The sequence below is a fragment of the Hemiscyllium ocellatum genome, chromosome 13, assembly GCF_020745735.1.
Source record: "Hemiscyllium ocellatum isolate sHemOce1 chromosome 13, sHemOce1.pat.X.cur, whole genome shotgun sequence".
In the NCBI taxonomy this organism is placed as follows: Eukaryota; Metazoa; Chordata; class Chondrichthyes; order Orectolobiformes; family Hemiscylliidae; genus Hemiscyllium; species Hemiscyllium ocellatum.
This window is the reverse complement of record NC_083413.1, coordinates 11815648-12086754: the sequence shown is the minus strand read 5'-3', so window position 1 is coordinate 12086754 and position 271107 is coordinate 11815648. Positions and strand designations below refer to the sequence as shown.

At 43.5% G+C, this 271107-nt stretch overlaps 3 protein-coding genes across 6 annotated transcripts; 2 read left to right on the top strand and 1 right to left on the bottom strand.

The window, feature by feature from the left end:
• Window positions 1-46951: 46951 nt before the first annotated feature.
• tmem145 (transmembrane protein 145) lies at window positions 46952-63876 on the top strand. Of its 2 annotated transcripts, XM_060834010.1 has the most exons (7): window positions 46952-47020; window positions 49798-50096; window positions 52560-52732; window positions 53752-53872; window positions 57812-58030; window positions 61809-61889; window positions 63740-63876. In XM_060834010.1, the coding sequence occupies exons 1-7, from the start codon at window positions 47005-47007 to the stop codon at window positions 63755-63757; spliced, it is 927 nt and encodes a 308-aa protein (XP_060689993.1). In that variant the 5' UTR covers window positions 46952-47004; the 3' UTR covers window positions 63758-63876. The 2 variants fall into 2 exon arrangements, with proteins under 2 accessions (XP_060689993.1, XP_060689994.1); XM_060834011.1 differs by lacking the exon at window positions 61809-61889.
• An 8202-nt stretch (window positions 63877-72078) lies between these two features.
• Window positions 72079-148674, top strand: hltf (helicase-like transcription factor). 3 transcript variants are annotated; one of them, XM_060834535.1, is made up of 25 exons: window positions 72079-72213; window positions 73932-74160; window positions 76523-76689; window positions 79176-79309; window positions 81963-82063; window positions 83262-83336; window positions 88101-88292; window positions 91375-91473; window positions 93434-93521; window positions 95703-95796; window positions 98314-98393; window positions 101860-101928; window positions 105228-105335; window positions 108815-108912; window positions 109056-109199; window positions 114285-114423; window positions 116271-116406; window positions 117547-117726; window positions 119258-119382; window positions 124019-124197; window positions 126103-126228; window positions 135750-135862; window positions 142118-142298; window positions 144588-144668; window positions 147936-148674. In XM_060834535.1, the coding sequence occupies exons 2-25, from the start codon at window positions 73933-73935 to the stop codon at window positions 148080-148082; spliced, it is 3084 nt and encodes a 1027-aa protein (XP_060690518.1). In that variant the 5' UTR covers window positions 72079-72213; window position 73932; the 3' UTR covers window positions 148083-148674. The 3 variants fall into 3 exon arrangements, with proteins under 3 accessions (XP_060690518.1, XP_060690517.1, XP_060690519.1); XM_060834534.1 differs by having other exon boundaries at window positions 81951-82063; window positions 147936-148673; XM_060834536.1 differs by lacking the exon at window positions 72079-72213 and adding an exon at window positions 72256-72380 and having other exon boundaries at window positions 81951-82063.
• A 14426-nt stretch (window positions 148675-163100) lies between these two features.
• Window positions 163101-252301, bottom strand: LOC132821424 (glycogenin-1-like). The gene is made up of 7 exons (XM_060834009.1): window positions 252138-252301; window positions 233118-233253; window positions 221576-221750; window positions 217978-218140; window positions 181917-182043; window positions 168920-169142; window positions 163101-163962 (listed from the first exon to the last, which is right to left on the bottom strand). The coding sequence occupies exons 1-7, from the start codon at window positions 252142-252144 to the stop codon at window positions 163798-163800; spliced, it is 996 nt and encodes a 331-aa protein (XP_060689992.1). The 5' UTR covers window positions 252145-252301; the 3' UTR covers window positions 163101-163797.
• Between the last annotated feature and the right edge of the window lie 18806 nt (window positions 252302-271107).

Genomic DNA, 271107 nt, shown 5'->3' with positions numbered 1-271107 from the left:
CTCTTGGGAGATAAGAGCACCATTCAGCTGGGCCATCATTCATTGCCCATCCCTAATTGCCCAGAGGGCAGTTAACAGTCAACCACATTGTTTTGGGTCTGGAGTCACATGTACGGGTGACAGATTTCCTTCCCTCAAGGATATTTGTGAATCAGATGGCGGTTCCTGACAATCAAACAACAGTTTTATGGTCATCATTAAAGTTTCACTTCCACATTATTGATTGATCCATCGTCACGTGTACCAGCATACAGTGAAAAGTTTTGTTTACCAGCTGTACAAACAGATCATAGGAAGCAAGGATGTACAGATCAAAAGACTCAGAAGAGGCATACAGATTACATTGCACAGAGAGAAAGTGAGGACTGTAGATGCTGGAAATCAAAGTCGAGAGTGTGGTGCTGGAAAAGCAAAGTAGGTCAGGCAGCATCTGAGGAGCAGGAGAATCAACTGTTGTGGTTCTGTTCGCCGAGCTGGAAGTTTTTGCTGCAAACGTTTCGTTCCCTGGCTAGGGAACATCATCAGTGCTGTTGGAGCCTCCTGTGAAGCGCTGCTTTGATGTTTCTTCCGGTATTTATATTGGTTTGTTCTTGCCGCTTCTGGGTGTCAGTTTCAGCTGCAGTGATTTGTATGTGGGGTCCAGGTCGATGTGTCTGTTGATGGATGTTCTTGCCGCTTCCGGGTGTCAGTTTCAGCTGTAGTAGTTTGTATATGGGGTCCAGGTCGATGTGTATGTTGATGGATGTTCTTGCCGTTTCCGGGTGTCAGTTTCAGCTGTAGTGGTTTGTTCCCTAGCCAGGGAACGAAACGTTTGCAGCAAAAACTTCCAGCTCGGCGAACAGAACCACAACAACGGATACCCGAGCTACAAATCTTCAATCAGATTTTAAGGAGAATCAACGTTTTGGGCATAATCCCTACATTGCGCAAGGCATGCGCTAGGCATGATCAGCATTACTTGAGGCTAGACAGTCCATTCATCGGTCTAGAAACAGCTGGGAAGAAGCTATTCCTTATCCTGCTGGTGCGTGTGTTCAGACTTATGTATCTTCTGCCTGAATGACAGAGGTTGTAGGAGTTTGTTACTGGGGTGCATTGGGTCTTTGATGATGTTGGCAGTCTTTCTGCAGCAGTGAGCCATGTAAGTGGAGTCCATGGATGGAAAATTGGCTTCTATGACATCTTCCATGTGCACACCACCTTCTGTAGTTTCTTGAATTCAGATTCTGCAATCTGCTATGAGCGGTATTTGAACCTGGACCCCACAACATTATCTGGAACTCTGGAATAGGAGTTTAGTGATAAAACCACAAACCATCATGTTGTTTTAGGTAGACAAAAATATTCACGGTCTACAACTGACTTATTTTTATGTGCTTTGGAAAATGAAATCAAATAATCTACTCGACCCACTTCTATCTTTCATGTTTTAATATGTATGGTAATTCTGAGAGATTCCGGTTGATGATCGTAGCAAACTGTTCACTATTATCTTCTTATTTCTCTTAATAATTTCTCAGTCCATCAACTGATCTGATGAAGCATGTACTACGTGAGTGTAGTTTTTTGTTTAATCTGTCCTTTCCTGAGACATTTGATGATGCCTTAATCAAATGGCTAATTTTTTTGAGTTTGTTTCTGTTGCACATGTTTGATAACAATTGGTCGGTTTAAGACCAGATGAAGTAGGAACAGGAGTCGAACATTTGGCCCATCAAAACTGCTCAACTATTCAATAGAGTTATGGTTGATCCAATGCCTCGCATCCCTTTCTCCTTAACCCTCTTCCCCTACTGATCAAGTGTCTATCTATCTCAAACTTAAGTATGCAGAAGAACTTGGTCTCCACAGCTCTCTGTAACAAAGAATTCTAAAGACTTTTTCACCCTAGAGAAGAAATTCTTTCTCATTTCAGCCTAATGTTGGTGCCCCTTAATTCTGAGACTATGCCTTCTGGTCCCATGAGGTGAAACATCCTGTCAACATTTACTCTGTCAAGGTCTTTAAAAATCCTATAGAGATGCATTATATTAATAGTTGGTACAGATTGGAAAAATAACTCGTAAGCAGAGGTGAAATGATTTATGAAAAGAGAACAGAAGAGGCAAAACCTTTTTAGGGAGAATCAATATGGGAAGATGCTACATCCAACTGGGCTGGTGGCTTCTTCATCAACCAAGTGGAAGCAAGCATTAAACCGAATCAATAAATTGCTATGGTGCAATAGTAGGCCAACTTCTTTCCTATGAACTGTTTCTGGGAGCTATTCCTCTCAGTATCCCTGTCATCAGGCATAAAAGCAATATGAGAGATCAACTGAGCCTACAAGATGTAGTAGCTTTCATGTTATTCCTCAGCGCTGGGGTTGGGATAATTTGGAAGATGGTCAATATTGTATAACACTTGATTCAATAAAACACATTAATAAATCTATTGAAGAATGTTTAGTTGATAAATTAATAAGATAAGCTTATTCCAGCTATTCAAGATCAGTGTCATGTGCTTTCCTCATGTAACACACAACTATGATTGTAGAGAAAATGAAAGTTAGATCATGCTCCAGTACTTAGAAATACATCATCTGACTGTTAGGTTAAAGTACAGAGTTCTGTTTCTCTTCGCTATTTGAAAAAACTCTTCTCACTGAATACTTATTGTATGTGTGACTGCTTTACTTTGTTTTTGGATTTAGGCAAATAAGACTACAGTTCTGTATCTGTCACAAGCAAGAAGAATCGCTGATAGTTTTGAGGATTTTTGTTGTTCATAAATTAATACTGGATAAGATTATTAAATTACACACCAAAGTCTTGGTAGTACAAGTCTTGAAGAAGTAAAAAAAGTAATGATTTCAAATATTTCTGAAATCAAATAGAATATTTTATGTTTTTCACCAGTCATGTTCCTTTTATAAATGGGCTAAATTGCTAGATTTTTCTTTTGTGAATTGTCAATCTCCTTATTGTTTTTATAAATCACTTTGCTCAGGCATATCTCCAAGGCAGGTGGGACCTGAATCTGGACTTTCTGTCCCAGCAACAAGGGCACTACCACAGTGTCACAAGAGCGTAATAGCTCCTCATTTGTTGATTAAAGGAGGCAAGTTCATTGGTTTGAAGTAATTACATAACCACTAATGACTGGGCTCTTTTGATTACCCTTTTGATTTGTACTTGGTTGCTGCACAATATTTATTTAAAACCAGTTAACATAAGGCTCATCATGGCTCAGGTTTGACTTTCAGTATTTCCAAGCTTATTGAGATAGTGAAAATAGCTTGCTCTTAAGCATTTTGATTGTGTGTGCATCTCTGGAAGAAGTATAAGGGCTAGAACTGAACTTGAGATATGACAATGATCTGAATGGACTCATCTACCATCTTCCAGTTTGGTGATCGGCATAGAGAGTCAGGAATTGTTGGCTAGCTATGAGAATATTGAGCTGCAAATGTGTTGCTGGAAAAGCGCAGCAGGTCAGGCAGCATCCAAGGAGCAGGAGAATCGATGTTTCGGGCATGAGCCCTTCTTCAGGAATTCCTGCTGAACGTCGATTCTCCTGCTCCTTGGATGCTGCCTGACCTGCTGCGCTTTTCCAGCAACACATTTTCAGCTCTGATCTCCAGCATCTGCAGTCCTCACTTTCTCCTATGTGAATATTGATCTTAGCTTAGAACTGGCTTTTGAATTACTGAAATTGCTGGAGAAACATAGTAGATCTGGCAGCATCAGTGGAGAGAAAAGAGAGTGAATACATCTGAAGAGGGATCACTGGACTCAATGTGAATTCTGATTTCTGCCAGACCTATTGTGTTTCTCCAGAAATTTCTGTTTTCCTTTCAGATTTCCAGCAGCCACAGTTCTTTGTTTTATGTTCGAATTTTTGTGCTGGTTGAAAATTGCTGAACAGCATTTATTTTACCTGGGAGAACAGTTTTGCTTTTAATTCCTCTATCTGTCAGTGGATTGAAGTTTTGGCCCTGTTTCAAGGTCTTGATGCGAGCTCATCATCAATTATTTGCTAATTTGTATGATTGTCCATATAAGAAATTTCATTTCACTGTGGTGGTCATACAGAAGCTAAGACAGCTGAAAAAAAAATGTGACAGGCAAAATGCTAGATGTATAGAAAAAATACCAAAAGAGAAGAATATAAATGTGACAAATCTGAAAGGGAGGTATGTTATTTTTGTGAATCGTCCAGTTTAGAGGTATCATTACAACAGGTTGGACTTGACCATTAGGGACGCTATCATTGTGCCACAAGAGCTCTTGACATGGTCAAATGTTGAAAGACTGAGAATTGCATGCCAACGATGACAATAATCTTCAGGCATTTCTAGACTTGGGGAAAGAAACAAGAGTCTCAGAAGGAGTTGAGGATGGTCCAGAACTCCGTAAAGGAGAAAAACGGAGGTACGGAAACAGACACCAAATTTTACTTGGGAGTCACAGTGAAAGATAAACCAATGTGAATAGTTAGAATTAGCTTTATTATCATGTGTGAAGTCATGTTGAGGTTGTATAGGACATTGGTGAGGCTTCTTCTGGAGTACTGTGTCCAGTTCTGGTTGTCCAGTTACAGAAAGGGTATTGTTAAGCTGGAGAGGGTTCGGAAGAGATTTGCCAGGATGTTGCCAAGCATGGAAGGTCTGAGCTATAAAGAAAGGCTGGATGGGTAGGGACATTTTTCATTGGAGCATAGGAGGTTGAGAGGTGACCTTAGAAGTTTATAAAATCATGAGAGATATAAATAGGACTAATGTTAGGTGTCTTTTTCCCTAGGATTGAGAATTTCAAGACTGAGGGCGGGGACATTTTTTAAGGTGAGGGGGAAAGCTTTTTAAAAAGACTAAGGGCAAGTTTTTACGCAGAGAGTGGTTTGCGTTGGAATGAACTTCCTGAGGAACTGGTGGATGTGGGGACAATTACAACATTTGAAAGGTATTTGGATAAATACAGGAAAAGGAAAGGTTTGGAGGGAAATGGGCAAGGAGCTGGCAGGTGGGATTAATTTAGTTTGGGATTATGTTCGGCATGGACTGGTTGGACCGAAGAATCTGCTTCTATTTTGAATGACTATGTACTCAACGTGAGTAAAGTGAGTAGTTTACACGTTGCCACTTACAGTGCCATCTTAGGTACCAATGTGCCTAAGTACAGATTCTTAAGTACACAATCTTAGGGGGAAGAAATTAGAAAAGCAAAGAAATAAAAAGTCCATCACTAAATTAGAAAAATAGAGAAATAAGAGTTCAGAATAACAGTCCTTCCAAACCAAACCACATTGGACCTCACCTCGAGGCTAGGAGTCTGAGTACATGCTGAGGCTAAGACACCACATTGGCTTTCACCCTGGACATCACCGTTACCGCCTGAGAATGGGAGGTGAAAGGAAAAAGAAAAAAAAATGCACAATAAGAAAGGGGATAAAAAAAAATGGATGGAGCAGATGAACCCCAGCTGAGGAATATACCTTTGTTGATAGGCATAATAAAAAAAGTTATATAATAAGATACACTATAGTTGAACAGCCTCAGTTCACTTGTGTCCTGATCTTTCTAATAATGTGCACCCTTGCTCTTAATAACATTATAAATATAGGCAGCATTCATTCATTAACCTGAAATTGTATTTATTTGAGTTTACTTTAAGTCACCCTTTAAACAATTACCTGTTTTATTGCAACTGCTTTGTTTTTGTTTCAGAAATGGGTATTTTTGACCAAATTTTGTTTTCTGTCTGAGAAAGGACAGATCAGCTACCATATCCGGTATCCCAAGGTAAGCATTAAATATAAAAAAGCCACAGAATTTCAATAGCTGAAAAATAAGATGGAATATCCTCAGGTGTCCTGACAAAAATAAAATTGAAAAATTAATAGCCCTGTTGATGGACAGTGCTGTGCATTGTCTAGACACCACTAATATTTGTTGTGGATATTTTGCATTAAGTAATATAATTGTTAGAAATCTTTCAAATTTCCCTTGATATATATTTTAAATTTAATTTTAAGAGTAGTGATCAACGGCTCCATTTCGGAATGGCAGGCAGTGGGGTACTGCAGGGATCAGTGCTGGGACTGAAGCTTTTTACAATATATATTAATGGTATAGAAGATGGTATTAGTAATAATATTAGCAAATTTGCTGATGATACTAAGCTGGGTGGCAGGGTGAAATGTATATTAAGGTGTTAGGAGGAAAGTATAGAGGAGATTCAGAGGTAGGTTCTTTATCAGGGAGGTGTGAATGCATGGAGTGTGTTGCCAGCAGTGGTGGTGGAAGCAGAGTCATTTGGGACATTTAAGCGACTATTGGACATGCACATGGACAGCACTGAATTGATGGGTGTGTGGGTTTGGTTATTTTAGATTAGGAATAATCCTCTGCACAACATTGTGGGCCGAAGGGCCTGTTCTGTGCTGTACATTTTTATGTTCTATGTTCTATGTGAGGAGGATGTTAGGAGATTACAGGGTGACCAAGACAGGTTAGGTGAGTGGTCAGATGCATGGCAGAGGCCGTTTAATGTGGATAAATGTATGGTTATCCACTTTGGTGGCAAGAACAGGAAGGCAGATTACTACCTAAATGGAATCAATTTAGGTAAAGGGGCAGTACAAAGAGATCTGGGTGTTCTTGTACACCAGTCAATGGAGGTAAGCATGCAGGTACAGCAGGTAGTGAAGAAGGCTAATAGCATGCTGGTCTTCATAACAAGAGGGATTGAATATAGAAGCATAGAGGTTCTTCTGCAGCTGTACAGGGCCCTGGTGAGACCACACCTGGAGTATTGTGTGCACTTCTGGTCTCCAAATTTGAGGAAAGACATTCTGGCTATTGAGGGAGTACAGCGTAGGTTCATGAGGTCAATTCCTGGAATGGCGGGACTACCTTACGCTGAAAGACTGGAGTGACTGGGCTGGTATACCCTTGAGTTTAGAAAACTGAGAGGGGATCTGATTGAGACATATAAGATTATTAAAGGATTGGACAATCTAGAGGCAGGAAACATGTTTCTGCTGATGGGTGAGTGCCGAACCAGAGGACACAGCTTAAAAATGCAGGGTAGACCATTTAGGACAGAGATGAGGAGAAACTTCTTCACCCAGAGAGTGGTGGCTGTGTGGAATGCTCTGCCCCAGAGGGCAGTCTCTGGATTCATTTAAGAAAGAGTTGGATAGAGCTCTCAAGGATAGTGGAATCAAGGGTTATGGAGATAAGGCAGGAACAGGATACTGATTAAGGATGATCAGCCATGATCATATTGAATGGTGGTGCAGGCTCGAAGGGCTGAATGGCCTACGCCTGCACCTACTGTCTATTGTTTAGTGATTGATGTGATGAAGTGAATTGTGTAACTGAATATGTCTCAGTGAGTTTCCCTTTTATTTGCTCCTCTCCTATGTTTGTGAGGAATCATTTGAATTATAGCCCAACACCATCCCTCTGTTCTTTAACTGGGAATATATCAGTGTGTAATTGTGCTCGATACCCTGAAATTGGGATCCAGATGGTAAGAGAATGATGCCAATTAAACAGATTGAGATAAAGGAGGAAACATCATCAACGATTTTTATTTATAAAACACCTTTAACATAAAATATTCTTCCTGTAGGTCGCAGAATGTTATAAAACACAATTGAACAGCAAACCACAAAAGGAGATACTATGCAGGTGACCAAAATTTTGATCAAGGATTAGTTTTATGGAACGTCTCAAAGGAAATAACAGAGTTGGGGGATAAAATGCAAAGCTTAGGAAGGCACAGCATCACTTGTGTAACAGTCCAGAATCTGGAATGTTTATGACATCAGGATTATAAAAATGCAGACATACAAAGGCTGTGAGGCTGCAGGAGATCATAGAGATAGGGAACTCTGAGGTCATGGTGGGAATTGAAAATAAGAATGAGAATTTTTAACATGGAGGCATTGGAGAACCCAATCTTTACGATTAATGCTTCGTAAGAAAACATATCAGGAAACATTCAAACCATGACATGTTGTAAGTGATGTTTGACCCAAGAAACCTTGTGAAGGTTGCACATCATAATGACAACATGTGGGCACTAGAAGCTAAAGGTGACAGCCAGTTGGTAGTAGATAGTTCGTACTAAAGACTGAAAAGGTAATGACAGCAGTGATCTCATCTATCTGAGTTCAAAGCTGAAGCTTATAACCAAGTCTAAAGTGCCACAATTTGGAGAATAAATACTTATTTACATAAGCTGACTCTTATTTACTATTGTTAATTTTTTTAAAAAATGATGGGGCATAGCCTACTGATTCAAAAATTAGTTTCAAAGATGTTGAAGCACAGCTCCAAGTTATTAAAGCGCTCCTGTTGTGAAATACTGAAGAAAACACATTTGAAAACACAGTGTCCAGACATTGGTTGATTCTGCCATCTTGCTTCTTGGCAATGGAGCAATAATTGAAACAAGCATGATGTCACAATGTTTGGCGCAATTGCCACCATTGACACAACCTTAAAAGCAACAAACAGGAAAAGGCAAGAGAAATTTTTAACAAAATCTTAAAATAAGAAAAAAAAAGTATTGTGCAAAGATATTTTTATTTTATCTTTTTATTTAGAGAGCAGAGTAAAGTTGGAAAGCAAACACCTGAGCATGGATTAGTATTCCTTGAACTTTATGTCAAACTTGTAGTTATTTAAAGAAAGGTATCAATCTTTACATTTTGAAAAAAATAAAGTGACAATGAAAAAGAGGCAGTCAGACTGCTTTTTGTAACGTGAAATAAATCATTAGGAACAGTAAAATCCTCTGGTATTTCTGATAATGACTGCAAAGATCCTGACAATTTTGGAGTCTAGAAGATCAACTAAATGTTTGAGTAAACTTTAAATTAGACAGGCTTTAGTTCATGTTATAGCAACAACAGCCAGGTGCAACAATCAACCAATTCATATCAGATTTAGGTGTAAAGGTACAGAATATGACTCACCAAAGCTAACCTAGCAGAAATACTGTTGGAGCTGGTCACTGAGTCTACACCAGTAAACCCTTAGGAAAAGAACTTCCAATTAGTATGTCATTGCTAGAGGAAGGACACAAATTCAAGCCAATTGTAGCCTGACAGTCTCACCCACAAATCTTACAGTGTTCACAGTTCAGCCACACATCTAGACCATGTATGAAATGTGATTGGTCTCACCAGCCAAGATGGTGTCCATCACTGTGTGATGTGTAAGTTCTGCTCTTTAAGAGGCTAACATGAGCAGGGAAAGTGATTGTCCATGGAAGCCCAAAGTTCAAAACAATACTCTGCAGCAGCACTGGAATAGTCAACCAAGGAACAATCTTCGAGGTCTGCAGATGCTGGAGATCAGAGCTGAAAATGTGTTGCTGGAAAAGCGCAGCAGGTCAGGCAGCATCCAAGGAACAGGAAATTCGACGTTTCCTGATGAAGGGCTTATGCCCGAAACGTCGAATTTCCTGTTCCTTGGATGCTGCCTGACCTGCTGCGCTTTTCCAGCAACACATTTTCAACCAAGGAACCATGGCATGCAAACATGTCAAAGTAGTCCAGGAGCTATCTGCATTGTCACAGCTTACAGACTTTAATCATATAACATGTGGCCAGTTTGATACACCACATGAAACAAATCCAAGACATCAATTGGAACATGCCCCTCAGTATTAATATCCCTCCATTTGAATGAAATGTAAAAATTGAATAGGTTATAAAACAGACATTACACTGTACCCAATCTTGTCTGTCATTCAAGGCTCAGGTTAAACTTCCCTTCTAACAGCCAGTTTGATCGGTCAAGCACAAGTCCTTTTATTTTTCTCTTCAATCCTGATCAAGTTTCTGCTTTAGAGAATAATTATTTTGGAATGGATATACGAGATAAGGTGGGAAACATACTTTAAAAAGGCATTTGAGTTTCTCAAAATATTTGCTTGCAGTACTATATAGGTTCAAACTGGTGTGTAGTGGCACAGACAGAAGGCATGAATAATCCCAAAGAAAATTGTATCCTATTTGATATTTTCATGTTTAAATTTTGTTTCTTTAAAAAAATATGAACAAGCTTATGGGCTGAGTGTGATCACAGGATTGCATCTGCAGCAGCTTATTGGATTCCGTATTCCACCATCTGCTGTGGTGTGATTTGAGCCCGGGTCACCAGAACATTACCTGGGTTTTCGAGTCCATGATAATACCACTAAGCCATTGCCTCCCCATGTGTGTATGCGAGTGTGACTGAAGTGTTGAGCATGCAGTGCTGGAAAAGCCCAGCAGGTCAGGCAGCATCTGAGGAGCAGGAGAATTCATGTTTTTGGGCATAAACCATTCATCCAGAAATGTGGCTGAAGTGACAAAGCAATCCTCCCATATCTTGAATGTTCTTTTAATAAACTTTAGCTTCACCTTAAAGCTTTTTCCTTTGGGTTTATTTCAAGGGTTAGAATCCAAAAACTAGGGTTTGGGAAACTTCCTTCAGCCACACCGACCCTTGGAAGAGCAACCCACCAAGACCCATTCCTCCCTTCACCTAATGCTACGGGCAATTTAACATAGCCAATTCACCGAACCTGCACATTTTTCAACTGTGGGAGGAAACCGGAGCACATCCACACAGACACGGGGAGAATGTGCAAACTCCACACAGACAGTTGCCTGAGGCGGGAATTGAACCTGGGTTTCTGGCACTGTGAGGCAGCAGTGCCAACTGCTGTGCCACCATGCTGCCTGGTAACAGCTTTGATAACATTATCAGATACTGTACATGTATATACCATCTTATCACCCTGATTTAAGTATGGGGTATTCCTGAAAATAGTAACTTCCAATATTTTCATCATATACATTTGCATGTTTTTATATACCTCCAGGCAAAACATATTGTGAATTTGCTATTTTACTATGACGAGGTGACCCAATGGCCCTCTGTGTATCAGAACAGCTCAAAGGTAGGTCTGCCAACAAAACTTGGCTGAATGAGTATTATGTAAATAATTATATGAATACTGATGAAATAGTTAATAATATGGAGTGTTTCAGGAATTAACCTTTTAGTAAAATGATCAAGTTTCAGTTGAAAGCACCTTACAACTAAGTCACAATATATGCTAGACCTGCTCAGTCAGAATGCAGTTGGATGCGTTTTTCCTCATCTGCCCTGTTGGAGCTGTTGGTGAGGGATGCTGCCTTCCATTGGTCATTCTAATTTAGTGAGTATGACAATACAGACTGTTCAGCTCTACATACAGTATTTTGGTGTTTCCGTTGTCATGGAATCCATGATTTAATCAATACTGCATACCATTTTAACAGAAAATATTACTATAGTTGTTTTAGCTAACCATTGTGGCCACAAACATTTAACAGCACTTTACCACACACCAAAAACATTAAGTAGTTGTACAAATGTTTTGTGAATGAGTATTATGACTGTGGCTAGAATTATTATTTACTTTTTATTTCCTGATCAAAAATGCAACAACCCTCGTGTCTACTGCATTGGACAGTATTGTCCTAGAATCTAATGTTTGCACCATACGTGTGTGCAGCTTTTTGAATTTTTTTTTGCTTAACTATTTTACTTTCACTACAGGTATTCCCATCAAGGCTTATATTACTAGCTCATTATAGCATATCAGTATGCAACTTCACATACTTCTTCTCATGCCCGTGAAACTTGCTCCATTCTTTGGTAAATTTGTTAGCATATTTGCCTATTACAGGCAATAGGTGAGCCTCCATTGCGTGGTTCCTTTTCAAGTCTTATCCAAAACAAGTTTGTTAGGAACACAATAAACCTTGATCATGTAGGGATTATTGGAGAGGAATCGTGAACTGATGTTTCCCCTCCATAGCTCAGGATGCTGAGGTCAATTCTAATATTTGAAATGTTGCTCCAATTAAAGCAGTGAACTCATTATATTCCAGAAATTGATCCTGAAATTTTCCTGTCTATGTGGCTCAGTTTACGTATAAGACACCACATTTAATCAGACAGCTGGAATAACATTGTTAGATTTACTAGGTTACTTTATATTTTGTATTTGGTATTGAATTAAGACCTAAAACAAAAATCTCTGGTAATGCACAATTAATTCTGGAAAGTATTTACTCAGGACTGCTGGAGCAAAGAAGCAGTGGCTGCCAATGGAAATAGTCAACTGTTGAACCTCACTCAAAGCTTTTTGTTGTCTGGCTGTCAGGTATGTATGGTATTTGTATCTGTACACTTGGTCTTAATATAATGATGGCGATACCCTGAGGGAACAAGCAACATTTTGTATTTTGTTTTCTTGAGGCTCAACAGATATATTTAGAAAGTTAGACAGCTAACAAAGGCACACTGTAGTTTCTAGAGATAACAGCAGTAGAAAAAATTATAGAAATAGAATCTATGTGGATTGAGATAAAGGGCCCATCTGATAGTGGAAGGGAAGTGGAGGGTTATATTGTGAATAATGGCAATGAGTAAAAAGAAATACTGAAGAATTTCAAACAATCCAAAATTTCTGCAAGCTATATACAGTTCATTTCTAACTTATATAATAAGTTCAAACCAGGAGAATTATTCTTATCTTTTAATGGGGAGTGAGTGAATGAAAGCGAAGAAGTAAACGTAGTGACCATAAAATACACTTTAAGATGATTGAGCAAATCATAGACATAACAAATATGAGATTGGAGAAGAGCTGAGAATAGAATTTGTGAAAATAAAATAGATGGCGACATGGTGGCCCAGTGGTTAGCACTGCTGCCTCACAGCACCAGGGACATGGGTTTGATCCCACCCTCGGGTGACTAACTATGTGGAGTTTGTGCATTCTCCCCATGTCTGTGTGGTTTCCTCTAGGTGCTGTGGTTTCCTCCTACTGTCTGGCAGAAAGCAGGGAGTGGGGATAAAAGGGTCCTCCTCAGGATGGCAGCTGGTGACAAGTGTTGGAACCACAACTTTTCACTTTATATGTTAATGATCTAGATGAAGGAACTGAGGGCATTCTGGCTAAGTTTGCAGACAATATAAGGATATATATTGAGGAGGCAGGAAGGCTGAAGAAGGATTTGGACAGGTTAGGAGAGTGGGCAAAGAAGTGGTAGATGGAATACAATGTGGGAAGGTGTGAGGTCAGAAGAAGCATAGAGGCATGCACTATTTTCCAAATGGGAAGAAAATTCACGTTTTCACATTATACTCCATTTGCCAACTTTGAAATAGTTAGATATAGTTCTTGGGGCTAAATGGATTAAAGGGTATAGGGAGAAAGCAGCAACAGGCTTCTGGGACGTATGATCAACCATAATCATAAAAAAATGATGGAGCAGGCTTGAAGGGCCAAATTTCATACTTCTGCTTTTATTTTCTTTATTCTTTGAGTTGAAATTTAATCATTTCATATCCATCAAGGTACTGAAAATGAAGAGTCTCTCTTTTGGTAAGGAACTGGTCTGGGTCTTGCTGGAGCTACTGCATTCAGTGCTCTTAGATTTGGAAAATATTTGTCAGCTGTACCAGGATGTACTGATTCTGATACAAAGCTAGTTTCTGTGAATCTCCACAAAAAAAGGTGCTTGGGTTCTTCCTACTGTTTTAAAAAAATCTTTGAATCTGTGTTGTCAGGGAATAGTGATATTATTTCTTGTTTATCTTAATTATTTTGTTAATAAACTTTTGTTTTATTATTAAGCACAAAATGTTGCAGTCTTTGTTTTCTATTTTAATAAATAATCACTTTTGTAAGGAAAGAAACTTAGGTTCTCTCCAGCCACATTCCTGTTGGGGTTCTGACTTAATCTTTTTCTTAACTCAAATCTGATTAAATTAATTCAGTTTGAAACATTGATTCATTTGATTTGGGGAAAAGACATGGATGTGGAAAGAATCCTTTTTCAAATTAACCTTTTTTTCATCAACCCAGGTGGTGGTTGAGGTGAGGTAAGTGCACAAGAACCAGGAGCAGATGTTAGGCTATTTAACCCCTCGAGCCTGCTCCAGCACTTGATACAATCCTGGCTGATCTCATATTGGTCTCAATTCCACTTCCCTGCCCACTCTCCATAACCCTTCAATCCATTAGGGTGAAGTGTATAAAGAAGAGGAGCCTGTTCATCCCTGCTCACCTCGGAGCTTAACAATTAGCAATATCACACCTGGAACTATAATATTATGGCGAATTGCCCCTGGGTTCTGCTCATAGGAACTGAAAATCCCTGATTCCATCAGGTTGGATCTGCGGATTTTGACAGAATCTAAAGGAGGGATAGCTGAGCTACAAAGGCATCCATTTAATAATTCATGAGAAAGGTTGCAATGCTAGAAGACTGGCGGATAGCTAATAATAATCTCTATTCAAGAGAAGGAGAGGCAGCCCTGAACATGTTCTATCAGTCGTGGGAAAAGTACTTGAATCCTCACTAAAGAAGAAAGTGGAAAACCGCTGGAAACCGAAAGCATAACAATGAATAGTCAGAATGTATTTCAAAAGGGAATGTCAGGCTTGACCAGGTGAATGTAATTATTTGAAAAGGTAGCAGTGCAGAAAAGAATAATCTGGTAGATGTATTTTATATGGGTTTTGAAAGGTCTCTGGTGAGGTTGCCATGTGGAACATAGAGTTAGGACACAAATAGCAGAATGGACAGCTAACCTGCTCCAAGAGCAAAAGCAAAGAGTAGCAGTGTAGAGTGAGACAGGTGGAAAATGTTGTCCCTAAAGATCAGTACTAGGACTGCAGTTCTTCACAATTTATGCAAGTGTTTTGATTTTTTTTAATGGAAGTCAACTGAGTGTCAATTTTGGGAGATTCATAAAAGGTTTCCCTCTGTGAATTCTAGTGAGTTTGCTCATGCATTTTTATGCTCCTTATCTCATTATGTATGCACCATGCCTCTATGGTGCCACTCTCACACTAATCTTTTCTCATCAGCACCAGAAATACACACCACTTATGGGACTCTGAGAATCCATCATGTTTAAACCCAGGCATGTGTAGATCAATGGCTGAAAACCAGAACTTCCCTTCACAATTGCAGTAAAGTTGTCATAGAGTCAGAGAGATGTACAGCATGGAAACTCTTAAAACTGAGACCTTAAAGTTTCTTGACTTTTAGTAACCTGCAGATTTCTATCCAAGCACTCCTGGTCCAGAAGTTGCATAAATTAAACTTAAGTAACTGTTTTCCTTGGCCTGCTGTGAATTTTTAAAACTTCTTCCTAGGAGAAAAGCTGTACATGCTTTTGATCTACTGAGGTCTTCTCTGAACTGCCCTAAAATCTTTCAATTTCTGGCTGCTTTAAACTCAGATCAATCTATCATTATTCTGAACTGGAAACAAGCCAAATGGCTTTCAATTGTTTATTCTACCTCAGCTCAGACAATGTTTTTTATAAAAGTTATCTCGGGAATGTGACTTGAAAGAAGTTCTGGGATTTACATATTAATAAATCAAAATCTGCAACCCATTCTAAAAGATTAAAGACTTAACAGCAATCTAGGTTTGTTCAATATATCGCATCAGCATATGTGACTATGATCTTTTGCTATAAATATGATCTTAATGCACTAGCTACCTGATGAAAGAGCAGCATTCCAAAAGCTTATACTTCCAAATTAACATGTTCGACTATAACCTGGTGTTATGTAATTTTTAAATTTATAAATGCAATAAACACCCACATGCTATTACTTTGAAATTCGAAATCTCACACATTTGACACTATGAACAGGAGGGTTATGAGGAAGGAGGCAGGAAGACCAAATAAATGCGGGTTTGTGTACTGAATACCATTTAAGCACCTAATTGGTGCTTGATCCTTAATGGTGAATGTTCTTAATGGTGATGGAGGAGGGTTAATTTCACCTGAAGTTACGCACCGTCAGACTTTGTGCCCAGAGCACTATGTTCTCATGCAGTATCACAGATCATAATCTATGGTTCAGTGTTACATTATTAGTCAAACTCATTTGCTGCCTCCAAAGTATCTTGATATACTCAGCTAACAGTTTAACTGCAGAATTTACAGTGTCCTGTATCTTTCCACTTGTGCAGCTGGTTGAAACAAATGGAATAAATTACACAGACTGCCAAAGAAGACTCAATGTTCGTTCAGCTAGGGAAAGATGGTGGTTTCTTGCAATCAGTAATTGTAAGGTATGAATAGTTTTCTATACTGTTTAATAAACACCAACAAGGCTATATCTAGCATATAAAACATTAATAATTTAGGTATTCTAACAAATTTTATGTAATCTCACAATATTAAAATGTCATCTTAACAGATATGATGGAAGAGAAACACACTTTGAAATCTGCATTAAAGCACTCCAGAATGCACTGAGAGTAATTTGTCAATTTTGTTGATAGGGAATTTGGAGGTAAAAATGTTGGAAAAATTGGGGAATGGTTGAGCAGAGGTCTTATAATAAGCCGAGGAGAAAGTGAGGACTGCAGATGCTGGAGATCAGAGCTGAAAATGTGTTGCTGGAAAAGCGCAGCAGGTCAGGCAGCATCCAAGGAGCAGGAGAATCAATGTTTCGGGCATGAGCCCTTCTTCATGAAGAAGGGCTCATGCCCGAAATGTTGATTCTCCTGCTCCTTGGATGCTGCCTGACCTGCTGCGCTTTTCCAGTAACACATTTTCAGCTCTTATAATAAGCCTAATACTTACTCCATTCTTACTTTCAAGTTACCTTTTTTAGTTTGTGTATAGTATTGCAGATTCTGATGCAAATATATCAAATTGCCAGTGTAGATACAAGCTGCAAAAACTTTCAAGCTAATGGTTCAAATGAAAACAGTGCTGTTGCCAGTAGTGGTTATATTTGGAAGAAAGTGACTTCTAGATTTTCTCAGAAGACAGCTATTATTGTCATCTCCATTTCTGATTTGAGAACAGAAATGAACAATGTAAACCATATAGCAATGTAAATTGAAAAAAGGACAACATTGCTGTGCTTGGAACTATTAGGTCGCCTGAGTGTAAGTGAAAACAGCCATGTTAGAACAGCACATGCACACATGAAGCCAACAAGCTTGTATGCAACACAGCTGAAGAAACATAAAAAGTCAAAATGACCATTCAAATCAATACAATGGAGGACAATTTTTTTTCTTGTTTAAAAATATGTAGAATAACCGGCACCAAAATGGTTCATGTTATTAATATAATCTGTGCTGACATTTATATGACATTCTTTTAATGCAAATTTTCTACAATGATGTTTAATGAATTTTAATGATTCACTGCATTACTCATTATTCTCTCATTTAACGACCATCAAAGGACATGAACTGAGTCCTGAAGGGTGACTGAGTTCTGGTCTTGGTAAACTATTGCAAATTGAACTTACAAATATATTCAGAAAGGAGAATAATGTGTTTATTTTCTGTGCATAGCAATTCCAGTATTGTGAATAAGGCACAAAATAACTTTTCCTATTGAACCTTCTCCCATAACAAATATGCCACCCCACATAGATGGATTAGTAGGCATCAGGCTATTAAAGTAGACTTATTCCCTGTAATTCAATACACCAAACATTTTGTTTCATGTGCCTGTAAATTCTGCAATTCAGTTTCTTTTTTAAACCTTCCCAACTAAACATAGTTAGTTTCGTCTTTAAATTCCAAATCTGAGGATTTAGTTGAGAAAGAGTGGGTTTCATTTCCAAACCCATGAGATTATTTCTGTCGTGGTCCTTTTCATTTTCTTTTGCTGAAAGGGCTACTTTTCAAATGGGTTAACAATGATGGGCAAATCCATCAAAATATAAAGCAATAAACATTTGTATTATATGTATATTTGTCTTTGTGAGTGCAAACATCATTAATGTGTAAGTTTTTGCCAAGGCTGTCCGATTCTGTGAGCTTTGTGATTGATATTGCAAAAATGTCTGATCTTCCTTTCTGCTGAAAGATGACCTTACAGTATCAGAAATATGACTGTTGAATCACACCTTGGGGCCCTTTCTGGAGTGAGATTGGGCCTGGGGTCTTCACTGATGAGACCATTGTCACTATTTCAAATGTAACGTTCCATCAGCTACTTATTTACTCAGTGTCCAGCTGGTGAAAATCTCAGGGCTTCTTTTTCTTCAGCCTACCTGCAGTAAAATATTGCTCTCATGCTGTTTGATATGTGCCTGATCTGTGTCATCACATTTGCATAATTTTACAGATCCACTAGAAATCACAAAGGAATACAAGGGGTCCACAAACCAGTTTGACAATCACTGTTTTAACCAATTTTTGGGAGCAAAGGCAGCAGGGTGCTTCATTGATATGTATTTCAGTGTGATGTAGGAAGAATGAATTACATTGTAAATACTGGTAATTTCAGAAGTGTAAAGGAATAAGTTCAAGTTATAAATAACAAGTACAAAAACTGATGTCGTCATTTTCTTTTCTGGCAATGATGTCTAATGTTTTTTAAAGAACCTTTTGCACATTTGATTGTAATTTAATGTTATTAAAAATCTGTTTTGGTATATGTTTTTTTCTTTCAATTCTCAGTTTGCCTCAGGTAACAATCCCACTTCTGAGTCAGAAATTAAGGGGTTCATGTTATACTGCAGTTTGAATATGTTCTCTAAACTAGTACTCCAATGCACCATTAAGATGCTGGGTCAGTGGAACTGCCGAGTTTTGTAAAAGACATGAGATGATAGCCTGCATTCCGGATTACGTTAAAGATCCTACGGCATTAATTCCAAAGTCTGGTCAATGATTCTTTCAGGAACAAAATTTTGCTTTTAGGAGATCAAACATGTGGGAGATCGAACCTAAATCTGCCTTTGTGATGTCTTACAGATCAAAGCTGCACATGAAGCAGTACAAAGTGTTTTAAGTCACTGTTTTCTCTTGCATTTATGCATGTCAGTAAATTATTAAAATTCCTATCTCTTTCCTAAAAAAACCCTGAAAATTTGTAGATTGGTTATTATTTCTACAATATCCATATCAATATTAGACATACTGTTAGGATTGTACAGTACACTTGAATGTTACAAATACTGTCAAGAGTGTGGTGCTGGAAAAGCACAGCAGGTCAGGCAGCAGCCGAGGAGCAAGAACATCGACGTTTCCTGAAACACCACTTTTACTGCTCCTCGGATGCTGCCTGACCTGCTGTGCTTTTCCAGCACCACATTTTCGACTCTAATCTCCAGCTTCTGCAGTCCTCACCTTCACCCTGTTACAAATACTGCCTGACTATAATCTTAAGCCATTGCTGTTTTATTGTTATATGACCTACTTGTGTAACACTCTGTATTTTAATTAGGGTGGAGGAATAACTATGGAATATAGAATTACTATGTCTAATGGGAAAAGTTTGTGGAGAAGACATTTTTCAGCCAATCAGATTGGTAAGGATGTTCAGTCGTCTTTTCAGTTTGTGAAGCGTTGATCGGAGTAAACTAAGTTGTTTCCTTTTCTTTTACAGGTATACTTGAAGTGCACATTCTTTCAGTCTTCTTATTCTTAATTACATTTGGAGTTTGCATTTATTTTGCTCGTAAGTAAATTGCTGTTAAAGACTGAGGTACCTCATGTAACCTTAAGGCTTTTTGAAGCTTTCAGCTTTATTTTTAATATGTAGGTCATTTGAAGAAACGGCGCCTGCTACATTCAAGTTTTCTGATGTTAATGGCCTCTGTAGGAGCAGAAGGTGAGATAGTAATATGTTGTGTCAGTATCGGTTATCACCCTAAATATGAGATCAATGATATGATATTTTAATAACTATTCAAATATCTACATACTGATTTTGTTTGCCATTGGTATTTAATCCTTTTTCCGTAATAAAAAGTGTATTTTTTCTGTCTTCACAACTTTTAGTAAAAGTTTAGATGTCTAGAATGTACTTTGATACTGGTAGAAGTATTAACCTACAACTGAGCCATTTTATTTTTGTTTATTTACTGACGGGATGTGGATGTCGCTGGCTAGGCAGCACTTATTGCCCATCCCTAATTGCCCAGAGGGCAGTTAAGAGTCAACCACGTTACTGAAAGTCTGAAGTCACATGTAGGCTAGACCAGGTGTGGATGACAAATATCCTTCCTTAAAGGGCATTAGTGAACAAGATGGGTTTTTCCAACAATCAACGTGGTTATCATTAGACCTTTAATTCCAGATTCCTTATTAAATTCAAATTCCTCCATCTGCCATGACTGGTTTTGGACCCAGGTCCCCAGAACATTTGCTGAGTTTCTGGGTTAATAGTCTAGCAATAATCCCACTAGACCATTGCCTCCCTGTATTTAATATTATTCTGATATAGCAAGTCTTTTAAAGAGGGACTTTGAAACAAATTAGTAAAGATTCTAAATTTGTATCTGAATTTTTAAAAATTCTTGGAAATAATTGTTTAAATGAAATTGTATAGCTTTGTGCAGGTGCTATATCAAGTCAAATAAATTAATTCATTACTGAGAATGGAGTAAATGGGATTTCTGGTATGTAGGGCCAAACAGCTTAATCTGTATTAAAACTGAAAGAACTGCAGATCCTATAAATCAGAAATTGCTGGAAAAGCTTAGAGAAATTAAGAGTTAATGTTTTCAGTCCAGTGACTCTTCCTCAGTGCTAGCTTAACCTAGATTTCTAGCTTAATCTGTATGCTTCTTTGATGTGTAACTAGGCACCTTCAATGAGTGGACTCATAAGAGATGTCAGCATAGAGTGCCAATGCCAGAGTACTACCATGTTAGACTCCATGGTGGTTTTTTGATTTCTTCCCCATTGTGCTGTCATAGAAAGCCGAGATCACATTGAGCAGCATTGGCAGGTAGAGAGGAGAAATGGAAAGCTCAGCCAGTTCAAAGGCCAAAAATCCTGTCCCTCTGCAGTTGATTATCTTCGACTGCAGCGAATATGACCGAGCCAGCCTGGCCATAGTGGGGATCCTGAGCCACAGCAGGCAGTGTTGAACATAGTTGACCACCAAGACCATCTTACAAGATGAAAGTTGCCATTTACGGAGCTCTTGGGATAAATATTGGTTCTCTAGCAAGAAATATATTTCCCATGAGTTCTCAAGGGCTTACATAAATTTACAGAGAAGCTTTGGCTGCAAAACAAAAATAACAAAGCAGAGCAACAGGAAACTCCTGGCAGCAAGAAAATTTCCAGCATGCCTTACATTGGTTTGGACATGACTGTAAGGATGCAAGTGAAGCAAATATTAGAGCTGAAAAAATCTGGCAGCCTCTTGGATCTTTGGCCATTGCCAAAACAGCTTGGTGAACAAATATGGTAAAGCTAATGAAGTGACATGTATTCTTTCCAGGATCTGGCTGCTGTGTACTAACCAACTAATGAATTTACCTCAGGTATCAAATTATGGCTTCTTTACACTGCTACCCAGTTGATCTTTTACTTCCCCATGGCGGTTTGTGTATTAGCAGGGAAGACTCTGCTTTCTGTCTGATTTCACGCATGTCTTCAAACTCTGCTAATGTACTCACTTATTGATTCTTTCTGTCATCACTTGCACAAACTTTATAATCTTACTTGCATGTTGTGGTTATTCTCCTTACACAAACCATAGGAGGACTCTGGTCTATAGGTTAGCTTTGTATTTGTTCAAACAATTTCAATCTTAGATTGGCTAGCGAGTTTTGAGAAGATTTGTAGCTGAACGGCATTAGATTGGCTGAACGGAATTCTCTCTAATATCCTGTCCTAGCTCTATTCCGCTTATATCTAATCTTTATTCAACATCAGTTTGATGTGAAAAGAGCATAAGAAATCAGAGCAGGAGTAGACCATCTGGCCTCTCAAGCCCGCTTCACCATTCAATATTATCATGGCTGATCTTGTTGTCGACTCAGCTCCATTCACCCACCCTCTCACCATAACCCTTAATTCCTTTACTGTTCAAACATCTATAAATCTTTGCCTTAAAAACATTCAATGAGGTAGCCTCAACTACTTCCTTGGGCAGGGAACTCCACAGATTCACAATCCTTTGGGTGAAGATGTTCCTCCTCAACTCAGTGCTAAATCTGCTCCCCTTTATTTTGAGGCTATGTCCTTAGTTCTAGTCATCTGCCAGTGGAAACAACCTCCCTGCTTTTATCTTATCTAATCCCTTCAAAATTTTATATGTTTCTATTTTATCTAATCCCTTCATAATTTTATATGTTTCTATAAAATCCCCCCATATTCTTCTAAATTCCATTGAGTATAGTTCCAGTTTACTCAATCTCTCCCATCAACCAACCCTCTCAATTCCGAAATCAATCTAGACAACCTTGCGCGCTCCCCGCCGAAGCCAGTATTTCCTTTCTCAAGTAATTATCAACCTTTATATGCCTATGTTGCCTACATTCTTGTACAATAAACAGAATTTTTTCATTCCAGGTCTTTCTCTTATCCTGTCGACAGGAATCTGTTAATACTCCAGTTTGCTCTCAAGGTTGATAAAGGCCTTAGGTTGTATAAGGTTCCTCTCCAGTCATTTCTGCTGAGGTGGACCCTTAAGGTATTCAAGGTTCATGTCTGCTAAATTGTGCCTTATAGTAATGGTCATCTTACTCCTGTTGGAACTCCCTTTCATAAAATCGTGTTTCCACCCCAGTTCCTCCTTTTTACGTGTTTATACATGTTCTGCTCTTTTTATGGACTCAACAGGACTCAACGCTCATGCTATTGTACAAACACTGAACATTAATGAAGGGGTATAGTTTGCAATTCAAGGATGTGTTAAAGGCTCTGGTGATATTGGCAGGACTACAGTTCTTAACAGAAGGTCATTAACTGTTAAGGTTATTAACTGTTGAGGTCAACTAACATGTAGTTCACCTGAGAATAACAGAGGATCGCTTTTATAATGTTGTAAGTCTAAGGAAGTTTCAATTGTTTATGGTTTGTGGGCATTTGAAGAAAGGGTTTTCTTTCGGTTGATGTGTTCATAGGATGTGGTTGTCCCTGCCTTTGTTGTGCATCCCTAATTGCTCTTGAAAAGGAGGTGATTAAATACATTCTTGAACCCATTCAGTCTGTGCAGTGTAGATACTCCGTCACAGGGAGTCTCAACATTTTGATCCAGAAACTGTGATGAACGCCATGTACAGTATTTCCAAGTCAGAATGGTTTGTGACTTGGACTGGAAGTCGCATATATTGGTGTTATCATGTGCCTACTCCTTTTGTATTTTAATGTGAAAGAGGCTGCATATTTGTCAAATGACCCTTGGTGATCTGTTGCAATGAATCTTGTATGCATGAATGCTACTGCATGTTGGTGATATAGACTTGTAAAATTGCTCCTGCATTTTAATGACATTTCTCCACACTGATTTCTATATGTTTCTGACACTTCCTACCTACTTAAAATTGGAGTTGTGCTTCTTACAAGTTATTCATTTCTTAACTCCTCCCACTGTACAAAACCAAGCAAGTTCAGCAATTATTCAGTTCGAATAATTAGCTTCATTCTCCACCTCCAAGTTCAACTGAATAGTCAGGGGACCAAAGGTCCTATAGTTTTGAAATGAATTAAAAATGTTATACTATCATGACAGCAGCAACACAGATGAATTACTTGGAGCATTTACCTACCCAAGAATATAAATGGATGTGTAGCCATGGAGCCAGAAGAATGAAAGCTCAGGATTGCAGAGGGAAGAGGGGGTACAATTCCAGGAGGTGCTGACCAAGTCAGCACTGTTACAGTGTAATTAGCTGTACGGTTTTATCAAAGATCACTCCGCACTGAGGGTTTAGCTCATCAGATCAGCAGTGATTGAGCTGTGACACCTGATTTACAAAAACTTCCCAAATCAACTAACCATATTCCATAATAAAAACAGGAAGTGCTGCAGGAACTCAGCAGGTCTGGCAGCATCTGTGGAAAGAGAGACAGAGTTAATGTTTCGAGTTCAATGTGACTTCTTCAGAACTATTAAAACTCTGAGTTCTGCTGTCTCCTGTTGCATTACTTCTTTAAGAACTGAGTATGTCAGTGTGCTCAAGAACCTGGTTTGACACCACATGTGCAGCAGCCATCAGGAGTGCTGGCAGCAGCATTTTGGGCAAAGGTTGTGAACGTGCAGTTATAGAGTAACTTTTGCAATTGTTAAATAAACCAGTTCTAAGATTTAAGTAAATTGAACCTAGACTACTTGCCAATCCAATTTCAGACTGGTAATAATGTGTCAAGGAAAACAACAGAGGGATGTAACATTTACTATGGCTAATGAAGGTCACCATTAATTTCAACGTTGTGTGACTAGCATTCAGAAGACACACAGTAATCTGCCACTTCTTTGGCTTTTGTGGAACTTAAACTTTCTTCTTCCTCCATAATGAGTGAATGAGACTGCAAGGTATGCTTAAGGACAGTTAACAAAATACCTGTGTATGTTTTGTGTGTTTCACTGCTGTTTTTATCCTGCATACATCATGAATCCTTGTCTTGACTGTTTCTGTGCTATACTACTCGATGCTTCCGTAGTTGAAGAAGAGATTTAGTTGGATGGCTACAACATTAGTTGCAACAAACTTAGAAGGCTTAGTACCAGTATAAATGGCTAACCATAATACAGTGGTATCAGTTTCGAGGAGAAGATCAAACTACTGCAGATGCTGGGATCTGGACTGAAAACAATAAATGCTGGAGATCCCAGTGGGTCAGGCAGCAGCCATGGAGAGCCAGCAAGCTAAGGTTATGAGTCTGGATGACGTCATATGAAGAGTCACCTGGACTCAAAACATTAGCTTGCTGTCTCTCCTTGGCTGCTGCGTGACCTGCCGTGATTGCCAGCATTTGGTGTTTTCAGATCAGTTTCAAGGTGCTCCTTTGGCTCTGGAGTTGTTCCTTTCTATAGTGGCACCTCCTTTGTGCATCCCAATGTGAAGGCATTGCTGTTGACAAGTGGCTGTTTCTGTACTGTTTCATGCATGGTACTGTGGAAGCTCAGCCACGCTACCTGGCTTCTTGTGAACGCCTGTCCAAGAACAGAGAACCACCACTTGATTAACACATTTCAACAGCACTGTTTTTATTCAAGACTGTCAGTATACAAATATACAAATAATCCTGGGAGAAAAGCCACTTTAGACCACGCCGGGTACTAAAGAATGGATTCTCTCACCGTTGATAGGGAAAGTTGTTACATTTATACATAACTTCTCATGCAATACAGAGTCCCGTGTCATTAAGCTATCGCAAAGTATATTAATCAAAGTATACTTAATTGTAAGCTTACACATCAAAAAATGCTCTAAATCTAACACACAGACACCAGCAGCCATCTGGTTAAGATATTAACACTATCTTTAAAGTCAGACATTAGCCCCCATTTTTCTTCTCTTGCTCTTCAAGGTAACAGTCAAATCTCAGAGATGCTCTTAAATGTAAACATTCAAACCTCATTACTGTGTTACAGCTAGACCGTGAGGCACCAGTACTCCTCTGATGGCTGCCCTTTGACCTATTGCTATGTACTTCATCATTCTCAAATCTGTGGGATTGGACATGTTTACCCAGCTTGTGCAGGGATTCTTACAAGTTGCTGTGTTAGCAATTTGTTTCGCTCAGCATGCCGGGCAATACAGCCAATGTGCTTCAGCCATTTTAGTTAACATTCTAAGCTCCATTTTCTATATGGTCACTATATCTATTTCCAACTTATCATTCCTCCCTTTTTATCATTTTATGATAACCCTCAGATATTAATACGTTGAAGTCGAGCAAACTCCTTTTCTGTTTCTACATCTACATTGCCATCAGTCAAAAGTGTAGGTGTCAATCCTTCCTCCTGTGTCCATATAGGGCTTGTCTCCTTTTTACATCGGCGTCGTGCAGGACAAATTTGACAACTTCTCTTAATGAGGGCCCAAGCGATTCGGATACTAATACAAATGCCAAGAATGATGGCCAGAATGGAGAGAATGTCCAGCCCAATAGACTTTAGCCATCCCACCGCTGCCACCAAAATGTGGAAGCTCAGCCACGCTACCTGGCTTCTTGTGAACGCCTGTCCAAGAACAGAGAACCACCACTTGATTAACACATTTCAACAGCACTGTTTTTATTCAAGACTGTCAGTATACGAATATACAAACAATCCTGGGAGAAAAGCCACTTTAGACCACGCCGGGTACTAAAGAGTGGATTCTCTCACCGTTGATAGGGAAAGTTGTTACATTTATACATAACTTCTCACGCAATACAGAGTCCTGTGTCATTAAGCTATCGCAAAGTATATTAATCAAAGTATACTTAATTGTAAGCTTACACATCAAAAAATGCTCTAAATCTAACACACAGACACCAGCAGCCATCTGGTTAAGATATTAACACTATCTTTAAAGTCAGACATTAGCCCCCATTTTTCTTCTCTTGCTCTTCAAGGTAACAGTCAAATCTCAGAGATGCTCTTAAATGTAAACATTCAAACCTCATTACTGTGTTACAGCTAGACCGTGAGGCACCAGTACTCCTCTGATGGCTGCCCTTTGACCTATTGCTATGTACTTCGTCATTCTCAGATCTGTGGGATTGGACATGTTTACCCAGCTTGTGCAGGGATTCTTACAAGTTGCTGTGTTAGCAATTTGTTTCGCTCAGCATGCCGGGCAATACAGCCAATGTGCTTCAGCCATTTTAGTTAACATTCTAAGCTCCATTTTCTATATGGTCACTATATCTATTTCCAACTTATCAGTACCTCAAACTAATGGATGTGAGCATGGAGCAATAAATGTCACTAGACTGTATTAGTCTTCCAACCTAGTTAAGTTAGCCTGTGACTGCATCCTTGCACTCAGACCTCAAAAGCCCCAATTGTAACAATGGGAAAACTCAACAAATAGACTCTTACTGGGTTTTACTTGTGTTACTGAGGTCTTCAGTATGAACACCCCCATATGCTCTTCAGTTCTCTGTGCAAACAACATTTTGCATCATATTGTAGCTGGAAAATGGCTGTCAATAACCTAGGTATTTCTGCCTATTTATTTTTAATTTGAAACATGTATAATGGAGAAATTTTATGTGGCAATTTTTTCACAGTCTGACCTGCTTTGCATATGGAACACATAACTGGTATTGTTATCAACCACACTGAAAATTCCCCTCTACGCTGCTATCAGTAACACTAATGTGAATTAATAACGATGTTTGTGGATAAATATGTGTATATCTAAGGGAAATTTTGGTACTATTGGTTTTTTCATTTCTTTTCAGTTCTAGGCCATTTTTTCCTTTCCATTCACTTGGGAATTTATGCATTGAATGGTGTAGGTTGTCAGTCAGTGAAAATAATTGGTAAGCACACAGTATTGATGAAAAATTGTTAATATTTCTGTTTAAAATATGACTCTTTATCAATGAGCTAAGAACCTATTTGATAAGCATTTCAATGGCATTTCATGACAATTCATTGACGCAGCATCAAAATTGCGACAAGATAATGTTAAAATCGTATTGCACAGTAATTAGCGCACAAATCCATGACACTTGTGTAATCTGTGTTTGTTTACTAATTTTTAGGACAACTCATTGTTTCAAATTCATTTTAAAATATGAATTTTAGGCAATATAAATATTAGGCAAATATCTAAGTTAAATAATAGTCGAGGAGCATGATACCAATACATTGTGTTTCTCTGCTGATAATGTTCTCAATTTCTTTGTGTGTGCGTGGGTTTCCTCCGGGTGTTGTGATTTCCTCCCACAGCCCAAAGATGTGCAGGTTAGGGGGAATTGGCCATGCTCAATTGCCCATTGTGTCCAGGGATGTACAGGCTAGGTGGATTAGCCATGGGAAAAGCAGGGTTACAAGTATAGGGTAGAGGGTGGATCTGAGTGGAATACGCTTCAGAGGGTTGGGGTGGACTCAATAGACTGAATGGCCTGCTCCCACACTGTAAAGATTTGATTCTATGCATGTACAATGTAACTTTCTTTAGTTCATTTTCTGTTCAATTCTGTAAATTATGTGTTTCTTTCTAATATAGTCCTACTGCTTTTTGCAAATTTGTTTAGGGAGATTGCTACTTGTGATTAGCTACTTACTACTTGTTCCAATGCTGCTTCTGATCAGCCATGGATTTACAATTACAAGGTGAAAATTATTCACATGTACTTTAGCAGAAGTGATGTGGCAAATTTATAATCATTTTTTAAAATATTAAGAATATAGATCTCATAGTGCAGTGACTAGCTTATTAGCATGAGGATTATCTTTTGCTATTGATGGATAGTTTTAAATTACACAAACATCTTCCACACCTCTCCCCAACACACAGATCCCAGTAGAGATAATAACATAAATACACATTGAACTAGATGAGTCACAAAGATGGTGTAAAGAACGTAATTCCAAAACTTGTATTGCTTCTTGAAAATAAAATCAAATGTAACTGTGATATTATGCATTTAAATAACTGATATGTACTGGATTTGACACTATCTGCCACAGACCTCTTTAGATTGAGCTAATTGTTGTTTTCAGTGATTAATAGGGTAGCAGATAGGCAGATGTCAGATTTTAGACTTTAGTGCCCTGAAGACAGTGAGGGCAGAATAAAGCAGTCTGGTGAACACACCCATTGTTCCGACTAAAACTTCTGATTTGGCCTGAGTAGGATTCATTGCAAAGTTAGACTGGTTGATTCTACTCATATGAAGAGGGAGAAACAGAATGAGTTAATTGAAAGCTGAAAATTGATTCAGATTCTTAAAGAGCATAGAGAATTGCTAAAACAGGAGATAATTGGGCTGCAAAGACAAATTCTTCTCCACTGGTCTTAAGGTGCAGATGAGTTATTTTGTTTAAGTAAACACGGGAATAGAATTGAAAAATAGAGAACTTAGGCTCAGATTTTATTGAATCTTGATGAGATTACACTTGGAGTTACTGTATGAAGTACAATATGCTTACCACATTGTAAAAAGGATACAGAGGCATTGGAGAAGCTGCGAATTATTGAACAAATATATCAAATTCTGGTGATACCAGAACTGCATGGTCTATCTATCAAAAAAGTCTGACTGGGTTGTCCTCCCTCTAAACAGAACAGAGAAGGCTGAGGGCCAACCTGATCGTGGTTTAATGTTATGAAAAGTTTTGTTAGATGCTGTTATCCCATGGAGACTGATAACTTTTAAAAGAAATTGCAATTTCCAGTTAGTAATTGAAAGAACACTGTAAGAGTTTTTGTTTTGAGTCGTTAACTGTTAGTGACTAAACACTATATTTGTACATCACTTATTCTTTACACCACAGAACAAAAACTCCCTGTTATATTTTTAAGATGGCTGGAAAAGTACAGTTCACAAGCATATTGTCCTAAAATCAGTCAAAAGTGATCCTTAGCTCCCAAGGGTTTACTTTTGTTCTTTTTCTTTCTCAGCCTGCTACTTTCTCACCCTAGAACCATCCCTCATGAGTATTTGGAGATCCTCCCACCAGTGTGAGTTAGACAGACTTCCAGCTTTATTTTAAATCCATACAGATTTGGCCTTTTCAGTCCAGGCAGGAGTTTCTACCTGTTCTTCTGCACAGGGAACCGTAGAGGCTCTAGCCTCTAGCTGCTCTGTCTCCTGGGCCCAGCCTGCATGTGATATTTTGTGCTATCTTAACAAAGCCTGGAATCTAACTTTTCCGTATCTTCCTCTGTGCCTTTTTCAACTCAAAGGATAGCACTATGGCAGTGTGAATCTCCTGGGCCTTATATCCAGGTAGCAATACTGATTAGCTATCCATGAGAGCCCACCCATATCATTTTGGAATTATTCAGACTGTTTAAAGCACAGTTGTGTACAATCCAACATCTCGCGCTTGGAGATTTGTAGTCTTTCTGCTGTGGATACACAGACCTGCTGCCATTGTGTCCTAGTGTGGAAGTGCTGGTGTTGGACTGGGGTAGATAAAGTTAAAAATCACATGATAGCACATTATAGTCCAACAGGTTTATTTGGAAGTGCATAACCTTTTGGAGCACTGCTCCTTTATCAGGTAGCTAGTGATGTAGGATCATAGGACACAGAACGTATAGCAAAAGATCATAGTGTCAACCACTGGTGCAATATAGTGAACAAGCCTAGATTGCTGTCAAGTCTTGTACTTTCAAATAAACCTGTTGGAGTATAACCTGCTGTCATGTGATTTTTAACATTATGTCCTCAAGCATACACTTTGACCTTTTTCACACTTTCAAAAAATATTTTTCTTTAATCTCAAACAGTCAAATCACACAAGTGTACTGATAGACAGACTTCAACCCCATTTATTTTACCCTAAATTGAAGACACAAAAACCAAAACATCTTTAAACCTCTCAAAAATCTCACAATTTTAACAGAGTAGATATAAAAGCATGTGTCCACTTGTGGGGAAGTGAAAAACTAGTATCCATAAATAAAGGATTTTCCCCAAGAAATCAATAAGGTATTTAAAAAAAAAACTTATTTACCCAGAGAGTCGTAATATTATAGAATTTACTACCAAAGAGAGTAGTTGAGATGAATGAAATAGATGGTTTCAAGGTAAACATAAGCAAGAAGATAGGAGGGTTGTGCCCGTATCATTAGATGAAAAAGGATGGGAGGGAGCTGAGTTGGTTATGGCAAAATAAAGTTTTTCAGTGTTATATATCCAGTGAAACAAGAACGAAGAACAATAGAGCACAGGAACAGGCCTTTTGGCCCTCCAAGCCTGTGCCAATACATTTTGCCTACTGAAGCAGAGTTTATCCTTTCTGGGCTAGTTCAGTTTTTTTTTATTCCATCATTTGTATGAAATTTTCTAGATGGCCATTTGTAGTACCTGTTAAGTGCGGGATGATTTCAGTAAGTTGATTCAACCACATCCTTTCGCACTTTTCTCATACCAGTATTGTACATTGTCCCTTTTATACATCTCCATTTTCCAAGTAACCTCAAATTCAAAATGATCAGTTCATCAATATTATAAACTTTTTTTTTGCGAATTTGTTCATTTTAATAATGGATTAACAGTCAAACGTAATTTACTTAGGACCCTACTCCCTGTTGCAGATATTTTACCCATACGTCCAGGTGAGATTTGGACTGAGATCCCAGTGTTGTACGTCAATGCACCATATAGTCTTATTATAAACCTGGTGTTAGGTGTAGCACCACAGACATTGGTCAATAGAACAGCAATTTTTTTTAAAAAGCTTTAGAACTACAGTAAAATAAAAACTGTGAACTTAGCCTTAAAGCTGACTTTTCTTTTGCGACCAGGACAAGAATTCATCACTCTAGTGCTGTCAGTGTTTGTCTGTTGGTGGTCACCTTTGCACTTATGTATTCCTGGTTCTTCATTAATGAGAAACATGTAAGTTGATAAAGAATATCAGTTTTGAAATTATTCTCTGTAAACTTAACAGAGTTTAATGCAATCAGATAAATTAATTTTGTTCACAATTTTGGGGAATTGTTAGTATGGTTCTGTTAGAACTTGCATTCAAACTGCAGTTTTAGACAACTTATTAAATTTGAATATTTATACAAAATTCAACCTTGTTTTGGAATTAAGCCAAAAAATAAGAGCCAATTAATTTTAAAATCATATTTATATTATATATTGTCAAAGATAACATTATTTTATTAATCCATAATTTAGATTTTATGTAAACAAATTATTATAGTGGAATAGTTTGGAGTGAGATGCTCTGAGAGTCCTTAACATTGACTGTGGATCTAATGCAGATTTACAGGAGCAGAACAAATATGGGCAGGGAAACATCAAAATGAGTAATCTTCACTTACAACTCTCAGCTTCTGCCTAATCTGGCCAAGTCTTGAAAGATGGATTAGTTCTGGGTCCTCTTTTGTTTGGCATTTATATAAATGATTTGGAAGAGAACATAGAAGGCATGGTTAGTAAGTTTATGGGTGACACCAAAATTGGTGGTGTAGTAGACAGTGAAAATGGTTTTCTTAGAATATGAAGGGATCTTGATCAAGTGGTTCAATGGGCTGAGAAATGGTAGATGGAGTTCAATCTGGATAAATGTGAAGTATTGCACTTTAGTACAACAAACAAAGGAAGAGCTTGTACAAATAATGATAGGGCCTTGGATAGTGTTACAGAACAAAGGGACTAGGGGTGCAGGTACAATAAATCTTTAAAGTTTACATAACATATAGACAGGGTAGTTAAAAAGGCATTTGACACACTTGCTTTCTTCGCTCAGCTCTTTGACTATAGGAGTTGAGACATTATGTTGAGGTTGTGCAGGACATTGGTGAGGCTTTTAGAATCGTAGAGTCATAGAAATTAGATTACTTACATTGTGGAAACAGGTCCTTCGGCCCAACAAGTCCACACCGACCCGTCGAAGCGCAACCCACCCATACCCCTACATTTACCCCTTACCTAACACTATGGGCAATTTAGCATGGCCAATTCACCTGGCCTGCGCATCTTTGTGACTGTGGGAGGAAACCGGAGCACCCGGAGGAAACCCACGCAGACACGGGGAGAATGTGCAAACTCCACACAGTCAGTCGCCTGAGTCGGGAATTGAACCCGGGTCTCTGGCGCTGTGAGGCAGCAGTGCTAACCACTGTGCCACCGTGCCGCCCATAATGTACAGCATGGAAACAGACCCTTCAGTCCAACCTGTCCATGCCGACCAGATATCCCAGCCCCATCAAGTCCCACTTGCCAGCACCTGCCCAGATCCCTCCAAACCCTTCCCACTCATATACCCATCCAAATGCCTCTTAAATGTTGCAATTGTACCAGCCTCCACCACTTCCTCTGGCAGCTCATCCCATACACGTACCACCCTCTGTGTGGAGAAGTTGCCCTGTAGGTCTCTTTTATATCTTTCCCCTCTCATCCTAAACCTATGCCTCTGGAATACTGTGTCCAGTTCTGGTCACCCAGTTATAGGAAGGATATTATCAAGCTGGAGAGGGTTCAGAGGAGACTTACCAGGATGTTGCTGGGTATGGAATGCTTAAGTCATAAAGAAAGGCTGGATAGGCTGGGACTTTTTTCATTGGAATTTAGGAGATTGAGAGATGACCTGATAGAAGTTTATAAAATTATGAGAGGTATAGAGTTGATAGTAGATGGGGAATTTCATGACTAGGAGGTGGTTTTTAAGCTGAGAGGAGAGAGATTTCAAAAAGATGAGGCAAATTCTTTTACACATGTGGAATGAACTTACTGAGGAAGTGGTGGATGCTAGTACAATTACATTTAAAAAATATTTGGATAGATATGTGAATAGGAAAGTCTTGGAGGTATATGGCCAGGAGTAGGCAGGTAGAACTAGTTTGGTTTGGAATTATGTTCAATACAGACTGGTTGGACTGAAGGGTCTATTTCATGCTCTGTGTATGACTCTGTGACTCTGTGACTCTATCTGCTATACTGGGCCAATGCAAGTTGATTAGGGAACCTGCAAAAGAGGAAATTCTGGGTCGAGAGTGTGGTGCTGGCCCTGGCCCTGCTACCAGACCAGGTCACCGCAGAGCCTCAGGTCTCGCCTCTGATGCAGATGTCCCTTTGCCGGCACTGCCATCTTGAAGAGTCCACTGGCAACGGGTGCTGCTATCCCTGATCATTGATGGGGGTTTGCAGTCGGCCCCAAATGGCGGGAGAAGAACGGTGGGAGAATGCACTTAACTGCTGATAGCCTCCTATCACCGGGGAACATCCTCGCTGCTGCTACTGCCACCTCTTATCACCAGAGAACATCCTCGCAGCTGCTACTACCACCTCCTATCACCGGGAGCATCCTCGCTGCTGCTATTGCCACCTCTTATCACCAGAGAACATCCTCGCAGCTGCTACTACCACCTCCTATCACCGGGAGCATCCTCGCTGCTGCTATTGCCACCTCCTATCACCGGGGAGCATCCTCGCTGCTGATACTGCCACCTCTTATCACCGGAGAACATCCTCGCTGCTGCTACTGCCATCTCCTATCACCAGAGAACATCCTCGCAGCTGCTACTACCACCTCCTATCACCGGGAGCATCCTCGCTGCTGCTATTGCCACCTCCTATCACCGGGGAGCATCCTCGCTGCTGCTACTGCCACCTCTTATCACCGGAGAACATCCTCGCTGCTGCTACTGCCATCTCCTATCACCAGGGAGCATCCTCGCTGCTGCTATTGCCACCTCCTATCACCGGGGAGCATCCTCGCTGCTGCTACTGCCACCTCCTATCACCGGGGAACATCCTCGCTGCTGCTACTGCCATCTCCTATCACCAGGGAGCATCCTCGCTGCTGCTATTGCCACCTCCTATCACCGGGGAGCATCCTCGCTGCTGCTACTGCCACCTCCTATCACCGGGGAACATCCTCGCTGCTGCTACTGCCATCTCCTATCACCAGGGAGCATCCTCGCTGCTGCTACTGCCACCTCCTATCACCGGGGAACATCCTCGCTGCTGCTACTGCCATCTCCTATCACCGGGGAGCATCCTCGCTGCTGCTACTGCCACCTCCTATCACCGGGGAACATCCTCGCTGCTGCTACTGCCCCCTCCAATCACCGGGGATCCTCACTGCTGCTACTGCCATCTCCTATCACCGGGGAACATCCTCGCTGCTGCTACTGCCCCCTCCAATCACCGGGGATCCTCACTGCTGCTACTGCCCCCTCCAATCACCGGGGATCCTCACTGCTGATACTGCCCCCTCCAATCACCGGGGAACATCCCCACTGCTGCTACTGCCCCCTCCAATCACCGGGGATCCTCACTGCTGCTACTGCCCCCTCCAATCACCGGGGAACATCCCCACTGCTGATACTGCCCCCTCCAATCACCGGGGAACATCCCCACTGCTGCTACTGCCCCCTCCAATCACCGGGGATCCTCACTGCTGCTACTGCCCCCTCCTATTGCCGGGAGTAGCCACGTCCGCCACTCGGTGTGCAGTCCATTGCCGCTGCCAAGCCAGTACTGCTGACCTATCCACCACAGAAAAGAAAATGAAAATGAAGCAAAGGAGAGACAGCAGAAGCAAAACTAAAGCAAAGAGGTAAAGCAGATGGGTCCGCTGGGTCCTGGACAATGGAACCCTGTTACTCTGCCGCCATCCTGCACTGGCAACCTATTCAATTATTTATTTCACATAAGATCAATAAATGTTTGAAGACACTGGATTTAGCAAAGACTATGGGCTCTGAAAACATTGTGGTTGCATAATGCAGAAGATGCAGGATCAGTTCATTCCAAAAAGGAAGAAAGATCCTAAGGGGAGGCAGGGGTGGCCGTGGCTGACGAGGGAAGTTAAGGACCATATAAAGACAAAAGGGAAAAGTATAACATAGCAAAGATGAGTGGGAAATTGGAGGACTGGGAAGCTTTTAAAGAACAACAGAGGATAACTAAAAAGGAAATAGGCAAAGAAAAAATAAGGTACGAAGGTAAACTGGCCAAAAATATAACGGAGAATAGTAAAGGCTTTTTTAGGTATGTGAAAAGAAAATAAATGGTTAAGAATAAAATTGGGCCCTTGAAGATAGAAACAGGTGAATTTATTACGGGGAACAAAGAAATGGCAGAAGAGTTGAATTGGTACTTTAGATCTGTCTTCACTGGGGAAGACACGAGCAATCTCCCAGATGTAACAGTGGCTGAAGGGAATTTATATTAGGCAGGAAATGGTGTTGGAGAGAATGTTAGGTCTGAAGGCAGATAAGTCCCCAGGACCTGATGTTCTGCATCCTAGGGTACGGAAGGAGGTGGCTCTAGAAATCGTGGAAGCATTGGTGATCATTTTCCAATGTTCTATAGATTCAGGAATCAGTTCCTGCGGATTGGAGGGTGGCTAATGTTGTCCCACTTTTTAACAAAGGAGGGAGAGAGAAAACAGAGAATTATAGACCAGTTAGTCTGACATCAGTGGCGGGAAAAATGCTGGAGTCAATGATAAAGGACGAAATTATGACACATCTGGATAGCAGTAACATGATAGGTCAGAGTCAGCATGGATTTATGAAGGGAAGATCATGCTTGACTAATCTTCTGGAATTTTTTGAGGATATAACTCTGAAGATGGACAAGGGAGATCCAGTGGATGTAGTGTACCTGGACTTTCAGAAGGCCTTTGATAAAGTCCCACATAGGAGGTTAGTAAGCAGAATTAGGGCACATGATATTAGGGGCAAAATACTGCGATGGATTGAAAATTGTTTGGCTGATAGGAAACAAAGAGTAGTGATAAATGGCTCCCTTTCGGAATGGCAGGCCTATCTGGTGTGCCTCAGGGATCAGTGCTGGGACCGCAGCTTTTTACAATGTACATTAATGATATAGATGAAGGTATTAAAAGTAATATTAGCAAATTTGCTGATGACACAAAGCTGTGTTGCAGGGTGAAATGTGAGGAGGATGTTAGGAGAATACAGGGTGACCTGGACAGGCTAAGTGAGTGGACGGATGCATGAAAGATGCAGTTTAATGTGGATAAATGTGTGGTTATCCACTTTGGTGGCAAGAACAGGAAGGCAGATTACTGCCTAAATGGAGTCAAGTTAGGTAAAGGGGCAGTACAAAGAGATCTGAGTGTTCTTGTACACCAATCAATGAAGGCAAGCATGCAGGTACAGCAGGTAGTGAAGAAAGCTAATAGCATGCTGGCCTTCATAACAAGAGGGATTGACTATAGAAGCAAAGAGGTCCTTCTGCAGCTGCACAGGGCCCTGGTGAGACCGCACTTGGAATATTGTACATAGTTTTGATCTCCAAATTTGAGGAAAGATATTCTGGCTATTGAGGGAGTGCAGCGTAGGTTCACGAGGTCAATTCCCAGAATGGCGGGACTATCTTACACTGAAAGACTGGAGCGACTGGTCTTGTATACCCTTGAGTTTAGAAGGCTGAGAGAGGATCTGATTGAGACGTATAAGATTATTAAAGGATTGGACACTCTGAAGGCTGGAAGCATGTTTCCACTGATAGGTGAGTGCCGAACCAGAGGACACAGTTTAAAAATAAGTGGTAGGTCACTTGGAACAGAGTTGAGGAGAAACTTCTTCACCCAGAGAGTGGTGGGTGTATGGAATGCTCTGCCCCAGAAGGCTGTGGAGGCCAAGTCTCTGGATACTTTAAAGAATGAGTTGGATAGAGCTCTTTAGGATAGTGAAATCAAGGTTATGGGGATAAGGCAGGAACAGGATACTGATTGAGGATGATCAGCCATGATCACAATGAATGGTGGTGCTGGCTTGAAGGGCAGAATGGCCTACTCCTGCACCTATTGTCTATTCTATTGTCTATTGTAGCACTAAGATGTGACAACAAATTAGCCAGCTCCAATCACACTCTGAGCATGACAATATCAAAGACAAAGCAACCTGTTTGTTTGGTGTTCCATTTAAATATTCAGTCACTTCAGTCTGCATGTACATGCAGCAGTTCACCAAGGCTACTTCAACACACCTTGTCATCTCTGCCGTTTAGAAGAATGAGCAGTGTGAGGGTACTGTGCCTTTGTTCAGTATTGTTTCCCTTGCCTCAGTTGTGATAGAATGCCTGCTTTGGAAGCAGTAGGTAAACAGCTTTGAGCTCCGTACATATGTTTAAAAATTAGTCAAAAGCATGGCTGGGCACACACAGACCCAGGAAGGCTTTCAGTTTAATTTTCAGTTAGGGAGAAGGCTTCTGCTGACTGCCGAACTAAAAGCTGGAATTCCCGGCTGCTGGAGCAAGGCTTCCCCTTACAAACCTAAAAGGGGGAGATTGTTTTGTTCTTGTGCTGTGGAGATAGCATGTGAGGAAAATCCATTTTGTTGAATTTGCTTTTGCCAAGGATGTGTTTATGGAATACTGCTATATTGAAACAGTTGATGATTAGTTGGTAAATAATATTTTATTAATTATTGCAACAGAGTTAAAGTTAGAGTCATAGCATGGAAGCAGACACCCCTTGGTCCAACTCATCCATGTCCACCAGGTTTTCCAAGGTAAACTAGTCCCATTTGCCTGCGTTTGGTTCCTATCCCTCGAAACCATTTCCTGTTCGTGTACCTGTGCAAATATCTTTTAACTGTTCCAACTGTACCTGCACTTCTTCTAGCAGTTAATTCCATATTCGCATCATCCTCTGTGTGAAAAAGGTGTTCCTCAGATCCCATTTAAATCTTTCCCCTCTCACCTTAAGATAATGCAAGTTAAATTGACCTGAAGATGTTGAGGATGCTGCAGAGGCAATGCTGTTAGAAGTGCTTAAGATTCACTGACCGGATTGCATCACAAACACTGTAGTTCTGGAAACAGCCAGTGCAATCAACATTGAGGCAACCCTCCTGCAAAGCCAACTGAGTTACTCAGAGGGATGACAGTCACCCATCCAAAATCATGTTGTGGGGAGAGCAGACCACTATAAAAAGGAACAGAGGGGCCATGTGCAAATGTTTCAAGGACTCCATTGAAGAACTTCCTCCCTATATATCAAATTGTCAATCGCCAGTGACAAGGGCACCCATAGATCATGTTGCCTGGAGATACATCTTTAGGATTGTTATAGGCACCTTTAAGATTGGGCAAAGAGCCAACATAAAAGAGACAAGGAGAATGATAGATCCAATCTCCCTGAGCAGCGACTACAACTATGCCAATTTATTTTTTTGTTTATATTTTAACTGAATTGTAAAAATAATGTGTTTTGCTCAAAGACTAGTAGTGGACCAATCAAATCACATCTGGAACATAGCACCTTACATTTGCCTTTAAGTAAAATAAAAAGTTAAGGTCTAGGCTATCTCCTTGATATATTTTGAGGGGCTTTGGTCTGATCCTTAACAGATATGTGGGAACACGACTACCCGTAAGTATACCTCCAAATCATGCACCATCCTGACTTGAAACTAAATTGGCATTTTTTTCAGTGTTACAGGAAATCTCTTCAAAACAGCACTGACAATAAATGGATGCTATATATACAACAGCTGTTCATAAAGGTCACCATTTTCCAAACATCAGTTAGGAATAAACACAGGCTTTGCCAGTGACCCCATATCCCACATTCAAATAAAACAAAAATGTGATTAATATTGTGTATTGGCCATCTACTTGGCCATGGAAATCATCACACGTACGTTCCAAACTACGATCTGGACATACATTTTCCACCACGGACCACAGAGCAGGTTCCTTGCTTAACATTCATCTCATAGCATTGATGCTAACTCCAGCAGCAAAACCTGAGAGAGTGAACTCAGCATAAATAAAGAAGGGAATGTCAAAATTATTGCACCTAACACTTCACTTTCCAAAGACATGGTGCATTACCTCAGAACTCTAGTGGGTAGATGGTTGCAGAATGATAATATCACTGGACTAGGAAGGCTGAAGCACAGGCTAAAATTCTGTGGATTTAGTTTTATATCCCACCATGGTTGATTGTGGAATTTAAATTCAATTAAGTAAATTTAAATACACTTGGTAGTACAAGCTTTGAGTATTGCTAAGAAAAGATACAATGGGCTGAATTTTAACCAGAAATCAGCAAAGCTTCAGTTTTAGTGAATTTCATAAAATGTTTTGCTCTGTGAGCCATAGCAAGTTTTCTCACATTATCGTCCCAAACTAACTTCATCACCAATGTTCCACGCCCTTACAACACCCACTTGTTTCATTCACCCACACACCACAAGCAGAATGTAGGCCACTCTGACGACTTACTGGGATTCCTGGCGCCACTATCATCTTTAGAGACCAGCTATAGAGCTGACCAAGTGCTGGAAGTCTGCTGCCCAGTACAGTTACTACCAATTGCCCTAGACATGTTGGTCATAGGGCGGTTGCTTTGCTGACAAGCACCTGGGATCCTGGTGGCTGGGTGTTGTGAGCATTCACTGTCCAAGTTGTGTATCTAAACATGTTGATGACTAGCGTCCAAGGTGGAGGGCTGGAAGAGCTAGAGGCTAACTGACGTAATCACTCTGACTTTCTTGTGAAGAATTGTCACCATCTAGTTTCTATTCAGTAAGTTGGAGAATAGGAAATTGCACATCAGTGACTGAGATGAAATAATAATGAGGATGTTGATGCATACTGAACATGCAAATAGGCTTTTCACTCCTCACTAGTAAAATTTTGTCTTGCCGTTCAACACATGGAAACGGGACATTTTGCTCTCGACTTTGAGAATCTCATAGGTGAAAGTGAGGACTTCAGATGCTGGAGATCAGAGTTAAGCTTAGAGTGGTGCTGGAAAAGCACAGCAGGTCAGGCAACATCCAAGGAGCAGGAAAATCGATGTTTCAGGCAAAAGCCCTTCATCAGGAATGCTTTTTTTAATAGATATTTTTATTGAAAATTTAAAATATTTTTACAAGTTTACAAATAAAAAAACCCAAGTATAAACATTGATGTACAATTAAATCTTAAATAAATAATAACCAAAATTTATCAAACAAAAAAAAAGATACCTAGAGCAAAAAAGACAAAACTCAACTAACTACTAATCTAACCTATAACTAACCAGAGTGTATAATTAAGTCTCTTAACATTATTCAAAGAAGAGAAAAAACCTCGACAATAACACAGAAATTGGGTTGTGAGATACTTGCTCGGAATGTATTAACATCAAATTGTATCAAACCCCGTATTCGTGCGGTATTCCTCTCCAAAGGGGTCCGGACCAGCCAGGTTTGCCATCTCAATTAAATAAAAGCCCTTGTTAGGATGGCTGAAATATCTGTATTTATGTAATTCAAGAAGAGCTGCCATATTTTATGGAATAATGCGGTCCCTTGGTGCTCATATTTGTAAGGAAGTCAAGGAGAATACATTCCATGATTAATCTGTGCCAATTCGAAAGTCCAGGGGGGCCCTCAGCCACCTAGTTTACCAAAATATTTTTCCTTGCACAGAAAGAATAGAAAATAATCTCTTCCCGTGCATATCCAGGGAGGGTAAGTTCGAAAAGCCCAAAAGGATAGATACAGGATCCACTCTAATTTCCGTTCCTAAGATTTCTGTCAGAGCACTTGCTACTTTAGTCCTATATCTAGAAATCTTATGACAGGTCCATAAGCACTGTGCAAGAGTGCCCACCTCTATTTTACATTTGGGATACATTGGAGATGCTCCTGCCTTAAATTTTGCCAATCGGTCCGGTGCTATATGGGTCCTATGAAGTATATTCAACTGATTGGCCTGGGTTCTGTTGCAGATGGTGATTCTTCTATCATTTTCCCAAATGTCATTCCATGTTTTTATAGAGATTTCCAGTCCCAAATCCTGATCCCATGTTTTAAGCAGATTGTTCATATCTCCCGATATTTCATCATGTAATAAATGATAAATAGTGCTGACGGAAGATACCCCCAATGGCCATAGCACTCTACGTTCTCTATCTGATTTATAAAGACTATCTAATAACGTAGTCTTCTTCTGTATATAATCTCGAATTTGGAAGTATCGAAAGAGGTCTCCATTAGGTAATTCAAATTTCTGACGCAGCTGTTCAAAAGACATCAGGACCCTTTCTTTAAGCAGATCCCCTAAACAGGAGATACCCCTGGATCTCCAGAATTTGAAAGTGACATCTGTAAGCCCCGGTTGAAATACCCATGCTCCCACTATCGGAGCATAGGGGGAAGTTTTATGTGAGTTGCCCTCATTTTGCTGCATTATATTCCAAGCTTTAATTGTGTTTAGTATTATAGGGTTTTTACATTGATTCGTAGTGATTTTCCTCTTGTCTGAAAATAAAAGGCTAATAAGTGGGCATTTTACTTGAGAAGCCTTGATGTTCAGCCAGATTGATTGCAGGTCAGACAAGACCCAATCGGCTGTGTAACTTAATAGGGAACTTAACTGATACTTCCTAAAATCTGGGAAATCCAATCCTCCCATTGCCTGTGGAAGCTGTAGCTTCTTCAGCTTAATGAGCAGCAGTCTATGATTCCAGATAAAGGAACCCAACCAGCCATGTAATTTACATAGTGCCACCCTCGGCAGCATCACCGGAAGCATTCACATAGGGTATAGGAGACGGGGCAGGACATTCATTTTAATTAGTGCTATTCTGCCTAACCAGGAAATTGGAAAGTCTTCCCATTGCTGGAGGTCCTGCCTTATCCATTCCAGTAAATGCACAAAGTTAGCCCTGTATAACTGACCAAATAGCTGAAAATGTGTTGCTGGTTAAAGCACAGCAGGTTAGGCAGCATCCAAGGAACAGGAAATTCGACGTTTCGGGCCAGAGCCCTTCATCAGGACCAAATACTGGGGTAATAAAATGCCTAAATATAAGAAACCCTCCTGGGACCACCGAAAGGGAAAGTGGGATGCATCCAATAAGTGGGTTATACTAGCAAGGCCACCCATTGGCATAGCCTCCAATTTTGAGAAATTAATTTTAAAGCTTGAAAATACACTAAATGTATTAATAACTTGGATTAAGTGAGGCACGGACATCAAAGGATTACTGGGAAATAGAAGAACATCATCTGCATAAAGGATAATTTTATGTTTATCTGTGCCAATCCTCGGGGCCGTTATATTAGGGTCAGCCTGTATAGCTTCTGCTTGTGGCTCAATTATTAGCGTAAATAGCAATGGCGAGAGAGGACATCCCTGAGGGCAGCCCCTATCCACACTGAAGCTATCTGAGCCTAATCCATTGGTAAACACAACTGCTTTGGGATCACTATACAGTGGTGAGACCCATTTGGTAAACACCTATCCAATGCCAAACCTTTCCAATGTGTAAAACAAAAATGACCAATGAACCCTAATGCGTCTAATGAGACTACTACTCCTGGTATCTTTCCCTGATGGCAGGCTTGAATCATATTCAAAACCCTTCTAATATTATTGGATGATCTACAGCCCTTAATAAACCCCGTCTGATCCTCCTTTATGATATGAGGCAATACCCTTTCTAGCCTCAATGCTAACGTTTTACAGAGGATTTTAAAATCTACATTTAGCAAGGATATTGGTCTGTATGACGCGCAATCTTCTGGGTCCTTTCCTTTTTTGAGGATGAGAGATATTCGCCTCTTTTAGCGAAAGCGGGAGACAGCCCTGACTGTATGAGTAGTTATAAATGTCCATAAGTCAACCAGCCAATATTCCTGTAAGTTCTTTATAGATCTCAGTTTGAAAGCCATCTGAGCAGGGCACCTTACCGCTCTGTAGTTGCCTGATTGCTTCAAGTGTTTCTTGGATTGTTAGGGGAACCTTCAAGACCGATATCTGTTCCGGAGTTAGGTCCGGAAAGGTCAGGTTTTTAAAAAAATGACTGCATCCCCCTAGTCTTCGCAATCCTGCGATTTATATAAATCAGAATAAAATTTTCTAAAGATTGCATTAATCCTTTTATGATCATGAGTCAGAATACCCGTACACTCCTTGATAGACGTGATAGTTTGAGGGGCCTTCTTTTTCTTTGCAAGAAATGCTAAGTATCTACCAGGTTTATCGCCAAATTCATATAACCTTTGTTTTGCAAATAATATTTCCCCCTTAGCCGTTTGGGTAAGCGTGGTGTTTAGAGCTGTCCTAAAGGCTGTAATCCTTTGTAATTTGATAATAGAAGGTCTGTCAGCGTATGCTGTTTCAGCTGCTTTTAAGCGAGCTTTGAGCAGACGCTGTTGTTCTCCCTTTACTTTTTTCTGGGTCGCTGAGTATGAGATGATCAAACCTCGTGCGTAAGCTTTGATGGTCTCCCACATCATTGATGGGTTGCTAGCCGTACCTGAATTAATTTCTAAAAAAGTTTTACATTCTTGAGAGAAGTACTTTACAAATTTACTATCTTTCATCAGAAAGGGGTTCATACATCAATGCCGGGGGGATGTCTAATTGTTCCTCACCTTGATTTCCATATATACAGCAGCGTGATCGGAAATTGCTATACTGCCTATTTTACAGGATGATATGGAATTTTTAAAAATCGAGCGGGGAAAAAACATATCGATTCTGGTATGGCATTTATGTCGATTGGAGTAAAAAGAAAAATCTCTGCCCTGTGGATGAAGGCACCTCCATACATCTACTAATCCTAATTCTTTGTTCAAATCCACCAATTGTCTAGATCTGGGAGATACTCCTGCAGTACTCTTGGGAATCCTATCTATTTCTGGATCCATAATACAATTAAAGTCTCCCCCTATAATTGTATGATGAGCACCGAGAGCCACCAATTTTGAGAAGGCTTCCATTATAAATTTAAAAGGATGTGCCGGGGGGGGCAATACAAATTTAAAATCCCATATTCCTCTCCATTTATAAGGGCTTTAATCAGAATATATCATCCAGATTCGTCTGTTATCTGGTTTAGGATTTTGAAAGAGAAATTCTTCCAAATAAGAATAACAACCCCCCTGCTTTTTGAGCTGAAAGAAGAAAAAAAGGCCTGATCAAATCCACCCTGTCGTAATTTCAAGTGTTCTTTATCCAATAAGTGTGTCTCCTGTAGGAGAGCTATATCAACCCTTTCTTTCTTGAGGTTTGATAATATTTTCTTCCTTTTGACTGGTGAATTACTCCCCTTGACATTCCAGGTGCACAACTTAACCGACTGATCAACCATGATCGTCCGGGCATGTCTGAGACCCCTCAGGAGGGGAAACCCTATCCAGAACATCCCAAGCATAGAGCATATAAAATTTACAAAAATAAAAGCTCTTTAATACACTCACATCAATATAATAAAACACTAATTCTAAATTTAAAAAATACAATGTATTTAAATGGAGATTTTCCCCCTTGTTCCCAGGGGATATCACTTCCTTTCCAACAGTCCATCATCTCCTCTCCCAACCAGTGCCCCACCCTTGACCCAGGCACCCCACGATATGATAAAGAAAATTCAAATATTCTACAGAGGTAGAGTTAACAGTGAGCACCCTATCCCTCCCCCCCCACCCACACCAACACCTGAATATATTTGGTAATATTAATACCATGTATAAACATATATAACTATAAAATTACAGCCTCAACAAGTAATAATTAAATATAATAATACAAAATAACAGGGGAAAATAACCCTGTTCCTAAAGACAGAAATAAAACAGGATAAGGTAATCACCTCCTCCCACCAACATTAACTAGACCCCCCCAGCCTATATATATATATAAAGGGGGGGGGAAGAAAATCGCTAAGCAGAGAACAAATAAATAAATCCCTCTCCGCACCCCCCGAAGATAATATTAAACAGTAAGGTAAAAAAAGGGATTAATATAAAAAAGGGGGATGTAAAAGGAGTGGGGGAAGAGCAAAACATCATCAATTAACTCTTACAATTTATCTAAGAGAGTCCAAAAATTCCTTGGCCTGTTCCTGCGATCCGAAGTTATACACCGATCCTTCATGGTTAAAGCGTAGCGTCGCTGGGTAGCGCAAGGAGTACTGAATATTTAAGTCCCTTAAAAACTTCTTCACTTCATCAAATGCCTTCCTCTTTTGGACCAGAGCTGGGGAAAAGTCCTGGAATAACATAATCTTGGATCCTTTATAAATCATGGTTTGGGAATCTTTCTCAAAATTTCTGGAAGCTTCTAAGAGTATCTGCCTCTCCTTGTAGCTCTGCAGCCGGAACAGGACCGGGCGGGGCGCTGGTTCGAGCCGGGCCCGCGTATTGTAACCCAGTAGGCCCATTCCACCCTTACCTGGCCTGATCCAGCCTCCAGATTTAAAAGCTGTGGAAGCCACTGCTCGAGAAACGTTGTAGGCTGGCCTTCCTCTTCCTGTTCAGGAAGGCCCAGCAAACGAATATTTTTTCGATGACCTCGATTCTCGAGGTCGTCAATATGATTTTCTAAGGTCCGGACTCACTGTTTGAGAGTCCGGACCCGATCCACAGCCAATTCTGCTGTAGTCTCAGAGGTCGCAGCCTTTAGCTCCGCCCCTCTGACTCGGCGCTCAATTTCCTTGATGTCTCAGTCATGCTTTTGTAGCGCGGCCGAGGGTGAGTCCCATCGGCTCCGGGACTCTTCGATGAAGGCGTCAATCTTCGCATCGCGTTTAGAGATTATTTCCGCGAGGCTTGCCACCGTAGGTAAGTCCCTCAGGGTGGCTGCGGATGCCTCTGCTGCAACTGGGGAGGGTGGGGGAGGGCTTCCTGCCTTCTGAGAACTGCGGGCTCCCTTCCCTTTAGTAATTTTTACTGGCGATTAACTTGTTTAAATTCAGTACTAAGCAACTAATTACATTAAGTAAAAACTATTTTGAATGATTTGGTGAGTGTGGTGGAGGTGGGTGACCCATTTTGCCCAAGTCTTGGGAGGAGCACTATGGACTCAGACTTGCTGGGTCGTCACCATCTTGGATCCCCCATCAGGAATGTCGATAAAGAGCTTTTGCCTAAAACGTCGTGGGAGAGGTGTTGTATTACTTCATGATAACTGAAATGTAAACTGTGTAAGCTTTGTTCAAATGATAAATACACATGCTGACTCTGCTAAAGGCATTACATGAGAAATAAACCAGACAATGTCTGCAAAGAAACGCCTACATGTTAATATAAAAGCGAAACATTTCATGAAATTCACTAAAACTGAAGCTTCGCCGATTTCTGGTTAAAATTCAGCCCATTGTATCCCCATAATATACATGTTTATATAAAACATGTGAATAGAAAAGCACTAGTGTTAGGAGACTTGATTGTTAGGAGAGGTGACAGGAGATTTTGTGGTCAGGATTGGGATTCCCAGGTATGTTGTCTCCCTGGTACCTGGATCCGGGACGTCTCTGATCAGGTGTATAAGATTCTGAAAGGGGAGGGCGAACAGCCAGAAATTGTGTTACATATTGGCACCAATGATATAGCCAGGAAAAGGATCGAGGATATAAAAAGTGATTTCAGGGAGTTAGGGTGGAAGCTGCAGAGCAGGATGAACAGCATAGCGTTCTCGGTTTACTACCGGTGCCACGAGATAGTGAGGCGAGGAACAGGGAGTGGGTGCAGCTTAACACGTGGCTGCGCAGCTGGTGTAGGAGGGAGGGCTTCAGATATGTAGATAATTGGGATGCCTTCTGGGGAGGGTGGGACCTGTACAGGAAGAATGGATTGCACCTGAACTGGAAGGAGACCAATGTCCTGGGTGAAAGGTTTGCTCGAATGGTTCAGGAGGGTTTAAACTAGTATGGCAGGGGGGTGGGAACCTGAGCTATATACCGGTGGTGAGAGTTGATGGAGATGAGGCAATAGCAAGAGGTAGCGCAGCCAGTGGAAAGGAATTTTCTGGGAAAGAACCAAGGGATCGCTTAAAGTGTGTTTGCTTTAATGCAAGGAGTATCAGGAATAAAAGTGATGAGCTTAGAGCATGGATCAGTACCTGGTGCGATGATGTTGTGGCCATAACAGAGACATGGGTTTCTCAGGGGCAGGAATGGTTGCTGGATGTTAGAACATTTAAAAAGAATAGGGAGCATGGAAAAAGATGAGGGGGTGTAGCACTGCTAATCAGAGAGGGTATCACAGTTCAAGGTTTGTGCGAAGATTTGTAGCTCGGGTGCTCGTTGTTGTGGTTCTGTTCCCCGAGCTGGAAGTTTTTGTTGCAAACGTTTCGTCCCCTGGCTAGGCAACATCATCAGTGCTCTGGAGCCTCCTGCGAAGCGCTTCTTTGATGTTTCTTCCGGTATTTATAGTGGTCTGTCCTTGCCGCTTCCGGGTGTCAGTTTCAGCTGTCCACTGTAGTGGTTGGTATATTGGGTCCAGGTCGATGTGTTTGTTGATGGAGTTTGTGGATGAATGCCATGCCTCTAGGAATTCCCTGGCTGTTCTCTGTCTGGCTTGCCCTATGATAGTAGTGTTTTCCCAGTCGAATTCATGTTGCTTGTTGTCTGCATGTGTGGCTACTAGGGATAGCTGGTCATGTCGTTTCGTGGCTAGTTGATGTTCATGTATGCGGATTGTTAGCTGTCTGCCTGTTTGTCCTATATAGTGTTTTGTGCAGTCCTTGCAAGGTATTTTGTAAACTACATTAGTTTTGCTCATGTTGGGTATCGGGTCCTTTGTTCTAGTGAGTTGTTATCTGAGCGTGGCTGTTGGTTTGTGTGCCGTTATGAGTCCTAAGGGTCGCAGTAGTCTGGCTGTCAGTTCTGAAACGCTCCTGATGTATGGTAGTGTGGCTAGTCCTTTTGGTTGTGGCATGTCCTCGTTCCGTGGTCTGTCTCTTAGGCATCTGTTGATAAAGTTGCGCGGGTATCCGTTTTTGGCGAATACCTTGTATAGGTGTTCCTCTTCCTCTTTTTGCAGTTCTGGTCTACTGCAGTGTGTTGTGGCTCTTTTGAATAGTGTCCTGATGCAGCTTCGTTTGTGTGTGTTGGGGTGGTTACTTTCATAGTTTAGGACTTGGTCTGTGTGTGTTGTTTTCCTGTGTACCCTTGTGGTGAATTCTCCGTTCGGACCCGATACCCAACATGAGCAAAACTAATGTAGTTTACAAAATACCATGCAAGGACTGCACAAAACACTATATAGGACAAACAGGAAGACAGCTAACAATCCGCATACATGAACATCAACTAGCCACGAAACGACACGACCAGCTAACCCTAGTAGCCACACACGCAGACAACAAGCAACATGAATTCGACTGGGAAAACACTACTATCATAGGGCAAGCCAGACAGAGAACAGCCAGGGAATTCCTAGAGGCATGGCATTCATCCACAAACTCCATCAACAAACACATCGACCTGTACCCAATATACCAACCACTACAGCGGACAGCTGAAACTGACACCCGGAAGCGGCAAGGACAGACTATTATAAATACCGGAAGAAACATCAAAGAAGCGCTTTGCAGGAGGCTCCAGAGCACTGATGATGTCGCCTAGCCAGGGGACGAAACGTTTGCAACAAAAACTTCCAGCTCGGCGAACAGAACCACAACAGGGTATCACAGTTACAGAAGTTGCCATTGTCGAGGAGGGTCTGCCTACTGAGTCAGTATGGGTGGAAATTAGGAACAGTAAGGGAGCAGTCACCTCATTAGGGGTTTACTTCAGGCCCCCCAGTAGCAGCAGGGAGATTGAAGAAAGCATAGGTCGGCAGATTTTGGAAAAGTGTGAATGTAGTAGGGTTGTTGTAATGGGTGACTTTAACTTTCCCAATATTGATTGGAACCTCCTTCGAGCAGATGGGTTGGAAGGAGCTGTTTTTGTAAGGTGTGTTCAGGAGGGTTTCCTAACTCAGTACGTTGACAGGCCGACGAGGGGAGAGGCCATTCTAGACTTGGTGCTCGGAAACGAGCCGGGGCAGATGTCAGATCTTGCGGTGGGAGAGCATTTTGGTGATAGTGACCACAACTGCCTCACATTCTACATAGCTATGGAGAAGGAGAGAAGCAGGCACAATGGGAGGATATTTAATTGGGGAAAAGGAAACTTTGATGCCATCAGACGTGAGTTGGGAAGCATGGACTGGGAGCAATTGTTGCATGGAAAGGGCACTATAGACATGTGGAGACTGTTTAGGGAACAGTTGTTGCGAGTGATGCATAAATGTGTTCCTCTGAGACAGGCAAGAAGGGGCAAGATAAAGGATCCTTGGATGACAAGAGCGGAGGAGCTTCTCATCAAAAGAAAGAAGGCAGCTTACGTAAGGTGGAGGAAGCAAGGGTCTTGCTCAGCTCTAGAGGAATACAGGCAGGTGAGGAAGGAGCTCAATAGTGGTCTGAGGAGAGCCAGGAGGGGGCACGAAAAAGGCTTGGCAGGAAGGATTAGGGAGAATCCAAAGGCATGTTACACGTATGTGAGGAATAAGAGAATGATCAATGAAAGAGTAGGGCCGATCAGGGATAGCATAGGGAACTTGTGTATACAGTCTGAGGAGGTAGGGGAATCCCTAAATGAGTTTTTTGCTTCTGTCTTTACTAAAGAAAAGGATCTTGTAGTGAATGAAACCATTGAGGAGCAGGTAAGCATGCTGGAACGAATAGAGATTGAGGAAGCTAATGTGCTGAAAATTTTGACAAACATTAAGATTGACAAGTCACCAGAGCCAAACCAGATTTGTCCTCGGCTGCTTTGGGAAGCAAGAAATGTGATTGCTTCACCGCTTGCGAAGATCTTTGCATCCTTGCTCTCCACCAGTGTCGTACCTGAGGAATGGAGGGAGGCAAGTGTAATTCCTCTCTTCAAGAAAGGAAATATGGAAATCCCCGGCAATTACAGACCAGTAAGTCTCACATCTGTCGTCTGCAAGGTGTTAGAAAGGATTCTGAGGGATAGGATTTATGACTATCTGGAAGAGCATGGCTTGATTAAATGCAGTCAGCACGGCTTTGTGAGGGGCAGGTCATGCCTCACAAATCTTATTGAGTTCTTTGAGGATGTTCCTACACAAGTTTATGAGGGTCGAGTGGTAGATGTGGTGTATATGGACTTCAACAAGGCATTTGATAAAGTTCCCCATGGTAGGCTCATTCAGAAGGTCAGGAGGAATGGGATACAGGGAAATTTAGCTATCTGGATACAGAATTGGCTGGTCCACAGAAGACAGTGAGTGATAGTGGAAGGAAAGTATTCTGCCTGGAAGTGAGTGGTGTTCCACAGGGCTCTGTTCTTGGGCCTCTACTCTATGTAATTTTTATTAATGACTTGGATGAGGAGATTGAAAGAGGGGTTAGCAAGTTTGCAGACGACACAAAGGTTGGAGGTGCTGTTGACCGTATAGAGGACTGTTGTAGGCTGCAGTGTGACATTGACAGAATGCAGAGATGGGCTGAGAGGTGGCAGATGGAGTTCAACCTGGATAAATGTGAAGTGATGCATTTTGGAAGGTCGAATTTGAAAATTGAGTGCAGGATTAAGGATAGGATTCTTGGCAGTGTGGAGGAACAGAGGGATCTTGGTGTGCAGGTATATAGGTCCCTTAAAATTGCCACCCAAGTGGACAGGGTTGTTAAGAAAGCATATGGTGTTTTGGCTTTCATTAACAGGGGAATTGAGTTTAAGAGCCGTGAGATCTTGTTGCAGCTCTATAAAACTTTGGTTAGATCGCTCTTGGAATACTGTGTCCAGTTCTGGTTGCCCTATTATAGGAAAGATGTGGATGCTTTAGAGAGGGTTCAGAGGAGGTTTACCAGGATGCTACCTGGAATGGAGGGCTTATCTTACGAAGAGAGGTTGACTGAGCTCGGACATTTTTCATTGGAAAAAAGAAGGAAGAGAGGGGACCTAATTGAGGTGTACAAGATAATGAGAGGCATAGATAGAGTTGATAGCCAGAGATTTTTTCCCAGGGCAGAAATTGTTAACATGGGGGGTCATAGTTTTATACTGTTTGGCAGAAAGTATAGGGGGGATGTCAGAGGCGGGTTCTTTACACAGAGAGTTGTGAGAGCATGGAATGCGTTGCCAGCAGCAGTTGTGGAAGCGAGGTCATTGGGGATATTTAAGAGACTGCTGGACATGCATATGGTCACAGAAATTTGAGAGTTCGTACATTACATGAGGATCAATGGTCGGCACAACATTGTGGGCTGAAGGGCCTGTTCTGTGCTGTACTGTTCTATGTTCTATGTTCTATATGTAGCTTTAACTTGGGCAAATGTGCCACACTGTGAGCTCAACAGACGATCCTAAATTGGTTGTCCGTGTAATTCTTCACACTCTCAGGGTTACTTTGAAAATTCTGTCCTCTGGAGTAGGTGGGGCTTGAGCCCAAGTAGTCTGTTACAAAGGTAGGGACACTGTGCCGTAGGACCCTTCCCTTGGTTAGTCATATCTGCAAGGGAATTGAACATAAGTTGGGATTAGTGTCAGGTGTATCAAATACTGCCTCAATTCCAAGTCAGAACATGCTTAGTGATGCTCCAGTCTTGATCTCCTCAGATACAGCCATGAGGAAATAATTTGCCGGACTCCCTTTGAGTTAGGACTGGCCTCTGAATACAGTTGCCACACTCCTATACTGTGTGGAATAACAGGTCAATAGGTGCAATCTTTAGGATTTCAGAGGATACAATTACTCCAAGAATTGCTTTCAATGGAAACACATGTCTCCACAAAATGGATGCCATGCCTTATACTTGGAGAGACCTGAGAATTCTTGTTTTCTGCTGGCAAATAATAAAAGAAAGCTGAAATGTATTGAACTTCAGCCCTCCTGCTGTGAAGCTGCATTGCTGGGTTCTTGCCACAGCAGGGCATCTATGTGTCGCAGTGAAAAATCCAACCTATTAGCAGAAGAGAGACTGATAGCCACTTAGAGTACTTAAGGCAAACTACTTCTTCTTGATCAGTATCTGTTACCACTTGGACCCCACCCTAGAAGAAACACACAGAAATGTGAGAATATGTGCGGGTCTGTTCCAATGTAATTTTGAGATTTTGTTTCTTCCCTTTCTCCAAAGCTGCCATCACAGATTGAAAAATTTAACCATTGATTTCTGAGTTATTGCAGTTTGAGAGCAAAAGGATTAGAATGGAAATTTATTTTCACATGTACTTTTACATGGGAAATACAGTGAAAAGTCCTGTATGTCGCCACACATTGGCACCAACATCAATGACATGTGTCATACATAATAACAGAAAAAAGTAAAATTAAGACAAAGTCCATCACGGTTCAATAGAATTGCAGCAATAATAAATTTTTAATAAAAGACAAATTTCTGTTTGAACATTTAAACTGCAGCTTATAGACCCAGGAAAGGTGCAGACTGTATTGGAGTCCTCTATTGGCTATGCTGTAACCACCTTGCAGCTTCTGACAGCATTTTGGTTTTTGCGTTCAACATACAAAATCGTACAACATCACCCTGAGAAATGGCCATTTTATCATCTCTTCTTTCCTGCATTCGCTTTATGGTGAGTCTGCCTGTTTGTCTCTTTGCAAGCAATGAAAAGGCTGGTAGTTTATTCATAAATGCAGTGTAGGAGAGCCCAGTGTCGTCATAGTTCGATTATTTACCAGTGGCAAACGATATGATGTCCTGACATTTTCCTGACACAAATTATATTATGGACGTGCTTTCAAGGTGGAGACAATGTTGGAGATTGAAGTTAGTTCTCTCTCTTTCTGTATGTGATTGTCAGAAGTCACCAGATTATATCCAACAGGCTTATTAGAAATCACAAGCTTGAAGCACTGCCTTTCCAAATGTTTGTGATTTCAATTAAACCTGTTGGACTAGAACCTGGAATCATGTGACTTCTGGCCTTGTCCACCCCAAACCAACACCAGCACCTCCACATCATGTAGGAAATTATATGAAGGCACATTTAATTATAGAAAAGAATACATTAAAAGATTACTCTGGGGAAACTGGAACTCTACTTCATGGAAAAGAGTAAGAAAGTTGATGGAGTTATTCAAAATCATGAGGAGTGTGGACAGAGTAGGTTGGGAGAAACTGTTTAATTTGGTGGGAAGTTAGAGAGCCAAAGGCCATCAATTTAAGGGGAATGACAAAAGAAAGAACTGCAACATAAGAAAAGCCATTTTAATGCATCAAGTGGTTTGGATCTGGAGTACACACTTGAGCGTGTGTTGGGGCAGATTCACCTGAGGCTTCAAAAAAGGAATTGAATAATTAATTGCAGAGAAAATGGTGCGTGGGAGCGGGAGAGAAAGGGTGAGGGGAATGGAACTTGGGGCATTCCTCTTCCAGGGAGCTGGTGTGGACACAATTGGCTGAATGGCCTCCCATTCAGTTGTGACCATTCTGTAATAAGTGCAAGTAGTCCATGTATTTTGTTCATATTGCTAAAGGTTTTTATGAGGGTTCATCATGATTTCTTTTCTATGTCTATTTATAAAGTATTTTTAATTATATTTGTTTGGACCTCTGTGAGTGCATTATCTCATTTATATTTTGCCTTGACAGGTTCTTTGCAGTGCCTATCAGTAGCCTTTTTGGACAATTTATGATTGTAAACTGGAAACGTGAACGTATTATGAACACAGTCTCACTATTTTTGAAATTCTATGTCTATATTGTTATGTTGGTAGGTATTCTTGATGCTTAGTAGAAATAATAAGTAACAATATCTGCTTAGAAATATAGGTTTGATTCAAAATATAGTAATTAATTAGGTAGAACAGACAATAGTAAAAACATTTAAAGATACAGATTCATATAGAAATGAATCATTAAAGTAGTCATGGTAGATAGCAGGCAAAATCTGAAACCTGGAAAGGGGCAACACACATATACAATTAATTCAGTTAATGAACTTAATCACTGAAAATAAGACTTGGAAAGAGGTATTTATTAACACACCTAGGCATGAAAAGAACATGTTAATTACAGGGAATTACTGGAACTATCCAATCGATAAGAGATGGCAAAGACCTTTATCAGATGACTATCATTATGTATAGGATCAGGCAACACTCAAAATCAGAAAAATGAAACATCTTCTTTACTGATATTTCTTTAATGAAGGATTCTTTTTTAAGGTTGAAAGGTTAAGGGTGAGGTGAAGGGAATATCCTCATAGGATTATGGAGCATCATAAGAAAATTGACTAGGTAACAGCTCACAAACATACCTTCACCAAATAATTAAGGAATAATGTTAAAGGCTACAGCATCACATCAGTGAGGGAGAAATCTATACAGAGGTTTACCCTCCTCATCTACAAAATAGAAAGAGTTGGAAAAATATGAAAGGAAGACATTTTCACTGAAATTTCAGAAATATTAGGAACCCTCCATCGTACTTCTCAAGAGTTATTTTCTCCCAGCAAAGGAAGTATTTTACTTGCTCAGAACTTTAAATATGTTGATGGAAGTTCTATTCCTGATGTTAAGTATTTTGAGATGTTCCGCGATATTGTTGAGTAATTATAAATCTCATCAAACTCGATTTTATTCAATTTGGTATAAGATCCTTTGATAATTTGACATAGTGGTGTACTTATCTAGTTAATGTGCTAATTTCTGTAAATAACGCTATAAAATAAGTAAATCATCTCAGGTTTTTCTGTTACAACTGAAACATTTGCTACTCTCTATATACTCCTTGGGTTTGGGGGTTGGTGAGCTCATTTGGCTGGACAGCTAGTTTGCGATGCAAAGTCATGCCAACTGTTCAATTCCCACATCAGCTTCAGCTCCCATCTTCTCAACCCTTCCCCTTGCCTGAGGCACAGTGACCCTGAAATTAAACCATTACCATCATCTCTCTCTGGTGAGACAGCAGGCCTATAGTCCTCTGTGACTATGGTGACTTTTATTTTACGTACCCCTGAAGTGGGGTGGTATATATTTTGGAGAGAGAAATTCCACACGTTTAAAATATCTGGCATGTTTTCAGCATAGCCAAGGCTAAATTGAAGAAAGAAAACATTCTACAGACCCAAAATTAAGTGCTTTGTGGAATTGACTAGCTTGAACTCAATAGACTAAAATTACAAGGGCAAAACTCCAAACCTAAATAAGAGGTATAAGCTGTAAATAACTTAATAAAAGTGCTTTTATCCACTGTTAGATGGAAACCAGAAGAAGAGAAGGCCCTTTGGTTAAGATTTCACCTTTAGAGGATGCAAGGTTTGTGAAGATTTGTAGTTCAGGTTGAGGTTTAGGGTGTAGGTTTGCTCACTGAGCTGTAGGTTTGATATCCAGACGTTTCATTACCTCGCTAGGTAACATCATCAGTGGCGACCTCCAAGTGAAGCGAAGCTGTTGTCTCCTGCTTTCTATTTATATCTTTAGCATTCATGCAGGAAGTACAGTTGTTCGCAGGTGGAACTCTCTTGAAGATGGGAAAGGAATGCCATCCGAGAGAGTTCCACCCGCGAGCAACTGTACTTCCTGCATGAATGTTAAAGATATAAATAGAAAGCAGGAGACAACAGCTTCGCTTCACTTGGAGGTCACCACTGATGATGTTACCTAGCCAGGTAATGAAACGTGTGGATATCAAACCTACAGCTCAGTGAGCAAACCTACACCCTAAACCTATAGAGAATGGTGATTAAAAACCTTTGATAGAACACCTGCCAGTAAAAGCTTTCTTAAAAAAGTATACAAAATGTTAGACTACTTATGCTGCACCATTTCATTGCTTTCACACTGTGAATTCCAATCCAATCCAAACAGTATCTCATATCTAAGCTTGTAAACAGAGATACCTTGTACCCTGATCATTGGCAATATCATGTGCCATATCCTGAAATTCACACAGCTTAACTGAAGATCAAATGGAGGAGGCATTTCATGTACTTTATCCACAAAAAATCAAGTATTTAGACAATTGCCAACTTACCACCTTTCTCCTCCCAAAGCCTGATTACTACCTACAAGGCACAAGGCAAGAGTGTGATGGAATACACCCCACTTGCCTGCATTAGTGCAACTTCAACAACATCTCGGACAAAGCAGCCCCATCCACCACTTTAAACGTTCACTCCTTCCACTAGTAATGCTTGAACTGTTATGTAGGTTCAGACTTAAATAGAATTAATAATGACACTGGCAATGTTATAATATCATAAAATTACTGAGCTAATTTTATTGAACTCTTTCAACATAACAAGGACATCAATAGCATATGAAGGAAGTATCAATTAAAAATGGAACTTATAAACTAATTTAATTCAATTCATTTATGTTCTCATTTAATAACCAGCCTCAGCATCCTTCAAATTCAGTCCTGTTTTACTTTATACACTTGGGCCAACTGCCCTCTTCCAACCACCTTTCTCTGCCTTTCTTAATACACAGAAAAACTGGCATTTCCCTTTAACTTGTTGCTTGAACTCAACTAGCTGACTAAAGGTTTGCATATACAATAATAATAATTATAATAATACAATATCCTAGTCCGTGTTCACACCTTGAGTGCTGGTTGTAAACCCAGAGGAAAAGACCTGACTTCTAATGTGTTAGCTACATCCACCTGTAGCAACAAAGAGAGGCACAGCTTTCTTATTTACCTTTGTAATGTGTTCAGAATCTGTGGCAAACAGGGATTGGTTACTTCTTCCAATGGTCAATTTTGAGAGTTATCTGACAAGAAGTCACTTCTCTTGGACAAATTCCCTAAGAATGGTTCCAAAATGCCCTTTTTGACTGTTACAAGGTCCCTCAAAAACTCCATATATTTGATAACCATTTCAGAAGGTGTCTTCTTTACACACTGTTTCCAAGGTCCTTGTACCACTCACCATAATTAAATCAGAAGTTTTGAAATTCACTTGATGAAATTCTTCCTGACAGAGTCTTGTTGATACTGGGTATTGGCCCATTGAATGATTCCTAACCCATTTCAATGACAGGTCGCATGACCATTTTATTGTCCTGTCTGTAGGAATGCAGCGCACAAAACACTTCATACTAATTTCCTGATAAGTGTTGGCGAATTGGCTTTTACTATTTTATTTCCAATCCTTTAACCTTTGTGCTCCAAAGATCCAGCTGACAAATGTAATTGTGCCTAATTTCATTGAAACGCATGGTGCCTTACATACAATTTACAACATCATGTGCATAACTGTGGTCATAACTCACAGCCAAACATGAACCTGTTGCATTGTAACTTCAGACCCTTCAGTCTGTTGTACACACTACTGATTAAGGGGCAACAGTGGGTACCACACTGGAAGATGCATAGCAACCCTTTGCCAAGACTCCTTAAAAAAACACCTACCTAGATCCCTACCACTTTAAAAGGTAGCAAGCACATAGGAACACTACAATTGCAAGTCCTCTCCAAGCTACACCATCCTAACTTGGAAATATATCACTGTGTTTTCATTGTTCCTTGATCTAAATCCTGGCTCTCTCTTCCTAACTACACCAGGTGAAATACAGCAGTTTATTAAGATGGCTCACCATCACCATGATGCCCACATTCATGAAAGGATTTTTTGAAAAAAAGTGACATGATTAATATTTGAACTTGTTTGGTCATAAGTGTAACACACCTTCTTGCTTTTCAGTTTCTGACCAGGCCATTCCAATCAAATTTAAGGTTTCCCTATCACATCGACACCTCGAGGATTGCACTTATGAGATATGCATCAGAATCCCAGGAAAACTTAGAGCAATTAGGACACCATATATACAAAAATATCAGTATGACAAGTTTCATTAATGGCAGTTCCACAGCTCCTAATGTTCCCAATTCCAGTGGAGCAAACATATGGGGACTGCAAGAGGTAAGGTAATAGCTATTGATTAAGTCTTATATTAGATTTTATGGAAGTTGGTCTTAGCATCTGTGATAGAATCTGACTCTGATGGGAAATATGTTTTTTTGTTTAGCTGTAACCCATATATGGAATATGGTAGATAGTTGCCAACCTTCCAAGATTGGCCTGGACTCTGTTGGACACAGTTAAGAGAAAATCATAGTCATGTGAAGAAAGATGCATTTTTGTCTTATTTTCTTTGAATAGTGTTCTTCACCAGTCAAAAAATACTGTAAGTTGGAAAGATGAGCAGTTTTGTCTGACCATTGAGCATCATCCATTTGGGTAATGAGTCTTTTTGCTTTCTAATTGGCTTAGAAGCTTGGCCAACACTAATGGCTGGAGCCTGGGAGCAAGTCATGTGATGAAATCTCTATATTTCATCACAACTGGCAGCCCTATATAGTAGTATTGAACCATAAAGAGCAAGGAATAAAATGATGCAAAGGCTGGGAGGACATGGAAAGAAAGAGCATAAGGAATACAAGTGACGCAGAGCTGACGGGGAGCAGTGGGAAAGATTGAAACCATCAGCACAAATAAAAGCAGTGCAGAGTATGCGAGAACATAGCAAGGGTGCAAGAGGAAAGAGCAAGCTTATAGTCTAATGGAAAAAGGCAGTGAAGATAAAAGCAGTGCAGAAACTCTGGGCACAGAGTGCAGAAGAATGGGAAAGAGCAAGACCAGCAGCAGAGATAAAAGTGGTGCAGAGTCTACGAGAAACAAGCGGGGAGCCAATGGGCACTGCTTCTTACATGAGGCACCAAATTGAAGTGTGACCAAATAGGCAGTTCTGCAGGAGGGTCACTGGACTTGAAACATTAACTCTTGCTTTCTTACTACTGATGCTGCCAGACCTATTGAGTTTCGCCAGCAATTTCTGTTTCTGTAGCAAGTAGGTGATTGGCTGAGTGAAAAGTGGGAGTGTGAGAGGTGGACCCATCCATTTAATACAATAGGGGAAGAGAGTGCAGTACAAAGAGAGACAGAGTTAGTTGCAAGTCTGCGGGGGGAAGAAGCCCAGAGATTGGGTGTGATGTTAGAAGAAAGTATTTATAGGAGTCTCAAGTACAGTTGACATAGATAGAGGATCCAAGAGCCACTGGTATGGCAGCAGTGAACATTTGCTGGTATCACAGGTACAAATCCATATGGAGCACCCTGTCCACTTCAGCACTGACCTGCAAGCAAGCAGGATGGTAGGCTTCTAGAATGGGCAAGCCTAGAGGAAAAAATCTTCGAGTAAAAAATGAGGTCTGCAGATGCTGGAGATCACAGCTGCAAATGTGTTGCTGGTCAAAGCACAGCAGGTTAGGCAGCATCTCAGGAATAGAGAATTCGACGTTTCGAGCATAAGCCCTTCATCAGGAATAAGAGAGAGAGCCAAGCAGGCTGAGATAAAAGGTAGGGAGGAGGGACTAGGGGGAGGGGCGATGGAGGTGGGATAGGTACTAGGGGGAGGGGCGATGGAGGTGGAATAGGTACTAGGGGGAGGGGCGATGGAGGTGGGATAGGTACTAGGGGGAGGGGCGATCGCCCCTCCCCCTAGTCCCTCCTCCCTACCTTTTATCTCAGCCTGCTTGGCTCTCTCTCTTATTCCTGATGAAGGGCTTATGCTCGAAACGTCGAATTCTCTATTCCTGAGATGCTGCCTAACCTGCTGTGCTTTGACCAGCAACACATTTGCAAGCCTAGAGGAAACAACATGTGTTAATCTGCAACTGTGCAGCAGAGCCAGATCTTGCCTCATATCGGTTATCGAGGAGAAAGGGCTTATGCCCGAAACGTCGGATTTCCTGTTCCTTGGATGCTGCCTGACCTGCTGCACTTTTCCAGCAACACATTTTCAGCTCATATCGGTTGTCCTCTCACTGGACAAAGATCGTGCCAAGAACGTGTAGTTGTTGGTGTACGATTCCCATCTCACATTAAAGATGCCATGCACATGTATCTTCCATCCCTTTAAAATGAAATTTGTGATTTGAAACAGTAGGACCCTCATGGACAATCTCAGAAGTGCCAGAAGTAAACATTAAACTTCTATCATGCCCTGGTGCTATGACATGGACATTGTTAACCTTAGTGAGACACAACGGGCAGATGAAGGTCAGCTCAAAGAACAAAGTGGCAGTCACAGCATCTTCTGGAAGAGTTAATCTGGGAAGAAGACCAACTCCATGGGATTGGTTTTTCCATAAAACAAACTAATCGACCATCTCAGTGAATCCCTCTGTGGGATAAACAAATGTGTCATGACCTTTAGGCCTAACCCTAGAAGCAAAGGATTGAGTCAAAGAGGACTTCTACTCCATCCTTGATTAGTTGATGTCCACTGTCCTGAGGGAGACAAGAGGATTCACTTTGGTGATTTCAATGGCAGTGTTGGGAGGCACACAAACCTATGGAAAGATGAGATTGGCAAGGAACATGCCCAAAATGTAGATAGTGAGGAATCTTTCTCCTGAAAAATGCCTAGAACATATCCTAGTTACATAAACACCCTATTTTGCATCTTTGTGCTGTCTTCTCATGTCAGCTGAATTGCTGACAGCTACAGGCAGATGACAAATGTTCTGTTCTGATTCCAGTCAACTTGTCCTTGAGTCTCTGAGAATTGGACACCATCCACTACTTCTGGCTTTACAATGTAGAAAGAATACTGATATTTGATATCTTGTCAGGTTTGCAGAAACTTCCACCGAGAACAAGATATCAACTGAGAGCTTGCAGTTTCTAAACTGCCAATTCTTTACTTGTTGACTTCTGGGTGTGTAGAAGTCTGGGTGGATTCGACTCAGGAACCATTAGCATATGGACTCATGGTCCTTCAAAGCTGGGGTTTCCCAGTAATTAAAGTATTAAACCTTATCTCATATCACTTCAAAAGCTTTGCTTAGCTGCTTCACCAAAGTCACTTGTTTTCCAATAAAAACAAGTTGGCTTTGTTTTCAAGAAAAACCATATTGTAAAATTCTTTCCAATCCAGAGAATGTCCAAATCATACAAGATCTTTGTTTCTTTATTCATATAAATATGTTTTATTATTAGCTTTAAACTTTCTGTTGCTGAAGGAAAGGTTGAATATGAAAAAACTGACCTCTAATTCTAAAATTGTCATGTTCTGGATGTGAGTGGTAACACCTTCAGGTTTTTAAAATCTAATCTTAAAGAAAACAGGAAATTGGGTAAATTGTCTATATGGCAATACAATATACATTTTATTTCATTCTACTTTGATGGATGGAGGGAGCAGTATATTTTTATACAAATTCAACTTTTTAAAATAAGTAGCCAACATGAAGGGCCATGACCCAAAGTTCAACCAGCAAGGTTGGAAAGTGTAATAGAAATGATGGGTCAATAAAAACGTAGAGATTGAGGCTACCAATCTGCAAATTGTAGAAGTAAGGAAAGACCAACAGGTGTAATAAATATTCCAGTTTTTATATCCTGAGAGAGATGAGTAAGAATCACAAATGGTGTGGAAAGTTTTGACTTTAACATGGTAAAGGGGAAAAGTTGAAGCGAAGGGGGGGCAAGTGTGTTTTATGTTGTTGTTGAAGATCAGGATAAATGACTATAATCATATCCTGTATACTCCTTTCAAATGGAGATGCAATTCTTTTGAAAACAATATTTGTTGCTTTTTGTTTTTCGTCAGAACCTTCTGTACCTTATTTACTTAGGAATGGCGTCTGACATGCATTTGTAGAATGATTGACCTTTTCTTGTTTCACTTATCTAGGATACAGATTTCACTAAAGGTCTGTTAGAAAGAACCCAAAGTCCGATTGATTCCAGATTTGGATTCATTAAGAAGCAAGAGGTACAAGACTGTAAATGCTACAACTGAAACATCAAGTTAAAATGAGAATTATTACTCTGTAGGGATGTTTCTACCCCAATAGCTCTAAAAGCTGCTCCCTTACCATTCCACATTTGGGCATCTTGATCTTGCTTGTAATGTCAGGTTGCTCAAATTAAGCTTTATTTTTATCTGACCTTGCAGATTGACAGTCACTTGTGTATTTCTCATTATTGTCCTTAGTTGGAGGTCAGAAAAACTGGCAGGGAAAGTTGGCTTTCTTCATATCTGTTTTAGACTCATAATTTTTTTTAACTTATTTAAATTACCATTGTGGGTTATGTAAACTGATTATTATAATCATGTAATTTTTATTCTACTATCTGTTGTCAGCTATTGCTGCTTTAATTCATAGTCTTATTTCATATACAGAAGGTCTTTAATTCAGCACAGACTGTTTAAGCATATTACACGCTGGAGGGAAGCCACCATTATTTTCATATGTGGCATCATGATTCCTTGTTCACATGTCAATTTTTATATGTGACCGTACATTATAAACTATGTGATCGATCTCTCCATTATGGAAATAAAGCACTATTTAAGCTCCAGTCTAGCTATAGATAATGGAAATTTTAAAACTAACTCCTAGGTGTGTGCAGCGAAGTACACATGTCGTGTAATGTTTGTATATTTAAAGGTTCAGATTTAAAACACTACTACTAGTGAGAAACCTTGTGCATGAAATTAGCACGAGGCTTCCTTGTGATGTCAGTGTGGTTTATTTTTTGAAAATTCATTTCTGGGATGAGGGTGTCGCTGGCTAGGCAGAGTGCAATTAAGGGTCAACCGCATTGCTGTGGGTGTGGAGTCACATGTAGACCAGAGCAGGTTAGGTTGGCAATTTTCTTCCCTTAAGAAGGGTAGTGAACCAGATGGTTTTTCCTGACAATCAACAATAGATTCATATTCATCTTTAGCCTACAAATTCCAGATTTATTTTATTGAATTCAAATTCCACTATGCGTAGGGGTTTGAACACAGATCCCCAGAACATTAGCTGGATCTTTGGATTAACAAGAACTTTGAAGAACAGAAACAGAAATTGTTGGAAAAGCTCAACATTTCTGGTCTGGTAACCCTTACTCAGAACTGGAGCCAAAACGTTAACTCTGATTTCTCTCCACAGATGCTGTCAGACCTGCTGAGCTTTTCCAGCAATTTCTGTTTTTGGATTAACAACTAATAATAATAATATCAATAGGCCATTGCATCCCATTGATATGTAAGATGAGGTTTGAGAAGCAGATACTGTTTTAGATTAGATTACTTGCAGTGTGGATTCCACACAATGTGGAAACAGGCCCTTTGGCCCAACAAGTGCACACCGACCCTATGGAGAGTAACCCACCAGATCCATTTCGCTCTGACTAATTCACCTAACACTACGGGCAATTTAGAATGGCTAATTCACCTGACCTGCACATCTTTGGACTGTGGGTGGAAACTGGAGCACCCAGAGGAAACCCACGCAGACACGGGGAGAATGTGCAAACTCCACACAGACAGTCGTCCGAGGCTGGAATCGAACCTGGGTCCTTGGTGCTGTGAGGCAGCAGTGCTAACCTGCAGGCACCATGCCGCCCTTCTTATGGTTAAGTAGATTTGCTAAAAGTCTGCAGCATTGCGAAAGGTTTGACAGAGGAAATGAAAACAACTCTTTCCATAGTTATGAAAAGTAGTAACAATTGAATTAAGATTATCACTTCAACTAGGGACGTAAAACATTAGTAGTTTGTTGTATAAAGTGTAACTATGTACTATCTGATCATTTTAAATTGATTCATTTTCATTTTCATTTTTTTATCAAGACAAACCAATGGATTTAGTGAAGATCTCCCAAGTTTGTCGATCTGCAAGAGAGCTACTTTTAAATGGATGCATCTTTTTGTTAAAAGTGAACATATACAATCCAGTAATGCAATATTGCTGTTGAAATTCTAGCTGTGTGAACCTGTAGCTTTATTTAGAACACGTATTACATATGTTCTAGATTGTCTACTTTAAGTCTCATTTGAAACATGTTTAATTACAGAAAATAAATTTTGCAGTTATCTTGGTGATATATATATGTTGTGTTGATAATTGAAATACTTGATTATAAAATAAATATAAATGGAGGTCCTTCTGAATCTGGACAATCTTTAGCATGAAAAACATATACATTCTGAATTGAGCTTTTCTGTTTGTACACAAGTTAATAGTTTTTAAACATTTTCTGAAAAAAGTTTTTGAAGCTTTTTATCTTGCACTCATCACGTCTGACATGCCAGAAACCAGTCTTAGAAAGAGAGCATTTATTCACATAGCATGAGAAAAGTATGCAAATTGATTGGATTTCTTTTAATAGGAAAAGAAATTTGTCAATATATTGCAAAATTTTCATTGAGGAGAGTATTATGGAGACTGACAACCCCTGCTGCATTCCTGATGGCAAATTGAGTAAATCCACTAGTTTAAGTTTATTTAGCTAACGAAGATTGATAGTTAACATTTCCTGCTGCATGTCTACACCTTCCATGATTCATCCAATTAACACTCTCTTTATATAAGTATAGAAATAACAACAAAGGCTTTTATGAAAATTGTATAAATTCATGTTACCTTTTGGTTTCTTATGTATCAGTCCTGATCAGTGCAAGACAAAAAGCTTTGACTTTGTGTCTCTTTTTAAAAATGCTTGAATTCTGTAAGCAATTATTGATAGGATGTTGTTTACTCGTGTGTAATGGTGCCACAGGCTAGCATTTATTGTCCATCACTAACAGGGATGATGCGGAGACACTGGGATGGACAAAATCAGAAATCTCAACACCAAGTTATAGTCCATCAGGTTTATTTTAAATCACAAACTTTCAGAGTGCTACTCCTTTGTCAGGTGGAATCAATAGGGAATTATGCCAGATGAAGTATGAATAAACAAATCAGGGACAGCCAAAAAGATTAAGGTCCAAATGTGGGTTGGCCGTTTCAGCTTCCCAACAATATTTTCAAATGATGAGGAATGTGTTTAAACACCAGCATCAGTGAATTTAGGCACCACACCAGATTTACAATTAAATCAAATCCTTCATTGGAATCAGAATTATTCTCTGAGCCATCATCTATTCTTTCCTTCTTTATAATAAGCTTCAGACTATCCAAATCATGTTTTCTGATCTTCTCTTCTCTTTGGAAATACAAGTTTTTAAAATTCCATTTCCCTTTTGTGATCAAGTGACCACAGGCGTAAAATTGGACACTCTACATTGACCACAGCTGGAGAAATCAGGCCTGACAGAAAATATGTCAAGCTAACTTAACTAGCAGGAAGCAGATATCAATCACAGAGAGTGGTGGAAACCAAGATCAAAGAGGTCGCAAAGGTTCAGGGGAACTAATATGACCACTCTCTGTGATTGATACCTGCTTCCTGCTAGTTAAGTTAGCTTGACATTTTCTGTCAGGCCTGATTTCTCCAGTTGTGGTCAAGGGTTGTGTTTTGGAGAAGCATCGATCAGACTTTCTGGCACCTTGACTTCCATCATTTTCTGTGTCTGCGACTGAAGTTTGGCTTTGAAGGTCCAACCCGGAATGGGACGATTGGGCGTGGCGTTTTGGCATGCCGTTTGGGCGCCAGCTGATTTGGCACCAGCCCATTTGGCGACGGACGTTTTGGCGCTAGGAAAAAAATGTTGATTGATTCATCATCATTTAATAAGTTTTAAAACTGTAACTTTATTGAAAAATAAAAACATTAAATCTGTTAATCACTAAAAACTGTAATGTAGCTTTATTTAGTTCATTTAGTAATTATAGTCATAGAATCATAGTCATAGAGATGTACAGCATGGAAACAGACCCTTCGGTCCAACCCGTCCATGCCGACCAGATATCCCAACCCAATCTAGTCCCAACTGCCAGCACCCGACCCATATCCCTCCAAACCCTTCCTATTCATATACCCATCCAAATGCCTCTTAAATGCTGCAATTGTACCAGCCTCCACCACTTCCTCTGGCAGCTCATTCCATACACGTATCACCCTCTGCGTGAAAAAGTTGCCCCTCAGGTCCCTTTTATGTCATTCCCCTCTCACCCTAAACCTATGCCCTCTAGTTCTGGACTCAATTATGAGCAAGGTTCCTCAAGTACTCGATAACATCCATGTTTTCAAATCTAAGAACAGTTTCATGTATTCTTCTATCTGCATCACTATATTTTTTAGTTTCTGTGGTGGCTCATGCCCAGTTCGTAACCCTTCATAATATGCATCTCTACCTTTCTGTACTTTACGCAGGCCATTTATTAATTTCCATATGGTGGGATGTTGCATGCTAAGTTCGTATTGTAATCGACGGTGGACTGCCTCCGCATGATTGTTTGTGCGGTCTTCCCTGTTTAATGTTCTCTGATGAAGGTTCCAAATCTCATGGAGAAATAGAGGAGTTTGTCTTCCATTTCCTCGTCTGTCCTGACAACCAACATATGTATCTTCAAACCAGTTGAGTAAATCTTGAAGTTCTTGCGGCAGATCGGTCACTAGAACATCCAGATATTCATCAATCTTGTTCAAAGGTACAAAGGCAAGGGCAATAATCATTCTAGTTTTTAACCAGAAATCAGGATCAGTGTTATACAAACTAGTGAACCCCAATCTAGCTAAATGTTTTTGCATATTTTGAGCTAAATGAAAAATACATCCTTTTATTTGAACATCAGGGAATATGTCCTTCATAGCACTGGGCGCAGCTTGTCCAAAATCGCAGACGATTGAAGTGGATTTCAAATTGGGTTCCATTTCTTTCAATAACTCGAACATTCTCACGTATGTGGTGCGTTGCTTGTTGGGCAAAAGAGCATACACTATAGGGTGAACACCTCCGTGTTTTTTTGCCAGAATTACATATCTGAGAAAAGAGGCTGGGAGTAATACTGAATGTGCCATTGGCAAACCACATATCAGATGTCACTAAGTGTTAGAGCCAGCTCTGTCTTCCGAAAATTAATATCCGGTTGGGACCTGGCCCACTATCACACAGTAATACATTTTCTTCCACACCTGGTTGAGGGATATATATTCTGTAGCATTCTGGCACAAATAATTGTTGCAAATCAGTTGGATTGGTGGGGGTGTTCATCACTGAATTACGCTTTCTGCATATTATTTTCCTCAAAGCAGACATATTAGGAATGACAGCTAGACTAGCTTGGAATATGTCTGTCAAACATTCATTAACAACTACAGTCGGTGACTCAAGAGTCTCCTCTGCTCTCTTTTTTTATTTTAGTTTTCACAAGTGCAAGCTCTAATTGTGCAGCAGAAGTTTCATGTGAATGGCTGTTCAGCTCCCTCACCACCTCTCCAGCTTTAGTATGGAGCGGTGCTTTGCCCCAATGTCTTTGCTCACAATGCCAAAAATTCATGTTGCTGTCAACTTTGCTTGTTTTGTCAAAGATGTAGAGGAATCCATTATGCGGAAATTTTTCTTTATCGAATTTTGTTAATACCTCCTCAGCCATCGTATGGATAAAATGATTAAAAAAAATAAAAAGGTGGCAAAAGAATGAAACACTTGTGGCAGCGCACCCGCAGTTAACTCAACTGAGGCCAAAGACTAACTGTAGTCTGAGCAAACAGCTAAAGGAGGAGAGAGCTAGTTTTCCTGTTTCCAAATATGGATGAGCTCAATTTATACAAAGGAATACAAAGGAAGTGCAAACAGCAACATACCTATTGGTCTTTTCGAGGCTGCAAGTTCAACTACTGTACACAAAACACTTAGTACAAAAAAATGCATGCAATTATACCTTCATATGTACAAGTAACATATTTATGTTGAAATTAAACTTATCTACACCATTCGATAAACCTGCGTGGTTATTCAACATAACAGATGGTTATATAATAGATATATTGTAAGTTTGTTACACTAAAGCTGTCCATACAGACAGATTTACAAATAAAGAAATGTTCTTAGCGCCAAAACGTCCGTCCCCAATGAGCTGGCGCCAAATAAGTTTGGCACCCAAACAGCCGTAGCAAAATGCCGGCGGCCAAATGGCTGTGCCAAAACAAAGCAAACCCGTCCAACCCATGTAAAATACTTCACCAACTATCCAGCTGCGTAATTGATTTGTCTATTCTCTATGAATTCTCTTCTCGGTTTAGGAAGCTATATTGCTTACTCAGCGTTGCAGTACCCCTGTACATATTTGGATGAGAAACAAACTTTCACTTGAATGAAAGACTTTGCACAATCTGCAATATTGGCTGCTTTAATCTACTAGTGTACTTCTCTTTTTACACCCAGAAGTACTATTTCACTTTTTGTATGCTGTTTGACATTTCTGAGTACATTTCCCATCATGCTGGCATATTTTTAGTCAACTGCCTGTTAAATATCAATGACAATTGGCGAAATCAAGGCAAATTCTTGAAGAGCCAATATAACTCAAAAGTTGTTCAGTCTTAACAGGCACTGGTGCATCAGAAATGTCAAACAGCATACAAAAAGCAAACATTTATCCGGAAGCAATAAAGTTATGGGGACCCTAATGGTTAATTGTGCTAATGATAGTATTTACTGAACTCAGTTGTAATTCAGCCATCATCATGTTGAGCAGAGTATCTCAAAATTTGATGAATGAATTGGAGTTCAGAGTCAGTTTTTTAAAATCTCGGCGTAAAAATTGTACTGGGGAAAAGCCCAGGGCATTCTGCAGCATGGAGCAGAAGAAAAAAGATCCCTGGGATAAACTAAAATGAATACTTAAAATACAAACACTGGAAATCCAAAGTAAAAACAAAAATGCAAAGATGCTCAACAAAGCAGCATCTGCAGATTGCAGTAAACGTAATTAACATTTTAGGAAAAGTCACAAATCTGAAGTACATTGAAATTCTTGTTTCTCTTTTCCACAGAGGCTACTGGACAAGCTGACTATTTCCAGCTGTGCCTGTTTTTATACAGTTAATGATCACGCAACATGAGAGCACTGCTCCTTCATCAGGAGGTACCTGGTGACGTAGCAGAACTCCGAAAGCTTGTGATTTCAAATAAACCTTTTTGGCTATAACCTGGTGTTGTGTGATTTTTAACTGTGTCCATCCCAGCTAACACTGGCACCTTCACGTCTTGCTTTATACAGGGAGAAACAAAGTTAACCTTTCAGGTCCAGTATGACTTCTTCAGAACTGAATTCAGATCAAATGTAATATTTCCAATTTTAGGGGCTCTTTTGACACAATGGAAGTATCTCTATCTCTGAATTTGGAAGTTCTTGTGACACAATGGTAATGTCCCTACCCCTGAGTAGGAGGCCTGGGTTCAAGTCCACCTGCTCTAGAGGTGTGTAATAACATCTCTGAACAGGTTGATTAGAAAGTATAAAAATGTACCTACATTGGAAAGGCTCTTGTGGTGGAGTGGTAGCATTTGTATTTCTGAGGCAGGAGGCCTGGGTTCAAGCCTCACTTAATTCAGAGGTGTGTAATAACATCTCTAAACAGGTTGATTAGGGACAACCTTGAAGCAGAAAACAAATATAATATCTTTAGCGCTCTTCTAGTGTCCCTACTCTGAGTTAGGGGTCTGTTATGGCACATTAATAATGGGTGCCTACCTCTGGGTTAGGGGCTCTTGTGCTACAATGGTAATGTCCCTGTTTCTGAGTTAGAGGGTTCCTGTGGTACAATGATAGTGTCCCTACCTCTGAGTTAGAGGGTTCCCATGGCACAATGATAATGTTCCCACCTCTGAGTTAGGGGGTTCTTGTGGCACAATGATAATGTCCCTACCTCTGAGTTAGGGGGTTCTTGTGGCACAATGATAATGTCCCTACCTCTAGGATAGTGGGTTCTTGTGGCACAATGATAATGTCCCTACCTCTGAGTTAGGGGGTTCTTGTAGCACAATGATAATGTCCTGATCTCTGAGTTAGGGGGTTCTTGTAGCACAATGATAATGTCCTGACCTCTGAGTTAGGGGGTTCTTGTGGCACAATGATAATGTCCCTATCTCTGAGTTAGGGGGTTTTTGTGGCACAATGATAATGTCCCTACCTCTGAGTTAGGGAGTTCTTGTGGCACAATGATAATGTCCCTACCTCTGAGTTAGGGGGTTCTTGTAGCACAATGATAATGTTCCTTCCTCTGAGTTAGAGGGTTCCTATGGCACAATGATAATATTCCCACCTCTGAGTTAGGGGGTTCTTGTGGCACAATGATAATGTCCCTACCTCTGAGTTAGGGGGTTCTTGTAGCACAATGATAATGTCCTGACCTCTGAGTTAGGGGGTTCTTGTAGCACAATGATAATGTCCCTATCTCTGAGTTAGGGGGTTTTTGTGGCAAAATGATAATGTCCCTACCTCTGAGTTAGGGGGTTCTTGTGGCACAATGATAATGTTCCTTCCTCTGAGTTAGGGGGTTCTTGTGGCACAATGATAATGTCCCTACCTCTGAGTTAGGGGGTTCTTGTAGCACAATGATAATGTCCCTATCTCTGAGTTAGGGGGTTTTTGTGGCAAAATGATAATGTCCCTACCTCTGAGTTAGGGGGTTCTTGTGGCACAATGATAATGTTCCTTCCTCTGAGTTAGGGGGTTCTTGTGGCACAATGATAATGTCCCTACCTCTGAGTTAGGGGGTTCTTGTGGCACAATGATAATGTCCCTACCTCTAGGTTAGCGGGTTCTTGTGGCACAATGATAATGTCCCTACCTCTGAGTTAGGGGATTCTTGTAGCACAATGATAATGTCCCTACCTCTGAGTTAGGGGGTTCTTGTAGTACAATGATAATGTCCCTACCTGAGTTAGGGGGTTCTTGTAGAACACGGATAATATCCCTACCTCTGAGTTAGGGGTTATTGTAGCACATTGATAATGTTCTTGTTTCTGAGTTAGGGGGTTCTTCTGGCACAATGATAATGTCCCTACTTGAGTTAGGGAGTTCTTATAGCACAATGATAATGTCCCTACCTCTGAGTTTTGGGGTTCTTGTAGCACATTGATAATGTTCTTGTTTCTGAGTTAGGGGGTTCTTGTGGCACAATGATAATGTCCCTACTTGAGTTAGGGAGTTCTTATAGCACAATGATAATGTCCCTACCTCTGAGTTTTGGGGTTCTTGTAGTACAATGATAATGTCCCTACCTCTGAGTTAGCGGGTTCTTGTGGCACAATGATAATGTCCCTACCTCTGAGTTAGGGGATTCTTGTAGCACAATGATAATGTCCCTACCTCTGAGTTAGGGGGTTCTTGTAATACAAAGATAATGTCCCTACCTCTGAGTTAGCGGGTTCTTGTGGCACAATGATAATGTCCCTACCTCTAGGTTAGCGGGTTCTTGTGGCACAATGATAATGTCCCTACCTCTGAGTTAGGGGATTCTTGTAGCACAATGATAATGTCCCTACCTCTGAGTTAGGGGGTTCTTGTAGTACAATGATAATGTCCCTAACTCTGAGTTAGGGGGTTCTTGTGGAACAATGATAATGTCCCTACCTCTAGGTTAGCGGGTTCTTGTAGCACAATGATAATGTCCCTACCTCTGAGTTAGGGGGTTCTTGTAGCAGAACAGTTAAATCTCTATATCCGAGTTAAGCATGGCTGAGTTTAAGTCCCACCTGGTCCAGAGGTATGCAATAAAGTATCTAAACGGTTCCTCATCAACCTGATCAGAGCTATCTTCATCTCTTTGGCGCAGGTCGGGCTTGAACCCAGGCCTCTGGCTCAGATGTGGAGGTGGCGGTGTTGGTTTGGGGTGGATAAAGTCACAAGTCACCAGATTATAGTCCAACAGGTTTATCAGAAATCACAGGCTTTGAGAGCACTGCCCCTTGGTCAAGTGAAGTCAGGAGCAGCGCTCTGAGAGCTCGTGATTTCAACTGGACTATAACCTGGCTTCATGTGACTTCTCTAACCTTGACCTGGTCCAGAGGTGGGGACATTATCACTGCAGCACCAGTACAAACAGCACCAGCCTGTCTTTATGAATGGACGGGATCAGGAGCTGGTCAGCTGCCACAATGTATCGAGTGGTTGTATCTCGTCCCTGGCCGAGAGTCCCACCCTCCGCTCGCTCTGATACGCTGCTGCCTGGCGAGGGGCCGCTCCGATTGGCCGAGAGCCGCGTCAATCAGCAAGAACCGCGCGAGCCGAGGCGAAAGTGAAAGGAGCTGGGATTGTGGAGTGGACGGGCTTGATGTTGTGGCCTGTCTTTTTAAAAAAGAAAGACACCTTTTTGCAAGTCACTGACAGGAGGGAAGATTTGATTTTGTGCTGAAGATTATTTGCAGAGGTAGAATAAAGCTTTTCTGTGCGCGTTGCGGTTTAAGAGCAGCAAAAAAAAAGTGAAGGCTTTAATGCAGAGCTCTGCACAAAATCCAGAGCCCTGGCTAGAAATGCAGTGCTGGAAGCTCAAAGCAACCTGCCTTCGCATCATGCCGTCTTATTTTTGCTTAAAAGGTTTGTAATCCCGGGTGAATGTCAAAAGCAGGGGCTGGCTGCAGGCGGAATGGAAAGAATGACTCACCAACAGCAAGCCGTGTTTTGGGGGCCTGACAGAGGCAGCCACAGTCAAGGGGAGATTTGGTTGTGTTGTTTTTCGAGTGCATGACAACATTTCCAGTTTTTTTTTAAAAACACCCACCAACACAGCGTTCATCGTCACTCTCCGCCTCGAAATGTTGTTGCTTTTTCATCACGAGTCTTTTACATCCAGTCTGTAATCTGCATCAAATCCAGGCGTTGGGTCAAAGATATAAATCTAAAGGGAACAAAATATATTGTTCAGGGAGGTCTCTGCACCTCGTTGTTAAGAGTATTCAAATCTGCTAAAGTTATCGGGTCTGCTTAGTGATAAATAGCCAAGTAAACTTGTGCTAAGTGGCCATGGATTTGTGATAATTGCTGCCCACCTGCATAACTTTTTCGTGCCCAGGTATACGTGGGATAAGTAAGACTACCTGGTTAAAGGGATTCTATCTGCAGGATATCATTGCTATGTCAAAATAAGGGTTGTGCAATCTGTGTAACTCTTCTGCATGCCATTGTGAAGATGGATCACTGCTTTCTCTTTTCAGATACTGCCAGATCTATTAAATTTCTCCAGCAATTTCTGTTTATTACATCTATGTGCTGATTGCGTTTTAATCCTGCTAGAGTGCGTGGGTGACTTTTTTTTTACATGAAGTGCTAATTTTGAACTGCTGAATTTCATTCCACCAGCAGTATAGCACAGATGTTTCCCTTCCCTTTGGTTTTTTTTCTTGGACAGTAAGAAGTCACATGACACCAAGTTTGCATGAAATCTCAAACTTTCGGAGCTTGGCAACTTTTTTTTTCTTGTGAAGTATAAAATGCTTTGTGCTTCCAGATGAAGTGGGACCTGGGACTAACTCTCATTGTCAGATTGGTACCATCATTTGCTGATTACAGTGCATCTTGAGAGATGTTATTTAATGAAGCACCATGCTCCAATAATGGGACATTTAGGGGCGGCACGGTGGCACAGTGGTTAGCACTGCTGCCTCACAGCGCCTGTCAGACCTGGGTTCAATTCCCGACTCAGGCGACTGACTGTGTGGAGTTTGCACGTTCTCCCCGTGTCTGTGTGGGTTTCCTCCGGGTGCTCCGGTTTCCTCCCACAGTCACAAAGATGTGCGGGTCAGGTGAATTGGCCAAGCTAAATTGCCCGTAGTGTTAGGTAAGGGGTAAATGTAGGGGTATGGGTGGGTTGCGCTTCGGCGGGTCGGTGTGGACTTGTTGGGCCGAAGGGCCTGTTTCCACACTGTAAGTCTAATCTAATCAAAAAAAAAGTAAACTTGTGCTGGACTTTGTTTCTGTAATCTCGCAATAATCTTGTAATCTTCTGTAATTCTTAAGAACTGAGAGTTTGTGATGGGTGCAGCAACAAGAATCTGCTAGCCTTCATGGATGGATGAGTTTGAAGTTCTGAGAGTTTAAATACCTTTTATTGTTAAGGTTATAAAACATGGCTTTCTGTTGTTTCTGCAGCATGCTGTTCTGGCGCAACTGGTCTAGTTCCCAGTATTTGGGTGGACGATCTGCATCTCAGTTTTCGGATGGCAGCTTCCTTTTTGCTCCGGATCCTGAAGAATCATTATCTCAGATGATAAACCGCACGTTAACAGATGACACTGCGTCACCAGATGAAGATCTGGATTCTGTTTTATTTGGAAACCTACGTGGGAATGTGGTTGGGATGCGTTATTATACAGGCGTGGTAAGACTTGTCTTTCCAATCCGGTGTAATATTAACTTGCTGCGTTTAAATCTTCAATTTGCCATGTCCACAATTACCTCTTTATTATTGACTTAAACATAGAGAATAAAAAGCATAGTGCACCTCCCATAATAAAATGTCCTAAGCTGTTTCATGAGAATGTTGTAAAGATACTGAGCAATTTTGGGGCAGATGACCAAAGTCAGCGCAGTAGATTTGAAGGAGTGTCTCCATGGATGAAAGTGAAGAGAGGTAGTGGACAGGTCAGTGACGGAATTTCTGAATTTGGAACCGAGATAATTAAAGACACTTCCACCGAATGTGAAATTGAGGGGCAGAGGGACTCTGGTATACAGTGGTTTTGTCCTCATCTCTGGTTGAGGCGACCCAGGTTCAAGCCCCACAGGTTGCACTTTTGAGTCTACACCAACCCTCCAAAGTGCTGAATGGCCTGCTTCCATATTGTAGAGATACCACAATTGCTCCAGAACACTGACATGTCTGAATAAGTTAATTAAAACAAAAGTATCATCAATTAAAATTGGGGGTTCAAGAAGACAGAATTGGATGAGTGTTGTTATCGAAGGATTGTGGGGTTGGAGTTGATGGTAGGGCTAGAATGAGGCCAGATCATAGATGGATATTGAGTACCGGGAAAAGAATTTTTCAGTGGAGGCATCATTTGGTCCAAAGTCAGTGTTCCCTGGGGTAATGGATTAATAGGACTTTGTATGAATAAGGTCAAGGGTAGCAGAGTTTTGGACAAAATCAACTAGAATGTGAGGCCAGCTAGGAGTATGTTGGAAAATTCAAGACCAGGAGTAACAACAAAGTAGAGGGAGTTAGCAACACGAGAGTAGAAATCGGATCAAAGTCAGATTTCACAGGTGGGTGTAGGTGGTCCTAATGATTATGTGGACAAGTGGCTGAGATGAATTCTGTCCAGCTGGATTTCACGTTTTTTTAAAGTCTTGGGCACTTGCCAGGGAGAAGGATGGAACAAAGCAAGGGAGCAGAGTTTGTGGTGGGGACCAAAGCGGGTGGCTTTAGCCTTCCCAATATTTAACTGGAGTTTGTGAAAGACACTGCTTATTACTGACTGTATTCCAGATAAATTGAAGGTGTTGTGCGTTTGGAAAAGTCGATGGGCTCAGCAGTGCAGTTTAAAATCTTCAGTTTATTGTTTGTGACCAATCTTGCTGATCTGATCTCTGCTTTGTATTCTTTGGAACAGCGTCTGTCTATCTCTTTTTTTTTAAGACCGTGATGTATCCTTTTAATTACCTTTGCTCCATACCTCTGACTTATTACACCACCGTCTGAGCATTCAATTCATATTCCTTAAATTTCTCCTGTTTGTTTGTGTGAGAAGAGTGGAGTGGGGGAGCAAGACAAGAAAATGCTTCCTGATTTTACCTCACATTTTTACTGTGCTCCCTGTACTCCCTTCCCAGAGGGAATCACCACTCTTTATCTACTCTTTCAAAAAATAAAAATCGCCTTATCATTTTTAAGCCGCTCATGTCCGCTCACTCGCAACTTTGCTAAACTCTCAGACATACAAACCGTGTTTGTGAATTGCCTTCCAAATTTAACTCAAGTGAAGTGTCGTTCTGGTTAGTCTGCCTGTGTCACCTTTTGGGCAGGTTTGTATCTTCCTGAGATAGTGTCTCACAGTGTTTCTGATGAGGTCTGAGGATTGGTCTGATCATCTGAAGCACCATTTCCTTTAACTTTAAATTTCAACCACGTTGCAGTGAAAAGACCAGCATTTTTTAATTAACTGATTACTTTTTTCTATGTGTTCACTGAGAAGAATTGATCAGGACTTTGCTGTTTTGTGGAGCAAAGTAACTTTAGACATCTGATTTAAAAACACTGAAGCACAATTCTTGTACATAAACTAAGCAGCAGAGATTTTATAATCAGCATTTCTTGTGAATGCTGGCCGTGCCCCATGCATATGGCTTACAGCCACTCACTGAAATAGGTTGATTGGAAAAATCTGGGCGGTGGAATTCTATTTCAAAACTATTAAGGAACGATGATGTGCAGGTACCGATGTTGGATTGGGGTGGACAAGGTCACAAATCACACAACACCAGGTTATAGTCCAACAGGTTTATTTGAAATCACAAAATTTCAGAGCGCTGCTCCTTCATCAGGTGACTTCGTCATGTGATGCCACCTACCTCGGTAGCAGGTGGGACATGAACCCAGGTCTCCTGGCCCCAAGGTGGGGGCACTACTACTAATTCTCAGAAGTCCTGAGACTGGCTTTGCAAACAATGTGGTTAAGTGCTGGTAACTGTCCAAAACTGCTATTTCAGTAACACTTGACTTTTGTTAAACTTTGCGTTAGGTGAGCAACAATGAAATGGTTGCCCTTCAGCGAGAACCGAACAACCCATACGACAGAAATGCCGTCCAAGTAAATAATGTGAATGGTATTCAGGTGGGACATATCAAACGGGAACTGGCAGCTCCTCTGGCCTTTATCCTGGATAACAGACTTGCCAGAGTTGAAGGGTGAGTCAACATGTTCAGTTCTGAGCTACCGCAATGCTAAGAGTTAAAAATCTCGCAACACCAGGATATAGTCCAACAGGTTTATTTGGAAGTACAGGTACACAATCCTTTATCCAAAATCCTTGGGGCCAATTGTTTCTCAAAATTTGGAATTTTTCAGATTTCAGAATAAATGACATTTTCACAATGAAATAAAAAAAACCTAACAGCAGATGCACATGTGAATAGTACGAGTACTGAGACACAGTTAATTCCTGCCCGTGCTGGGTCACGCTGCCACATCGTATCTTAGTGACATGGTTCGAGTGGGTGTAGAGTGGGGTCACTTGTTCACATGCCACACTCTACAGAAAAGATTTCGGATAAAGGATTGTGTATCTCTACAAGCTTACAGAGCGTTGCTCTTTCGTCACTTAGCTAGTGGGGCAGGATCGTAGGACATAGAATTTACAGTAAAAGATCAAAGTGTCCTACCACTGATGTGATGTGTTGAACAAACCTAGGTTGCTGTTCAGTCTCTAATCACTTCAAATGGGTTGCAGGTTTCATTTATATGTAAATCCCAGAGCTTCTTTCAAATTGCAGAACCAAGACAATGTTCAGTTTTATATACTTAGTGTCATCTCGGCTCAGACAATACATTAAAGGTGTGAGGTTGGAGTCTGTCTGTATCCCAATCTTGAGTTGGACTGGTTCTGTTTCCAAGTAAGAGTTAATAAAATATCGCAGACCGACTGCCTACAGATTGTGTGCTTTTTGAACAACATGGAATGAATCTGAAAATACAAATCCATAGTAATGCCAAGTGACGTGTTTGAGTGAATGTTTTGCAAATTCTGGTCAACATGCTGCATTGAGCTTGAAATGTTAGTTAGAAATTCTACTATCAAAGCTATGGGAGGAAGATGACTAATGTATGTTGCTTGATTGGGAACTTGTAGGTGCAGATAATTACTAAAGTAAGCAATTGTGATCCTCCCCATGTGTGGTACACCAACACACTGCATTGTGAGTGATTAGATATTGGCAAGCCCAGGATTTGCAATTACAGGCTAGATATAAACTTCCTTTTTCACATATTTACAGCTTGACTCCAGTTGTTAGCTTTCTTGCCTTTAGTCCGAAGGAAATGGGTTCAGGACTTTGCCATCTCATCGAGGCCGATTTCCGAGTTCAGGGTGCGCTGTCCTGTTGTCGTCACTATACTTTGGGTGAAATCTTAAACCTGTTTGTTATTTTACATGAACATTTTCAAGCTCCTGTTTAAAGAGGATTGCTTTCTTACACAGTGCGGCCAGTATTACTCCCTCAATTAACAACAGCAAAATAATGTAACTTGTCATCTATCACATATTTATGGAATCTCTCTGTGTCAGCTGTGATTTCCTGCATAATAGCCTTGACCACACTTCATGAGTACATCTTGTAAAATGCTTATGAACAGCTTGAGAAACATGCAAAGATGCTTTCTTTAAACAACACAAAAATATTCCCCAAATATCATCTTTCTGCTGCATATAATGACATGATAAACACGTGGTTTGAATCAGTGCTTCTGAGGAAGTCATTTGTCAACATTCCATACTGTAGTTGCTGCAGAAAGAGGTGTCAGGTTAGTCAGCAGCCTCAGAAATGCAATGTTTTCACCTTCCTTAGCAACCATCTATTGTGGCTCTCTGAGTAAAGCTGCTAATTCTGAGCGGCTTTGTTAATCAGGCCAAGGGTATGTAATTATGGGCAAAATCTACTGCAATTTAACAGGGAAGAGTTAAAGGGACAAGAAAAACATACAACAAGGTCTCCCGGAGGGGAAGAAAAAGACCAAAGTGAAGGTTGTGGGGGGTGTTGGTGATCTTTGGTGGAAGAGAAAAAGGATTCATAACTAATTGGTGGAATGATTATTTAAAATGCATCAATAAGAAAATTGGCCTGCTCATGCCCGAAACGTCGATTCTCCTGCTCCTCGGATACTGCCTGACCTGCTGCGCTTTTCCAGCAACACATTTTCAGCTGCTTAAAACAGATTCCTGATTTGCTCTTTGTTCTCGCGCTGCCAGAGATCAATTTGAATTAATAAGTTGGTGTAGGTCAGAGACTGGCAGTAAACAGCCTGAGGTAGTGCTGTTTGGGTACCAAAAGAGAACAGGGACTTGTGATTCAAGCAGGGGCTTATTATTCCAATGTTCGCAATCAGGTTGAGAAACATATGAGCTCTTATTGCAGTGGTGCTTCCAGGAGACTAAGCATGACCTGACTGCCCTGTGGCTGCGCCATGTCATGCTCATGCCCCTTGCACCTTGGGTACCAGGTCAGAAGTGGATCCGGTGATCTTTCGGAACTGTAACCACAGCAATGTGTTTGCCAGCGGTTTTGCATTTCTTTCCTCAAGTCTCGAAGGCTCTGCACGGTTTCAGTTGTCCACCGTGCCAGATTGGGAACGGGGAAGAGTGCTGCTGGAGAACTGTCTGTATTTCCTTCCCAAACAGGGTGGTTCCTTACGGTGCCAACAACGTGTTCACCATGCCAGTGCAACTTTCGTTCTGGGGCAGAGAAGAAAACCGTGACGCTGTTCTGGAAAGGTTAAAGAGACACGGGTTTAAACTGGCACCTCCGACAAAAGGTAAATGCAGATTAACCGATGTCGAGAGCCCCTTTTTATTTTTAGCTATTAGTTTAGCTATTTTGGGATTGATGACATAACTCTTTGCCTTTTCCAATCTCACTGCCTTTAAAGTAGAGGGAGGTGATGGCCCAGTGGCACTATCGCTTGACTGTTCCTCTAGAGACCCAGGTAACGTTCTGGGGACCCAGCTTTGAATCCATCCACAGCAGATAACATCTGGAAGTAGGATTCTAATGATGACCGTGCATCCATTGTTGGCCGATGGAGAAACCCATTGGGTTCGCTCACATCCTTTAGGAAAACAAACTGCCATCCTTCCCTGGTCTGGCCTACCTATGACTCCAGACCCACAGTAATGTGGTTGACTCTTAACTACCCTCTGGGCAATTAAGGATGGGTAATAAATGCTGACCCAGCCAGTGAGGCCCTCATCCTGTGAATGAGTTTTTAAAAAGTACCGTTGGCAGCGAGCATTTAGTGTGGGGCAAGAGGACAGCATGCAAATGAGCTAATTTCGGTCAAAACACTGGCATCATGGATTCGATGAGAATTCTGCCCCGTAATGAAGACTCTTTCTTTCCCCCCTCCTCAGTCCTGCTTCCATTCACTGTGCCTGCTATCACTAAGCCACATCTTGCTGTTCTTTTGTACTCCTGGTCCTTTCTCCCTCTGATGTGGATGTGCTGGTAGTAGGACTGGGCTGGACAAAGTCAGAAGTCACACGACACCAGTTCTGGGCGGCACAGTGACTCAGTGGTTAGCACTGCCGCCTCACAGCGCCAGGGTCCCAGGTTCAAGTCCAGCCTCGGACGACTGTCTGTGCGGAGTTTGCACATTCTCCCTGTGTCTGCGTGAATTTTCTCTGGCTCTTCCAGTTTCCTCCCTCAGTCCAAAGATGTGCAGGTCAGGTGAATTGGCCACGCTAAATTGCCCGTAGTGTTAGATGCAGTAGTCAGAGGGAAGTGGGTCTGGGTGGGTTACTCTTCGGAGGGCCAGTGTGGACTGGTTGGGCCGAACGGCCTGTTTCCACACTGTAGATAATCTAATCTAATGTTCCAGCAGGTTTATTTGACATCACCAGCTTTTGCAACCTCGTTCCTTCATCAGGTGACCTGGTGGTGGGGCAGTGCTCCGGTGACTTGTGATGTCAAATAAATCTGTTGGACAGCAGCCTGGTGTCATGGGGCCACTGGCTTCTCCCTTGATGCCCTAATTGTGTTTCTTAAGGTGGTCTTTGCCTTTTGTGTTCCATCCACAGCCTTGTGCCTTTCATTCTTGACTAGGAAAAAAGAAAAAACAAAGTACATTTCTGAAGCATCTTTGAGGGTACCCAAAATACTTTGCAGCCAGTGGAAGTAGTTTTTCAAGTCCACCCCCTCTGTACATTGGGAAATGTGCCAGCATTTGTGAGCAAAGGAGTTTTGCAGAAGCAGCAATTAATTAACTGAGCAGATGACTTGCTTCAAATGGATAAGTAATAAACATGACACTGTAGAAAACCCCTCTTGCCCTTCTTGGAAGAGTGCAATGGGACCTCTTGCTTCCCTTTCAAGAGGCACTGTAAATTATTCAAAGACCACATCCTCCCATTATACCATTTCCGCAGACAAGCCTTGAAAGGGTTCAGAAAGCATTTACAAGGATGTTGCCAGGGTTGGAGGGTTTGAGTTATCGGGAGAGACTGAATAGGCTGGGGCAGTTTTCCCTGGAGCATCAGAGGCTGAGGGGGTGGCCTTATAGAGGTTTACAAAATCATGAGGGGCATGGATAGGATAAATAGACAAGGTATGTTTCCCTGGGTTGGGGGAGTTCAGAACTAGAGGGTGAGAGGGAAAATATTTAAAAGGGACCTCGGGGCAACTTTCTCACAAAGGGTGGTGCGTGTATGGAATGAGCTGCTAAAGGAAATGGTGGAGGCTGGTACAATGACTATGTTTAAAAGGCGTCTGGCTGGGTATATGAATAGGAAGGGTTTACAGGTATATGGGCCAAGCACTAGAAAATGGGACTAGATTAACTTAGGATATCTGGTTGTCATGAACAAGTTGGACTCCGGGTCAGATTCTGTGCTGTATGTCTCTGTTAATTTGTCTCTGTTAACTCTGTTTCTCTCTCTCCTCGGGCTGCCAGACCTGCTGAGTTTCTCCAGCATTCTCTGCATTTGTCTCAGATTTCCAGCATGCTCTGTATTTTACTTCCCAACAATATGTTGTTTCCTCAGCACCATGCTGATGGATTGGGCTAGGTTTTAGTCTCCGAGGTGACCATGTATTCGGCAACCGTCTTGACTCTTGCTTCCAATAAACCTTCACTCTGATTATTTCCGTACGTGGATCAGCCTTATCATTGGTTAGAGAGACTTCAGCCATCTCACTTGAACTTCCTTTCTATGTAATGTCCCATTCAATCCATCTTCCACCTTCAAAAGCACCAGGTCAGTCCCCTTCTGCAGTTTAGATCATTGCTGCAGAGTGTGACCTCTGCTATATCACTGTGAGAGTGACACTCAGTTGAAGCAGTTTGTAAACCTGTAGACTGTCATAAAACGTAAGTTGCAATATAATTGATAAAACCGATGATACGGACACTGTTGTATTTGGTTTGAATCAGTCTCATTCATATAGCACTTTGGCTGGAGGTTCTCTTTTAGGTGGTGGGATTGCTGAGGCATGGTCTGGAATGGGATCAGCAAGACCGGGTCCCAGTTACAAAGCTCCTGTGCACACTGCTGTGCAGATGACAGTGGAACAGGTAAAGCATTTTGTTAACTCCTTAGCTGGTAATCATGCCCCACCTCTATCAAACCTGCTGGCCATGTGTATATAATGAAAATGTATCTCTCTCTAGGTTGAAATTGATGTCATAATTATGAGTAAGTCAGTTTTATAAGACAGTACAAGGGTTTAGCAGATGCATTGTGCAGTGGGCTATTGAGTTCAATAGACTCTGGGTCTATGGTTCCTCAGGCAGAGGGTACCTTGGTGCTTTGATCAATCCTTGTGTTCCTGGATAATAAGTGTCTGTAAGTTTTCTGCACCCTTAAACTTGAGAGGGCGCAGAAAAGATTTGCAAGGATGTTGCCAGGGTTGGAGAGTTGAGTTCTAGAGAGAGGGTGAATAGGCAGGGGCTATTTTCTCTGGAGCATTGGAAGCTAGGGGTGACCATATAGAAGCTTTTATAACATTATGAACGGCGTGGGTAGGATGAATTGCCAAGGCCTTTGTCCCACAGTAGAGGAATCCAAAACTAGAGGGGCATAGGTTTAGGGTGAGAGCGGAAAGATCTAAAAGGGATCCAAGGGGCAACTTTTTTTTAGAGGGTGGTGCGTGTATGAAATGAGCTGCCAGAGGAAGTGGTGGAGGCTAGTACAATGACAACATTTAAAAGGCATCTGGATGGGTATGTGACTACGAAGGGATTAGAGGGATATGGGCCAAATGCTGGCAAATGGGATTAGATGAATTTAGAATATCTGGTTGGCATGGACGAGTTGGATCGAATGGAAACAGACCATTGCTGTATATCTATATGATGTCCTCGTCCCCAGCTCGGTGTTAATGGCCCCTTTACGCCAAGGATCCAAGGATAAAATAGATACTTGGTAAAATTTAAGAACCAAAGTCTCTTTTCTACCTTCAGTTGATCTTGTGTGACATAGAATCACGGAAAATAGAAGCAGGAGTAGGCCATTCAGCCCTTTGGGCCTGCTCCACCATCCAGTAAGATCCTGGCTGATCATCCAACTCCGTTCCCTGTTCCCACTTCCTTCCCGAACCCTTTGATTCTTTTAGCCTGAAAAAATTTAGATTAAATTTAAACTTAAAGACTATAGTTTATATTTCATAGCTTTCTGTACTTGTACAAGTGTCAATAGTAGTACAGTTCTATCCCTATTGAAGCTAGTTTGCTTTTCTGTCAGGAGTGCAATGACAGATTTTTATTCTTGCAGCTCAAGAATGAATTTGACAAAATATTTGAAGATCTGAAAGAACATGACAAGACTCGAGAAATGGAACCAGCTAAGGTCAGATACACGAGTATTGCACTGTTGCTTTTGGACAAAATTATGAGTCCGAGATGGTCAACAGATGAGCTAACAGGGAATTCGGGAATGAGCAGCATGTCAACAGTGATGTTAGGTTCTGGAGTTACAGGATTTTAACCCAAGGAATATTCATTGCATTTCCAAGTCAGGATAGAGGGGAATGTGCAGGTGTTGGTGTGCCCATGTGTCTACTAGATTAGATTACTTACAGGCCTGACTTACTGGAAACAGGCCCTTCCGCCCAACAAGATCACACCGACCCGCCGAAGCGCAACCCACCCATACCCCTACATTTACCCCTTCACCTAACACTACGGGCAATTTAGCATGGCCAATCCACCTAACCTTCACATTTTTGGACTGTGGGAGGAAACCGGAGCACCCGGAGGAAACCCACACAGACACAGGGAGAATGTGCAAACTCCACACAGTCAGTCGCCTGAGTGAGGAATTGAACCCGGGTCTCTGGCGCTGTGAGGCAGCAGTGCTAACCACTGTGCCACCATGCCGCCCACATAGCGGTGGCGGTGGTGGTTGTGGTGTGGGTTTGGAAGATTTCACAGAATAGAATCCCTGCAGTGTGGAAACAGGCCTTTTGGCCCAACACCGACCTTCTAAAGAACCAGACCTGTTCCCCTACCTTATTACTCTACATGTACCTCTGACTAATGTACCTAACCTACACATCCCTGAAAACTGTGGGTAATTTAGCTCCGGAAACTGGTGCACCCAGAGGGAACCCATGCAGACACTGGGAGAATGTGCAAACTCCACACAGACAGTAGCTCGAGGCTGGAATTGAGTCCGGGTCCCTGATGCTATGAGCCAGCAGTGCTAACCACTGGGCCACTGTGCCACCTCATGCCTTAGGTTCTGCCTGAGACGCTTTGAATTATTGCAGTGCATCTTGTAGATGGTACGTACTGCTGCTACTGTGTTTCCTGACTCACTGGGGTAACGTGTTGTAAATTGGGCACCATTATACCCATGGTCATCACAACAACTAAAGATTTTAAGAAAAATGGGCAAAATGCCCAAACTACCTGATTTTCAGATTTGAGGATGGTTGAAAGCATGGACCAGGCTTCTGTATTTAACAGGAAATGATTATTTATTACAAATCATTAGATTCTAACTATAGGTAAGCAGTTGAACTAAAGTAAGCAAACTCTACCAATCAAAACTGTAAATCCTTAATAAACTTCCCCTTTCACATACACCGACACAGAGCATAGGGAAAACAGGGAAAGCATTTCTGTAGTCTTTGTTCACAAAATCTATTGGAGTTGATTTTTCTTAATCTGAAGCTTTCGCCTTGAACTTTCTTTTTCCGAGCATCTCCACCGGTTTGCAAGTGACACAGAGTGGCTGCCTCCCACTTATCCATTCAATGTCCCAACTGAGTTGAAGGAAAAGTAGACTGGCCGTCTTCAGGTTTAGTGTCTTCCTGCAGAGAACTCATGTGTTTTTGGCTGTTGCACATCTTCTGATCTGACAATTCTTCTCTCTGTCCATTTAGCTAAATGGCAACCTTATTGTCCCTTTTTTTTTCTTTCTGCCTAACCGTGGTAGTGCTTATTTTTTCCCCAGCACCCATGGTGTGTGTGTGTGCAGTTGTGAGACACAGTGAGAGACACAAGGTGCACAAATCTTCTTCATTCAATTTCCACCACCAGGACGATAGGAAAACACCCGAGTGGCCAGTGACAAGCAGTGCCCTTCACATCAAAGGGCAATGCTGTGTGATCAAAACAGTGAAGGGGAGGGCAGGGATTAAATCAAAATAGAGTTGGAGGGGGAAATGATGCACTCCATTCCCTGCAGTGCCCACCTCTCCCTGAACAACTCCAGGGTGTTGGTGGACACCGCGTGCTCCTTCTCCAAGGACACCCGGGCCCTAACGTAACCGCGGAAGAGGGGCAGGCAGTCGGCCCTAACGACCCCCTCCACGGCCCGCTGCCTGGACCTGTTTATGGCCAGTTTGGCCAGGCCCAGGAGCAGACCCACGAGGAGGTCTTCAGACCTGCCCTCCCTCCTCCGCACCGGGTGCCCGAAGATCAGGAGCGTGGGACTGAAGTGTAACCAAAAACAGAGGAGAAGGTTTTTCAGAAAATCAAAGAGGGAGTGCAAACGCCCACACCCAATATACACATGGTTCACGGACTCCACAGCACCACAGAACAAGCAGTTGGGCTGGGGGCAACCTTATTGTTGATAGCCAGAGGATGTTTGTCATTCGTTTGTGGACTAAACACCAATTATCAGCTTCACTTGTAAATGACTCTAGGGCTCCAGTTTGTCTGCATGTTGCTGGAAGCCACCGGGTTCGTTAAAAAGTTTCAAATGCCTTGCGTTAAGCCATGCAGCCATCTTTGTAAATCCCTGGGTTTCAAACTGGTTCTTTCTCATTTCGGTCCGCAATTTAAAAGAACAGCACCAAAAATGAAAAGACATGATCTTGACATGTTTGTCAGTGGCGCAAGAATTGAATTTCTATGTGCATCTTGTAGATAGTGTTACTGAGTGTCAGTGGTGGAATGACTAGATGCTTGTGGAGGTTTTGCCAGTCACCTCAGCTGCTTTGACCTGCATGGTGTCAAGCTTCTTGCATGTTGTTGGAACTGCACCCATGCAGACCATTGGGGAGAGTTCCATTCTACTCCTGACTTGGAGATGATTGAAAGGCTCTGGGGAATCAGGAAATGAATTACTTGGTGTAGGTTTCCTTGCCTTGGACCTGCGGTTGTAACCAATGTATTTATATGGCTAGTCCAGTTCAATTTCTGGTCAGTGGTACCGTTGGTTGGGTGTTCAGTAGTGATAAAGCCATTGAACGTCAAAGGGGTGATGGCTAAATTTTCTCCACAAAGCCCTGCCCACCATCTGCAAGGTGGAAGGCAGGTGTGCGATGGGTGGATGGGTGCAGCCCCAACAACACTCTAGAAGCTCGATACCATCCAGGATAAAGCCTGCTTAATTCGCATCACATCCCACAAGCATTCAGTCCTTCCACCACCAACACTCAGTAGGAGCATCTACAGGATGTGCCGTAGAAATTCATCCAAAGGCTCCTCAGACAGTACTTTCTAAACCCACAACCACTAGCATCTAGCAGGACAAACCAGCAGATATATAGGGGAACACCACCACCAGCAAGTTCCTCTTCCAAGCCATTCTCTATCCTGACTTGGCAATGGTTTAAAATCCTGAAATTCTCACATTAATCGCATTTTGAGTCTACCTGCAGCACATGGATTGTGATCGCTTGAAGGCAGCTCATCACCACCACCTCAGGGGGAACTAGGAATGGGTGAGAAATGTTGCCACATCCCATGAGTCAATTAAAAATGATGTAGACCTGGCTTTAACCTGTCATCTGACAGGCAGCACCAGCAACAGAGTTTTACATGAAGTACAACAACACAATATTTATGTATTTTGGGGTATAAATTAATGACTTTGTAATTTGGAGACTAGGGCTGAATCTGACATCTTCTTGACTTTTTTGTTGATGGATTTTAAGATTGAAAACTGCAAGTCCTGTAGGTAGGTGGCTGCAGACCTGAGAAGGGGATGATACATTAGTAAGTTTCTGAACTCTCCACCCTACTGAACTAGAAGACACTGAACTGATTTTGGCATTGCTCCTGGTAATTGGCTTGTCTTTTCATGGAGGAAGAAGGTTTAGGTAAGATTGTGAACTCTCTGCACAATCATACAATACAGAAGAGGCCATTTGGCCCATCAAGTCTGTACTGCTAAAACTGCACTAATTTTACAATTTCCCACTAGTTCTAATTGTGGCATAAAATTCTCCTTTTGTGTAGGTCATTCTGCTATAATGTGACAGTTGTGTTCCTCTGCAACCTTGGGCTATAGAAAGTTGTGCTGTACGAGATCGCTAATAGAAAATCGCAATACCTGTTTAGTAGAAAGTTTGCTTTATCCAAACAGCTTCCACAATTTGTCAGTCGTGTTATAGCCAGTTTGCACTGATGAAACATGCATTATAGCAGAACGGCCTGTCGTTTGTCTTTGGGGTTCTTGCACTTGCTGTTTTGAGCCAATGTTTGATTTCCCATGTGGAGCTATTAGGACCCATTTTACAGTCAACGCAGGGAGTGTTTGGTGGAAATTTGCAGAATCACTCGGGCACCTTTTTCTATCTGTGCAGTGTGGAAAACCGGATGCAAGGGTCCTGTGACTTCCTCGGGAAGTGCTGCTGACTTTGACCGCCCTCTGAACAGATTCAGCATCTTGAGTTGCCGGCAGTTTTGAATGTCTGGGGCTGCAAGTGTGAGTTAGTGCTTCAAGAGTCACAAAGGTGTCCTTGAGCGGTGTGGTGGCTCAGTGGTTAGCACTGCTAACTCACAGTATGAGGGACCCGGGTCCATTTCCAGCCTCTGATGACTGTGTGCAAACTCCACAGACATTCTCCATGTGTCTGCTTGAGTTTCGTCCGAATGTCTGGTTTCCTCCTGCAGTCCAAAGATGTGCAGGTGAGGCCATACAAAATTGCCCGTAGTTTTCAGGGATGTGTAAGTTAGGTGCATTAGTCAGGGGTAAATAGGGAATAATAGAGTAGGGGAATGGGCCTGGGTGGGTTACTTTTCAGAGGGTCAGTGTGGACTTGTTGGGCCGAAGGGCCTGTTTCCACACTGTAGGGGTGCTCTGATTCTCTCTCCTGACTTACTGATAGGTTCTTGGTTACAAATTCCAACGACTTGCTTTTTGTGTTGTCAGGCTGTTTGCACCCCCTTGCTCCCTCACCAGAAGCAGGCCCTGGCTTGGATGGTACTGCGAGAGAATAACACAGACCTGCCTCCATTCTGGGAGCAGAGGAACGGCATGTATTATAACCTGCTGACCAATTTCGCAGAGAAGGAGAGACCCGAAAATGTTCGTGGAGGAATCCTGGCTGACGACATGGGCTTGGTAACTACAGCTTTGTAAATGTAACTTTTTGGGCCTGCAAGGTTTTTAGTTATTATCCTGTACGTCACATACCAAATAAAAGCAACAGACAGCTCCCCTGGTTGACAGAAGGCCTTGGAACAGAACTCCTTATCTTCCGCCTTTAAAATGCTTCAACACCAGGGCATCAATGGGGACTTCACCAGTTTCCTCCTTTTCGCTCCCCTCCCCCCACCCCTCAATCTTACCTCCGTTCCAACCTTCCAGCTCAGCGCTGTCCTCTTGACCTGTCCTACCTGCCAATCTCCCTTCCCACCTCTCTGTTCCACCTTCCCCTCTGACCTATCACCTCCATCCCCACCCCCATTCACCCATTGTACCCCTTGATACCTTCTCCCCAGCCTTACCCCTACTTATCTCTCCACCCTGGAGGCACCCAGCCTTGCTTCCTGATGAAGGGCTTTTACCCAAAACATCGATTTTCCTGCTCCTCGGATGCTGCCTGACCTGTTGTGCTTTTCCAGCGCAACTCTAATCTAAATTCTGGTTTCCTGCATCTGCAGTCCTCACTTTTCCCCACAGGGAAGGAGAGGCCCACCCACTGTCAGAACTGGGGAAGGAAACAAATGAGGAAGATGTAGAAATATTGGAGGGAGGGTGACTCCATACTGAATAGGGAGAAATAAGAACTCATGATTTTCTGTAGGAAGTGAGGATCTCTCCTCAACCAGGAACATCTGTCCCTGTAAGGCGAGGGAAAATCCGTTGTCTTCCTCCAAAGAGAAGTGGAAGCACTCAGATTTGAAATTAATTCCACAAACAAAGAAACAGGATTAGCTACTCAGTCCCTCCCAGCCTGCTGTGCAATCTGGTGAGATCACGACCAATCTGGTTTTTGGCTCCATTTATGATCTCTGGTCTCGTTCTTTAAAGCCATTGCTGAACAATAATCAATCGATTTCCGGGGACAAGGTGATGGCCCTGGTGGGATTCTCTCTGGACTGATATTTCTGAGACCCAGGTAAATTTCTGGGACCTGGATTTGAATCCTGCCACGGTAGATAGTTCCAGATTTTTACTGAATTCAAATTGCACTAAGAGTCAAGTGAAGACCATGAGTCGATTGTCGATTATTGGAAAAGCCAGACTGGTTCACTAATGTCCTTTAGGGAAGATAATTGCTATCCTTGCCTGGTCTGACCTGCATGTGACTCCAGACTCTCAGCAATGTGGTTGATTCTTAATTGCCCTCTGGGCAATATAGCATTTTTAAAACAATCACTGAAGGTACGTGGGCATTGCTGGCTGGGCCCAGCATTTAATCCCCGTCCCTAGTTGCCCCTTGAAGGTGGTGGTGAGCTGCTGCAGTCCACCTGATGTGGGTTGACCCACAATGCTTTTAGGGAGAGGATTGTGACCCAGCATCAGTGAAGGAATGGCAATGTATTTCCAAGCCAGTATGGTGAGTGGCTTGGAGGGGAACTTGCAGGTGGTGGTGGTCCCATGTCCTGAAATGTTTCTGACGTTTATTGACTTTGCCATGTCTTTTTTAAAATAAAAACTAACTCCTCTATTGTGGGAAAATACAGAATGAAAAGGTGTAATCTTAAAAATAGAACCAGGCCAGTCATGAGTGAAGTGAAAAAGAACTTAATCACTTTTAGCTTAATGGAATTGTTGATCTCGGTCTCAAAAATACACTATTGAGGTTCAATCAGTTGAAAAACTGTTTGAAAAACATCATTCACAGGATGAGGCCATCATTGCATAGATACCAATTATTGCCAGTTCCTAATTGCCCAGAGGGATTCCGTCAATGTCTTTTAACGGAATCGCTGTCTAAATTTGTGAAGGTTATTTTTAGCATCAGTAAATGCTTCTAGTTTTCTGTCAAGCGGAATTAGAGTAATTTTTAGTTTCCACAAAATGAGTTAAATGGATACCATTAGTTAGCTCCTTTTGGCTTTCTTCAGATGTTTCATTTGTGAAACTTTCAAGATGCCTGTTAAGACATCCAAGTTTCTTCGGGGGCTTGGTAGGATAGTTGTGGAAAGGTGGTTTCCCCTTTGGGCAGAATTGAGCTCCAGAGGGCACCATCTCAGACTAAGAGGCCATGTATTTGAGAGACAGAGAGACAAGGAGGAATTTCTCCTGAGGTTAGTGAATCGGTGGAACTCTTTATCACAGAGGGCTGGTCAAGGCTGAGATAGACAGATTATTAATTGATAAGGGAATTGAAGGTTATGGGGAAAAGGCAAGAAAGTAGAGATGAGAATTATCAAATAAGCCATGACCGTGTTGAATGGTGGAACAGACTTGATGGGCTGAATGGTCTACTTCTGTTCCAGTGTCTTATGGTCTTTAGCTCCATGTTCATTGGAAGATTGGGCTAAAGTTTTAAATGATTTGTCAAATCAAATCTCAGCCTTATTACGTGTTAACACCGCAGTGAAAGATAGGAATTGTCAGATGAAGAAAGATCCATCTAGTTTGTTTCTTATTACCTGGGCAGTCACAAGGGCCATTGGTACTGGAATTATTGAGTTTGGATGCTTCAGTCTCTAGAAGGAAGTCATTGATAATACACAGTTCAAGAACGTGATTGTGATAGTGATTAGTTGAAAAGAGATTGAGCTGGTCAAAAATGAAGCAACTGAGCAGTCCGCCAGTGTTTCCTCTTTGGATGAGGTTGTGTAAAGCCATTAATAACCTGGGATGTACCAGGTAAACGGGCTGCAGTGAACCAGTCTTTAAGATGCAACGTTGACCAGCAATGGTAAAGAGGCCATTCAGTGGAACAAACAGGCTTCATGTCACCAAAGCAATTAGATGAAATATTGCAAGCAACCTGAATATCTGGTGGGACTGAATCAGTTCCAACATGTACATGTCAGCCCCAGAAGCTCTGGTATGGTTTCTTCTGCCTCTGTTGGGTGAGGCTATTTCCTTTTTGTATCCCTGAACAGGAGGAAGAGTTGGAAAGCAGTGTAATCACTATCTTTTGATTCACGGCTGAGTTTGTTCATGTTTGGGAGAAATAACTTTTAATTACAAGTCTCCGTGTCTCATTGTAAAGTGACTTTTCTGTTTTGCATTTTCCTAGGGAAAGACACTGTCAACTATTGCTGTAATCCTTACAAATTTTCACCAGGGAAAACCACTCCCCACGGAAAAGTTCACACCGGGGCCAGTGATGGAAGAGGTAAGAGTTAAGAGATGCTGTATCATTCGGGAATTTTGTTTTCGTGGAGAAGAATATTGCCTCTTTTTGCATGAATAGTTTAGATGAATATCATTAAATTGTGGTCAAGGCTATAAACTGCCAACCAGATTTATTAAACAATAAATGGATCAGTGAACATTGGTGCACTGTAGATTCTGCTTCATATATCTTCTGGTCTTGTGGAATGGCAGTGGGATAGGTCAGTGCACTGAGGTAAATGGTTTTTCCATTGATTTGTTCCCTGCATTGGATCAGCTGCTTATTGCAGTTGGTGGTTTTCTGTCACTGTGTTCACCTCTTTCGGTTGTAATCCGAGCTGGGAGTGTGAGAGCGTGTTCTGATCCGTGTCCCATCTTTCAGCAAGCAAGGCTGGGATGGGCCTCCTGGGACTGAGTGTGATGAGTGCTCCTTGGTACCCAAAGCCTCTATACCTTCTCACTTGACCGCTGATATTGTGTGACCTAACTCTCAGAAGTGTCGAGTTGCTGCTTCCTGAAACCCAGTCCACCTGTGCTAATCCTCCCCATTCCTGCCCCTTACTGCTACACTTTCCTGCCCTGGTGGGGTTAGGAAATTGGAAGACAGAGGCACAGACAGAATGAGAGAAATGCAGAGAGCAAAACCACTCACCTGGGGTGGTTTAACATCTTCCAAATTGTAGGAAACAGGATTTTAAGGTCTATAAAAGGCATAGGTAAGGTAGAGAACCAACAGCTTTTCCGCATGGTGGGAGAATCTAAAACTAGAGGCAATAGATTTAAGGTGGGAGCGGGGGGGATACAAAGACTCCAGAGGGGCAGTTATTTCACGTAGATGGTGGTGAGTGTCTGAAATAGTGGTGGAGGCGAGTATAATTTTGTCACTCAAACATTTGAGTAAAAAGTGAGGTCTGCAGATGCTGGAGACCAGAGCTGAAAATGTGTTGCTGGTTAAAGCACAGCAGGTTAGGCAGCATTTGGACAGGTAACTGGACGGGATTGGTATGGGGAGAGATATGGACTAAATGCAGGCAAGTGGGACAGTTTAATTGTGAAAACTGGGCAGCATGGACAGGTTGGGCTGAAGGGTCTGTTTCGATGTTGGAAACCTCTATGACTCTATCATTACCATTGCCATGATTGCTGTCCTGTGGTTAACACAGCAGGAGATCCTTATGTAACAAAACTGGAAACGTTGTTCAGCACACTGCATTTTGTTGGCTCCACCTCATGAATATGTCCCACTGTTCGAACAGTTTGGACATCCCCACCCCATGGCCCATTTATAACTCATTAAACTGTCTAACCCCTTTTCTTATGATTGGCTTCCTTTGACTTGCACCATGTTTTGCATATTGGCCCTGGCCAGTGACCGGGTTAATGATACAAATCCACTGCCCTCACACCTGCCTTTTATAAACAGATGGACTAATAGCCACTTTTCCAAGTTACCAATTTTCCAAAATTCCTCATGAAGGGCTCTTGCCCCAACATCAATATTCCTGCTGCTCGGATGCTGCCTGACCTGCTGTGCTTTTCCAGCACCGTGCTCTTGAGATCTCCAGCATCTGCAGTCCTCACTTTTGCCTGCTTTTCCAAGTTAGCCAGTCCTTTATACTTGCAGGCTATAATGATTAAAGAATGCAGCATGGCCACCACTTACGAGGAGATTGGCTGGATCAACTATGGACTGCGGCAAACTCTGCAATGTCTGTTCGTGGTGTCGCCTGTCCTGGGAAGTGAATTCAGCTGCAACGCACGTGCAGTCCCTCTACCCACCTCCCAGGTGGTGCCACCTTGGTTGCTCCTCCTTCACTGCCCCCGTTCCTGCTGTCCAGTCTTCTCCAGCCATCACATCTCCCTTCCTTTTCCTCCCAGATCTGAGTAATTGATGCATTTTGATGGTACAGGGATAAATTAAATAAATAAATGCTGAACTGCTTTCTATCTTCTAACTCTAGGAGCCATCTGGCTTTGCTGATGCTTTGGGGAAATCTTCTGCATGTAAAGCTAATGAGGAACTATCCAATACTTTCAAAATGCAAACAGGTAAATGCATTGTGTTTACCATAGTAATGAAGGATAGTTTCTTGAAGTTGTTAGGAGTTATTAACATTGGAGGCATGCTTTCTACTTGGCATCTTTGGTTCTTGTTATAAATTCTCCATGATAGTCAGACTTTTTTAAAAAAAAGATGTTGAGTGTGGACACCATGAGTTCTGTTCTGTTGCCACTCAAGATACCTCTGGCCCTCAGGCTGTAAAATCTTGTGTTTTCTTTTGGCTGTGAGCATGTCTTAGACCCAAGTTAGGAACCTGTGACCTGTGTACTACAGTATCATGATGGGTATCTGGGAGTGATTGGAATGCTATAGTCAGACTACTGATGAACCACAGAAATTCTATTGTGTTGTTCTTGGTTATTAGCCAGTGTCATTTAGTTTGTGTTTGTTTCTTTCTTGAATTTGAATTTACTTATTGTCACGTGTGCCGGGGCACAGTGAAAAGCCTTGTCTTGCGAGCAATACCGGCAGATCACAGAGTTAAGTAGCATAGATAGTAAATAATAGGTAAACAGCGGCAAAAACAGAAACACAGGTACAGGCAAATGTTAAGAGTTTGAGAATCCACTCAGTATTCTAACAACAGTAGGGTAGAAACTGCTATGAAATCGGCTAGTATGCATGTTCAGGCTTCTGTACCTTCTCCCCGACGGTAGAGGTTGTAGAAAAACATTGCCAGGGTGAGATGGATCTTTGAGAATGCTGGCGGCCTTTCCTTGACAGCGGGCCTGGTAGATGGATTCTATAAGACCATAAGACATAGGAGTGGAAGTAAGGCTATTCGGCCCATCGAGTCCACTCCGCCATTCAATCATGGCTGATGGGCATTTCAACTCCACGTACCCGCATCCTCCCCGTAGCCCTTAATTCCTCGAGACATCAAGAATCTATCAATCTCTGCCTTGAAAACATTTAGCGTCCCGGCCTCCACTGCACTCTGCGGCAATGAATTCCACAGGCCCACCACTCTCTGGCTGAAGAAATGTCTCCGCATTTCTGTTCTGAATTGATCCCCTCTAATTTTAAGGCTGTGTCCACGGGTCCTAGTCTCCTCGCCTAACGGAAACAATTTCCTAGTGTCCACCCTTTCCAAGCCATGTATTATCTTGTAAGTTTCTATTAAGTCTCCCCTTGATCTTCTAAACTCCAATGAATACAATCCCAGGGTCCTCAGCCTCGTATGTTAGACCTACCATTCCAGAGATCATCCGTGTGATCTCTGCTGGACATGTTCCAGTGCCAGTATGTTCTTCCTGAGGTGTGGGGACCAAAACAGTACTCCAAATGGGGCCTAACCAGAGCTTTATAAAGTCTCAGTAGCACAATGGTGCTTTTATATTCCAACCCGCTTGAGATAAGTGACAACATTGCATTCGCTTTCTTAATCACGGACTCAACCTGCATGTTTACCTTTAGAGAATCCTCGACTAGCACTCCCAGATCCCTTCGTACTTTGGCTTTACGAATTTTCTCACCATTTAGAAAGTAGTCTATGCTTTTATTCTTTTTTTCCAAAGTGCAAGACCTCGCATTTGCTCACATTGAATTCCATCAGCCATTTCCTGGACCACTCTCCCAAACTGTCTAGATCCTTCTGCAGCCTCCCCACTTCCTCAGTACTACCTGCCTGTCCACCTAAGTTTGTATCATCGGCAAACTTCGCTAGAATGCCCCCAGTACCTTCACTGATGGAGGTTGGCCTTTGTGATTGTCCAGGCCAATTTCATGTTTAAAGATAGTTGTTTTTGGGGAAAATAAGGTACCTGTTAATCTGATTGGACAGTCATGGAGGTTATTGATCATTGGTCCATTGACCAGCTGGCGAGGAATTTGTGTTGACTTCGACCGCCATCTTTATAGAAGAAAGCGAAAGGCTTTCTCAGGACTGGGCGTTTTTGAGTGGCATATTGGGAGTAGTTTCTCTTTTTTTACTCCAGTACTGCAGGATGCTCTGAGGATGTGAATAAGTTTATTTGAGAAGCTTGTGAACGTGGGCTTTGAGTAGATGTTGTGCAGTGTGTCTGTCTGCCTTACTGGACTGGAATTGCATAGCGATACACTTCAGCACCAGACAGGAGTGTCTCAATCATAGGAGATTCCCACCTCTGTGCAATTTGCCAGTGCAGTCCATTTCCACCTGAGATTGTTCAATATCTTTCATAATGTAGGTGCTGACAACAGGAACAAGGCCACTGTAATCGATACCACAGGAAGCATTACTTCGTCAGGATCCAAACCACACTCATCTTCATATCCCAAAAGGTAATGGACTGTCAAATTAACCTGCATCCTTGCTTCTTGTTACTACTTTCTGTATTTGTAGTTATTTGCGTAATTTTAAGCAATTAATTTTTATTCTTCATGGCCCTCTGTGCCAGCTTAGTAGTCCTTTATAAACTAATTGTTGTAGGTGCGCTGGACAATGTACAATTTTGTTAAGCCTTGACATCATGTGAATGCTGGCATTCTGAAAAAGTGTCATACTGGACTTGAAAGCTTTTGACTTTGTTTCTCTCTCCACAGATACTGTCAGACCTGCTGAGTTTTTCCAGCAATTTGTGGTTTTAGTTCTATTCAAGCCTTCGTATACTGGAAGCCACCAAGTGATTTTTGTCCAGATTCATTGGAATGTGGAAGAATGAGGTGACCTTAATGAAACATGCAGGGGTTTTAGGGGACCAGACGGGGTAGGTGTGAGAGATTGTTCCCCCCCCCCCCCCCTCTTGGAAGAGTCTCAGACCAGTGGGCATCATCTCGGACCACAGTTTGAGTATTCAAGACCAGACCTGAGGTATTTCCCCTCTCTGAGGGTAGTGACTCTGTAGGATTCTTTACCACAGGGCTGGGTCATTGAGTATAGTCAAAGGAGACAGGTGTTTAATCAGTGAGGCAATCAACAATAAAAGGGAAAAGGGAGGAAAGTGTGGTGGAGGATGATCAGATCAGCCATCATCACTTTGAATTCCGTCATTGAGGCTGGACGACACGGTTGCTCAGTGATTAGCATTGCTGCCTCACAGTGCCAGGGACCCGGGATCAATTCCAGCCTCGGGCGACTATCTCTGTGGAGTTTGTCTGTCGCCCATGTGTCTGCTCCAGTTTCATCCCACAGTCCAGAGGTGTGCAGATTCGAAGGGCAGAATGGCCTACTCCTGCACCTATTGTCTATTAAGTGGATTGGCTGTGGGAAAGTGCCCATAGAGTCCAGCGACCTGCAGGCTAGGTGGGTTAGCTGTGGGAAATGCAGGGCTACGGGGATTGGGTAGCGGGGTGAGTCTGAGTGGGATGCTCTTCAGGAAGGTCAATGTTGACTTGATGGGGCAAATGGCCTGCTTTCACACTGTAGAGATTTTATAATTCCCATGAATTCAATAAAAGTGTGTGGCAGAGCAGAGTCTATAGGCTGAATGGCCTACTTGTCCTACGTTTCAAGGTGAGAGGTAAAAAGTTTAAGGGGGATATACGTGGCCAGTACTTTACACAGAGGGTGGTAGGTGCCTGGAACGCGTTGCCAGCAGAGGTGGTAGAGGCAAGCACGGTAAATTAATTTAAGATCTCTCTGGATAGATGCATGAGTAGGTGGGGAGCAAAGGGAAACCGATGCTTAAGAATTCGGCGACAGGTTTAGACAGTGGATTTGGATCAGCTCAGGCTTAGAGGGCTGAAGGGCTGTAAATTTTCTTTGTTCTTTGTCTCCTGCTGTTCAGGGTGTCACGCACATGCCTATTAATGTGGAGCTATTTCAACAGATACCCCAAAAGCATCTGAAATTCAGAGCGAAGCAGAAGGGAGGCACTTACACTGTGCCCTGCTGATTAGTACTTCAGTTCTCTTCCACCCTGGATACTCTGCAACATGTCATGCTCATGATATGTTTTCTTCAGTGTTAGAAAGCTGCTGACCCTCTGCTTGGGTTACCATTCGCCCTCCTGACTCTGAGGGTTGTGTGCTTCAGTTCCCATTCCAGGGTGTTGAGCACTAAACCCAGGATGGTATTCCCAGTGCAGAGCAGGGGGAATGCTACACTGTCAGAACTCCCAGCTCTTGGTTGCAGTGGTTCAAGGTCATGTGTATTTTTTATTATTTGTTCACAGGATGTGGGTGCCGCTGGCTAGTCAAGCATTTATTGCCTATCCCTAATTCCCCAGAGGGCAGTAAGAGTCTGCCACATTGTTCTGGAGTCACGTATGGGCCAGACCAGATAACGCTGACCGATTTCTCCCTCCCTGAAGGACATCAGTGAACCCAATAGGTTTTTCTAGCAATGATAATCGTTGCCACGAGGCTAGATTATTCTAGATTTTTATTGAATTCCAATTTTGTTCTCTGTTATGATGGGATTTGAATTCTCTTACCAGAACATGAACCTAGGTTTCTGTAAAACCACCAACCCAGTGAAATTATCATCTCCCCTTTACGCTACCTTGCGTGAGTGAGTGCCGAAAATCCCACGGTTTTGACATAGGTCAGAGAAATTTTTCTGGTGTCCTAGCTGAGCCTGATCCCTCAACCCAACACTTTGAAATAAGATTTTATCAATTACTGTCTTACTGTGCAGAAAGACTTTTTTTTACATTGCGACAATAACTACTGTCTCTTTGAAACTACAGCACAGGCTATAAAAGGACAGGATCAGAGTACATGGAATGTGCTGTGTATATAAATGCACCTCTCGAATTTTCTTTACACGCTGTGGTGGTTTCTGAATTTATTTTGCTGCTTTTCTCCCGCTTTTATCTTTTATTTACACTTTACCAACTAGAATGGTGTTTTGTGCAGGAAAAAAACAGAAAACGTTAAATACACGTACAGCAGCGATTCGGAAAAGGATGAAGAAAATATCTCCACAAAAAAGAAAGGTAAGTCTGTGATTGATAATCCGTTTCATTCGCTAAATCTATCGGTACAGTTTTCCCAATCCAAAACGATTTAACCAACGTGAACAACATATAATTTGATCACTTTGTTGGTAAGAGTGGGACTATGCAGTGTGTAGATTATTGGTTACTGTTGTAGGTTTTTATTCCCACTTTCTGCAATGAATGAGGTTTACGCTCAGCATCAGTAATCTGAGGTAATTCTAACAATGGAGTATATCCAATTTTTTTTCGTTTTGCTTCAAAGTACACTACAGCAGCACAGTGGTTAGCACTGCTGCCTCACAGTGCCAGGGGCCTGGGTTCAACTCCCACCTCAGGCGACTGTGCAAACTCCAAACAGACATCCTCCCCGTGTCTGCGTGGGTTTCTGTCAGGGTGCTCCAGTTTCCTCCCACAGTCCAAAGATGTGCAGGTTAGGTGGACTGGCAATGCTAAAAATTGCCCCGTGGTGTTTAGGAATGTGCAGTCTAGGTGGGTTAGGAGGTGGTAGGGATAGTGTTGGAGGGGATGGAGGGGTGGCCCATATCCCTCTGAACCCTTTTCTTACCCATGTACCTGTCAAGTGATCAGCCTACTCTGTCTTAAATCAGTCATTGGTCTGACTACTTCCTTTGATAGAATCCCTACAATGTGGAAACGGGCCCTTTAGCCTAACTAGTCCACACCGACCCTCTGAAGAGTAACCCACCCAGACCGTATTGCTCTAAATTTACCCCTAACTAATGCACCTAACCTACACATCCCTGGACACTGTATATTAGCATGGCCAATTCCCCTAACCTGCGCACCTTTGTGACTGTGGGAGGAAACCAGAGCACCTGGAAGAAACTCACGCAGGCATGGGGAGAATGTGCGAACTCCACACACACTCACCCGGATTTGGAGTTGAACCTGGGTCCCCAGTGCTGTGAGGCAGCAGTGCTAACTACTGAGCCACCGTGCCGCCCCAAAATCTCTCAACATTGGGTTATACTTGAACAGGTTTATTTTAAAGTGCTTGCTTGTCCACCCAGTCCCAACACCGGCACCACCTCATCAGAATCCATACACGCAGTCACCCGAGGGTGGAATCAAACCCAGGTCCCTGGCACTGTGAAGCAGTGGTACTAAGCTCCGAGCCGCCGTGCAAACCATCTTCCTTTACCGTGGGGCAACGTTTAAAAAAAATCCTCTTTCTGTATGAAGAAGTTGTGCATCCGAACTTTGACACCATTCAATCTCCAGCAAATGATTGACGACTTGGCAAGGTCACAAACCAATCACTTACCACGGCCAGTTTAATTAATTAACTCAGGAGGATTTTCTTGTGCCTCTTTTGGAAAGAATGGGTTGTTTTTATGTCGAGATTTGACTTTAACTTTCCACCACTTCAATGCCATTCAGTTGGCCATCTGGTGTTTTACAAGGCACAACTCTGTGCCACCACAGATTGGCTGATAAATAGTCCACATCTGATTCCCATGTCTGTTCTGTAGTTTTTGTGACCATTCAGTCCATTCCTGCTGAGTTGCAAGAGCATAAAACATAGGAGCAGAAATTAGGCCATTCTGCCCGAGTCTGCTCCACCGTTCAATCATGGCCGATAAGTTTCTCAACCCCATTCTCCCACTTTCTCCCCATAACCCTTGATCCTTTTAACACTCAAGAACCTATCTATCTCAGTCTCAGATATACGCAGTGACCTGGCCTCCATAGCTTCACTCTCTCTGGCTGAAGAAGTTTCTCCTTATCTCCATTCTAAAAGGTCTTCCCTTTTACTCTAAGGCAGTGCCCTCATGTCTCCTACCAATGGAAACATACAGAACATAGAACAGTACAGCACAGAACAGGGCCTTTGGCTCACGATGTTGTGCTGAGATTTAATCCTAATGTAAAATATAATAACTTAACCTACACACCCCTCAACTCACTGCTCTCCATGTACCTGTTCAGCAGTCACTTAAATGTCTCCGCTTCCACCACTACTGCTGGCAACACATTCCATGCATTCACAGCTCTTTGTGTAAAGAACTTACTCTGATGTCACCTCTATACCTTCCTCCTAATATCTTAAAATTATGACCCCTCATACAAGTCAACCCTGCCCTGGGGAAAAGTTTCTGGCTATTGACTCCAACTATTCCACTCATTATTTTGTATACCTCGATCAGGCCACCTCCCTTCTTCCTCCCTCTTTCCAGAGAGAAAAGTCTGAGCTGCTTCAGCCTGCCTTCATAAGGCAAGCCCTCCAGTCCAGGCAGTATCCTGGTAAACCTGCTTTGCATCCTCTCCAAAGCCTCTGTATCTTTCCTATAGTAGGGGCACCAGAATTGGACACAATATTCCAAGTGTGGTCTCAGCAGGGACTTGTAGAGCTGTAGCAAAACCTCATGGCTCTTAAACTCTATTCCCCTGTTAACGAAAGCCAAAACACCATATGCTTTCTTAACCACCCTTTCTGCTTGGGTGGCAACTTTGAGGGATCTATGTGCTTGCACACCCAGGTCCCTCTGTTCTTCCATACTGCCAAGAATCCTGTCTTAAATCCTATATTCAGCACTCTAGTCCGACCTTTCAAAATGCATCACTTCGCATTTATCCAGGTTGAACTCCATCTGCCATTTCTCAGCCCAGCTCTGCATCCTGTCAACGTCACACTGCAGCCTGCAGTAGCCCTCGGTACTATCGACGACACCTCCGACCTTTGTGTCATCTGCAAATTTACTAACCCCCCCTCAACCTCCTCATCCAAGTAATTTATAAAAACTTATGAAGAGCAGAGGCCCAAGAACAGAGCCCTGCGGGACCCCACTGAACACTGATCTCCAGGCAGAATACTTTCCATCTACAACCACTCTTTTGCCTTCTGTCAGCCAGCCAATTCTGAATCCACATCTACTCTGTCCAGGCCATTCAGTATTCTGTATGTTTCAATTAGATCGCCCCTCGTCCTTCTAAACTCCATTGAATATAGATCCAGAGACTTCAAACATTCCTCATATGTTAAGCTTTTCACTCCTGGGACTGTTCTTGTGAACCTCCTCTGAACATGCTCCGGGGTTAGTGTATCCTTCCTGAGACATAACCCAAAGCTGCACACAATGCCCCAAAGGTGCTTGATGTTCACACACATTCATAAAATCATCGAGTCGTACAGCACAGAAACAGAACCCTGCTGTTCATTCCTTCAGCAAAACACAACACTTCAAAACCAGTGACCTTTGGAATCAGCGTGTCATCACTAGGCCTCTTCGAGTTTTCTCCTCATTTTAATGTGATTTTATTTAATTTCATTTTGGCTAATCCAGCAAATTTTGGGTTCATATCCCCACTCTGTTGCGACAGTGCTGGTGCTTCAGAGAGGTTCTTAATTAACTGTAAACTGTGTGTTTTGAAACGTTTTGAGGTTGTGAAAGGCAGTGAAGTGTAACAAGCTCTTTCAAAAGTCGTGGCTTTTTTTTTGCAGTGAAAACGCAACAGAAAAGTGCAGCGGGTAAACGAACGGAATGGAAAGCCACAAGTAGCGGGAGAAAAGGTGAACCATTCGAAGTACAGTCAGGTTTAAAGAGGATAGTTTCCATATATTTGGTGTAAAATAACATCAATTTTTTGGAAATATCCCTGAGTAAATTCTAACGAGGTCCATTCTCTCTGTCTGCCAAAGCTTTAGGCCATTGGTTCCACAGCATAAAAAAAGGCCCTTGGCCAATCCGGTCTCTGCCAGTCTAAAGCAAGCACTTAACTATTCAAATCCCGATCCCTTGCTATCCAGGGTTCACTGGATTTGTTGATCCTACCATTTTATCTTTAATAGAAGGTGTGAGAAGTGTAAACCTGTTTTCATTCCTGTGGGTGGGACTGTCTTTAAGGTGTTTTGCTACAGACTGCTACTTGCACTGAGATGCACTGAGAAAGTGGTGATGAGCTGCCGCCTTGCGGGTATATATTGCGGCTCCTTTAGGTTGACCAGGCACTGAAAGCTGGAAACTCCCTGGGTAGGATGCTCCCTGCCCCTGAAAGGATGTGGACACTGGAGGTTCAGTTGGTCAAGGCCACTGTGATCGGCGAGCACAGAACAATGGGATACTCGACATTGAGGGGGAAATAAAAGTCCTGGTTTTCCATCCAAGCTTTAACGGTGAGAGGGGAATCTCGCTGATGAGTGGTGAATGACCCATTGGCTAATCAGGAGATGTGTGATGCTTGCTACCTTACAGTGGAGATGTTCTAGACTATAACAGTTCCCAAAATGAAAGTCTAAGTGGGTTCCTGTTGCTCTAGTTTACTCCTCCAGCTATCCATCTTGGATAGTATTTCCCCCACACCTTAGGCCACACTCCGTAACCCATGGTTGTCTGCACTCTCCATTCACTAAGTTGGAATTAGCAAAGCACCAGCCTTACCTTGTCATCAGGGGTCTCTGTTCTGGAGCTCTCAGACCCATTGCAGTGCCACACTGCTGCCAGTCTCATGCATTGGAACGGTGCATCTCTCTGGACTCTTAGCTTGCTTTCTTACAGACTGACTTTGTGGCTGTTCACTTTGGATGCTCACAACATTGCCTTTTAGCACCGGCAGACCTGTTTGACCTGTTTGATGACAATGTGCAGTCACGTGAGACTATCGTTAGTCTCCGTGCTGGTCATCTGCCAGTTCGGAAAGGTGGCGCTGTATCTGGATGAAGTAGGAAGCGCCAAGGGCAAGAAGGGTTATTTTTAGGTGGGGGATGAGGTGTGTGTGTGTGTGTGTGTGTGTGTGTGTGTGTGTGGTGTGCACTAGTTGAGAACTATTGAGGGAAAATGCTGCATGTAGTATTGAGCATGGTACATGAACCTTGCTGGGCAGTGGGTGGAGGAGCAGAGTTAGAATGAATGTGAGGTAGCAGAGAGAAGATGGTGGAGAACACCTTGTGGCATCACTGCACACTTCTCAAAACCCTGGACATCACACTGACCCAAGTGGCTACTTCAGACCAGACTATTAGGGTTTGACATGGTGTGCAGCAGGGAGTCGGTCAGACAGCATAGAAGCAGACCTTTCAGACCAACGGATCCATGCCGAGCAGATATTCTAAACTGAGTTAGTTCCATTTGCCTGCGTTTGGCCCATATCCCTTAAAATCTTTCCTATCTCTGTCCAAATGTCTTTTAAATACTGTGATTGGACCCATCTCTACCACTTCCTTTAGCAGCTCGTTCCATTTACAAACTGCCCTCAGTGTGAAAAAATTGCCCCTCAGGTCATTTTTAAATCTTTTCCCTCTCACCTAAAACCTATGCCCTCTGGTTTTGAACTCCCCTAACCTGGGGAAAAGATCTTGGCTATACCCTTTATTTAAGCCCCTCACGATTTTATAAACAACTATAAGGTCCTCCTTCTACGCTCCAGTGAAAAAGCCACAGTCTATCCAGCCTCTCTTTATAACTCAAACCCTCTAGTCCCAGGAGCACTCTTTCCAATTTAATAACAACCTTCTTCTAGCAGAGCAACCAGAACTGAATACAGTACTCCAGGAGATCCTGAACCAGGGATCAGATTTCTGTTGGTGAGTGTAAAAGCTGCTCTGTGGATGTCTGTTAAATGCTAATAAGGTGAGCAGTTGGAATTGTGTGAGGTAACTCAAGAGTTCGCAGAGAGAAACTCCCTGTGATGTTCCCAGAGTTTGACGTTCAGCTGATCTGTGGCAAACTTCAGCCTATTTGAGATACTTTTCAATCCTGTTGATATTACTCATAGTACTGGACTTGAAAAGTTAACTTAGACGAAATGTCTGCAAATCAACTTCCCAGCTTGGTGAACATACCCATAACTACGACAAACGTTAACTCTTGTTTCGTCTCCACAGATGCTGCTGACCAGCTGAGTTTTTCCAGCTATGTCTGCTTTTGTTAATATTAGTTGTAGATTTGATTTTATGGCTGTTTTGGGATACATAGTTTTGTTTTGTTGGATATAATTTACACAATACTGTGAGGCCTGGATAGAGTGGATGTGGAGAAGATAGTCTCTCTGATTTGTGGGACTAGGACCCGAGAGCACAGCCTCAGCCTCTGAGTGAAGGGATGACCCTTTAGAACTGAGATTAGGAGGAATTTCTTCAGCCAGAAGGTGGTGAATCTGTCAGTGAGTGTATTTAAGTCAGAGAGAGATTATTGATTGATTGATTGATTGATTGTTAAGGGGATCAAGGGTGACCCAAGAGAAGACAGGAGAATGGGGTCAACAAACCCATCAGCCGCGATTGAATGGAGGAGCCAATTCAGAGGGCCAAATGACCTAATTCTGCTCCTGTATCTTGAGGTCTGATAGTCTTATTTTAGAGAGATGTGCTTGAACAGATGGTTCCCCTATAAATGGAAATCTTCTTGTAATTGAAAGAATTATTATTTTATTCATTCCCAGAATGAGGGCATCGCTGGCTAGGCCAGCCTTTATTGCCCATCCCTAATTGCCAAGAGGGCAGTTAAAGGTCAGCCACATTGCTGTGGGTCTGGAGTCACATGTAGGCCAGGCCAGGTAAGGATGGCATTTTCCTTCCCTAAAGTGAACCGGATGGATTATTCTGACAATTGACAATGGAGTCATGGTCATCATTAGACTTAGTTCCAGATTTTCATTTTTTTATTGAGATCTAATTCCACCATCTGCTGTGGTTGGATTTGAACCAGGGTCCCTAGAACATTATCTGAGTCTCTGGGTTGGTAGTCCAGTGATAACACCATTAGGCCATTGCCTCCTGCAAAAACAACGTGAAAGTTGGTGAAAAAGGATGAAATAACCAGTCTCCTTGAAATAACTATTGCATTTTAAATGTAATTTTCTTTTATTTGCCAGGTACTACAGAGAGCCAGTCGCAGTCTAGTTGTGGCCTAATGGAGGATATTGATTTTGCAGCTGCTCTTGGTGGTACTTCCAGTTCCACTTTAAAAAAGATCAAGAAAGGTAATACTTTATATATGTGGGTAACTTGAGTTTAATTTTATCTTCCCTTCCCTGGCTGTTCTTCTGTTGTATGTAAATTCCAGCAAACTACTGTTAATTCAGCTACTAATTAAAGAAATCTCGCAGGCCATTCAAATACTGAAACAATTGTTTAAACTTTACTGCATGAAGCAGTGAAATAAGACCTCACAGGTAAGCAAGTTAAACTATTACCTGATTGATGGTGGAATGGTCCTAACCAACAGCGTCTTGTCTTTGAGTAAGTGGGCGGCACGGTGGCACAGTGGTTAGCACTGCTGCCTCACAGCGCCTGAAGACCCGGGTTCAATTCCCGACTCAGGCGACTGACTGTGTGGAGTTTGCACGTTCTCCCCGTGTCTGCGTGGGTTTCCTCCGGGTGCTCCGGTTTCCTCCCACAGTCCAAAGATGTGCGGGTCAGGTGAATTGGCCATGCTAAATTGCCCGTAGTGTTAGGTAAGGGGTAATGTAGGGGTATGGGTGGGTTTCGCTTCGGCGGGTCGGTGTGGACTTGTTGGGCCGAAGGGCCTGTTTCCACACTGTAAGTCTAATCTAATCTAAAAAAATCTAAAAGTCCAGATTTCAATTTGTGCGGTGTGGTTCTCCAGAGTTCTGCTGCTGAAGCTGAATTCTTATAGGATTTTCTATCTTGTTAAACTCATGGTGTGATATTATTTATGACGCTTCTGCAGCTTGCTTGCTTTCTTATTGGGAGTGACAATCAGCTATTCTCAACCTACATCTCTGTTCCTTGTTACATTCGATGTTAGCTGTTTGTTCCAAACACTGCCTGTTCTGCCATTAACTCACTAAATTCTTCTACAAGGCAATCCTTGTCAAAGAATCCCTACAGTGTCAAAACAGGCCATTTGGCCCATCAAGTCCACACCAACCCTCCTAAGAGCATCCCACCCAAATCTGGATTAGAGTGGTGCTCAAAAAGCACAGCAGGTCAGGCACCATCCAAGGAGCAGGAAAATCGACATTTCAGGCAAAAGCCCTCATCTCCCCACCCTATCACTCTGCATTTCCCATGGTTAATCCACCTAACCCACACATCCCTGAACACTATGGGGTAATTTAGCATGGCCAATCCATCTAACTTGCTCATCTTTGGACTGTGGGAGGAAACTGGAGCACCCGGAGGAAACCCACACAGACATGGGGAGAATATGCAAACTGCAAACAGACAGTCGCCTGAGGCTGGAATTGAACCCAGGTCCCTGGTGCTGTGAGGTGGCAGTGCTAACCACTGAGCCACCATGCATACTGACATAAGGCAGCCAGTTACTAAACAGTTGTTTAAAATAGTTTTTTTTAATTGTAGAGGTTTGACTCCGTTGCTTCCCAGGCATGGCTAATTGGCATATTTTTAAATCCTTGTCCGTTTCACCTCAGGAAATAGTTTATTCCTGAAAGACTTATTGCTGGTTCTTTTCATCCATGAACAGCTAGTAAAGTTCTGGAGTTAACATTGTCACACTTTGCATGTAGATTTGCTCACTGAGCTGGATGGTTCATTTTCAGACGTTTCGTCACCCTGCTAGGTAACATCTTCAGTGGGCCTCTCGGCAAAGCACTGTTGATAATTCCTGCTTTCTATTTATATATTTGGGTTTCTTTGGGTTGGTGATGTAATTTCCTGTTCATTTTCTCAGGGGGTGGTAGATGGGGTCTAACTCGATGTGTTTGTTGATGGAGTTCCAGTTGGAATGCCATGCTTCTATTTAGCCTCTCATGACTGTGGTAGCAATTCACTCGCTTACAATTCCCCTGATGGTGTACAATTATTTTTAAGTTCTATTGAATTCTCATTGAAAATTACTATTGAAATCTGAGCCTTCAGCAGTGCATTCTATAATCCTCGTTCTCCATTTAAAATAAGGGATTCCATTAAACCTTTTTTTTTCCCACCACTCTATATTCTTTTACAACCTAATTGGAATGCTTTTTTTCTTTATTCATTCACGGGACGAGGGCATCGCTGGCTGGGTCAGCATTCCTTGCCCATCCCTAATTGCCCAGAGGGCAGTTAAGAGTCAGCCACCTTGCTGTGGGTCTGGAGTCACTTGTAGGCCAGACCAGGTAAGGATGGCAGTTTCCTTCCCTAAAGAACATTTTAGTGAACCAGATGGGTCTTTTACAACAATCGTGAATACATTCATGGCCACTATTAGACCCTTTTCCGTGTTTTTTTAAAAAAATTCAGTTCAAGTTCCGCCATCAGCCCTGGTGAAATTTCAACCAAGATTAACAGGTCCAGCGATAATATCATGAAGCCATGGCTTCCCTGCCTTGTGTTTCTTTGTAGATTTCCGAACTAGTGGTGTCTCAGGTTACAACATTCTCAATGGTACAAAGTCACTGAAGAAGAATTAATGATTTGTAGATCCTGGTTGGATTGAGGTGTACAAAGTTTAAAAATTGGAAGCTAGTGCTTCCAATTAAACCTGTTGGACTATAACCTGGTGGTGTGTGATTTTAAAGAATTAACACCTGCAATATATTTGGAGCCTTTAGGTGGTGCTAGTGGAGCATTCACAAATTCCATATTCCAATATCTCTCCAATTCCTGAGTTCATAGGCAGCAAGGTGTATTTAAGTCCTTAGATTGAGAATTACAATACAGTGAATGTCGAGGTGAGTGAAGATTGATAGTCTGGGGCTCATGCCCGAAACGTCGACTCTCCTGCTCCTCGGATGCTGCCTGACCTGCTGCACTTTTCCAGCAACACATTTTCAGCTCTGATCTCCAGCATCTGCAGTCCTCACTTTCTCCTAAGTGATCCATGGGATGAATGCTTATGAACAGGAAGGCAAGGTGGAGCAAACTGATCAGGTTACAAAACCATTGTTTTATGATGGATACTCAATAATATCTGGTAACAGAAAATCGCTGTTGGACAGCTATGTAAGCAATTTTTAAAAAGCATTAGTTCAATTTATCTGACCCCTTAAAATAGTAAAATATTGTAAGGCACATCAGAGAGCAATTATTGAGCAAAGATTGACGGTGTGCTCCATAATAAAATATTAGGGCAAGTGACCAGAAGCTTAGTCAAACAAATAGATTTTAAAGCTGGTTAAGAATAGAGGGGATTAGGGAGGGATTCCACAAGCCATCAAAGCTGAGTAATGATCAAATTATTTTATGCCACATCTACTTACTAAGTTATACATGTTATCAGACTTAAAAATTTTAAGCATGAAATAAAAGGAACTCAATGCTCAGTTGCTCAGGCAGCATCTGTATAGAGAGAAAGTTGCTCATATTTATCGAAATTTGTTTTTGTGTTTAATCAGGCTAAAGCTTGTTTTCATTGTTGTTGGTCTTTCCTGAACTCTGAGGAAAAGTCAGCTTGGAATGCTGACCCTACATCCTCTCTCCTGTCTGACCCACTGAGCATTCTTTCAGGTTTTCAGTTTCTCCAATGTTTCAATTTTGTTTGGGTTTTTTTTAGGTTGTCCAAGCTCACAGCCCAGCTCTAATACAGCGGCTAATGCAAAGGCGAGAGCGACCCTGATAGTTTGTCCTCTCTCGGTGCTCAGTAACTGGATTGTAAGTGCACTGTGCCAACTTTGAATCTCTCCTTCCAAATTTGGTTGAAGTCTTTGTCAATTTCTTCCTCCTTGTTATTATCAGTCCCGAAGGTACAACAACAGAACAATTGAAATAACTTGAAGTGCAAATCTATCTTTCAGGATCAGTTTGAGCGACATTTATGTCCCGATGTGAAATTGAATATGTATCTTTATTACGGCTCTGAGAGAAATAAGACTGCATCGTTCCTCGCTGCACAGGATATTGTACTGACCACCTACAATACATTAACGGTTGATTATGGGGTAGGTGGTGAATATTAAATTGTTAAACTGTGAAATCCATCGCTGTCATTGGGTTGCGTGCTCTTTGTACTTGTCAAGTAAAAACCTTGGAATTTTGGAATATGACCTCTTGTTTTTCAGACTGTTAAATGCTCCTTGAAAGTGGTGCTGAAATCTGAGATGTTCCTTTAAAAATCCCCTTTATCAGTGTCCTTTTAGAGGAGTGACTGTGTTTTTGCCACTTCACACGCTGCAGAAACCACTTTTTCATACAACAGTTTGCATTTTAATAGCGCCTCTTAATGCAGTAAAGCATCCCAGACGAAGAAATTTAAAGGAAATGGATGCTGAGCCAAAGGAAGGAATTAGGGAGGGCAGATATTTAAATCTTTGTCCAAGCCTTTATTGGTCAGAGTATTGAGTACAGGAGTTGGGAGGTCATGTTGCGGCTGTACAGGACATTGGTTAGGCCACTGTTGGAATATTGCGTGCAATTCTGGTCTCCTTCCTATCAGAAAGATGTTGTGAAACTTGAAAGGGTTCAGAAAAGATTTACAAGGATGTTGCCAAAGTTGGAGGAACTGAGTTATAGGGAGAGGTTGGACAGGCTGGAGCTGTTTTCCCTGGAGCATCGGAGGCTGAGGGGTGACCTTATAGAGGTTTACAAAATTATGAAGGGCATGGATAGGATAAATAGACAAGGTCTTTTCCCTGGGTGGGAGAGTCTAGAACTAGAGGGCATAGGTTTAGGGTGAGGAGGGAAAGGTATAAAAGAGACCCATGGACAACGTTTTCACGTAGAGGGTGGTACGTGTATGGAATGAGCTGCCAGAGGATGTGGTGGAGGCTGGTACAATTGCAACATTTAAGAGGCATTTGGATGGGTATATGAATAGGAAGGGTTTGGAGGGATATGGGCCAGGTGCTGGCAGGTGGGACTAGATTAGGCTGCGATATCTGGTCGGCATGGACAGGTTGGACCGAAGGGTCTGTTTCCTTGCTGTACGTCTCTCCGACGTTGATCTTTAAAAGCTAGCCAATTGAAGACCCCACCCATCCTGGTTATTTTCTCTTCTGTCGGGCAGAAGTCATAAAAGTTTGTATACACGTATGAAAAGATTCAAGAGCAGCTCCTTCCCTGCCATTAGCAAACCTCTGAATGGACCTCTCCAATTTTAAATTTAATATTAATCTTGCTCTCTGTGCACTGTCTCTGCAGCTGTAATATTATATTCCACTACCCTATTGGACTGAATCATAGAATCCCTATAGTGTGGAAGTCAGCCCTTTGGCCCAGCAAATCCACACCGACCCTCTGATGAGTATCCTAACCAGACTTGTTCCCCTATTATTCTACGTTTACCCCTGACTAATAGACCTAACCTACACATCCCTGAACTCTATGGGCAATATAGCATGGCTTATTTACCTAACCTGCACATCTTTGGATTATGGGAGGAAACCAGAGCAAATCCATGTAGGCACTGGGAGAACATGCAAACTCCACACAGACAGTCACCTGGGCTGGAATTGAACCCAGGTCCTTGACGCTGTGATGCTGCATGCTAACCACTGAACCACAATGTCACCACTGCACACAAAACAAAACTTTTCACTGTACCTAGTTACGTGACAATAATAAACCAAATTCAGGAAGGAGAGGCAGAACGATTTAAGGGGAGTTCTGGAGGGTGGGACCTGGGCAGCTTGAATGCCCATGTGCTGGGGGCAATGGGAGGGCTGAGGGAAAGACTACTGCTGATAAACATGGGAATGGGTTGAGGGTTGGTCGGGCTGGAAGAGTGATGTGGAGGGGTAGGTAAATAGAAGGAATTGAACAAGTTATTTTACATGTGAGGCAATGGCTTAGAGCCAATCATATTTTGGCCTGGGTGGTGAGCAAGTGTGATAAATTGTGGGATAAGATGTGGAGAGTTTTTGGCTGAGGATAGGTAGCTGTTCAGGAGAGGAATTGAGTAACCATTGGAGTTGCATGTAGCACTTAAAGGGATGGAAGTTTAGCGGGTGGGCAGAGGCAGGGAGCAGACACAGTCTATGTATTGGATGATTTGCCACAGTTCTAATCAGTGATGGAGCAGGCTCGAAGGGCCGAATGGCCTATTCCTGCTCTCGTTTTCTAAGTACGGGCAGGTTACGATAGGTTTAGCAACATGCAATATTGTTAATGTGGTAATTTACAAATTTAGTGTACAGAAAATAAGGCATTGAAAACGCAGCTGTGGTCGTTCAGTTTGATCCAGTATTACTGATGAGCAGGAAATAGTATTGATTTCCATATCCCCAGAGTCGATGTCAAAGGTGCGCATATAATTGTGACACCTATTTCCCCATCACATGATTTATATTATCAAAAGGGGCTTAATGACTGAATGGCAGGGAAATGGAGAATATGTGATGCAGTATCTGAGGAAGTTAACCTGGTTAAAAGCAATGGGAACTGACATTAACTGAAGGTCAGGAATATTTTGATTCCTGCATGAGTTATGATGATAAACAGGCGTGGGCACAGTACTTCAGCTGAATTAATAATGCAACAGAGTTGTAATCGAAGTTGCTTCCATTATGCTGTGCTTCACGATATTCAGGTAGGGGAGAGTTACCTACCTGAATATGAGAATGGACCTGCTACACAACATGTTTATAAACCATAAAGCAGTATTGTTTGCAATGGAAAACTAAATATTTTATGCATTTTCTGTGTGTGGGTGTGTGTGTGTGTGTGTGTGTATGAATCTGTTTGTGTGGGTGTGGGTGTGTATGTGTTGGTTGTGTGTAAATGCGCTGAAAGTTACCTATCAGATAACATTTGACTACAGTACTTTTAAAAGTATCTTATAGGCTGCTTTGGGATAACCTGATGTCATGAGGAGCGCTATATAAATACAGTTCTTACTTCAAGAACAGCCGCAGAATTAATTCCACGTGTAACGATGTTTACTTATGACGAAGGATTCGAGCTCATGTGTAGAGGGGAACATTTATCAGGGACACCTTTTTGATTTAGCTTCCTGAATTTTTCAGTCCTCCAAAGCGTCACTAACAATATTGAGCTGTTTTTATAATGACTTGGTAATGTTGAAAATCTTTTTCTAACTGTCAGATGTAATTATGACTCTTTGTAGCTGTAGAATCTAAGAAAAGATAGGGATTGATTTCCCTGTCACTTGGGTGTATAAGTGGCAGTGTGCATGAACCACTCGTTATAGAAACGGACTGATTTCATTTTGTTTGGTTTGTACCACAATGAAAGCAGGGTGGTTTCTGCTCCTGGTGACCAGAGCACACCCTAGGTGGCAAGTAGGCAATCTAACCCTTCAGGTACTTGAGCTGGAAGATTAAAAATGGTAACTTCCTGGTTTTATGTAAAATTTAGTCTATGGCAAATGGAGTTTAATATAGATAAATGTGAGGTCTTGCATTTTGGAAAGTCAAATCAAAGTAGGAATTTCATGGTAGGGCCTTAAAGAGTGTAGCGGAACAGAGGGACCTTGGCGTTCAGGCGCATGGTTCTCTGAAAGTGGAGTCACGGGCAGACAGGGCAGTGAAGAAGGCTTTTGGTACACTGGCCTTCATCAGTCACGGCATTGAGTGTGGACGTTGGGAAGTGATGTTGGTGAGGCCACATGTGGAGTGTTATGTTCAGTTTTGGTCACCTTGCTAAAGGAAGGATGTTATTAAACTGGAAAGAATGCAGAAGGAATTTGCAAGGATGTTGCTTGGACTCATTGGCCTAAGCTGTAGGGAGAGGTTGGACAATCGAGGACTTTTTCTTTAGGGCATAGAAGACTGTGGACAGATCTTACGGAAGTATATCATATCATGAGAGGCATGGCTGGGTGAATGCACTCAGTCTTTTTCCCAGGGTTGGGGAATTGAGGACTAGAGGGCAAAGAATAAAAGGGAACCTGAGTGGCAATTTTTTTTTAACATGAGGGTTGTACGCATATGAAATAAGCTGCCAGTGGAAGTGGTTTAGGTGGGTACATTTAACAACAGTTAAAAGGCATGTTGACAAATTCATTGGCAGGAAAGATTGAGAAAGATATAGGCCGTGTCGGGAAATGGAGTTAGAGTGGATGGACATTTTGGTCGGTGTGGGCCAGTTTGAGCCAAAGGGCGTGGCTCCATGCTGGAGGACTCTGACTCTAGTCATTCAGTTGGGCATTCAGGCTCTGAAATTCCACTTAAACCTTTATTGGAGAGTAACAGGAATTAGGTAGGCCTGGGCATTACATAAATGAATGGGACAGCTCAGATGATATACAGTAAGTATTACATCAGATTGAATTCAAGGTTTGTGTAAATTACACAAGATTACATTACATTAAGTCTATTAGTCTAACAGTAAGTTTGGAATGGACACTTTTTTTTCAAAAAGTGGGTTGAGGAGAAGCATTTTAAAACACACCTGAAAATTACATTGAGAGAGTTAAGGTGCTCAGCGCTGGCTTTAATGCTCTGAATGGGCTTCTGAATTTTTATTCAAATGTATCAAATCAATACCAGAAGAGAATTCTAAGCTGTTTTGGAATATTACAATCTAGAGTGCTGAGCAATTCAGGGAACTAGAGCAAAACTGTGTCCCTATAACCTTCCCTATAGATGTGAGCTGTATCCTTCAATTTAAATTTTAAATAAAAACCAATGCCACATTGGTGTACGGGGTTGTCTGAATAATTTAGATTAGATTCCCTACAGTATGAAAACAGGCCATTTGGCCCAACAATCCACACTGACCCACCAAAGAGTAACCCACCCAGACCAGTTTCCCCTCTGACTAATGCACTAGCACTACAGGCAATGTAGCAAGACCAGTTCACCCAACCTGCACGTTTTTGGGAGGAAACCAGAGCACCAGAGGAAACCCACGCAGACACAGGGGAGAATGTGCAAACTCCACACAGTCAGTGGAGGCCAGAATCAAACCTGGGATCCTGGTGCTGTGAGGCAGCAGTGCTAACCACTGAGCCACCGTGCTGCCAACAAATGCATGAAGTAGCTGTGGAGTGAAGTGAAGTGAGAGAGTGTTACACTGGATTTTCTATCACCCCCCCTGCAGTGATTATGATTAACTTGTCCTTACAGAGTGGGAGTGCCAGCCCCCTGCACAAAGTGAAGTGGCTCCGTGTGGTACTGGATGAGGGCCACACCATACGGAATCCAAATGCCCAGCAGACCAAAGCTGCACTCACACTGACTGCTGAGAGACGATGGGTACTAACAGGTAAGGCTGAGAGATGTCTGTTGTACTGACCTGGGCTGGATTTTCTGGTGGAATTGTTGAGTTTAGAGATGTTGGTGTTGGTTGCTTTTAGAGTATCAGTCAGATAAGAGGTTTTGGTCACTACATGACACCATGAAATGTGCAAATGACAAAGCTCTTGGTCAACCAGGCAGCAGTTATCACTAGTATCTTGCAGTGAGGCAAGGTTTTTGGAGGAAAATTAATGACTGGGAACATCCTACTTGAGTTTAACCCGATCACCAGGGAGTGGAGACAAGGAAGTCACCGTTTTAGTATACGGGGTAGACCTTTATTTAGGACAGAAATGAGGAGAAATTGCTTCACCCATAGAGTGGTGATGCTGTGGCATTCTCTGCCATAGAAAATAGTTGAGGCCAAAATCATAGAATACAATTCCGACACTATAAGTAGAGGCCATTTGACCCATCAGGTCCATACTGACCCTTCAAAAAGCAATCCCACCCTATTCCCAAACCCCTCACTTCCATGGCTAACCCATCTAGCCTGCACATCCCTGACTCCTGTAGACAATTTCCCACTCCGTTTAACCTGCACACCTTTGGACTGTGGGAAGGAACCGGAGCACCTGAAAGAAACCCACGCAGACATGGGTGGGAATGCACAAACTCCACACAAACAATCACCCGAGGCTGGAATCGAACCCGTGTCCCTGACTGTAAAAGGCAGTGGTGCTGACCACTGAGCCACTGTGTCACCCCATTGGATGTTTTCAAGAAAGAGTTAGATATAGTTCTTAGAGCGAAGATGATCAAAGGGTATGAGGGAGAAAGCAGAAGCAGGTTTCTGAGTTGGGTAATCGGCCAAGATCATATAATATGGTGGAATAGTCCTGAAGGGCCAAATGGCCTATTCCTCTTCCTATTTTCTGTTGTAAAATACATTGAACTGGACTTATCTGGTAATTGTACACTAAACCCAATAGCCGTCTTGCCCATTCCAGAGTTACTAAAATATAAAGTGTGCTGAATTTCAATTACTGAGCTGTTAGGAATGTTCTAGAGGGAGCTGTTTGTGTGTTCACAGTCGCTGTTGGTTTACTTGTGGTTTTTATCAATGCTGCAGTAACTGAAGCTGTCACTCACCAGGGGGAACTAATATGCAGAAAGTATTTCAATTGATCTCCATTATGTCACCTAATGAAAAATCTGAAAGGCATCATCTCTGTGTGGCTCAGCTGGTAGCCCACTCTCCTTCCAACCAGACGTTTCCAGGTTCAAATCCTGCTCCAGATGGTTGGAACAGATTGGAGATGTGGTTATCTAGTGGTACTGCCGCTGGGCAATCCAGATCTCAGACTAATGTTCTGGGGATATGGGTTCAAATCCTATCTGTGCAGTATCATTATTACAGGTAACGATGCTGTGCATTTGCCAGTCTGTACACCTTCAGTGTGATTTTCCTAAGGTCTTGACTTTTTCTTTCATTTACAATATGGTCACAACAGTAGTCTGCTCTCTAACCTTATGGCACATCAGGATCCATATGGCACATCGAAACCAAGACTTGCCTATGAATGTCACTGTCTCGGCTTGCGGGATCCGTTAGCTCAGCTGGCTAGATGGTAGGCCAGCAAAGCGAAGCCAGCAGTTTGGGTTCAAATCCTGCCCTGACTGAGGTTACTCTCCCTCCTGACCTGTCCCCTCTGCCGAGGTGTGGTGACACTCCAGTAAGCCACCACTGATCGTCGGTCTCTGATGTAAGACTGTGCCTGTGACTTTACCATTTTAGGATCTTGAAAACCACTTACAGTGGAGAGGAGATTTATTAAAACATGTAGCTATTTATTCAGTATGATTCTGCTGCAGGCACGCCGATTCAAAACTCCTTGAAGGATCTTTGGTCCATCCTTTCGTTTCTGAAGTTGAAACCATTTACAGACCGACAATGGTGGCACCGGACTATCCAACGGCCTGTAACCATGGGGGATCAGCACGGGCTCAAGTAAGCATCTCTGATCTCGAATGTTGCTGAGAAAGGGCACATCTCATCAAATCAGTTCATCTTCTGCTCATCAGGACAATTCGCAATAATATTGATGTACAGGGGATGGACAGTTTTATACTGTAAAAGAGTTTCTTTAGTTGACAGGTGGACTCTGGTCAAAGCAGTGGGCGGCACGGTGGCACAGTGATTAGCACTGCTGCCTCACAGCGCCTGAGACCCAGGTTCAATTCCCGACTCAGGCGACTGACTGTGTGGAGTTTGCACGTTCTCCCCGTGTCTGCGTGGGTTTCCTCCGGGTGCTCTGGTTTCCTCCCACAGTCCAAAGATGTGCGGGTCAGGTGAATTGGCCATGCTAAATTGCCCATAGTGTTAGGTAAGGGGTAAATGTAGTGGAATGGGTGGGTTGTGGGTCAGTGTGGACTTGTTGGGCCGAAGGGCCTGTTTCCACACTGTAAGTAATCTAATCTAAAAAAAAGCATTGCCCTGAGGAATAAATGTGAAAACTGAAGAAGAGTCACATCAAAATTGAAAAGTTAATTCCCTCTCCCACCCCTTCCCTCCATGTATCCTGAATTAATCCAGTCCCATTTGCTCGCATTTGAGCCACATCAGTCTGAACCCACCTATTCGTACAACCATCCAGATGACTTTTAAATGCTGTAACTGTACCAGCCTCCACCACTTCCTCTGGCAGCTCATTCCATACATGCACCACCCTCTGCGTGAAAATATTGCCCCTTGGGTCCCTTTTTAAATCTTTCCCCTCTCACTCTAAACCTATCCCCTCAAATTCTGGACTCTCCCACTCAGGGAAAAAGACTTAGCCTATTTATGCTATCCGTGCCCCTCGTGATTTTACAAACCTGAAAGGTCACCCATCAGTCTCTGATGCTCCAGGGAAAACAGCCCCAGCCTGTTCAGCCTCTCCCTGTAGCTCAAATCCTCCAACCTTGGCAACATCCTTGTAAATCTTTTCTGTACCCTTTTTTAAAGTTTAATAACATCTTATGGTCTTATGGTTTATTGTTGTTAGCTTAGCTGGTGTATAAAATTCCACACTGGTAATGTTATTGAAGACAGCATAACTGTTGTATTCCGTGCCAAGCGGCAGGATTTTAATGCCTTTTTGTTCTTCAGACGGCTGCAAGCATTAATAAAAAACATTACCTTGCGAAGAACCAAAGCCAGTAAGGTAAATGGCAAACCTGTAATTGAGCTCCCTGAGCGTACGGTTTTTGTGCAGCATATAACCCTAACCGATGAAGAGAAGCAAATCTACGAGTCCGTAAAGAATGAAGGCCGGGCCATCATCGGCAGGTGAGACTCTGAAGAAACTCCCAGTCTCTAGTTCAGAAAGTGGAGGCAATACGATGTTATCTCATTGTCACATGTTGTTCCATGAAGTTTTATTGTAATGTAGATGTTTTACTTGTGGAAGCCACAAAGAGACAATCCAGTAGTTTTTTAAAAAAAAAACAGTAGTAGAGAGAAATCTCGATTATCCGATTATCGGATTATCTGGAGGGGATCTCAAGGTCCCGCTAGAAACTTTACATCAAATAGCTGGGTCAACCCTGATCGTGTCTTTTGTTTCCAGGTGCAATGATTAAAAACAAACTCGGCTCACTTAAATGATGTGGAGAACTATCCTGGGCAGTACACACACACACACACACTCGTGTTCTCTCTCTCTCTCTCTCTCTCTCCTGCACGCGCGCAACCCCCCCACACCCATGTGGCCTCCCTGCCACACGGCCCACCCACCTCCTCTTCCTCTCCCGCGCCCTTTGCTCTCGTCCTCTTCCCCCCCCTCTCTCTCATCCCACACTTACCCTGGAGTTCTATACAGGCATGTAACCTAAACACCACCTTTTTTTCTCCCCCCGCTTCCCCAGATAATCTCTCCAACATTGTCCTGTACAGGGCAGAGGTGGAACCTGTCAAAAAGGGGGTGTGCGTGCACATGTGCTCTATTTGGACACTTATCCACAAAAAGGCAGCAGCAGTCTTACTATTAGTGTACCGTCTGGCTGCCATGGGGGTGTGGGGACACAGACGTGGTTTGTCTGGTGGGTGGGGATGGACAGGGGAGCGGGGTTTGGGGATGGTGGGTGGCAGGGTCTCGCGCACAGTGTGCTTCTGCCTCATCTCTGAATGGGGAACAGACGTCACAGAAAACTCCGAGCCCCAGAGGAAAACCATTAACTGAATAATCAATTATCTGAAGGAAATGGTGCCCGCCCCCCTCGTTTGGATAGTCGAGGTACCTCTGTACTTGGAAATGAATGCACTGGAGCGTTGGTCTAAGGTAGACCAGATAAGATGGGCCAGTATACATCATTGACAAGTTTTACTGGGATTGTCTCTGAATACATGCTTGTGTAGATATTTTTGATAGTATGATTTTGATTGCTTAATTATGTAAACCAGTATATCCGAATGCTTAAATATTATTTTAGTGGACAGAAAACTGTGAGTTTGAGGTCTTTAGTTTCTCTATAACGATACTTGGCAAAGATAAACATTTCAACTTAAATTCTTTTACTGCAGCTGGGACTTCATATTTTTAATGAAGTGCTTCAGCTTCTGTGGCTGTGCTCATGGACAAGATAGGAATAATCTGCAATTGTGTCAAATTCTTTCACTCTCTCCCATTCTCTCCTTTCCTGTTTTGCTGAGCACTTCAGGGAGGATACCATTTGGTGGCTGTCTCTCCCTGCTGTGTGTGTAAAGTCTTGACAACCCAGGAGTCCAGGGAGGACACGGCGCTGACTGAACATATCAGTTTGCTGCTTTCAGACACATGTGTCCACCATTTAACACTTACCCGCCTTACAACATTTTTCAGATATTTCAGTGAAGGATCCGTTTTCACACATTATGCAGATGTGCTCGCTATCCTCGTCTGGCTGAGGCAGCTGTGTTGTCATCCGCGTCTGTTTGCAAATTCTTCCGCTGTAATGGGTTCCTCAGGTGGGTGCAGCTGACTCTGAACTTCTGTCATTATCCTAATGTCAATAAAACAGGAGACTGTATCAGAGACTTTTGATATACAACTGAGGTTCATGAGATTTGAATGGGCAGTGTGAATACAAAATGGACTACGATAGAACCATGGCTTTTCCCACAGTGGGTGGTAGTTGTTTATTGTCGTGTGCCCTAGGGGTCTTTTGGAATGAATGGTTGGTTGATTGAATTAGATTAGATTACTTACAGTGTGGAAACAGGCCCTTCAGCCCAACAGGTCCATACCGACCCACCGAAGCACAACCCACCCAGACCCATTCCCCTACATTTACCCCTTCACCTAACACTATGGGCAATTTAGCATGGTCAATTTACCTAACCTGCACATTTTTGGACTGTGGGAGGAAATCGGAGCACCCAGAGCAAACCCACACAGACACGGGGAGAATGTGCAACCTCAACACAGTCGCCTGAGGCAGGAGTTGAACCGGGTCTCTGGCGCTGAGGCAGCAGTGCTAACCACTGTGCCACCGTGCTGCCCAAAAAGAAAAAAAAACACGCCACTTCGCAGCCAAGGAAGCAGTTGGAGAGAGAACAGTGAGCACTCCACCCCTGGGTGGTTGATTATCACACATCTAGGGAGGTACAGTGAGAAAAGGGTTTTGTCACCACAATCCAGCACCATTTTAAGTTACAAAAGAATACATGTAAAGAAGAGTTCACCTTCACTGTCCCAAACGCTGCTCCAGGGTTTCTGCAATGCTTCCACAAGAGTAGGCCTCAAGGAGTTCCCTGCTCCAGATATAGCACCGATGATGCTGATGCCCCAGGAGATCCTGGCTCCTGGTGCCACCCGCTGCCTCAGTCACACTGTCACGAGTCTCTGCTCTGGGCCTACTAGAGTCAGGGGTCCGAGCTCTGGGCACTAACACTACCTCAGTCAATACTGTAACACCAACACCAGGAGTGTTTTTAAGGATGGCAGCACTTTCACACCTATAGAATCCCTACAGTGTGGAAACAGGCCCTTCGGCCCAACAAATCCACACCGACCCACTGAATAGTAACCCACCCAGACCCATTCCTCTACCCTATTATCCTATAGAATCCCTACAGTGAACACATCATAATGATCTGGATTTCACAATTTAGGGCATAACTATGAAACTTGCAGATGTACAGAAACACTCAGAACAGCAGTTATCAATTGTGGACTTCAGGATACAGAGGGTAAAATGGGCAGGTATGTAAGTGGCAGATGAAATTTAACTGAAAGTATGAAATCCAGTTTGTCATTGTTCTTCCAATGTGTAAGGATTGCAACAATGATACCTGGATTTCAAGGGTTCAGTTCTGAGTAGAGGTGAGACAAATTATACCTGGTTTTCTCTAGAATTTAGAACGTAATGTGGTGATCTGATTCAAGTCTTCAAGATATTAACAGAATATATTATTTCCAGGTTGTGGATACTAGAACCAGGGGTATAGTCTGAGAATTAGGGCCAGACTGTTCGGGAGAGATGTAGAAAACACTTCTATATCCAAAGAGTGGTGGATATTTGGATTTTCTTCCACAAGCAACAGTGGATATTAGATAGTTTAGATAGATCTGACACAGATAGTTGTTAAGCCAAGGTGCTAAGGGGTATGGGTCAGAGGACATGGAGTGAACACCCTAAGACAGCCATGATCTCACTGAATGCTGGAACAGACTTGAGAGGCTGAATGGCCTACTCCTTTTCCTACATATGGTATAGCTTTTAAAGGAGCTGCAGAAACATTGAGGCCTGGGGAGTTTGCAGGTAGAAATCCTTTTTAATGTAGAAGAGAAACAAATTGTAGTCTTGTGGTGCATTTGATAACATCCCTGCCTCTGGACCGGAAGCTTCATGCTTAAGACCCACTCCAGGACTCGATGGCCAAAGAAGGTGCATTTGTAACCTGGCAAAGTGAGTTCAATGTCAACTTGTAAACCCCTTGACCGTACACCAGTGGCAGGCAGTAAGGATGGGAGAGATTCCTGGCTAACCATGTGATGGAACATCACTAGATCCAACCCGGTTGGATTCCCAAACTGCAGATAGGGGAGTGGCAAGCTGAGATTTTGGGGTTGCCAGCTCCAACGTGTTAGTGGCTGACCCTGCCCTATTGTACCCCATGACCTTACACCCCCTCAGCCAGGGGTCAGGCCAACGTTGGAGCCTCCAAATGGAGGACAGGGTTTGGGAAGCACTACTCTGCGATCACCATTCGTAACTCCAGGCTACTAGCATGGAAAAGTGTATGTCATCATGGCGATATGAACACATGGGGCTAGTTCAGTCAGTGGTTGGGGTGGAGGGTGGGGGAGGGTGTCACATTGGTACAGGCTGAGGGGCAATCCCACTTTGGCTGGGGTACGTCTGGGAATTGCCTCCTTACACTGTCCATGGCAAAGATCCTGATGGTTTGGAGCAGCCTTTGGGTTGAGGACTGGAGCAGGATAAGAAAACACAAGTCAGCCATGGTGTAAAATGGCAGAATTCTGGGCTGAATGGTTCACTCCTGTTCCTGTGGTTGAGTTGAAGAGACATAATTTTATTCTCATTAAAAATTTTTGATTTTATAAGTGGAGGCACAGAGTACAAAAAGCAGACAGTGATGGTAAATGTTTATGATACCCTAATTTAGATCCATGTTGAAGCATTGGGTCCAATTCTGAGTGCCATGCTTAGAGAAGAATGTCAGGATATCGGAGAGGTTTGGCAGAGAGAAGTGGAGTTAACACTTTGAATCCAGTATTGACTCTTTTTCTGAACTAGAGGGGCAGCAAAAATGCATCATCATTTGTGTTGTTGGCAAAGAAGGTGGTGATGTAAGGCAGAGAGATGACAAGTGCCCAGAGCGAAAGCGAAGGGGAGAATTAATGGCAATAGAGGAGTGATCCAGATGAAGAATAAGTGTTAATGTTAGGTGTGAATATGTGATAATTGGTTAGCTCTGCTAAGAGATAACACTTGTTAATGCAATGTGTAGCTGGGGAGGGGAGAGGAGTGGTGGAAAGAGAGGGTAATCTGAATGGAGGACAGTGTACAATGGATATATGGGCTAGAGTTGTTGAATTCAGTGTTGAGTCATGAAGGTTATAAAGTGCGTGAAGTATAACATTGGATACGGTTCCTCCAGCTTCACTGCAGCAAGCCTGGGACAGGGATGTTAGCATTGAGAGTTAGATGGCATATGGAAGTAGAAAATTGGATGGTCTGGGCCACATTGAGGAGGACAGGCCAGCAGGTCTCCTTCCGTCTGCAGGTTCCCCTCCAAGCCCCATGCCATCCTGACTTCAAAAAATACCGCTGTTCTTTGCTGTCGCTGGGTCAAAATCTTTGAATTTCCTCCCCAGTGGCATTGTGGGTCACCCCACAGCCGATTCAAGAAGGCAGCTCACCCCACCTTCTCCAGGCCAGCTAGGGATGGACAATAAATACTGGCCCAGCCCGCGGCAGCACATCCCATGAGTGAATACAGATCAAAATTGACCAAACTAAATACTGATCCAAACGAGGCCATTTTGTAAACTGGGTAAAAACAAGGACTGCAGATGCTGGAAACCAGAGTCTAGATCAGAGTGGTGCTGGAAGAGCACAGCAGATCAGGCAGCATCTGATGAGCAGGAAAATCAATGTTTCGGGCAAAAGCCTTCATCAGGAATAAAGGCAGAGAGCCTGAAGGGTGGAGAAATAAATGAGAGGAGGGTGGGGGTGGGGAGAAAGTAGAACAGAGCACAGTAGGTGAGTGGAGGAGGGGATGAAGGTGATAGGTCAGGGAGGAGGGTGGAGTGGATAGATGGAAAAGAACATAGGTAGGTAGGACAAGTCATGGGGACAGTGCTGAGCTGGATGCTTGGAACTAGGGTGAGGTGGGAGAAGGGGAAATGAGGAAACTGTTGAAGTCCACATTGATACCCTGGTGTTGAAGTGTTCCGAGGCGGAAGATGAGGCGTTCTTCCTCCAGGTGTTGGGTGGTGAGGGAGTGGCAGTGGTGGAGGTCCAGGGCCTCCATGTCCTCGGCAGAGTGGGAGGGGGAGTTGAAATGTTAGGCCACGGGGCGGTGTGGTTGATTGGTGCGGGTGTCCCGGAGATGTTCCCTAAAGCGCTTTGCTAGGAGGTGCCCAGTCTCCCCAATGTAGAGGAGACCGCATCGGGAGCAACGGATACAATAAATGATATTAGTGGATGTGCAGATAAAACTTTGAGGGATGTGGAAGGCTTCTTTAGGGCCTTGGATGGAGGTGAGGGAGGAGGTGTGGGCGCAGGTTACACAGTTCCTGTGGTGGCAGGGGAAGGTGCCAGGATGGGAGGGTGGATTGTTGGGGAGTCGTGGACCTGACCAAGTAGTCACGGAGGGAACGGTCTTTGCGGAAGGTGGAAAGGGGTGGGGAGGGAAATATATCTCTGGTAGTGGGGTCAGTTTGAAGGTGGCGGAAATGTCGGCAGATGATTTGGTTGTAAACTGATAAACGATAATTGCAGTTGGCTGTGCTGAAGTGAATAGACAATCTGTCTGCTTATGCAAATTATTTAAATTAGGATGATGGGTAATTCTGTTTGGGGTCAGTACATTGTGTGTCTCTCGCTGTCTCATTTTATTTCTTTCTCTCTAGACAATGCCACTCCTGATGAACTGCGGGAGAAACTGCTGAAGAAAATGAAACTGGTTTTGAGTTGTGGCTCTGATGAAGAGTGTGCCATTTGCCTGGAATCACTAACCTTCCCTGTGATTACCCACTGTGCCCATGTTTACTGCAGACCGTGTATCTGTCAGGTCATTCAGAGCGAGCAGGTCAGCGAGCGCAGCTTTTTGTTCATTCTGGAATTTCACGAGATTCCTGGATATGTTTGTGTTTGTATTAGGAATTTGTTTGGGAGATTGGAATCTCTGTGAAACCTCCATTCATATGTGTATGAAGTTTTTATTTTATTCATTCGCAAGATTAGGGCGTTGCTGGCTGGTCCAGCAATTATTGTCCAGAAGGTAGTTAAGGGTCAACTACAATCACATTGCTGTAGGTCTGGGGTCATGTGTAGGTCAGGCCCTCCCTTTCCTAAGGAGCATTAGTGAACCAGATAAGTTGTTCCTGACAGTCAACAATGAATTCATAGTCATTGTTAGACAGTAATTCTAGATTTTCATTGAATTCAAATTCCTCCATCTGCCGTGGTGGGATTCGAATCCAGGTTCCCAGAGCATTACCTAGGTCTCTGGATAAACAATCCAGCGATTAATAACACTGGGCTATTGCCTCCCCCTAAGTGTTGTCTACATAAGGCATGGCTGTTTAGAGATTGCTTTATCACGGTTTTGCACGTAGTAGTTCTGCTTCGTATTGGTGCAAAGTAAAGTTGCCATATGTTCCTCTTTTAATTGTTCCTGAGTTAGGTGGTGGTTTCTGACCAGTACAGCTGTGATGGGTGGATGGGTCTTTCTCCGGCCTGTAGATCTCTGACTCTAACACCACTTCAGGAGTTTGCTTATGTGATGCACCATAAAAACCCTTAAAAGGTATCAACAAATTTTCATTCAAAGTCTGCACAGGGAGCCGAATGTGAGGCAGTTCCACCTTTACTCTGTGTGTTGGAAAGGCTTACAAGTAAACTGTAATCTCACCAGTGCATTTATATTGTAGTGTTCACTCTGCAATATATAAAAAAAACAACAGTCTTAACGCTTCTGGCTAAAAGAAAATCACCTCAGATGTTGATGTGTGCCACAGGTTATTTTCTAAAGAGCGTGGAAAAGGACCTTTCAGCCATTCATGTCCGTGCCAATTCTCCGGATTCTATCTATTCTAATCCCATTTTGCTGCATTTGGCCCAGAGCCTTGTTTCAGTGACCGATTTAAATCTCTGGAGAACTTTTGCTTTACGTTCCCCCTCTCAACTTGCTCCGTACCTTGAAACTGTGCTGATTTGGTTTCTGAGCCCTCTACTAAGGGGAAAGGTTTCTCTATATCTACCCTGTCCATGTCCCTCAGAACATGGTACACCTCGAACTGATCCGCCACCCCCCCCGCCTCAGCCTTCTCTGCTCTGCGGAGAACCATCCCAGTCTGACGTGACGTTGACCACAAAGGGAAATGCAGCAAAGTTTTTTATTGATGGGACCAGGAGCGTGCTAGTTCATCAAATATTCCAGAAAATGAAGAGGTTACGCGTAACTAGTTGGACCGAAGTATCTGTTTCCGTGCTGTACATCTCTCTAACTCTAGAACTGCAGTAAACCCTGAGCAAGCCAAGCTTCAAAATGTCAACATTCGTCAAAAAGTCTGTAAAAACATCAACATACCTCCTAAAACCAACGTTAAAAACACACAGTAAATAGTAGAATTGTAACGCAGGGGGTGTGCACATCACTGTTATACTTATTTCCAGCAAAACCACTCAGACATTGCAGTAGATTATGGTATTTTTGCTGGTTTATCACGAGTGCTGGTTACTCAAAACAAAGATTAATGGATAAGAAGCCAGTGTTGACCCAATCCTTAAATGCTGGGGTATGTGCTATAGTGTCCTGTCATTTCGGCTGTCTTATGCAAGTGGTGAACTTTTAAAGCATTTGTAGCTTTGGTGGAAGGTGTTTATTGGTGTAAGGGCAACAACTTTGACTGCTGTGTGTTTATTAAGTGTGTCTGATCTTTGGCTGTGTCCTGTTTATCTTTGTCTCCTGTTTTGTTTCTGTTGGTGCTAGCCCACTGCCAGATGCCCCTTGTGCAGGGCAGAGATCCGAGTGGAACAGCTGGTGGAATGTCCCCCTGAAGAGGCAGACGTCGCGGCACCTGATAAATCCCAGCAGATCTGGGTCTCCAGTTCAAAGGTCAGCCAGCAGCCCTTGTTTCTAAAAAAAAAGGCTTCTTCCATTTGTGGGAAGGAGACACACTGACATCAGGGAAGGGGAGATTCCGAGAGAGAGAGAATGGATGTCGTCCATGGAATGTCAGCAAGCAGACATTTGCAAAACCCAGCAGCTGTGATGTGTGGGCGGTCTGCATCCATTCAGGAATAAGGGAGGGGATTGAATTCCTGATGTTTAGCTTGAAGGTGACCAGACAGGAGAAAGGATTTTCTTTAAGGCCACTTTTTTTAAAAGTGAGGAGAGGGCTTGATTCCAGCCAAGTGGCATGTAATTTTCCATGTTACAGCTGAGTTTCTGCGTTTTACTGGAAATGTAGGAGGTCAGAAGTGTCTGCCGTGTTTTGAGTCATGTACTGACTTTGATATGATTGCATTACTCATACAGGTACAGAGGAGATTTACCAGGATGTTGCCGGGTATGGAAGGCTTCAGTTACAAAGAAAGGCTGGATAGGCTGGGACTTTTTATACTGGAGTGCAAGAGGTGACTTCATAGAAATTCATAAAATCATGAGGGACGTGGATAGAGTTAATGGTAGTTGTCTTTTCCTAGGATGGGGGATTTCAAGATTAGGGGAGAAAGTGAGGTCTGCAGATGCTGGAGATCAGAGCTAAAAATGTGTTGCTGGAAAAGCACAGCAGGTCAGGCAGCATCCAAAAGAGCAGGAGAATCGACGTATCGGGCATGAACCCTTCTTCAGGAATCAAGGGCTGAATCTCCTGAAGAAGGGCTCAAGCCCGAAATGTCGATTTTCCTGCTCTTTTGGATGCTGCCTGACCTGCTGCGCTTTTCCAGCAACACATTTTCAGTTCAAGACTAGGGAGTAAGTTTTTAAGGTGAGAGGAGAGAGATTTAAGAAAGACACAAGGGGCAACTTTTTCTGACAGCGGGTAGTTCGTGTGTGGAGTGAACATTCTGAGGAAGTGATGGATTCAGGTATAATTACAATGTGCAAAAGACTTTCGGGTCAATACGTGAATAGGAAAGGTTTGGAGGGATATGGGCCAGGAGCAGACAGGTGGAATTGGTTTAGTCTGGGATTATGTTCGGCATGGACTGGTTGCACTAAAGAGTCCGTTTCCGTGCTGAATGACTATAAGGTGATTTTAGACCAGTTGAGTGAGTGGGCAAACCCATGGCAGATATAGTGTAGCTAAATGTAATGTTTTACACTTTGGTGTGAAAAATAGGCAGAATACTGTTTATTGGGAAACGTAGGTATATAAAGGGATCTCTGTGTGTCCTTGTACAACAGTCAGTGAACATAAACAGGCAGGTGCAGCAAGCAGTTGGGAAGGCAAGTGGTATATTGGCCTTCATTACAAGAGAATTTGCATTCAAAAGCCTTACTGCAATTAAACGGGCCCTTGATGAGACCACATCTGGAGTATTGCATGCAGTTTTTTGTTCTTCCCACTTAAGACTGGATGTACTGGCGCAGAGGGCCTGTAGCACAGGGTCACTAGGCTACTCCTGACTGAGTCAACACTGTCCAAAGGGGAGATATTGACTTGAATGGGGCTGTATTCTTTGCTTACTGTCTGGCTGTGAAAAGTAGTGGGTAGCTGTGGGATACAAATACTAAACCACTGATCCTGTAGTAAGTGTGCGTAATAAGGCTTTAGTTAGAGTTAAATCGAAAGGCCCAATGATCATAAAGCAAAGAGTTGGCTGTTCCACCCATTTGAGCCTGCGTTGATTCTTTACAAAAGCTGCCCCATGGGATTCACTGCCCTGCCCTGCCCTTGTCACGTGGCTATCTAAATCTTTCTGTTTGAGTATTTATTCATTTTCTGCTGACATATCCTCCACTGTTCTCTCTGGCAGTGCATTCCAACCTCTGTATAAAAATTGCGGTCCGGAAAACAAAAATTCTCTCCTCTCTCTAATTATTTTGGCAAGTTATCTAGATCTGTGTCTCCTGGTCCCTGATCCTTCAGCCAGTGGAAGGGTCTGCGTTAATTGTCCCATTGAAGCCCCTGGTACTTCTACAAGTTGCCCCTTTACCTTCTGTATAGCAAAGAGAACAATCTATTTATTTACAGCCTCTACACAGCACGAGGAAGTGCAGAATGAGATTGAGAACAAAAGTAGTACTGATTGCTGTGAATGAATGTAAATGTAACTTGCTGTCTTATCTTGCTATGAGACATAGAAGTAGGCTGTTTAACCTATCAAGTCTGCTCAGCTATTCAGTGAGATCATGGCTGATCTGATATTCTTCAACTCCACTTACCTGCCTTTTCCCCCACAACCCATGATTCCCTTCCTGATTTCTGGACTCCTCCATCGCCAGACCATAACAACACGACAGTTGGAGAAAGAGCGCCTCATCTTCCACCTGGGAACCCTCCAACCACAAGGGATGAACTCGGATTTCTCCAGTTTCCTCATTTCCCCTCCCCCCACCTTGTCTCAGTCGAATCCCTCGAATTCAGCACCGCCCTCCTAACCTGCAATCTTCTTCCTGACCTCTCCGCCTCCACCCCACTCCGGCCTATCACCCTCACCTTGACATTCTTCCACTTATCGCATCTCCATCGCCCCTCCCCCAAGTCTCTCCTCCCTACCTTTTACCTTAGCCTGCTGGACACACTTTCCTCATTCCTGAAGAAGGGCTTATGCCCGAAACGTCGATTCTCCTGCTCCTTGGATGCTGCCTGACCTGCGCTTTTCCAGCAACACATTTTCAGCTCTGATTTCAAAAGCTGCCTATCTCAGTCTTGAATATACTGAATAACCCAACCTCTAAACCCCTCTCCAGTAAGGGATTCACTATCCTCTGAGGGACACCATTTCTCCTCATCACTGTTAAATGTGCAACCCCATACCCTGAGATTATGCCCTCTGGTCCTAAACACTCAAACAAGGGGAAGCAACTTTCTTGTTAAGTCGCCTAAGAATCTTGTTTGTTTCAATAATGTTGCCTCTCCTCGGTGAGTACAGGCTCAACCCACTCTACTTCTCCTCCATAGGACAGTCCCTCCATACCTGGGATCAGCTTAATGAACCTTCTCTGGATGCCAGTATAACCTTCCTTAGATAATGGGCCCAAACTGTTCACCATACTCCTGCAGTGGTCTGATTAGTGCTTCGTAGAGTTTAAGCACAACGTCCCTCCTTATTTACCTTGCTGTGAAATAACATAAAAATAACTGGAACAGATTAAATGTCTGGCTCCCTCTCACCAAATGTTGGCTGAGTTTCAAGAAGGAGCATGTGTGAAAGATGCAAATATCTGCTAAAGAAGAAAAGGAGACACTGATATAACGTCTCTGTGTACAGATAGATACTGTACAGGAGAACATACCTACTTCATCATACCCACTGCTCTGTTGCAATACTGCATACAATTCTGGTCTCCTTCCTATCGGAAAGATGTTGTGAAACTTGAAAAGGTTCAGAAAAGATTTACAAGGATGTTGCCAGGGTTGGAGGATTTGAGCTACAGGGAGAGGCTGAACAGGCTGGGGCTGTTTTCCCTGGAGCGTCAGAGGCTGAGGGGTGACCTTAGAGGTTTACAAAATTATGAGGGGCATGGATAGGGTAAATAGGCAAAGTCTTTTCCCTGAGGTCGGGGAGTGCAGAACTAGAGGGCATAGGTTCAGGGTGAGAGGGGAAAGATATAAAAGGGACCTATGGTGCAACTTTTCACGCAGAGGGTAGTACGTGTATGGAATGAGCTGCCAGAGGATGTGATGGGGGCTGGTACAATTGCAACATTTAAGAGGCATTTGGATGGGTATATGAATAGGAAGGGTTTGGAGGGATATGGGCCGGGTGCTGGCAGGTGGGACTAGATTGGGTTGGGATCTCTGGTCGGCATGGATGGGTTGGACTGAAGGGTCTGTTTCTGTGCTGTATATCTCTGACTCTAAATCACTTTTTTTTTATAATCCGACATCCCAAGCATTTACAGAAGTATTAACCAAGACTCATAGAACATAGAACATAGAAGGATACAGCGCAGTACAGGCCCTTCGGCCCTCGATGTTGCGCCGACCGAGTCCTACCTAACCTATACTAGCCCAATAACTTCCAAATGCCTATCCAATGCCCGCTTAAATGAACATAAAGAAGGAGAGTTCACCACTGATACGGGCAGGGCATTCCATGAACTCACAACCCGCTGTGTGAAGAATCTACCCCTAACATCTGTCCTATACCTACCACCCCTTAATTTAAAGCTATGTCCCCTAGTAACACCTGACTCCATTAGCGGTAAAAGGTTCTTAGTATCTACCCTATCTAAACCCCTAATCATCTTATACACTTCTATCAGATCTCCCCTAAACCTTCTCTTCTCCAATGAGAACAGCCCCAAGTGCCTCAGCCTTTCCTCATAAGATTTTCCTACCATTCCAGGCAACATCCTGGTAAACCTCCTCTGCACTCGTTCTAAAGCTTCCACATCCTTCCTATAGTATGGCGACCAAAACTGCACACAATACTCCAGATGAGGCCTCACCAGAGTCTTATACAACTGCAACATGACCTCAGGACTCCGGAACTCAATTCCTCTGCCAATAAAGCCCAGTACACCATATGCCTTCCTCACAGCACTATTTACCTGGGTGGCAACTTTCAGAGATCTGTGTACATAGACACCAAGATCCCTCTGCTCATCCACACTACCAAGTAGCCTACCATTAGCCCAGTAATCCATCATCTTGTTATTCCTACCAAAGTGAACGACTTCGCACTTAGCTACATTGAATTCCATTTGCCACATTTCCGCCCAGCTCTGCAACTTATCTATATCCCGCTGTAACCTACCACTTCCTTCCTCACTATCCACAACTCCACCGACTTTCGTGTCATCCGCAAACTTGCTTACCCAGCTTTCAAGTCCTTCCTCTAGATCATTTATAAAGATAACAAAAAGCAATGGTCCCAAAACAGATCCTTGTGGTACACCGCTAGTAACTGCGCTCCAAGATGAACATAATCCATCAACTACTACCCTCTGTCTCCTTCCAGCCAGCCAATTCCTAATCCAAACCTCTAATGTATCCTCAATGCCATACCTCCGAAGTTTTAGCATTAGCCTACCATGGGGAACCTTATCGAACGCCTTACTAAAATCCATATACACAACATCTACTGCTTTACCCTCATCCACTTCCATAGTCACCTTCTCAAAGAACTCAATAAGGTTTGTGAGGCACGACCTGCCCTTCACAAAACCATGCTGGCTATCCCTGATCACGTTATTCCTACCCAGATGTTCATAAATCTTATCCCTTACCATTCTCTCTAAGACTTTGCCCACCACTGAAGTCAGACTCACTGGCCTATAGTTACTAGGGCTATCCCTACTCCCTTTCTTGAACAATGGGACCACATTCGCTATCCTCCAGTCCTCTGGTACTATTCCCGTTGACAATGACGACATAAAAATCCAGGCCAATGGCTCTGCTATCTCCTTCCTAGCTTCCCATAGGATCCTGGGGTAAATGCCATCAGGCCCAGGAGACTTATCTATATTCATCCTCTCCAATATTCCCAAAACCTCTTCCCTGCATATTTCCAGGGCATCCATTCTAATTATTTGTGATTCCATATTCACATCAGCAGTGTCCTGTTCCTGAGTGAATACTGATGAAAAGTACTGATTTAATGTCTCTCCAATCTCCTCCGCCTCCACACACAACTTCCCACTACTATCCTTGACTGGACCGATACCTACCCTAGTCATCCTTTTATTCTTGACATACCTATAGAAAGCCTTTGGGTTTTCCCTAATCCTACCAGCTAAAGACTTTTCATGTCCCCTTCTCGCTTTTCTTAGCTCCCTCTTTAGCTCCTTCCTGGCTACCTTATAACTCTCAATCGCCCCTACTGAACCTTCACGCCTCATCTTTACACATGCCGCCTTCTTCCCTTTCACAAGGGACTCCAATTCCTTACTAAACCACGGCTGCCTCACAAGGCCCTTTACACCATGCCTGACTGGTACATACCTATCGAGGACACACAGTAGCTGCTCCTTGAACAATCCCCACATCTCATTAGTGTTCTTCTCTTGAAGCCTGTTTTTCCAATCCACACAACCTAAGTCATGCCTCACTGCATCATAATTTCCCTGCCCCCAGCTATAGCTCTTGCCCTGCGGCGCACGATTATCCCTCTCCATCACTAAAGTAAAAGTCACCGAGTTGTGGTCACTGTCCCCGAAGTGCTCACCTACCTCCAAGTCTAACACCTGGCCTGGTTCATTACCTAGAACCAAATCCAATATAGCCTCCCCTCTTGTTGGCCTGACGACATATTGTGTCAGGAAACCCTCCTGCACACATTGTACAAACACCGACCCATCTAATGAACTCGAGCTATAGCTCTCCCAGTCAATATCTGGGAAGTTAAAGTCCCCCATAACAACCACCCTGCTACCTTCACTCTTTTCCTGAATCATCCTCGCAATATTATCCTCTACTTCTCTAGGACTATTAGGAGGCCTGTAGAAAACACCTAACAGGGTGACCTCACCTTTCCTATTTCTAACCTCAACCCAAACGACCTCAGATGGCAAGTCCTCTTCCATCGTCCATTCCACTGCTGTGATACTGTCTTTGACAAGTAATGCCACGCCTCCCCCTTTTTTACCCCCATGTCTGATCCTACTAAAACATTTGAACCCTGGAACGTGCAACAGCCATTCTTGTCCCTGTTCTACCCACGTCTCTGTAATGGCCACAACATCGAAGTCCCAGGTACCAACCCACGCTGCAAGTTCACCTACCTTATTCCTTATACTTCTGGCATTGAAGTATACACACTTCAATCCACCTTTCTGGTTACAGGCACCCTCCTTAGAGATCGTTGCATTATTCCTAACCTCCCTACACTCAAGGTCCTGTACCCTAAAGCTACAGTCCTGGTTCCCATGCCCCCGCGGAGTTAGTTTAAACCCTCCCAAAGAGCACTAGCAAACCTCCCCCCAAGGACACTGGTGCCCCTCAGGTTCAGGTGTAGCCCATCCTTTTTATAGAGGTCCCACCTTCCCCAGAAAGGACCCCAGTTGTCCAGAAACCGGAATCCCTCCCTCCTGCACCATCCCTGTAGCCACGCATTTAACTGTTCTCTCTCCCTATTCCTCGACTCTCTTTCACGTGGCACGGGTAACAAACCAGAGACTACAACTCTGTTTGTTCTAACTCTGAGCTTCCAACCTAGCTCCCTGAAAGCCTGTCTGACATCCTCACCCTTCTTCCTACCTATATCATTGGTGCCAACGTGGACCACGATCTGGGGCTGCTCCCCCTCCCCCTTAAGGACCCGGAAAACACGATCAGCGACATCACGTACCCTTGCACCTGGGAGGCAACATACCAAACGTGAGTCCCTGTCGCCCCCACAAAACCGTCTGTCTGTACCCCTCACTATCGAGTCCCCAAGAACTATTGCTCTACCTTTCTCCACCCTTCCCTTCTGAGCAACGGGGCCAGGCTCCGTGCCAGAGGCCTGAACCTCGTTGCTTGCCCCTGGTAAGTCATCCCCCCCACAAGTATCCAAAACGGTATACTTGTTCTTGAGGGGAATGACCGCAGAGGGTCCCTGCACTGGCTTCCTCCTCCCACTCCCCCTCACTGTCACCCATCTATCTTGAACTTTCGGAGTAACTACTTGCCTAAAGCTCCGATCTATGACCTCCTCTGCCTCCCGAATGATCCGCAGTTCATCCAACTCCAGCTCCAGTTCCCTAACACGGGTTTGGAGGAGCTGGAGATGGGTGCACTTCTTGCAAGTGTACTCAGCAGGGATGCTAATGGCTTCCCTCACCTCATACATGTTGCAAGAGGAACATTGCCCTCTCTGCACTGCCATCCCTCTAAAAGTAAGCTTTCCTTAAAAAAAAACAACAAAAACCAACTAAATCTAAAGAAACAAACAAGGAAAATGCAGCACTTACCCGCTAGTCACAATTGGTCTTATTATTAGGTTAGAGGACTCAACATGCAGCCGCACATTAGAGGACTCAACATGCAGCCGCACATGCCAAAGATGGGAGTAGGTTTTGTGGAATGTGTTAATGGAGGATAGAAAGGTAAAGAGAGACTTGGTGAAGATGCTCTAGAACACGGAGCTGCAGCTCCTGAAAAGGGAGTGATTGAAGTTAAAAATCACACAACATCAGGTTATAGTCCAACAGGTTTATTTGGAAGCACTAGCTTTCAAAGCGCCACTCCTTTATCTGGTGGTTGTGGAGATGGTCTTGATTCTCCACAATCGCCTGATGAAGGAGCAGCGATCTGAAAGCTAGTGCTTCCAATTAAACCTGTTGGTCTATAACCTGGTATTGTGTGATTTTTAACTTGGTACATTTCTGTCCAACACTGGCATCTCCAAATCAAGGAGTGATTAAAAACAGAGATGCTGAAAAGGTCAAAGTTAAATAAGTACAAATAACTTGAACGTTTATTGAGCCCGAGGAGAGAAAGATCGTAAGTTTGAAAAAATCTGAAAGTAAGGCTGAGCTGTTTTTAAACTTGAGGCATTGCTTAAGCAGGAAGCAGTGGAGGATGGCAAGGCAGTGGGTAAGCAGGACTTGGTGAGATTAAGACTACAAACAGTGGAGTTCTAGTTGATCTGAAGCCTAGTGGGTTGACTGTGGGAGACCAGCCAAGATTATCTTGGATTCATTAAATTTAGAGGCTTTTTTTTTAAATAAAAAGGGGGAGATAAGTGTTTTAGGAAGCAGAGGAGGAATTGAGCCAAGCTACCAATAGGTGGTCTTTGTGACATCATGGCGACGTATCAGCGGATCACCCTAAGATCAAACATGGCACCCAGGCAGCAACAGTCTGGTTCAGCCTCAAATTATTACCACAGAGGGACAGCCTCAGAAGCTAGGGAACAGAGTTTCCAGCGTGTCCAAGGACAACAGCTTTGGCCTTCCCAATATTTAGTCAGAAATGTTTCCTCTTCCACTACCAGATGTCTGACCTGTTTAAAATGGTGAGGGAGTTGAGACACATGGTGATGAGGTAGAGCTGGGTGCCATCAGTGTACATTTGGAAACTCTACTGTGTTTTTAGATATCACTGAGGGGTAGCACATGGATGAGAAATCATGAGGGGTCAAGGAGGGCTGTTTGGGGAATACCAGGGGTAGGGGTGTACGGTCAGGAAGTCAAGCCATTGCAAGCAATACATTGATTCCAGTAAAAGTAGAGGAGAATGGAACCTTTTGGGTGCCATTTTGTTTTAGCTAGTTCATGGGGCATGGGCATCACTGGCTGGGTCAGTATTTATTGTCAATCTGTAGTTGCCCAGGGGGAGGTGGTGATGAACTGCCATCTTGAACTGCTGCAGCCTATTTGGTGTGAATAAACCCACAGAGCTGTTGGGGTATGATCATTCAGATATGTGGCAATTAAAAGGAAGTGCTGCACTGGTGCCACCTAACTTGTAAGTCTTTCGGAAGGCATCTCGGCCAGCTAGCTGATACTGACCTATATAATGTTCCGGTGTGTCATGACAGGTCGATGCCCTGATGCATTCCTTGATCGAGCTTCGAAAGCAGGATCCCACCATCAAGAGTTTAGTAGTGTCCCAGTTCACAGCTTTTCTAACTCTTATAGAAACACCACTCCGGTAGGTACAGACCTGTTTCATATTCCTTTTCTTGTGTTTCCTTGAATTGAAGCAGCTGGTATTGTTACACTGGGAGGTCAGGAAGCCTGGCACTGATTCATCATGAGTACTGCAGTTTTAATAAATGTTTTTTGGAAGTGTTTGGGAAAAAATAGCTGCTACTTGTGAAAAGCCAGTGGTTGGTCCTTTGTAGGAGAGGAAGGTCACTAGTTCTTTGCAGCTCATTGAGAAATAAAAATCCCAAATAGTAAACAAAGTTAAAAATCACATGACGCCAGGTTGTAGTCCAACAGGTTTATTTGAAAATACAATCTTTCAGAGCGCTGCTCCTTCCAGGCAGCTAGTGGGGCAGGATTGTAGGACACAGAATTTATAGCAAAAGATCAAAATGTTATATAACAGATGCAATGTACATCGAACAATACAGTGCAAAGCAGGCCCTTCGGCCCTCGATGTTGCCCTGACCTGTGAACTAACCTAAGCCCACCCCCCTACACCATCCCATTATCATCCATGTGCTTATCCAAGGACTGTTTACATCTCACCAATGCGGCCGCGTTAACTACATTGGCAGGCAGGGCATTCCACGCCCTTACCACACTCCCTGAGTAAAGAGAGTAAACAGCATGGCACCCAGAATGAAAAGTGGCGGAAGGGGAACTGTCGATCTCTAGTAGCCCATGAGGAGGAGGCGGCGCTATCTTGAACTGCCTGTTTGGTATAAGTGAGCCCTCCCAGCTGTTGGGATATGAATATTTACATACCTGGCAATTAAATATTGCTTGCCCAGCATCAATGACTTTGTGATTGTTTTACGAGTAGCTTTTTTTCTTCATATAGGGCTGTGTTCTGAAGTATGATACACACCAAAAGCAACTGGGATCATCATTGTACACTCCCAGATAACTTGCTTGTTGCCTTTGGTTCCACATGTTTTCAGGGAGTGTAGTTGGATGCTGAGTCGCATACTATAGAGGTCTGTTTTGTTTTCATTTCACTGAAGACTTGAGTGACTCTACCAAATGCAACCCACATTAGTGTCTGCTTTTAACGATAAATTTCTCAGTGCACTGCCTCCCAACCAGTTTCCCAAAGCTACCTCGTTTTGAGGTTTGAAAATGGGCCCTGCCCACAGAGCTGGGGGGATTAGGAGGGTGGGAGGGGGCAAGTGATGGCCTGCGACAGTGGGGCAGAGAGCTGGTCGGGGGAAGGAGCTGTTTAGACTTCAGCGTCTCTTAAATAAGGAACACATACCTCGCAACTGGGAGTTTCAGATGGCTGCGGTCAGGAATGCCTGCTTGGAAGGGAAGGGGGTTAGAAGGGACAGGGATGCTGCTTTTAGAGGAGGTGGATGCTGCTGAAAGGGGTGGGGATGGAAGGGAAGGGTGAGAGGAAGTGGTTTGGAAAAAGGGGTGGGTTGGAGGGGAGTGTATGGGTGGTAGGCGGGGGGAGTGGATGCTGCTGTGAGCAGGAACTGAACCTCAGTGATTGGCCAGTTAGTCCACACCCACTACTTTTATTCGCAAATGCAGTGCACTGATTTAAAGGTTGTGATGTGGGGGAACTGGTGATTGACTGCATGGACATAGTTAAAAATCACAACGCCAGGTTATAGTCCAGTAGATTTATTTGGAAGCACTAGTCTTCAGAGCGCTGTTCCTTTAGCAGGGGCATGATGGGAAATTTGCCTTCCCAGCAGCCCCCGGTTCTTAGTTAGATTAGATTACTTACACTGTGGAAACAGGCCCTTCGGCCCAACAAGTCCACACCGACCCGCTAAAGCGCAACCCACCCGGACCCATTCCTCTACATTTACCCCATCACCTAACTCTATGGGCAATTTAGCATGGCCAATTCACCTGACCTGCACATTTTTTTGGACTGTGTGAAGAAACCGGAGCACCCGGAGGAAACCCACGCAGACACAGGGAGAATGTGCAAACTCCGCACAGATAGTTGCCTAAGGCGGGCATTGAACCCGGGTCTCTGGCGCTATGAGGCAGCAGTGCTAACCACCGTGCCGCCCGTCTGAAAGGTTCCTTATAATATGTTTGGGCTGTGGTGAATTGCAGGTAACAAACCGTGGAAGACAATTCTGCGGTTATGGGGATCGCCCTGTATTGAACAAACCTAGATTGTTGTTAAGTCTTTCATCTTTTAGAATGGGTTGCAGGTTTCTGTTCATTTTAATATGTAAATCACAGAACTTAAGAGTCATAGAGCCGTACAGCATGGAAACAGACTCTTCGGTCCAACCTGCCTATGCCAACCAGATATCCCAACCCAATTTAGTCCCACCTGCCAGCACCCGGCCCTTATCCCTCCAAACCCTTCCTATTCATATAACCATCCAGATGCCTTTTAAATGTTGCAATTGTACCAGCCTCCACCACTTCCTCTGGCAGCTCAATCCATACACGTACCACCCTCTACATGAAAAGTTTGCCTCTTAGGTCCCGTTTATATCTTTCCCCTCTCCCCCTAAATCTATGCCCTCTAGTTCTGGACTCTCCCACGCTGGCAAAAAGACTTTGTCTATTTACCCTATCCATGCCCCTCATGATTTTATAAACCTCTATACTGTTACCCCTCAGCCTCTGACATTCCAGGGAAAACAGCCCTAATCTATTCAACCTGTCCCTATAGCTCAAATCCTTCAACCCTGGCAACATCTTTGCAAATCTTTTCCGAACCTTTCAGGTTTCACAACATCTTTCCAATAGGAAGGAGACTAGAATTGCACGCAATATTCCAACAGTGGCCTAACCAATGTCCTGTACAGCTGCAACATTACGTCCCAACTCCTGTACTCGATACTCTGACCAATAAAGGAAAGCATAACAAACACTGCCTTCACTATCCTATCTACCTGCGACTCCACTTTCAAGGAGCTATGAACCTGCACTCCAAGGTCCCTTTGTTCAGCAACACTCCCTAGGACCTTACCATTAAGCATATAAGTACATTTTTGTTTTCCCAAAATGCAGCACCTCTTATTTATCTGAATTAAACTCCATCTGCCACTTCTCAGCCCATTGGCCCATCTGATCAAGATCCTGTTGTAATCTGAGGTAACCTTCTTCGCTGTTCACTACACCTCCAATTTTGGTGTCATTTACAAACTTACTAACTATACCTCTTATGCTCGCATCCAAATCATTTACATAACTGATGAAAAGTAGTGGACCCAGCACTGATTCTTGTGGCACTCCATTGGTCACAGCCTCCAGTCTGAAAAACAACCCTCCAGCACCACCCTCTGTCTTCTACATTTGAGCCAATTCTGTATCCAAATGGCTAGTTCTCCCTTTTGTTCTCCTTTAAGTCACTTTCTTTAATACATTTCCTGAGCTGAGATGTTACCTTTTTTTTAAATAAAGACTTAAGTTATTTTGAGAATGTGACTTAAAAGATGTTTTGGGTTTTGCATATTAATGAACTGGAACCTGTAACCCAATCTAAAAGATGAAGGACTTCACAGCAAATCTAGGTTTGTTCAGTATATCATCGTAATTGCATGACACTGTGATCTTTTGCTATAGATTCTGTGTCGTATGATCCTGCCCCACTGGTAGCCTGATGAAGGAGCACTGCTGTGAAAGCTAGTGCTTCCAAATAAACCTGTTGGACTATAACCTGGTGTTGTGATTTTTTAACTCTGGATTTAAAGTTGGCTGGCAGCTGTTAGCAGTAGGAGCTCTGTGGTGTCCATTTCTGTATTGGAGCTCGCAACCCTTTATTTCAGCCAGTCTCTCAATACTTGGAGGAAGCCCTGCTCTAGATTAAACCTGTGTCCAGCTTCATAGTGAATGTGAGAAGCTGGAGAGCTGACACTGTTTTAGCATTCGAGTGTAAGCTGCAACGATGTTGAAACTTAACTTGGAGCTGGCACGGTTGAAGTACGTGAGGTCAAAAGTCACATGACACCAGGTTTTTGATCCAGCATGTTCATTTGAAAACACAAGCTTTCAGAACCTCCCTCCTCCAGGTGCTAGGAATGATACCATGGGATTTTGTAAGCTGCCATAATTTTGTGGCATTACGTTGAACACACTTTAGGAATCCATGTAGAGGAGTTGGCTCCACGATACAAATACAGCCGCTGCGGTATCGAGCACTCCTGGAATAGTCTGTTGAAACCACTTGGTAACTGTGCCAGAGTTTATCATGTTGGATTGGACTTGTGGATACCACGGGACTGATTCAACATCAGGTATGAACTGTGGGGTGTGCGATTTTTAATTTTGGAGCAACTTTGCCTCAATTAGTGTATGGAGGGGAAAGTAACCAGGGTTTCTCCAACCTGCTCATGGACAGTTAGTGTACAAACAAACAACTGAATAAAACCAGGCCATTTGGCCCTTCCATCCTGCTCCAACATACAATAAGATCGTGGCTGATCTGATTTTAACCTTGACTGTATGTTCCTGCATACCCCTGATAATCTTCACCCCCTGGTGATCAGCAATCTATCAAACTCTGCCTTTAAAAATATTTAAAGTTTCTGCATCCACTGAATTTGGAGCAAGGAAATTCTAAAGACTCTTGACCCTCTGAGAGGTAATCCTAATCTCTGTCTTAAATGGACAACCTCTTATTTTTAAACTATGATGCCCAGGTTCTAAATTGTTCCACAAAAGGTAACCTTTTTTTCCACATCCACCCGACAAGACCCCTCGGGATCTTTATGAAGTTACCTCTGACTCTTCTAAACTCCGTAGAATCCAGGCGTAACTTGAACATCCTTTCCTTATTAGACAATCTGCTCTCTTTTTAGTCAATCTTCCCTGAACTGTTTCAATGCAATCAGTACAGTGACCGCTGTTGTACACAGTGCTCCAAACGTGGTCTCACCAATGAAGCCTAACTCTTGCATTTGATTCCCCTTGTAATAAAAAAAAGTGGCATTCTCTGAGCTTTCTTGATTACTGGCTGTACCTGCATACTAACCTTCTGCACTAGTTCATGCACTAGGGCACTCCGATCTCAGAGCTCTGCAACGTCTCCCTATTAGGATAATAAGCCTTTTTTTTCCCTTTCTGCCAAAATAAATAAATTCACACTTGCCCACATTGTCCTCCATTTGCCAAATCTTTTCCCACTCACTAAAATTTATGACTTTTACTTAATCGTAGAATCCCTACAGTGCAGATAAAGGCCATTTGGCCCATTGAGTGTGCACCAATCCTCCGAAGCACATCCCGCTTTATCCCCATAACCCCACGTTTATTGTCGTTAACCCACTTAGTCTGCACGTCCCTGAACATTATGGGGCAATTTATCCCGGTCAACCTGCATGTTTTAGACTGTGAAAGGAAATTGGAGTACCTGGCAGAAAGCCTCACAGACATGGGAGAATTGCAAACTCCTCACAGATAGTCATCCGAGCTGGAATTGAACCTGGATTGCTGGTGCTGTGAGGCAACAATGCTAACCATTCCTTTAACAGTGCTAAGCAGTGAGGCAAAAGTGAGGACTGCAGGTGCTGGACATCAGAGTCTAGATTAGTGGTGCAGGAAAGGCACAGCAGGTCAGACAGCATCTAAGGAGCAGGAAAATCAATGTGTCGGGCAACAGCCCTTCAAGAATGATGTTGAGCTATTGCCCGACACATTGATTTTCCTGCTCCTCAGATGCTGCCTAACCTGCTGTGCTTTTCCAGCACCACTCTAACCTAGTGCTGAGCAGTGAGCCAACCCTCCTAGGCTTGTGCTACTTCCTGTTGAAGGGCTCTGACCTGAAACGTCGAATTTCCTGTTCCTTGGGTGCTGCCTGACCTGCTGTTCTTTAACCAGCAACACATTTTCAGCTCTTGTGCTACTTCCTACATGCTAAAGGGAGGAGATTCAGTCAGTCTGCACAGATGGGCTGTAAGGGCAAGCTGATAACTGTCTTGCTGCAGTCAACTCAAAAATGGGTAACTCTGAAGCATGTACTTTGATCAGCATGGCAGTGCTAGTTTGGGTCTTGATTCAGAACTCGGTCATAGTTAGACTTTGGGTCAAGTTTCACTATGTTGCTGGTAGATAATCCTTCAGCATAAAGGGTGCATTAATAGTTCAAATACATTTTTAAAAAATCTGGTAAAGCTGATTGTTTACAGATTGACCTTTTAGATATAAATTCTGTGCTATCAGCAAAAGCTAGGAAGCCACGAATGAAATGGGGGGGGCTGTCCTTTGTCATCTTTGACCATGCTCTAACTGAGAGAAAATCTGCCTACAGTGCGGTTCTGCTTTGGTTTTTGTTTTGTAGACAAGAAGGCTTTGCATTTACGCGCCTGGATGGCTCAATGCCCCAGAAACGGCGGATAAATGCCATTGAGTCCTTCCAGAGCAGTGAGCCAGGCTCGCCAACTGTCATGCTGCTGTCGCTGAAGGCTGGTGGAGTTGGTTTGAATTTGACGGCAGCGTCTCGTGTATTCCTCATGGACCCTGTGAGTATTGATGCAGAACCTCGCGACCTGCTTAATGTGAGGAGCTTGTGCAGCCATTGCTGCCATTTTTTCTGTCTGTGAAGAATCTGTGTTGACTGCACATTGTATTCTGATTTAAGTCATCCAAAATAAAGGCAGTGTTGTGTAATGTTCCAAATCCACCTTTTCTCTCCCTGGACTAGAAATTACATGGATTCCATTTGTTAAAACACATATATAACTACACCTCCTGAATTAACTGTTTAATTGTCTTCTGGGATGTGGGCATCACTGGCTGGGTCAGCATTTATTGCCCGTCCCTCGTTGCCCTTGAGAAGGTGGGGGTGAGCTGCCTTCGTAGGGCTGCTGCAGTCCACCTGTTGTGGGTTGACCCACAATGCCCTCAGGGAGGGAATTCCAGGATTTTGACCCAGCAACAGTGAAGGAATGGTGATATATTTCCAAGTCAGGATGATGAGTGGCTTGAAGGGGAACTTGAAGTTGGTGGAGTTCTCATGTAACTGCTGCCCTTGTCCTTCTAGGTGGAAGTGGTCATGGGTTTGGAAGGTGCTGCCTGATGATCTTTGGTGAATTTCTGCAGTGCATCTTGTAGATAGTACACACTGCTACTTCTGAGCTTTAGTGGTAGAGGGAGTGGATGTTTGTGGATGTGGTGTCAATAAGTGGGCTGCTTTGTCCTGGATGGTGTCAAGCTTCTTGAGTGTTATTGGAGCTGCACCCATCCAGGCAAGTGAGGATTATTCCATCACACTCCTGACTTGTGCTGTGTAGATAGTGGACAGTCCTTGAGAAGTCAGGAGGTCAGTTACCCGCTGCAGTATTCCTAGCATCTAACCTGCTCTTGTAACCACTGTGTGTGTATAAGTGGTGAATCCAGTTGAGTTTCTGGTCAAACCCCCAGCGTTTGGATAGTGGGTGATTCAGTGATGGTCACGGTGGCTAGATTCTCTTATTGGAAATGGTCACTTTCTGGTTTTTGTGTGAATGGTGTTTTGTCACTTGTCAGCCCAAGCCTCCAGATCTTCTTGGATTTGAACTTTTGACTGCTTCAAGTTCCGAGGAGTCGAGAATGAACATTGTGCAATCATTAGCGAACGTACCCATTTCTAAACCTTCCTTTATCAGGGAGGGGAGGTGACAGAATGAATCTGGGAAAACGGATTGCCATCTTTTCCCAAGATGGAGTCGGATGAAGTAGAGACCTCCAGCTAATTTTGATCCCTTGCTTCCAAAGTACTAGCCTTTTCATTTTTCCATGACTGTGTATAGTAGGAAAGGGGCATTGAGGTTAATGATTGGTCATGGTCTAAGTGAACTGGGGCTAGCAGGCTCCATGGTCTGAAGGGCCTACTCCTGTTGTTTTATTATTTAACATCCAAACTCCCACTCGTCCCACTATAAACTTGCATTCCTTTTCCCAGATCTCATACATCAAACCATCAGTAAAAGGTGATGCTTAATGCAGTTTGTCTTAACAGCATAGAAATCGGAGACTTTTTAAACCAATGACCAATCGCCTGACTTTATTTTCTTAGGTAGGCAAACCCCATGTTACTGTACTCTCCACTCGAATGACTGTTAACAGAGTGATACTGGTCAAGTAGACAGGAAATCCTCTTCACACAAATGACTGATAAGATTTGTAAAGTAACAAAATCCCAGTAACAATGACACTAAAGAGGGGAAAAACACAATGATTAAAATCTGACTTCCACCAGTTCAGTTTAGGCAGTTGAGAGTAAACTGAATGTCCACGATCACTTCTGAATATAGTGTTCGCACTCAGTTTCTGTGTCTTGTTTAAAGGAGACTTTTTGGTGAATTTTCTCTTAAGCTGAGGATGTTGTTGGGTTTGACAGATGAAGGGGCAGAGTTGGTGTTCTGTGGCTTGTGGTCGTGTTCACGTGGTGCAGGTGTGGCCTTGTGACTTTTATAGAATGGTACAGTAGAGAAAAGGTCTGTTGGCCTATTGAGCCAAGTCAAAGCTAAATCTATACGGGTCTCGCTTTCCAGCACTAGGCTCATAGCCTTGAGTGTTATGACATTTCAGCTGTTCAACCAAGTACTTTTTCAAGGTTGTGAGTTTACCTGCTTCAAATGCCCTCCCAGGTCGTGTATTTGAGACCCCCAGCACCCTCTGGGTGAACTAGATTTCCTTAAATCCTCCTCCACCTCCTGCCTTTCACTTTTTTAAAATGACGTTGGTTGTTTACTGTGCAAACTGTATTGTGCATGCCTATAATAAGTTGCCATTCCCACAGTGCTGTAACTATCCTTTCTGTGTGTCAGGCCTGGAATCCTGCTGCTGAGGACCAATGCTTTGACAGATGCCATAGACTGGGCCAGACCAGGGATGTTGTAATCACCAAGGTAAGTCATTAGCACAGCTCCTGAAGAGCTGATTGGTAAATATTTATTCATAGAGGCGGCATGCTTTATCTGTGTAGAATTGGACTGTACTCCTCTGCATGCAGTCACTGGGATTTGTGAAATTAGCTTCACATGCATTGTTGTAGAGTCTCAACTACTGTCATCAATTACACTCCATCTCTATGCAGCTTTAGTCTCGAAGCATTCTGCAGTATCCTGGTGTTGGGAGAGAAGGTGCAACGTAAAGGGACCTGGGGACACTTGTGCACAAAACACAGAAAGCTGGCATCTAGCAATAATATCACCAGGCCATTGTATTTGAAAATATTTAAATGAGACAAAAGTACTGCAGATGCTGGAGATCTGAAACAGCACTCAACATATTTACTCATCCCTGTTCCCTCTTTTTTTTTGTATTTATCTCTCACTGTTCTTATGCACCATTTTTGTCTTTATAAAATCCATTTTCTGTCGCTTGTTAGACATATCCATTTAGATTTGCTTTAATATTGTAAAAGATGTTCACCTGAGAAACAGAAGAGACATATGGAAGAGAGAAACTGTGAGCGGCTAGGGAGAGTGAAACACCGAGAGATCCTAGGAGGAGTGGTTGGTGATGAGAGGGGTTTGGAGCTAATGGAGGCAAGATTGACCAGGTGGAGATGAAGAATTAGAAAATAGAGATGAGGAGAAAGAGAAAGTTATGTATTAATTTGTAGAAACTGAACATTTAACCAACTCTATTTGTCAATTATTTTCATAAAATTATTGATACTTTGCATGTGAATGGCTTCATTGAAGTGAAAAGTGTTAATTGCCCTTCTCTGTTATCCTCATACAGACCAGAATATCCCAGAACTCGTACTTAAAACAGTTTCACTGGCATGTCTTTCTGCCAACAAAAATATGAGGGAAAAGCTAACAACTCAACATACCGTAAACCAAATGATGTAAACAAACTTGTGGGGGCAGTAGCCTAGTGGTATTATCATTAGACTATTAACCCAGAAATTCAGCTCATGTTCCGGGGACCTGGGTTCAGATCCTAACATTGCAGATGTGGTATTTGAATTCAATAAAGAATCTAGCATTAAGAGTCTAATGATGACCACAAAACCATTGTTGATCGTCAGAAAAACCCATCCAGTTTGCTGATGTCCTTTTAGGCAATGCAACTGCCATCCTTACCTGGTCTGACCTACATGTGACTCCAGACCCACACCAATGCCACTGACTCTTATCTGTCCTCTGGGCAATCCGGGATGAGCAATAAATGCTGGTTCAGGAAAGCACTCCTACTCAAGTCAACATGGTCAGATTAAATCTTCTTCCCCAGCTATAAAGGCAGGTTAAGTTGGACTTGGGTACTGTTGGATTCCTTATTGGCAGCTTCCTTAGTGATGAACAGCATCATGTTTTTTTGTACAAAGTCTCTCACTGAAAGTGAGATGTAGGGAGAGCAGACAATGTACCTATTGACTGTTCAGTTTTTTTTCACTGGACATAAGCTCCTTACGTAGTTTGGTGTCAAATTTTGTTCAAAAATAATTCTGTGAAGCAGCTTCAGATATTTTACATTTTCAAAGGTGGCACATAAACAGGCTGTGCAAGCTTCTGTGCTGTGAGAGGCTGCGCCATTGCAGAGGTTTAGGCTTCTATAATGCAAAGCCCAGCTCAGCTCAGCTCGTCGGCAAAGGGTTAGAATGAATTTAAACTTGGGTGGGCTGAAAATAGATTGGTCCTGCTCAGACCAGAACAAGCAAGAAAGAAAGAAATGTGGTGAATCAAAGCATCTATAAATTTGAGGCTACTGTTCCTCCTGACTGACTGGGTGAGTGAGCAGCAAGTGAGGCAAGAAGAAAGCAGAGAGCATAAACAGAGTGTACAAAAGCTTAGATGGAATATGGGAAAATGTGAGGTTGTGCACTTTGACCAGAAGAATAAAAGAGCTGAATATTATTTAAATGGAGAAAGATTGTAGAAAGTTGGGAAACAAAGAGAACTGGGGCTCCTAATGCATGAATCACTAAAAACTAGCACCCAAAGCAAGTAAGCAATAGCGACGGCAAATGGAATGTTGGCCTTACTTTCAAAAGGAATTGAGAATATAAGGAGGGAGATTTTGGTGAAGCTATACAGAGTAACCTCCGATTATCCAAAGGAAACGGGCAGGAAGTATTGCATTTGGTTATTCAGTGCCTGGAGAACTGTTATCTGGCATCAGGACCTTGCGGTCTTGTTCAGATCATCCAAAGTTTGGTTAATCGAATGGTAGGTAATCCAGGTTCTTCAGTACAAGGCCCTTGTCAGATTACAACTGGGATTTAGTGAATGGGTTTGGGCCCCTCAGTCTAAGGAAGGGTACACTGGTGCTGGAGGTAATCCAGAGAAGGTTCACTAGGCTAATACCAGGCGTGGAGGGTTTTTCTCTCGAGGAGAGGTTGAACTGGTTGGGCTTGTGCTCATTGGTGTTTAGAAGAATGGGAGGAGACCTATTCAAATATAAAGATTTGTAGGCTGAGTGCGGAGAGATTGTTTCCCTTTGTGGGAGAGTGTAGGACCAGAGATCATTATCTATCTATCTCGGTGTAAGGAGTCACCAATTTCAGACCGAAATGAGGAATAACTCTTTACTTGCAAGTCAGTGGTAAGTCTTTAGAATTCTTTACCACAGGTGAATTTCAAGACTGGGTTATGACATATATTTAGATATAAACATCTATTTCTAAGGTTAAAAATCGCACAATACTAGGTTAGAGTCCAATAGGTTTATTTGGAAGTACAAGCTTTCAGAACACACTCCTTTGTCAGGGATCTAGTGGGACAGGATTATGGGATGCAGAATTTCTAGTAAAACTGATCCTGCCCCACAAACATCCTGACGAAGGAGTGTCGCTCCAAAAGCTTGTACTTCCAAATAAACCTGTTGGACTATAACCTGGCGTTGTGTGATTTTTAACTTTGTACACCCCAGTCCAACACTGGCTCCTCCACATCATCGATTTCTAACAGAGGGTAATGGAGATAAAGCAGGAAAGTGGAGTTGAGGATTATCAGAGCAGCCATGATCACATTGAATGGTGGAATGGACTCAATGGGCCGAATGGCCTGCTTAAGTTCCCATGTCTTTTTTAAAAATTTAATCTTGCTTGTTATGCTCGTGACGAGGAGTGTAAATGGTGCGTGCCTGACACTGCAGTTTTGTGGTCATAGATTTTTGACAGCATCCACTAAACCTCATCCTTCTGTCTGTCTACCTCTGTGCAGTTCATTGTGAAAAACTCCGTGGAGGAAAATATGATCAAGATTCAGAACAAGAAACGAGAACTTGCAGCAGGGGCTTTTGGAACGAAGAGACTGCGCGAGATAAAGCAAAGCCGAATTGAAGAGATTAAGATTCTGATTGACGTGTAACGCTGTTTTATGGCATCGTGTCTGCTTTTATTTTTCCTTTCTAGCCCTCCCAGACATTTGAGCTTATTGAAATTTTCAAACTTTTGAGTACTGTATTGGGACAGAAAAATGGGAAGTAATTTGTAAACCAAATACAAATTTATATGAGATGGTAACTTTTAATGTGAAGTGTTTGTTGAATTCTGAATCAAAATGTAGAAAACAAATTGTCCGTCTGATTATAGTGTAGAAACTGTTGCAGCTGAAGTGCATCACTCAGATGAAAGATTGAGACTTAGCTCAATGTGCCTATTTCAGTTGTCAGGTGGACATTTAACAGCCCCATCGTAATACTTAGACCCAGAGTGTGCTGCCAGTCTTCTGACTAATGTTTCTCCCTCAACCTACACCAACTAAATCAGATTTGCTGGTATCTTGTCTTATCATTATTTGTGACGTGTTTGTGTGAGCCTTGTGTGCTTGCCTGAGTAATCATTTATTGTATTCCAGAATTCACTATGTGAAAGGGATTGAGATATTTTACAGATGTGGTGGAATGCTTCGTAAAGGCAAGATTTGTTTTTTATTAAAAAAAAAGCTTGTCCCAGCTCTGTTATTCAGCTAAGGACTTTTTAAACTTGACATTACTTGTCCAACTTCATTACACCTCCCTTTTTAAGAAGAATAGAAACTTCAGTAAAGTCCTACTGCTTTGCATTCTTCAAAATCCTCGCAAATGGTGATTCTCACAAATGATGAATGTGGCAGACGGGATGGGTGCTATGCAGGGGGAGCCCAATTTATAAATGCTCACACTTCCAAGCTCAATCCCGCACAGGGCTGTAATTTTAAAGAACTGACACATGGCCGTTGCCCGTATGTATGAATAGCTATTTTAGTTTGTTCTGAGCGATCTTCCAACTTCTATAAAACTCTACTCACAAACTGCACCCGTTTGCAATGCAGGGTCTTTATGAAAGACTTTTGGATCTGGGGCAGTTTTGAGGAAAACCAGTTTTCCACCAGGAGGTGGTGAATATCTGGAACTGACTTTGTGAAAGGCTGGTAGAGACAGGAACCTTCAAGACATTTACCAGACCGTCCGTAGGGAGGTGTTGATTTAATGTGAGGGTCACCCAGCCTCAAGGGAGAGGTGAGGTTGAGAGGGACAAACCTTGGGGCAGCACAATGGCTCAGTACTCTTGCCTCTCAGCACCAGGCACCTGGGTTCGATCCTTGCCTTGGGTGCCTGTGTGTATAGAGCTTACACGTTCTCCCTGTGTCTGTCTGGGTTTCCCCTCATAGTCCAAAGGTGTGCAGGTTAGGTAGATTGGCCATGCTAAATTGTCTATGGAGTCCAGGAATGTACAGGCTGAGTAGATTAGCCTTGGGCATGCAGGATTACAGGGATAGGGTAGGAGACGTGGTCTGGGTGGGATGGTCTTTGGAAGGTTGGTGGGTACTCGATTGACCGCATGGCCTCTTGCTGTACTAGAGGCATTCTATGGTTCAGGAATTGAACCCATGCCTTTGGAGTCACTGTATTGCAAGCCAGCTGTCCGACCAACTGAGCTAACCAGTCCCTCTCTGGCCCTTGTGATGAGAAATCAAGTCTAGCTTTCCTGTTGAAAATACCACTATGGGTGCTTTCTGATAGAGGTTTAAGAATGAGTCTAGCCATTGAAACCTATAAATCCATGTCTCTGCATTATCTCTCTACCTCCATCACCATCAGGCTAGATCACTGGCGGTGGTTCAGTGAAGGCTCGCAAGTGTAGTCAGAAGTATTTGCAACCTTCTTTACCAGAGGGTATCGGAAATACTGAGTGGATGATCCTTCTTGACCTCCTCCTGAGCTTCCAACCATCACCAATGCCAATCGTTGTGCAATTTGAACCACTCTACATACTATCATCAAGTGACTGTGTGTACACGACATGACCCCAGTAGCAGCTCAGTTAAATTGTTGGAGACCTGACTCCCCCGAACCAGCAGTGCCTCCAGCCAGCCTGAAGCCAAACTGGCACAATCCAGAAACTCAAATAGGCTGCTACCACCCCTCACTGATCTGGCTAGTCAAACAGACAATTGGTTACAGGTTGTGCAGTGACTATGGCTCGCATGGTGACCTCCGTTCTGTCAACTGCCCCGACAAAGGGCCAACAGCAGCACATTTGCCTTGCATGCTCTCCACTTATCAGATCAACACTCCAGCCTCAAACTATCCAGCACAAAATAATCCACCTACTCAAATGGGAGGGGAATAGGGAGATGGTTAAATTTGGGACTAACAAAGTGCTAGGTGAAGGCTTCAGTAGCAGATGGGTTGCAGGATGTGAGGAGAGGAATGATGTGGTGTATTTCCTGATTTAGGTGATCAAACTAGCTCCTATCTGAAAGCCCCTTTTTCTCTTTGTGCAAAGGCTTCTAGTGGTTTATGTATGTACAGGAGGGCTTCTCAGTACATGGGGTAAAAACAATGACTGCAGATGCTGGAAACCAGATTCTGGATTAGTGGTGCTGGAAGAGCACAGCAGTTCAGGCAGCATCCAAGGAGCAGCGAAATCGACGTTTCGGGCAAAAGCCCTTCATCAGGAATAAAGGCAGTGAGCCTGAAGCGTGGAGAGATAAGCTAGGGGGGTTGGGGTGGGGAGAGAGTAGCATAGAGTACAGTGGGGGATGGGATGAAGGTGATAGGTCAGGGAGAAGAGGGTGGAGTGGATATTCCATCTGAACTTGTTCGCTATGTGTGTGAGAACTGTGGCCTATTATTTTACCCTCCTCCAGAGGTATGGAGAGCAATGGTAGCCTGTCTCAAATATGCCAATACATCACAGACTAGAAATTTTCCCAGAGTCCTGTAGATCTGCTGAGGTCACTGCAGCCTTGATGAGAGGGAGGACAAGTAACAGAGAGTCTTGTTTTCACAGCAAGTACAGTCTGTACACTACTCACTATGATTAAGTTCCACAGCATAGCTCAGAACATTAAAGCAGAAACATTTTGTTTCAATTTGTCATAATTTGAACACTTCTGTTTTTAAATTAAAATGTCACATCGGAATGGTAAGAATGAAGCATAGTTTGATAGTGGATACAGTTTCACTCTTTTTAAAAGTTGGATTTCAGCACATTCTGTTAATTCTCCAGTGTGGCTGCTCACTGCAGGCAACTGCAAAGGTGTCTGTGCAGGCTGCAGTGAATTCAGAATCAGCAACTGTGTGTTACATGGAGGTTACTCTCAGGCGTTCCTGAACATGAAGCCTAGTTTATATTAGTAACACGGGGCCAGCTCCTCACTGCCAGTCGAGGAGATGAATCAGTCTACAAGGAATGTCACGTGAAGAAGGATTCTACATACACGACAACTGCTCGTAAACCTTCATTATGGCTAACCCTCTAACATAGCGTGAATGTGCTGGCCACCTGTTATGTCAAATAAAACTTTGTGCTCATGTTTGTAGCTTCCCACAGGCCGGTTAGATTGGTTACAGCGATAGAAAGTGGAAGATTCAATTCCTCAGTTCGCAACTGGGTGCCATTTGATAAGTTAGGGCTGCTGAGGACTGTTGGGAAGAGAAAAAAAATCATTTAACAGACCTTGAAGATCTTGGAGCATCTTAAAAATGCAAAAGGCACTGTTATTGTGACTTCTTAATCTCTTCATTTTTCTAATTTATTACTGTGATTTTGTACTTTTGAAGGTCTGTTATACTGGACTTTTTATTTCTTTATTTTCTGTTTTTTTTCTAATGTGTACTCTAGGATATGTACCTTTTGTGCCTAAGATGGTGCTGTAAATGGTGACTTGTAAACTCCACTGTACTCATGTGAGAGTATGAGACACGAATAAGGTGGCACTGTGGTTAGTACTGATGTCTCACAGCACCAGGGACCCGGGTTCAATTCTAGCCTCGGGCGACTGACTTGTGGAGTTTGCATATTTTTCCTTTTGTCTGTGTGGGGTTTGCTCCCACAGTCCAAAGATATGCAAGTCAGATGGATTGGCCATTCTAAATTGTCCAGGGATGGATAGGTTTAGGTGCATTAGCCATGGGCAATGCAGGGATAGGGTAGGGGAATGTGGATGGGTCTGGATGGGAAGATCTTTGGAGGGTCCCTGTGGACTTGATGGACTGAATGGCTTGTTTCTACACTGGAGGTTCTATAGTCTATAAATCTAATTCAATTCAGTTCACAAATGCAAATCTCTTGTCACACGGTGGCTGTGTTTCTACCTCAGACCAGAAGACTCTGCTTCAAGTCCCACTCAGTCCAGAGATGTGTCTGAACATATTGATTAAAAATATCTGCAAGTGCAAGTATTTCACCATCTGAAGACTCTTGTCTGAATGACTGGTGGCAATATGAAATGAGAACATGGCTGCGGTTTGTTTGTAATGGACAGCTTCAGAAGATGGGGGTGACAGTGCTATAAGTACAAATGGTGGATACAGTGTGGAAGCCTGCCCATTATTGAGTTAGCTGACCAATATAAAAGCAGTCATCATGAAAGGGAGTCAATAATGCAGCTGTCTGTTCTGCGTTCATGGTGAGTGTTTAGGATTCTGTAAATGTCCTTGTCCAGGAGGATGAGGGAACAAACATTCAAGCAGTAGCTCAACTACATTTTAGTTCATCTTTGACCTCAGTACCCATTTCCATTGGGAAAGTAGCAGTAACTTTTACAGATGTGCTGTGGAAAGCAAACTGCACATCAGCCTGGTATGTCAACTGCTCTGCCCAGTACCATAAGAAAGTTGTGTGTACAGGCCAGAGCATCACGGAAGCCAACCTCCCAACATCGACTCCATTTACACTTCTTGCTGCAGAAAGGCAAGCAATATCATCAAAGACCCAACCTACCCCAGTAATGCTCTCCTCCAACCTTTCTGTCAGGCAGAAAATACAAAAGCTTGATCACACGCATCAGCAGGTTCAAAAGCTTCTCCCCTGCCGTTATTAGACCGCTGAATGAGCTCTCTAACCAGATCAATGACATTTGAGGTTAATGTTGCTCTTGCTTTGTGCTCTCTTGTGCAGTATAACCTTGTACGCCTTGCTCTGACTAAGCACCCTATGATCTGTAGGTCCTTGTTCGCTTTGATCTGCCTATACTGCTTGCAAAACAAAACTTTACACTGTAATAAGGCACACATGACTACAATAAATTGCATCAAATCAGAGAATGAATATTGTGCAGCATCTCATTGAAGGTCACCTTTACAAGCCGGCATTGCTCTCGGAGATTTTATGGGCAGATGTTTCGTTAACATGCTGACTAAACAGACCCGCTTCCTTTGATGGCTATTGGCCAATGTTATTACTGACAAAGAGAGTCTTACAACATGCGAGAATCACTGGTTTCCTGTGACTGAATAATTCAGATTGATTTAAATTATATATGATTAAAGGATTTTAGGTTGTATTCATGAGGATGAAATCATCTCTGGGGTCATTGGGTTGATGTGACTGAGTGAAGGATAGGTTTTCATGGAAGCTATTTTATATTGAGGCATCACAGGCACTCTTAGTGATGAAATGCATCAATGGAAAACTGCCTGAGAATTCCTGATGTATATATCTTTGCAGGTGAATGTAAAGACTCCATGACTGTTCAATGAAGAAGAAGAATTCTCCCTGTAGCCTGGCTGATGGTTTCCTACCCCTCCACCCACCTCACATCACTTGTTGTTAGGAAGAAAGTCTCACAAATCTACTTCGCAACCGATGAATTCTCATGCCAATATATTTGTTCATTCATGGAGGTAAGAATCTGTCAATGCTATGTTTTCGAAAAGGAACCAGAAACCCAATAACAGTTACACAGAGGTAGGAGTAATACATTTGCTTGGATAGAGGATTGGCTCACCATCAGGCAGCAGAGAGGTGGGATAAATGGTGGGCAAATGTAACTAATCGAAGAAAAAGTGAGGTCTGCAGATGCTGGAGTATCAGGGCTGACAATGTGTTGCTGGAAAGGCGCAGCAGGTCAGGCAGCATCCAAGGAACAGGAAATTCGACGTTTCGGGCATAAGCCCTTCATCAGGATTCCTGATGAAGGGCTTATGCCCGAAACGTCGAATTTCCTGTTCCTTGGATGCTGCCTGACCTGCTGCGCTTTTCCAGCAACACATTTTCAGCAAATGTAACTAGTCACACAGTTCAGTCCTTGGACTCCAACTATTTGAAATCTATGTTAGTGACTTAGATGCACAGATAGAATATACTAAAGCCAAATTTGCAGAATGACACTAAAATAGATCAGAGAGTTAAGCTGCAATGAAGGGCTTTTGCCCGAAACGTCGATTTTTCCTGCTCCTCGTATGCTGCCTGACCTGCTGTGCTTTTCCAGCACCACTCTAATCTAGAATCTGGTTTCCAGCATCTGCAGTCCTTGTTTTTACTCAAATAAAAACAAAATTATAAATGGATGGGTGAGGTGAATGCGCTAAAATTTGGAAGGTGGAGTTTAATGTGGATAAATGTGATGTTATTCATTTTGCTCAGAATACAAAGGAAACATATGTAAGTGGAGGGAAATTTCAGACAACTTCAGTGCAGAGGGATCTGGGTATCTTTGTGCATGCATCACAGAAAGCTAGTATGCAGGTACAGCAGGTAATAAGGAAGGCAAATGGAATTTTAACATTCATTGCTAAAGGAATGCAGTAGAAGATTAGGAAAATGTTGCTGCAACTGTATAAGGTATTGGTGAGATCACAGCTGGAGTATTGTGTAGAGTTTTGACCTTACTTGAGAAAAGATATCATTGCTTTGAAGGCAAGTCAGAGGAAAGTCGCAAGATTAATTGCAGAGATGAAAAGCTTGTTGTATGAGGAGAGATTGAGCATTTTAAGCCTATACTTGCAAGAGTTTTCAGGATGTGAGGATTTAGGCTAAAGGGTGGCAGACAAAGGTCCTGTTTCCACACTGTAGGGATTCTATGATGATGATTTAAAATACGAATAAGCAGGAATTGCTTCTCTGACTGGGTCATGAATCTGTGGAATTCATTACCCCAGAGTGCATTTGACATTACAACACTGAATAAATTTGAGGAGGTACATTATTTAATTAGTGGCAGGTTGATGTGTTATACAGAATGGGGCAGGAAAGTGGAGTTGAGGTTGAGATGAGATCTAGAAGGCATTTAGCACACTTACCTTCATTGATCAGACCATTGAGTAGGAGTTGGGATGTCATGTTGAGGTTGTACAGGATATTGGAGAGGCCACTTTTGGAATACTGTGTACCCTGCTAGAGGAAGGATATTAAATTGGAAAGCATTCAGAAAGAGGTTACCAGGACTGCAGCAACCTCGGTTTGTATCCGAGTTACGGCACCAAATTCTTTGAAGAGGTGACAAGTAGGTTAGACCAGGGAAACCCAGTGGATGTGGTCTATCTAGACTTTCAAAAGGCCTTTGATAAGGTGCCACACGGGAGGCTGCTGAGCAAGGTGAGGGCCCATGGTGTTTGAGGTGAGCTGCTGGGATGGATTGAGGATTGGCTGTCTGACAGAAGGCAGAGAGTTGGGATAAAAGGTTCTTTTTCGGAATGGCAGCCGGTGACGAGCGGTGTCCCGCAGGGTTCAGTGTTGGGGCCACAGCTATTCACATTATATATTAATGATTTGGATGAAGGGACTGGGAGCATTCTAGTGAAGTTTGCAGATGATACGAAGTTAGGTGGACAGGCAGGTAGTACTGAGGGAGTGGGGAGGCTACAGAAGGATCTAGACAGTTTGGGAGAGTGGTCCAGGAAATGGCTGATGGAATTCAACGTGAGCAAATGCGAGGTCTTGCACTTTGGCAAAAAGAATAAAAGCATAGACTACTTTCTAAATGGTGAGAAAATTAGTAAAGCCAAAGTACAAAGGGATCTGGGAGTGCTAGTCGAGGGTTCTCTAAAGGTAAACATGCAGGTTGAGTCCGTGATTAAGAAAGCGAATGCAATGTTGTCACTTATCTCAAGAGGGTTGGAATATAAAAGCAGACATGTGCTACTGAGACTTTATAAAGCTCTGGTTAGGCCCCATTTGGAGTACTGTGTCCAGTTTTGGTCCCCACACCTCAGGAAGGACATACTGGCACTGGAACGTGTCCAGCGGAGATTCACACGGATGATCCCTGGAATGGTAGGTCTAACATATGAGGAACGGCTGAGGATCCTGGGATTGTACTCATTGGAGTTTAGAAGATTTAGGGGAGACTTAATAGAGACGTACAAGATAATACATGGCTTGGAAAGGGTGGACGCTAGGAAATTGTTTCCATTAGGCGAGGAGACTAGGACCCGTGGACACAGCCTTAGAATTAGAGGGGGTCAATTCAGAACAGAAATGCGGAGACATTTCTTCAGCCAGAGGGTGGTGGGCCTGTGGAATTCATTGCCACGGAGTGCAGTGGAGGCCGGGACGCTAAATGTCTTCAAGGCAGAGATTGATCGATTCTTGTTGTCTCGAGGAATTAAGGGCTACGGGGAGAACGCTGGTAAGTGGAGTTGAAATGCCCATCAGCTATGATTGAATGGCGGAGTGGACTCGATGGGCCGAATAGCCTTACTTCCACTCCTATGTCTTATGGTCTTATGGTTTGAGTTACATGCAGAGGCTGGGACTACTTTCACTGGAGTATCAGAAGCTGAGGGGTGACCTTGTGGAAATTTATAAAATCATGAAGGACATAGATAAGGTGAATAGCAAACGTCTTTTCCCTATGGTAAGGGAATTCAAAAATAGACAACATATTTTTAAAGTTAGAGGAGAAAGATTTAAAAGGGATCTGAGGGATTACTTTTTCACCCAGACGGTGGTTTGTATGTGAAATGAACTGTCAGAGGAAGGGTAACTGTGGGTACAGTTAAAACATTTAAAAGACATTTAGACAGATTTGGAGGCCCAAACGCAGGCAAATGGGACTAGTGTAGTTAGGGAAACCTGTTCAGCATTGACAAATTGTTCTGAAGGCTCTGTTTTCATGCTGTATGACTCTATCAGCCATGAACTTAATGAATGGCGGAGCAGGAGTGATAGGCTGAATGGCCAACTCAAGCTTCTCGTCCTTAGAATATGCAAAGTGTTCCTTCTGTAAGTGTTCTGAAGAAGGGTCACTGGACACCAAACGTTTGCCGTTCTCTCCACAGATGCAGCTGGACCTGCTGAGTTTTTCCAGCAATTTCTGATTTTGTTTCTTCTGTACTTGTTTCTACATCACATGTCCTTTAGACTAGGAGATAGTGAGGACTGCAGATGCTGGAGAAGTAAGAGCCAGTAAAATGTGACGCTGGAGAAAGCACAGCAGGTCAGGCAGCATCTGAGGAGTAAGAGAGTTAACCTTTTGGGCATAAGCTGTTCATCGGAATGAGGAGAGGGAAACAGGGCTGAGAGACAAATGGGGGTGGGGGGTGGGGTGTGCGCTGGGGAGAAAGTAGGTGGAATGGAAATAGGTGGGTGAAGGTAGGAGGTGATTGTGATAGGCTGGTGGGAAGTGTGGAGTGGATAGGTGGGAAGGAAGATGGACAGTCGGTCAGGTCAAAAGGGCAGAGCCAAGTCAGTGGGTTGGACCTGGAGTGGGTTGGGAGATTTGGAAACTGGTGAAGTCAATGTTGAGGCCATGTGGTTATAGGCTTCTGAGGCAGAAGATGAGGTGTTGTTCCTCCAATTTGCGAGTGGCCTTATGTAGGTGATGGAGGAGGCTCAGAATGGACATGTCATCGGGGGAGTTGAAATGGATGGTGACAGGAAGGTAGGGTTGGTTGGTACGTATGGACTGAACCATCCTCTGAGTCCTTTCTATTAGCCCTGTCTTAAAAGCAGTAGTGATACCATGCCTGACTGTTATGAAGGCAAAAAGATCAGCAGATAACACCACTCCCTCAAGACTTTCCACTTTATTTTTAGCATCTGAGTTGTTCTGCCAAACTATTACACAAGTACATCCTGAGAACATTAGAAATGTATTCCAGTTAGTATCGTTTAAATGCTGGCAACCTCAGCTCAGTCAGCTGATTGCAAATGGCATTCTCTCAATTCCATCCACCACCCCCATGTTGGCAGTATTGCACGTCACCATCCAACTGAGAAAAACAATGTTCGAATGTCTTGCCTCCAGCCTTTCTTGCTATTAACTGCAATTGATCCCTTTAGCCGAACACTTCCAGGAACTGTGGTTCCATCGGAGATGTTATTTTTGGTAAAGTCTCAGTTGAAAAGCTATAAAGCAACTTGGATAGCCAATCATTAAGAATTCCCAGCTTAAAAATTGGACGTTGAGGCTCTTTGTGACCCGTTGAATAGATACAACAGCCGTTTGTTCCATTTCAAATGAAAAGTTTTTAAAGGAATATTAATGAACCAGATCTTTTTAAAATGAAAGTCAGTAAGAGTCTCAGTGATAGGGACCAGGACAACTAAGTCTCAGTTCCAGATTTTGTATGAATTGAATTTGAGTTTCATCAGTTGGTAAGGTGGAATTTGAACGCACAATCCAAATAGTATAGCATATGGTTCTGTTTGGTGATATTACTATTATGTCACTGTCCCTCCGTAATTGAAATGTCATGTCAAATTTGGTGACTGCACATGCCATACTAAAAATGGTAGATGCATTTCAAATTTCAGGAATGTGAAGGAAGTTCTAGGATACTGGTCTCAGCATTTTGAATAGTATTCCAACCTTTATATAGGATTTAAGTTTCATGGTGAAGGTTTTTTTTTAAAAAGTGTAGCACAGAGAGGAAACTGGGGCAGGCACAAACTTAGGAATGAGATTTCTCAGATTCGTAGAGATGTACAGCATGGAAAAAGACCTTTCGGTCCAACTCGTCCATGCCGACCAGATATCCTAAATTAATCTAGTCCCATTTGCCAGCACTTGGCCCATATCCCTCTAAACCCTTCCTATTCATATACCAATCCAGATGCCTTTTAAGTGCTGTAATTGTACCAGCCTCAACCACTTCATCTGGCAGCTCATCTCATACATGTACCACCCTTTGCATGAAAAAGCTGTCCCTTAGGTCCCTTTTATATCTTTCCCCTCTCACCCTAAACCTTTGCCCTCTAGTTCTTAACTCCTCACCCTAGGGAAAAGACCTTGTCTATTTACCCTATCCATGCCCTTCATGTTTCTTCACCTAGAAGGTGGGGAGCCTGTGGAATTCTCTGCCACAGAAAGCGACTGAAGACGCAACAGTCAATGAACTTTAGAATTAGAATCCCTACAGTGTGGAAACAGGCCCTTCGGCCCAACAACTCCACACGGACCCTCCGAAGAGTGACTCTCCCAGACCCACTCCCCTATTTTTACCCCTGACTAATGCACCTAGCACCACATCCCTGAACACTATGGGCAATTTACCTAACCTGCACATCTTTGGACTGTGGGAGGAAACTGGAACAGCTGAAGGAAATCCACACAGACACTGGGAGAACGTGCAAACTCCACACAGATAGTCATCCGAGGCTGGAATTGAACCCAGGTCCCTGGCGCTGTGAAGCAGCAGTGCTAACCACTGAGTCACTGTGCTGCCCTAAGAATGCTTTTAAGAAAGAGTTAGTTTTTTTTAGGCTTAAAGGAAATCAAACAACAGAAAACAGGAACAGGATGCTGAGTTGGATGATCAACTATGATCATTTTGAATGGTGGAGTAGGCTGGATGGCCTACTCATATTTACTACATTTCTAAACTTTGAGGCAAATTCAGTAGTAGATGGTTGTTCAATTTTGTGTTGCTTACTCTTTCATGGGATGTGGCATTGTTGGCCAGACCAGTACTTGTTGCCTGTCCCTAACTGATGAGCAAACTGAACTGAACGGAGTGTTTGCTCGGCCATTACAGAGTAAACCATTTGTTATAGGTCTGGAGTTACATGTATGCCAGCGCAGGCAAGGAGGCCTGAACTCCTTCCTTAAAAGGGCATCAGGGCACCAGGTGGTTTGTTTTATGGCAACTAATGGTAGTTTCATGGTCACCATAAACGTGGCTCATTTTCGATTCCGGCTTAATTAATTGATTAAGTATTTGGGATTTGAACCATTGACCACAGACTTTGTTTTAAGAGCAAACAATGCAATAAGGTCAAAAATATTGTTATGTCAAGAAGGATGAAGCTATTAAACATGATGATTGGAGCATGGGGTCAATACTATATTGATTCATTCATGGGATGTAATACATGCCATCATTTATTACCCATCTCTAATTGTCCAGAGGGCAGTTAAGCATTAAGCACATTGCAGTGGGTCTGGAATCACACGTAGGCCAGACTAGGGAATGCAATCTAGGTAAAAACAATGACTGCAGATGCTGGGAACCAGATTCTGGATTAGTGGTGTTGGAAGAGCACAGCAGTTCAGGCAGCATCCGAGGAGCAGCGAAATCGACGTTTCGGGCAAAAGCCCTTCATCAGGAATAAAGGCCGAGAGCCTGAAGTGTGGAGAGATAAGCTAGAAGAGGGTGGGGGTGGGGAGAAAGTAGCATAGACTGCAATAGGTGAGTGGGGGAGGGGATGAAGGTGATAGGTCAGGGAGGAGGGTGGAGTGGATAGGTGGGAAAAGAAGATAGGCAGGTAGGACAGGTCATGGGGACAGTGCTGAGCTGGAAGTTTGGATCTAGGGTGAGGTGGGGAAGGGGAAATGAGGAAACTGTTGAAGTCCACATTGATGCCCTGGGGTTGAAGTGTTCCGAGGCGGAAGATGAGGAGTTCTTCCTCCAGGCGTCTGGTGGTGAGGGAAATCAAACAACAGAAAACAGGAACAGGATGCTGAATTGGATGATCAACTATGATCATTTTGAATGGTGGAGTAGGCTGGAAAGGGCTGGATGGCCTACTCCTCCCTGACCTATCACCTTCATCCCCTCCCCCACTCATTTATTGTGCTCTATGCTACTTTCTCCCCACCCCCACCCCCCTCTAGCTTATCTCTCCACACTTCAGGCTCTCTGCCTTTATTCCTGATGAAGGGCTTTTGCCCGAAACGTCAATTTTCCTGCTCCTCGGATGCTGCCTGAACTGTTGTGCTCTTCTAGCACCACTAATCCAGAATAGGGAACGCAATCTGCCAAGTGTACTTGAACTGTGAAGAAGACAGTGTGAAACTTCAAAGGGACATTGACAAGTTGGTGAACTGTGCAGGTAGATCACAGATAATGTTCAATGCAGAGAACATAGAATATAGAACAATACAACATACCCTTCGGCCCTCGATGCTACACCAACCTGTGAACTATTCTCAGCTCGACCCCCTACACTATCCCCAAATCATCCATGTGCTTATCTAAGGATTGTTTAAATCTCCCTAATGTGGCTGAGTTAACTACTTTACCAGGTAGGGCATTCCACGCCCTTACCATTGTCTGAGTAAAGTACCTGCCTCTGACATCTGTCTTAAATCCATCACCCCTCAATTTGTTATGCCCACTCGTACAAGCTGACGTCATCATCCTAGGAAAAAGGCTTTCACTGTCTACCCTATCTAATCCTCTGATCATCTTGTATGTCTCTATCAAATCCCCTCTTAGTCTTCTTCTCTCCAATGAGAACAGAAGTTGGTCAGAAGAACATTGAAAGACAATATAAAATAGGGAGGTACTATTCTACATAGGATGCAGGAGCTGAGGGAGCTGGGTGTAAATGTGCACAGATCATTGAAGGAGGCAGGACAGGTGAAGAGAGCAGTTAATAAAGCATGTAATTCTCCAGCTTTATTAGTAGGAGCTTTAGAGTACAAGTACAAGGAGGTGATATTGAACTTGTAAAAGTACTCATCAGATTTGAGCTAAAGTATTGTGTACAATTCTAGACACACATAGAATCCTTACAATATGGAAGCAGGCCATGTGGTCCAGTGAATCCGCACTGACCCTCTCAAAGAAATCCCACCCACACCCATCTCCCTACACCATTCCTGCAACAGTGCATTTTCCATGGTCAATCCACCTACCCTGCACATAGATTAGATTAGATTAGATTAGATTACTTACAGTGTGGAAACAGGCCCTTCGGCCCAACAAGTCCACACCGACCCGCCACCCACCCATACCCCTACATTTACCCCTTACCTAACACTACGGGCAATTTAGCATGGCCAATTCACCTGACCCGCACATCTTTGGACTGTGGGAGGAAACCGGAGCACCCGGAGGAAACCCACGCAGACACGGGGAGAACGTGCAAACTCCACACAGTCAGTTGCCTGAGTCGGGAATTGAACCCGAGTCTCAGGCGCTGTGAGGCAGCAGTGCTAACCACTGTGCCACCGTGGGAGGAAACCCACACAGACACGGGGTGAGTGCAAACTTCACATAGACAATCGCCCGAGGGTGGAATTGAACCTGGATCCCTTGCGCTATGAGGCAGCAGTGCTAAACACTGAACCACGTGTGGTATGAAAGATGTGAATGCATTGAAGAGTGTGCAGAAGGGAATGAGAAACTTCAATTCTGGGAATAGATTGAAGACATTGGAATAGGCTGGGTTTGTTTTCCTTGGAGCAGAGGTGGCTGAGGGGAAATCTGATAGAGGTATACGACATTATGACAGGCATAGACACAATGAATTGTGAGAATCTTTTCCTCACAACCGACATGCCTATGGCCAGACGGCATTAATTTAAGGTGAGGAGTAAGTAGTTTGGAGGGGATCTGAGCAAAGATTTTTTCATCCAGTGGGTGACAGATTGTGCTGCCTGAGAGGGTGATGGAGGCAAGTACTATTGCAATTTAAGTCGAGCACTTAAATGCTAGGGCATTATAGGCTATAGACCAAGCGCAGGTAAATGGGATTCGTGTACTTTGGTGTTTGTTGCTTGGCATAGGCATGGTGGGCCAAAGAGCCTCCTTCTATACTGTATGACTCTAAGGACATTAGCCCTGAGATCATGAAAGGCGGTATACAAATGCAAGCCTTTGTTTTTTGCATCCATTCTGCAGCTTTGAAACATTGCTGATGGAGATCTGAAACTTAATGCAGTAGAGTTGGGAAAGTGAGATAATTAAACCCACCGGAAGATGTATTTAAAAAATAAGTTCAACAATTTCAAACCAATAAGTTTATTTCATGGGTAAAGTGCTATGAGGCACATAGAAATTGATGGTCAGCAGGTTAATCACAACACGAATACCAGAACAGGTTGAAAAAGTCTTCAATTCTATGTACCATTGTTTTAAGGTACTGGTTATGTACAGTTTGCAGAAATTCAATCCCTAGGTTTTATCTTTTACCATCAAAGATAGAAATTACTTTTTTTTCTCACAATGGGAAAAAGGGGTACAATATTTCCTTTGTAAAGCATGGGTGCTGGTGTTCGGGGGAGGCAGTAGTTTATTGGCTTTCATGCATGTGAAGCTACTTAAAACATGTGTAAAATACTGTTAAACCCAGTGTCTATAACACAGTTCAAAAGTTTAATTAAGTCTGTTTTACTAAGTTAAGCAAAAAGCCTTCTGGAGGAACATTACAGTAGTAGGCAGTATGTCAATGTGCAAAGTATTGAATACTGGGAAGAGATTTACTTCAGGTTTCTGAAAGATGATGTTCACTGGTCTCTCTGTTACATTCTCACTACAGACGCTCATCACTGAGGAGACAGCCTGATAGCAACACCCCTTTCAAACCATGCCACTAACAGGTTAGGTACAAACCAGCCATGCACTGAACTCCAACCTAGATGCTGTAGACCTTCTGTATTCCGTCCTCGCTGGTAACCACGTGGGGATTTCAGTCACCTGCTGTTAGTTCAAGTAAGCATCTAGCTTCTTTTGAATGTTCTGGAAGGAATCTACTCCCATGTAATCAGCTTGACCCTGTTCCCACTTCTTCCTGCGTTCATCTGAGGAGACCACTTCATCAGGCGGGGTGATTGAAAGCTGGGAGACAGCCTCACTGAACTTATCCTCCTGTAAGTTTTCAAAATGAGAAAGGGTTATCATAAGCTTTAAACGTCTGCAAAGGCACATCGACCATCTTTGTAAAAGATTTTAATTGCGATTGAAACTTTGAATTATATAACACGAGGACGCATCAGCTAATTAACGTGTCTTTCTATATCTGATCAGCAATCTACTTTTGCACTGATCATTATTAAGCAATAAACAAAATGCAAACAGAAAAATCTCCCATGCAAGTGTCAGGAGCTGACCTATTGTTTTTTTTAACTAAGAAGTCACGTACTTCACTCGCACAATCTTTAAACAACACTTACGTCAATACTATTGAGTTAGCAAAGATTTTCCCTGATAAAAAAGTTAATTAACCAAGAAACAAAAAGTTGAATGAGAACTGATTGTAGGGACAGGGACCTTTGAAGTTGAGCATACCTTCCTACAGAATGACAGGCCACAAGTGAAAGCCAGTGCATAGACCAAGCATGACAGCTGAAAGGTTGCCAGACATATTTGTGAAGACAGAGAAAAAGAGTCAATGTGGGAACTTTCACACATCAGTTTACTGCATACAACAATGGCTTCTCATCTCGACCGCCTTCCAGAGTTCCGACAAACCATGAATTTAAGACCGAAGCAATGGCCGAATGTTGAGGGAGCCGGCTCAGAGCCGCAGGTCTGAATTTTACTGGTGGGACCGGGTTGAGAAAATGATTTTGCACATCAGGCGACATTGAACCGCGCTGCTGGGGAAGCGAACGCTGAAGGATCGTTCCCATTTCCCGAGAAGGGTGGCGTATACCCTCTGCCTCCCATTCGGTCAGGGCTAGAGGAACGGATGGGGGGTTGCGGGGAGCGGGATGTGTGCTGGAAGGCGATGCGAGGGGAGGGTGGGTACACAATCGCGTCAACAGCACCTCTGACGTTTTCTCAAGGTATCAAAGGGGCACCCTGGCTTCCAAACCAAAAAGAAAAAGTGACTTTTTTCTTCAGGGTTTTCTCAATTTTTTTGTGAGCAGCCACCTTTAAGAACCCACTGGTCTGGTGGCCTATGGTCTGGTCAACCCAGGTGGAACATGCTGAATTTCAATCAGGGAGCTCCGTCCGGCTACAGATTTGCAGCTTTTGGACCTGCCCGTATTCCTGCTTCAGGTGCCTTTTGCTCTTACAGGCTTGCCTGAATATTGTCATCAGGTGGGTTTTCAGCTTCCAAGGGGTAATATCCCACCCATGGATGCACGCACACAAGTGTTTCATCCCTCATCCAACTTGGAATTCCAACTCTGGCCACCAGTTTTACAGAAGTTGGACATTTGCCCCAATTCTGATTTATGTTTTTTAAAAAAAAGAGAGGGTTGCGGGAGTTGTTGCTTCAACATCTTGCCTGATGAAGCAAATGTCCAGGGCCCAAATGGTCAGCCCGAGCCAAGACTGCAGTGTGCCCTTTTGTATTCCTAACTTAGTTGGAAGGAGACACATTTCTGACTGACACAGAGCAGAGATCAAGAAGCAGGCAGAAACTGGGCTGGTCATTTTTTTCTCGTTGTCCTGAATGACGAACGTAGTGAGAACTGAGACCGAAACCATCCCTTTACAAACCTAAACTTAATAAAGTAGAAGTCACCATTTCATTCCCACACAGTCTTTTGGGAGTAATTTATTCAACTAAGGACAATGCTTCCCAAACTAAGACACGCATTCCCCTTGGGAATACCGCTGTTTGGAAGAGAAATTGCCTAGATATTTTTCTGAACAACGGCTTCAGAGATGTACCCTCTGGAGCAGATGGGACTTGAACCCAGTCTCTTGCCCTAGAGGTAGGGACACTACCGCAAGAGCTCTATCTGAGAGAAATTGTCTCAAGTCTTATCAATTTTTCCCCTCATTTTAGCCCATTATTTTTCCATTGGGTGCATGTGTAAGTGGAGTAAAGACAGTTAGCCTGATTCCTGGTGGACGTTGGCTCAGTTTGGTGTGTTTTTCTCCAAATGCATAGGCATGGCCCAGGAACAGAGTGCTGGGGGAATGTGGTAATCAACAACCTCTCTCTCTCTACTTGCATGGGTCAGAAATCTCAATGGGAGACTCGACCGTTTCCAAACTACAGGGAGCTGGCAGGGTCCTGTAGTACAATGGTAATGCCCCTGCTTCTGGGCTAGTAGGTCCAGGGTTCAAGTCCCACCTACCTTCAGGTAGATGATAACATGTCTGAACAGGTTAATTAAAATTGGGGTATATATGTGAAGAGATCATTGAAGATGGTAGAGGAAACCAGTTGCACGTACAGTGCTCTTGGCTTTATAGAGTGCAAGAGTAAGGAGGTGATGTTGATCTTGTATGAGAAACCCATTAGAGGTCTTCTGGAGTGTTGAGGGTGCTGTGTTACAGGGAAGATGAGAACGCAGTGGTTTACAAGAATAGTTCCAGGAGTGAGAAGCTTCAGCGATAAGGCTAGTTTGAAGAAGGGACTGTTCTCCCTGGAGCGAAGAGGACTGCACAGGGACTGAAAGAGGTTCTCAAAAGTTTGAGCAGAGTAGGTAGGGAGAAGCTGTTCTCACGTGTAAAAGACAAAAGAATGAGAGGACATAGATGTAAAGGGATGGGCGAAAGAAGCAATGGGTGATGTGACAAAAATAACATTTTCACACAGCGAGTAGTTTGGGTATGGAAATGTGCTGGTGGCAAGTTCAATTGTGGTATCCCAGAGGGTATTTGATAGTTATTTGGATTGCAGGGATATTAGGCAGATTGGTTCTCAGGGATAGGTATGATGGACTGAATGGCCTCTTGCTGTGCCATAATGATTCTGTGATTCTGAGCCTGCTGCCTTCAAGATTCCAGTGCTGCTGATCTGCATAAAGACACTGGGAGGCTGTAGTCAGGGTGGGAGGGTGCTGGGCCCATGTGATACAGGACAAAAAAAACCCCACCAATTTAGCCCATAGTGTTCCAGGGGTGGCACGGTGGTTAGCACTGCTGCCTCACAGTGCCAGGGACCTGGGATCTATTCCAGCATTGGGTGACTGTCTGTGTGGAGTGTGCATATTCTCTCCATGTCTGTGTGGGTTTCCTCCCACAGTGCAAAGATGTGCAGGTTAGCTGGACTGGCCAAGTTAAATTGCCCACAGTGTCCAGGAACGTACAGGCTGGATGGATTAACCATGGGAAATGGTTACAGGGATGGACTGGGTCAGGGTGGGATGCTCTTCAGAGGGTTAGTATGGACTTTACGGCTGAATGGCCTGTTTCCACGCTGTAGGGATTCTAATTCCAAGGCTTTGATACCTTTGTCTGAACATTAACTTTTGATATCAGAATCAGAAAATTTCAGATGTCATTGACTTTCTGCACCGTTTCCTTTTTCTATAAATGTGTGCATGCATTGTCTTGTTGGAAAAAATAATTCAGCAGATTTCTGTGCACAGCCAACTCAATAATCTGATTGCAAATTCAAACAGGAAGATTGCAAACACATAAAATGTGAAACATAAAGAAAAATACTCCAACAGTGTTCAAACCACAGAGGAAAGGGGACAGGGAAATGGGATGTGAGTTGTAGAGGGAAACTTTGATATGGGCTGAACAAAACCTGGCCAAAATGATGGCTTTTGAAAACACTTTGACAGAAGAAGAGACTGGTGGACATGCAGAAGTAGGTCAGGGAGATCGTGGAGAAACTATCACATCTGTCCAAAGATGTGCAAGTTAGGTAGACTGGCTGTGCCAAAATGCCCATAGTGCCCAGGGGTGTGCCGGGAAGGTGGATGAGTGATGGGAAATGCAGGGTTACAGGATTAGGGTGAAGTGAGTGGGATGCTCTTCAGAAGGTTGGTGTGAACTTGATGGGCCGAATGACCTTGTCCCACACTGTAGGGGATCCTGTGATTCTATCAATAGCTGGTGAGGTAAAGTGAGAGAACCACCATGGGGTGGACAATGACAAAGGAGGTCATTTAAAACTGAGGGCATTGTTGAGAAAATGTGCAGAAAGACCACAAGTAATTTGTTGAGTGGTTTATATTAAAGATGATGTAGGACGGAGGCCAGTATACATCAGTGATGGATGAATGAGAGGTGCTGTAACCATGGTTTGGACAGGCTGGGGTTTGTGACATTGTGACAAGTCTTTGAGGTAATGGGAAATGGGAAAAAAAAACTGTCGTATCAGCAGGTGAGGCAATGCTGCATTGGTGGAAATACATGGTAGGGGTGAGGGTCGTTTGTACACCCCCAGCAAGGGGTTAAATCATGGGATTTTTAGACAAATATAGAAATTGCTGGAAAAGCTCAACAGCTCTGGCACAATCTGTGGAGAGAAATCACAGTTAACGTTTCGGGTCATAGACATACACAGCACAGAAACAGACCCTTCGGTCCAACTTGTCCATGCTGACCAAAAATCCTAACCTAATCTAGTCCCATTTGCCAGCACTTGGCCCATAACCCTCTGAACCCTTCCTATTCATGTACCCATCCAGGTGCCTGTCGAGTGACCCGTCCTCACAACTCACTCCACCTGAATCATTAACTCTGATTTCTCTCCACAGATGCTGCCAGAGCTGCTGAGCTTTTCCTGCAATTTCTATGTTGTCTCTGACTTACAACACCCGCATTTGTTTCAGCTTTTTCGTTTAGTATGATATTTGTACCCTGGTGGAGTGACACGGGCCAATGGTAGCTCTGGAAAAAAATAGTAAGCAATGGGAAAAAATTGGCAACCTCTGAACTAGACCATTAGCTAAGAGGATAAATATATGCATTCATTTAATTAATTTATTGACCAAAAATTATTTCAGCAGGAAGAGTTTCTTCCTCAGGAAGATATCTACAAGTCACATTGTTAAATGGGGCCAATTCTTTTAGAGCCACTTGTCTACATGTTAGTTGATCTCCAACATGTCAAAAATTTCCCATCCAACTTGCCTGTCAGTGCTACAGCATGCTTAAGTCTACATTTCCCGATGCAACATACCTCCTGCGTGCCAGAACTAGTCTCCTTTGAGATACCGTGCTCTGTAAGAAGTGGCAAGACTGATGTCGTGAAGATGTCCCACCAAATGTTGAGGAACCCAGGGTGAATAATGGTGGAATAATCGTCACTATCTCGTGTCACGCATCTTGTCGTTGGGTCGTAGGAGTAGTCCCAAGGTTTGACCTTGCCAAGGAAGTGCACCACTTTGGAATCAGCACCATACCTGGAATTCCACATATTTCACACCATTAATGTTCCCGTCTCAATCACCATTAAAATAAATATCGTAGCTCTTCTATGTTAATGTTCATTGTGAGTCAAAGGAAATGCTTTTTGTAAAGACAGGAAAATTAAACCAGATAATGGAGATTCCACCAGGTCACACAGAATATGATCTCAGCACTGTGTGATGCATAGAGTGGATAGAAGAAACATAGATAACGGGAGGAGGCCATTTGGCCTTCAAGCCTGCTTCCCCATTCAATACAATCATGGCTGATTATCCAACACAGTACCTGTTCCTGCTTTCTCTCCAATGATAATGCACAAGGCAGAATAAGAATCAAATAGATCATGTAAAGGAGTGTACTAAGGAGAGGGCATTAGAGCACTGAATATGCCTTCAAGAAAGACGATGCAAAATAATGTACCATACAATAGGCACCATACAGTGCTATTCTACAGTTCAATGCCATTTCATCAATGTCCTATGAGTTAAGGCCAAAGTTAAAAATCACACAACACCAGGTTATAGTCCAACAGGTTTAATTGGAAGCAGACTAGCTTTCGGAGCATCGCTCTTTCATTCAGGTGATAGTCTTCATCAGGTGAGTTAAGGCCAGCATCTACATCGTATAAGTAACGGGCTTTCAACCCAGCAACAAAAGCCAGGCCCGAGTGCCTGCGGTAACTGGGGAGGTTGGTGTACAGATGTCACCGATCACAAACCACTTCAAAGGGCCCCAAAATCACACCACTTTCCCTGGTGGCGTTGGCTTTGAATGTAGCCACCGACACGTTTTCTACTGTGGAAATACTAAAGGCTCTCAGTATCAGATATGAGATCGCTCACAGTAATAACCTCGACAGATTAGTAACATTGTCAGTGAGTCAGTTTATCAAGGCGTTTTAGTTATCCCTTAAGTACAAGAAGGAATAAAAGGTAAAAGGTTAAATTACCATAATCCTACCTGGACCATAGGGCTAGTCTCTCATTAGAGGGAGAGGACTGGTGGTGGTTTAACCTGAGGGTCACCATGCTTCAGGCAAGGGGAGAGGTTGAGTCCTTCATGGTGACTATAAGGTCATACAGAAATCAAACACTTGACATTACTCTGCCTCGTAAAACAGCCATCTGGCCAACTGAGCAGGAGAAATAACTCATTCTACTAAGGAGGTTCAAATCAAAATCTAAGCATTGCTCCAGACAATCGTCTTGAGCATTTTCTCTGAGGAATACCTTCCTCCTGGAACACAGTTCAAGTAAAGGGCACCAGAGATATGTCCTGGCCCTCAGGCCAGGGAGAGGAATTATGAGAGCAGGTGTTTCTCCTGTTTCACCAGCCCCTTGTTATCCTAGCCCCACTGACTCCCCTTAACCTTCCTCACTCACTTCAGAATTAGCAACAGGGATGAACATATCTTTTGTTCTCCCCCAACGAGTCTTCCTAAGATTTTCTCAAGGGCTACTTTTGATGTTCGGGGTCTACTTTTCCATGCTCACTAACTCATTTATTGCAATCAAGTAGTGACCACATCTGCTGACATATGGGTTAACTGGGCTCACAGAGAACCAGAATTAGAATAATTCATCACTATACTCAATAACTGTCTTAATAAACTGTAAGACCTCAAGACCAGAAGACAGAAGAGCGGAAGTAAGCCATTTGGCCCCCACTGTTCAGATTGTGCAGGACATTGGTGAGGCCTCTTCTGGAATGCTGTGTCCTGTTCTGTTCGCCCAGTTATAGGAAGAATATTATTAAGTTTTTGTTGCAAACGTTTCGTCCCCTGGCTAGGTGACATCATCAGTGCTCTGGAGCCTCCTGCGAAGCGCTTCTTTGATGTTTCTTCCGGTATTTATAGTGGTCTGTCCTTGTCGCTCCCGGGTGTCAGTTTCAGCTGTCTGCTGTAGTGGTTGGTATATTGGGTCCAGGTCGATGTGTTTGTTGATGGAGTTTGTGGATGAATGCCATGCCTGTAGGAATTCCCTGGCTGTTCTCTGTCTGGCTTGCCCTATGATAGTAGTGTTTTCCAGTCGAATTCATGTTGCTTGTTGTCTGCGTGTGTGGCTACTAGGGATAGCTGGTCGTGTCGTTTCGTGGCTAGTTGATGTTCATGTATGCGGATTGTTAGCTGTCTTCCTGTTTGTCTTTGTCCCCTGGAGGCTCCAGAGCACTGATGATGTCGCCTAGCCAGGGGACGAAACGTTTGCAACAAAAACTTCCAGCTCGGCGAACAGAACCACAACAACGAGCACCCGAGCTACAAATCTTCGCACAAACCTTGAGAATATTATTAAGCTGGAGAGGGTTCAGAAGACATTTACCAGGATGTTGCCAGGTATGAAAGGTGTGAATTATAAAGAAAGGTTGGATAAGCTGGGAGTTTTTTCATTGGAGCGTAGGAAGTTGAGAGGCAACATGATAGAAGTTTATAAAATAATGAGAGGTATAGATAAAGTTAATGGTAGCTGTATTTTCCCTACAAAGGGGGATTTCAAGACTTAGGGATACATTTTTAAGTGAGAGGAGAAAGATTTAGAAAAGACATAAGAGGCAATTGCTTTACACAGAGGGTGGTTTACGATTGGACTGAACTTCCTGAGGAAGTGATGGCTGCGGGTACAATTACAATGTTTAAAAGCCATTTAGGTAGATACATGAATAGGAAGGGGTTGGAGGGATACGGGCCAGGGCAGGCAGGTGGGACTAGTTTAGTTTGGAATTATGTTCAGCATGGACTGGTTGGAGCGAAGGGTCTGTTTCTGCGCTGCATGACTCTATGACTCTGCTTCACCAACGAACAAGATCATGGCTGATTTGATAATCCGTCGAGTCTACTTTCCTACCTTTTATCCATCGCCCTTGGTTCCCTCCCTGATTAAAAACATGTCTACCTCAGCCTTGTATCTCCTTAGTGACCCAACCTCCACAGCCTTTTGTGGTAAAGAACTCCACCATCCCCTGAAAGAAAAGAAATCTGCATATCTGTCTTAAATGGGTGACCCTTTTACTCTGAGGTTATGCCCTCTTGTCCTAGACTATCCCACAAAGGGAAATAAACTCTTCTCCTGCACCTCAAATGTTGCCTGACCTGCTAAACTTTGTACAGCCCCCTAAGAATCTTACAATTTTCAATAAGTTTGCCTCTCGTTCTTCTAAACTCCAGTGAGTACAAACTTACTCAACCTTTCTTCATAAAACAATACGTCTATACCTGAGACCAACCCAGTGAACCATCTCTGCACTGCCTGTATAGGATCAGCAATTGTGTACTCCACTAAGGGGAGGCAATGATCTTTGGTATTGTTACTGGACTGTTAATCCAAGATCTGGGTATTGCCCTAGGGAACCAGGTTCAAATCCTGCCATGGCAGAATGGTGGAATGTGAATTCAATTAATATTGGGAATTAAGAGTCTAATGATGACCATGAATCACCTGCCAGGAAAAACCCATCTGGTTCACTAGTGTCCTTTAGGGAAGGAAACTGACATCATTCCATTCTATCCTTGAGTCACATCAGACCCACAGCAATCTGCTTGACTCTTAATTACCCTCTGGGCATTTAGAGATGGGCAATAAATGCTGACCTATGCAGCAAGAACCTCAGCCCATGAATGAATTTTAAAAGAAAATTCTCTTTGCAATAAGACCAACATTCCATTTGCCTTTCCTACTCCCTGCTGAACTTGGATGTTAGCTTTTTGTGACTCATGTACCAGGTTCCCCCAAATTCCTCTGTGCTGCAATTTTCTGCAGTTTTTCCACATTTAAGTAATCAAAGTTTGTGAGAAGATTTGTTGCTCGGGTGCTCGTTGTTGTGGTTCTGTTCGCCGAGCTGGGAGTTTTTGTTGCAAACGTTTCGTCCCCTTTCTAGGTGACATCCTCAGTGCTTGGGAGCCTCCTGTGAAGCACATCTGTGATGTTTCCTCCGGCATTTATAGTGGTTTGAATCTGCCGCTTCCGGTTGTCAGTTGCTGTCCACTACAGTGGCCGGTATATAGGGTCTAGGTCGATGTGTCCGTTGATAGAATTTGTGGATGAGTGCCATGCCTCTAGGAATTCCCTGGCTGTTCTCTGTTTGGCTTGCCCTATAATAGTGGTGTTGTCCCCTTCGAATTCATGTTGTTTGTCATCTGAGTGTATAGCTACTAAGGATAGCTGGTCGTGTCGTTTCGTGGCTAGTTCGTGTTCGGGTGCGGGTTGTTAGCTGTCTTACTGTTTGTCCTATGTAGTATTTTGTGCAGTCCTTGCATGGGATTTTGTACTGTACGTTGGTTTTGCTCATGCTGGATATCGGGTCCTTTGTCCTGGTGAGTTGTTGTCTGAGCGTGGCTGTTGGTTTGTGTGCTGTTATGAGTCCTAGTGGTCGCAGCAGTCTGGCTGTCAGTTCAGAAATGCTCCTGATGTATGGTGGTGTGGCCAGTCCTTTGGGTTGTGGCATGTCCTCATTTCGTTGTCTTTCCCTTAGGCATCTGTTGATGAACTTGCGCGGGTATCCATTTTTGGTGAATACCTTGTATAGTGTTCTTCTTCCTGTTTTTGTAGTTCTGGTGTGCTGCAGTGTATTGTGGCCCTTTTGAATAATGTCCTGATGGAACTTCGTTTGTGTGTGTTGGGGTGGTTGCTTTCATAGTTCAGGACTTGGTCTGTGTGTGTGGCTTTTCTGTATACCTTCGTGGTGAATTCTCCGTTCGGTGTTCTCTGTACCATCACGTCTAGGAATGGGAGCTAGTTGTCCTTTTCTTCCTCTCTTGTGAATTGGATTCCTGTGAGTGTGGCATTGGTTCCACACTTCACATTCACATTCACAACCAGATATATAAACGAATCAACGGAACACCCATGGGCTCACCGATCTCCGGACTCATAGCAGAAGCAGTAATGCAAAGGTTAGAAAAAACAGTGTTAACGCAATTACAACCCAAACTATTGATCAGATACGTGGACGACACCTTTGTAATCATTAAAAACACAGAAATAGAGAACACACACCGGATCATCAACACCACACTCAGAGGAATCCGATTCACAAGAGAGGAAGAAAAGGACAACCAGCTCCCATTCCTAGACGTGATGGGACAGAGAACACCGAACGGAGAATTCACCACGAAGGTATACAGGAAAGCCACATACATAGACCAAGTCCTGAACTATGAAAGCAACCACCCCAACACACACAAACGAAGTTGCATCAGGACATTATTCAAAAGGGCCACAACACACTGCAGTACACCTGAACTACAGAAACAGGAAGAAGAACACCTATACAAGGTATTCACCAAAAACGGATACCCGCGCAAGTTCATCAACAGATGCCTGAGGGAAAGACAACGAAATGAGGACATGCCACAACCCAAAGGACTGGCCACACCACCATACATCAGGAGCATTTCCGAACTGACAGCCAGACTGCTGCGACCACTAGGACTCATAACAGCACACAAACCAACAGCCACGCTCAGACAACAACTCACCAGGACAAAGGACCCGATACCCAGCATGAGCAAAACCAACGTAGTGTACAAAATCCCATGCAAGGACTGCACAAAACACTACATAGGACAAACAGGAAGACAGCTAACAACCCGCATCCATGAACACCAACTAGCCACGAAACGACACGACTAGCTATCCTTAGTAGCTATACACCCAGATGACAAACAACATGAATTCGAAGGGGACAACACCACTATTATAGGGCAAGCCAAACAGAGAACAGCCAGGGAATTCCTAGAGGCATGGCACTCATCCACAAATTCTATCAACAGACACATCGACCTAGACCCTATATACTGGCTACTGCAGCGGACAGCAACTGACAACTGGAAGCGGCAGATTCAAACCGTTATAAATGCCGGAGCAATCAGCACAGAAGCGCTTCATAGGAGGCTCCCAAGCACTGAGGATGTCACCTAGAAAGGGGACAAAACGTTTGTAACAAAAACTCCCAGCTCGTCGAACAGAACCACAACAACATTTAAGTAATATTCAGTTTATCTGTTTTTCCTGCCAAAATGCACAACCTTACATTTTACCACATTACCTTCCATCGGCCTGTTTTTTGCCCACGCACTTATCCTGTCCATATCTGTTTGGAGACCTCAGAGTGATTCTCACTACTTGCCTTCCTGCCTGGTTTCATGTCACAACTCAAATCATTAACTGCCTGTAACCACAGTTATGTAAATTAGCACAAAAAACAGGCAGAAGAACCAAAAGTTTTTGTTTCAAAATAACTGACACTTCCAAATGCTAAAAGCCATTACCGTAAACACACAGTTCACGGCCAATGAATTTCCATTATGTCTGGAAGATATTAACCAGGCAGTTCCTAACCTTTTCAATGCAGCCTAGATCACAATCTCAGAGTTACATTTAACAATCCACAATGTACATTACAACTGCATCCAGTACACTCTCCACTCCCTACCACCCATCAGATAAATTCTAATCCCATGCATCCTTAAGCTAGAGATTCCACATTAATCAACAAGGAATTCACTACCTCAGGAATTTACAGTTTTCCTGCCTCTTGGGTTGGAAGAGTAGTTTCTTAAAACTGTTTCATTTAAAATTGTTCACTCTCTTTACATACCTCCTTCCTAATACCCTGACTTTCCTCTCTTGTACCAAACCTTAGCAATCTCCCTAAATCTCACTCTTCTTTTTACAGCCTCCCTTCCCCATGTTGCAGTCTCCTCTTCTGTCTTGCAACCCCTTCTCAATTCCTGCAGTCTTCCTTTTTCTTTCCACACCTAACCCTTATAGTGTCCTGTCTCTCTCTCTCTCTCTCTGTTCATTCCTAATCCTTAGCGATCCCATCTCTCCATCTTTCCCCTCCTGCGACCTATCCCTTTCTCTGTCTTCCCAACAACTGCAGACTCCTAATTCCAGATATTTACTGAATTTAAATTCCACCATCTGCCATGGCAGAAAGTTATCTGGGTCTCCGAATTAATAAGGCAAAAGTGAGGACTGCAGATGCTGGAAACCAGAGTTTAGATCAGAGTGGTGCTGGAAAAGCACAGCAGGTCAGGCAGCATCCGAGGAGCAGGAATATCGACGTTTGAGGCAAAAGCCCTTCATCAGGGTTTGTAAAACCCACCGACTCCCACAGCTACCTGGATTATACCTTTTCTTACTTCACCTGGACCATCTCTGACACCTCCCTCCCCTTCCTGGACCTCTCCATCTCCATTAATGATGACCGACTTGATATTGACATTTTTTACAAACTCACTGACTCCCACAGCTACCTGGATTACACCTCTTCCCACGCATTCCTGATGAAGGGCTTTTGCCCGAAATGTCGATTTTCCTGCTCCTCGATTGTTGCCTGACCTGCTGTGCTTTTCCAGCACCACTCTAATCTAAGCTCCTAATTAGTAGTCCATGACAATACCACTAGGCCATCGAATAACTATGTCACAAGATTGAGCCTGTGATTGAAGAGTAGCTCCTCAGAAGTTCTACCTGCAGCTCCTACTGATTTTCCCGGGTATTTTAGGGGCAAATTTGCCCTCTGTTCCTGTGTGTTCTGAGGGCTGATATGTAATCATTGAGCCCAAGCTCCCTCAGAGCTGAATGAAAAAATGGGAGACACAAGAAGTAGAACAGCCATGGGTCTTTACTTGAGCTGTTCAGATCTATATTTGAGAGAGTTTAGAAGAATAAGAGGAGAATGAATTGCGGTAAATAAGAGGGGACTGACAAAGGAGGTCAGTTGGCAGAGCAGATGGTTTTCCTCTGGGCGTCCGAGAACGAGAGATCATAGTTTTCGGTGAAAATTGAAATCAGAATTGGGGAGAAATTACTTCTCTCAAAGGATCGTGAATCTGTGGAATTCGCTAACCTGGTGGATGCCAGGGCACTGAACAAATTTAAGGAGAGGATAGACAGGTTTTTAATGAATAATCATACAACTCCCACAGTGTAGAAGCAGGCCATTTGGCCCACCAGGTCCACAGTGACCCTCTGAAGCATCCCAACCAGACCCACTCCAACCTATCCCTGTAGCCCTGCCTTTCCCATGGCCAATTCACCCTAACCTTCATATCCATGGGCTGTGGGAGGAAACCAGAGCACCTGGAAGAAACCCACACAGATACGGCGAGAATGTGCAAACTCCAGTCACCCGAGGGTGGAACGGAACCTGGTTCCCCTGCGCTATGAGGCTGCAGTGCTAACCACTGAGCCACCGTGCCACCTATTGATGAGCTAAAGGGTGATGGGGGAGAGGCAGAAAAGTGGAGTCTAGGCCAAGATGAGATCAGCCATGATTACGGTTTTGAGGGGCTGAATGTCCTCCTGTTCCCAGACTGCGCATTATCAAATCCCCAGGGGGTGGAGGTTCCATCTTGCAAGAGTTGTAGCCAACTACAATCTTGTAGCTCTGGGAAGCAGCACCAAGAAGCCTCGGCTGCTGCAGAAGGGACAAGCAACACCATGAAGACCAAGGTATTTTATTTGGGATGGGACTTGGAGGTTGTGGAAAGGGGAAGGAAGCAGGATTGTGGCTCTCACAATTCTCCCTCTCACTGTATCCAGTCACTGGTTTACTGGAGCTAAGATCTTCTTATTTTATTTAACTGATTTTTCCGAATCATCCTGGTCAGGAATGTTGTTACACACCTCTGGAGGAGGTGGGGCTTAAACCCAGACCTTCTGGTCCAGGGATAGGGACTGTGCTGCAAGAGACAACCCTTGGGGCCTGCTTTGTTATTTTTTCAAATTTTTTATTTAACCTATTTTTCTCATCAGACTGAACAGAGATGTTTTTACACACCCCTGGAGCTGGTAGCTGACGTCAATCTAGCACAGGCATAGGGAGACCCTTAGTTGGTCCTTAGGTGGTCACTGATGAAAGGTCCTGACCTGAAGCATCTACACTCCTGCTCCTCTGATGCTGCTTGTCCTGCTGTGTTTTTTCCAGTTCCACACTATCTCCTTAAGTGGGGCTGAATTGATCACAGAAAGACAGGAAGATAGAGACTGAGCCTTTCCAAACGGCAAATAATTCAGGGGGAGGCTGGAAATTCTTGGATGCTACCACCCCCAACTGTATGAGTTGTCTTTCTGCCTCCAGTCTTGCTACATCCTGACCTGGAAGCTTCGTTCATTGCTCAGGGCATTTGTCGGAAGAATGCCAAGCATTTCCACCACTTGCTGTTTTTCTTTTATTTTTCACATGGTGAGATGAGACAATTTTTCTAAACCCTTCACTGATTGTTAGCCCTTCATTTTGCAGGCCCCTCCAGCTTTCAACCACGTTTCCTGTTTTTTCCTCTAAAGTCCATTCCCCTTTCTTTCTCTGGATTTTTGGACTGAAATAGGAATAGAATTGTTTTTGAAAATCAAGGAGTGTTGAAGGATTCCGCAAGTTAGTGGACTCTCATTGTAAGTACTGTTTACACAGCAGCTCGTTCAAGCCGTAGGGGAAGCCTCGTTTGCAGACGAACTGGAGCCAAGGTATCAAATGGAACTTTGGCCGGCAACAAGAAGCTGACTGGTCTGCAGACGAGTAACCCATGACAAAGGCCTTCTGCCTGCCAACAATGAGATGATTGGCTCCCAAGTAGCTGAACAACCTGGGCAAGTAAATGTTTCACCAGAAGCCACTGAGTGTCCAGAGGAGGAGAAGCTGTTTCTTGCTGTGCAGTTAAAAAGCACCTCAAGCCTGAAGATGGCCAGTTTATTTCCCTTCATCAATTGCTGTATATGGTGACTTAAAATTACAATGTCTAAGACCGTTCTGAGTCATCCTGCACCCTCCTGGAAACAAGTACTTGGTGAAGGAAGATCAAGGAGCAGTGTCTGAGCTTCAAACCCTGTGGACAGGGATGAGTGAGATACCTCCCCATCAAAACTACATACCTTTCCTGCCTGTGTCTATCTATATATGTATGTAGGGGGGAGCTAGCGTTTTAACCTGTAGAGTTAGATGCCAATGGTTTATAATTGTTTATCTGTAGTTAGGATCTATTAATTTGTAATAATAGTGTTCTTGTTCAGAACAAAACCCTGGTCCATGATTTTGGTTGACTGAAGTCTAAAAGGCAGCCAAATTGGGGACTTCAGCACATTTATGAGTATTTAACTTCTGTGAAAATTCTGGGAATAATGGAGCTTGATTTCCCATGCCTTAGCCTACCCCAATGAGGCATAACATTCCAAACAATGGGACTGGTCTACAACTTGTTAATCACTTTGGGACAAGAGATATAGGGTCTCTAGTCAGAGCTGAATGGTTAAGGCGATGCGTTAGAAATCCATTGATGTTTCTCCAAGCAAGTTCAGATCTTGCCGACTACATTTCTTAATCTTGGGGATTCTCACAGTGGCTCAGTGGTTAGCACTGCTGCCTCACAGCGCCAAGGGACCTGAGTTCAATTCCACCCTTGGGTGACTGGCTGTGTAGAGTTTACATGTTCTCCCTGTGCCCGTGTGAGTTTCCTCCAGGTGCTCCAGTTTCCTCCCACAGTCACAAGACATGCAGTTTAGACGGACTGGCCATGCTAAATTACCCAGGGTGTGCAGGCTAGGTGGATGAGCCATGGGGGATGCAGGGATAGGGTAGGGATTGGATGCTCTTTGGAGGGTTGGCTTGGGCTGAACGGCCTGCTTCCACACAGTAAGGGTTCAATGATAAGACTGGGCCCAGTGTATTTTGGGCATCTTGCTTCTGAAGTGAAGATGGGCATGTACACCAAAAAGTTGACACCATTATTACAGCTCAGTGATTGGTGTCGGGTTCCTGTAGGCCAGAATGGAAAGTGAGGGACACCTTTGTTCAGTGTCATCCTAGAAAGCTTCATTCATGGTTTGATCTATAAATAAACCCGCTATTTTTAATGTAGTATATCAGCAGATCCATGAAAGTTGCTGACTTCAGCTTTAGTTCCCACAGTTATGGATAGCTTTTTCAGGCAGGACTGACCCAATGTCAAACATAAGAATCCCTCAAAACTGTGACTCAGCAAAAGCGACACTAGATTTGCCACTGCCAGTTCCACAATCCAGCGCATGTTCATCAATCAGTGATGTTAAAGTGACTGATGTTATATGCAAATCCATTTTTAGCATTCAAATTGAACAGGATTGTTGAGGTCAGTAATGGTGTCCATGAATCTATTATCGATTGTTGCAAAAACCCAGCTGGTTCACTTGGTGTCCTTACGGGAAGGAAATCTGCCAAACTTACTTGGTCTGGTTTACGTGACTCCAGACCCACAGCAATGTGGCTCACCCAAGTGCCCTCTGAATTAGCTGAGGAAACCACTCAACTCAAGAGTAACTAGGAATGGGCAACAAACACTGGCTTTACCAGCGACGCCCACATCCCATGAATGAGTAAACACAGAAACATTGAAAACAGGGGTAACAGCAGACCATTTGGCCCTTTGAGACTGTTCCGTCATTCAATATGATCCCGGCTGACCATCCAACTCAGTATTATGCTTCTGCTTCCTTTTTTTGATTTTTTGATTCCTTTCGCCCTCTGAACTATATCCAACTCTTTCTTGAAAACGACCAACATTTCTGGCCTCACCTGCTTTCTGTCAGACAGAATTCCACAGCCTGCTCACTCTCCAGGTGAAGACATTTCTCTTCATCTCAGTCCAAAAAAGGCGTACTCCTTATCCTTAGACTGTGACCCTGGTTCTGGAGCCCCCCCTCGTCATGGGAAACATCCCTCCTGTGTTTACCCTGTCTAGCCATCTCAGAATTTTATGGGTTTAAGAAAGAAACAAATATCACATTGGAATATTAATTTCCATCGCATTATACACAGGGATTTTAGCCTTTTGCTTAAATGCTCCATGACCATTTTCGAACTGCTTAGTCTCAAATCGTTCCCAATTGGAAACTCTTGTAACTGATCGCCCATCTGCACGTGATTTGATGAACAAACCCAATGTTTAGCTGGCTTCCCACGCTAACCTAACAAATTCCGCCTTTCAAATCAAAACAATTCTTGCTGTCGTAATGTTATTTCCCAGGTCAGTAAGAATAGATCAACAGCAGTCACAATACCACAAAAAGACTGATGCAGTGCAACCAGTCTCCTTGTACGCTGCGATGTGGGAAAGAAGCAAGGATCTCACCCTGAGGTCACAAAAGGCACTACATAAATGCAAATCATTCCATTTAAAAAAAGATAACATATATCAGAAACAACTGCTGTTCCCTGGCTAGAGAGACAGAAATGAAGCTTGGGTGAAGACGTTAAAGGACAGAACTGGTATAGGGCAGGGTATTTGTTTTAGAACGTGAATTGCTAGAATTTGTTACTCCAGGCAGCTCTGCATGCTCCGTCACTGAACATGTTTAAGGCTGGGACTAGAGAGATTTCTGGTTTCTCAGGGAATCGAGGATCATGGGCAATGGTCAGGAAATGGAGTTATGTCACGTTCATGCTGAACGGTGTAGAAGACTCAACACATCCCATGATGCTCTCTTGCTCATTCTTTCAGGATTCTAAAAATGGAGTACATTTTCTCAGCTATGACCAAGGGAGGTATCCAGGGCTTAACAGCAACTGGCTCTCTCAATACAAGGAACAATTATTCTTCCAAAAAAACTGATCCGTAGAGATATGGAACAGTTACATTAAAGAAGAATGCTGGTTGGTCCACTGAGCCTCTATGCAAAGAGAATATAGCTAGCCCCACCCTTCTCCCATCGCCTGCAAATGGTTCACTCTTGCTTTTTTAGAAAACAACCATCATGTTTGAGCTTTTTTTTTGAAGTTTTTACTTTGTACGTACTTACTGTTTGAAAGCAGGAAGGTAAGAGTAGATTGCCACACTGCTGAGGTTGTAAATGAAAGGCAGGTGCTTATTGATGTCTGCTGTGGCCCAGTTGCTGAAGAAGCTGTTCAATAAACCCTGGTCCCCGCCTACATTAAAACAAAACTTCAAAGTGTTAAGATGATTTACATTATTTTTGTAACAACAAACTGCATTTATTGGATTCATATTTGTATAACGATAGGACAGAGTTTTAGAGTCATAGAGATGTACAGCATGGAAACAGACCCTTCAGTGCAACTCATCCAAGCCGACCAAATATCCCAACCCAATCTAGTCCCATTTGTCAGCATTTGGCCTCTAAACCCTTCCTATTCATATACCCATCCAGATGCCTTTTAAATGCTGCAATTGTTTCACCCTCCACCACTTCCTCTGGCAGCTCATTCCAAACACGCATCAACTTCTGTGAAAAGGTTGCCCTTAAGTCTTTCCCCTCTGACCTTAAGCCCTCTAGTTCTAGACTCCCCCATCCCAGGGAAAAAAACCTTGTCCATTTACCCTATCCATGCCCCTCATGATTTTGTAAACCTCTACAAGGTCACCCCTCAGCCTCCGACGCTCCAGGGAAAACAGCCCTAGCTTGTTCAGCCTCTCCCCATAGCTCAACCCTCTAACCCTGGCAACACTCTTGTAAATCTTTTCTGAACCGTTTCAAGTTTCATAACATCCTTCTGATAGAAAGGAGACCAGAATTGCATGCAATATTCCAAAAGTGGCCTCACCAGTGGTTTTAAATGAACAGGGGGAGACTTCTGGGGTTGGGAAATTTAGAAACCTGAAGAGAAAAATTGAGGCTTTCCAATGTGGGTAAAACCAAGCAGGAAGGGACAGGATACTTAGCAAAATAAAAGTACCATGAACAGAACTCAGAAAATTGAAATACAAGATGCTTTCAATGATTGAAGCATCTGCAGTAAGATAGAGGGAACAAATAGAAGTGAACCATTTAGATGGAATTACCATTATCAAGGCAAGATTACAAGAGACAAAGTCAGAAATGGCACGACACCAATCATTGTTTTTACCCCGTTTTAACCAGTTTATAGTCCAAAAGGTTTATTTGAAGCCACAAGCTTTCGGAGCGCTGTTCCTTCGCCAGGTGCAATGCACTCCAACTGATGAAAGAGCAGCGCTCTGAAAGTTTGTGGTTTCAAATAAACCTGTTGGACTATAACCTGTGTCATGCCATCTCTGACTTTGTCCACCCCAGTCCAACACCGGCACCTCTACATCACGACTACAAGGGGATCAAGGTTGGAAAAACAATTCCAGAGCATACAATATTTCTGTGTGACAGGCAGAATGACAAAGGAGGAGAGGTGGGCTTGATAGTTCGGGATGACACAAATGTGATAGCACCTTGCTTGAGAAGATCATGGAGTAGAATCAGTATTGGTGGAAATTAGGATCTGAGTCAAGAAAATACAGGCTGTTGAACATTAGTTATTTTGTTTATATTCATTCATGGAATAAGGGTGTCACCGGGAAGGCTAGCATTAAATACTGCCCGATTAACCAGCACGTTTAAGAGTCGACCCTGTAGACTGTGGTCCTGGAATCTCCAGGAGACTGTGAAGTCTGCAGATGCTGGAGATCAGAGTCGAGAGTGTGTTTCTGGAAAAGCACAGAAGGCCAGGCAGCATCCGAGGAGCAGGAAAACCGGCGTTTCCGGCTGGAGCTCTTCACCAGGAATGACAAAAAGGATGCAAGTGTGATAGCATATTGCTTGAGAAGATCATGAAGTAGAATCAGTATTGGTGGAAATTAGGATCCTAATTAAGGGCTCTGGCCCGAAATGTTGATTTTCCTGCTCCTCGAATGCTGTCTGACTAGTTGTCTTTTCCAGCAACACACTCTCAACTCCTGGAATCGCCAGGATGCTGCCTGACCTGCTGCGCTTTTCCAGCAACACATTTTCAGCTCTGATCTCCAGCATCTGCAGTCCTCACTATCTCCATTTAGGCCAGACTGAGTATTGATGGCAGATTTCTTTCCCTAAAGGACAATGTTGTTAAAATACATTCAACGTGGTTACCAGTGGCTAACTTCTTATTCCAGATTTTTACTGAATTCACATTTCACCTCCTGCCATGGCGTTAACCTGCTGGGGGCGCGGGGGTGGGGAATGCATTCTGAATGATTAGTCCAGTGACACTGCCACTATGTCACAGCTTTCAACATTATTCCATTGGGCAGAGCATTGAACAACAAATAATTGGATATTGTTAAAATAAAACAATTTAATTACTGTGGGAGACTTTAATCTTCACAAACTGGGACAATGAAATGAAAAGGATGGTCTAGAACATAAGTTTGATGAATATTTTCTTGAAACAATATGTTTCGGACCAACTAGGGATGAAGCTATCTCACACTTAGCATTTTGCTATGAGCAGGTAAAATATTCACTCAGAAATAGTGACAGAACATTCCGGAATTCCATTTAAGTTTGACATTGATATCATCCAAGCACATACAAAACTCTAAACTTAAACAAAGCCAATCTTATTGTTATAACGGACTCAGTTAATTCAATAAATCGACTAAAAGTTATGGTGGTAAACAAACAATGGGGGATATTTAAATAAGCAGTTCAACTAAAACAGAGAGAGAAGAGGAGTTGGGATATAAAGAGGACAGAAAGATGAAGTGGGAGCGAGGTTTCAGGAGCAAATCAAAAGCATTTCTTAATTCACTCATGGGATATGGATATCACTGACTGAGCCAGAATTTATTCCCTATTCCCAGTCGTCCTCAAATAAAATGCTGAATGGTTTGCTTGGGCTATTTTAGAGGTCAGAGTTAAAGTGTAAACCATATTGCTGTGGGACTAGAGTCACAAGTAGGCAGTTTCCTTCCCTAAAGGACATTAGTGAACCAGATGGGTCTTTACAACAATGGTTTCACTGTCAGAGTTAGAGGTAATAATTTCAGATTTAAAAAAAATGGTGACGTTGAATCTGCTGGATTTAAACTCAGCTCCTCAGAACATCTCTGGATTCCAGCAACAGTACACTGCTAGGCCATGGCTTACCCATGAAGTCAAGGCGATTGAAGACACTGCTATCAATGATAGAGTAATGGAAAATCAGGGGTGTTGGAGGAGATTTAAGAAAAGAGTGAGGCCATGGGAGTATTCAAAATCATCAATGAGCATTGTAAAACCACAGGGTTACCAATCATTAGTACAATTGAGTGTTGACAACAATTCACAGATAACTGGCAGCCTCAGCTGTTGCCCCACTAAAACAGGACACTAAATCCAGATTTTAAAATCTTGCGGTGCTGAATCTGACAAAAAAATTGCCTGAGAGGAATGAGAGCAAGCCTAATGGTAAAGAGTGAGTAGTACTGAACCAAATACTTGAGCTGAACAGGATGTTGGCAATCGTTTGTTTACCCCTCAAAACATGTGTGTCACTAGAATGTTGAACGTCGAATTAAACTCAAAATTCAAATGGCCCATTTGCCTTTTAACTGAGCTGAGTGGGTCTGTTTACCCTTGGTATTTAACAATGCAACACAAAGATAAAATGGTCTGGCTCCCTTCTCCACCATGGCTAAATTATAAAAGGAACTTTGCACTCTCAACTTTTAAAGTGCAGATCAGGCCATAATATGTAAGCCTCAAATTCTGATAGTGGATGTTTTTACTTTCGTCTATTCTGCACCATATTTGGTGAGGTTGTCCAGCACTTGCACTGCAGTTTTCAGAATGCACTTCCACATGTACAGGCTTCACTTGGGCAACAAATATTCATTACAGCTTTTAGTGTCTCTCTCTCTCACACAGACACAGACAGACAGATACACACCATTCTTTCTCCCCCATCCCCAAAAATTAAGAGTCTGGGTAACTTGTTATATTTATGACAATCTTCTTTATAACAAAGGACTTGTATTCAAATCTCACAAGATACATGAGACTGTGAGTCGGTTCTTTCTGAAGTTTAACTTGAAGATTGAGATGAGTGCTGCCAAAGGCTGGAATCCTGAATCCGTCCCATTTTTGTCACCCAAAGCAGTAACAAATACTCTCATTGCAGCATAGAAAATAGGGTAAAACTGTCAGCCTGTGACAACATGGATTAGTCAGGAGCATTCCCCTTCCCCTGGTAAAGAGATTATGTGGCTCCAGGAACTAATCAAAAGAAATTTCACAATGGGTTTCAGTCCTATTGCAGAGACTAATGTGTAAACTGACACGCTATTGCAGTAATGAGGCAGTACTCTGCTGGACGATGGTACAAAGGAAGGTGGTTTAGGTGGTAAGAAGTCAGTCATCTCAGCTCCAGGACATCTCTGCAGGAGTTCCTCAGGGTAGTCTCCCAGGCCCAACCATCTTCAGCTGCTTCATCACTGACCTCCCCTCCATCATAAGATCAGAAGTAGATGAGCTTGCTGATAATTGCACAAAGTTCAGCACCATTCAAGACTCCTCAGCCGCTGAAGAAGTCCATGCTGAAATGTAGCAGGAGCTGGAAAAGTGTCGTGTAACATTCATGCTACACAAACGCTAGGCAATGGCCATCTCCAACAAGAGAGATTTTAATCATTGACCCTTGTCATTCAATGGCATTACCATCATCAAACTGCCATTATCAACGTGCGTGAGGTTACCACTGGCCAGAGACTGATCTGGACCACCTTGGAACTTTTCCAAGTGCCCAGAAATAGTCTGCCTAATAATCAATTCTAACAGCTTTCCCACAACTGACGTCAAGCTAACTGGCTTACAGTTTCCTGTTTTCTGCTTCACTTCCTTCTAGATTGGAGTGGTTATATAAATAAACAACTAGAGGTGCCATATCAATACTGTGTTAACAACAGAGTCAGAGCCAAAGAATCCTGCAGTGAGAACTCATCTCCTGACTCCCTTAAACCTGTCCACCATTTACAAGACAGAAGTCAGGAGAATGATGGAATACTCCCCACTTGCCTGGATGTGTACATCTCTAAGAACACTCAAGAAGCTTGATACTGTCCAGGACAAAGCAACCCACTTGACTAGCACTACATGTTCACTCTATTCACCACCGATGCTCAGTATCAGCAGTGCATACCATCTACAAGATGCACTGCAGAAACTCACCAAGGCTCCTTAGACAGTGCTCTCCAGACCCATGACCATTGGGTCAAAATCCTGGAGCCTCCTCTCTAATGGTATTGCGTGTGGACTGACATCGAAATGGACTGTCGTGGTTCAAGAGGTGAACTCACCACCGCCTTTTTAAGGGCTGCCATGAGTTTTTTAAAATTGCTACTTTATAATCTAATGGAACCTTTCCTTGATTGATTGAATTTTGGAAAGTTAATGCAAATGCATGGAAAAGCCCATTAGGTGTCCCTTTTAAGTCTCTAGGATGAAGTCAATCCGGACCCAGTCACTAAATTTCAATAAAGTCCTTCCTTCCTTCAGTCTCCTGATTTATAGGCATTACTGCAATTCTTTTATATGCACTACAGTGAAGACAGAAGCAAAATTTTATGTATAACATCTACCATTTCCTTATTATCTATCATTAGCTCCCCATTCTCATTGTCTGGAGGACCAACGCTCATTTGACTTACTCTTTCCCCTTTAAATACAGACAGAAATTCTTGCTATCTGTTTTTAGATTTTTAGTCATCTTCTTCTCATGCTCAAATCAATTTGTCTTGATTAATATTTCAGACATTTTCTGCTGTTCTTTGAATTGAGATCAGTCATAGAGTCATACAACATAGAAACAGACCCTTTGATATAATCAGCACATGTCTAACATAATCCCAAACATAACTGCTCCCATCTTCTTGCTCCTGGGCCATATCCCTTCAAACCTTTCCCACTCATTTCCTTGTTGAAGTGTATTTTAAATGTTGTAACTGTGCCCTCATCCACCACTTCCTTAGGAAGCTCATTTCATATGTGAACCACCCCCTGTGTAAAAATATGCCCCGAGTCTTCAAATCTGCCATCTTAGGGGGCTGACACCCCGATCATTCACCTTACCTGTGTCCGTCATGATTTTATAAACCTCTATCGGGTCACCTTTCAACCTCCTACGCTCCAGTGAAAAAGGTCCCAGCCTGCCCAGCCTTTCTTTATTACTCAAACCTTCCATACCTGGCAACATCCTGGTAAATCTCTTGGAACCTTCTCCAGCTTGATAATATCCTTATGTAACAGGGCAACTAGAACTGGACACAGTGCTCAACTGAGTTTCCTCTAATCATACAGCAATTACATTTTTTTCTTAAATCTGACGTTTTCCTAAACATCTTTCATTAACCATGGATGCTAGAACTTTTCCTTGTAGTAGGAATGACTTTTTTTTTTAAATATCCCTTTGAATATATGCCACTGTTTCTGCAATGATCTATCTCCCAGCCTCATATCACAGTTCCCTTCAGCTAGATCAGCATTCAGGCACCCAAATAGTGCCCCAAGTTAAGTTTAAATACTAGTCTTAGATCCATTCTTCACATCAAATCTAAATGTAAACGTAATTCATTCTGCCATTACTCAGAGATCATTAACCTTTCCTGTCAGATTCCATAATTCCAAGTGAAATAACTGCACAGAGGCCAGTATCCCCTCACAAGTCACCCTTTATTTACATGTACACAGTACACTGGTTGTAGCCAGCCAGCTCAGAGTTGGTCCTCCAACTGAGGAGATTCTAAATCCCCTGTTTATGCCTAAGTTGCCAACGCTGCAAGGTTTGAGTTATAAAGAAAGGCTGGAACCTTTTCCACTGGAGCATAGGAGGTTGAAAGGGTTCCCTGACGGGCCCAGGTTAACCACCTGAATTAAGGATTTCGTAATGAGTGAGATCCACCTGAATGCAATAACTAGACCAAGCCAACATGTTAGGTTTATACACTTTGGTACCCTTTTTGGATTTGGCTGGATCCAGACTATGTTGCTTTAAAAAACTATCTTAAAAGCATTCTATTAACATCTTATTGAATATTACAAGAAGATATCTAGAATTTACTTTTAGATTAAAACAAGGCTAGGTAATTTCATTTGCATTAAAGATGGATGTGACCGTGTTTAAGACTCTTGGGATATATGAAACAGCTACAGAAATGGCTGATTTTCTTATCAACTCTGTGGTTTCTCTTGTTTCTTCATATCTGCTGGTGTTGCTTTGTTTGGCAGCTTGAAGGGAACACTACATACACATTGTCACTTTGAAACAATCGTACAGTACATCAGACTGGAGAATTAAGGGTGGAAATGCTCTGTCAGTAACTGGCCACCAGAAAACAGATCACCCATTTTGTACAGGCTATGCACATCCTGGTCAGCAGATTTTCATTTGTTCTGTTACTTCACCAAACAACACAAATTTCTACAACTGTTCAAACTCTTCCAGCGTTCAAATGCAAGTATGATTTCTATATTCTTGTCAAAAACAAAGGCAATCCATCTAGCTCAGTAAACTCTTTCATTATAATTTTAATTCAGGGTGATTTACTTGAAAGGAAAAATCCAAAAAATTATAAACAAAGCTTAGAGTAAGGAATTGGAAATAATATGCAAAAAGGGTACCAAAGTGTATAAACCTAACATGTTGGCTTTTTAACATCCTCAGATATGGTACAGGAACACATCAATCAAATTTAACACTGAGCTATAAGGAGATCATAGAATCCTTGCAGTGTGGAAGCAGACCAACTGAACAGCATCTCAATCCCCCCTACTCTGCATTTCCCATGGCTAGCCCACCCACTATAAGCAACTTAGCATGTCTGGTCCACCTAACCTGTATATCTTTGGATCGTGGGAGGAAACCCACACAGACACAAGGAGAATGTGTAAACTTCATACAGCCTGAGAATGGAATTGAACCTGGGTCCCTGGCGCTGTGAGGCAGCAGTGCTAACCACTAAGCCACCTTGCTGCCCTATTAGGGCAGGGGACTAAAATCTTGGTAGGAAAGGTCAATTTTAAAGTACATCTTAGAAGAAGAAATGGAGGTCGGGAAGTGAAGTGGTTTAGGGAAGGCATTTCACTGTCTAAAGCCTAGGCATGGGGTTAGTTAGCTAGTCAGCTGGTTTGTGATGCAGAGTGATATAAACTGCACTGAACTATACTGGTTAAGCTCACCATAAAAGTCGCATCTTGCCTCTTGCCTGAGGTGTGGTGACCGTCAGGTTAAATTCACCCACAGTTGTCTCTGCCCAATGAGAGAGCAGTCCACTGGGAGTATGGTGACTTTATTCTTACCCAGCTAAAAGCATGGCTTTCAATGGCAGTGATGAAAGTTGAGGGTTTGGAAGAGGACAGGTATTTCAGGAGGATTTGCGATCTGGAGGAATGAATGATTTTACAGTCATGTGTATTTTACACTAAGGATTCAACAAAGTACAGTGAAAAGCTGTCACCATGACTTGGTGCCATTTTGAATAATTTAAGAATAAGGTAAGAACAAGATATAGTTTAAAGAGAATCTCTTGATCCTGAGCCAGTGACACCTGTGCCGCCATCTCTCCTCCACTGTCTCGCTGTCGTCTACACCAGACCCAACCAACAGATTCACCGATCCTCAGGCGCCATCTTTTATTGCTGGGCCGTTACTCCTCCTCCCTCACCACCTCACTGCAGCCTGCACCTGACCCACCAATGTCAGTGTCACGTCTCTCTCCGTTGGGTCCACCTCACTGATGTCGGTGTGACAGCCTTCCACCAATGCCTCACCACCACTGGATCCAACCAACATTGAAGTCGCTGATCCTCAGGCTCCAGCTTTCACTGCTGGGCCTACGTTGCCGAGATAGCCTCTGCTGATGTCGCAGCTGCCAATTACAATTCCAGGTCCCGTGCTCATCCTGGAAATCCTGGGATTGGAATTGGTAGCTGCTACATCAGCGGATGTTATCTCGGCCATCCTCATCCCAGAAAGGTAGGTTCTTTTTGTTCATTCAGCGGATGAAGGTGTCGCTCACTAAGTTAGCCCATCCCTAATTAGCCAGAGGGCAGTTAAGTGTCAACCACATTGCAGTGGGTCTGGAGTCACATGGAGGCCAGTTTGGGTAAAATTGGCAGCTTCCTTCCCTCAAGGACATTAGTGTACCGGATGGGATTTTCCCTGACAGATTCATGGTCATTGTTAAACTCCTAATTCCAGATTTTTTATTGAATTCAAATTCCACCATCTGCCACAGTGGGATTCGAACCCAAGTCCCCAGAACAGCACAGCGATTATACCACTAGGCTATCGCCTCCCTGTAAGTAAGAACCCACTTGAGGTCTGTGCTGGGCCCTTTCTCCTCTACACTGGGCCCAGTAAAGGTCCGCATCCTGCATTCACTCCAGCTCCACGGTTTGTTGAGACTGGGAAGAGGGAATTTGAAAACAAAGAATGTGAATTTTAAAGTGGAGGCGATGCTGGACTAGGGTCCAATAATGGCTAGCAGCGCAGAGGCGATGGGTGAAATGGGACTTGGTGACCCTCCCCGATCAAGAAAACCAAACCAGATCTGTGTCATCATCTGATAGGAAACAGAATCCTAAAGATGGCAGACACTTGCAGAACAGAGGGATTTTGGGAGGCCTCATGTATAAATGATAAAAAAAACTAGCACAGAAGTTCAGCAAGTAATGGGGAAGGCAATGGAATGCTGGCGTTATTTCAAAGAGCATGAAGTATAAAAATAGGGAGCTTTTGCCAAAACTATATAACACATACTCAGACAGCTAGAAGTCTGTGAACAGTTTTGGGCCCCTTATCTAACGAACAATACTTGAAAGCTTTCCAGCAAGGGTTCACTTGGCTGATGCCAGGTCTTATGAGGAGAGGTTGGGTAGTTTGGGCCTGTACGCATTGGAATTTATAAGAATGAGAGGCAACATTTCTGAAACAGACAAGATTCTTCAGGGGCTTATCAGAGTAAATGCGAAGTAGTTTTTTTTCTGTGTGTGGAAGAGTCTAGGACCAGAGATGTAATCCCTGATTATGGGGTCGTGGATTGAGGATGGAGGTGAGGAGAAAGGTCTTCTCTTAGACGGGAGTGAATCTGTGGAATTCTTTACCAGAGAGGGCTGTTGAAGCTGCATCATTAAGTATATTCAAGGCTGAGGTAGGCAGTTTTTTAATCAAGAAGGGAACTGAGGATTATGGGGAAAAGGCAGGCAAGTGGAGTTGAGACGATCAGATAAGGCATGATCTCATTGAACAGCAGAGCAGATGGACCAAATGGCCTAATTCCTACATGTTACGGTCTGGGTCGTCACTATGGAAGAGGACACTACCTAAAGAATTTAGATATTAATTCTCAGCAAGTGGGGAAATTGCCCAGAAAAGTTGCAAAATGCCCTCCCTCTTTAATTAACTCATCAATGAAATATAGCTGTAATGTTAAGTCACTTCCTTGGTGTTCATTAAAACTGACAGTTCAATAAGCCAAGCTGAAACTGTGATCTAGCTTACCACGGCTGCAAAGTTATGCAAGAATAATGTTGCAATGTCAATGCCTGCTCTTCTAATTCAAATTGTACACTGAAAGCGGCAAAACTGGTTAAGTATTTCAGAAGTACAGCAGTTATACAGGCAAGTCCCAGCAATGAAGTAATAACAGCAAGTCATGGAGGAACTCAGCAGGTCTTGCAGCACGTACGGAAGGAGAAGCAAAGCTAACATTTCGAGTCCAGTTTAACTTTTCTTCGGAGAACTGACTCCTTTTGAAATCCAAGTCACACAGTTACAGCATCAAATGTGGCTTCAGGTTAGACCTGATTGGTAATAGGCTTAGAATCAGAATCAGGTTTTATTATCACATGAACTCGAGTGCAGGAGTACATGAGTACAGCGAAAAGTGTACAAAGTTGTCATTACAAGGATATCTAGGTAGAAAATCTTATGCATAAATTAGAAAAGCAAAAAAATAAAGTTTAAAGTTTAGTATTATAGTTCCCATAAAGCTAGGTATCCTTGTACTAGATCCAATGCAGTAAAAGAAAATACTTTTATAGAATCCCCACTGTGCAGTAAGAGGGCATTTGACTCATGCTGACCCTCTGTAGAGCATCCCACCTAAATGCAGCACCCCACATTATCCCCATTTCATCCAAACCTCCGCACCTTTGGTCTGTGGAAAGAAACCGGAACACCTGGAGGAAACCCCACGCAGCCACGGGGAGAATGTGCAAACGCCACACAGTCACCCAAGGGCGGAATCGAACCCAGGCCCCTGGCCACATGAAGTAGCACTGCTAGCCACTGAGCCACCCTTGCTGCCCTTTACTGAATAACTTAGCAGTAATTCATAATCATGTGTTCATTCATGTTCTCTAAGGAAAGGAAATTTGTCGCTCTTACCCAGGATCTCAGTGGCTGCCGAAGCAGATGTGATGGGCTGAATGGCCTATTTCTGTTTCTACACTTTATGTCACATCCCCATACCACCCCAGGTTGCTGATCTTTCCTTAATTGGGCTCTGAGGTCATCTAGCAATTCACTTTGCCACATCAAAGTGGTGGTTACCTTCTGAAGGTAGCTGGGGATGGATAATAAATTGTGGTCTTGTCAGGTATTGACCATGATAACACTCTAAACTAATCCCATCTGCCTCAACATGGTTGCATACCTCTATTGCCTGCCTGTTCAGGTCTCTGTCTAAGTGCCTCTTAAACATTGCTATGGTATCTTCGGGTTCTTCTGCCTCCCTTGGCAGCGTCTTCCAGGCTCAAAAAGTGTGGAGCTGCTAAAGCAGAGAAGGCCAGGCAACATCCGAGGAGTGGGAGAATCGACGTTTAAGGCATAAGCCCTTCACCATTGATTCTTCTGCTCCTCGGTTGCTGCCTGACCTGCTGTGCTTTTCCAGCACCACCCTTTTTAACTCTGATCTCCAACATCTGCAACCCTCACTTTCTTCTAGTGCATTCCAGGCACCTACCTCCTTCTGTGCAAAAAAACTTACCTCGCAGATTTCCTTTAATCTCTCCGCCTCTCACCTTAAACCTATGTCCCTTAGTATTTGACATGTCCATTTAGGGAAAAAGACTCCCATAATCCACCCTGTACATGCTGCTCCTAATTTTCTATACTTCTATCAGGTTGCCCCGTAGTGTCCAATGCTCTAGCGAAAACAATCTAAGTTTGTCCAACCTCTCCTTATAGCTCATACATTCCAATCCAGGCAACATCCTGGTAAACCTCTTTTGAACCCTCTCCAATAGCCTCCACATCCTTCCTATAGTGTGGGGACCAGAATTGCACACAGTACTTCAAATGTGGCCTGACAAAAGTTTTATACAGTTGCAACATGTCATAGATAGTCATAGGCATAGAGATGTACAGCACGGAAGCAGACTCTTCGGTCCAACTCGTCCATGCTGACTTGCTTACGTTTATACTTGATGAAGGTAAGCATTACGTTTTCACTTTTTTTCTCCACAGATGCTGCCAGACTTGCTGAGTTCCTCCAGCATTTTCTGTGCTGGTTTCCAGCATCCACAGTACTTTGCTCTTACTAAAGCCCTTATTAGCGAACCGAGACGCAGGGGCCATAATTTAAAAATAAAGGGGATGTCACTTAGGTCTGAGAGAAGGAGAAATGATTTTACTCAGAGGGTTGTGAATTTGGAATTCTCCATGAATGAGGGCTGTGGAGGCTCAGTGTCTGAGTATGTTTAAGAGAGATTGATTGATTTCGGATTACCGGTGGTGTACAGGGTTATGAGGACGGGGTGGTCATAAGACATTGAAGTGTTCAAAGAACCATTCTTGTGTTGAAGGGTGGGGCAGGCTTGATGGGCTGAATGGCCTACAGCTGCTCCTACATTCCTAAGCATTTGAGACCATACAGCGTAAGTCACTGGGATAACGCCAGGTATGGAACCTCCAGTTCAGAGGAGAGCAATGAGCCACTCGAGCTTATTCCACCACATGGGTAAGAATAAATTAATTCTTAAATTACTGAAGAGCATTAATGGAGACAAAAGACTCTTTGTTCCAGTTGGGGAGTTAGTGATGAAGGGGTCATGAATCTCAATTTGTCACGATAAGTGAGGAAAGGGTTTTAAAAATAATTTTGACAGCGGGCTGTTGGAGTATTAAACACATTACCACGGTGGTGAAAGAGACAAAATATATAACTACTTGGAGCAGACTGTAAGACTACAAGGACAGCACAACACACTGGGATTCATTTTGATCCAAAACTGGTCTGGCACAAACTCAAAAAGCTAAATGCTCTTCTTTTGTGCTGTGCTACAGTTCTAAAAGGGATCACACAAGAGTTATCCAGTATGCTAATGATGAACTTGTCAATATAAGTAGGGTGTCTGGTTTGTGATATATTGCTGTCTCAATTCATACAGTCATACAGCACGGAAACACACCCTTAAATCCAACCAGTCCATGCTGAATATAATCCCAAACTGAACTAGCCCCACCTGCCTGCTCCTGGCCCATGTCCCTCCCAACCTTTCTCATTCAACACTTTGACCTCAACATCATTAAGCCAGACAACAGTAAATTCTAATTTGGTTTAGACCAGTGTACAACATGTAAAGCATATAATTCAGCCTTTAGTTTAAGCCCAATATCACAGCTGAACCTTTAGGTGGAAAATTCTATAGGACAGTGAAAGTCTATTCTATTCTATTCTATGTTCACCTGAACAGGCAGACTTACAGTTTGGCTGCACGTTAAAATGTAAAACATGGACAAAATGGATAACTGTTATACAATTTGTGATTGTTTGAAGTGTGCCATTTTTTCAAAGGATTCCACTGCTCAATGAGGAAAACAAGAATGTGTTTGAACTTCGCTTTTTTTAGTCTACGTTCAAAGACGATGGGTCATATTTTGAATGTTCATAGCTTCAATACATCCAGCTGGCTTATAGGATAGTGAAACCATTGCTTATACAAAAAAAACCTTTTCATACAGCAGGCATATAAAGGGGTGGTACGGTGGCTTAGTGGGTAGCATTGTTGCCTCGCAGCACTAGGGACCTGGGTTCAATTCCACCCTCACGTGACTGTCTGTGAAGTTTGTACATTCTCCCTGTGTCTATGTGGGTTTCCTCCTACAGTCCAAGGATATGCAGGTTAGGGTGGATTGCCCATTGTGTACAGGTTTCGTGGGTTAGCCATTGTGTACAGGTTAGGGTGGATTGCCCATTGTGGACAGGCTAGGTGGGTTAGTCATTGTGTACAGGTTAGGGTGGATTGCCCATTGTGTACAGGTTAGGGTGGATTGCCCATTGTGTACAGGTTAGCCATGGGTGGCTGGGTGGGATGCTGTTCAGAAGATCGGTGTGGACTCGATAGGCCGAATGGCCTAATTCCACACTGTAGCAATTCTAAGTAATTGCATTGCCTGGAAATGTGATGGAGGCAGATAAAATTGAAGCATTCAAGAGGGCATTGGGTAGCTATTTGGATAGAAATAGCACGCAAGGGTATGGGGAAGAGGCAGGAGATTGGCCGTTGGTAATGATGCTCGTTTGAAGAGCTGGTGCAGACATGTTGGACTGAATGGCCATCACCTGTGCTGTAACACTTCTGCGATTCAATCTCCCTTAAAGCAGCTCAGAAATTTAACATTGCAGAAACACTCATCAATGTTACCGAGATCCCTTCAATCTTAAAAACGACCACGTAATTACCAAAAGAAAGCCAATGAACTGCGGGTCCTGGAAATCAGAAATAAAAACAGAAACGCAGCAGATATGGTAGCATTTGTGAAGACAGCGCAAAGTCAACATTTTGGGTCGAGTGATTCTTCTTCAGAGCTTAATTACAGTAATTTCTGAGGCTCTCAGAGATTGCACAGTCTGCAATTTAATCTCTCAACTGAAATACAGCATTGTAAGAATGCAGAACGCCCGCAGTATTGGAAATGCCAGTCTAGATTATCTGCTATTATTTCAGTGAAATGGAAATTAATCACCCACTGTAATGACTTTGAAGCTGCAGTACCAGTAAGATGTTCAGGAACACCCCAGTTAAACAATCTTTCAACTCTTGCCATTGCTGTTTCAACTGAACCTATCATTCACTATTTTTTAAAAAATCCATACTGTGCAAATCTGCCAATAATTATTAGGTGCATCCGACCTCAAGTGATAAAGGACAAAGCAATGAATTAACCCGAACTGACATTTTAATTGTATCTGAAACACACCAGTAAACTTTTGACAATGCACCCAAGAACATCATCAGCAGAGCCTCAGGCAGCTTGTCATTCCGATTTAAAAAGAATCAATGAGAAGTAATGTGAACAGTGAGGAGGACACAGACAGGCTGGGAGAATGGATGGGCAAGCAGCAGATGGAATTGAATTCAAGGGAGTATGAAGTGATTCATTTTGGTTGGAAGGATGAGAAGAAACCAAAGCTTCCAATTCTGAGGAGGGTGCAGGAACAGAGCGACCTTGGTGTGTTAGTACAGAACAGGTTGAGATGTAGAATCCAACACATACAGGCTTTATAAATAGAGACAATACATGAAAGCAACAACTTTTACAAAACACTCATTCAGCCTCAACTGGAGTATTATATTTGGTTCTCACAGAATTCCTACACTGTGGAAACAGGCCCTTCAGCAACAAGTCCACACGCAACCCTCCGAAGAGTAACACATTATTTACCCTAACCTACATATCCCGAACACAATGGACAGCTTAGCATGGCCAATCCACCCATACCTGCACATCTTTGGATTGTGGAAGGAAACCAGAGTACCCGGAGGAAACCCACACAGACACGGGGAGAATGTGCAAACTCCACACAGCCACCTGAGGTGGGAATTGAACCCAGGTCCCTGGTGCTGTGAGGCAGCAGTGCTAACTACTAAACCATTGTGCCACCCATAAAATTTAAATTCCACCATCTGCCATGGCAGGGTTTGAACCCAAGTCCCCAAGACACTACCTGGGTCTTTGAATTAACAATCCAGTGTTAATACCACTAGGCCATTGCCTCCCCCTATGAGGGGATGAGGTAACTTGGTTGGAGGATGGATTAGCAAAGCTGGGGATCAGCTCCTTAGAGAAGATAAGGTTGAAATGAGATGGCAGTGCTCACAAAGATGAGGGGCTGGAGAGAATAGTTAGGGAGAAACTGTTTTGTAGGCTCAGGGGTCAAGAATACAGGACTCAAGACGATAGATGAAAGATTGGGCGGCACGGTGGCACAGTGGTTAGCACTGCTGCCTCACAGCGCCTGTAGACCCGGGTTCAATTCCCGACTCAGGCGACTGACTGTGTGGAGTTTGCACGTTCTCCCCGTGTCTGCGTGGGTTTCCTCCGGGTGCTCCGGTTTCCTCCCACAGTCCAAAGATGTGCGGGTCAGGTGAATTGGCCAAGCTAAATTGCCCGTAGTGTTAGGTAAAGGGTAAATGTAGGGGTATGGGTGGGTTGCGCTTCGGCGGGTCGGTGTGGACTTGTTGGGCCGAAGGGCCTGTTTCCACACTGTAAGTCTAATCTAAAAAAAAATGTAATGTTTAATATGGTTAGGATTTGGAATTAACTGCACAAGAGTGTAGTGGAAGCAGCTTCAACTGTGGCTGTCAAAAGTGTATTGGATAATTATTTGGAGATGGAAGCTGTGTGCTTGAGGGAATAGTAGGGGATTGAGGGCAGCTGAGTTACTTTTGTGATGGGCTCAGTGTAAGTTCACCAGTTGCAATCCTGAGAAGATTTAACCAACTAATGCCTAGAATGAAAGGGTTGGCTCATAAGGAAAGGTTGGACTGTATACACTCTAGTCTCCACTGGAGTTTAGAACAGTAAGGGGCGACTTGATTGCTGAGGGTGGGATGTTGAAAAGATGTTTACTCCGATGGGAGAATCGAGAATTGCGAGGGATGGCAGGAGGCAATGACTGTTCAAGTAGAAGGCCCACCCATTTAGAATAGAGATGAGAGAAATTCCTCTTCTCTCAAAGTGTTGTCACTCTTTGGAATTCTCTTCCTCCAAAGGTGATGGAAACAGAATCTTTCAATATTTCCAGACAGCAACAGAGATATTCTTGATGAACAAGGGTGAAAGGTTACTGGGGTTAGACAGGAATGTGGAATTGAGTTTAAAATCAGATCAGCCATGATCATTCTGAACGGCACAGCAGGCTTGAGGGGCTGAATGGTCCTAATTCCTATGTTTGTGTCGTCTCTGAGTGAAATAAAAAGCAACAAACTGTACACCTGGAATTTTAGCCCTTTTCTGAGACGCTGCACCATCTGCAAAAGTTTGATCCTTTATTAAAGTACTTTCTGGGATTATTATTTTCACATTCACTTTCAAGGTAACTTAGACCCCAGGCCTAGATCATTTCTGGAACAAGGAGTAGGTTGAAGATAAATTGGCAATGTAATTTACTTGATCAAAATCATTAATTTATTTCCATGATATTTTGTTATTGTAAGCAGTTTAATGACTGTTAATATAACAACCACAAAAATGTTGGCCTGGCGGCTGTCACTAATATATTTCCGCAAGAGACTAAAATCAGTGGAGATTGGGGAAATATTTCACCATCACTAACATTCAACACTGGAGCCCCCCAGAGGTGCGTACTCATTCCCCTACTGTTCTCACTGTATACCCATGACTGTGTCACCAAATACCAGACTAATGCCATTTACAAGTTCGCTGATGACACCACCACAGTCGGTCAAATCTCAGATGGTGACAAAACTACAGACGGAAGATGGAAGACCTGGAAAAATGGTGCACTGAGAACAACCTAGCTCTCAATGCTGGCAAAACCAAGGAACTCATTATTGACTTTCAGCTGAATGTTACTCATGCCCCCCTACACATTAACAGCACTGAGGTGGAACGAGTGGAGAATGTCAAGCTCCTGGGAGTGGTCATCCATAACAAGCTTTCTTGGACTTTCATGTGGATGCTCTGGTTACAAAGGCCCAACACGTCTATTCTTCCTCAGGCAGCTGAGGAAATTTGGCATGATGACGAATACCTTTGCCAACTTTTATAGGTGCGCCATCGAGGGCATTCTGTCTGGATGTATCGCTACCTGGTATGACACTGTACCATTTAAGACCGGAGACGGTTATAGAGAGTGGTGAACTTGGCCCAGACAATCACGAAGGCCAACCTCCCATCTATAGAATCCATCTACCAGGCCCGCTGTTAAGGAAAGACCGCCAGCATTCTTAAAGATCCATCCCACCCTGGCAATGTTTTTCCAAAACCTCTACAATTGGGGAGAAGGTACAGAAGCCTGAACACATGTACCAGCCAATTTTGTAACAGTTTCTACCCTACTGTTGTTAGAATACTGAATGCTCCCACAAACTCTCAACATTCGCTTGTACCTGTGTTTTTGTTTGTGCCACTGTTTGCTTACTATTTACTATCTATGTTGATTAACTCTGTGATCTGCCTGTATTGCTTGCAAGACAAAGCTTTTCACTGTGCCTCGGTACACATGACAATAAATTCAATTTAATTCAATAGAGTTCCTCCCCCCCCACCCCACCCCCACTGACAGCATCCAAACTGACAGTTCCTCAAACTCACTTCCAGCTTTTCCAACAACCATTAGCACGTCTGTGGTGATGGAGTCATCATCTCAGCCTATCCTTGTCCCATGTAACATACGTCTGTTCATCTCAATATAACTTTGTTTCAAAATATCCAATTGCCACATGACCAAATTTGCATTTCTTCCAATGCTCACTGCCACTTTGAGAGTTTTCTGGGTGGCACAGTGGCATGGTGGCACGATGGGTGACACGGTGGCACTGTGGTTAGCACTGCTGCCTCACAGCGCCAGAGACCCGGGTTAAGTTCCCACCTCAGGTGACAGACTGTGGAGTTTGCACATTCTCTCCGTGTCTGCGGGGGTTTCCTCCGGGTGCTCCGGTTTCCTCCCACAGTCCAAAAATGTGCAGGTTAGGTGAATTGGCCACGCTAAATTGCCCGTAGTATTAGGTGTAGGGGAATGGGTCTGGGTGGGTGCACTTCGGCGGGTCGGTGTGGACTTGTTGGGCCGAAGGGCCTGTTTCCACACTGTAATTAATCTAATCTAAGTGTCTCTTTTATAGGCAGTGCCTCTACTGACAGCTCCACTAGGATTGTCTGAAGGCTTCTCCATTTTGTCCCAAATTAGAAAATTTCATTAAGTTGGCTTCCAATTTCCAAACCTCCCACATTTTCAAATGATGCATCGGCAACTCTTCCCTTTCCTTTTCCTTCTCAATTCTCTATCCGTGTTTTATGTACTGTCCACAATAAGCCCATCAACTTGTGCCGCTACCTTATATATCCTTCCTCCCACTTGTCTTCCTGCAAGGAGGAGGCTCCTTTCCGCTCCTACCTCTCTCTCATCAGTTCTGACAGTACCAATTTTCACAATCATATTTTCAGTGTGGCTTCCTTGTACCTCAACTGAACAGCCCATTCAATGCTGATTTATAAGGGCCTTAGTTGTTTCGGTACCATTGACACATTGCTGACCTCCCAACTTCCCCTTCTTCTTTCTTATTCACTCATGGGATGGGGACATCCCATGAACTGCCCACCCTCAAAAAAGGATAGAAACATAGATGTATGGCAAATAGGAGCAAGGGTCATTGGTTAGGTCACTTTTGGAATATTGTGTGCAATTCTGATTTCCCTCCCACAGGAAAGACGTTGTGAAACTTGAAAGGGTTCAGAAAAGATTTGCAAGGATGTTGCCAGGGTTGGAGGGTTTGAGCTACCGGGAGAGGCTGTACAGGCTGGGGCTGTTTTACCTGGAGCGTCGGAGGCTGAGGGGTGACCTTATAGAGGTTTACAAAATTATGAGAGGCATGGATAGGGTAAATAGTCAGAGTTTTTTCCCTGGGGTGGGGGAGTCCAGAGCTAGAGGGCATAGGTTTAGAGTGAGAGGTGAAAGATTTAAAAGGGACCTGGGGGTAACTTTTTCACACAGAGGATGGTACGTGTATGGAATGAGCTGCCAGAGGAAGTGGTGGAGGCTGGTACAATTACAGCATTTAAAAGGCATCTGGATGGACGAGTTGGACTGAAGGGACTGTTTCCGCGCTGTACTATGACTCTGCGAGTAGGCCATTTGGCCCTTTCAGTCTATGCCATTACTCAAGTTGATGAATGAATGTATGATTTATTGTCACATATATCTAGGGAGATACAGTGAAAAGTGTTCTGTCACCAGAATCTGGCACCATTTTGAGACATAAAAGTATAAAAAGTACTTAAATAAAGTTAATCTTTATCGGCCAAAATTAGAGGGGGTATATTTTTGAGAGGAGAGAGATTTAAAAAAGACATGAAGGACAAATATTTACACAGGGGGTGGTTCGCATGTGAATGAACTTCCTGGGGAAGTGGTGGATGCAGGCACAGTTACAACATTTAAGAGACATTTTGATAAGTACATGAATAGGAATGGTATGGAGGGATATAGGCCAGGGGCAGGCAGATGGGACTAGTCTAGTTTGGAGATTATGCTCAGCATGAACTGGTTGGACCGAAGGGTCTCATTTCTATGCTGTATGACTCGATGGCTCTATAATTTTTGCTTCAAATCTCACAAGAAGATGGCCAGAAAGATCCAACTTTGCTTAAACATCCTCATCTTTGTGGATCAAGTATTGATCAGATAGACCAATCATTTAAAGGCTGAGGAAATCTGAATAAGATCTATAAATGCCATTGTTTACGAGACATCTTTTAAGAGACACAAGTGGCTTAGAGCCAACAAGTCAAAATGTTGTGTTTAACCTATATATTACAGAGGGAAACCACGTAGGCAGTAAAAGCAGATTAAAGGGAATGTATTCTACTTAATTATGTCATTTCCTTCGTGACTTATCTCAGTCACCCCACCACAATATGCTATGCTCGTAAGGGAGTATCTCCAATACAGAACACATCTTCCCATCACACAAGTGCCAGACAATGGTCATCTCCAACAAGAGAGAAACTAACCATCACGCCTTGACAGTCAATACAGCTGCCATCATTTAATCCTCCACTATGAACCCCTTGGGGTTATCATTTGCCTAGGAACTGAACTGGATTAGCCATATAAATGCTATAGTTACAAGAGCAGGTCAGAGGCTAGGAATTCTGCAGTGAACCTTGTCCACTATCTCTAAATGCAATGGAATACTTCTATTTGCCTCAAAAAGTGCAGCTCCAACAACACTCAAGTAGCTTGACATAATCCAGGACAAAGCAGCCCACTTGATTGGCATCACATCCTTCACTCCTTTTGCCACCGATACTGAGTAGCAGCAGGGATACCATCTACAAGAAGCAGTGTAAAATTCACAAAGACTCCTCTTAAGATAGCACCTTATAAACCCACTACCATCTATCAATATAAGGGCAGCATTTTGGCTGTGGGTAGAACTGCTACCGAACAGCATCAGGGACCTGGGTTTGACTCCAGCCTCGGGGGCAACTGTTTGTGTGGAGTTTGCACCTTCTCCCTGTATGTGTGTGGGTTTCCTTCAAGTGCTCAGGTTTCCTCCCACAGTCCATTGGTGTGCATATGAGCTGGATTGGCTGTGGTAAATTGTCCATAGTGTCCAGGGATTTGTGGACTAGCCATGGGAAATGCAGGGACCCAGGGACAGAGTTGTCTGACTGGGATGCGCTTTAAAGAGTCTGTGTGGATGTGATGGGCCGAAGGGTCTGTATGTAGGGATTCCATAATTCTATCTAGAAAGTCAAGGGCAGCAGATACAAGAGAATGCCACCACATACAAGTTCCCTCCAAGTTCCTTCACTCTTGCTGGGTCAAAATCTTGGAATTTCCTCCCCAGTGGCATTGTGGATGGATCTACATTAAACAGACTGCAGTGTTTCAAGAAATCAGCTCACTAACGTCTTCTCAAGGGCAATCAGGGATGAGCAATAAATGCTGGCCCAGCCAATGATGTCCATATCTCCAGAAGAAGTTACAAGTATCTTATTTTGCTTTATCATTTTCTGCGTAGGAAAAGTCTCCTAATTCACGCCCTTGGGCTGCTTCAAGGTAACAACTTGCAGCAAAAAACAGAAAAGTAGGCCAACAGAAACATCACAAAGTCTAAAGCAAATGAATGATCAGACATTGGAATGTGTGGTATTGCAGAAGGGTAAAGCTTTGAAACAAACCATTTTCATTGGGGCTCATTCAGGGAAGCCTTTAAATGTGAAATCATTTAATTGTGATTTTGATAATATAGAATAGATCATAGAATCCCTACAGTGTGGAAACAGGCCATTTGGCCCTACATGTCCACAGTGACTCTCGGAAGAATATCCCAGACCCATCCTCCTACCCTATTTCTCTACATTTCCCCTGACTAATACACCTAGCCTACACCTTCCTGAACACAGTTCTGGGCAATTTAGCATTTGCAATTAATGATGGTGGACAAGATGGGTCATTCTTTCTCATACCTTCTCTACATCTCAGTCAATAGATGTGAAGTTGGAACAGCACAGCGGGTCAGACAACATCCAAGGAGCAGGAAAGTCAACATTCCTGGCTAAACCTTCCAAAGCATTGACTTTCCTGCTCCTCGGATGCTGCCTGACCTGCTGTGCTTTTCCAACTTCACATCTTCTGACTCTAGACTTCCAGCATCTGCAGCCCTCACTGTCTCCAAGCTTCTAGACATCTCGCTGGTTCACCAGGAGTGATTCATTCAATCGCAGTTAGATCAGACAGAGAGCCTAAGACAGCACAAATAATCTAGTTCCTTCAGGCCGCTTTCATTATTGAACTTGTGTTTAATTACGGCTTTTGCAGAGTGCAAAGCTCTTCTCCAGACTGGTCGTGTCGTGTTCACAACAGTACGGAGAAAAAATAAAGGATAGATTCCGCTGAGCAGTCCTGCAGCAAACAAATCAACCCAATGATTAGATTAGATTACTTACAGTGTGGAAACAGGCCCTTCGGCCCAACAAGTCCACACCGACCCGCCGAAGCGCAACCCACCCATACCCCTACCCCTACGTTTACCCCTTACCTAACACTACGGGCAATTTTAGCATGGCCAATTCACCTGACCTGCACATCTTTAGACTGTGGGAGGAAACCAGAGCACCCAGAGGAAACCCACGCAGACACGGGGAGAACGTGCAAACTCCACACAGTCAGTCGCCTGAGTCGGGAATTGAACCCGGGTCTCTGGTGCTGTGAGGCAGTAGTGCTAACCACTGTGCCACCGTGCCGCCCACTAAACTCAACTCGGATGGGTCTCGAACCCACAACCTTTGAATTCCAACCTGAGCATCGACATAGAAGACCAACGCATTATCCATTGCGCCACAGAGCCGTGCCTTGCGCCACAGAGTCGTGCCTAATGAATTGAGCTGTTCCCAGTCACCAATTACAGTTGATACTCAATTGTACTGACCACAATTAGAATGGCTCAGTGTTCCCCAGACCTACTGATCCTTCCGAAAGAAGTACCACAAACACTGTTTAGCAAGCCAAAACTACAATCATATTGCACAGTGTAACTTCCTCTTTCAAGAGAACATTGTTGAAAATGGCACTTTTTGGCTCCTCCAAACCAATTAAAGGAATTTGTTATTTTCTGCAATTACTTTGAAACTATCTCTGCCAATGTCGATGTCCTTTGTGACTTCAACAAGCACCAATTAACAACAAAAATTTCAAATTCCCAAGGCAGAAACAAAAGGTTTTTGAAATTAATGACAGCGGACAAGAAAACAAAAGATCGGAATGGAAAGCCCGTCGGAGGGAGGAGCAGGACTTCTTCAAGGTGGGCAGGCCGAGAAGAGACGTGCCAGTGAATTAAATACTCAATAAAAACCGGAAAGAACAGCGGGTGCTGGAAATCAGAAGCAAAACCAGAAATTGCCGGAAAAGCTCAGCAGGGCTGGTAGCATCTGTGGAGAGAAATCAGAGTTAACGTTTCGGGTCAAGTCGAGTTCTGAGGAAGGGTCACCGGACCCCACAACATTAACTCTGATTTCTCTCTATAGATGCTGCCAGACCTGCTGAGCTTTTCCAGCAATTTCTGTTTTTATTTATGATTTATGGCATCTGCAGTTCTTTCAGTCCTCTCGCAAGGATGCCTACCTTGAAGAAATTCTCCTCTCTCCACAAGAATCTCAGTGAGTCTCTCTCTCACTGCAACCCTCTGCCCTGAAGCTCTTCACCTATTGTACTCTTTACTACTTTCTCCCCAGCCCCCACACCCCCTCCATTTATCTCTCCATCCTGGAGGCTCCCTGCCTCTATTCCTGATGAAGAGCTTTAGCCCAATCCTGCTCTTCGGATGCTGCTTGACCTGCTGTGCTATTCCAGCACCACTCTGATCTAAACTCTGGTTTCCAGCATCTGCACTCCTCACTTTTGCCTACAAGATTTTTTTTGTCTCCTGACAACTGAAGTGTGGAACGGTTATTTCAGGCTAAGTCTTCATTGTTCCTCAGGTCGATCCAAACCACAAAGCCTACTCTTGCTAGAGTCCGGAGCTGTGACACAATCTTCTGACCACAGCATCTTCCTCTCAAGACGGAAGCAACGTTGTGACACTTTCCCTGCACTTCACGCGGAATGTGCTGCAATGTGTTTCAAAGCAGGTCATGAACTTGACATCGTTATTGAGGGCCAGGATGAGAGCTAGCAGGTGGTTTAATGGGCTGCAATACAACTGGGAAAGGAGGGGAGCTCACACTATCACTTTGATCTCGCTGTCTGGGAAGGAAGCACAAATACAACCTCCAGTGTCACAACACTCTTAACAGCAGCGAAGTTAGAAAAAAAAATCACACAACACCAGGTTATAGTCCAACAGGTTTACTTGGAAGTATTAGCTTTCAGAGCACTGCTCCGTCATCGAATAACTAGTTACCTGATGAAGGAACAGTGGTCTGAAAGCTTGTATTCCAAATAAACCTGTTGGACTATCATCTGGTGTTTGTGTCATTTTTAACTTTGTCCACCCTAGTCCAACACCGGCTCCTCCACATCGTGAACACCAGTGAAATGTAACAAATGCTCAGCAAGGGAGAAAGGAAGGTGGGAGAGAGGAACAGGTGGCAACGTTCCTGGAGCCTGGAGGAATATCCAAGTAATAAAATCTGACGTTGGTGTTCTTAACAAAGTGTCACCCAAGGTGCAAATGGTGGCCAGCATTTCTTCACATGAACATTGGGTTGATTTGGACATTCTGCTGCATTACAATAATCTATGCCCAAACCTGCTCTGTGCTACTGAATGGCTAATGCACTCAGCTTAAGAAGAATGTACAATTTCTGGGTCGACTGAGACCTGAAATTGCTTCACGTCCCAGTTGTTCAATATTCTCTGCGTGTTGTAATTATACATCCCTGCCTGATGGAATCAAACAGATCCTCTGGTCGTTTGCAATTGTCAGAGTACAGGGTGTACCAGCCCAAACTGAATAGCTGGCACCAGTGTTGAGTAGAAGGGTTTCAACACAGGTCACTGTGTGACGATAACAAGAAGCAACAAATATGCAGCCTGAGTCTTAGTGGGTATTCCCAGCTTTTTCTGTTTCTGACAGAATTGTTACGGCACAGCAGGAGGCCATTTGGCCCATCGTGTCTGCACAGACTCTTCAAGCCAGCACCATTACGTAGTGCCAATCTCCTGGTTTTCCCCCATTCCCTTGCACACTATTTCTCATCAAACAACCATCCAATGCCCTCCCTGATGCCCCCACTGAACCTGCCCCTCCACATTTTCAGGCACTGCATTCCATACCCTGGCTACTCGTCGTGTGACAAGGTTTTTCTCACATCACCCTTGTTTCTTCCGCATGTCACTTTAAATCTGTGCCCTCTTTACGAGCAGAAACACCCTCACCCTATCTACTCTATCCAGCCTGCTCCTGATTATGAAAACCTGTCTCAAAACTCCTCTCAGCCTTCCTCTCTCTGAAGAGAACAGTCCTCCACTGCTTCGGCCTATCCTCAGCACCGATGTTTCTCATTCCTGGAATCACACTGCTGCACTCTCTCCAAATGCATTCACATTTTCCATATCGTGTGGGTGTCCAGAATTGTACACATTACTTCAGTTGAAGTCTACCGAGTATCTTAAACAAGTTCAACATCACCTCCTTGCCCCTGTACCCATACTGCTATTAATAGGCTGGGAACACTGTTCACTTTATTGGTTGCTCTCTCTACTTGTCCTGTCACCTTCAATGGGTCTGTGTACATATACACCCGGATCCTTCTACCCCTGCACCCCCTTTAGAATGGGACCCTCTATTTCATTTTGTCTTTCAATGTCCTTCTGACCAAAATGCATCACTTCACACTTTAGATTACTTACAGTATGGAAACAGGCCCTTCGGCCCAACAAGTCCACACCGACCCGCCGAAGCGCAACCCACCCATACCCCTACATTTACCCCTTACCTAACACTACGGGCAATTTAGCATGGCCAATTCACCTGACCCGCACATCTTTGTGACTGTGGGAGGAAACCGGAGCACCCGGAGGAAACCCACGCAGACACGGGGAGAATGTGCAAACTCCACACAGTCAGTTGCCTGAGGCGGAAATTGAACCCAGGTCCCTGGCGCTGTGAGGCAGCAGTGCTAACCACTGTGCCACCGTGCCGCCCCCTGCAATTCTCTGCATTGAATCTCATCTGCAGTCTGCTTGTCCACTTCACTAACTTTTCAATGGCCTCTTAGAGATTCACGCTGATGTCCTCACAGTTTACAATTTTTTATTTCATTTGACGCCCTTTGAGGATCATCGAGAAAAAGAGAACTATTAAATATTATAGAATTCCTGAGGATTTCTCTTCTCATCCTGGTAACCTCGTCGAAAAGGAAACTTTGGCCTTAATGTTTTATTCACAGCTTTGCTCTGGTATCTGTCCAGGCCTCAGGCTCTGTATGTTTGGCTGGCTATGATCCAGGCCCACCTAGCAGTAGGGATGTGAATTGGGAAACAGAGATGAGACTTACGGAGTTGCGATGGTGGTGGTGGTGGTGGATGGGGGGGCAGGATGCAAATCTGGAAGCTGCTGTCAGACTTTGTTAACTTGCTTCCAGTCAGAACAAGAGTCTGCCAGACTTGCACGAAGTCTGGCTTTTATTTCAAAGGGATTAGAATATCAGAGTAAAGAAGTCTTACTACAATTGTAAAAGGTGCAGATGAGATTACTGGCACTGTGAGCAGTTTCGAAGTTCTTATTTAAGGAAAGATATCATTTCACTGGAGGCTGTCCAGAGAAGGTTTATCATAGAATGCCTACAGTATAGAAACAGGTTATTCTGCCCATCAAGTCCACATGGTCCCTCCGAAGAGCATCCCATACAGCCCTACCTCCCTACCCTATCCCTGTAACCCTGCAATTCCCATGGCTAATCCATCTAACCTGCACATGCCTGGACACTCTGGCAATTTAGCATATAGCATAGAAAAGTACAGCACAGAACAGGCCCTTTGGCCATGATGTTGTGCCAAGGATTAATCCTAATGTAAAATAAAATAACCTAACCATGGCCAATCCATCTAACCTGCACATCTTTGGACTGTGGGAGGAAACTGGAAACCCACACAGACACTGGGAAGAATGTGCAAATTGCACATTGTTAGTCACCCGAAGTTGAAATTGAACCTAGGTCCCTGGCACTATGAGGCAGCAGTGCTAACCGCTGAGTCACCATGTCATCCCATTCGCTCCAATGGTCCCTGGTGTGGTATGGAGGGAGTGTCTTATGAGCAAAGGCTAAACAGGTTGGACACTACTCACGGGAGTTTGGAAGAATGGAGTAGTGAATGAATGATTTTATTGTCACATATATCTTGAAGACACAGTGAAAGGTGTTTTGTCATCACAATCCGGCGCCATTTTGAGTTACAACAGGATAAAAATAAATTACTGAAATAACAGTTAATCTTCTGCTCAAACTTGGGTCTCAAGCTCAGCTCTAGGGCTTCTGCAAGGTTTTCGTAAGGGGTTCCAGGCCCACCAGCACCACCAAGAGCCCAGACCTCGGGCACAGTCACCAGGAGTCCCTACTCCAGGCACCACTATTAATGAGAGTCCAGGCTCCGTGCCTACCACCACCAAGAGTCCAAGCACCACCACCACCACCAAGAGCCCAGACTCCAGGCACAGTCACCAGGAGTCCCCACTTCAAGCACCGCTATTATCGAGAGTCCAGGCTCCGGGCCTACCCACCACCAAGAGTCCAAGCACCACCACCACCACCAAGAGTCCAGGCACCATCACTACAACTAGGAGCCCACACTCCAGGCACCACCACTGGGGGTCCTAATCCACCACCCCAGCCTCGAAGATGAAGAACAAAAAGAAGAAGGAAAAGAAGAAGAAGACGAAAAATACATAGAGAAAAGGAGGCCACCGGCCTGGGACAGTCGGGCGCTGACAAGCTTGAACACCACCTACTGTGCCCGTGCTGCCATCTTTCATCTCATTGAAACACACCAAATTCTTACAGGGGTATGGCAGGGTAAATGCTGAGGGGATGTTGCTCCTCATGGGAGAGTCTAGGACCAGAGGGCACAGCCTCAGAATGAAGGGGCACCGATTTAAGACTGAGATGAGAAGGAGTTCCTTCTCTCAGAGGACTGAGGGTCTTTAGAACTCCTTGCCACAGGGAACCATGGGAACGGAGCCGCTCATTACATTTCATGCTGAGATATAGATTCTTGATCCGTGGGGAAACTCAGGGTTCTGGGGAAAAGGCAGAAAGTGGACATGAGGAAGATCCTATTGAGAGGCGGAGATTCTCAAGAGGCCAAACAGCCAATTCCTGTTCTTATTTCTCATGGTGCACAGGAGGAATGTAGTCTGACCCTTTTAAATTTCTCTTGACTTATACTGGCCTTCTGGAAACACTTACTTGAGATACTCAAGTGGAAGGATTAATGCCAGTTTTCTCAGGTCACTCTGAATGTGATGATGTGCCTTTCCAGTCTCAGACTGTAAGTCAGGCAATAGCAGACCCACAACTGCATGCTCTGTGACTCCGAAAAAATCCATAGAACAACCACAGAACAGACTCAGGATAACTGGCATCTCCACAACAGCTGGGAAGCAAGGGGTAAATGAGAGGCATTGACAGACAAAGAGGCAGACAGAGAGAGCGACATAAAAGAGAGAATGACTGATGAATACAGCAAAAGACAGAGACAGAGTGAGACCAAGAGCAAAGAAGGAGATGGAGAGATATAGTTATTACATCCACTGTATTCACAATTAATGAAATTGAGTGATAGAGATATACAGCATGGAAAAAGACCCTTCAGCCAAACTCGACAATGCAAACCCCAGAGGCTCCCCGCCTCATTCCTGATGAAGGACTTTTGCCCGAAACACCGATTTTCCTGCTCTTCAGATGCTGCCTGACCTGCTGTGCTTTTCCAGCACCACTCTAATCTTGACTCTGATCTCCAGCATCTGAAGTCCTCACTTTCGCCAAGTTGATTTCAACCTTACTGCGAGTCCTAAATTAATCTAGTCCCATTTGCCAGCGTTTGGCCCATATCCCACCAAACCCTTCCTATTCATGTACCCATTCAGACGCCCTTTAAATGTTGCAATTGGACTGGCCTCTACAACACCCTCTGGCAGCTCATTCCATGCATACACTACCCCTGTGTGAAAATACTGCCCTTTGAGTCCCTTTTAAATCTTTCCTGTCTTACCTTAAACCTATGCCCTCTGGTTTTGAACTCCCCTACCCTGGGTAAATGGTCCAAGTTATCCATGATTTTACAAACGTAATTTTATAGAAATTTACATTCCTGCAATTTTGAGTACTTCATCATTTACTGTGTCTTTATACATTACCCACATTATGTTGTCATTTGCACATTTCCTTATATAGAAAAGGGAGTTCATTATAATATGAAGGCGTCTAAGTCAATCTGCTTTATATAGCTATGGCTGGATCATGATAAGGTTTGAGCACTCACTGACTTATTCACAACTTTATTTATAGTTAGTCTAACACAGAGTTTACTCAGGTGCCTCCAGCTTTTTCGTTGAGGAACCAATTGTGCCTGTGGGATGATATCGAAAAACTTTATTAATAGCCATGGGAGCAGTGCCACCACGATGCAGATTGCCAAGAGTTCAAGTTCACATCTGTGTCATGCTTGTTTTTCAAACGCAGGGGATGTCTCAAATAATTAACACTTCACAGGTCCAAATTTTTAATTAATTGGAAGCACTTTTTTTTTTATCTTCCCAATTCAAATCAAGGCCATTAAATTAGAAAAGTGAATACTGGAGTGAAGGGAGTAGAATGGAGTTAAACTGCTAACCTCAGACTGCGATGAAAATAGAACTTGGTCGGTCAATTTTCACAGATTTCAAGACTTCTGTTCCCTGGGACCCAGTACTGCTCACACTTTTCCAGGAAAGAACCTGCAAAATGGTTGTCTCTCTCTCTTTCTGCCGCCAAATCTGATCACACAGGAATTGTGTCTCAAACTGCCTGGGAATCATTAAGGGTTGAAATGTTACCAAAGTTTTGTTTTGTTTCATTCCTGCTCTTGGTCCTGCAACATTAACCGAGACCCAAACCCTACCTGTTGCCACCAGGGCAGTAAGTTACTGGGGACACCTTCAACTCCGACCTCCTCAACTGTGACTTGGAAAATATACCATCATTCCTTCAGGGTTGAGATCCTGCAATTTCCCCTTACAGTAGCAAATCGGTTCCCACTTCAGCACATGAGCTGCAGTGGTGAACCCCTTCACCCCTCCTCAGTGCAGTATTTCCCCACAACCAGTTCTCCTTTCCCTCACACAGTCTCTCCCACCTCCTCACAGGTCGTACCATCTCCCACTCCAGCTTAATTGCAGTTTTGTGTTGTCGGCTTTACTGCTGGGTAAACAGACAAGCTGTCACTCAGAATAAAATTTAAATTTAAACACATACTTCCGGGATTCCCAATCTCAAAGAGCTCCCTAGCTCCTTCCTGAATCCTTGACCTCAAACCCATGCCAGCTCTTTGCTTTTCAGGCTTGGTTCCATTACCTTCAAGCACTGAGTAGAACAGAAATGTGGTTTTCTAAATGACACACACACACACACACACACACACACACACACACACACACACACACACATATTTCAGTGTTGGAGCTGGTTTGAGACACCCATTTGAATACTGTGCCATCTCTAAAGGTCGACCTGGGATTTAAAGCTCTCAAACAATGCTACGATGCATCTTGATTGCACAACATTCCTTCAGGGCAACTAAGGAAAGGCAACAATGATTGGCTCTGGTGGTAAAATGTATACCGCTAGAATGTGGTTTCTTGTGATGCGATGGTATGTCCCTACCTCTGAGGCAAGTCCTACCTTTCCCAGAGGTGTGTAATAACATTTCTGAACAACTTGATTCAAAACATCTAGGACAGACTTTCAGAAGGGATGGTGTGGTGCAGTGGTAGTGTCCCTGTCTCTGAGCAAGAGGACCTGACTTCTCATCCCATCTGCTCCAGAAGTGCGTAATAATGTCTCTGGTTAGGCTGCTTCAAAAAATATCAGTCATAGAGTCATTACAGTGCACAAGGAGACCCTTTGGCCATCGTTTCTCTACTGGTTCTCTTATCATGTGCCAATCTCTTGCCTTTTCCCCATGTCCCTGCATGATATTTCTCTCCAAATAATCATCCAGTGCCCTCCTTGATTGAACCTACTACCACCACATTTCCAGACAGTGCATTCTAGACCCTAATTAGTCACAGTGTTTTTTACATCACCCTTTCTTTTTTTACAACTACTTTAAATCTTTTCACTTTTTTTTAATGAGTGGGACTAGCTTCTCCCTGGCTACTAAATGAAAACTGAAACAATTGTGGACGCTGGAGATCAAAAACAGAAATCATCCTCCACATTAGGGACTCGAAACATAGACTGAGTGACCACTTTGCAGAACGCCTTCATTCTCTTTGCAAAAAAAAAAATTCTTTGAGCTTCCAGTTGCCTGCCACTTGTACACCCCACCCTGTTCCCTGGCCATTATCTCTGTCTCAGGCTTGCTGCAGTGCTCCAGTGAAGCTCAGCCTAAGCTGGAAGAACAGCACCTCATTTTCCACTTGGGAACTCTATCGCCTTCTGGATTCAATAATGAGTTAGAACATAGAACATAGAAAAATACAGCGCAGTACAGGCCCTTCGGCCCTCGATGTTGCGCCGACCGAAGCCTACCTAACCTACACTAGCTCAATAACCTCCATATGCTTATCCAATGCCCGCTTAAATGCCCATAAAGAGGGACAGTCCACCACTGCTACTGGCAGGGCATTCCATGAACTCACAACCCGCTGAATAAAGAATCTACCCCTAACATCTGTCCTATACCAACCTCCCCTTAATTTAAAGCTGTGTCCCCTAGTAACAGCTGACTCCATTAGCGGAAAAAGGTTCTCACTGTCAACCCTATCTAAACCCCTAATCATCTTGTACACCTCTATCAAATCTCCCCTAAACCTTCTTTTCTCCAGTGAGAACAGCCCCGAGTGCCTCAGCCTTTCCTCATACGATCTTCCTACCATACCAGGCAACATCCTGGTAAACCTCCTCTGCACCTGTTCCAGTGCCTCCACATCCTTCCTATAGTATGGCGACCAAAACTGCATACAATACTCCAGATGAGGCCGCACCAGAGTCTTATACAACTGCAACATGACCTCAGGACTCCGGAACTCAATTCCTCTACCAATAAAAGCCACTACGCCATATGCCTTCTTCACAGCACTATTTACCAGGGTGGCAACTTTCAGAGATCTGTGTACATGGACACCAAGATCCCTCTGCTCATCCACACTACCAAGTAGCCTACCATTAGCCCAGTAATCCGTCTTCTTGTTACTCCAACCAAAGTGAATGACTTCACATTTAGCAACACTGAACTCCATTTGCCACCTTTCTGCCCAGCTCTGCAACTTATCTATATCCCGCTGTAACCTGCCACATCCTTCTTCGTTGTCCACAACTCCACCGACTTTCGTATCATCCGCAAACTTGCTCATCCAGCCTTCCATCCCTTCCTCCAGGTCATTTATAAAAATGACAAACAGCAATGGTCCCAAAACAGATCCTTGTGGAACACCGCTAGTAACTGCACTCCAAGATGAACATAATCCATCAACTACTACCCTCTGTCTTCTTCCAGCCAGCCAATTCCAAATCCAAACCTCCAAATCCCCCTCAATGCCATACCTCCGTATTTTTTGCAGTAGCCCACCATGGGGTACCTTATCGAACGCCTTGCTAAAATCCATATACACCACATCTACTGCTTTACCCTCGTCCACTTCCTTGGTCACCTTCTCAAAGAACTCAATAAGGTTTGTGAGGCACGACCTGCCCTTGACAAGACCATGCTGGCTATCCTGGATCACATAATTCCTATCCAGATGTTCATAAATCCTATCCCTTACAATTCTCTCTAAAGACTTTGCCCACAATAGAAGTGAGACTCACTGGCCTATAGTTACTAGGGCTATCCCTACTCCCCTTTTTGAACAAGGGAACCACATTCGCAATCCTCCAGTCTTCTGGCACTATTCCTGTAGACAACGACGACATATAAATCAAGGCCAATGGCTCCGCTATCTCCTCCCTAGCTTCCCAGAGGATCCTAGGATAAATGCCATCAGGCCCAGGGGACTTATCTATTTCATCCTTTCCAGTATTCCCCAGACCTCTTCCCTACATACCTCAAAGCCATCCATTCTAATCACTTGTGACTCAATATTCACATCAGCAACAGTGTCCTGGTCCTGAGTGAATACTGATGAAAAGTATTGATTTAGTGTCTCTCCAAGCTCCTCCGCCTCCACACACAACTTCCCACTACTATCCTTGACTGGACCGATACCTACCCTAGTCATCATTTTATTCCTGACATACCTATAGAAAGCTTTTGGGTTTTCCCTAATCCTACCAACTAAGGACTTTTCATGTCCCCTCCTTGCTGCTCTTAGCTCTCTCTTTAGATCCCTCCTGGCTACCTTATACCTCTCAATCACCCCAACTGAACCTTCACGCCTCATCTTTACATAGGCCGCCCTCTTCCCTTTCACAAGGGATTCCAATTCCTTATTAAACCATGGCTCCCTCACAAGACCCTTTCCTCCCTGCCTGACTGGTACATACTTATCAAGGACACTCAGTAGCTGCTCCTTGAACAAGCTCCACATATCATTTGTGTCCTTCCTTTGAAGCCTATTTTTCCAATCCACGCATCCCAAGTCATGCCTCACCGCATCATAGTTTCCCTGCCCCCAGCTATAACTCTTGCCCTGCAGTGCACACTTATCCCTCTCCATCACTAAAGTAAAAGTCACCGAGTTGTGGTCACTGTCCCCGAAGTGCTCACCTACCTCCAAATCTAACACCTGGCCTGGTTCATTACCTAGAACCAAATCCAGTATGGCCTCACCTCTTGTTGGCCTGTCTACATATTGTGTCAGAAAACCCTCCTGCACACATTGGACAAACACCGACCCATCTAACAAACTCGAGCTATAGCTTTCCCAGTCAATATCTGGGAAGTTAAAGTCCCCCATAACAACCACCCTATTACTTTCACTCTTCTCCTGAATCATCCTTGCAATACTTTCCTCTATGTCTCTCGGACTATTAGGAGGCCTGTAGAAAACTCCTAACAGGGTGACCTCACCTTTCCTATTTCTAACCTCAGCCTAAACTACCTCAGCTGGCAAGTCTTCCTCCATCGTCCTTTCCACCGCTGTAATACCATCCTTGACAAGCAATGCCACACCTCCCCCTCTTTTACCCCAGCTCTGACCCTACTAAAACATTTAAACGCTGGAACCTGCAACAGCCATTCCTGTCCCTGTTCTACCCACGTCTCTGTAATGGCCACAACATTGAAGTCCCAGGTACCAACCCACGCTGCAAGTTCAGCAATTATAACTCCTGAGCTCTTTCCTGTCCTTACCACTAGCCCCACACACCAGGCCTTGTTATCATACAGCCTGCTATTACACACAGGGAGAAAGTGAGGATCAGAGTCGAGAGCGTGGTGCTGGAAAAGCACAGCAGGTCAGGCAGCATCTGAGGAGCAGGATAATCAACTTTTCGGGCTAGAGCCCTTCATCAGGAATAAGGCCTCACTCCTAATGAAGGGCTCTTGCCCAAAACATCGATTTTCCTGCTCCTCGGATGCTGCCTGACCTGCTGTGCTTTTCCAGCACCACACTCTCGAGCGTTATTACACACGACCCATTGTTAGCCACTAACAGTCCCCATTAACAGCTGTTCACTCTCCCAGCCTGATCACGATCCACTCCTTTTGTCAGTCCAACTGTTCTCTCTCTTTGGGCTTGTTTACTCCCCACTCCTTGTCCATTCCCCACCCCATCTTCAGCATAAAAACAGGCATTTTCCTCGCTACCATCAATTCTAAGGAAGGGTCACTGGACCCGAAACGTTAACTCTGATTTCTCTCCACAGAAACTGCCAGACCTGTTGAGCTTTTCCAGCAATTTCTGCTTTTGTTTCACCCTATCTTTGTCCAAACCAATACAATTTTGATAACCTGTACCACATCTCCTCTCAGCCTTCTTCTCCCCAAGGATATCAGCCCCACACTCATCAATCTATCCTCATAAGAGAACTTTCTCATTCTTGGAACCGTTCTGATAAATCGCTTCTGCACTGTCTCAACACATTCACATCCTTTCTATAATGCAGTGGTCATAACCTAGGAGTGATTTTTCCTTTGCTTTGAAGTATTGCATATTTGCTTGGGATTGTGTCATTTTGCTCACTTAAATTGAAATTGAACCACCCGTTCCTGAGTTGCAGTAAATAAAGGCACAGACTAAATTGAAAACATATGGACAGCGAGACGTGCAAGTGCAAGGAAAGTTTCTGCCAGGATCTAGATTAGAGTGGTGCTGGAAAAGCACAGCAGTTCAGGCAGTATCCAAGGAGCGGACGCTGCCTGACCTGCTGTGCTTTTCCAGCACCATTCTAATCTAGAATCTGGTTTCCAGCAGCTGCAGTCCTTGTTTTTACCCAGGAGGCAGGTACCACAAACAAATTATTCTTTCCGACAATGAAACATACCATCGAAGCTGCCCTTCTCTGTGGAATACTGTAAAAGTTCATTGTATGTTTCAATGGAAGGACGATAAACAAATACTCCTGTATTGAAACAATCTGGCCAACCAGGGTCCGGGGCCGCAGACAACTCTTCCCTTTCAAAGAGTTCGTCGATGTTGCATAACACCTGTTTAAAGATATTAGAAGCACTGGTTAGAGGAAAGCCACTCTGAAAGGGAAATATTTAAGAGAACAAATTATAGGATCAGAGCAAGGGAAAGGGAGTAATTGGGTAGCAGTTTCAAAAGAGCTAGCACAGAGGGGATGGGTCAAATGGCCTCTTCTGAGCGGCAGCTTTCAATTTATGTGCACCCCATCTAAGGCCTGTTGAGATCAGCAGCATTTATCAACTGGTATATTCTATCTTTTTTTTAATCATACTGGTGCTACTGAAGATGGGCATAATTCAGCTGGCTCAGCCCCAAGATGAGTGAGTTAATGTATACTGACAGCACTACACAATGCAAACTGTGCAGCTGTCATACTGACTGACATTTCAGACACACCTTTTTAAAGCTGTCCATGAATAATGTGCAGTATTCAGCAACTTCCCCCATTTTAGACTGAAATCATTCTCCCATACCATTCCACTGCTGTTTGTCGAACATATATTAAGGACATGATTACAGTTTCAAAGTACTTCATTGGCTATACAGTGCACTGGGAGGTCATACATCTGCGAAAGACACTATATAAAAGCCAGTTCCTTTTTCCTTTAACCAGTTACTAAGACAGCAGTCAGTCACTTTGATAGAAACCTTGAAAAAGTAACTGAAGACAAACTGGCCATGCCTTCAGATGCACTGAATAAGCAGTTTCAAGCTTACTGTTGACACATGAATAGATACAAGGAATTCTAATGTGCTGCCTAATGGAATTGTTGGAAGACGTTTAAAGCAGTGAAAACTAGTTCAATTGGAGGCAACTTTATTGGCATCCTGACAAAAGGCAAATCTTCCCACCCCAATTATAGCATCAGTAAGTGGAGCTCAACACCATCGATCACGTTCATACCTCTGGCACCATATCAACCACATGTGACAACTGACGTTAACTCTGAGTAGAAATAGCCTTTCATCCATCCCAAATCAAATAAATCAGGGAAGCTGCAGAATGCTACAGCAATTCCTTCTCTTGGTTTGTTTAATGCAATGCATTTCTCAACTATATAAGCAAGCTAACAGAATATTAAAAAAAACTTAGGCTCCTACGGTTCCTTTATTGGTCAGAACATTAAGTACAGGAGTTGGGAGGTCATGTTGGGGCTGTACAGGACATTCGTTAGGTCACTTTTGGAATATTGTGTGCAATTCTGGTCTCCCTGCTATAGGAAGGATGTTGTGAAACCTGAAAGGGTTCAGAAAAGATTTGCAAGGATGATGCCAGGTTGGATGATTTGAGCTATAGGGAGACGCTGAATAGGCTGGGGATGTTTCCTCTAGACCATCAGAGGCTCAGGGGAGACCTTATAGAGGTTTATAAAATCATGACGGGCATGGATAGGATAAATAGACAAGGTCTTTTCCCTGGGGTGGGGGAGTCTAGAACTAGAGGGCATAGGTTTAGCGTGAGAGTGGAAAAATTTAAAAGGGACCTGAGGGACAACTTTTTCATGTAGAGGGTGGTGTGTGTATGGACTGCGCTGCCAGAGGAAGTGGTGGAGGCTGGTACAATTACAACATTTAAAAGGCATCTGAATAGGTACATAAATAGGAAGGGTTTAGAGGGATATGGGCCAAATGGTGGCAAATGGGACTAGATTAGGTTATGATGTCTGGTCGGACTGGATGAGTTGGACCGAAGGGTCTATTACCATGCTGTACGTCTCCATGGTAGTGTGATAGCACCCCTGCCTCAAGCCCTGCCTGCTCCAGATGTATAGATGTACAATGTAACCTGTCTGAACAGATTGATGTAGGAATACTGAGGGAGAACCTGCAATCAGGACGTAATGTCTGGAGTTTTTAACTCCCAATACAACTTTTAGGGGTGTTGTCAACTTTTTCATTACTGGTTTCTGAAACGTGTTTGAGCCTGAAACCAGTTTGACCATGTAGAAAACCAGCCTCCATTCAGTGCCTGAGGGTAATGGGAGTTGGCCTGGGTTGGGTTCAGGGACACGGAAGGGAGCTCTTTTGAGGTTGGGAATCCTGAAAGAATGTGCTTAAATGTAAGTTATTTTCTGAGTGACAGCTTGTCTGTTTATGCAGCAGCAAAACTGACAACACAAAGCTGCGATTAAGCTGGACTGAGAGCTGGTACGTCCAGTGAGAAGGAGGGAGCCATAGAGGTATTCAGCACGGAAACAGACCCTTCGGTCCAACTTGTCCAGACCGACCAAGTCTCCCAAACTGCACTTGTCCCATTTGCTGCATTTGGCCTATATCCCACTAAACCTTCCTATTCATATACCCATGCAGATGTTGTAACTGTACCAGCATCTACTACTTCCTCTGGCAGTTCACTCTACATACAAACCACCCTCTGAACAACGTAAAGGTTACATGTCCTTCAGCCACCAGAATAAATGATTAGATTAGATTAGATTAGACTTACAGTGTGGAAACAGGCCCTTCGGCCCAACAAGTCCACACCGACCCGCCGAAGCGAAACCCACCCACACCCCTACATTACCCCTTACCTAACACTACGGGCTATTTAGCATGGCCAATTCACCTGACCCGCACATCTTTGGACTGTGGGAGGAAACCGGAGCACCCGGAGGAAACCCACGCAGACACGGGGAGAACGTGCAAACTCCACACAGTCAGTCGCCTGAGTCGGGAATTGAACCCGGGTCTTCAGGCGCTGTGAGGCAGCAGTGCTAACCACTGTGCCACCGTGCCGCCCACTGATATTGTAGAGCCTTCAACATTTTGTCTGTAAAGAAAGGGGTCAGACTGGACCTTTGCTGTATGAATCTACAATACTCTTTATAAAGCTATAACTGTATAACTACAATTCCAACTGGCTTTAACTTTCTAAATTCCAGACATTCAGTTTTCTGGATATAATTTCACAGATCATACAATCCCTACAGTGTCAAAGAAGGCCATTCTGCTCATCAAGTTCACATTGACCCTCCAAACAGCAACCCATACAGATCCCTACCCTATCCCTGCATTTCTCATGGTTAATCCACTTAATCTCCACATCCCTGAACACTATGGGCAATTTCCCATGGCTAATCCGCCTAACCTGCACAACTTTGGATTGTGGGAGGAAACCCACGCAGACACAGGGAGAATGCGCAAACTCCACACAGACAGTTGCCTGAGGCTGGAATCAAACCCAGGTTCCCAGTGCTGTGGGGCAGAGTGCTTACCATTGAGGGACGGTGCTGCCCTGTAACTTTGTCAAAGTTAACATAAGAAAGCAAACCCACCCAGAGAGTTAAAATGGATTACTGCAGCTGAGTCATCTCTTGAAACATAAGCAGCAAGGAGCGATGTCTGTGTACATTCCAAAGAATATTGGATTGCTTAAGCTGCTCTTGGTTGACATTGAGGACAGTTGGCAAGCTTCAGGTCATCTCCCCCAATTTGTGAAGCCCATCACTTACCAATGTGTCTGCATCCATGAATACACACTTGGAATAATGTGTGAGAGCCCAGCAGTGGAGCTTTGTAAATGTCACACCGAGTTCTGGCCTCTTAATCATGGCCAAATGCGCTGAATCCTTGCTGTCTAGCACGTCCACTAAGATAACTTCATCAAAGATTTGTTCCAGCACAGCCCTAGGGAAAGAGGGACTGGTTTTAATACAGTAAAGCACACCTTTTACATTTGAGATGTTCACTGTGTTTTTGGATTAGTGGTGCTGGAAGAGCACAGCAGTTCAGGCAGCATCTGAGGAGCAGCAAAATTGACGTTTTGGGCAAAAGCCCTTTATTCCTGATGAAGGGGTTTTGCCCGAAATGTCGATTTTGCTGCTCCTCGGATGCTGCCTGAACTGCTGTGCTCTTCCAGCACCACTAATCCAGAATCTGGTTTCCAGTATCTGCAGTCATTGTTTTTACCTTGTTCACTGTGTTTTCAGAGGCAATTTGTATCGTATTCAGCTCTAATGAGGTGTCAAACTGAACACAATTTTTTCAACTCATCCAATAAGACCGTAAGACATAAGGCTATTCGGCCTATCGAGTCCACTCCGCCATTCAATCATGGCTGATGGGCATTTCAACTCCACTTACCAGCATTCTCCCCGTAGCCCTTAATTCCTTGTGACATCAAGAATCTATCAATCTCTGCCTTGAAGACATTTAGTGTCCCGGCCTCCACTGCACTCTGCGGCAATGAATTCCATGGGCCCACCACTCTCTGGCTGAAGAAATGTCTCCACATTTCTGTTCTGAATTGACCCCATCTAATTCTAAGGCTGTGTCCACGGGTCCTAGTCTCCTCACCTAACGGAAACAATTTCTTAGCGTCCACCCTTTCCAAGCCATGTATTATCTTGTAAGTTTCTATTAAATCTCCCCTTAATCTTCTAAACTCCAATGAATACAATCCCAGGATCCTCAGCTGTTCCTCCTATGTTAAACCAACCATTCCAGGGATCATCCATGTGAATCTCCACTGGACACGTTCCAGTGCCAGTACGTCCTTCCTGAGGTGTGGGGACCAAAACTGGACACAGTACTCCAAATGGGGCCTAACCAGAGCTTTATAAAGTCTCAGTAGCACAACGGTGCTTTTATATGCCAACCCTCTTGAGATAAATCCCACCTAAATCCTTTTGTTCCAGCCAACTTAATAAAGTTCCAGATTATTGAAGAAACATTTGTGCTTCAAGAGAAGCAGAGAAAAAAAGATACAACTGCACCAAAATGGAGTTTAAAAATTACTGACTTAAATATACAGCCAGAAAGTGTGGAGAAACTCAGCATGTCTGAACACAGTTCTGCATAAGTTATATTGCACTCAAAATATTAAATCTTGTTTATCTCTCACTGTAGATGCTGCCAGACCCACCACCTATCTCAATAGACATTAGCTGCACTTTGTGCTTTTATTTCCAATATGCGCAGTTCTTTGTGATTTTTACCCTCACAACTCTTCCCTACTTAACTGAACATTTAATGTTCCTACAACACATGGACTGGAGCAATTCAAGAAGACAGATAGCCACCACCTTCTCAAGGGCAATTAGGGATGGGCAATAAATGCTGACCCAGCCAGCAATGTCCACACTCAGAGAGGGTGAGCCATCCACGTCTCCACCACCCTCTGTGAAAATACAGAAAGTTTGAGGATGGGCATTAAGTGGCAATCTGACCACTCACTGGATTTTACATTCAATCCCCGTTGCTGAGAGCATGACATCCAGCCCATAATTTGTGAATGCAACCAATGCTGCTGATTGCATAAGGGCCAGTTTCTCTTGCTTAAACCCAGTCTCCATGTGGCTACATAGCATCATGCTGGTACCATGCTCTAGTCATCTAGAGGCCTGGATTGATGATCCAACGACATAAGTTCAAATCCCACCAGTGTTATTTATATTGAATTAACAATTTTGGAATTACAAAAATTGCTATCATTAATGACGATCATAAAACTCTCAGATTATTGTAAATCTGACCTGATTTACTTTATGAAAGAAAACCAGCCATCTTTATGAACTGGTCAGCATGTAACTGTCGACCCCAATGATGTGGTTGACTCTTTGCTGTCCTCTAAAATGGCCAAGCAAACCACTCAAGCGGCTGAAAGTTCAAACACAGTGGCTCATCACAACCTTCCCGAGGGTAGCTAGAAATGGGCATCAAATCCCTTCAATGAAGGCATTCAATGGCAAAGGATGGTCAAGAAACCAGCACCCCTTTGGCACCGGGCTCTGAGTGGAAGCTTGAGCCTAATGTTTCCAAAGATGACGAACTGCGTTGTAGCATCTGATGGCTAATATCTCAGATCCCAGTGTTACAAAATGGGGGTTCCAATAAAAGTCACCAGTGTTCCAGTAGGAATTCAGTCTGAAAATTGCAAGTTCAGCTGGCCAACAATACTCAAACCGCTGTTATTATGGCCATTTATCCTGATATTCTAAGGGGCCTGTAAATTGCCGCATCCCTCCAATTACGCAGCAGTCCAGTGATCTCTCCTCAACAGATGACCAGTATTGCTGAGGGGTACATTCCAGGGGCATATACAACACAAACTGGTTGCAACCTCTTTCTCTGTCTGGATAAGGTTAAAAATCACACAACACAATGTTACAGTCTAAAGCTTTCAGAGCGCTGCTACTTCATCGGGAAGCTAGTGGGGCAGGATTATAGGACTAAAAATGTGTTGCTGGAAAAGCGCAGCAGGTCAGGCAGCATCCAAGGAACAGGAAATTCGACGTTTCGGGCATAAGCCCTTCTTCAGGAATCATGCCCGAAACGTCGAATTTCCTGTTCCTTGTATGCTGCCTGACCTGCTGCGCTTTTCCAGCAACACATTTTCAGCCCTGATCTCCAGCATCTGCAGACCTCACTTTCTCCTCCAGGATTATAGGGCCCCCACTAGCTACCTGATGAAGATGCAGCACTCCAAAAGCTGTGTTTCCAAATAAACGTGCTGGACTGTAACCTGGTGTTGTGTGATTTTTAATTTTGTACACCTCGGATCAACACCAGCCCCTCCACATCTCTGGATGAGAACACTCCCCCCCCTCCTTATACCCTCAATCCAGCAAGGCCCTTATTGTTGCCCATGCTGAGTTGGGGCAGACAGAGACTTGTTTGGGCTTCTCCTGGAAGGCCATTTGCAACGTTCATTGCTGAGAGTGAGCAGTTTTCTTTTCCTGTGCTGGCACTTGCCCAGGTCCAACCACAATATCAAAGGTTTATTCATAAAATTATACAATCCCTGCAGTGTGGAAACAGGCCATTTGGCCCAATAAGTCCACACTGACCTTTCAAAGTGTAACCCACCCAGACCATTCTCCTATTACTCAATGGAGGGATTGCACGTTTGATTGGTTTCTTGTCCGTATGTATCATTTTCTTTACAAATTTGATTAAAAATGTGCACTTTATTTGGCTTCTGGTTTCTCAATGTAGTTCAGAGGATGACTAATGGAAGGTAGAGATTAGGGTTAGTATTGTGAGGCCATTGGGAATTCCGGTTTCTGTTGTACTCAGGTTAGTTCCTCAGGCACAGCCAGAGCAGGAGACGGTCATACGCCTCGGTTTCCATCTGCTCCTTACCTGAAAGCTGGTGTCTGTGGTTGTCATAGAGTCAAAGAGCTGTACAGCACAGACACAGGCACTCTGGTCCAACTCATTCATGCAGCATCCAATGAGCAGGAGAATCGGCGTTTCGGACACGAGCCCTCATGCCCAAAGCGTCGATCCTCCTGCTCCTTGGATGCTGCCTGACCTGCTGCGCTTTTCCAGCAGCGCATTTTCAGCTCTGATCTCCAGCATCTGCAGTCCTCACTTTCTCCTCCAACTCATTCATTCCAACCAAATATCCTAAATTAATCGAGCTCCATTTGCCAGCATTTGGGCCACATTCCTCTAAGCCCTTCCTTTTCATATACCCATCCAGATGCCTTTTAAATGTTGTAATTGTACCAGCCTCCACCACTTCCTCTGGCAGCTCACTCCAAACATGGACATCCTTTAGGGAAGGAAACTGCCATCCTTACCTGGTCTGGCCCACATGTGACTCCAGACCCACAGCAATGTGGTTGACTCTTAACTACCCTCTGGGCAATTAGGGATGGACAATAAATGTTGCCTAGCCAGGAACACCCTCATCCTGTGAATAAATTAAAAAAAACATTCTGCCTGTTGTCCCTTCGAACTCTTTTAAATCTTTCCCCTCTCACCTTAAATTTATGCCCTCTAGTTTTGGACCCCCCCTCCTAACTTGGGGGAAAAGACTTTGTCTATTCACCCTACCCATGTCCCTCATGATTTTATAAACCTCTATAAGGTCACCCCTCAGCCTCCAACGCTCCAGGGAAAACAGCTCCAGCCTATTCCACCTCTCCCTATAGCTCAAGCCCTCCAACCCTGGCAACATCCTTGCAAAGCTTTTCTGCACCCTTTCAAGTTTAACAATATCTTTATGATAGCAAGAAGGCCCGAATTGAACCAATATTTCAAACGTCCCCTCACACTAACAAGGCTGAGCTGTGCACTACAATAAACCCTCAGCAACAGTATAACAGGCCTTTTCCAGGCAGCAAAATCATTGCTTTTGCTTGCGACTAGTCTTCCCTGTCACGTAATATGTGATAGCATGTCTCTCAATGTCTGCATGCTCCATATTTGCATGCATGCATACAAGAGTGTGTGCGTGCGAGTGTGCTTCTGATTGAGAGTGTCAGCTCCTGCATGTGAGTGTGTGCACACACAAGTGTGTAGGTGTATGTGTATGGGTGTCATAAACCACAGGCGTAGCCCTCAGCTTCCAGTAACCACACTTATTTGCTGAAACATAGCTGACTGCCACAGAAGGAGGGTGCAGTGATCTGATCATTATCAAACGGACAGTAGTCCCTTTCAGTTCTGGTATTTGGCAGAACCGCTACATGGTGCCCAGCAAAGCTTGGTGTGTGTGTGTGAATTTATTGCACCCTGCAGCGCTAGGAATTCTACAATCTGAGCAAAGCTTCCTGCTCACTGTGCCTGCTTTCCTCTGGCATTGTCAACTCCATGTCCTCAGTGACCCTCATCTTACTGTGGGGGATGGTGAACTGTGGGATATATCAGTAAGGAGTTAGATACGTAAAATATAATAATCCCAGTCACCTACACAGCTATGGCACCGTGACCCTTCACCTGCTGCGAGGGTGTAGCTCGGGCTGAATACAACGGAGGACCATTTTAGTGAAGCTCAGTCACCTCCCAATGTGCTCCATGCAAAGATAAATGCAGGAGATATTGCCTATTGCTGTAAGCCTACGAACATAACCACGTTTTTCCATTTCTAGCAGCTCGTCCTGCTCAACATAGATAATTGCTCCTTGGATGCTGCCTGCCCTGCTGTGCTTTTCCAGCACCATACTCGACTCCAATCTCCAGCATCTGCAGTCCTCACCTTCTCCCTGCTTACTCTCCCAGTCCTGTTCCATTTCTGTGCGAAGGCTGATTACTCCACCCACAGCAATATTGCATCGCTCTCTCTCTGATGTAACACGCTAACTTGCACTTTCCTCCAGCCGTTTCCCCACATCCTCCTTAAGGCTGATTTGGATAAGCAGGTTCTGCAAAGGTCATGGGGTCAATACCAGCAGCAAAGGGGGGGGTGGAGGAGGTGACAAGAGGCTCAACTATGGGTCTGAGAGGTATGTAATATCATCTCTGAAGAGCTGAATTATATTTGTTTTAAGTGCCCAGAGTTCCTCTGAACAGAAAGGAGAAATCCCGGAATTGAAAGAGCTCTTGTGGTTCAGAGTGACCCAACATCTGGGTTCAAGTCCGACCTGCTCCAGACATTTGCTTGAGCAAGTCAATTTAAAAATAAACTTCGAATTGAAAGCTGTTTTCATTAATGGTGACCATGCAAAGTACCATCCATTGCCAGAATTCCTTTAATTTCGTTCTTCTAGTGTTCCTGCTGTTGTCATCATACACAATAGACAACTACTCAACGCATAATTAAATGTACATTACTCGATACAGCTATTTGGACACTTATCACAATGGCACACACTCGAGAAAACTTAACTAGTCTTTCCTTTAAATAATATCTTTTATTTGAAAAAAAACAACAAAATAGTGCCAGAGTGTGGTGACATTTTGTGTATAACATGCAGAAAAAATACTTTTTTTAAAAACTATATTTTTATACACGTGACAATAAATCTAATCTAATTAGCAGTGGAGCAAGAAAGCATTCTCCAACCAGGCCTGAGTTGGGGAGATGGTGGGCCCTATATCTCATAGCATTTAAATATGCCCAATCCTCCAAATACACAGCAGGGGTAGAAATTACATTCAGAGCAACCAATGAGAGCATACATATAATGGGAAGATGTTGAAAAATGTGGGTGAAAAAAGGTTTTTAAATTACAGATGTCCTTGAATTAGAGGTCAGGTTACAAAATAAAATTCGACTTTTTAAAATGGAGTTCAAGAGAAACAAAAAGACCACATTTAAGGCAGGATCATTAAACATGGGCGATGTGCAGTTTTGATGTTCCGTTATATTAAAAAAGCATCATTAAAGCCACACAGAAATAAGAAACCAGTGTTAAAACCACAATAAATGGGAACAGGAGTAGGCCGTTTGGCCCCTCAAGCATGCTCCACCATTCTATGGGACCTTGGCTGATTGGACATTCCTCACACCCACTTTCCTGCCATTTCTCAATAATCCTCACCGCCCTGACAGATCAAGAATCTAGCTCAACCCTTAAATATACACAAGGACTCTGCCCCCACAGCTCTCTGTGACAAGGAGTTCCAAAGACTCTCAACCCTCAGAAGAAATTCCTCATCATCTCAGCCTTGAATTGGCACCCGTTTATTCAGAGATGACACCCTGCAATCCTCGATGGGAAACATCCTCTCAGCATTTATCCTGTCAAGCCCCTTAAGAATCCTCTACGTTTCAGCGAGATCACACCTCATTCTCCATTTAATAATAAACTTGCTCTTTTATTCTACCTACCAATCTGGACCACCTCATTTCTCCACGTGATATTCCACCTTACAAATGCTCCCAGTCACTTAAGCTATGTACAAGCCTTTGCATACTCCTCCCAACCTGTTTGCCTAAATATATTTGCATTTGCAGTCTGGCTGCAACACAAATCAGTCCCATCATGCAAGTCATTAATATCATCAACAGTGGAGGTCCAATATCCTTTTGGCACTCCACTAGTTAGCGATTGACAACCTGAAAAAATGATCCATTTATCTCAAATTGGTTTCCAGCTAGTTAACCAAGTCTCTATGAACACTTTTTTTCACACGAATACCAGGGGCTTTTATCTTTCTGTATGGCACCTCATTGAAGGTCTTTTGGAAATCCAAAAACACCATATCTATTTGTAGCTCTTTAACAAGAGAAGTTGTAATACCTTCAAACATCTAATAAAACTTTTCAAACAATTTTCCTTTCAACTGGATTATTGTCACATGTACCTAAGTACAGTGAAAAGTTTTGTTTTGCATGCAGTACAGGCAAATCATGCCATACAAAGATCATGGGGTGATTGAACAGAGAGAGGAATACAATGTTACGGCCGCAGAGTAGGTGCACAAAACCATGTTGGCTCTGCCCAATTTATAAAATCATTAGTGCCCTACTACCATTTCTTTAATATTGGAATCAAGCGTTTTTCCCCCTTATGCAAGACGTTTGATCTACATTCATTTTAGCCAAATGTTTCCTTGTTATGCTCTCTTGGAGACTTTTACAGTCCATTTATGTTTTTCCAAGATTGCCTGCATATTCTATTTGCCTTTCTTATCAGTTTCTTGGTCCACCTTTGTTGTAATTCCATAGATCTCGCAAATCTTCAGAACTCCTGCTGTTCTGCAACATCATAGACCTTTTATTTTAATCTTATATGCAACCCTGAACTCCTTCAGTAACCATGGCTGACTGACCTTATTTGAATTTTGCACATTGAAAAAGTACACAGTACCTAAAGCTCATGTAACAATTATTTAAAGACTATCCATTGCCTTTACTCTGGAATGTATTTTCCTTTAATCACTTTGTCCCTCATGCTTTGGTGATTTCCCTCATTCAAATCTCACACTGTTGCTTCAGAATGCATTACCTCCCTTATATGGTTTAAGAAAGAAAGTAAGTATTCTAACAGGATATAGCTTTTTGTTCACAACAAAACCAGATAGATTGCTAGAAAAGCTCAGTTCTGAAGAAAGGTCACTGAACCTGAAATGTTGACTCTGATTTCTCTCCACAGGTGCTGCCAGACCTGATGAGCTTTTCCAGCAATTTCTGATTTCCAGCATCTGCAGTCATTTCAGTTTTTAGAGTAGAGTAGATTTCCTACAGTATGGAAACAGGCCATTTGGCCCAACAAGTCCACACTGACCTTCCAAAGTTACCCACTCAGATCCATTCCCCCTGCCCTATATTTGCCCCTGACTAATGCACCCACACATCCCTGAATGCTGCGGGAAATTTAGCAAAGCCAATTCACCTAACCTGCACATCTTTGGATTGTCGTAGGAAACCAGAGGAAACCACACAGACACGGGGAGAACATGCAAGCTCCACAGACAGTCACCCAAGGTGGGAATCGAACCCAGGTTCCTAACCCTGTGAGACAGCAATGCTAACCACTGAGCCACCGTGCCACCCTTTTATTTAGCTTTATCTGTTCACTTTATCCAGCCACTGTGCTTCATGTCATCCTAGATATACCTTTTTCAGTTAACTCCCTCACCCTCCGTACAACATTAAACTTCTTTTCCAACCTACATGTCCATTTTATTTATAAACTTAGCAGTGGTTGTTCCTGGTTGGAATTAGCCTAGCTTCAAGTAAGCTTCACCAAATCGTGCGCAAAGCATTAAAGTGGAAATAACAGTCGTCATGACACAATAAAACAAAACTCAAATGGGCAAACAAGACTTTATTTACACATGAATTAATGTTGTTTAAAAAGCATTACAGGTTGCATCACGAACAACACAGTTCCATGTAAGTTTAGAATAAGCTACTCGTAATTTGGAGTAATTGTTACAACCACTATACCATGCCTAGTTGTCATTATTTTTCAAAGCAAAATACAAAAATTATACGTATCTTAGAACAAACACAGGCTCTTGATAATCTAACACCTTCCTTGTCAATTTTAGCAGTTTGTTATTTCCAGAATTTTTTTACACTTAAATTTTCAAACTTTTTCAGTAGGATTTGAAATTATGATTCAGTGACCCCAGTAATACAACTCAAATATCCCAAACATTGGTACTATTTCTGGTGTAACCAATTTATAAAGTTTTTAGAAAGGTACAAACTGAAAACATATTAAGAAACTTTTCAAACCAGCTCTGCACTGGCTTATATTCAAAACACATTTATTTCACATGATGAATAAATTCTCCCAGCCACTGAACAACATGGCCATTAGTGAGAGAAATGGGAGACCAATGGGAGATCAGCAGCGAGGAGACTCCGGATATCACAACAGCAAAAAAGCTCCACTTTCCAACCAGGTATTGAAGGACGAGACAAAGTGAGTGGTGAGACGCCTACTTGCATATTTATTAACATTTCATCATTTGTTATCCTTACCTCATCAATATGCAGGTCCCTATTTTCTACTGCAAATAAGTGACAATTCCTGCTATAGAAATCAAAGCAGCAGGTCAGGCAGCATCCGAGGAGCGGGAGAATTGGTGTTTCGAGAAGAAGGGCTTATGCCCGAAACGTCGATTCTCCTACCTCGGATGCTGCCTGACCAGCTGTGCACTTCCAGCACCACACTCTCGGCTCTGCAGCATTTGTAGTCCTCACTTTCTCATAGAAGTCAGAGCAATATATTACTGACTCCAGTTCACCTCTTGGCCCACCGGTCCTCCATCTTGGATACCAGCTGACAATATCTCAGTGCATGTTTCATGGACAGCGCCTGCATGCATCCACACTCCCGCCCCTCAATTAGGATAAAGTAGGCTGCCAATGTCAATTAAATCACAACTGCAAAACCATTTGGATAAATAACAGCCTCAATCTGAAGCAAATATTAGGCTTTACATTTTTGCTATATTTCTAACATCAATCTCTCAACAATTAGCAATTAAAGTAGTAACTCCATGGGATGCAAACTAGAACACCTGTGGGTTGAAGAAATTCGACATTTTAAGGGTTTTTTTTGTACATCCATTATCCTCCATCCTAAAAATGTAGGAGAAAGTGAGGACTGCAGATGCTGGAGATCAGAGTCGAAAAGCGTGGTGCTGCAAAAGCACAGCAGGTCAGGCAGCACCCGAGGAGCAGGCAAGTCAATGTTTTGGGTATACACCCTTCATCAGGAATGTTGGGGGGAGGGGGATAGAAAGGGGGCTGAGAGATAAATAGGAGGGGAGTGGTGGGGCTGGGGGTGGGGGAGATAATTTGGAAGGCAATGAAGGTAGGCGCCGATGGTGATAGGTCAGAGTGGAGCAGATAGATGGGAAAGACGATGAATAGGTGGAACAGTTCAAGAGGGCGGTGCAGAGTTGGAGGATTGGATCTGGGATGAGGTGGGGGAGGGAAGTTGAGGAAACTAGTGAAATTGACATTGGTCCTGTGTGGTTGGAGGGTCCCAAGGGGGAAGAGGAGGCATTCTTCTTCCAGTTTTCGGGTGGCTAGAATCTGGCCGTGGAGGTGGCCCAAAACTAGCATGTTCTTGGCGGAGTGGGAGGGGGGAGTGGAAGTGGTCAGCCACAGGGCGGTGGGTTGTTTGGTGTGTGTCCCAGAAATGTTTCACGTGTTGGTGTCCTGTCTCTCCAATGTAGAGCAGACCACATCGAGTGTAACAGACACAGTAGATGAGGAGCTTGGATGTGCAGGAAATGTAACCAACCACACTGGTCAAACAATGCGGTAAACTCAAGATAACCAGAGCTTTTCCAAAATTAGTCCGACTTGCAACTTCACCACCAATACAGCAGCAAAAGTGCCAAGTAAGAGTATTTAAGAATGGTCAAGCTACCCAAATCAGTTTATTCATATTCAGTGATCAAAGATTAATCCAGCACTTTAGGCCATGCTAAATTCCAAAATAGACACCAGGGACTTCCAGCCAACTGAATTATTTAGACCACTGTCACTTTGCAAGTGTCATTGTGTTTGTTTGCAGTAAAATATAAACATTCAGGATCATCTGAGATAATGGCCATGCAATCAATGTGCACAAAGGGATAATATAATTACTTAACTGCTAAAAGGGAGGGAGGAGGAGAGTGGGAACTGGTACTGTTTGAGGGAATTAAGTATGAAGATTGGTGGCCACAAAACATAACCAAGTTGCAAAGGTTAATTAATTGATCGATGAGGTTAGTGACACAAAAAATATTTTTTAACATCCTCCGCTGTAAATGAATACCAAATGTCTACTATACTGACAGTTCCATGTTAAATTGGGAGCGGTGTCAAAACGGAGAACATCAAACATAAATGATTCAATAAATAAATACCTCATATTGTTTGATACTTGGGGACTAACAAGAACCACCAGTTTTCTTGTAGTTTTGTGGTTTCGCAATGATGTTCCCAGTACCAAGGCACCTTTCCCATATAGGTCATTGGTTGCTAGTGTTACAAAGGCTTGATCTAGAAAGAGAAAAAAAACAAAAATGAACAGAAGGCAAGGGCATTTAATTCAGCCCAAATCCAATCTCATCTTTCAAGCTTAGTTATGGAACCGCCTGGTTCAAGGCCTCAGGCAGCAGAGCACATCCTAGAAAAAGAACACAGCATGTCACCAGAAGATGCTTCACAAACAAAACCTCCGCCCTCTTTCAAGCCATTTTATCTTGGAGTGGGGAAGTGTTTCCTATTCAGCAGCAAGCAGGGATACTAGGATCTGTGGGCACAGCCTCAGAATTAGAGGGGGTCAATTTAGAAAGGAAATGAGGAGACATTTCTTCAGCCAGAGAGTGGTGGGCCTGTGGAATTCATTGCCACAGAGCACAGTGGAGGCTGGGACGTTAAATGTCTTCAAGGCAGAGATTGATAAATTCTTAATCTCGGAGGAATTAAGGGATACGGGGAGAGTACAGGTAAATGGTGTTGAAATGCCCATCAGCCAAGATTGAATGAACTCAATGGGCCGAATGGCCTTACTTCCAGTCATATTTTTTATGGTCATCTAATCTAGGAAAGTACATCAGCAGATTTAAGCCCACATTCTACAGTCCATTAAAATCAACAAGTGAGAACTTGAGAGAATAGTGGGTAATGTAATCAAATCATAGTGTCACAAATCTGAAATGGTGTAATGATCAACTCCTGGGCTTGAATGTATTTTGTTTTAGTTTGTATCTTCCATAGAGTGCAGTGTATTGCAGAGAGTTGGCAGATACATTAAGAAATCACAAAATAAAAAGAATGAAGACGGTTTTGTGTATTCGTTGAAAGTAGTCACTGCCTCATAGTCAACCTTCACAAAAACAATGTGGATCCTTTGATTTTCTTTCCATTGTTTAGTTATTGCTACTGAAAAGGCAGGTATTTTTCTCCAACAAACAGGCCAATGAGATTGCCATTCCCGATTATCCATGCTTCAGGACCTGAAAAGATACGTTGTACTTGTTTAACTTTCTCAACGTTACTTGAGCGAACACTAGACATGAGGGTTACTGCCTGGCTGTTATTTTAACAAGCAACCCATCAAACCAATCCTTGTAGCTCCAGGACTGAATTTCTATTCTGGACTTGACAGAACATTTCAAAAATTATATTACAGTGTCAACCAAGGGCTATCATCACCACTGCACAATAGTCATGTTTTCTTTCTCGTTTTCTACATTATGGAATTTGTATTTCACGGCAGAACACTTTCGAAGCAGTTTCAGTGTCAAAACATCTCCTCCAGCAGAAAGTTACTAAGTGAAGAAAGAAAAACCACAAAAACACCAACATCTGACCAAGCCTCCAATCTTTTAATAAAACAGAAATACCGTATCACAGTTATGATTAGATTAGATTCCCTACAGTGTGGAAACAGGCTCTTCGGCCCAACCAGTCCACACCGACCCTCCAAAGGAGTAACCCACCCAGATCCATTTCCCTCCGACTAATGCATTTTAGCAAGGCCAATTCACCTGGCCTGCACATCTTTGGACTATCAGCAGTTTTATAACTACCACCAATGGAAAAATGGTCAAGTTAGTGGTGACTTTCTTCACTTTTACCTCCCTCTGCAAAGAAAATAAGTGAAATTAGAGCGGACAGCAAAGCAGAGAAGTTGGTTAAACAAATAGGTTTGATCGTAATTAGATCTTCCTCTCTGTAACACTGAAGGAATGGATAACAGGAAACTAAACTCTGTTATTTACTCAGACTCTCCGCAACCTTGGCCAAAATTCAATGATCTTTTCAACCATACCGTTCACTTCTGGCAGCAGGCGTAGAAGAAAACGATGTATAGTTTGTCATTATTAGCCAACCACAGCACTGCTGGATTTTAAACCTGTAATCTGGATCTCTGGAAGCTCTTACAATTCAAAGACTTGACACAGAAATTAGTGAATTACCTAAAAGGCTTTGTAAGTTGCGAGGAAGGACAAAGACATTGGAGAAAGTGCAGAGAAGATTTATGAGGATGGTTCCAGGGATGAAAGAGTTCAGCCATGTGGAAAAGCTGGCAAAGCCCAGGCAGATCTTCTTACAAAACAGCTAAAAAAAAGCAGCAGGAAGAGGCCATTCAACAGAATCATGGCCGATCTGCCCCAGGCCTCCATTAATCTTTCATGCAAGCTCATGATAGCCATCAACTCCCCAACATTTCAGAAATTTATCTCCTCTTGAAATACCTTCAGCCTCCACAACTCTCTGGTGTTGAGAATTCCAGATACTCAGAGCCTTCTGAGAAAAGGAATTCATTCACATTTCAGTTTTAACTAAGTATCTTGTCCTGTAATCGGAAATTCCTTCACTCGTGAAAACATCTTTTCAACATCTATCTGGGAGAGAGAGTGTGATGGATGGTGTGGGGGAAAGAGAAAGGGAGAGAGAGAGAGAGAGAGAGAGAGAGAGATCTTTCTCCATTTAAATATTATAGACTGCTTTTTGTCACTTCTGACCAAAAGTGCACAACCTCACTCTTTTTTAAAACCTGATCTACCTAGTTTTGTCCACTCACTCAACCTACCATGCAGGTTCTTCACATCCTCATCATACAGGCCCACCCACCTACTTTTGTAACATCACCAAATTTTGATTGGATATAGTTGTAAAAAGCCTTAGGTCTAATCCTTATGGCACTCATTTATCCAGCTTGAAAAAGACCCACTAATACTGATTGGCTTGTGTGTGTTGACCATTCCTCAGTAAAAAGTGAGGTCTGCAGATGCTGGAGATCACAGTTGAAAATGTGTTGCTGGTTAAAGCACAGCAGGTCAGGCAGCATCCAAGGAATAGGAAATTCGACGTTTCGGGCATAAGCCCTTCATCAGGAATGAGGAGAGGGTGCCAGGCAGGCTAAGATAAAAGGTAGGGAGGAGGGACTTGGGGGAGGGGCGATGGAGATGTGATAGGTGGAAGGAGGTCAATGTGAGGGTGATAGGCCGGAGTGGGGTGGGGGCGGAGAGGTTAGGAAGAAGATTGCAGGTTAGGAGGGTGGTGCTGAGTTGAGGGGGAGACAAGGTGGGGGGAGGGGAAATGAGGAAACTGGAGAAATCTGAGTTCATCCCTTGTGGTTGGAGGGTTCCCAGGCGGAAGATGAGGAGTTCTTCCTCCAACCGTCGTGTTGTTATGTTTTGCCGGTGGAAGAGTCCAAGGACCTGCATGTCCTCGGTGGAGTGGGAGGGAGAGTTAAAGTGTTGAGCCACGGGGTGGTTGGGTTGGTTGGTCCGGGCGGCCCAGAGGTGTTCTCTGAAGCGTTCCGCAAGTAAGCGGCCCGTCTCCCCAATGTAGAGGAGGCCACATCGGGTGCAGCGGATGCAATAGATGATGTGTGTGGAGGTACAGGTGAACTTGTGGCGGATATGGAAGGATCCCTTGGGGCCTTGGAGGGAAGTGAGGGAGGAGGTGTGGGCGCAAGTTTTACATTTCCTGCGGTTGCAGGGGAAGGTGCCGGGAGTGGAGGTTGGGTTGGTGGGGGGTGTGGACCTGACGAGGGAGTCACGAAGGGAGTGGTCTTTGCGGAACGCTGATAGGGGAGGGGAGGGAAATATATCCCTGGTGGTGGGGTCCGTTTGGAGGTGGCGGAAATGACGGCGGATGATACGCTGTATACGGAGGTTGGTGGGGTGGTAGGTGAGAACCAGTGGGGTTCTGTCTTGGTGGCGGTTGGAGGATCGGGGCTTAAGGGCGGAGGAGCGGGAAGTGGAGGATATGCGGTGGAGGGCATTGTCGATCACGTTTGGGGGGAATCTGCGGTCCTTGAAGAATTCCCCCCAAACGTGATTCCCCCCAAACGTGATCGACGATGCCCTCCACCGCATCTCCTCCACTTCCCGCTCCTCCGCCCTTGAGCCCCGCTCCTCCAACCGCCACCAAGACAGAACCCCACTGGTTCTCACCTACCACCCCACCAACCTCCGTATACAGCGTATCATCCGCCGTCATTTCCGCCACCTCCAAACGGACCCCACCACCAGGGATATATTTCCCTCCCCTCCCCTATCAGCGTTCCGCAAAGACCACTCCCTTCGTGACTCCCTCGTCAGGTCCACACCCCCCACCAACCCAACCTCCACTCCCGGCACCTTCCCCTGCAACCGCAGGAAATGTAAAACTTGCGCCCACACCTCCTCCCTCACTTCCCTCCAAGGTCCCAAGGGATCCTTCCATATCCACCACAAGTTCACCTGTACCTCCACACAAATCATCTATTGCATCCGCTGCACCCGATGTGGCCTCCTCTACATTGGGGAGACGGGCCGCTTACTTGCGGATTGCTTCAGAGAACACCTCAGGGACGCCCGGACCAACCAACCCAACCACCCCATGGCTCAACACTTTAACTCTCCCTCCCACTCCACCGAGGACATGCAGGTCCTTGGACTCCTCCACCGGCAGAACATAACAACACGACGGTTGGAGGAAGAACGCCTCATCTTCCGCCTGGGAACCCTCCAACCACAAGGGATGAACTCAGATTTCTCCAGTTTCCTCATTTCCCCTCCCCCCACCTTGTCTCAGTCGGTTCCCTCAACTCAGTACCGCCCTCCTAACCTGCAATCTTCTTCCTAACCTCTCCGCCCCCACCCCACTCCGACCTATCACCCTCACCTTGACCTCCTTCCACCTATCACATCTCCATCGCCCTTTCCCCAAGTCCCTCCTCCCTACCTTTTATCTTAGCCTGCCTGGCACCCTCTCCTCATTCCTGATGAAAGGCTTATGCCCGAAACGTCGACTTTCCTATTCCTTGGATGCTGCCTAACCTGCTGTGCTTTAACCAGCAACACATTTTCAACCACATTCCTCAATTGACACTAATAGATTGCCTTCAATACTGTGGACTCCTGTCTTGTACAATAATTTTTTGTGTGGCCCCTTATCAAATGCATTCTGGAAATCCAAATGCACTCCATCTACCAGTTCTCCTTTATTAGGATCAGACATGTACAGCACGGAAGCAGACCTTCCGGTCTAACTCGTCCATGCCAACCAGGTATCCTAAATTAATCTAGTCCCATTTGCCAGCATTTGGCCCATATTCCACCAAACCCTTCCCATTCATATACCCCTCCAGATGCCTTTTAAATGCTGTTGTTGTACCAACCTCCAACACTCCCTCTGGCAGCTCATTCTGCATATGCGCCACCCTCTGTGAAAGAATTGACCCTTAGGTCCCTTTTAAATCTTTCCCCTCTCACCTTAGAACTATGCCCACTAGTTTGGACTCCCCCACCCCAAGGAAAAAACCCTGGCTATTGTACCAGTGCTGTCTTTTTCTCACAGATCTGCTCTTCTGTTTTTATAAAGCTGCTGACTCCTCTATCTCTCCATTATTTATGAAGCTTCTTGATGAAGACAAAGTGGACAGAAAATTTGCCAGAGGAGTTCAAAATCATGATGTGCCTGGACAGAGCAGTTAGAGAGAAACTGCTTCTATTGACTGAAGGGTCAAGAACTCAACTCAAAGGAACTGGCAATGGGAGGGAAACAAAACATTCAACACCACTGCAGTGAGTGCTCAAGACTTGGAGTACACCACCAGAAAAGGAGACAAAGCAAAAGAGCGAGAGAGACAGAGTGAACGAGAGAGAAAGAGACAGAGAGAGACAAGAATACATAGTTATGGCTTTCAAGGAGCATTTATGATTTTCTGAAGACAAATAACTTTCCAGGACTATGTGAAAAAGGCAACGATCAAGCACAGACACGGCTGGTTGAAGTGGTGTGATCTCCCTTCTGTAAATAATTCTGCAATTATTACTCACCTTGAGATTACTAAATACTCAAAAATTCCTTGACAGCCATCAATCACATTTAGCAAGGAAGCTATCCCTGACAAAATAGATTTGATAGTTTTTCTGCAGTGTACCCTCTATAGTCTTGGTGAGTGATGCCAAGCAGTTCAAGATGTGTAAAAGAGGCAAGTAGGTATCACATCCGAGTTGTACTATGAGCATGTTTGTATGTCACAGTACATCAGCAGGATGAACAGTTTTCAAACCCACAACCACTTCCATCTAGAAGGACAGGGGCAGCAGATATGTGGAACTAAAAACAGCAGCTGTAACTTTCTCTTCAAGCCATTAAACATCCTAGCTTGGAAATATAAAACACCTGTTATTCACCATAGCAGAGTCAAAATCCTAGAACTCCTGAACAGCATTGTAGGATGTACCTACATCAAATGAACGGTTCAGGAAGGTAGCTTACCACCATCTTCTTAAAGGATGGGTAACTGATACTGGAACAGCCAACACGCCATGAATGATTAAAAAGCAGAAACTGAGCTTTATTACAATACTTCAGGATTGCAGGGTTACATCAATGCGGCCTATGTTGCTACAGAGATGGTTCGAAGCATACTAATCCCAGGTCAGTCTCCTACAAAACTGTGGACGGCACGATGGCACAGCAGTTAGCACTGCTACCTCACAGCACCAGTAGACCCAGGTTCAGTTCCCAACTCAGGTGACTGACTGTGTGGAGTTTTCACGTTCTCCCCGTGTCTGTGTGGGTTTCCTCCGGGTGCTCTGGTTTCCTCCCACAGTCACAAAGATGTGCGGGACAGGTGAATTGGCCATGCTAAATTGCCCGTAGTGTTAGATAAGGGGTAAATGTAGGGGTATGGGTGGGTTGCGCTTCGGCAGGTCGGTGTGGGCTTGTTGGGCTGAAGGGCCTGTTTCCACACTGTAAGTAATCTAAGCTAAAACTCTTTAATTCGGCAAAAGTGAGGACTGCAGATGCTGGAAACCAGAATTTAGATCAGAGTGGTGCTGGAAAAGCACAGGTCAGGCAGCATCCGAGAAGCAGGAAAATCGACAGTTCAGGCAAAAGCCCTTAATAAGGAATAGAGGCAGGAAGCCTCCAGAGTGGAGAGATAAATGTGTGGGGTGGGGCTGAGGAGAAGGTAACAAAGAGTACAATAGGTGAATGGGGGTAAGGATGGAGGGGATAGGTCAGAGGGAGGGTGGAGCGGAGAGGTGTGAAGGGAGGTAGGCAGGTAGGACAGGTCATGGGGACAGTGCTGAGCTGGAAGGTTGGAACTGAGGTAAGGTGGGGGGAGGGGAAATGAGGAAACTGGTGAAGTCCAGTGAATGAAATTTGCTGTACTCAATTATGTATTATCTCCTTCAAACCTGAGTACAATAGAAACTGGCTGGAATGTTGAATCAAATAAGTGAACAGGCCTCAATTCTAACACCTAACAGTAGGTGACTTGCATTGCTGTCTCAGCAGCAGGGACCCAGGTTCAATTCCAGCCTCAGACAACTATCTGTGTGGAGTTTGCATATTCTCCCCATGTCTGCATGGGTTTCCTCTGGGTGTTCCAGTTTCCTCCCACAGTCCAAAGATGTGCAGGTCAGATGGATTGGCCATACTAAATTGCCCCATAGTGACCAGGGATGTGCAGGTTAGGTGGGTTAGCCCTGGGAAGTGCGTGGCGGCAGGGAAAGACTGGGTTGGGCTCGGAGGGTTGGTGTGAATTCAATGGGCTGAATGGCCTGCTTATTCCTGATGAAGGGCTTATGCTCGAAACGTCGAATTCTCTATTCCTGAGATGCTGCCTGGCCTGCTGTGCTTTGACCAGCAACACATTTGCAGCTGTGATCTCCAGCATCTGCAGACCTCATTTTTTACTGAATGGCCTGCTTCAACACTGAAGGGTTCTATGAAATGGGTAACTCCTTTTTAACTGAGCTGGAAATTAGATTACTTACAGTGTGGAAACAGGCCCTTCGGCCCAACAAGTCCACACCTACCATACCCCTACATTTACCCCTTTACCTAACACTACGGGCAATTTAGCATGGCCAATTCACCTGACCCACACATCTTTGGACTGTGGGAGGAAACTGGAGCACCCGAAGGCAACCCACGCAGACATGGGGAGAACGTGCAAACTCCACACAGTCACCTGCAGCAGGAATTGAACCCGGGTCTCTGGTGCTGTGAGGCAGCAGTGCTAACCACTGTGCCACCATGCCACCCAATGAGTTGCTAGAAAAGTGCAGGTCAGGCAGCATCCAAGGAGCAGGAGAATCGACATTTTGGGCATGAGCCCTTCATACCCGAAATGTCGATTCTCCTGCTCCTTGTATGCTGCCTGACCAGCTGTGCTTTTCCAGCGACACATTTTCAGCTCTGATTTCCAGCATCTGCAGACCTCACTTTCTCCTAACTCCTTTTTAAACAAATTATGACCAATTTAAACCAATAGACCAAACGCCTCCTTTTTGACACCAACACTATCCATACAGTACAGTCTCAGATTCATTAGGGATGAAAAACACATGACCAGCCACTTGGATTACTCTTCAGCTATACTCTGGTGTCTGACCAAGATGAGAAGCTCTCTTCCTGGTATTCTGCTAAATGTTGTGATCATGGATAGGAGCAGAGAGGCTGTGCACCTTTGTAGAGAGCTCCAGGCAGATCAGGCACATGTAGACACAGTCTTCACTATTAACATACAGTGTAGTCATCAGGGATGCCTACTGTTGGCTCAGGGAAATAGCTCGCAACAAAATAAATATGTAACAGAGGTGAACAAAGTAGGAACATCAAATGATCCCAGCACAAGTTACTGTGCACTGCTGAAAAAAATCAATGTGGTTGGCGTCTCATTCTCAGTTTGGAAATAATTATATCCTTACCACCAAAGGCAATGGTTCCACAAGGGAAAGGACAGTGCAGAAGGACAAAAGATTAAAAAGATGAGAATATAGCTGGCACAAGCAATAAGCCAAGCAACAACTTGATAGAAATACTCCAATTACTGCAAACATCTCTCTCAAAAATACAAAGACTAGATTACTTACAGTGTGGAAACAGGCCCTTCGGCCGAACAAGAGCACACCAACTCGCCAAAGCGCAACCCACCCCTACATTTACTCCTTACTTAACACCACGGGCAATTTGGCATGGCCAATTCACCTGACCCGCACATCTTTGGACTGTGGGAGGAAACCGGAGCACCCGGAGGAAACCCATGCAGACACGGGGAGAACGTGCAAACTCCACACAGTCAGTCACCTGAGGTAGGAATTGAACCCAGGTCTGTGGCGCTGTGAGGCAGCAGTGCTAACCACTGTGCCACTGTGCCGCCCAGATGCAGTATGTACATAATTCAACATTATAAGCACAATACAAGGCAACACAGGACACAGTTAAAATAGATGGATCTTAAAACAAATTACATTAGATTTACTGCCTGTATCAGGCCTCTAGAAATGACAATAAATCTCAAGTTACCAGAATAAACAGAAACACCAGTGAGTAACAAAACATGATGTTGACAGGTTTTTAAGACTGAAGGGAGGTTTAGAGTGGGGCTCCCCAGGAGCCAGGGTTGTAACCTTGCTCTTCCCCACCTGTATTATTGACCAGGAACTTGATGTTCAAGAACCAATTCCAAAATTTGTAGACAATGAGATATTCTAGGACATAGTAAACAGCGAGGAGATAGTGCAAAACTTCAAAAAGACATGGACAGGTTGGCGGACTGAGCAGACAAGTCACAAATGATGTTCTACGCATAGAAATACAGATAATTCATTTTGCGAGGTAAAGACCATATTTTTACTTCTCTGCATTTTTGATTGCAGACTAAAATTGGAAAAGGACTGTTTTCAAAATAGATACTGTGGAAGGAACTGCTGCACTGAGCTACTGCACTCATTGCAAGATGTGTTTACTCGGCTGCTTTGTTTGAGCTATTGGGGAGAGGAGAGATAAGATGGTGCTACACACTCAGCACAAGATTTAACTGCCCAACCTGAGGACAGCTTTCACGTTGGTTCCTGGATGGGTAAACAGCTTACAACAGAGGGATAAAAAGCCACTGGACTCAGAGGAGTGGTCTTTGATCCTTTGTCTCTCTGCAGCAAAAGTATTTGAAACCTCAAGAAAGCCAATTATTGTCTGCTACCAGCTGCTGTTGTGTTTAGTGAGCAACTAAAAGAAACTTCTGTCATTTGTGTACCAATTATCCGGTGCCTCTTGTGAAGGAGGGAAAGAACTTGGAGGAAGGAAGTCAAAGAACTGAAAAAGTCTTAGGAAGGAAAAGGAACTCTGTTGCTGGTGCTATTGAACAGTGTCACCCCAGTTTATCCCTTCCACGCAAACAACAAAATTTCTTTTGTCTTGGTGTGTTAAAAAAAGATTTAAGAGATTCAATTACTTGACTTATAGTCAAAAGCTCAAAACTTTGTTTATGAATGGCTTGAATGAATTTGTGATAGACAGCAGTTTTTTAAATAGGGAACCTTGCCAGTATTTGGAACCAAATTAACTCCATCAGACAGGTAAATTGTGACTTTCCCATATTTTAATTAAGCCATTAACCTTTGTGATGGAAAGAGTGGGCTCTAGAATTACAGCAATTTCCCCCAAGAAGGTGGTAATAGAACGGTCAAGATGGAATGAAGGGAACAATTCCACAGGCACACAAAATATCAAAAGAGACCTGGGTTGATATGTCTATAAAGGTGAAAATGGCAGGGTAAGTTCAAAGATTAGTACCTTGGAGTTTTTTTCTTTTCTCTTTCATGGTATGTAGGCATTGCTGCCATCCCTAATTTACTCTTGAATAGAGTGCCTTGCTCAGTCATTACAGAAGGCAGTTGAGAGTCAACCGCAGTCACACACAGGCAGACTGGTAATGGATGGCAGAGGCCGAGGAAGAGTCACAACAGACATGATGTCTCTTTCTCTCCCCACAGATGTTACCAGACCAGAGTTTCTCCAGTACTTTTTTTTAATTTCAAGTTTCCATCATCTGCGGTATTTTATTCATACAAGGATGGCCGGATTTCTTCCCTGTAAAAAGGCATTCGAAACCCAGATAGGATTTTACAAAAATTCCCATTTAGGAATTCATTCATGCAATGTAGGGGTCACTGGTTAGGGCAGCATTTATTTCTCATCCCCAATAGGGACTCCCCTGCGTGCTGATAAGAAGAGTACTAGGATTTTGCTCCAGTGACAGTGAGAGAACGGTAGCACTCCAAGTCAGGATTATGGAGGATAGCACTCCAATGTATCTTTTTCCTTCTGGGAGATAGAGGTCACAGATTTGGAAAATATTATCAGTCAAGACATGGGGAGTTACTACAGGGGATTCTATAGTTGGCACCTACTTCCGCCAGTGCTGGGTGTGAAGGGACAGCCGTGCACGACGTGTCAAGCAAACGGGTAGCCTGTTCAGAGATGGTATCAAGCTTCTGCAGTGTTGTTGGAGTTGCACCCATCTAGACAAGTGGGGAATATTCCATCACACTCTGTCGTGTGTCTTTCAGATAACGGACAGGCTTTGGAGAGTCAAGTGGTGAGTTGCTCACTGCAGGAGTCCCAGTTTCTGACCTGTTTTTGTAGCCACAATTTTTCTATGGCTGGTCTAGTTCAGTTCCCCTGGTCAATGGCATCCTCCAGGATATTGATAGTGACGGGTTCAGCAACAGTAATGGCAATGGCATCCAGGGGGATTCCTTATTTTAGGAGATGGTAATTGCCAGGAATGTGTGGGGTACAAATATTATTCTTTTCCATTTACCAGCCCTAGCGTGATTGGGTGACGCGGTGGCTCAGTGGTTAGCACTGCTGTCTCACAGCACCAGGGATCTGGGTTTAATTCCACCCCCAGGTGACTGTATGTGGAGGTGTTGCACATTCTCCCCATGTTTTTGAGAGTCTCCTCCCACAGTGCAAAGAGGTTTAAGTTAGGTGGACTGGCCATGCTCAATTGCCCATTGTATTCGAGGATGTGTCAGTGAGGTGGATTACCATGGGAAATTCAGGGTTACAGGTATAGGGTAAGGGTGTGGGTACATATGGGATGTTCTTCAGAGGGACAGTGTGGCCTCAATGGGCCAAACGGCCTAAATGCACACTGGAGGGATTCTATGATTCCACTGTTGAGGTCTCGCTCCAATTGGACACCGACTTGTATTACAAACATATTAATTGAATTCAAATTCCATTCAGCAGCCTTGGTAGAATTTGAATTCACACTTTGAGAGCAATAGCCTGTATTTGCAGATTACTAATCCACTAACACTACCTTTACCAGCTGGGATACACAGGCACGAGCAAGGAGGTTCAACTTATATAAAAAACTGGTTTGGTCTCAACTGGACTATTGTGCATAAAAGTGTTTTTTGAAAAAGTCCCAAGGAAGAAGCACTTTAGTAAAGTAGATAGAGCGGGAGGAGAGAAGGTGGTGAAATGGAGATTTGATCAAGATATTCAAAATCACAAGGTGTTCTAAGGAGAAACTTACCAGTGGTACAAGGACTGAGAACCAAAGGACAACTTTCAGGTAATTGGCAAAAAAAAAAGCTATGAAGACACAAAGAGGAACCTTTTCACGCAGTGGATACCTTGGATCTGTCCCAGTGTTGTGGTGGAAGCAGAGTCAAACAAGATATTCAAGAGGAGAAAGTGAGGACTGCAGATGCTGGAGATCAGAGTCGAGTGTGTGGTGCTGGAAAAGCACAGCAGGTCAAGCAACATCTGAGGAGCAGGAGGAGCGATGTTTTGGGCAAATGTTGGGGAGAGAAGGGTGGAGCGGATAGAAGGGTTTATGCCTGAAATGTTGATTCTCCTGCTCCTCGGATGCTGCCTGAAGATATTCAAGTGGGTCTGGATATTAGCAGCAAAGAAGGCTGTATTCCAGGGAGAGAACAAGGCAATGGTACCAGGTGAACTGTTCATTTGCAATGTCATGTGTACAGATGGCAGACTGAATTATCTCTTCCTATATTGTAAAAAGTCCATTCCATTTATAATGGACAGCAAAATCAATAGGCTATGAACTTTAATTCAAAGATCATCCTTCAAGTTCCCTACGCTGAGCACTATATCCAATTCATCATGAGACAGGACGATCACTTTTTTAAAAAAATTCATTCACGGGATGAAGGTGTCACTGGCTAGGCCAGCATTCATTACCAAGAGGTCAGTTAAGAGTTAGTCACATTGCTATGGGTGTGGAGTGACATGTAGGCCAGATCAAGTAAGGATGACAGTTTCCTTCTCTAAAGGATGTTAGTGAACCAGTTGGGTTTTTCCAGCAATTAATTCACGGTCATCATTAGATTCTTAATTTCAGAAAATTTTATTGAATTCAAATCCCATCATCTGCCATAGTGGGAGTCAAATCTGGGTTCCCAGACATTTTCTGGGTTTGCATGTTGCTAGTCCAGTGATAATATCACTAGACAAGTGACCTTTTCTATACAACTTCTCCTATGAACTTATACTTATCAACTGTAAACTTACCCTTAAAAAGTGTCAATTTATTCTGCTTTTAACTAAAAAACACCCAGCTTCTACTGTAAGTAAGTTTTACAAGTCACCAGCTTCTTTTCCTGGGCATTTAGTGTTGCAAAGGTATAGGAGGGTTTGCACGATCTGGGACTGAGTCAATGTTTCATGGTCCACTGTAAAATGATCCAGGATTTTCTGAACATTTATGCTTGAATTGATGACTGACGCTTATCGACAGAAATATTTCCACTTTTCAACTTATAAACTGTACTTTGCAAACTTACATATGCCTCAACAGTTTATTTTCCAAATGAAAGCCAAGAGAACTGTGAATGCTGGGAACCTGAAACAAAAACAGAACCTGCTGGAAAAGCTCAATGGGTCTGGCAGCATCTGTGGATGGAAATCAGAGTTAACATCGCGGGTCCAATGAGACATCCTCAGAACTCACTTGACTTGAAATGTTAACTCTGATTTCCCTCCACAGATGCTGCCAGACTTGCTGAACTTTTCCAGTAATCTGTTTAAGTTCCTTATGCAACACTTTAAAAATCTTGTATTATGTGAACATCTAATGGTGTCTGTTGCAATAACCATTCAACAAATGGGTATAATGAGGTCCCAATCAGATACCCAGCAAACGTGATTTTTCTGATGTTTGTTATCACAACAAACCTTCATCCATGACTCATTATCTCTGGAGACTAAACTGTTATGACACATCCCTGACTGGTTTGCTGTATTCTACCTCTAAACAGGAGCACACCTAGAGCTTTGTCCCTATTTCTTAGCTCCCATCAAGTTCTATTCTCCTGTCACTCCTGTATTCATTGGGCTACGTTGGCTTATGTTCAAGTGACACCTCTACTTTAAAATTCCCAGCCTTGCTTTAAAATCTATATAATGCCTTATCCTTCCTTTCCCTTATCTCCATCAGTCTCACAACCACCCGATATCGGAAATAATTCCGACCACAAGCTGAAGCCATTTGTCATTCCCACCTCGCATTACTCCTTTCAGACACTTCGTAAAAATATACATCTTTGACCAATCTTTTGGTCACCTATCCACATTTAGCCTTCATTGTCTCACCATCATACTTGGTCTTAAAATGCTCTATGTATTGTTCGATTCTGCTCTTGTTACCCTTGGGGAGTGTTCTTTTTTCACTGATTGGACGTGGATGTTGCTGGCTGGGCCAGTACAGTGACTGGAACGAGTTTGACCAGGTGGACCTCAACATATGAGATCCCTGATTGGACCAAATTAATGGCCCCAATCAGGGAGTCCTGGCTGAAAGCTATAATTAGGAGTGTTCACCCAGTGCAGAAGGGGGAGGGTAGGTTGGAGGACCTCCTTGTGGGTCTGCTCCTGGGCCTGGCCAAACTGCCATAAACAGGTCCAGGCAGTGGGCCATGGAGGGCGTCATTAGGGCCAATCGCCTGCCCCTCTTCTGCAGTTATGTCAGAGCCCGCCTGTCTCTGGAGAAGGAACACGCAGTGTCCACCAACACCCTGGAGTAGTTCAGGGAGACGTGGGCGTCGCAGGGAGTGAAGTGCATTATTTCCCCCTCCAACTCTATTTTGATTTAGTCCCTGCCCTCCCCTTCACTGTTTGATCACACAGCATTGCCCTTTGGTGTGAAGGGCATCACTTGTCACTGGCCACATAGATGTTTCCTTTCTTCCTGGTGGTGAAAATTGAATAAAGATTTATACACCTGTTGCCTTTCACTAAAAAAAGGAGGGTTCACCCAGTGTGGTGTGTGTGTGTGTGTGTGTAGGTCAGAGGACTTCCTCGTGGGTTTGCTCTTGGGCCTAGCCAAACTGACCATAAACAGATCCAGGCAGTGGGCTGTAGTGGGGGTCGTTATGGCTGACTGCCTGCCCCTCTTCCACTGGTATGTCAGTATCCACATTTCTCTGGAGGAGCACACTGCGTCCACTAACACCCACGAGATTTTCAGGGAAAGGTGGGCACCATAGGGAGTGTTTCATTTCCCTCTCCAACTCTATTCTGATTTAGTCCCTGCCCTCCCCTTCACAGTTTGATTGCCCTTTGATGGGAAGGGGACTGCTTGTCACTGGCCACTCAGGTGTTTCCTTTCCTCCTGATGGTGAAATATAAAGAAAGAAAGATTTACCCTTTGTTTTACTGTGTCTGAACACCTACGTACACAACATGGGCGCTGGGGAACAATAAGAACTACCGCTGGAAAAAAACAAAAAGAGAAAAAATAAACAGGAGTGTTTCACAGGTTCTGTTCACTCAGGGCTGGCTCTGAGGGAGCTGAACCAGTGGTGAAGGACTCTTCATTTTGTGTTAGGGAGAGGACTGACCTCTGAACTGTCGGGATCACACAGTCAGTGTCTTATTACTATTATTGGGTTTCCAACTGAGGAGGAGAGATTTTCTTTTTTTGTTTCTCTGCTTTGTTTCAGGACGACTTTGTTTAATTTTTTGGTTTTCTTTATTATTTATTAAAACAAACAGGAGTGCCAGGGATTTTCTAGGGACTGGCTCTCAGCTAGCTGGTCAGACACCACATACTGTGCAAGAGTAAATAAAGGGTGACTTGGTGATGGGATACCAGCCTCTGTGAAGTGATTTAAGTCAGTATTTATTCCCCATCCTTGGTGGTGAACTGCCTACTTGAACTATGCCAGTCCATTTGGACCCAGTGACACTAAAGATATGACAATGTATTTCAAAGTCTGGATACTGAGCAGAGATTAGGTTACTTCACTGGTAATCCAGAGGCCCTTACTGCTATGAGGACATAGCCTCAAAGTTCACCACCCGTAGTGTTTCTAACTTCAATGAATAAAAATCTGAAATATCAAGCTAGCTTTGGTAATGGTCTCAGATCATGAAACCATTAGTGGTCAGGTGACGTGCACCAGAAATCCTTACTTGGTCTCCATAGCAACAGGACTTATTTGCTAGGCCAGCATCTACTGCCCATCCCCAACTGTCCAAAGTCAACCACATTGCCGTAGGCCTGGGGTCACATGTAGGCCAGACCAGATAAGGATGGCAAATTTATTTTCCTAAGAAAAGGATCATTAGTGAAGCAACCAGGTTTTGTTTTTAACAATAACCATCGACAATGGCTTCATGGTCATCACTAATTAGTTCTTCATTCATTGGGCAGTATGGTGGCTCAGTGGTTAGCACTGCTGCCTCACAGTACCAGGGTCCTGGATTCGATTCCCACCTGTCTGTGTGGAGTTTGCACATTTTCCCTGTGTCTGTGTGGGTTTCCTCCCACAGTCCAAAGATGTGCAGGTCAGGTGAATTGGCCATGCTAAATTGCCCACAGTGTTAGGTGTGTTAGTCAGGGTAGGGGAGTGGGTTTGGGTGGGTTTCTCTTCAGAGGGGTAGTGTGGACTTGCTGGGTCGAAGGGCTGTTTCCACATGGTAGAGAATCTAATTCCAGATTTTATTGAATTCAAATTTCACCATCTGCCTTGGTGGGATTTAAACACATGCCCAAGAACTATGGTCTGGGGCTACTGGGTCACTAGTCCAGTAACATTATTACTGTTCCACCTGCTCTCCTTAAATACCCTCCAAAATGGCCAGGCAAGCCACTCATACCAAACTGCAACAAAATACCTAACCCTATTTAACTCTGCCCCTCATCCAATTAGATTCATGAGAAATTCACAGCAGAGTGAACTATTTCCACCTTTGAAACAATTTAAAGCAATAAAGTTTTTCATTAGGGGACACAAAGCATGCTACTGAACAAAATAAATAGTCATCAAGAAAAAAAATGAAAGGAAAGAAATGATTTTTGACATTGAATAATGACAGAAAAACCACAAAGGTTAAAGAACATTTCTTAGCATGGGACTAAGAGGCAGCAAGAGACTTGAGAAACTGCCTCGTGTCAGAATGTAAGAAGGCAGGTGCTGAAAGTAGAGGCTGTAAATCATTGTGGGAATGAAAGATGGGGATAGGACTAGCCTATGACAGAGTGGTAGCGTCCCTAACTTTGGGGTGGAAGATCCAGGTTCAAGTCCTACCCCTTATGTACAACAGACATAAGAACAAGGAACAAGAGGCTACTCCACCACAAGCCCTACATAAGAACAAGGAACAAGAGGCTACTCCACCACAAGCCCTAACCTCCCCCCCCCCCCACCCCCTTTATCTGCAGCTGCCCTTACACCCACTCCCAGTCCTGAAGCAGAGTTACACCTGAAATGGCAACTTCACCTCCTGGTGCTGCCTGACTTACTGTGTTCTTCCAGGCTCCTGCCTGTCTCCCTTAGATTCCAGTATCTGCAGTGTTTTTTTTTTGTCTCCTGCATTTCAACAGGATTGGTTTTTAACTTCAACTCTACAGAACACCTCTTGGCAGGTTGACTAAAAATTAAATTTTTTAAAAACTTGGGAAAAATCAGGAGTAAACGAGGACACAGATGGTTAAATCAAATTAAATGCAACTTGAGAAATGAAGTCCAGGTAGAATGGCAGAGAAATTAACGCACAATGATATTGTTTTTTAAAAAAAGTGTAGAATTTGATGCAAGGAGAAGATTGATGTGCGACAGAGTCAAGGATTTTAGCAACAATTGGAGTATTGAGGTTTCTAAATAAAATAGTAATTGAGTAATACCGACTGACTTTAATCCACACGGAACAGTACATCAGCTTGATAATAACACAATTATTGATAAATATTTTCAAACTAATCTGCTCACAGATGTCATTACACACTTGCAGAGCAGGTGGGACTTGGCCTCTTAACTCAGAGGTAGGGACACAACCACTGCACCACTTTTCAATCATTGATCATTTTATCAATGAAAACACTTGGAAGTTGCGGTTTGGCTGAACAACGCCAGCTACTGGGAAGGATCATTTTAAAACTCCAACTCTGAGACAAGCTTACCTTCCTTCATGTTGTGTTTCTGTTTAAGCTGAAGCACATTCTATTTTTTTTTGAATGAACCAAACTCCACTCCTGTTTCCACACTGTAGGGAATTTAATCTTAAAAAAAAAACCCTAAAGTGGGAATGGACTGGAGAAATTGCGACTTTATTTAAAAAATAAAAAAGATTTTTCATGCAAAGTTGAAGAGGAAAGTACAGTGGGTTGCATTTAGTGGGATCTGGCACAGCAGGTTGGAGTCAGATCGCATCATTTTAAAAAAAATATTAATTGTGGAAATAAAAATCAAGGGAATCTCGATTATGCACACAATCTGTCTGAGGGTATACATTTACAAAAATGTTCAAATCTGCTGCTGGGATACTTCAGCTGGTCAATTTCTCCCGGAAGAGGAGAGAGCGCGGAAAGAGAAGTAAATTTTAAAGATTTTTTTTAAAAAAGCAAGATAAATTGGGGCAAAAGGACAAATGATTAAGAGCACAGGCGTACGATCTGCAGCTTGTTTCAGGCCCGCAGCACAGACACAGACAGTGCTCTGCATCAGCCCCTGGGATCCGCTTTAATGACTCACCGCAGCCGCTTCCCCCACTCTCTCTTCCGCAGTTTCAAACCGACAAGTTGTGCATTTGAAGGTGCCTTCAGGACAAGCTAAAGCTCCCTGAGGCAGCAGCAGCAGCACCACTGAGTATTCACTCACCAGACATACTGAGACAGCGCCGTCGGTCCGGGACTCCAAGGGGGAGGCGAGGGTTTGGGTATTAGCTACGATCCAGCGGGAGTCTGTGTGGGGAGAGAGAGAGAAGGAAGGAAGGTCAGGCGAAAACACTACGTCTCCCTCTCTCTCCGGGCACTGGGATTGTGTTTGAGCCGCCCCAGTCTCTTCTATATAAGGAGGCCACCCCACACGTGATAGAGATAGAAGCCAGCCCTCTATACATATATACACACACACACAGAGCTAGTGTAAGTGTGTCTCTGACTGCTCTATGATACAAATAGAAACATTAGTGCAAGCCATTCAGCTCTCTGAGAGTGCCCTGCTATTCAACCAGAGAAAGTGTGGCTGCGATGTTTAGTGTGCACATGAAAAAACACACACAAGAGCAAAGGCAAAATACTGAAACAAACACAGATATTCACAACAGGCCTAGCAGAGAATACTGCAGAAACATCACAGGCTTGGCAGCATCTGTGGAGTAAGAAACAGTTTTGACTTCAACATGACGTTCAGACTTCAGAGGGATATGGGGCAAATGCTGGAAAATGGGACTAGATTAATTTCGGATGTCTGGGCAGATGAGTTGGATCGAAGGGACTGTTTGCGTAGCTCTGTGAGTAAGAGGTGAAGTAGGCCATTCAGCCCCTTTGAATCATAGAATCCCCACAGTGTGGAGGCAAGCCATTTGGTCCAGCAACTCCATACCAACCCTCCAGAAAGAATCCCACCTAGACCTATCCTGTCTCTGTAACACTGCATTACCCATGGTCAATCTACCTCACCTGCACATCGCTGGATACTCTGGGCAATTTAGCATGGCTGACCCACCTGACCTGCACATCTTTGGACTGTGGGAGGAAGCCACACTCAGAGGAAAGAGCTGAAAATGTGTTGCTGGTTAAAGCACAGCAGGTCAGGCAGCATCCAAGGAACGGGAAATTCGACTTTTCGGGCCAAGGGCTGGCCCAAAACATCGAATTTCCTGCTCCTTGGATACTGCCTGACCTGCTGTGCTTTAACCAGCAACACATTTTCAGCTCTGATCTCCAGCATCTGCAGACCTCACTTTTTACTACACTAAGAGGAAACCCAAGCAGACACAGGGAGAATGTGTAAACTCCACACAGTTACCTAAGGGTGAATCAATCCAACTCCATGCTTCTGTGAGGAAGCGATGCTAACCACTGAGCAACCGTTCTGCCAAACCTACTCCACCACTCAATACGGTCATGGCTGACCATCCAACCCAGTCCCTTGTTCCTGCTTTCTCCCCATATCTTTTGATCCCTTTAGCCGTAAGAACTTTATCTAACCTCTTCTTGAAAATTTTCAATGCTTTGGCCTCAACTGCTTTCTGTGGCAGAGAATTCTAATTTCAAACTCATTCCCTGGAGAAAACTCTGCCCTTAATCACTTCGAATTGGCCCCTCAAATTCCCAGTTGGTTCCGAAGCCGCCAATACCGTGTCTCCATGCAAATGGTGTGCATGTGTTGTTGGATATGTGTCTTCTGTCTGTATCCTATTTGTGGATGTACATGCTCATTAATTTTGTATTTATGCATATATGTGTATTTCATATATGTGGGTTTGCACTTTTATGTATCTCTGTGCACGGATGTGTGTCGTTTGACAATACATGTTTGCAGGTGTGGAAGCTAAGATATATGCAATGTGGGTTCATATGTATACTGGCACAAACATGAGCACTCCGAAGCATTGGATCCTGGTCTGTGGGTAGCATTTTTACCTGAGGCTGATGGTGCAAGTGTCATGTACATTAGAGCCTAAAAGATCTAGACTGACATTCGAACGCAGTACTAAGGGAGCGCTATATTGCCACAAGTTCTGTCTTTCCTAAAGCTAAATGCTGTCTCATTAAAAGGTTAAGAAGCATGCAACGCCAGGTTATAGTCGAACAGGTTTATTTGGAAGCACTAGCTTTCGGAGCGCTGCTCCTTCATCAGGTGATGGGAAAGGAGCAGTGCTTTGAGGGTTAGTGCTTCCACATAAACCTGTTGGACTATAACCTGGTGTTGTGTGATTTTTAACTTTGTCCACCCCAGTCCAACACTGGCATCTCCAAATCATTAGTAAAAGGTCACATGGTAAGATCTTAAAAGAAAATCAGGAGAGTTCTCACTAATGTCCTGGCCAATATTTAGCCCTCCAACTTCATCAGTAAGCAGAAGATTTGGTTACTTCTGTCTTTGCGATCTTGCTATGCACACATTCCATGCTGTGTTTTCTACTTTAGAAAAAAAAAGACAACATTTCACAGTCCCCTGAATTGGCTGTAAGGCGTAAGGAGTAATTCCAAAACTGTGAAAGGCCCCTGCTGATTTAAAATCCCGGTTCACTGCTCAGAATCCAGCCAGCTATCTTCCTCCCTCAGCCCCAGCATTGAGGGGCTTCTCATCCTGAGGGATTTGACCCTCAATTTCAATTCATCATGTTCTCAGAGTTCTGTGCCCTTTTGTAGCGTCTCAACCTCACACTCGGTGTAAACTCCCCAATCCATATGTGCAGTGACCTGCTTGACTTTACTATCTCATAAGAACATAAGAACTAAGAGCAGAGTAGGCCATCTGGCTCGTCAAGCCTGCTCTGCCATTCAATAAGATCACGGCTAATCTTTTCAGCTCCGCTTACCCACCCTCTCACTATAACCCTTAATTCCTTTACTAAAAAAATCCTTAATTCCCTTACTCTGCTCCCTCATAACTGATATCATTTTACACCCTGCATTCTAGCACCACACATTTTGACTCATTTCTCACTCTGACAACTGTCTGAAGCGAAACCAAACTGAACGCAACCTTACAGTTACAGTGCACCCCAAGGACACATTGTCCGATTACATTGTCACAAAGGCCACCTTTTTAGAGTCATTGAGTGGTACAACACGGAAACAGACCCTTCAGTCCAGCTCATCCATGCTGACCAGATATCCCAACCCAATCTAGTCCCATTTGCCAGCATTTGGCCCATATCCCTCTAATCCCTTTCTATTCATATACCCAACCAGATGCCTTTTAAATGTTGTAATTGTACCAGCCTCCACTACTTCCTCTGGTTAGAGACAAAAAAAAACTGCAGAACTGAATCCAAAGTAGACAAGCAGGAGACTGGGAGAACACAGCAAGCCAGGGCAGAAGTCAATGTTTCGGGTGTAACCTTTCTTCAGGACTACTTCCTCTGGCAGCTCATTCCATTCACTCACCATGCTCTGCATGAAAATATTGTCTCTTCTGTCCTTTTTATATCTTTCCCTTCTCACCTTAAGCCCATGCTCTCTAGTTTTGGACTTCCCTACTCTGGGGAAAAAACTTTGTCTATTCATTCTGTCTATGCCCCTCATGATTTTATAAACCTCGATAAGGTCACCCCTCAGTCACCAACACTCCAGGGAAAATAACCCCAGACTATTCAGCCTCTCTCAGTAGCTCAAACCCTGGCAACATCCTGGTAAATATTTTCTGCGCCTTTCAAGTTTAACAATGTCTTTCCTATAGCAGGAAGACCAGGATTAAATGCAGCATTCCAAAAGTGGCCTAACCAATGTCCTGTACAATTGCAACATGACATCCCTTCTTAATGTCACATGTCTTCACTCCTACTTCAACTCACCTGATGGTGTCCTGATGCCTTTGTTACCTCCTGATTTTACAAGTGGTGTCCTCGGTGAGCTCCCAGATTCTTCCCTCTCTTAGCTGGAGGTCATCCAAAGTTCAATTGTCTGTGTCCTAACTCACAAAATGCCATTCACCCCGTCCTTACTGACTTACAGTGGATCCCAGTTAAACCACACCTCGACTGTAATATTTTCATCCTTGTTTTTGACTGTCTCCATGGTTTTGATCTTGCTATCTTTATGATCTTCTCCAGCCCTTCACCCTCAGAGATATCTAAACTCCTCTAATTTCGGCATGATGACCATCCTGGATTTTAATCACTCCACCAACGGTGGTGATGTTCGGCTCAGGAATTCCATTATGAAAGCCCTCCACCTCTCTGCCTTACTTTCCCTCTTTAAGAAGTTCCTTAAAGCCTCTCACATTAGCCAAGCTTTTAGTCATCAGCTTTAATATTTCTCCATGTGGCTCAATGGCCCATTTTGTTTTGTGACGTTTCTATGGGGTGACTTGAGATATTTTATTGCATTAAAAGAACTATATAAATGCATGTTGTGGTACATAAGTCCAATATTTTTCCTTTATATCTTCAAATGGTTAATTTATGTGAATTGTTCTTGATTTGATGTTCTTGGCTCATTTACACCATAAGGATAAGGGTAGAACATTTAGGACTGACTACCGGATCAGTTCCACGCTCCCCAACAACCCACCCTCCCATCCTGGCACCTTCCCCTGCCACCGCAAGAATTACAAATCCTGTGCCCACACCTCCTCCCTCACCTCCATCCAAGGCCCCAAAGGAGCCTACCACATCCATCAAGGTTTTACCTGCACATCCACCAATATCATTTATTGTATCCGTTGCTCCCGATGCGGTCTCCTCTACATTGGGGAGACTGGACGCCTCCTAGCAGAGTGCTTTAGGGAACATCTCCGGGACACCCGCACCAATCAACCCCACCGCACCGTGGCCCAACATTTCGACTCCCCTTCCCACTCTGCAGAGGACATGCAGGTCCTGGGCCTCCTCCACCACAACCCCTTCACCACCCGATGCCTCGAGGAAGAACGCCTCATCTTCCACCTTGGAACACTTCAACCCCATGGCATCAATATGGACTTCACCAGTTTCCTCATTTCCCCTCCCCCACCTCACCCCAGCTCCAACCTTCCAGCTCAGCACTGCCCCCATGACCTGTCCTACCAGCCAATCTCCCTTCCCACCAATCCACTCCACCCTCCTCTCTGACCTGTCACTTTCATCCCCACCCCCATTTACCCATTGTACTCTTTGCTACCTTCCCCCACCCTCCTCTCTAACCTATCACCTCCATCACCACCCCCATTCACCCATTGTACTCTTTGCTACCTTCCCCCAACCTCCTCTCTATCCTGTCAGCTCCATCCCCAGCCCCATTCACCTATTGTACTCTATTCTACATTCTCCCCACCTCCACCCCTCTCTCATTTATCTTCCACTCTGCAGGCACCCTACCTCTATACTTGATGAAGGGCTTTTGCCTGAAACGTCGATTTTCCTGTTCCTCAGATGCTGCCTGACCTGCTGTGCTTTTCCAGCACCACTCTAATCTAGACTCTGGTTTCCAGCATCTGCAGCCATTGTTTTTACCCTGTTTTGACCCATTTAGAACTGAGATGAGGAGACACGTCTTCTGTCAGAATGGTAAGCCTGTGGAATTCTCTGCCTCAGAAAGCAGCTGAGGCCAAAAGATTGAATGTTTTCATCTGTGACTCTATGCTCCATTAGTTAGATATTGCTACTCGGGCTAACAGTTATGAGAAGAAAACATATGAGGAATGGCAGAACCACCTGATGAAGGAGCAGCGCTCCGAAAGCTAGTGCTTCCAACTAAACCTGTTGGACTATAACCTGGTGTTGTGTGATTTTTAACTTTGTACACCCCAGTCCAACACTGGCACCTCCAAATCAGGAATGGTAAAACAGGCTTGAGGAGCTAACTGGTCTCATCTAATTTCCCCTTTCAAAGTTCATCTACCGCTAAGAAGGTTGAGTTCAAACCCCACTTCAGCAATCTGAACATAATATAGCCAGACCCTTTGGCTCACAACTGAGGGAGTGCTGCATTGTCATGTAAACATCAAAGCAGAGCAGAGAAGTCCTCTTATTGGCCTGGCCAACCACAATCTATCAATCATAGATTTGGTTGTTTATCTCATTGCTGTGGAGTTTTAAGTGAAAGTTGGTGATGATTTCCCTTCATTTCAGTCACTGCACGTCAAAAGTGCATTGACTGTGAAATACACGGGATATTCTGAGCTTAAGAAAGATGCCATATAATTTATTGTAAAATCATATTTTCACGTGAGTATATGCACACTGAGACAAACATTGGCTTGCCTGGAGGACCAGCAACTCAGAAAAAGGTGCTCTCTGGCCTACCCGAAACGTGTTGGTCTTCCAGAACCGGGAGTTGACCCCGACTGAGTGTTACAGACTGGCATATTCCATGGTCTAGGTCCACGTGCTGAGGGGTGCACTAAAGCTTGGGGCATCTGCTGCCAAGGTGCAGTGTAGAGAGACCACGTTGTAAGGTCTTTTTGCTGAAGTTAAATGGGTAACCATTCAGTTATAGGAGCCTAAGATGTATGTAAATATAGTCTGTACAAGTAAGAGGTGGCGTGGTGGCTCAATGGTTAACACTACTGCCTCACAGCACCAGGGACCGAGGTTCAATTCCAGCCTCAGGCGACTGTCTATGTGGAGTTTGCACATTCTTCCTGCGCCTGCGTGGGTTTGTTCTAGTTTCCTCCCACAGTCCAAAGATGTGCAGGTTAGCTGGATTGGCCATGCTAAATTGCCCATTGTGTTAGGTACATTAGTCAGAGGGAAATGGGTCTGGGAGGGTCAGTGTGGACTTGTTGGGCTGAAGGACCTGTTTCTACGCTGTAGGGAATCTAATCTAAGAGATGCCTTTGGATAGAGTCATGCAGAAAATGTGTTGCTGGAAAAGCGCAGCAGGTCAGGCAGCATCCAAGGAGCAGGAGAATCGACTTTTCGGGCATGAGCCTGATCTCCAGTATCTGCAGTCCTCACTTTCTCCTCGATAGAGTCATGCACCAATGTTTGTTTGTTTCTTCATGGCTACTGGACAGAACCAAACAGTTTTCGATTAGATTAGATTAGATTCCCTACAGTGTGAAAACAGGCCCTTCGGCCCAGCCAGTCCAAACCGACCCTCCGAAGAGTAACCCATCCAGTCCCATTTCCCTCTGACTAATGCACCTAACACTATGGACAATTTAGCATGGCCAATTCACCTGACCTGCACATCTTTTGGATTGTGGGAGGAAACCAGAATACCCGGAGGAAACCCACACAGATACGGGAAGAATGTGCAAACTCCACACAGACAGTCGCCCAAGGCTGGAATCAAACCTGGGACCATGGTGCTGTGAGGCAACAGTGCTAACCATTGAGCCACTGTGCCACCTTTTAGTGATTATGAATGTATATAAAAATATTTTATGATTAAAATATATTTTTAAGTTAAAATAAAGAGTATATGGGACTAGGCATTAAAAATGGAAATTGAAAGCCACTGTCTTTGACTACCAGTGGGTTTCATACCACTCCCTGACCACTAGCATGGAAACAGACCCTTCGGATCAGCTCATCCATGCTGACCAGGTATCCCAAACATAACTAGTCCCATTTGCCTACATTTGGACCTACCTGCAGCAGAATCAAACTACCTGCAACTAGGGTGTCCTTTCTGACCCTTGTCCCTTGTCTGGTATTTATAGTGAACTCCATTTCTTAGCTGGCATGGTATATAATGTGGCTGTGTTCATTGGAAGCATTGAGATGCCACCGGTTGATTTAAAGCCACCATCCCTGTAAGCTGTGTAACAGCTCCAAGGTTCCAAGCATGGCGATCGACATTTGAATTGCAGCATTGACTTCCCATTCTGGAAATTGCTGGCGCACACAGATCTCGAAGGTCTGTGTAGCTGAAAAGGAAATCAGAGGAACGCTGGCTGCCACCAATCCTTTTTAGTTAGCTCATTTGGCTGGATAACTGGTTTGCAATGCAGAGTGAAGGCAACAATGTGGCTTCAAAGTTTGTGAGAAGATTTGTAGCTCGGGTGCTCGTTGTTGTGGTTCTGTTCGCCGAGCTGGGAGTTTTTGTTGCAAACGTTTCATCCCCTTTCTAGGTGACATCCTCAGTACTTGGGAGCCTCCAATGAAGTGCTTCTGTGATCTTTCCTCCGGCATTTATAATGATTTGTACCTGCCGCTTCTGGTTGTCAGTTGCTACTGACAACCGGAAGCGGCAGATTCAAGCCATTATAAATGCCGGAGGAATCAGCACAGAAGCGCTTCACAGGAGGCTCCCAAGGACTGAGGATGTCACCTAGAAAGGGGACGAAACGTTTGCAACAAAAACTCCCAGCTCGGCGAACAGAACCACAACAATGTGGCTGAGGTTCCTGTACAGTCTGAGGTTCCCATGAAGGTCTCTCCTTAGCTGGGATGTGGGGGTGATTCTCAGGTTAAACCATCACCGATTCTCTCTCTCTCTCTCTCTCTCTCTCTCTAATGAGAGCAGGACTGTGGTGACTTTACCCTCTGTGTTTACTGGTACAATATTCAGAAGGATGCCCATGCAAAGTCTTTAGTGGAAGACTGGCTCAGTGTTGATGAACAGAATGGATTTATTATACAGTAATTAATAACTCATTACACTACATCTCAGACACATGATAGTCTCTTATGAGAAATCAAGCTCAATTTAAACTAAGTACATATTACTGTGCACTACATGGACATAGCATTAGAATAGCAACTGGTATACTCAAACACCCCAGCAAAATCCAATTACCTCCTCCCAGGAAAAGACCTTCGTATTGTAATGGTCCAAGCTCATTTCGTGATATAGTTAACCCTCCCAGGTATGAACTGTCCTATATTGTAGTATCCTGTCCAATACCAAACTAGTTAATTTCACTTCTTCAATGTTTCTGCGCTCTGCCCCTGCCCCAGCTCATCTGCTGCAGAAATCCTGATGAATACCTTTGTTACTTTACCTCTTCTTGCACTTTCCTGGGAAAAATGGAACTCATCCAAATTGGTAGGTGACTGCTACAGACTTGGAATGTATTGTACAAAGGCTCTACAACTTTTTACAAAGCGTAAGTTTGATGGGCTGAAAGCAGTGTGCAGAGCAATGACAGACTATAAACAATAGAGTAACATTGATGGGAATAAAAAGTTAAAAATCACACAACACTAGGTTATAGGTTTATTTGGAAGCAGTGGCTTTCGGAGTGCTGCTCCTTCATCAGGAGGTTGTGGAGCATAAGACATTTACGACCCTAGTCCAACACTGGCATTTCCAAATCATTGATGGGAATATTGCATTGAGAGGGCCTTACGTTCTGTCCAGGAGTATCCTCACCCACCCTTACCTCCTCCAGGTGCTCTGTTGGTGTTGCCTTATTTCAATTCCCCTGACTGCACGGCATTCTGCTGGCAATGGTCTCAATGAAATTGGAAGATGCAGATTAAAGCAAATCTTTCATATGGCTTCTTCTATCACATGCACAGACATCTTAACGAGTGGGAACCCAAAGAAAGTCATAGAGTCATACAGCATGGAAACAGACTTATTGGTCTCTCCAGTCCATGCTGAACATAATTCCAAACTACACTAGTCCCACCTGCCTGGTCCTGGTCCTTATCCCTCCTTTCCTATTCATGTACTTATCTAAGTGTCTTTTAAATGTTGTAACTGTACTCCACATCGACCACTTCTGGAGTAGGTTCATTCCACATGTGAATCACATTGTGTAAAATATTTGCACAACATATCTTTTTTAAATCTCTCTTCTCTCACCTTAAAATTATGCCCCCAGTCTTGAAATCCCCCACTGTCGGGAAAAGACAACTACCATTAACTCTATCTGTACCCCTCATGATTTTATTAACTTCTATAAGGTCACCTCTCAACCTCCTATGCTCCAATGGAAAAGATTCCCAGCCTCTCCAGTCTTTCTTTATAACACAAACCTTCCAAACCCAGCACCATCCTGGTAAATCTCTTCTGAACCCTCTCTTCCTACAACAGGGAAACTAGAACTAGACACAATGCTCCAGAGGATGTCTCACCAATGTCCTGTACCACCTCAACATGATGTCCCAATTCCTTTACTCAAAGGTCTGAGTAATGAAGGCAAACATGCAAATGGGGTGAAAAATTAGCTTCCTGGTAGGTAGTGGCATAATGTGAATGTTACTGGACCAGTAACCTCGAGGCCTGGGCACAAGGGTTTAAATCCACCACAGCTGGTGCAAGTTAAAATCTAGGGATGGCACAGTGGCTAGCACTGCTGCCTCACAGCACCAGGGTCCCAGGTTCAATTCCAGCCTCGGGAGACTGTCTGTGTGGAGTTTGCACATTCTCCCCTGTGTCTGCGTGGGTTTCCTCTGGGTGCTCCAGTTTCCTCCCACAGTCAGGTGGATTAGCCATGCTAAATTGCCCGTTGTGTCAGGTGCATTAGTCAGAGGGAAATGGGTCTGGGTGCACTTTCCAACAATTGGCCAATAGCCTTGAATGTTATGACACTTCAAGTGCACATCAACGTAATTTTTAAAGGTTTCCTGCCTCCGTCCCAGGCAGTGTATTCCAGACCTCTGGGTGAAAAGCCTTTCCCTCAAATGCCCTCTAAACATCCTGCCCTTCGTATTAACATTATACCCTTCGTTATTGACTCTGAACTTCAAATTCAGATTGAGTTTCCTGTATGATGATAAAAGGCCATCTCACCAGTATTATGTTTCCCTTCCCAAATAAATTCTCCATCAGTGAGCAGTGCATGCAGTCAGATCACTGACTGATTGTGTATAAATGGTGGGCAGCTGGTGAGGTTGGATATGAAATAACTCGACAGAGACTGGTACCCCATCGCCAAGTCACCCTTTATTTACACATGAACAGTCCTTGACTATGTTACTGCCTCACACAGAGTCAGCCACCAGAGGGTCAGAATCTGGGGTGGCACAGTGGTTCAGTGGCTAGCCCTATTGCCTCACAGCGCCAGGGACCTGGGTTTGGTTCCAGCTTTGGGAGACTGTCTGTGTGGAGTTTGCACATTCTCCCATGTCTGCGTGGGTTTCTTCCGGGTGCTCTTGTTTCCTCCCACAGTCCAAAGATGTGCAGGGTAGGTGAACTGGCCATGGGAAATTGCCCCATAGTGTTAGGTGAATTTGTCAGGGGCAAATGTAGGGTGGGGGCAATGGGTCTGGGTGGGTTACTCTTTGGAGGGTCATTGTGGACTTGTTGGGCTGAAGGGCCTGTTTCCACACTGTAGGGATTCTAATCCCTGACATTCTTTTTTTTTCATGTTAACTAGGGCTCCCTGATTGTATCAGATTAATAGCCCCAGTCAGGAAACTCACATTCTATGCTGTCCAGATAGTGACCTCGTGATAAGCATTATCAAATACTTGAGTCTGTAGGTACTGCTTTGTTCTCTTCAGGTAGTGTTCATACATGTGATGATTCAGATTGGGAAAGGGCAGATCAGAGGGTAATGGAGCAGCAAGGTGGGTCAAGGGAGGCGGAGTGTCTGGGACACAGAACATGGCTAAAGGGAAGCAGAGTTTTCAGGTCATTGAGGCTGGAGTCAGGAAGAGTGAATCCCCCCAGTGTGTAACCAGGGCTCCAGTGCTACATCAGCCGAGTGGTATAATTGCTCGCTGGGCTGTTGATCCAGAAACCCAGATAAAATTCTGGGTTCAAATCCAGCCATGGTAGATGGTGGAATTTGAATTCAATAATAAAAACATCTGGAATGACATGTCTCATGATGGCCATGAGTTGATTGTCAGGAAAAACCCATTTGGCTCACTTTGCTCCTGTTGGGCTCCACCTTGGGCAGCAGCCCCCATTTCCTCAGGGCACACCCCATGGGCAGTGACCATTAGTCCAGACCCACATCATTGTGGTTGATTCTAAAATGCCCTCTGGGTAATTAGGGATGGACAATAAATATTGCCCAGCTAGTGGTGATGCTCTCATCTGGTGAATGAACACAAAAAATGAATAAAAAAAAAATCTAGCTTCATATATCTTCCATTTAATCATTTGGCTGCCAGGGGGAGGTGGATGCCGCCAGCCAGATATGGTCTCTTTTCATCTTGACGTTTTAAAAAATGGCTTCAGCGGCCACCTTCATGGTGAAGTGCCCTCTGTCTTGTATAACTCCATCAGCAGTGCCCGTTGTTGTTGGTGGTGGGGATGCCAATCTGTCAGTTTTGGAGGACCTCCTATTGGCTGACCGACCTCAGAAGCCCATTCATGTGCCTCAGTTGGACAATGAGTGGGTAATCCGGCCATTAATTGACTGTCCCTTCAAAAATAGTGTCAGGTGTCAGGCGTTGGTGTGACGCTGGGGACAGAACCTAGAAATCTAATTCTGATATTAATGTCTCAATTTGGAATTAAAGATCAGCCTAAGGTATAAGATCAATAGACTGTTCTCAGAATTCTAACCTTTGCACTGATTACTTATCAGTATCAGTTTGTTAGAGAATAGGGATTATGTTATTATCTGCAAGTGGGATGGAGTTTATGGCTTTGATTATATGCAAACATTTACAAGGACAAAGAGAAATAAAAATAAGTTACCTAACTGATTATTTTTCCGACCAGCTAGCCAGAATATAAAGTGACTGAGGATCTTAAGAATAGGAGCTGAAAATGTGTTGCTGGAAAAGCGTAGCAGGTCAGGCAGCATCCTCTTAAGAATAGGAGTCAAACACAAAGAAATTTGGGAAGACGAATGACAATGCAAATAGACCATTAATTCATGCAGCCCAAGCCAATGTTTGAGGGGCATAGGGGTGAAGTTTATCAGCCGGTGTGGGCAGTGATAAACCAGTTGGGAAAATATTGTGAGATCAGAAAAACTGATTCTCAACACCGAGGGAAGAAAAGTGTGATTTTGCAGCCGGCCCTGCAGAGAATGAGAACTTCGCTAGTGAGTGGTGAGAGGGCCATTTGCATGCGTCAACATCTCACTATTACTGATTTCCACCTCATTTAAACACAATTTGCCTTTCTCCCCACACCTGGTTCCAGTGACTTGGATATAGCCAGTTGGGAGCTTGTGGTGGTCAGGGTCAGGGGTTCTGTAGCATTCCGGGGAGTGAGCAGTCTCACAGATCCAGTGAGCAGTGGATGAGTTGATTAGGGAAATGCACAGATATCAGTTAGGAGTTTGCTCACTCCTCAGTTGGAGTTGTCAGGAGACTGGTCGACGTGTCAATCATGAACTATGCTGAGATGTTATGTGATGCTGGGCATCAGGAAAAAAGTAGCACTTAAAAAGGGTTCACATATTTGTATGGTGCTGAGAACTGGTAGCCTTGATTCCTTTACCTGTAGTTCCAATATCAGGCAGGTGATGATGGAAAGTGGCAATGCATTCCCATTTGTAATGAAGTCTCACTACGCCACCTATCTGCCCTCAGAAGTTTTTCCTTTTCTGTTTCCACCTGCACGATGAAGGGCAGTTCCTGGTTGGCAGCAATGTAGCTGGTGCACAGATGGGCTTGAACTGTGGTGTGGGTGGTCAGAAATCCAGCAGCTTCCACCTCCAATGGTCTGTCTGTGGGAAAAAGATCTGCCGCCCTGCCAACCCACGATAGGCCCACAAAAACAAAATTGGCCAAACTGTACCAAAAAATACCCAGAATTCCCAAGCAGGCTCACAAGCCAAATCAGGCAGCCCACGCAGACGAGGGAATACACTTCAAGCTCACTAACAATGACAGAGCATCACAGATATCTCAAAGCCCCAAGGGCAGTTTCACAACCCACCAATACCAAAGCCACACAAAGAGCAGGTCAGACAGAGAGGTACAAGCAAGGACATGTTTCCAGACCAAGACAATGGAAACACCTGACAACTTCAGAGGAGACATTAACACCTACCTGTGAAGAGAAATGGAGCCACCAATACTGTCAGGATGTTGCATTGTGTAAAGGAACAGGACATTCATCCAACAACTGTTTTCTAGTAAGCATTCTTGTAACCAGATTTCTCCATTTTCAGATACATTGTATTTCCTCCATTTCTTAATCAGCCTTATTGTGCAGCATTATTATAAAAACTGGTCTCATCCTCAGCTCTGGGAAGAGGATCCTTGACTGCCTGGGCAGACTGCCTGTACTGTTCCAGCTTGGTCAGTTTCTCTTCCGCGATATCAATTTCACTTCGAGATGTGTTTTGTGATTCCTAAACTATTGGGCAAATTTCTCTGACACTGTCCTTGTCCCGGTGAGTGTGAATGGCACCCTAGAGGGGTGGTGCATTCATAACGAGGCACGTTCTAGACAATAGTGCAGGATAATTTGCTGAAACCCACAGAGAAAGCTTCCATGAAACTCCCCCAAAATCGATACTTACTGAACCTTTGGTAAAGTTCAGCCCAGGTGTTCAAATACCATCATGGTAACTGATAGCTGATTGACGTTCCATTAATAAATCCATAATGCAAAGCTCATCTCAGAAATGGTGACCGTGACAACTATTATTGATTGTCAATCTCATCTGGTCCCTAATGGTGGCTTTTCGCAAAATGTCCACATCCCATTGAGGTATTTAAAATGTCAATTCTTATGGGGATGAAATTGGGAGGACATTTGAATGGTGCTTTGTAATATGATATCAGGCAGACAACTGATAATACTGGCCAAATCCAAGTGCAAACCAAATAGTGCATGATCTGACAAGTGGTGACAGCTCGGGAATAGAGGGATACGGACAGTGTGCAGGCAGATGGGATTAAGACAAATTGAGGCCTGCAGATGCTGGAGATCAGAGTGGAGATTGTAGTGCTGGAAAAGCACAGCAGGTCAGGCAGCATCTGAGGAGCTGCAGAATCAATGTTACAGGCATAAGTCATTCATCAGGAAGGCTGATGAAGAGCTTATGCCCGAAACGTTGAGTCTTCTGCTCCTCGGATGCTGCCTGACCTGCTGTGCTTTTCCAGCATCACACTCTCAGGCAGATGGGATTAGAATGGCAGCATGGTCAGCACTGACATGGTGGGCTGAAGGGCTTGTTCCTATGATGGACTGTTCTATGTTTTATGGTGGAAAGAATATCAAGGACGTGTGTATTCACCAAACATCCTCAGACAACACCTTCTAAACCCACAGCCACTTCCATCCAGTGGAACAAAGGCAGCAGATACCTTGAAGTGCCAGCACCTTCAAGTTTCCTCCAAGCTCCCACCAGCCTGACTTGGAAATATATCTCCTTTCCTTCACTGTCACTAGGTTACGATCCCTCCATAAGGGAATTGTGGGTCATCCCTTAGAAGGTGGACTGCAACTGATCAAGAAAACAGCACACTCCCACCTTCTCCAGGGCCCAGCCAGCGATGCCCACATCCCACAGATGAACATAAAAAAATGTATATGTCTGTGCAATGCTTTTGAGAGTACAGTTTGATTCCACCTTTTTGGAAGGATACAGCATACAGAGATTTGAAATGGTTACTGTGAGTGAATGGCATGCGTGAGCTTGCTACTTTACTTCTAGGGTCTTTGGATGACATGATGGACCTGAGAATGGGAAAAGAGAAGCTGAGTAAGTTGTATTGCTTTGTAAAGTGCACGATAAAGAGATTCCACTTGTTTAAAATATAACTTGGTTTGAGCTGGGCTGCCCAAATAATGGAAAAAAATTAACAAAAGATTACAAGCATTTGAATCATCCCATTGGGTTATGGGACTTCAGCCAGAGCAGTTTTAACAGTGCTGTCACAGCGCTAGATGTGGAAGATCTTGATGCTGTTCTGTGACTATTGATTTTCGCTCAATTTTGTTGTACCGTTATTCCACTTAGTGAATTTTTCGTGGCATGCTGAAATGGAAGAAAACTGTACGCGGGCCTCCACTAAGGCTTGCAGCTTCAACAATTGAGATTAAGCCGTGTGATATCAGTAACAATAGACAATAGACAATAGGTGCAGGAGTAGGCCATTCTGCCCTTCAAGCCCGCACCACCATTCATTATGATCATGGCTGATCATCCTTAATCAGTATCCTGTTCCTGCCTTATCTCCATAACCCTTGATTCCACTATCCTTGACAGCTCTATCCAACTCTTTCTTAAATGAATCCAGAGACTGGGCCTCCACTGCCCTCTGGGGCAGAGCATTCTACACAGCCACCACTCTGGGTGAAGAAGTTTCTCCTCATCACTGTCCTAAATGGCCTACCCCTTACTTTTAAGCTATGTCCTCTGGTTCGGGACTCACCCATCAGCGGAAACATGTTTCCAGCCTCCAGAGTGTCCAATCCTTTAATAATCTTATATGTCTCAATCAGATCCCCTCTCAGTCTTCTAAACTCAAGGGTATACAAGCCCAGTCGCTCCAATCTTTCAACATAAGATAGTCCCGCCATTCCAGGAATTGACCTCGTGAACCTACGCTGCACTCCCTCAATAGCCAGAATGTCTTTCCACAGATTTGGAGATCAGAACTACACACAATATTCCAGGTGTGGTCTCACCAGGGCCCTGTACAGCTGCAGAAGAACTTCTTTGCTTCTATACTCAATCCCTCTTGTTATGAAGGCCAGCATGCTATTAGCCTTCTTCACTACCTGCTGTACCTGCATGCTTACCTTCATTGACTGGTGTACAAGAACACCCAGATTTCTCTGTACTGCCCCTTTACCTAACTTGATTCCATTTAGGTAGTAATCTGCCTTCCTGTTCTTGCCACCAAAGTGGAAACCCATACATTTATCCACAGTAAACTGCATCTGCCATGCATCTGTCCACTCACTTAACCTGTCCAGGTCACCCTGTAATCTCCTAACATCCTCCTCACATTTCACCCTGCCACCTAGCTTTGTATCATCAGCAAATTTGCTAATGTTACTATTAATACCATCTTCTATATCATTATTATATATAGTAAAAAGCTGCGGTCCCAGCACTGATCCCTGCGGTACCCCACTGGTCACTGCCTGCCATTTCGAAAGGGAGCCGTTTATCACTACTCTTTGTTTCCTATCAGCCAATCAATTTTCAATCCAAGTCAGTACTTTGTCCCCAATATCATGTGCCCTAATTTTGCTCACTAACCTCCTACGTGGGACTTTATCAAAGGCTTTCTGAAAGTCCAGGTACACTACATCCACTGGATCTCCCTCATCCATCTTCAGAGTTACATCCTCAAAGATTTCCGGAAGATTAGTCAAGCATGATTTCCCCTTCATAAATCCATGCTGATTGTGACCTATCCTGTTATTGCTATTCAGCTGTGTCGTAATTTCAACCGTTATAATTGACTCCAGTATCTTTCCCATCACTGAGGTCAGACTAATTGGCCTATAATTTCCTGCTTTCTCTCTTGCTCTTTTCTTAAAAAGTGGTACAACAGTAGCCACCCTCCAATCTGCAGGAACTGATCCCGAATCTATTGAACTCTGGAAAATAATCACCAACGCATCCACGATTTCTCGAGCCACCTCCTTCAGTACCCTGGGTTGTAGACCATCAGGCCCCGGGGACTTATCAACTTTCAGACCTAACAGTCTCTCCAACACCAATTCCTGGCAAATATAAATTTCCTTCAGTTCAGGTCCTTCAGCCACTGTTACCTCTGGGATATTGCTTGTGTCTTCCCCAGTGAACACAGATCTGAAGTACCAATTCAACTCTTCTGCCATTTCTTTGTCCCCCGTAATAGATTAGATTACTTACAGTGTGGAAACAGGCCCAACAAGTCTACACTGACCCGCTGAAGAGTAACCCACCCAGACCCATACCCCTACATTTACCCCTTCCCCTAATACTACGGGCAATTGAGCATGTCCAATTCACCTGACCTGCACATCTTTGGACTGTGGGAGGAAACCCGGAGCACCCGGAGGAAACCCACGCAGACACGGGGAGAATGTGCAAACTCCATACAGTCAGTCGCCTGAGGCGGGAATTGAACCCGGGTCTCTGGTGCTGTGAGGCAGCAGTGCTAACCACTGTGCCACCGTGCCACCCACAAATATATTTCCCTGTTTCTGTCTTCAAAGGCCCAATTTTAGTCTTAACCATTTTTTTGCCATTCACATACCTAAAAAAGCATTTACTATCCTCCTTTATATTTTTGGCCAGTTTACCTTTGTACCTGATTTTTCTCTGCGTATTTCCTTCTTAGTAATCCTCTGTTGTTCTTTAAAAGCTTCCCAGTCCTCCGTTTTCCCACTTATCTTTGTTATGTTATGCTTTTTCTCTTTTGACTTTATATCAGTAGCAAAGAAAGGAGCTAAATGGTCATACTATTTGTATTTAGTGAAAACGCTAACTAATAATCTGGACTGCTGATCTGGCACTTATAGGGAATTGAAATTCAATGAATTAATTTAATTAAATTTAATTGTCTCTGGAAATAAAACCCTTGTATCAGGAATGATGACCATGAAGATACAAGGTTGATATAAAACCACATCTGCTTCACTAATGTCATTGAAAGAAATAGATCTGCTGCCTTTCCTAGTCTGGTCCAATTGTGACTCCAGATATAGTGCAATGTGATTCACTCTCAACAGCCATGTGTAATGCCCTATTGAACCTAGAATCCCTGCAGTGTGGAGGCAGGCCATTCAGCCCTTTGAGTCCACACCAATCCTCCAAAGAGCATCCCACCCTGTCCCTGTAACCCATGCATTTTCCATGGCTAATCCTCCTGGCCTGCACGTCCCTGGATACTATCGGCATTTTAGCATTGCCAATCCATTTGACCTTCACAACTTTGGACTGTGGGAGGAAACCAGAGCACCTGGAGGAGACCCACGCAGGCACAGAGAGAATGTGCAAACTCCACACAGACCAGTCACCAGAGGTTGGAATCGAACCCGGGCTCCTGGCGCAGCAAGGCAGCAGTGCTGACCACAGAGCTACAGTGCTGCCGAGTCTATTGGTTATGTTCAAGAAAGTGGCTTGCCATCACCTTTTCAAGGGCAATTGGTGATGGGCACTGCCAGCGAGACCTCAAATCTGCCAATGAATGTACAAAGTGAACAGCTCGCTGTTTACTTGTTGAAATAATGAACAAAGGAATTGTCAAGGATTTGACCAAAATATTTTTTTAAAAATAGGCAAATATGTTATTGCAAATAAGTACCAATAAATGAGCAAAATAAATATAGAAAAACTTTTAGCAATCTTGGAGTGTTGTCAAGTGTCACTGATGGATAGCAGCTGGGAAGATTTGTTGAATGATTCAGCTTCATGGAGGAAACAGTCC

Coding starts and splice junctions, on each gene's coding strand:
- tmem145 (XM_060834010.1), top strand. Junction 52,733..53,751: donor TTTCCTGCATTCGCTTTATG/GTGAGTCTGCCT, acceptor TTGCCTTGACAG/GTTCTTTGCAGTGCCTATCA. Junction 58,031..61,808: donor ACATATGGGGACTGCAAGAG/GTAAGGTAATAG, acceptor TCACTTATCTAG/GATACAGATTTCACTAAAGG.
- LOC132821424 (XM_060834009.1), bottom strand. Junction 169,143..181,916: donor TACCTTCCTGCTTTCAAACA/GTAAGTACGTAC, acceptor GTGGAATTCCAG/GTATGGTGCTGATTCCAAAG. Junction 163,963..168,919: donor CTAGTTCTGGCACGCAGGAG/GTATGTTGCATC, acceptor GAAAACTTACAG/GAGGATAAGTTCAGTGAGGC.
- hltf (XM_060834536.1), top strand. CDS start 73,933: ATGCTGTTCTGGCGCAACTGGTCTAGTTCCCAGTATTTGGGTGGACGA. Junction 95,797..98,313: donor TCATCTTCATATCCCAAAAG/GTAATGGACTGT, acceptor TGTTTTGTGCAG/GAAAAAAACAGAAAACGTTA. Junction 142,299..144,587: donor GTGTATTCCTCATGGACCCT/GTGAGTATTGAT, acceptor TCTGTGTGTCAG/GCCTGGAATCCTGCTGCTGA.